Source organism: Melospiza melodia, chromosome 15, assembly GCF_035770615.1.
Source record: "Melospiza melodia melodia isolate bMelMel2 chromosome 15, bMelMel2.pri, whole genome shotgun sequence".
In the NCBI taxonomy this organism is placed as follows: domain Eukaryota; kingdom Metazoa; phylum Chordata; class Aves; order Passeriformes; family Passerellidae; genus Melospiza; species Melospiza melodia.
The window spans coordinates 12,227,859-12,436,897 of record NC_086208.1 but is presented as its reverse complement, the minus strand read 5'-3'; the positions used below and the strand labels follow the sequence as shown (position 1 = coordinate 12,436,897).

Here is a 209,039-nt window from a genome sequence, read left to right as displayed (position 1 = left end):
GCTGACGAGGACTGTGGTGGAGGAGTTTTGCAGAGGCCTCAGCTCAGGGCAGGATTTTAGCAGGTGTTGAGGTCTCCCTGAGGCCACTTTCCAGCAGGCTGAAAGCAGCCTTTCAGCATTACCGGTGATGACATTGGATGAGAAAACATTTTTCTTTGAACGGTAGTTTCTTCAAAGCAAGATGTGAAAAGCAAAAAGTTCTTCTCAAACTAGAATTTGCTTTTGCACATCCAGAGCAGAGCACCAAAACTAATGAAATCCAGGTGCCTTGGCCTGTCCCAGGAATAGGAAAGGGAGGAAAAACCAACCTCAGCAGCATAAAAATCTACAGTTACAGGGACCTGCTCCAGCACCCAGCATGTCCCAAGCAATAGAAAAGCCCAGGAAGGACATGTGTCTGTGACATGGAAACATGGTGTGTACGGGCAGTGGAGGGGACTGGAGCTGCTGCCACAAAACAAAACAGCTTCCAGGGGCTGAACTTCTTCCAGGATTTGCCAGAAGGGGAGGGAGGTGCTGAAATCTGCTTCAGGGCACTCAGGTGCACTAAGCAAAGCCCTGATGAGCCAGAGCCTGGCCTAAAGGCCAAGTGTTGCAAAAGTCAGGTAGATGTTCAAAGTCCTTCCTGGATGGGGACAGACATGAGGAGCTGAGCTGTGACAAGCTGTGTTACACAACCATCAAACCACTTTGGCCACCCATTGCCCCCCAGTTCCATGGTGTCAGTGTGTAAGGCAGCCCTGGGCTGGCTGTGCTCCCATGGTGTGTTCATCCTGTCCTTCTGCATCATCATTTTGCAGGAAAAGCGTTGGGAGTTGAATGTTTGCTGATGGAATTACATGAGCGTGGCAGAAATGAGTCTGACACACTTTCTGATGGACCAAGGTCACCATAAAAATGTGTGCACAAGCAGGAATATATATCTAAAGTAGGTGTGTGTGCATATATAAATGTGTACATATATGTCTGTGTGTATATGGACACTTGAGCTCCACTTGAGCTGGAAAATACCTAAAAGGGCTACAAATAATTGCTCTGATGGGCAAGAGAAGAAAACTCCCCCTTTCCCTGGGCTCCCACAGCCATCCTAGCTCTGCCAAAGACAATGGCAGGAAGCCAAGGGGAAAGAAAGAGATCAGGGGGAGCAGAACCAGGCTGGGAGTCCTCTGTTTCACACTGGAAGTACGGAAACTCACAGGCTTAAGTCTTTTTTCATGAACCTTTCATCTGGACCAAAAGTGCTTGTACAAGCCTTCCTCACTAGCTGTGCCCCTGGGCTTACTTGCAGGACTGTGGGTTTTATCCAGTCCTGCTGATTTTTCTGGGTGGAGATGAAACACTGATTTCCTTTCAGGAAAGCTCATCTCTTCCTGGGATTGGTTAAATAGTGCTGACTGCACATATACCTCCTGGGAAGACTAAGGGAGGAACAAACCCAGCCAGTTCCAGGTTTTGCAAGTACTGCAGACATTGGAGAATAATCTTTACTAATGAGGGACTGATTGATAAGCACTTTGTTACATTTATTAATTAAGATGCATGTACTTGACTGATCCCAAGGTCAGGTATTTCTGCCCTGGTGTCCTCCTTCAGCCCAGAGGAGGATGCCAGATCCAGGCAGTCCCAGGTCTGTGTGTGTGCAGGATCTGCTTCACACTGATGCTGCCTGCAGGGATGGAAGGCAGCATTTGGTTTGGGGAGAGCCTCTGCACATCCCTCTGTGTATCCCTCTGCACATTCCTCTGTATATCCCTCTGCATATCCCTCTGCACATCCCTCTGCCTGTCCCAGCCAACTCCTCACTGCACCGTCCTGGCTGGGTTTTGATTAATGATTGATCCAACACCACGCAGGTCATCCAGTTCCTGCTGACTCCTGATGGCACAGCGTCCAGCAGACACATGTGTGTTATTAACACTGCAAGTCCAGCAGAGCAAACAGCTCTTCATCATATATGCTTTCGCCAAGATATTAAAGCACAATTTCCATTTCCTGGCAATTAAGTTCATCTTTACCATTCAAGAACAAGAAGCACTCTGTTCCAGGTAGGCAGGTCTGCACTGTTTGGAAGCTTTTTATTCCAAACCTCAGGAAATTACTTTGATGAAACAATTTTTCTGTCATTTAAACATAAGAAGAAAAAGCATGGAACGTGGTGCTGCTCAGCTGACTGGGCACAGGGTTTCAGATGACCTGGTACAGCTCTTTGCTGTGCTGTGGACCTGCCTGCTGTGACCTTGAGTCAAGGTCCTTGTCTCTCTCCCAGCTCTGGTGTTTGTCTCACATTGTTACCTGTGGGAATTGCTAAAGGTTAAGGGTTAAGAGTGAAACCATCCATCAAATGAGGAGCTACTGGGGAGGAAAAGGAGGCCTGAAAGTGACTGCATTTTCTTCAGCTTTGCTGCTGTCCTTCCAGGTACTCAGCATCCTCCAGGTTGGGGATGGGTACATTGGGCTTGGAATAGGCTGGGCAGGGTCCACAGATCACTGGTGGTCCTGGCTCTAAAGGAAGAGCCAAGCCCTTAGCTGCAGGTCCGTTGGTAGGGCAGGTCTGGTTTATTCACATAGGTGAGTTCAACTGCAAAGGCTTTGCAGCCAGGACTGTTTTCAATCTGGTGGCTGTGCCCAGAATAACAGGAGCAGGATGTCAGTGGGAGCCTCCAGAGTCACTGCAGTACAAATAATGATCAGTGCTTTACAGATAATGTTTCCTGTCTCCAGCTTTTAAGAGAGCCTCATGGGCCAAGGGACTGGAAATCTTCCTCTCTGTTTTACTGGTTGTGGTCGCCAGTTCAGGCAGGTATAACAGGGAAGTGCCTGTTCACTGCTCCATCAGCTCTGGACGTTCTCCAGATGCCATTGAGGAGACCTGGTGGCTCCTGAGAAAGAAAATATTCTCACAAAAGCTCACTGGAGTGATTAGTAGCTGTCCCACACCTTGGGAAGCCAGTGCTATCTGTGGCTCTGCCCTGATGAAACTAGGTACTGGATAAGAGCCAGGCCTGGGCCAAAGGGCCGGGCAGAGCAAGGCAAGGGAGCCAGCAGGAAGGAAATGAAGTCAGCCCTGTGATCCTCACCAGATGCACACTCACACTTTGCTACGAGCCCATTACCCCTGACCATTACCCTGATGTGCTGCTGGGGCAGCTGCCAAACTTGGCATGGGCCCAGCCTGCTCCCAGGGGTCTCCTTTGGGCCAGGGCAGCCCCTTCCCAAGGGAGCCGTGTGGAGCAGTGCTGGCTCCATGAGTTACACACAGCTATCCCTGCACAGCCATGGTGATCCATAGGGACTGGTGTGATCCTGCTCAGGCTTGTGTGGGGCTGGTGGATGGCGAAAGCTGAAAATGTTGGGTGGGTAATGATCACAGAAAATATTTGCATTGTTTATCAGGCCATGAAAATCATAGGGCTTAAAGGATATGTCCATGGAATACAACCAGCAAGTAGTTGCTTAAGACAGCCTGCTGCTGGGACAGGCAAATCATGGCCTCGGGACAAACTGGGAAGAAGATCCTGTTCCCAGCAGTCTGCTGGCAGCAGCCCTGCTTCTGTCCTGAACTCCTGCAGGACTGAGATGACTTTGAGTCCAGTGCTGCTGCCTGTGGCTGAGGAAGGAGGAGGAGAGCTCGGAGAGGCAGCTCCACAGGAGCTTCTGACAGCAGGAGGTGAGGTGAAGGAGCAGGAGCCTGGCCATTCCATGACTCAGTAGCACCGATTTGTTAGAAGAAGTAGCACTTGGAAGGAGAGGGAGCAGAGCAGATACAGCTGTGGGATAGGAGGCCAAAGGAGAAGCAGGCGAGACAAGGGAAGACCACAGCTAGGAGACACATTCAGCCAAGCCAGCTGCTCATATCATGTTTTGGGGTTTCTTAATTGATTTTTACACTAACAGACAAGCTGATTTTTTTTTTATGCTTCTCTAGAACTGAGTCATTTCCTGGGGTGGGGGGGTGGGAAGAAAATAGCGTTTTTCTCAAAGTTTTAAAACAGAATTTTAGTGTTTGAATTAAGGATTCTTTCTTTCTTTGATTAGTCTTTCTTTCACTGAAACAGTTAAATTTTAAAAAGCATAAAAACAAAAGCCAGCAGTTGACAACCCCTAAATTTGTGCCAGAGTTGCTCTTTGCTCAGATTGCCCATACCAGGTAGCCCAGAGCAGTGTACGGGGTGGAGAGTGAGACTGGCCAAGGCGGCCCAGCTCCAGACGGCCTTGTCATCGTGTTCACCCGCAGAGGTTGATGCTTTTTCCAGCTCCTGCACACGTCACTGGTCTTGGTGCCTGTCTGCTCCTCAGCACAGTGACCTTTCTTCTGGTTTACACATCAAAATGCACTGTTTTGGCAGCAGTTTACAGTTCAGTGTGAGCCACATGCACTATAGTGGACATAGGGAAAAGTTGCCTAAAGCCACCAGAGCTTATGTGTTAACCTGGCGAAGCCTAGGATGAAACACTGGTGAGTCTGGATCTTTTTTTGGCCAGAAACCTGTAAATGCAATGTGTTAGTTAAATCTTAAATGGACATCTGCACTCAAGCTTACTTGATAGACTTTAGAGCCTAATTAAAATGTAAGAGGCAAAGGGGCTATCAGCCTCAGAGCAGGTTTATTTTTTTGAAAACAGGAGTTAACCACCTTGAAGGAGAAGTCGCATCATCCAGGAAGCTCCAAGCACCAGCTTCACTCTGTCCTGTCTTGCCTGTGGCCTGGGAGCAGGAAAATCATTGGCCAAGGTGAAATGCACATCAAAAACTTCCATTGACATCAGTGGGTCATGGACTCATGGCATTTTTTTGGTTTGTTTGGTAAGCATGTCCTATAGTAGTTGGTTCCTGGAATGCTGTGTGCGTGGATTCTCAATGGAGAAGGAGGCAAACATTCCCTTTACTGCCTCTGCGTCACACAGCTGGCTGCAGAGGGAACAGTGCTCTTGGTGTGATTAAGCTGGAAATCAGAGTCACTGCAGTTACCTCAGATCCTGAGAGGTTTATCTCACTGCTCTGTTAGTTGGTTATCCTCCCTAAATACTGTGAAGTGAAAGAAAAGAAAACTTTAAAGGTGTGCTCATTGAATCCACACCACAGAAGATATGTTGGGACCATGCATCAGCTTGATCCAACTCTACCCTCAGTTTCTCATGTCTTTCTTTCAATGCTTGCCAGGACCCTTAGCACCACATGATGTGGAGTAACATCTGGAATTACAGACTAGCCTGGAGCACTGATCCTTGGAAGTCGACAGGCACATGGTCAACAGCAGGCGATTGTAAAATACAGCTTGGCCCTTGAAAACATCTTGATTTCTTATCCTCAACAGATGGTATTAACCCATTCTTATCTAAACTGGTGAGGAGCAGTGATTGTTTTAAAACAAAAGGAAGCTAGAGAATACTGATTACTAATTTCCTCTAAACCACGTCATGTGGGTCATCTTCCTCGTGTATTGTTTGTTTTGCTGATTAGCCTTTAGGTAGATATTCATATATCAACTGTTACTTTCCGCTGTGAATTGTGGTTTTCTGCCCAGCAGCAAGTCCAGTTTCCAGGGTAATTGGGAAGCCAACTCCTTTCTAACTACGCAAAAGATGAACTGTGTTTCCTGCAACTTTAATGTCTCTGATGTTAGTGGTTGAGTAATAGCCGGACACAACAGTGTCTTCTGTAAGGAAATATGCCAAGAGCTGCTGCTCAGAAGTGCATAAAACTTTTTTATACTTTATTTTTTCTTTTAAAAAAAAAAAAAAAGTGTTTTGAATTATTTGAAGCTGCAAAAACAACCCTTTTCAATCACAGCTGATCCTTCACAACAACAGGATGCATTGCTCCATTTAACCAAGTAATAATATTGGTTTTAGTTACTGGACCTGCGTTGCTTCCTGTTGGGAGGATTGCACAGAAAACTAATTTATTGTGTATTTGGACAATTTATATACAGAGTTGTTTTCGAATACCATCTGTGTGTAAGAAAATAAGTCTTTGGAATAAGCTAGTGTGATTTGTCTGTTGGATGTACAACATAAAACAAAATGAAGGTAAGCAGTCTCTGAAGGTCTGTGCTGCTCTGTTAGCATTAGCAAAACCATGAGTATTTGGGGTCTCCATGGTTCTGATTTCTGATGAGTCAGAAAAATTCAGTCCCTAACTGCTCATTCTAGTTGTACAAGACCTTTCACCTAAAAACTCCCAGTTGCTTAAAAGGCAATTACTGGGAGCAATGGCAAAATTTTGCCCAAGGACTTCTTCATTGCCCCCTGCTAATGGTCTGCTGGGATTCTGCCTCTCCCAGAACATAAGCATAGCAGAGTAATTCTGGTGTCTGTCATTGCTCCCTTACTTGTATTAACAGTGTATTTCATGGCTAACTTCTCATCTTGCAGAGTTGGTTTCTCCACGTTAAGCTGTACTAATGAACTGAGAACAGATTCTGAGCTCTCACTCTTCCAGGGGAAAAAGCCCAAACTCTGCTGAAATTAATGGAGTTGGTCTGCTTTGACCTGGCATAAGGAGGATCCTCGTCTGCCTTCAGGTAAATGCCCTGGGGCTTTTCTTTCAGTCAGGCAAGGCTGCTGACACTGTCCTGGAAGCAATTAACATTTCAATCATCTTTGGGTTTGAGCAGTGCAGTTCCTGTCAGGGTGCTGAAGAAGGGACTGACAGGCAGTGCCCCATGCCCCGACCTGAGAGCTGTAATGAGATCCCAGCATTTCCCTGACAGTGGAGGACAGGCTGCACTCTGCCCTGCACAGTCGGTGGGATTCTGGGGAAGGAAATGCATATCAAAGCTGGTGACAACTCTTCTGTGTGCACACAGAAATCAAGGTTTTGCTGTGCTTTTAGAGAATTATTTTTTTAATCTATCTGTATGTCAGTGAAGGATTTTCAATCAGAAAACTATCAACATCTGCAGATCCAGGCTTTCCTACATCATCTGAACTCAGACTGAACATCTGTCAGCCCAGCCAATTGTTTTACCATTTTCCTGCTGAGCTATTTGCTGCTGGGAAGAGGAAGGGGGTGTTGAGCCCCCATCTAACCCCAAGAGCCCAGTTACCTTGTCAGTGTAAATCGGGATCCTCCTTTCAGTGCAGTGGGGTTAGAAATAAAACCCTGCTCAGAATGGACCACGCTCTCCCCAGTGCCAACAGCCAAGGGGAAACTGGGTCACACTAAAGAATGCACAGATGGGGAAAAAAGAGGATCCAGGGAACCTTGTCATTGAACTTCACCTTTATCCTCTGACCACATGAATTGTGGTCCCTAAACATTTCAGCTCAAGCTGTGTTTAGCTCCTTTATCACTTTATCCCCTTTCCATCCTGTTTGTTCCTTTGGCCAGTTCTTTCACTGTCGTTAATTGACCTGGTTTCACTGATTTCTGTGAAGACTGGCCAAGCCTCCCAAGCTGGAGAAGTGGGTCACTGTCCATCATGTACACTGAGGCTTCAGCAGGAGGTTGCCTCAGCTCGTTCTTAACAGAGGAGCCTTTTTGGTGACATGTGAAGCTGCATTTTCACCCCAATTTCACCAGAGTCATGATTGGTTTCTGTAGGAGGAACGCCTGGGAGGTGCTGTGAGGAAAAGGAGGGACTGATGCCTTAATATCTGTGTGAATCATGCTTATGCTGGTTTGGATAAATTTAATTTGGAACTTACTCTGTATGAGAAACTTCAGACAGAAAAAAAACCCAACAGACTGCAATTCCCCAATGAGGGCTTTATTGCCAAATGGATGCACTGCATCAAGTGCTACAAGAAACAAATGTATCCAAGAGGGAGAAGTAATCTTTCTGTTAGAAATTACAGCAAACAAAACTGCAAATGTTGCCATCACTGTTGAAATTTGAACCGTGAGAGTGGAATTCCATACCTCAAAAAATTGCATTTTGGCCCAAAGTGGGAGGCAGAAAGCCTTCTCTTAAGAAAACCAAAAATTACAGAAGCCTAAGGATCTACCTTTTAAACACCCTTTCTTTTTAGATCAGACAACAGTTATGCTCAGACTAGTATTTACTAAACTAACTGTTCAATTCTAAAAGAACACAGTCTAGAAAACAGGAAAGTTACTTAGCTGGATGTGGACTATTCATGTCAATGGAAACTGAACTGTTTCAAGTTAAGCTCCAGATTAAGTACTTAATCAGAGCTAAAATTCATCCAATTTCTGTAAGAAAAAAAAATATCTCATTTCAGTGGAACTAAAGCAATGCATTGTATCCGTTTCCCTTTTGAAATATAGATGTTATTGCAATTTGTGAACACAGACACCTCCCTGGCTGAATCACCAAAATGCCTGGAAATGAACAACAGGGTTCAGGTCGTGATATTTGCTGTAAAATGAAAGAACCTGACTTCACCCAAGTGCTCCGATATCCTGGTGTAATGCTACTCCCTGGAGTACAGTTCCAAGTGCTTTTCTTAGTACAGTGTGAATGACTCAGACAAAAGGCTTTTTCCCTCTGTTCTCCCTGAGTGACCAATGTGCAGGAAGGGGAAAACGCTGCATTTCACAAGGTAAGTTCTCCTGTCTTCCTGAACTTGTCTGAACCTTCCTCCTCTGCTTTCCAGCTCTGCAATACTTGTCCTGCCAGCCAAGAATGGCCTTGGTCAGACTAAAAAGAGATTGTTGGAGCAGCAGATACACAGAGCAATGAGCCAGTGTTGGACCACCTCATGACAGTTCCTTCATTACAGAAATCAGAGCCCACACGAGAATGCAGCTCTGTCATCAATGCAGTCTCTGAAAGCCTTGCTGATGTGCACCAGGCTGAGAGCTGTGGGAAGGAAGAGCCATCTCTTGATAAGCAGTGCACAAAGATCTGTCAGCCTGGTCACAGCTCTGGAGGGTTGTAAGGCATCATCTCTTGTGGCATTTGTGGAATCCTTTAGTACCTGCTGACAAACATGAGCACCAAACTCTTTTTGATACTGGACAAGTGAAAACAGTGTGATATTCAGATTCCTGTGTCTTGGGAGAGTAAGGAGTGTGTGCTTAGCTATAGGATGGTGCTCATCAAATTGTGACTGTCATGGAATTGTTCTAATTACACCATCAATCCATACAGGATTAATACATGAAAGCCCAGGCAGGGAAACATATGCTGTGGGGGTTTTATCTTCAGCACAAGCCTCTAATCTTTCCTCAGGAAATTACCATGTATTTTATCAGTGCCTTGGTGTTAATTCTTAAAACCTAAAGACTTCAACCAAAAGGAACTGACCATCTACCTTTTTTTCTTTCTTATAAATGTAGTTGTTGTTGCCTCATTAACTATTTACCCAGGCAGGTTCATGCAATAAGCTGAGTTTGGCAGAACCACCAGGCTTGTAGCCCTGAAGGAAATTGTCATAGCTCTCCATATCTGATACATTTTGTTTAGCAGAGATTTAAAAGCAGTAGTAACAGAACTGTAACAAGATATATTTGGCAAGAAGATACAAAATAACTATTAAGCTGTTTTACATCTGCTTCCTTTTTCATTCATTTTTCCTTCTCTAATTACTTACTTAACATCAATCTGCTATCACAGTAGCTTGGATTATTCTCTTTGTGGGTCTAGCCTCCACATCACTGGCACTGAATTTCATTGCTGCTGCTTTACCAGTAAGTAATGAGTTTCTTTGTACTTACATACCCGGACTCCTGCAGTCAAAGTGATTAGCAGCACATCTCTTTAAACACCCCTGTCAGACAAAGGTATGAAGAACAACGAGGCTTGTTCTGTATTGTCAGCACTCACATGTGTACAGTCTAGTAATCACATATAAACCAGTGTGAGATTTTGGAAGATGGGGGACAAATCTGTGGAAAGCTTTATACACATCAGAAAAAACTATCTTTTGACTAAGTACATATACCCTGAAGTACCCCGTATATATCAGCAGATGTTGCATCACAGGTTCAGCAAAAAAAAGGAAAACAGTTATTTTTTCATCAGACGGTAAATAGTTTTTATGGTTTGATTTTTATTTTCAGGTACTGTGAGTCAAAAAGAAAATAAATGTTCTCTTTGGAGGAATGTGAGATTGCTCCTGCCTGTCATGTTTCAAAGCTCAGGAGCTGAGGGCTGTCTCATGGCATATGGGTTGGGCTAAGGCTGGCACTTTGCCCCACAGGAGTTGCAGCGTAAGGAGCTCCCAGGGAAACCTTCTCAGTCATCCTGCCTGGCCACCAGCCATGGCAGCATTTGTTCTCTGTAGACAAGAAGGGGTCTGAAAATAAGAATATCAATTGCTTCCTAAAAAGGCTGGGGTGACCTGACCAAGGCTCTGTGCTCAGCACTGTGTTTGTTTGCAGCTCTGCAGGTGTTGATTGTGTCAGAAACGGGTAACTACAACCTGATAAGGACAACTGCCATGGTCTGTGTGTTGGTAGGAATAATCAATTGCAAAGAAATGGAGTAAAGAGCCAACAGAGCAAGCAGGAGTTAGCTGGAAAGGTGAGGGAGAGAGAACTGCAGGCTCAATGGGAAACAGCAGTGTCATGCAGCACTTGAAAAAAAAAGGCAAATATCATACTAGGGTAGATCAGTGAAAGTGCAGTCTGCAAGCTATGAGCTCATCCTACTATTCTACTACCATGAGTAAGGCCACAGTTGGGTACCATATCCAGCCTGCAGCATTTGAGAAGAGTTGTGGGTCAGCTTCAGAGAGATGAAGAAGAAGAATGACTCAGAAATTGAAGAAGGAAAAAGTAGAAGGAACTGCAATAATCTGAAGAAATTACAGAACAGAGCCAATGATAAATATGTAAATAACTGCAGTGAAGAGGAAAATAAATTATTCTTAATGTTGATTGTGGGACGTTGGATATAATTGTGCTGCTTTTTTAGACATTAGGGACCAAGGTTTTCTAGGAGATTTCCCCCTAGACAATTAACATCAGGGTCTGACCTTTTGAAACCACAGTGACTAAAAGACAATTGTGGAGAAATTGAGTTTGCCCACAAAATGACTCTGAGACAGCACAGAGGACTCTCAGCTCACTGTCTCCTCTTCTTTACTTCTCAGAATTTATCCTTGAGCTAAAAGGAAAAATATTTGGTTTTAAGTGATGGTAATAGTTGTAGGCAGTTGGTGAGGACTGAAGCCAGAATGTGTCTTTTCTGCTGCCTCCTACCACTCTTTTCACAGAGAGGAGCATCTCTGCTCATCTGTCTCTAACCCTGCTGCTTCCACTGGCCCCAATCCACTGAGCCAGTGCTGCATGTGGAGTATACACTGGTTTACTGCAGCAGTTTTGGTCACCTCACCTCTTCTCTCCAGATTCACTGTGACAGGGTATCTGTTCAAAGTTTCTTCTATTTGCTTTCAGAACGTCAGGGTGGAGAATTCCAGATGAGTGCTACAAAATCAAAGATCACGCTTGGGACAGGCAGCAGTTCTTGATGCTGTGCTGTTGTTGCCATAGAAGGCAGAAAGTGCCACCAAGGTCTAGTGACTGGTAAAGTAACTCCCAGCAGCACCACCAAGGAGAGAATATATTCCACAGTTCAGTTTTCTGCTTCCTCATGCACTGATAAAAGCATGTTAACAGAACAGCAGGCTTTATCCAGGGTTTCTGGGGAGAATAGGGGAGATAAGAGCTTAAAGAGAAGGAAGGGAGAAGTAGGTAATGCTTGAGAGTTGGGCTGTCTGATTGTCAGTCTCAAATGCATGTTTCAGGTGAAAACATGTGACCTACTTTTCAAATTTGCATCTCTCAGGAAGTCCAGGAATGTCTCAGAATAATGGTGGTTTTGGTTTGTATGATTTCAGAAACCCAAATTTAAGTGATGTCAAAAAGAAAAAAAAATAGATAGATCCCCACAGATTTTAAATAATCACCATTGACCCTTCTGTGCTTGTGCTTTTTAAAAATTGAATTGAAGCTGATTATCATAAATTTATTCCAGCTGAAGAATATGGTTCAGACTTTGGATGTGAAGACTGACATGCAGTTGGAAGAGCCCACATACTCCAAGAAAGCATTGCTGATTTCTGACACACAGTAGCATGCAGAAGCCAAAATATGTTTTTCTATTTTAATTACATGACCAGTACTCATGAATGGGAGCCTGAACTCCATCTCCACTGACCTTGAAAATGCCTTGGAGGTTTATGATGAAATGAAGCATATGTTTTCTGATGATTTCTGCAAAGTGAGGAAACACAAAAACCAGTTGGTCTAGTTTTAAATTTTTTTCCATGAAAGAGTGTGATACACCATCAGAGCTCCCACATTATTGCAGAGAATTTGGCAGTTTTCCACTTCAGTTCCTGTAACATACATGGGATTTGGCAGTTGTATGCAAATGCTCAGATCAGGATTTCATATATGACAGCCTCAGCCCTGACTAACTGGACACGGGTAAACCATGTGAACAGCCATTCTGGCTCTTGCTGATAAATCAGATCATCTTAATAGCTGAATTATTGTAGTGAATAAATGTATGTCTATGCCTCAGTCACATTAATGACTCTGTAATGCTGTAGACATACACAAATTGACTTTTAATTGATAGCTTGATTATGGGTCTGGCCACAGTGGCACAGAGCTCTGCCTCTGTCCAGATTTAGTTGAGCAGTAACGCCTCAATGCCCAGACTCAGACCTGAATGAAGGCACCACTGACAGGTACACGTAGAGGTCCTCAGGAGCCTTTGGAATGCACTTGTTACCCACTCTGAATGCACGGGTGGGAGTGGAGTGTGGATCAGCTGCTCTCTGAAGGGCACCACGACAGCTGGAGCCGAGCTGCAAGGGCTGGGTGAGCATTCTGGATATATCAGCAACTAAAAATTCTCACCATGACATAGGCTGGAAAAATGGTGGACAAGGACAAACATGTAAAGCGAAATACATCTCTGTGAAAGTGCTCAGTGGGAGCTAGTTTGTATTTCACCCCAAATATTAAGCAATTGCAAGGTAGGTGGATAAAGTGGGCTTGATGTGGTTTTGTACAATTAATATTCCTTTTTTCCCCCAGCACTGAGTTTCCTATTGTCTTTCTCTTCTTTTTTTTTTTTTCCTCTGTGTCTCATGAGCTGTCTTCATATCCATGTCTTACTGTTTTTCACACTTCTTTTCCCTAAGGCTTTCACTATGCAGATTTATAACTCCTTTCATTTCCCAGGATACTGCTTACATACACAGGGTGAAAATCAGCCTTTTCCTGCCACATTATGTGGCCACCCTCCCTGCCACTCCTGAATGACTCCAGACTGCTATTCCCTTGAGGACTAAACTAGATTGGGATTTATTAAACCCTTAGTCCCTGGTTTGAATGATATATGGCCTCAGGCAGTAGGCACTAAGGTGAATGCACACTGTTTCTTTGTAAAGGCTCAGTAAACCACTGCAGAGTGCACTGCCCCAGGCATTCCTAAACTATCTTGTCCTGTGTCAGCAAGATGCCTTAAAGAACTCTCTACAGAGCTTTCATTGCTCCATTCTCCCTCTGCTCCCACCCTGTGCATTTCAATACAGTATGGAAAAGATTTCATCCTTAATTGAAATTCCTTTCATCAGCCTAGATATAGCCTGAACAAAGATACTGACATGAAAAAGCAGTCAAGAACATATCTTTAAAATGTCAATTTGCCAGTGACAGGCATAAAGTGCAGTCACTGCAAATCAAGACTCTAAACCCTCATTGTATATTATCACATAGCTGCCACTTCTCCCTTCCCCCACCATCCCTCCCATAAGTTTTGATGCTTGTACATCTTTGTTTTCCTTTCCACATTCTTCTCATACTGTATTCACAGCAAATCTGAGGATAGCTGAGTCTTGACTAAAACCCTGCAGACCTAGAAGAAAGCTATTTTAAACCCTGAAGAGTGTCATTTGTCTTAGACTCATATTTCTGAAGAAATTGATCATTCAAGCTCCATGAGTTTTCTATTTTAACCTTTTCTTTATTCATTCAGGTAAAGCAATTGATACATTTTTGTCTATATAGACCTGTAAGTTTAATGTTACAGGGGTTTATGTGGCAGAAAATTGCTACAGTCTCGCTCAGGTGCAGAAAGAGAAATAAGTAATCCAAGTTCTTTCCGCTGGCACAGTGTAGGGAAGGATACACCCAACAGAAAAAACATTAGTATGAGCCATCTACCAAAGGCTGTATTTAGCTTGCTTACCCTGGGTGATTAATTTAGGTGTTATATCTTCAAGTTTTGGCTATACAGAGACCAGAGCCTGGAGAAAAGGAGGCTCAGGAGTGACCTTATTGTTCTCTACAGCTATCTGTCAGGAGGTTGTAGCTGGGTGGGGGTTGGCCTCTTCTTTCAACTAACAAATGATAGGACAAGGAAATGGCCTCAAGTTGCTCCAGAAGAGGTTCAGATTGGATATTAGAAAAAAATTATTCACTGGGGTTGGGTTGTCAAGCACTGGGACCGGGGAGTGGTTCAGTCACCGTCCTTGCAGGTATTTGGTAGATGTGTAGACATGGCATTAAGGGACAAGTTTTAGGGACGGACTTGGCAGTCCTAGGTTAATGGTTGGACTCTGTGATCTTAAAGGTCTTTTACACCCTAGATGACTCTCTGATTCTATGATGTCACTGGCACCAGAGTGGTATGTCTCCAGTAAGTTCTTGATGCCACCTTCTGTTGCTCATTCATTCTTTTCCAGACACACCAACGACCTCCCACTACATTTGGTTCTCTTGTGTTTGGGATGGTCTTCCATTCCCAAAGCAAATTAATTTTTCTATTTTAAATACTTCCTTCAAGCACACCTTTTTCCAGAAACTGCAAAGAACTTGACAGTGATGTGGCAGATGAGAACTCATCCATGTGTGCTCATTAATAGTGGTTCATTATTTGCCCTGCACCTGAGTTTGGTAGATTTCAGTGTGTTCTCCTGCCTTTTGTTTCAGCTGACAGAGCCATTGCTTGTCAGTTCTGCTACTGCTTTAACAGGCCTGGGATACACAATTACTAAATTACATGAGCAGTAATTTGTCCAGGAAATAGGAAAAAATGCTTTGAGGAAGTTCCTAGTTTGAGCCTGTGTTTGTAACCAGTCCTGAAGCTGATGTAGTTGCAGGTGTGCAGGTATGGGGAGTGTTTATCCAGCTGTGACAGCCTCACAGTCCGTCAGCAGCAGCAGGAAGTCAGGCAGAGTTAATGTTTAGGATACATAATTTTCACAGAGCTGCTGCCAGGTGTCTTCTTTGGCTACAGTCTCTCCGTCTTCTGGCCTATTCTTTTGTCTATCCAGTGCTCAGGAAAAGGAAGTGTGGTGAAAAGTGCTCTGCCCTTGAAACAGGCATGATGAGGCTACAGGACATGGAAATAATCAAGACATAACCAACCACAGTGTGTTCTGTTTATTGTATTTGCCTTTTTGGGAGCTATTTGAAGATCTTCCCTGCTCACCTGAGGCATCTTTCTTGGTCCGTCAAAAATTACTTAAAGGCTGATAGTAAATGTGGTTTAGACAGCCCTATTAGCTCAAGGAGCAAATTCATAACACTTCCCCTTTGATTCAAAGAAGACACTTCAAATCTTTAATTTCACTACTGCAAGCATGATCCAAGGAAGGGCCAGGGTGGCACATGGGAAATATTGTCCTTTTAATTGCCTATTCTTTGGAGCAGCAATCTACTCGCAATATAACAACTTCTGCTGTCTGGCTCTGGGCGAGTCACACAGCCTTTGAAAGAGTTCTGAGGAAGGTTGGTTTCAATTGGTGCTGATGCCCAGATTCCAGCTCTTATCTTAGTTTTAGTGTGTGTGCAGGGAGAGGGACACGTAGAGGCAGCACTAGACAGGCTCTTCACAGCTCTCCTCTGCCAAATCACTTCTCAGGGTATAGTCAGACTTTTCTCAGGGTTGTATCAGTCTTCCCACAGATTATCAATAGTGTCTCTTGTAACAGCTGAGGTGAAGCTTGAGGGTGTTTGTCATCCTCAAGGAATTTCACAGGGTCCCTCATTTATCTATTCTGTGTTTTCCTATCACAGTTTGTGGAGTAGGAGTATTTTTCATCATTCCCTGACCCATACATGGTGCCTTGGCTGTCTCTGCCACCCAAAGGAACCCAGCATCAAGTAGGTGGGACACGTTTTATAACCCTGCCTGATCTCTGGACCCTGTCACCCTCCCAGTGGGACATGCCTGGGACACATGTAATTAACTGGGTATTCTCTGTCCTCTGGAGGAACAGCCTCTCCGTGCCAGAGGCCACAAGTTCAAGCTGGATGGAGATAACACATTTCTCTCTTTCATTTTTTCACTTAACAGTCAGCATAGGTACAATTATTGCTGGCTGATTTTAGCATTTCTAAAATTCCCATTGTTAGCAAAAATAAAGACTGCTGTGGATGGGGGCTGAGCTCATTTTTGACGTTCCAGTTCCAAAGACAAAGGAGCATCACACATGACCAAAACCACGTGTACTTTCTGTACACCGGTTTTGAACTGAGTTTTCAGAGTTGGCAAGTGCTACTCAATGAAAATGAAAGGGAAGGGCATCTCAGGTTTGTAACTTATTAAATGACCCCAGTCCCTGAGTTTTTGAAACTTTGTTCCTCATAGGTAGCACTTAGGTAATGGCCAACAGTAGGAGAGCAACACAAAGGGGTGAACACACTCACCACGTCTCAAGTCAGGACACTGGTTGGAAGCATAAGAATTGCAGGGTAAGTGCAGTTGCACAGGTGTAATTTTCCTTATATTTTCACTTTGGCTATGTGACTTTTTTTTTCAGTAAGCATGCACTGCTGGTTAATTAAGGACTGTAGTTATACCCTGTGTTACCAACAGAATGTTACACATAAATTTGCCCACAGTCTTTGTGCTCTGCTCTCATGGTCGAAGCACGCGTTGGAGATGCACTACCACTTATCCATGGGGTCTGCCATATGCTCTAAGCAATTTGCTAATTTATTCAATGAATTATTTGGGATACGGTTCATTACCCTCATTTTCTAAGGAAATGAGGCTTCTGCAATTGCACCGTTTTAAGTTTTCCTTGGTATCTCTTGAAACTGCTGGCAAATCCAGAGATCCTCCAAAGCTTTTAAGCTTTGGAGGCACAGCTCGCTGGGCAGCTGGGGAGCGGAGCGCCGGGCACTGCAGAGGGGCAGCTCCATTGGCATTGCTGCACAGCTTGGGCGATTCGAGGAACGACGCTCAGGGCCATGGGGACCCCTCACCCCGCTCTGAGGGCTGGCACTGTCCCGGTGTGAGCGCTCAGGGTGACCCGAGCCGGGGCTCCCCTCACGGAGCCCTCCGGGTGACCTGTGCCGGGAGTCCCCTCACGGACCCCTCAGAGGACGCCAAATGGCCCCGGCGCGCACCGCCCCTCGCCCCCTGCCCGCCGCGCACGCGCAAGGGTGGGCGGCCGGCGGAGGGGTTTGGGGGGGTCCCTTAAAGGGCCCGGCGGTGGCCCCTGTATCCTGGCCGGTGCTGCGGGACCCGCTCCCGCACTTCCCGCACCTCCCGGCGCCCCGCCCAAGCGGCGCCGCTGCGGGCGCGGCCCGGCACAGCCCCGCACCCGCCCCGGCACCTGCGGCGGCGCCGCTCCGCGCCCGTAACCCGGAAGCGCTGCGGCGGCGCGGAGGGGGAGCCGGGACATGGCCGCTGCCCGCTCCTGCCTGCGCGCCGCAGCCGGCATGGCCCTGCCCGCGGCCGCGCGCGGCTGAGCCTCGACCTTGCCTTCCCCTTTGCCTGCGACCCTCCTCATCCTGCTCCTCGTGCTGCTCTTCCTTCTCATTTTCCTCGTCCTGCGGACGCTGCCGGGGCCGGGCCGGGGGCGGTGGCGCTGCGGGGGCCCCTCGCTGCCTCGCGGGGCGTCCCGGGGGCCGGGGCGGAGCGGGTGGGGCCGCGCGTGGTGCGCTGTGTGCGGGAAGGTGCTTCCCTGGATCCTGCATGTTCCCTGCGGGGGGCCGGGGCGCCGCTCTGAGCCGTGGTATCGGGGAATTCATTTTGTAAATGTGTATGTGTGGCTCACGTGCGGTGAGGGCGGTCTAGGGTCGGGTTTTAGAGAGTTGCATTTGCTATAGCGTTAGTTGCGGCGGGGGGGTTGAGGGCTGGTTGTAGCCCATCTGTGTTTCGTGGGGTTGTGTTTTTGGTTTGTATAAGCAGTTTCCAGGCTTTGAAGAGCTGCATTGCTGTTGCCGAACTGTAGTTCTTCCAAGGTTGCCATTGTTTGCGTTCTGGGAGGGCAGCTGGTGGCCTCGCAGGAAGGCGGCAGGTCGCGCCGGAGGAGGGCTCTGGGTCGGTTCCGTGTGACTTCTTTTCCAGGAGAGGTTTAGCTTTTCTCCGGCGTCTCTGATGCCAGAACAAGGCCCCAGAATGAACGGTTTCTCTCTGGGCGAGCTGTGCTGGCTGTTCTGCTGCCCGCCCTGCCCCAGCCGCATCGCTGCCAAGCTGGCCTTCCTGCCCCCGGAGCCCACGTACACCGTGCTGCAGCCCGAGCAGCAGCAGGAGCCCGGGGCGGCGGCCGGGGCGGGCACCCCCACGGGATCGGGCACCTGCAGCCTGCACCTGAGCGAGCGGGCCGACTGGCAGTATTCCCAGCGGGAACTGGATGCCGTGGAAGTGTTCTTCTCCCGCACGGCCCGAGATAACCGCCTGGGCTGCATGTTCGTTCGCTGTGCCCCCACTGGCCGGTACACGCTGCTCTTCTCGCACGGTAATGCTGTGGACCTGGGCCAGATGTGCAGCTTCTACATTGGCCTTGGCTCCCGCATCAACTGCAACGTCTTCTCCTATGACTACTCTGGCTACGGGGTGAGCACCGGCAAGCCCTCGGAGAAAAACCTGTATGCAGACATTGATGCAGCCTGGCAGGCCCTCAGGACAAGGTAAATGGATACTGGGGACAAGGTATTTCTGTGTCTCCCTTTAATCCTAATAAGTCTGCACGGTTAACCTTGCTGAGTGGAGGGGAAGGGTTTGTAAATGGTTTCAGTTACTTTGGCGGCCTGACCAGATGTTCCATGAACAGCTACAGTGTGATTTACTGGATGGCTTCATTTGCTAAAACGATGGGCAAACCCTCATCCTTTGGCTTTTTCTAGATTTAGAGGATTATTCGGTTGTAATTTGTGTTAGCCATTGCTTCACCATTGAAAATCTCCATCTTGAGTAGGACATATTGGTTGCAGTTTGAGCTTGCAGAGTGCAGTAAACCTGTTGTTTGAGACTTGCCTGCCACTGTCTACACTTAGAGGTAACCCAGGTGAGCCAAAGCTCTGCCTGAATTTGGCTTACCAGGAAACTGCTGGTGTTGTGTGACATGTTTGGGGTTTCGTGCAAGCTCCTGCACCATAGAAGTCTTTCTCTTTTGGCTTCCAAACAACTCTATCCAATGCTTATGGTAGTGGGCTGGAAGGAAAAAGTGTTGACATCTGGAAGGAGAGCTGACGTTTCTGCCAGGAGATGCCAAGGTATGTGGCATCCAAAGGGATGGAGCAACAGTGAGAAGGCTCTGGCAAGAGGCAGCATGGTGAGTGGAAACAGTGAGCCCTTGGCTTCTAGAAAATCCTGAGCAGAACTGCTGCCTCTGGCTCCTTGCTATGACTGATGGCTGTCCCTGGGCCTCCCACTTCTGTCCACAGAAACCATGAGCTCCTTTTGCTGTTGCATAAGTGGTTCTTAAAGTATGACCTCACAGAACATGTCCTGAAACAAAGAGCTTTAAAAAGCTTAAATTGTAGTAGGCCAAGAGAAAAGAGCGATGAACGTTTTTAGTTCTTGGCTCTGACATTCATAGACAAACTTGGCTTGCATGAAATGCGTATTTAATGTCTATCTTGGGGATACGTGCCAGCTTCAGAAATAGTGACAGGAGTTGTTACTAATTTAGATAATTGGCTTTGCAAGAATCCAGGGATTGGTTAGTTGTGGAGTCCAAATGCCTTTTGACATTGCTCTGCCTAAGTCAAGCAAAGAGCAGGGGGGAGAAAGGTGTAGGGAGAAGTTCCCCTTCCATAGCATGTGTTCTGTCTGCTTGGTGAGCACACCAGATTCTGGGCTTGTTTTCCAGGACTTTAAAAAAGATTTGTTTCCTTGAATATAAACAACATGGTCTTATGTAAAGAAGTGATTTTGATATGGCGTATGCATAATAAATTATTAAGTGCCACTATAACACATATGGGTGATGTAAATAAGATTCAAGGGAGGAAAAGTGCTACGTCTAAACCAAGCCTAGGTAATGGTAGTCCTTCTCTCTTCCTTAATGTGTATTTTCTCTCTTTCACTTGATGTTTAGTTGATGATATTGTTTCATTTAAACCTTCTCAAGCTCTGAAAAAGTGCTTTCATGTCTGCCTTCTTCTGTGCTGACAGGCATTTAGTATATGGTTATGTTCTACATAGACCCAGAAACAAGGGATTCCTTCACTTAAATCTTTTAAGAAACCTGACCCAGTAGGTGATGCCACCACATGCCCAACTTGCTTTTAGAGGATCTTCAATAAATGTGTGACTGGACAGGTTTGTAGTTTTCTGTTAGTGTCCCTTGAGTGGTTTATACAAAATCTAGGCTCTGCTTTCCACCTTATTGAGAGGTTGAAATTTCCCAGGTCTTACTTGGCCATGTTTGTTAATTCCATATTTTAGTGTACCTTGAGGGTACAGTTAGAGTAGTTAGCATTGGTTAGGTTTTTAGGAGCCAAAATCCATTGGAATTGGGTGCCAGGGAAGCAGTGGGATCACCACCCTTGGAACAGTTCAAAGGGCATGTGAATTTGGCACATGGGCAATATGGTGGTGCTGGGTTCATGGTTGGACTCAGGGCTCTTTGAAATCTTTTCCAATGTTAAGAATTCTGTGATTTTAAGATTACAGTATTTTAGGTGCCCAGTAAAGAAGTTGGTCACTGTAAAGTGTAACCTTCAATAGGAAGTTAATAAATTCTATTAACAGATGACTGTGTTTGTAACAGGTATGAGTGAAACCTTTCATCAGCCTTTCTGCTGATGAATTCTCCGAGTAACAGTGTGAACTTTACAAGACTGATCATTTGCTAGTCCTCAATCCAAGTGGCTCACAATTAGTGAAATATTCTGCAGCAGAAATCCAAGTATGCCTCTTGAGGTAAAATGTCATGTTATAGCATTCCTGCTGCAGCAGCTCCTCGGTAGCTCCAGGAGATTGTGTATGCTTTCATTCTCAATGCAAATTCCTGGCATTTGGCCTCCAGTCATATGGTAGTGAACTGTAATGCAAAGTTAAAAGTGAAGTCTTAAAATAGAGGTTCACTGTGCCATCAAAAGCATTTAGTCATCTGTGCTAAGTTCCGTGGGAAGCTGTTGCTCTTCTGAATCCACCAGACGTTCCACCTGGCAGCAGAAAGGAATCATTAAAATGTTGGAAGTCTGAGACTCTTCCTTTTAAATTGTGCCTCTGAAGTACCACTGATACCTGGCAATCATTAATTCACCTGCATGTTTTGCAAGTTGCCTTGAGGAAGGTGGGGATTAACCCTGTGCTTGGAGAAAGCTGTCAAATTCTAGAAATGATGGTGAGCTGGCAGTGATGCTTTAAGTTTTAGCTTTCATATTTTTCACATTCTGTGCTGCTTTAGTGTGTAACTCTGAGCTTCATATTAAATGTTAGCAAGTTCTCTTCACAGGTAGGTAGTCAAAACAATCCTTTTCCAACCTGAGATCAAGGACAACTGTTACAAGCTCCAGGCCCAAAAAGTATAAACAACGGTGAATTGAAGAGAGAAAACATTGAGGATGGAGCTTCATAACCTGGGGCTATAATTGGACAATTAACTCCAATATGCAAATGGACCTAAACTTATGAAAGTGTGAGATCTTGTGACCAGTTGTCCATTTTGTGACCATTTTGGGTCTTGTACTGCCCCAGGTGTATCCATTAAGGCCTTTTAATAAATACCTGATTTATCCTTTAGCTCTGTCTAGCCTCTGTTCTAGGTCAGCCTTTCAAGGCATCACTTTGTTTTGCCATCATGGCTGCAGATTGTGACTGTATTCTTTCAAGGTCCTGAAACAGGGATCTTGCTATCACATACACATTTAGGAATCAAACCTTATAAAACTACCTGAAAACAGTGGATGAAAAAACAAAATCATCAAATTCTTTTGTTTAGTTTCAATTATCAGCCTGTCTTTGCAAAATCAATCTCAACTATTCTCCATTCTTTTAGTCTTTGTAAAGGAAAATTATTTTCCTTAATTTAAAGGAATTTAGTATTTCTTCTCATGAATAAACTGTCTTAAAGGATAATTTTATTAATTTTGAATTCTAACTGTCTTTCAGTCCAGTAGAGATGTTGACCTATAGTTATGTTCCCTTAGAATGTATTTTTATAGATTTTTCTTCAGAGGCTGTAATTGTAGCATTGGTTGTCTTCATTCTACTATCAAGTATTGATCAGTGGTTAATTTGGTCTTTTATATGTATTTTTTTCCACTTGATTTACAAACTTCCATCTGCTATCTTAATGTTTCTCAGAAAGAATTTTCTGTCTTATTGTTAAAGATATTTTTTGCAAGTGTTTTATTTTAGGCAGATTGGACTGATTTTGTTGTTTGTTTCAAAATCAGAACCAAATTGAAGAGAATGTATATCAGACTGTCTTATTGTCCACGTGGTTTTAAGTTGCTGCTTTTTGTTCAGCTGTGTCTCTTATCCTAATATCTGATTGTTTTAATGCAACATCTGTGCAAAATGACTTGATTGTCCTCCTCTTCCCCCCTTTTCCTGAATCCCACATGGGAAGGTTGAACTTTCTAACACTTTTACATTAAGACAATGTACAGTACTTAAAAACAGGATGCACATGTAGGGCTTGGGTTCAGTGCTCAAGCACAAAACCATGGCTGCTTTGTCAATCACATGCTATTTATATTAAAATCTATTTGTATGTTTCCTAAAAACTTGAAGAAGGTTCTTGAAGTATTTTAAAATCCCAGTCACAAGAAAGAAGGCTCTGCTGCCCCACTCCCTCTGTTTCTGTAGTAAAGTGTCAGAGCAGAACCTGTTAGTCCATCTTTTGGATCCTGAAAGGAGGTGAAGAAAATGTAATTAATAAATAGCTTAGAAGAGCTGTTCTTGTTGCATTTAACAAGATAGAGCTTAATTCATTTTTCGTGGTGCACAATATAAACTAGTATTTTTTTAAGCTTTTAATAAATGATAGATATTATTGTAATGTTTAAGTCTTTAATTCTCAAAATGGGTGCATTTGGATTTGTCTTTCAATCCAAAGGAGAGCATAGGTTCACTTTTAGTTTTCCCTATGCTTCTTGTTCAATATGGTATGATGGAAATAATTGAATTGTGAAATGGTGTAGTAAAATCCACAGGCCTTTGATCACTGGCTAGCAGATAAAATGTTTAAGTAGTTTTTAAAACTATTTTGCCAAATCTAATGTTAAAAAATGCACAAACTTTTAATTATGCAGGAATTTTATTATTTGTGGTGCTGATTATCAGGAGATTATTGCTGTTTCCTGTGTAGGAGCTGGTGGAGAAGTCTTACATTGAGTAAAATCAGGAACACACCTAATTGGATTAGGCCAGAGTGATAACTAATCTTCTGAGGTTGTGTCAGTTTAGTTTGTCTCCATTCTGATGTGATGAGGTGCTTACAGCTTTCCAGGTGAATAACAGCTTGCCTAATCAAAATAGTCAATTTCTGCTTTAATTTTCTTTGCAACAGAATCTTGTTTCACTAGCACCATATTTTGTGCATGATCTAAGCCAAGTTCTCTAGATTGGATGCTTAAAGGTTTTCATCAAAAGTTACCAACTAAATCCTGGCATGTCAAAAGACAGTGCTTAGCAGAGTCACAGTTAATAGTCCTGGAGTAACAGAGTTTTCTTTCTTCATGGAGCATCAACTGGTAGATTGTTCTTTTCAATAATGTTGTTACAAAGTCTCCAAAGGATTGTTTAAAGCTACTATCCTCTAAAACTTTTCCTGCCATGGTCAATTCTTCTTCAAGAAAGGCTGCATATAACTTTGGGCAAAAATAGATTCATGCACAATCCTCTGCTGTTGTTGTCTATGCAATGAGCAGAGATTAATTCAGATGATGAGTGTCCCTGGGACAAATACCAACAACTGTTCAAAACAGGTGCTCTGATGTTCAAAGTTATTCAAAATGTTTACTGAGCTTTAGTGTTGTGTTACGTCTTTTAGTCACTGAAGTAAAAGTAGTTTTGTTAAACATTTCCCTGTTTCTGTCAGGACTACAAGATCAAAGCTTGTTTAAAAAGGAAAAAAAAAAAAAGGAAACTTTTTGCTGTCAAGAATGTTTTGCAACTGGTGTTATTTGGGAAGAAAAATAAGCTGCCAAAGAGCCTTTGGCTAACAGTACATGCTCTTCTGAGTGTGGATAGTCCTGAAATTCAACTGCCTGAACTGGAGATGTTGGTACAAAGGTTGTAGGACCTGGTTCTCAACATCATCAGAGCATTGAACATAAACGATTCCTAGAGGAACGTCTTGTTAAACCCTCCATGCTGAAGTAACTGTCTGCTTTTTAGCACTAAATTACATGAAGTGCAGAGGAATGGCAGCTTTTTCTCTTTCTAGGTACAGAATGTCACCTTTGCAGGCTGAGCTGGTGGTTGCTCTGCCATGGCTGTTTGACCTGTGCATGTTGCTGGTAGCTCTTGGATGTGTTCAGTTTGTTCTTGGCAGGGGAGTTTGAGCTGGACTCTGATCCTCAGTGGCTTTGCTCTGAAGCCAGGGTCAGCCTCCGGTCCATGGCAACCTCAAAACCAAAAAAACCTCCAAAATTCACCCTTTACTCTATGTTACTCTGCTGCTTAGAAACATTCTGGAGTGCTGGGCTAAGTTTACGCTGGTTCATTACTTGTGAACATAAGTAAAAAGAGCAAAAGCAAAAAAAAAAGTAGCAGTGCTGTCAAGGACTGTATATAACTATGGGAATGGATAGGTGGAAACCATTTCAGGGTATGCAAGGGGTTATCTGCTGGCAACTGGCTTTATGGGAAAAGCTGACAGTCAGCAAATGGATATTTCTGTGTCCAGACTGAATGAAGACGACAGGTCCTTTTCAGTTTTCTGGGGTATTTCAGTCCTGTGATGTTTCCTCATGTGGAGATGGACTAGTACAAGGGCAGTGCCAAGTATTGGCTGTTTGGAGTCTCACTGCTGGGACTAAAGTTTGAATTCCCTATTTCCTTGTACTGTGATGTGCCATGATACTAACATGATGTGGTGATACTAACTTTCATCCTGCCCCAGGCCCACTTCTGAGTTCCACAGTTGTATTCTCTGTTGGTTTAAAGGCCAACAGTCTCAAGATTATGCAGCACTAGTAAAGAAAATGAACAAATAACATAGGGGTTTTTTGTTTTTTTCCTCAAAGCTGATAATAAATTTAATGAATAACTAAGAATCCTTTCTGCCCTTCTTCACAAATGCAAATTAATTACAAGGCTGCCTTGGAAGCAGTTGAAATGAGTCATAAAACAAGGTGCAGATGTGTTGTACCTAACATGCTTGTGTACATATAGGCTTGCTTTTCCAAGTAGCCCCTAAGAAGATCAGAAATCTTTTCCTGTGGATTAGGAGATGCTTCAGTTATCACTGAATTTGAGAGAAATTAAGGCCACCTGTGTACAAGATGAGGAACTGAATCTAGGAAAAAAATACTTTTACAATCTTGAGTGCTGATGGCTCTTAGGTGTCTGAAATGAAGTGATTAAGAATTGGTTTTTGTCTGACTCTTAAAGCTTGGGTTTGTATGGCCTAAAATACAAAAAACCAAACCAATAGACAGCATCTCCCTGTGTCTCCTGTGTCAGTTGGTGGTGAATAATTGAGATTGCTGCAGATGAGCACTGGTGAATTGAATGTTGCAGTGACCCATTTGCTGCTGCTTCATCTCGACTGCCCTGCTTTCCAGTTTTTAGATGAATGACTTACATTGGTCTTGCATGCTCAGCCTGACATCTGATGATGAAGCTCAATTTCATTCCTGACTAAAACTGAGTGGCTTGCTGGCAGTGGTTTTTTTTTTCAGTGTGTCAGGTTGTGGGAGCAATGGGAAATGTGGGGTTGTAAACCCAGGAAATGCTGTGTGAACACAGAGGAATAAAGATGCTTTTAACAGAAGGCTAAGAATGTAGAATGGGATGGATGAATAGTGCACAGTGTCAGCTTAAGGACAGAGGAACATCTTTGCATTCTTTATTCCAAGGGCTAATTTGAGAAAAATGGGTTACTGTTATTTGCACATTAAGCTCTGCTGCCCACAAACAATCACAGAAAGGTGCAGGCATAGCTGTATAATGGCAGAGTTATACTGGCATTATCTGTATCCATATCTTTACATTTTTAACCACTATGTTAGCTCTACAGAACAAAGGTTCTCCTGTTAGAATTGAACATTGTGGTTGGATTTGCTGACTATGAGACCAAATAATACAAAGGAACAAAATTGGATTAAACAGCAGAATCTGGCTCAGTGCCCACTCACCTTCCCACCCTTGGTTTCATGTCTCTTGATAAGCACATGCATGTCTTTGGGAAAATCCCCATAATCATCAAATAAATCTGTATCCTCTCAACTTTCAAAAAAGGGAATTCCATGTGGGTTAACAAATGAAGAATGATGTTGATGTGGAAGATGAGGTTTTCATTTAGTATACTTGTCTCAAAGTCTAGAGGGAAAAATTTAAATGAGAGGCAATCTCAAAGTATTGCCTCTGGTTTTTATTTTGTATTGCAAATTTGTCAGAAGAACTTTTTGTCTGCTTTTCTGACATTAATATTATTTATTGGTACGGTCTCTTAAAGTTCTTTCTAGGTGTACCTTCAAGATGAAAATTCTATTTTCAGCTGTTGATTAGGAATTGATTTCACGTTAGACAGTTTGAGCTATGTTCATAGGAAGATTAGTTTTACTGTGCCTTATTAAAAATCCTGCTTACATATAGAAACGTTACTTTAAGAACTTTGACTCATGAGAGCCTTGTTTATCAGCCAAGGCATGCTGCTAACTGAGCTGCATAGCTCAGTGTCTGGCAAGTGATCCTTCTCAAGGCATGCAGTGCCAGCCAGAAGCTCTAAGATACTCTTCTCTATTATTATTTTTTACAGAATACTGTCACATTTCTTAAGATCTAAGTATGTTAGACCAGTTAATTTTAACTTCATGCTGTAGCCTGGCCATTTTTTTCTGTATGCAGCAGAACAACTGTGGAGTAATGGATAATGGGAGCCAACAAATCTGAAAGGTCTGAGGCCAACTTCAACACTTTTCTCAGGAAAGCACCTTTAAATAGTATGACTTGAAATATTTCTCTTTTAATAAGGTTGTTTACAATGGGTTTTGCTAGATTAGAGAATCTTTCTAACTATTCCTCGTAAGATCTAGTTAGCTTTGCTATGAACGTCCTTACTGAGCTGGAAAAATGGTGTTCAACATCAGCAAAGAAGCAAAACCAGCTGGTTTTTTTTTCCCAGTGTGCAGATAAACTGAGATTAAGTTCAGATAATTTTGGCATTATTCCATGCATTTTAATAGTTCTTTGTAATAAATTAACCAAGATATTTTGTCTAGTACACTACATATTGCAAGCCTTAATAATATGCAACATGTAAAAGCCAACAACAATAAAAAGTGAACTTCTGTTGAGCACTTTATAACCAAAATGTTGTATAGAACCATTTATACTTAAAGGAAAACTTGGGAAGTTGACTTGCTGCCTTAAGCACTGGACCAATTTGGGCAGAATTAATCAATGTCCGAACTCTGTGTAGTCTTCCCCAACATCTGATGAATTTAAGTGGGATTTTAGCTATAGGACAGACTGGGGAAAGTGGCATCTTTCAAGAAAATGCTCTTGGTTTTGGAGCATGTTCTCCAGGGCAAATTTACAGAAGTTTTCTCCATCATGCTATTTGTTATTTAGAACTTAATTTCTCACAAAGGTGTTTGTATGTTTCAAGTGTTGTTTTGGATTATTTTTGAAAGAAGTAGCTAATTTCATATAATATTTACTTTGGAGGTGTTCCCTGGACAATTCTTACCTTCAGGCAGCTACTCAAGAGCCAGTCAGTTTCCTTCTTCCTCTAAGACTGAAATGTACCTCAACTTGGGTATTTAAGTTGTATTACACATTTTGTTTGTAGTATTTTTTGTTGTAGCTCCCTAGTGCAAAAAGCTTGTCTTTTTCTGATAAAGCATGGGCTTTAATGTGTGTTAATGTTACAGAAAAAGTTACTGTTTCAGTCTGGGTGCGAGCATCTCACCAAGTTTAACAAACTTTAAAAGTCCCAGCGTTGTGGGAAGAGGTGGGGTAATGTTTCAGCTGCAGTTTTGCTATTTTTATGCGTAGGGTTTATGAAGGTGTAACCTTTGCTCACACTGGTTAATAAATACTCTGGTGGTTAACCATGTGTTGCAGGCAGCACGTTGTGATGTGAGCAGCACCCTTTCAGGAGTCACTGCAGCAGTTTGAGATATCAAGTGGGGTCTCAAGCCTGTCCAGTGTGCCTGCAAGGTTTTGACTTGCTCTGTCTCTGCCAGCTTCCAACCTTCTGTTTCTCTGATAGCAAAACCGTCTGCCCTCTCCCCTGAACTCTTGCTAATTACTCATGTAATGTGATGTTCACTTCTAAAGACTGCTGTGCATAGGCCCAGTACAATTAGTTCTTTATCCTCTCTTTGAAATTTGTACTAAAAATCAATCTGATAATGTACAAATGACTATCTGTAAAGGAATACGAGGCACAAAGTTGGCTTTTAGAAAAAGAAATTGCTCTGATTTGAGTTTGCATTAATAAAAAATGAAGGTGATAAAACGTACTTGAAGATAATTTGGATCTGAATTTTTGATAGATTTTGAAAGATAATATTGTCATAAATCCCAAATGTTCATAGAGTTTTGTAGAGAGCGAGTGGGTTGTAAAGCCTCCTTAATTTATTGAGTTCTTTTTTATCCTGAGATGAAGGAATCTGGTGCCAAATATCCCACCCTTCCAAATTGGATGTCCTTCTGTCAGCTCATCTAAGATCTGTAGATCATTTTGTGTAGAGCCTTGAACAGACACTATTGACACAAATAGGATCAGGCACCTTCCAATTATTTCAGGAAATTACTCTTTCCATCCAAAAATCAACTCTAATATTCATAATAAAGAACGTGAATCCTAAGTATTGTGGATATTTCTTACCTGGATATAGTTCTAAATTTGTTGCATTTCAGCAGAGGGAGAAATGGGACTAAAGATTATTATTATCTTTGGTTGACTTTCACAACAATTTTCTATTTTTATTTTTAGTACGTTAATTTGTGTGTTAATTTGAAATAAAGGTGTTAGCTTAAACTTCCTCATTTAATTGCTAGAATTTTGAGGCACAGAGGAGGATTTAGCAGATATCGTTTGTTGTCTGTTACTGTGTTTTTCATTTTTCCAATATTCCTGGTGTTTCTGGGCCATGTGAACTATGTTCTTTCCTGTTCTTCACTGTAGAACTGACCAGACTTCCTCCTTAAAAATTTTTGTGAATTCTCATTTCATATTCCTATTTTGTCTCTCTCTTGGAAGCTTTATGGTATTAAGGAGAAAGGGAAACACTATATGTTGTAACTGTAAAATGGAACTGTGCAGAGCCAAATAGGAAAAATGTGTTTTGGGGGAGTAAGGAGTAGTAGCTTGTAACTGAAAGTGTCCATGTTGTGAAATGGTGAACTGCAGAAAACCTACATGGCCAAATGCCAACTTGAGTAGTAACACAGACATTAATACACTTCTTTTCCAAGCACTGTGCTGTTATCTTTTATTTCAAAAATAGAAACCCCAGCAGTACAAGACTTCTTTATGCTGTGCTGGTTTACTGGGAGGCAGTGAAGTGCCGGTGTGGCATGGACAGGAATTGCTAACATTTTTTCCTGCATAACCAGTTGCTCTGTGGTGATCCTGCATGCAGTCAGGCAGGGAGCCTACATGCTTTACAAGTACTGCATCAGAGACAGAGGGAAATAGGGACATGAATAACTTCCAGAAGCTGCTCTTCTCTTTTTTATTCTTTTAAATTTCAAAGATGCAGCTGCAGATCAGTTTCTACCTTTAGCATCAGCTGAAATAATGACCTTAAGTGATTACATTAACAATTGTCCTTGATCCACTTCAAGGTACTTCTGCTTCCTGTGGCATAGCTGGTAATTGCTTGGTAAGCATCCTTTTTTGAGAGGAAAAAGTTTTGACTAGCAAGAAATCTTCCACTAAAAAAGCTACAAAAGAAATTGGCCCTGTTAACTAGGTGTGTTGGCAGAAAATGAAGTCTCCAAGTGTGCTGTTTGATCATTCTTGAAACCTTTTGATTTACACAATCTGGGCAAAATGTCTTTTACTCCATAGACTCTGGTGATCCCAGACAAGACAGCTGGATAAGTTGAACAAGTACATATCACTTGGTTTCAGGACTGAATTTTATCATCTAAGTTACAAAAGTCAGTACTTTTTTAGATGAACAGATGTACTCTTCCAATTTTTTAGAATAACATTTGTTGCCTTAAGACAGATTAAGTTTACTGATGCTTAATGTTTCTACATATCATTAAATGCATGTGTATGTTTCTGTAAAAAATTACTTTTTTTGTGCTATTCTTTCAGTTTCTTAGTGAGCACAAGGCAGGTTTTATAAGCACTTCAACCAAACAGAAGTACACAGGAGAAACTGACTCTGTGCTAAATTTCATTGTACAGAATTCTAAGTAGTATTTACTGAGAGAAGGGAAGAGGGATTTAGCCCCTGGGTTTGTGGTGATAAAGGCTGTGGCTAGGAAATTTGATTTTTAAGCTCTGAACTAGTTATCTGTGGTCTGCTGTTCTAAAACATATGGTACTGTTAATCCTGGTGATTGCTATATATTTTTTTAATCATCTTAGGTTTATATTGACTGTTACTGGGGGTTGAACATTGATTGTGCTAAAAGTTCATTAAAGGAACTTGTGCAAGATGAGGATGCTTGGGAAGAAAGGAATAGATGAGTGATTTAAAAGTCAAGAGTGCCAATATAAAAACAACACAGAAAAAGCCAGAACACTGAGGTTTTCTTGTCTCTGAAAAGATACTGGATGAATCTTTTCAGGTAATAAATTGCTTTCATGAAATGACTGTCATCTTCCATTTGCCACTTATCATTCTTGGTATTTGCTGGAATATTTAATGAATCCACTCGAAAATGGATAATTGAGAGAGACAGGAGAGATGCATCAGGAGAGTTGTGTTTTTCTGCAAGGCTGTGAATTTGGCACTTTTTGAAAGCAGATGTTTAAACATATGCAGATTCATACTGTGACAAAGCTCAGTGTTTTGAGCAAATAAAAAATTGGTATGTGTTTTCTCCACTTACCATGGGGTGGGGAAAAATAGAGGTTACAGTGTCATTTATCCAAGTAGGATTTTTCCCTATTTATGATTCATGAGACATGTCTTTGCAGAGGAAGAGCCTATTGTTTTGATTCTTAAATCAAAAGAAAATACTGTCTTTCTTCAAGGCTGTGGAAATGGTTAGAGTAACTCAGAGAAACACAAAATGTTTCCAGGGAATTGAAGGAGGGCTATCCAAGCAGGATGTATGGCCTCCTGGATAACAAACTGGGACACCTCTGCGCTGGGCTTCTCTACAGAGCCCTTAGTGTGTGAGTTACTGCATTTCTTTGAGAGGAGCTCATTCTTACCTAATAACTTGGTTCTTCTGCAGTGCTTGAGCATATTAGTGTGAGTCTATAAAGGAGAGAGAAATTCTGCTGCCAGCTGAGTCACCTTCACACAATGCTGGCTGCTAAAAGACTCTTGTTCTGGGGACAGATGCCTTCATCTGCTGTTGATTCTTTTTAGGAACATTGGACCAGTTTGCTGTGATGGATCACTTTTGTATCAGGAGCTCTCTGCATTCTTGTTCTCCATCCTGCCTTTCTGATCTCATCTCTTTTCTCTTGGAGACTCAAATCACTGCCTGAGCTACACTAATGCTTCTGCATGGAAGAAATGCTGCATCCACTTTGTCTGCTTTGCATTCCTGCAAGGCCTTATCCATTCCAGCTTCTGTGTAATCCTCTTGGACTCCAGCTCTGCTGCTCTGTGGGAGAGACAGCATTGAGATTTGCAGGGGTCTTTGAAGAACAGTGTGAAAATGTCGGCTGTAATAGGATTTTGGATACGAGCACCTGCTGTTTGTGTAGACAGTTCAATTTTTTTCTTTGTTCTCCTCTGTCAGCATTATGGAGGTAACACTTGGATCTCTTTTTTTTACCAGCTTGTGTTTTATATACAGCTACAGTTGCCTGTAAGTGATGTAAGGAAAATGCTGTATCAGTGCCACATATTTCACATTTAATGGCTTGTCAACTATATCAAATAATCATAGCAAAACCAAGTAATTTAATGCTGCTAATATTTGAGAATGTGAAGATCTTAGTAAAACCTGTAAGGGAAATGCTTTTACTTAGAGACTGAAGCATAAACAAAATTACAATAAACAGATAAAAGAGCATGCAAAAGGAAGGCAAGAATGGAAAAAAGTACAAACAACAGACAAACCACAAAACAGAAACCCCACACACAAAAGAAAATATTTGAATTCAAAGAGTGGTGGGATTCATTATCTGAGCAGTTCAAGGGCCAAGTTCTACTGATATCAATTTCTGAGTGCTCTGCTTTGAATTTTTTTTGCCTAATCTTCCAAATATTAGTCTCCAAAGTATTAATTGCAGCATGAGAAAACCATTTAATGCTGCTATAGCATCCAGGCAACTAACTGCCTTCAGCCAAATTTAGAGATTTACTTCTAGTTTAAGATCCTTAGGTCAGGACTATCTTTCTTTATGAAGTTACAGTGTGTGTAACTAACCAGCTGTGCCAACCTTCTGGTGAGACATTTTTGGTGAGCTTTGCAGTTTGATCCATTACAGTCTAGGTTTACTCTTGTTTCATTCTGTGCTTATACATCGGTAGCTATTTTCAGATATTACAGCCTGATACATTGAAAGGAAACTTAACTGGAGCCATTTCTTTTTGTCTTCCCTGTCGTGGTTTGTGCACTGGAGCAGTTATTCCCTGCTTGTGAGCAGCTGGGCTGTAGCTGCTGGAAGGGGAGAGATATCAGAGATGGGTGGAACAGGCAGCAGCAGCTCTGGTCAAAAGCCACTGTGCTCCTGCCAGGAATAATCCCAGCTCATGAGTCAGAGGCTTGAGCCTTGCCTAGGTGCAGCTCATGGCAATTAGTGCCACAGCAGGGTGGCCTCTCCTCAGTGTGGAGCTCAGGTGTGTAGGGGCAAGGGAAATAAATCAAGGACTTGTGTTGGATGTGAAGAGTCCTGGCAAGAGCAGTGCTGGAGACAGGTGCCACAGGGGCTTCAATAAACAGATGGAAATACCAGAAGAAGACAGTGCTCCTGAACAAAAGTGGTTTGAGAACTGTGGAAAGCTGCCGGATTGTTTCCTCCAGGCTCGTAAACCCTCAGTTTCCCAGTGCTGAGCCAAGGCTGGTGAGGAGGGTGATGTGATGGGCTTGGGAGAGGAGCCAAAATGCATTGGCTCACTGTGCAATTTCAGCCTCAGGAACAAGGCAGGGCTCTCCAGTTTGGAAGTAGCTGAAATCGAAGAAACAGCCATGAAAGCACAAAACTTGTGGGAGTGCAAAGCCAGTATTAGTATTTGCACTCAGGTTTGCTTAATGTCTACTAGGGAATCAATTTCTGTGTTAGTTGACACATACTTGTTTTAACTGAAGTCTTTACATTTGAAGATATGTTAATGTATGTGGATTTCATAAAATATTGTTTTGCAAAACAATCCTTACTAGGTGCACAATTAGAAGGAGCAGTTTACCTTATTTTTCATGTTTTGAGTGTAGGATACCCAAAAGTGCAGCGTTTTTGCAACAGTAAAAAGATGGTTGGAGTTTTAATGACACATCAAGTGTTGTGAGGAGTAGTCATCTATCTTAAGTCTGCTGTATTAGAGCATAGGCTGTGTGTGTGCAGTTGCAGTAAAAATACCCCAGCAGGAGAGAGATGAGATTGACACTGAGGGTGAAGATTGTGGATTCCTTCAAAAGATACTATAGGCTGAGCAGCTATATGAAAATAGCTGAATTTTTTCTGCTGTCTCAGTTTATTTAAATGTACCTCAGAGAATGACTGTATAGGTTTTGTACACTGCTTGCAGTAAAGAGTATATTCTAGAAGTAGCTGATTGAGTATTTGTGAATTATTTATGCTGTGGTCATAAAGCTCAGTAGCCAGCAAAAGTTTCCAGTCTTCTGTATTCCAGGTTTATTTGTTACAGAGCATCTTAATTAAATGCAAAATACTTCATTAAAGTTAACTCCAGTGCTCTATTTTTAAAATAATTGGAGTAAAAAATTAATTTTATATGCCATTTACCTGTTGTGTCATGGGACTAAATGGTGTCAATCAAGATTGGCCTAAGAAAGCACTTTGGAAGAATCAGGAAAACTATGAGCTCCCATGTTTGTTCAAATTCAAAACTATAATCTTGTGCCAGTGCTGTCTGCAGAACTCCAGTTGGTTTTAAGGGAGCTAAAGCAAAGAAAATGGGGGCAATGGGAATTTTGTTTGAATATACCCATGTATTTAGGTCCTATTTCCATTAGCTTCGTGTATTTCAACTTACAGTGGGTTTGGTCTGTATTTGCCCCTGTGATTAGAGAAATAAAACAACCCCCAACATTTAGAAGTGGTTATTTAGGAATTAATTTAGGAAGGTGCTCACTCCCTCTCATTGCATGAGTGTGCACTGAGTTTGGAGTGTTCTCCTTTTTTCACACAGCAGTGCAATGGTGAAGGTGGGAGTTCAACAGAGCCACATTATTGCTCATTTTTCTTGGATGTTTTACAAGAGTCCTCCTTACTTGTCAGTGGCCTTCTTGCTTTCACTCAATATGAAAGAATTAATGCTTGTAGGGGCTAAGTTATTCTGTTACATCAGCATGCCCATGGCACAAGTTCCTGCTTAAATTTCAGTGCACATTTAATGAAAACTCTATTTCCTGCTTCCCTGCTATCTAGGGAAAAAAAAACCCAAACAAAAAAAACCAAAAAACCCCTAGTCAGGCAGAAGCAATGGTGTTTGTTGTTTATACATAAAATTGCTAGTTCATGTGCTAGACAAATGAGCAATCTATCATAAACCAAACACCAAAATCAGTGTCCTGGGTTATTGTGGTGGAGAAAAGTCATGTTATAAATACAGTTGAGTCCTCAGTACAAGAGAAAACAAAGGAGGTTTTACTTGTTAGTTCCTTAAGAACATAAATAGATGTGCAAACACAGATTGCCTATTTTTTGCCTGGGGAAAAGGAACTTCCTGGTAAGGGTGAAGCTGGGGGGAAAAAGGAGGTGTGGGTTTACTGTTTGAGAGCACTCGGCTTGCTCTGAGTCCTGAGCAGTTTTACTTCGGTCAGAGAAGGTGTTTCCCACTTTGAAACATGACAACTTCAGGAGCCCGTGTTTGAGGCAGATGAACAAAAGGGGACTTAAAGCTGGATTTCAAAAAGGAACAATTTTTAGACAAACTAGTATTATTTGGATTAAAAAAACAAGTCATCCAACTGTCACCCCAAAGCCACTCAGTGCAGATTAGCATAATTCAGTTCATTTAAAAGGTAATCTCATTACAGTTTGTACTGGAGAATGCCATGAAATACCATTTACCTGCCCTGGTTGTTCAGGGCAAGCTTGCAGTGGCTTCACTAGTCAGCAGTGTAGATCCCTGCTTTTGTCATGGATGCTTGAGCTCCCAGTGATACTCAATATCCTTGTCAGGTCTTGGTTGAACTGTGAGCACAGTTCTCAGTGTTTGATAACAGATCACTGATTGTCACAGGACTGTAATCAAGAACCAGCTGCAGTGATTTTATGCTTTGGTATAATTAAGTTACTGCAGGGCAAATGATCATCCTCAGAAGTGCCTGGAAGTTGCTTCTACTTGATCCATTTATTATTGATATGAAGAGAGGAGCTGGCACATCACTGGATTAGTGCTGCAGTCACAGAGTCCAGCAAGCTTGCAGGAGTGTGATATTTGCTAATAACATCCAGAATTGCCTGTAAGAGGGCATTTCCAAGAGTCAAAGGTTCATTCTGTTATCCCACTATCAGCTTATATTGGTTAGCACTGGGGTTTCTCCATGGCATAATCAAATGACTCTCTGGTGTGGTAGTAAAAGTAACAGTGATATAAAACTGTGGCGGAGTCCTTGATTAAATTTCTCTGCCAGCCATTTAAATTATTTTGAGAGTGAACACATTTGTGGAATTGCTCGTCTGCTCCTGTGACAGTGTGCTGGGACATAGGCCAGAAAAATTGGTCTCTCTCTTTTGCAGCTTCATAAGCCAGAGCACAACCCAGTTTTGGCTCTTAGCTCATGAAAATGTGAAGTGAAATAGAGTGTGGTGTACCATAACTTGAATTGCACAGCACTTGTAGTTCTGGAGAGGAACAAGGGAGAGAAGGAGGAAATCTCATGATTTAAAGTGTCAGTGTCAGTAAAACAGTGAAGAATTTTAGACCTGTGTTTGTGTGAATTCAAGGAAACTGGGGAAACTGGCACAGGGACACTTTTTGTGTGCCAGGGTTTCCTGTGAATCCTGAAATCTGATTTTTCTCATTTGACAGTTGTTACGGTTAACTCAAAAAATCCTTAATCTAATGCCTTCCTCTCAATTTCATGTTGGCATTTAGACTGAAAATCTGCTGTAATTTCTCTAATATTTTGGCTGACATGCTGGAGTGGTACTTGCTGAAGCACAATGCAAAATGCAGTGTTTTGATCTGATATTGTAAATTTCTTGCAATAATCATTATTGAATAAGTTGCTAGTGTTGATTTATTTTAATATAAAAGTCACACAACATAAAATCATACTCAATATATGCAATCTGCTGTGACTTACCTAATTGAGGATTTTTGTTTTCCTTTCTACCCCCAAAATTAGATTTTTTAGATTCATACAGGATTAAATAGCCACTAATTTCTGAAAATATATATGGATACCTTATGGAAACGTATAATGATGCTAGAAAATACCTATCTGTGGTTCTTAGCTAGTGATCTAAATTTCTCTGGATTATTAAACTTAGAGATAATTCATTTTGAAAAGGTGATAAATAGTATTTTGTGACAAATGGGTTTGTGCAAACAGGAAGAACTAGACTTGAACAGGTTATGAAGGGCTGAGTACATGTATGTTCTAGTAAAGCTACTCTAGCAGTCACTGTTTCCCCCAAACTGGGACATGATTTGTGTTATTCCTGATGTGTGCTGGATTTTCTTTGTGTCTTGAAAATGATTTATTTAATTGGTGTTTGCTGGAGAAGGGAGTGCCCAGTTTCAGACTCAGTCCCCTTGTGAGAATGCAGGAACTGGTTACCTCATTTTCCTGGCCTTGTAAATATATGTATTTTGTGTTGTAAGGAAGAACTTGCCCATCACTCCCTGCCTGCGTTTAGCAGCAGTTAAACACTAAGTCTCATAGCATTATGGAGTGGGGTTTGTGTCATCAAAATTCCCTGCATGGAGAGTTCCTGAAAACTGATTTATTGCTGTTACTGAGTACAGGCTGCTCTCTCTGCTTTCCTGTTCAGGTAAGGGGTAAAGGGACAGAAAATGTCATAAAAATTCAAACTGAAAATACAAGGTGAGGCTGACTTCATGGATTCGGTAAGCCTGGCAGAAGGACTGGCCTCACTAATGAATATGTATTTGACACTTTTGAGGACTGGCAGCTTTGGCTGTGAACATTGCAGGGTTTCAGCTGTGACGCTCTGGAGTCCCTGCAGCAGCATTCCACTGGCACTCTGCACTGAGCAAGGAGAGAGTAAAAATAGCAATGGTAAACTTTCCAGCTCTACGGCTCAAAGCTGGAGCCCGGGGGGGAGCAGGGATTCAGGATCTTAGGCTCATAATTAAAGATGCTTTGAGATAATACATGGTTTGCACATAGTGCTGTCATCCAGGAAGTCTGAGGTACTTTGCATGGCAGTTGATGCCATCATCGCTGTTGTATGAGGAAAATGAGGAGGGACATGGCCTGAGCCACAGCCATACAGCCAAGCAGGGGATCTGCTGGCATGACTGAGGTCTCTTATTACTCTGAATAAGTAGAAGAGTCTGGAGTGTGGATTCTTAATAACCAGCTTCTGTGCACGTAGTTCATGCTAGCATGGGGAGACCAGAAATGCTGGTAAACCTCATTTGTATTTACTGAGGCAAAACACAGGGAAAAAAAAACCAAAACAAACTACTGTTATTATAGACTGTGGGGTGTTTTGGGGCCTTAGCTAGACCTGGACTGAAGCTCTAGGTATGGGGAGCTTACTGCTTGTGAAGGTAACTGGAATGTGTAAGCCACACCATGTACTTGTGGTTTATTGAGACTGGAATAGGCTGGAGAACTTCGAGCTTTCCCACTTGTGTTCATGGGAAAGGGGAAGCAGAAATGCTTGCATGATTCATACAGCAGTAGCTGCAGTTCTCAGTAATGGAGTTCCCTTCTTGAAAAAAAGCGCGCCTGCCCTTTTTTCTTCTCTTCCCCCCCCCCCCCCCCCCCTTTGTCAAAGCAGGGTTTTGCATATGCCCATGGTAACTGAGCTGTTTCCTGCTTTGGCTTTGCTGAAGGCTGGTTTCCACATTGCTGTCTTGCCCTGCTTGTTTAGAACTCTCTGATGGGGCTGCACAGGAGAAGTGCCCAAGCATATCCAGAAATTTTCCTTGGCTCTCCTGCTCCCTCGGATGGAGCTCTGTTTCCACAGAGACCAAAGCTTGTGTGTTTCAAGGAAGTTATTTTTAGGGGCTGCTGTTTAGCTGGTGGAAAGACTTTCTTCCTTAATAGGAGAGCAGACTGTAACAGGATTCCTCCTTTCCAGAGTGTCTTTTGCTTTTTTCTACCATATTCTGTCCCTTTTTCTGTGTCACCCAGTTTGCCTTTCATTGCTGCCTTCTTACCCATATCTGCCCTTCCCCTCTTCTCTTTCACTTTCTGTATCACTGCCCCTGTTGTGCAAGGATCTAACACAAGGAGGTTTGCAGAGAGTGGGGGACGGACCCAGCCTCTGCTTTAAGAACCGTGTTTTAAAGATAAAGCCCCCAGGTGGGTTTGTACCTGGGCTTGCTGAGTCACCACTGGGCAGTGTTTGTGAGAACAGAGAGCATCATGGAGCCAAACCCTCAGCTCTGAGGACCTTGCCCAGCTCAATTATTCATGGCCTTTGCTCATGAGTTGTCCTGTGTCCTTTGGCCTCAGGATAAATAAATATTACATGTAGCAGTTTCTGCTGATGTTTGCTGTAAGCTCCATGTCTCGCTTGCTGAGTGATGACCTAATGGTAAAGGGCTTTAAAAGATAAATCTGTTACAGTAACTCTTCTGTCTTGTAAGGGGGAGCTGTCCCTAAATAAAACAGCCCCAGAGATTCTTTTAGTTGGTTAGTCAGTAGGATTGTAAAGCAGAAGACATTTGCTGTAATGACAGGCTAAGAGTGCACTAACTCAGTGTCTTAATACCCTTTTACAATTATTCATTTTGTCCAGATTGTCACTCTTCCTTTCTGTGGAGTTGGAATAGTTGTAGTGATGAAGGGCTACTTTAAATTTAGATGTATCTCTGGGCTTTTTAAATGATGCTATAGACTGTATCTGACTTTACTTGGCATACTGTGAAACAGCTTTTTCTCTGGAGTACCTATTGCCACAACAGCAAGTTTCTCCCCCTACAATATGAGATGTTTTCAGAAACAAAATAACATCAAAAGGAGTGAGCCTAAAGCTGATCAGTGTTGGAGAAATTTGCCATACTAAGGCAATTGGATGTGTTGAATTCTCTTGTCACTCTATGCTGTCCTGTTATCCTGTGATTCTCATTCAAACATCTGTTTCCACATTCTGCTTATATTGTAAACCTTTTAGAAATGAAACTTCACATTTATCATGATACTGCTGTTCAGGGTGGCATTGCAAAACCTACCAGCATTAATATCATTCCATGCCCACTGAAATGCCATGTGGGTGATCGTGTTCCAGTCCTGTTTTCTTGTGTATCCCTGATGCTGTTGCATTTCTGCCTGTGTTTAATATGCTGCAACAGCTGGCAGATGGGCTGGATGCATGTGGTGCCTTTGGGGTGCATGCCTCCAGCCCTCCCCACCCAGCAGCTGGAACAAAGTCTGTGATGCCAAGATTTTGTTCCAAGGTCCTGTTAACCGAGTCAGCCAGGCCCTGCTGTGTGCTGGACTATGTCTAACACTAAAACAGAAAAAAATCTGCTAAAAAAGCTGCACAACATCTCTTTAAAAACATCAGCCTGTGGCTGTGGTGACAGACTGCCAGCATCAGCTGCTGCTTGGTTACCAAGAGGATAAAATTTTACTCCTGAGAGATATTTTTATACAGTTGCTTATTCATATAACAGTAGATGCCAAAAGCACCCTTATGCTCAGCAGTATAAAAATATTAAGAAAATTTCAGTTTCACAGAGGCTACAATCCAGTCTAGTTATATTTCATCATGAAACAAGGTAGTCCTGACAGCCTGTAATTGGACGATTAGTACTGGATTATTCTTAATTTTAATTATTAATTGATCTTTCTTCTACTGTCATTTTAATTTTCTCTTTTTGCATATACCAAATAATTTAGCTGCTTGAAAGTTGAGTATTCTCCAGGCCTTGCAAGCAGCTTTGTAAGGAAATTGAAACCTTCCAGGTGTACATGGGTATAGCAGGGTTTGCTTTTCACTGTCACAGCAGTGACCACAGCACTGTAGATGGTGTAGATTGTCAAAAAGACATCTTTTACACAAATTATTTTCTACTAGAAATGTGTTCTTTTCTGTCTTCAATGGATGTGAAATATGTTGTGTTTTGGCGTTTTTGTTTTAAATGGCTCCTTCTTTTCTCTGCAGGTATGGTGTCAGTCCTGAGAACATTATCCTGTATGGCCAGAGCATTGGTACTGTCCCCACAGTAGACCTGGCATCTCGGTACGAGTGTGCAGCTGTGATCCTCCATTCTCCCTTGATGTCTGGCTTAAGGGTGGCTTTTCCTGACACCAGGAAAACCTACTGCTTTGATGCTTTCCCAAGGTATGTGTCACTGCTGCAAGGGGGGTTCTCTGCTCACCATGGTGTTTAAAAGGGACTGGTGGTGTGGGTAGATACTGAGACTTGCATTTGGTCCTCCCTGCAGGGGGGCATCTTGTAGGATCCTGATTTTGTGACCAAAACAAAGTCCCTGTCCCATCTTTTAGAAGATATTAAGCTTGTTTTAAGAAGCTCTAGAATATTATATACAACTGGTTTTAAGATTAAAGATTTGCTTTTTATGGTCTAGTTTTCACAGGAAAGCAATTGCAACAGACCTGGAGTACTCAACTGTTTGGGAATAGTAGAGGTCATGGGAGCAGCAGATATTCTGGAAATCTTTTAGAACTTCTCATTGGATCCAGTTTAAGTTATGGAAGAATATGAGAGGGGAAGCCAGTGTCTCTATAGCAGGACAAGGGGAAGCACAAGTAAAAAGCTTAGTGGTCCATGGAAGGGAGAAGATAAAACAGACACTGAAGTCTTGGTCAAAACTTGGCTTTACTTCATGAAGTCATGCTTGTGATAAGTATAGTAAGGCATATTTATTGCATTTCCTATTTCTGTCTTATTTTGGTTACAACAGATTAAAATTAGCCGCTGTGGGAGGCCATAGGTAAAAATCCATAAGCCGGAACAGCTAGAAAGAATGGTGATGAAGTAATAGTGTCTCTCACAGTTCCCATGTTTAGAATCCTTACAAACATATTATTAGTTAATTAATTAACTTGTTGGAGGTGTAGACTGAATTTGAAGCACTTAAACTCCAGCTCATTCATCATTCTCAAACCTGAAATCCAATATTTACAACTGCTTCTGCAAGAGAGGAAAAAACAAAGCCTTAAAACATAGCTCTGATTACAGAAGTAACAGTGATTAGCTGTTACAAGCCAAATCAAACAACAGCTTTAAAAAGAAAAGTGGGAAGGGGAACAGTGACAGCAGATGTGCTGTAGCACTTGAGTATTTTGTTCTTGCCCTACTGAGCTGTTCATTGCTGTCAGTCTGACTTCCCTGGTACTGGGAACAGTGAAAATAAACAGCAGTGCTCTTTGTGAGTGTGTGCAGCTCAACTGTCTGTCTTCACAGTGGGAAACAAAATAGTTCTGTGTGCACCTACAGTGAGTTGCTATTATGTGCATTTTATGTTGGGACACCATGAGAATTTGGTCTCTGTAGATTTTTCTAGCTGCAGAGCTGTGTGGCTGAGAATACTAAGTAAGGCTAATGTGCAGTTTAAATACTGCTTTATGAGTCGCTGACTTGGCAATGGGATGCCTTCCAGTTTTCTGCAAAATATAAATATTATCTGGCTTAATGGTCTGTGAATATATGTGAAAAAAATTGTTTCATTATATGAATACTGAAGTGAAAGGGATTTCCTACAATAAATGAGAACTTAGTGTCTAGTCACAAAAATTATGCATAAATATCTCTGTAACTGTTTTAGCTGATAGATCTTTTATACCAGACCTTTCATGGGCTTAAAACTTCAGTTTATGCGGCATATTAATCATAAAATATTTACATTTGACTATGATACTAATTTTTAGATTAAAATTATGGGGAAAAACAAAATCTGCATTATTCTGATGCCTCTTTTATGTTGGGATTTTTTTTTATTCAGTGTAGTTGCACACAGCTCAAGTTCCACACAAGAAAAGTGAAATAAGGCTGCATTTTAATTTTAAATAGTACCTTAAATTGCATGAAACCCAGGGTTTTTTTCACAGCTATAGAGACAGAGACAGAAATCTGTTTACACTCAGTACCAATGGCAGTTCTCTAGAATGCTGAATGTTGAGGTTTGTAAGTGTGAGGCTTAGTGCTTCAGTTTACATCTTTTTAGTTAACTTTAAATTTTCATAAAACATTTTAACCTGTTTTTAAGTCAGGGTATGCTGCCATCTCTATTTTTAAAATAATTTTAAGCAGTCTTGATATTTTTGTAAAATCAATGGTCATGCCAAAATTGCATGCCTTCCTGTTCTTCAGGAGCAGGAGAATCCAAACACCTTTTATTTGCTACCATAAAAAAATAGATTTATCCTCCCATAAAATTGAGTAGTAGCAGCACTCATTTCTCCACATTCTTGCATTTGTTGATGGAAGTGGAGCAGGTAGGAAGCTGAGAGTTCATTAGCACATGGTGTCTCTGCACAGATTTGGAATCATTGGTAATTACCAGCGTGAAATGGCTGGCTGGAAATAAAAGCTGGGGCCTGTGTGAGGAGAGTCGGAGAAAGCTGCTCCTCACTGCTTGCAAGTTCATGTGCTACCAGGATGCTTCATAATTGGGGTTTTCTGGCCTGACCCCTTCAGTGGGAAGGTGCCTTTGTCACTCTTCTGTTCCCTCAGAAGCCATTTTCCTGTGACAGGTAGTCTCGAGCTGTATTGGTCGGCTAAAGGTAGCTGGACAAAAGGAAAAATGTTACTCTAAAGCCACTTTGCAGTCACAGCTGGCAAGGAGGCTGGTTACATAAAGGAAAATCCTGTGTGATTTCTGTGGTTTGCAGTTAAATATCCCTGTGTATTGCTCTTCTCCCACAGTTTTCTATTTCATTGTTTGAACTTAAACAATCAATAGAACAGATTGTTTTCCTTTAGCTGAATCTGCCTAATTTGGGGGTTCAAAGACAGGTTTAAGCTCCATGAGCCAAAGCCTTTTTTTTGTTGTTGTTAATGAAATCTTATGACTGGAACGTATTTAATTAGTTCCTAAGCTGTTAAATTGGAAGGTGATAATGTGTCATGTGAGAAGAGTCCATGCTTGCAGAATGTCCCATGGAATCTTACTTGCTTCACAGTGCTTTGTGTGATAGATACAGTAACTCTTTTGGTGGGTGATTTTTGGGTGCCAAACTTTATTTGCATGCTGCCCACTCAAACTTGGTGCTGTTAGCACTGGTGGGCTGGTGGTGGTGGCATTGCAAGCTCCTTTTTCACACCTGTGGTTTGGGAATGAGCCTTGTCCCATTTCACTTGTGCACAATTCCAGTGGTCTGCAGCCATTTAAAAATATCCTGTGGTAACTGGGTTGTGTGTGTCAACAGTTAAGCTTGCTTTCTCTAATGATGTGAAACTGAAAGCCTCAAACTGAGCTGTGTCTTTCTTTTCCTTCCCCCAGCATTGACAAGATCTCTAAAGTGACCTCTCCTGTGCTGGTCATCCACGGTACCGAGGACGAGGTGATCGATTTCTCCCATGGCCTGGCCATGTACGAGCGGTGTCCACGAGCAGTAGAGCCCCTCTGGGTGGAAGGGGCTGGGCATAATGACATAGAGCTTTATGCACAGTACTTAGAGAGACTAAAACAGTTCATATCTCATGAACTTCCCAACTCCTGAAGAAGTCTACCTGATTTTACCTCAGTTACTGTGAACGGAAGAAATTACCTGGTTTTGCACATGCTTTAACTGGATAGCTGTAATAGCTTTATACTATGAAGAAATACCCTGTCTTGGGGGTGTTCTAATCAAACATCTGATGAAATTTGTCTTTTCTATCTGGAAATGATTCTACTAATGCACACAAATATGGTCAACTACTGTAATTCCAACAATTTTTAGCTTCATTGCCCTGAAGGAAGTGGGAATCCTAGCTGCTTATGGGGACACTTTTTACCTAGTGCTGTATTAATCGAAGATCAGTTTTCTCTGTCTCACTTCAGATCATTTATAATTCTGTCCTACAAAGACTTTTTCCCCATTGTGTTCTCGGAGTGGAGAACACAACTGTTATGAGCTACAGCTTGTTCTGAACAATCATGGGTTCAATCTAAGGGAGTACTTTCTCTGTGAAGTTTCTAGCTGTGGTATTGTAACTGGAAAGTTATTGTGATGAAGTTCCCCCTCCTCCCTTCTAGTGTTCTTTTGTTAACTTACTGATCTTCCCAAGTAAATTATTTAAATATACTTTTACCTGAAAATAAACAAACTACTATATGGGGCTAAACTCTGTAACGACCTCTCCATTAGTTGTATAAACATAACTGGAATATTCTTAAAGGATCTAGGGACAAAACTGCTTTTGTTTAAAAATAAATGTGTAAATTTACTACTAGAAAACTCATTTTAATATTCAGATTGTCTGAATAATAGCCATAACAGACATTTCCTTCTGTAAAGCATTCCTGTAGACTTTTTAAAAGTACTGTACATATTTGAATTTACATTGTGCATAGATTCTTAATTGGTAGTTTTAATTTAAGTCTAGTTACAATAAACTGCAAAATTCTGGTTTGTATATGATTGAATACATTTTGTTAAAATATGTTTTTATCCCTATATTATTTTGCTATTAAAGTTTTATAAAGTTTCCAGGACAAGAAAAAAAAAATAGAATTTACACATTTATGTTTTGATGAATTATGTAACTAAATTTTCATTGAGCTGATCTTTTTAGTTTAGGAGTAATTTGATTCTTTGACACTGGAATCGCACAGATTATGCATCAGAAATGCAAAACACTTAAAAATTGTTACACTGCTAGGATAGGTCTAATTTTTCCAAATTTAAAGGCCTTAAATGTACTGTAAGCCTCAGATTGTTGTATAAATTGATTGCGATTGATTGCAGTTTGTGTCCTGTTGCTAGAGAGCAACACAGTGATTGTAATGGAATAAAGGATGCATGGATTAGAGCTTGCTCAAGTTTGGAATCTTATTTGGTGCATAATTTTCATACATGAGGAAAGTGTAAAAACATTACTTGATAGAGTAAGCTGGGTATGTAAATCAAATGTGCAAGAGGTTATGTTTAAATGGTGTTCAGCTGGTTCTAAGAGATGAAAAATCATGATTCATTGCCTGGAAGAAATATTTGAACATAGTTGTTATGAATTCCTACAACAGGCCTGCAGTTAATTTTCAGTGCAAGTGTGCATTGTCTTTGATTATTGCCTTGGCCCTATTACTGCAAAAGAGGAAAAACTTGTATTTTCACTTGCAGTGAAATGAGGACATGCATCCTGGGCCACATCACCAGGATCCTTAGACTGGATTTGGGCATCAGTGTTGTCTAGTTGTGACTTTTAACTGTCCCAAGCAGCAAGGACTGCAGCAGTTCTCATGGTGACTTTGCCAGCCAAAATTGTCAGGTTCTGCCTAATCACCACCTCAAGCTCAGCACTTTCCCTCCTGTATTTTAAATAAATATTCAGATACTTGTCTGATTTTATATATATTTATTGTACCTTCACAAATCCACAGTGGTTTTCTTCCATTCCTACATGTGTTGTTCCTGGGACTGTAGCCCTGTGAAACCAAGCTGCTGTGTGTGGTACAGGTATTCAAGGTAATGGTGAAAGGGTCAGCCTGTCCCTGTAGTGACCTGGGGATTTTTGCCTAATTAGCTCTGGTTTTTGGTACCCACATTGAACTTTGTGTTGCTCTGAAACCTCAGCCTGCAATGTTTCTTCTCCTTGTGACTGTCTGTAGCTACCCTTTAACAAACTGCTATTTCTAACCTGTTCCCTATAAATTGTTTTTTTGATTAATACTTTTCCAACTTCTGAAGTAATTTTGTGACTTGTCTTTGCATTTGCTTTGTTTTTTGCCAGTATTGCTCTGTTAATGAGAACCCTGAATATGAATTCGGTATGTTTTTTTTTATGTCCCATGCTCTCTGCAGTTGCAGGTGCAGCTCACACAATGTCCTGGCTGAACATAGATTTCCACTTGTACTATCTTTTATTTGCCTGAATTCCTTCTTAACTAATTCTCTGAGAGGGGCCTCAGTCTTCTGGCTTCTGCATTGTCTGGTTTGGTTTGTGAAGTTCATCTGCATTAAACTAACACAGATGTTTTGCTCTTAATTAAAACATTAATGACCTATCATTGATCCACTGGTATGGATCTTCTTTCCTCTCTTTTAATTCAGTAATTTGTTTACCTGTTTTTTCCCTTAAATAATTTTCCTTGTAGCCCTATTCTCATCCAATAGTTCTTAAGTGGATTCTGGTTTTTTTTTCTGATGTATGCTCTGCACAAAATAAATGCTGATAGTGAGCTGCTTTGTATTATAAACTTGTATCAAAGTTTCAAGCATTTCAAAAGACTGCTGGTCAACCTTGGAACTATTAGTTGAAAAAGTGTGGCCAAGTCATGAAGATGCAGTTTCATCCATGACTGAATTTCAGGTCCTCATTATTTTAAAGAAAAAGATGTTTTAAAATTTTTTTAAAATATTTTAATTTTTAAACTATACGAAAGGGGATGATGTGAGGTTATGAAAAACAAATTTTGGGCTTAAAAAATAGTCTGTTCCAGCAAACTGCTAATTTAAATGTATAATGTGAGCCTTTACAAGAACTTGTTATGCATATTTTAGAGCTATCAAGGTGTCACTGTAAAAATGGCTCTGTGTGCCTGGATAAATTATGCAACGGGTCTCCCAAAGGTGTGAATGATCACTAACATTTTGTTGTTGATGGGGATGCTCTGTTCATTTTTCCTGTGTGACTGACCATTTTTGTTCGTGTAATGCAGCCACAGGTGATGTACAGCTTGTTTGCAGAAAGGTAAGATGTGCTACATCTGTTTACTCTCAGTAGTTGTCTTGTGTTTGTGCTTTGGAAAAGCCAGAGGAGAATATTTGTTACAGCTTCAAAGGTGTGGTTTTTCAAGGACTCTGATATGTATCATTCTAAAATTTATGTAACTGATACAAATTTAACTTGTGCTCACCTGGAGGCCTGTTACTTGTGTCGCCTCTGCTGCGGTTTTGTTCCTCGTCCTTCCATGTCACTCCTGTAACTTGTGCCAGCTCTGCTCGGGGTGCTGAGCCTGGAACCCCAAATACCCAAACCTGTATTTATGCTTAGCATTGTACACATCTATGAACTCTGTATTGCATTTGCTTTTTCTAAATGGTGCTAAACATAGAAGTAGAGACCCAATGTACTTGCTTCCTCTGGTTATTCGTTCAGCCGGAAAACTTGATTGATCTCGCTTGGAAAACACTTTCTTCCCCAGGTCTATTCCTGTGAAAGCAAGCTAATGATCTCAGTTAAGCCCATTTAACTCATTTCTCTATGTCCTTCTATGTAGAGCTCTCCAAACATTTTAGCTCTGCAATTTAGCTCCAGTGCTGTCGTTTGTGCTCCAGCACTGGGTAAGGGTGGGGTGGCTCTTTGATGGTGGGCACTCCACTGTTGGGAATGAGGTCAGGCACAGAAACTCCCTGCTGGGTCCGTGTTGCTTTCCAAGTCCAGTGGTAATACTGAGGTCAGATGGGTGTGAACTTCAAAGCAGGAGGTTGTACTTGGGTCTCATAGCTTGGGTACCACAGTAAAAAGCAGGAGCTGGTCCTTGCAGCAGGAGAGTGAGCCCTGCTCCTTTTACTCTGCAGTTTTGCAGATGAGTTTCTGCAGTAATCAAATTAATTTTGCAGGAAGTGTAAGAGTAACATGCCTGCTTTCTTTAAAAAAAGAAACTCCAAGAAGACCCCTACACCATTAGAAGGTCAATTATAAATTACCTTCTGGTTCCCGGAAGGGTAAAAGTGCTTTGGTCTGGGTTTCCCCGGGGGCGCTGGGGGCTGGGAGCGCATTGCATCTCTTTCTGGAGTGAAGCCGTGTGCTGGCTGTCCCTGCGTGGGACGGGGCCGCGCTTCCCTCGCTCCGGAGGCCGGAGCATCCCCGCTGTCCCGGGCCGTGCCCTGGTTGTGTCCTGGGGATCCCCGGCTGCGCTGCTCCCGGCCAGGCTGCTCCAGCGGGGCGGGGAGGGCTCGGCGGGGCCGCCCCGCTGCTGCTTCTGCGGATGGTGATGGTGGTGATGGTGATGGTGTGATGGTGATGGTGCTGGTGGTGATGGTGATGATGATGGTGGGCGGAGGGCGAGGGCGCTGCCGCAGCCCCGCCGGTCCGAGCCCCTCGGGGCGTGCCCGGGCCCGGAGCGGCTCCCGCAGCCGCCCCCGCTGCCAGCCCGGGACAGGAGCAGCGCGGAGCCGCTGCAGCCCAGCCTTGCTCTGTCAGGAGCAGCAGCGGAAGGAGCACACGCCTCTGGATTACACTGGGACCTCACCGCAAACATAGGTGGCTTGGTTTGCTGTGCCTCTGGAGGTGACTGCATGCAGTGGGTCTTCCTTTATTTTCTCCTTTTGTTTCTAGGCCTTATTAGTTTAGGAGCTGCTTTAAACTAAGAAGACATCGATCCATAGTTTTGCTTATGCTAAATGACGTTTTTGATGGCAGTTTGTTCTTGGAACTTCCAGAGCTGCTAAAAGATTTAACATCACTTACATTTCAAGTGACTCTGCTGCAGCAGTGCCATTAGGAATGCTTTGGATCTGCCCTTTGGATCTTTGCCTCAGACCAGGACCAGTGGGATGGCAGCAGTGCCTAATGTCCTCCTCTGTATGGTAAAATATAACTGCTAGGACTGAGCTAAGTAATACACTATTATATTCCAGGGATAAGTTATAGCCATGAATGTGCATTTTGATACATGGAATTCCAACATATTAATAGAATGCTTAACTAATACAATTGGCAGTCAAGCCTCTGGACCCTAAGTCGCAACTACTTGAAGTTGATAACTTTAATCTTGAATCAAATAAATAACAAACCTAAAGCTTCTCAAACATGCTGATCTGGGATGCCCCTCTAGGAAATAGAAAAACAGTCTAAAAAATTTTGTTGTCTGCTTAGAAATGAAAGGGAAGGCTTCAGGCACATTCCAGGGCTCCCAGGACATGACCTCCAGCCTTCAGCAGGATGCAGTTACATTAAAACATTCACCATTTCAAACACTCTTGGCAGTATGCCGCTGAGTTTTGGGTTCCTTGTCCCTTTTAATTATCAGAGCTTTCTTTTGTGTTTGCAGCCCTACTTATCGTGAAGTCCCAGCCTACTTATGTTGCATGTAATTGCTTTATTGATCCATTCCCAGAGTGTAAATTGAACCTTTGGGCTCGGCCTGGAGGAACGAGAGCTGGATAGGGGCACTGCTTTAGAAGAAAATGTAATCTCCGTAGAGTTCCAGTTGTCCCTTACAGCACCTTTTTATCAACAGGATGAAGTTGCTGTGGCCTTTGAGCAGCCACAACTTCACCTGGGTACATCAGATTAATGGCTTTCATCAGCAGGCAGAGTGAAAGAGCAGCTAGAAGGGAAAATGGAGCCTTTAAACCCAACTACATCTGTTGGAAAAATAGAATCTGCTGGGAATCCAGACCCTGGGACTGGACCAACAGTGCAAATGTAAAAGTTTCATTCCTTAATCAAATATAAAAAAGTCTTTAACAAGAATAACAACTTGAACAATTTTTTAAAATGTTTTTCAGAAAATTAATATGGAATAGTAAATTTTCTTTTGGTGATTGGGTTAAGTTTTTTTGGGGAGGGGGAAGGGGAAATCTGTGCAGTCTTTGAGGGTTTGTATTAATAATGAAGATAGTTTTCCTGAGCATTAAAGAAAAGAGTACTTTAAATGAAAAATTATATATAACCATTATTACATTTTATTATCTAAAACCTATTTATCATACATCTCTTGATTTGGCCTGTTGAAACATTCAGTGTTTGTCAAAGTGGTGCAGAGCTCTGTAGCAAGGGCTGCAGCAGAACATCCATGAATGTAGTTTTGTACACATATATTCTGAGGAAACAAACTCTCTGGGAGTCTTTATTGTTTATGTGTAATAGGTTCACTGTATTTATAATTATTTCAGAACATAGCCTGAATCCCAGAAGTTCTCTGTGGGACATGGATTTTGAAAGACTGTTGCCCAGTAAGAAAACCCTTCCTGGGACTGTGGGCCCTTAGAAACCCTCCAGCCTGGTCAGAAGCAGCTCTCCCTTGAGTTATCACAGAAGTTTGCTAAGTGAGACCCTGGGCCAGAAGCCACCAGAAAAGCCCTTGTCCAGTGAAGTATTCCTTAAACCCTTCAGATATATTTTAATGGATACCTCTGGACCTAGCTTGGCCTGGAATCTCTCTTGGTTTTGCAGCTGTGATCAAAATGCCAACCTGCTCAAAACTCACATTAGTGCTCTCAAGGTGATCCAGCACAAGATGTTCTTGCTATACAAGATGCTCTAGCTTTTTGGGAATATGGGAATGTTGTCTCAAGGCCAGCAGTCCATGACTTTCTCTCTGATCCAGAAGCAAATGATTAAACCAAGAAAAGTGCCAGTAAAGCCCAAAGAGGAACAAACTGGTAGGTACACAAGGAGGAGATGTGGGTTTGGTATCTCAAACACTTTCTGGTGCTGGCTGACAGGAACAGGAGGGGTGGGCATTGCTGGGTGTAGCCTGGTTTGGGTGAGTGCTGTGCTGTGCCAGGAACTGCACTCAGTGCCTGGGCTGAGACACAGCTGGGCTTGGCAGGGTCAGTGAAGGATGGGCAGGACTGCTGAAGGATGGGCAGGATCGATAGAGGATGGGCAGGACTGCTGAAGGATGGGCAGGATCGATAGAGGATGGGCAGGATCAGGGCAAGATTGGCAGAGGATGGGCAGGGTCAACGAATGATGGGCAGGATTGATAGAGGGATGGGCAGGACTGCTGGATGATGGCCAGGACCAGTGAAGGATGGGCAGGACCAGTGAATGTTAGCCAGGATCAGTGAGGGATGGGCAGTGTCGCTGGAGGATGGCCAGGACCAGTGAAAGATGGCCAGCACCACTGGAGGAAGGGCAGAACCAGTGAAGGATGTCCAGGACCGCTGGAGGATGGGCAGGACTCCTGGAGAATGGGCAGGATTGGTGAAGGATGGCCAGGACCGCTGCGGGATGGACAGGATCGATAGAGGATGGGCAGGGTCAGTGCAGGATGGGCAGGATCGATAGAGGATGGGCAGGATCGATAGAGGATGGGCAGGACCCCTGCAGGATGGGCAGGACCCCTGCAGGATGGGCAGGATCGATAGAGGATGGGCAGTACCAGTGCAGGATGGGCAGGGTCAGTGCAGGATGGGCAGGATCGATAGAGGATGGGCAGGATCGATAGAGGATGGGCAGTACCAGTGCAGGATGGGCAGGATCGATAGAGGATGGGCAGGATCGATAGAGGATGGGCAGTACCAGTGCAGGATGGGCCGGATCGATAGAGGATGGGCCGGATCGATAGAGGATGGGCAGGATCGATAGAGGATGGGCCGGATCGATAGAGGATGGGCCGGATCGATAGAGGATGGGCAGTACCAGTGCAGGATGGGCCGGATCGATAGAGGATGGGCAGGATCGATAGAGGATGGGCAGTACCAGTGCAGGTACCAGGATGGGCCGGGTCGCGGGGCAGCGGCTGTGCAAGGGCGCCGCCTCCCGGCCGCCTGCGGCTCTGCAGGGACGGTCGGCGCCCGTGTCCCCCCCGTGTGTCCCTCCCGTGTGTCCCCCCGTGTGTCCCCCTCGTGTGTCCCCCCCTCGTGTGTCCCCCCGTGTCCCCCCGTGTCCGTGTCCCTGGGGACTCCGGGCTCGCACACTGCGGCGAGCCTCCCGCTGCCGGAGTTATCCCGCGGCGCCTCCAGCGCTCCGTGGGAACGGGGTGCTGCCCAGGGGATGCTGCCTCCGTTCCTCCTTCCTTTCTCGAAGGAAACAGGAAACCGCCCAGCGAGGGAGTGTGCCCGGGAAAAAATCACACAGGAGGAACCTCCCTGCACTTGTGTGCCAGAGCTGAGTCCCTGGGCAGGGATGTCCGTGCCCTGCGAGTGAATTCCCGCACACCACTGACCCAGATTGGCTTGGTTCTCCGCCCTGGCCTTACCACGGAAATCTCAGCCATCGATATTTGCTATTGAACCCTCCAGCTGTGTTTGTAGGCAAAGCATCACAAGCACTGCCACGTGCCAAGACGCAGGATGGCCGAGGTTGTCTCGTCCCTGGCAGCCCATTACAGAAAATGACCCATTTTGGTTTGTTAGGAGAGTAAGCACAGTTTATAACCCACAGCAGCACTAGGAGGAGGGATCAGGTTGGTTATTTCTGTGAGGAAAAGTTACACCAGGCGTGCGTCGGAGGCAGCGAGCGTTAGTCATGATTTCTCATTTGCAGGTGTGGGGTTGCTCGGGAGTGTTCTCACGCTGCGGATGCATCCTGTAACAGAGGGCTGCAGGCTAAACTTCATCCTGGCGCTGCTGCAAAACAGAAATCAGCTTGGGAAAATGGAATCTAATGAGTGAAAGGGAAAGAGCTTAGCTGCTGAGCACCACTCCACAGATAGTAATGGGGGTTCTGTGTTTACCTTGATAAGAGACAGCAATTTTTAGAAAACAGGGTGATATGTTCAGTCCCTTTTATTCTGAAATTTTATTCCTCAGGACAGTGAAAACTTAATATGGAGTGAAATGGCATTGAAATCTTTCATCTGAGAGTAGTTCCCTCAAAAAAAAAAGGAATTCAAACTAGTCTATTTCTGGCTACACCAGAGAAAATGCCTTTAATGGATTTAAACAGTACTCACACCTTCAAGATTTTGGTTGCTTTTTCAGGAAAAGTCCCAGGTAAGCAGGAGTGACTTTGGCTTTGCTGATTGTTCTGTAAGGACTGCACAAAGCTTAGCACTCACCAAGTGCTTTCCACTTACCTCAGCTATTACCATGTTAGATTAATTGATTGGATTAGTTGATATCTCTTATTTAGCTTGCAAGTTTGTGAAATCTTTTGCATGAAGTAAATACTTAAAATAACAATGTATGAGATTTCTAGGGCCCTGGCAGATTTAAAAGGTTCAGGTCCTCTTCAAATTTTGCACTTCTACCAACATTCTGTTCAGAGAATTCAGTGTGTTTTAAGACAAAATACTCTTCTTTGTCTTGTCTTGCCTGAAACTTCCACCAGTAGAAAATTTTCTCTTAAAAATGGAGTGAAACCTCCTATACTTCTGGTAACAGCTCTGTGTTCCCATGACCTGCATTCATATGTGTCATTTTCAGATAAGGGGGAGGCACAACGCTGACTAATGCTGCTTTTTTGGAAGGAAAATGACAAAAGCCATTTGAGACAGGAATAGAAGTGCCAGCACTGAATGACAGATGAACAGCTGGTAGCAAAGGTGGCAGCTCTAGCATTTCCCTGTGTTTATGGAGTATTGAAACAAGGGAGTGTTATCTGGGTTTGTTTTTCTGGGCTGAATGTTTATCTTCAGGTTCAGCAATTCTCTGGGTCCCAGGACTGGGCATAAGGGAGTGGATGGGTTTTGTTTAGCGCAAGTGAGTGTTGCTCCCTCGCTGGAGCTGCTGCCTGGAGCACGGGGCATGGCTGTGCCCCTCACCCACCCCCTCTGCTTCCAGTCTGTTCCCATATTTTGCCTGACAGCACTTGCTCCTTATTAACATGACTATGGCGTCTTTGTGCCCTCTGTCAGAAGAAATCCTGCACCAGAATAAATTTCGGAGGTGACAGATTGGAACAGTTTGACCAGATGATGGCACACAAATGTCCCCGAGACCGACAGCACCTGTGGCTCTGCACCTCCTTGGCTTTGGCCCTGGGCAGCAGCAGTGGCTGCAGCCTTTGCCTCCCCACTTCTGGCTGGTCCTCCCGGGATGTAAGGCTCTGGAGTGGAGGTGAGGGATTACAACTCTGCTGTGGCTGCAGTAAAGCAGATATCTGTGTTTGTGTGTCACCCAGAAGCTCAGTCGTGCTGTATTTTAGAGCCTATGAAAAACGTGATGTTGGGGTTCATGGAAAACAAGGCAGTGTGTGACGGTCAGTGCCAGGTGAGATAGGTGTCAGGTGTGACAAGTGCCATGGTCACTGAGGCTGGAGCCTTCCAAGCCAGGAAGGCAGTGCCAGCACATGGGGGTTTTGTGTCTGTATCTTGTCTGAGGAGTTTCTAAGCCTCTTCCTCTCCCTGCAGACTCAGTACAGGTTGATGGGTGGTGAAGTGGCCAACACCTCTCTGCTCACTCACTGTCAGGGGAGCTTTTGCAGCTGCTGGGTTACAGCATCATCCATAGCTCTGCCAGACGCAGGACAGCAGAGTGTCAAACACCCCACGGGAAGGTGCCAGAGGGGTCAGCTGCCTCCCAAGAAGGACCAAGGCACGCCAAGCCCCGGTTTAGGACATCGGGGCGGGTGTTCCTCAGCGCTCTGTCCCTGCAGAGACAGCTGGCACCCAGCCGCGTTCTCTGCACGGGGCTGTCGAGCCCGGCCGAGCTCGCACAGACCCGAGGGGAGCCCGGCAAGGAGCTCGCTGCCCCCGGAGCTGGGAAAGCCTTTCCGCGCTGCAGCGGGGCATCGGGCGCCGCTCGTAGATATACGTCCAGGCTGGAGGGAACGTCCCCGGCTGGGAGGAGCCAGCGGCTGAGCCGCTGTAAACAGTGCGGGCACCGCCAGCGGTTGGGAGATGGATATAAAAAGGGAGGCGGAGGGGAGGCCGCCGGAGCGGCGGAGCGGGAGCTGCCTGCGCCTGCCTGCCCTGCCCGGTGCGGCGGCTCCGACCGGCTGCGGGCAGAGTCCGCGGTGGGCGCTGTCGGGACAGGTAAGTGCGTGTGCAGACAAGTTTGGAGCCGCTCGTCGGGCGGCCGCCGGGTTTGCGCCGCTCCGGCTCCCTCTGTCCGCGCCGCTGCGCGCTGCTCGCCGCTCCGGGCTGCGCCGAGAGGGGACGGGGCTCTGCTTTCGTCGTTGCGACGTTAAGTGAAGGGGGGAAAGGAGGAAAAAACCCCAAAACAATGAAAGCGAAACACATCCAGAGCAAAACGTTCTTTTGGCGGCTCCGTGCAAAGTCGCGGCGCACGTGTTGCGGCCGCCCCGGGCTGCAGGTAGCGAGCGGCTGCGGGACGGCCCGGGATGCGCCGACCGGGAGAGCCCCGGGGAGCCGCGGCTCCTCCTGCCCTTCCGCCGGACCCGGAGCCGGTCCCGGTGCCGGTGCCGCCGCGGGACGCGCCGTGGAGCAGCGCTCGGCCGCAGCATCAGGTCGGTACCGCGCCCTCCGCGCCCCTCGCCCCGCCGGCCCCGCCGCCGCTGCCGCCGCCCGTTTCTTGCAGGGCCTGCCCGGACGCCGCCCGCACCTCGCCCCATGGTGACCCCGCTCCGACACCTGCCCGTGGCCCGCCGTGCGCCCCGAGGGCTCCGCCGCCTTCGCCCCCTCGTCATCCGCCACCGAGGTAAGCGGAGCCCCGAGCCCGGTGCTGCGGGGATGTCCCGGGGCTCGCCGGCCGCCCATCACCTACAGCCCGCTGCGTCCTCATCCGCGACGGGGGGAGCGGCACAGCGGCCCGGAGCGCTGCCCTCGGAGCGCTGCCCCTGCGGCTCACGGGCCACCGAGGGGGCGGCCACGGAGGGCTGCGGGCAGAATTCGGTGTGCGCGAATCGCCGCGGCATCCCGGGGCCGCACGGCCGGCACTGCCGCTCCCGGGCCCTCCCGGACGGGACTCTGCATCCCGGCCGGCCCCGCCACGGCCCCGAGAGGCGCTGGGGCAGCAGCGGGCTCAGCCTGGACGGCGGCACGGCACGGCGCGGCACGGCTGCAGGCGGGGGCGCTTCCACAGCCCCCCGCGGCCGGGCTCAGCGCTGTCCTGGCCCCGCAGCCCCGGCAGGATGGTGCCCGCAGCTCTGGGACACTCGGCCGCCCGCAGCCTCACGCCGGAGACGCGGCCGCTGCTGCTGCGGGCCCGCCTGGGCAGCAGCGGCACCGTCCGCCCGCGCTACAGGTGAGGCGGGGGCGGGAGCGCAGCCACCATGGACAGCTCCGCAACGCCGGGGGCTCGGCCCGACCCGGGGCGGAGCGGGGCTCGGACGGGCGGAGGGGACCCGGGGGATGCGGTGGTACCCCGGGAAATGCAGTGAGGTACCCGGGGGGATGCGGTGGTACCCCGGGAGATGCAGTGAGGTACCCGCGGGGATGCGATGGAGTACCCGGGGAGATGCAGCGGTACCCGGGGGGATGTGGAGGGTGCCCCGGGGGATGAATATGTACCGGGCCACCCATGCCAGAGGGCGGGGAGCTGAGCCATGCTGCGCGCTTCCTCCTACCCAAGTTTTCTGCGGGGTGGAGGGCTCGGAATGTCACCGGTTTTCTCCTTCCCTGTCTCCTTCAGGCAATCCTGGGCACTGTTGGTGGGGATTCTCGGAGGGGATCGGCTTCCCAGAGCAGAAAAGATAAGCAGGAGTATCATGGGAATGGAACAACAGGGTTAGCCATGGCCCAAAGTGATTTCCTCACACAGGATGGCACCTGTTTCACTGTTTCTGCTTTCAGTGGATGGATAAAAGGTTCAGTCTTCCCTGAGAATTGCTCGTCTCCTGTTGCTTTGCCCTGCTTTTCAGCGTGGCTGCTGTGAATCTGAACGGTGCAATGATAATCATACCACAGTCTTTGGCTCGTGTGGATGTTAACAAAACTAACAAAAGTACTCTCTCTCAAAGTAAAGTTTTAGCTTTCTACAAAGAGCTGACACTAACACCTTTAATGGCCAGAGCACTTCTATCATGCAAAGGGTTATCTAGATCAAAATTAAATCAGCATGCTCTTCATCTAATTGCATGATTCTGCCACGTGCAGCTGTAAAAATAATTGATTGCTTCATTTTTCAGGTGTGCCTCATAGTGGATTTAAAGTGGAAATGTCCAAAGGAATAATTCTTCATCTGGTGGATGAGGTTACAAGTTGGTTACCTGGTGACCTGGTGCTGTCACTGCCAGCACAGATTATTTTATGCATCAGGCTGAAGAGTTTAATCTCCTTTCTTGCCCAAGGGAAAAAGGTCAAGTGAAAATTGATGGTATGAAATATTTTTTAATAAAACATATTTTTCTTGTCTTTTACATTTTACATTTATTTGTCTTTTTAAGTAGTTTTTGTCCCATAAACACAAGAGCATATATGAGAGATGAAGGCCCTAATTTTATTTTGGGGCTTGAAAGTTTCACCAGAGGCAGCGGTCCTTTGTAGCAGAATCTGGGATCAGATACTAACAACTGGCATGTCCCCAGACTTGGTGATTGCTTAAAGGAAAGGTGTGCACTTGGCCAGAATAATTCAATAATAAAAATGCTATGTGCATCCTGAATTATAAGTTTTCTTGTTTCTACAGGCAGCCTACTTTGTCTTCACATTGGAGAAGTCACAGATGGTGTTGATATGAGGGCAGAGGTTTTCTTACCAGAAAAATACTTATTCAAGGAGAAATGCAAAATTCCTGTAATGGACGATATTAACACCAGTTTTTTGATACATTCGGAGGGCACATTAAAGTGAGTAATTTTTAATTTGCTTGTAGGTGGTTTCAGATAGTTCCTTTCCTAGTTTGTAAAAAGGTGATATAAAGCATCAAATTACCATTGTATGTATGGGAAAAAGTATATTTGTCTGTAAAAAAGGGGGGAATCTGTTAGACTGTCTTGCAAAACTAGACTTGCAATGAGACATTTTCCTCACTGTGTCTCAAAAACAAGGGGATTCCCTTGGAGGGGATCCTTTGGCAGCACTGCTGTCAGTAGGGCCCATGCAGAGCTGGCTCACGAGGTGTCCCTGGAGGAATTGTGGCTCCTGCAGAGCAAACCTGCTGCCTCCCTGGCTCACACAGGTGCTGGCTCTCACCCTGCTGTGCTTTGCCTCCCGCTTGTCTCACGTGTCCCGGGTGCAGCCCTGCTCCTGCAGGGGCTCTGTGCAAAGTTTCTCCTGCACCAGGCGGTGGGAACCGAGGAGCTGCGCAGGTCTGGGCTGAAATCACTCGGCAGCAGGAGCTGCCAGGAAACCCAGCCTGGTGGCGAACGCTCCCCCTCCCTGCAGCTGGCAGGGGCGCCGTGTCTGTCGCTGCTCCCGCTAAACTCTGCACAGGCTGCCTGGCAGCTGCTCCCTGGCAGCCCCTGCCCGAGGTGTGCAGCTGCTGGCACACGGCTCTGCAGGCCCCGGGCTGCAAGCAGGGAGCTCACGCTTCCTCCTGGGACCGTCCTTCACTCTGCTGAACTATTGCCTAACGAGAGAGGAAAAAAGCCCGAACCTGTTTTTCTCTCTGTGTGCGTTTCTATTGTAATGCCTTACCTGGGTCTGCATTTGTCTCAACAGATCCCGAGGAATTTTAGCTCTGTTCGCATGTCAGGAATGGAACTGAAAAAAACATGGGGCAAAAAGTCCTGGGCAGTTATCCTGTGCATTTTCACCTGGCTGAGGATGTGGATGAGAGAGGAGGGTGTGAACATCCAATGCACCTCAATAACCTGGATGTGGATGAGAGAGGAGGACACATTGATACATGTGGATGAGAGAGGAGGGTGTGAACATCCAACGCCCCTCAATAACCTGCCTATCACCACAGCCTCTCATGGCCTTCTGGTAAGACACCTATTTTATTAGCAGCAAGTTCAGTTCTTTGCATAGCCAGGACTAAATAGCAAGAGCCATCTGTGACACAAAGATAAATCAGAATATTGAAATAAGGCATATTTTCCCCAAGAAATGTCCTGTTTTCACCTCTGTTTGAGGTAGGACTGTTCCTCTGGTAGAGCAGCTGTTTGAAATAAATGTCAGGTTCTCAGCACAGCCTAATTAATATGATCAGATAGATACAGTGTGATCAGATACAGGGAAATCTTTGCCATGGTAATTCTGGACAGTTTGTGATAATGGGAACTTTCATTTAAAATTAAAGAAGTTAAGTATAAATAGGGCTGACTGAAGCAATGGACCTTTAATTTGCAACGAGATAAAAAAGACAGGGCTTGTTCAAGTCAGGATAAAATGAAATATATCCCAAAATGTTCATGTGACAAAGGGAATAAAATATGAACAGAACAGACCCAAATGGTCACTTCAGTGCCAGGAAAGTCCTCAAGAGCTTGGCTTTGACCTAGATCCTCACAAGGGCATTCTGAACCTAGAATAAAAGGTCACAACAAAAGCCACACGTGTCCCAGTTGGAAAAGAGAGATTCCTGCTCCAGTCCCAACATGTGCAGTTGCTGTGTGCTCTGCAGGACCCTGAGTGATATTTTGGTGTCTGTGAGCATTTCCTCATTCACTGGGTGGCTGCTCAGGCTGACACTCCCTGACCTCCTGTGTTTTGCCTGGCAACTTTACCTCAGTCCTGTAAGGGCTGAAAAAGCTGTGTAAAACACAAAATAGAGATGTGAAAAGGTCCCCTGAAAGAATGCATTCATGAAAATGCAATATAGAACCTGTACAGCACAGGAACACTCTTCATGTATTCTAAACTTGGTTTATATTGTTCAGATCACTCACAATTTTTTATTGCCTTGTCATATTTGTGATTTTCTGTCTGTAGAGCCTAATTTTGTGTACAGAGTCCTTAAGTTGATGGGAGGCTTGTCCAGTATGTGGGGATGTAGTTTAACTTGCTTTCTTCTGCTTGGGTATTAAAGCTCTGGAATTGAAGTAATGTGTCTGGGATGAAAAAAAAAGAAAAGAAAAAGCCTTATGCTAATAATGGTCCTTAGAAGAATGGGGCATGGCCTTGCTCTTTATCAGAAGGGAGGTACTCAAGGGTTTATCTGCATGTGTGGGGTGCAATAGAGCAATCAATAATCCAAGTGAGATCCAGCCCATGGTCATGTGGCCCTGAGGGCTTGGAGTACTTGAATCAGTGAGAAGATTTTATAGTAAAGATTAAATATGTGATTCTTTGAAAGACTCACGTGGCTTTGATCTGTAGTCATTAAAATGAAGAGTAGTTAAAATGTAATAAGCAGCTTTGCTTTAAAAGAATTTGCAGTTCCAGAGAGCAGCATGTGTATCAGAGCAAGGCAGTTAAATAACACAGACAGGCACCTGCTTCAGCATCAGATCATGAAATTCCAGACCTTGAGGCAGAGTGAACCAGAGAGGAGGTTTCCCCCCCTCCCATCCCGAGGTTTTAGAGCCTTTATGTAATTTTAGATGCACATTGCCAGAGTGGTTTGTGCTCCTCTCTGTGTGTGGGTCATGCCTGCACTCCCTTCTCCATCTGCTGCTCTGTGCCAGGCTTGGCAAGCCAGCAGCAGCTGGGGCTCCTGGGGAGCTGGGAGCGGGCTGGGCTGTGCCAGGGCTGGGCACGTGTCAGGCAGGTGCAGCCTGTCCTGGCCAATGTGCGGGGCACAGGGGTCACCAATATCGTGTTGCTGGACTATTTATAATTCAGTGTTTAGAGGTGCCTTGATCATCTGGTGTTGGCCACAGTGTTTTGTGTGCCAGCATGAAGCGCTGGTGCTGGGGACAATGTCTCATGCTGGCACACACAGCAAAATGCCACTGTGACAGTGCTGCAGGTGGGTTCCTTTCCAGGCTTGGGTTTTCTATCAATGAAATGCTGGAATTGATCATTTCGTTCTGATGGCATGGACCCTTATCTCTGAGTGCTAATGGAAGTGATCTTTAAATCACATTAGTCCTGGTCACGAGAGTGATCTCTTGAGAGTGATCTCTGCAGTTTTGTGTGTGTGACTTTGCAGGGCTGCCCTGCAAGCCTGAAGCTGGGACTGGTCTTGTTAATTGAAGCTAAAATCTGGTTTTGGGTACAAGTCTGGCTTTTCATGCAGCCCTTTGAAGCACAATTAGCCAAACTGCAGCTAAATGCAGAAGAACGAAACCCTACAATTGAAATGCTGTTTAAAACAATGAGCAGTTTGTTGCTGCGCTTTTCTGTCCAGAGTTACTCTTCCATGGCCTCCTCCTGCCCTGCCCATCATTTGGGAGGCTGGAAGTGGCCAGGCTCACTGATCTTAGCAGGCTGGCAGGCACACTTGCATTTTTGTCTAAATCCATTTCCAGTCTGTGATTCCAAGCCCCGGCTGGCTGGGAGGGACACGCTCGGTGTCAGCTCTCTGCTACCCAACCCGCGGCTCCCTCCAAGGTGCTGCTGCACCCCTCTGTAGGGCCCTGCTGGATTTCCAGCTCTCACTCAGGGGGAACTGGGTACCCGTGCGCCTCGATTGGTTGTGCCTCATGTTTAACTCTCTTTTGGACACCTCACTGAGGCAGAAACAAGAGCAGCAGATGACAAGTTTGAGGGGGGACTGCCAGGAAAACAATGAAATCCAGCAGAGCCGTACCTATGGGGACCGTAGTGTTTGTGACTCCAGATGTTGTGTAGAGTTGCAGCCCATCAAGGGGAAATTACAGGATATGATTCCATGAAATGGATTTATTTCAAGTGTCCCTCTGTATGCAAAAATAACCAAGCAGGTTAATATTAGTTAATCTTGCAGTCTTGCACAGACACAACTGACGTCAACAGGAATTTTGTATGCCTGAAGAGGGAATGTAAATGCTGGCAGGGATCATTTGAGTACAAAGTTAAGGTTTCTGGAAGATTTAGTAACAAATAGCTGGTATTTTAACTGGCCTGATTTAGTATTTACATTTAAAAGAAGGATTTCTGAATTTATCTTCATAAGACTGTACATCAAAGGAGGCTTGTGCTAAGCCCTTTTGGTCAAATTAGGGTTTAATGCAATATCCCTGGGCATGTCAATTAATATTAAATAGACTGAAATAGTAAAATACCATCTCTACCCAAGATGATCATTACAGGAAAGAAGTGGCCCTGCACCTTCTGAGAAAGTGAATCTCGTTAATATAAATGACTTTGCATGGTGCATTTTAAATAATATCTTATTTAATTTTGGAAATGTTGCAGTCATAAAGATTTCTAGATTAACCATGCTGATTTGTTGGTTTATCACGTGAGACACATTTATCTTTATGCATCTTTGATATTTACTCCATGAGACTGAATCAAATATTCTCTCTGAGAGCTGAGGGTGTTTCTAAATCCAGTATTTTGCAATTTCCCCTTAATTATGCATGTAATCTTCCTCAGAGTAGTTTTAAGGTCAGTCCACAGTGGTGCACACTGCCTGTAGCTCCAGTCAGCTCCAGGACTGATGGAGGCACCTCTCAGTGATAGAGGGTTAGCAGTGTTTTTATACATGATCTTTATTAATTACTTGCAAAAGACGCTATCCAATGAAGTAAGACAACAGATGAAAATGCTTTCATAGTTATATCTGGCTTCTGTGTGTACCACTACTCAGCTTCCCTCTGAAGAAAATCTCCTTACTGGGACAAACATCAACATTATATCTCCCTAATCTTCTTCTTAATGGGCCACTTGGGTCTTGCAAGGATATTTGGGTTGTTTTTTCATGTAGAAGCTTCATAAATTCATAGAGAATCCCTAACTCCTGCCATTGCCCCTAAAGTTTCAAAAAACAGACCAGAAGTTTCATTTTCAGACATTTTCCAAATCTTCTTAACTTTTAAAAAAACCCCACAACCCTTGGATTTCCTTCAGCTGCATTGAACAGAGCTTGGATTTTGTGTTAATGCTCCCATATAATTCACAATAGGTTCAGCATGTGGCTCCATAAATGACCATGTCTGACATTACTAGATGGTTTATTTTCCTTAAAGAGTGTAATTAAAAGGTTGTGTGGAGTTTTAAAGTCAATAGGAGAGTTGTGGCTCAAGTCCAGGGCAGTGCTATGAAAATGTATCCCTTCCTGTTTGGTAACTGCTTAGGATCATTTTGATTTTGGTTTTTCAGGGCTGTCAGCGTGTTCTGGATTGCAAATCCAAACAACAACTTAATAGAGAATGCAGTGGCTGCTGCTCAGGTAAAACCATTTAATGGCAGAGCTGTGCTTTGCCTCCACTTCCCAAATATTCTACATTTATTTATTGATGTCAGGAGCAATAAGTTTTTACTAAGACATAGAATTTGGATATGTATTTCTGCACTCTTTGTTTCTGTTACGAACAAATATTTGCCTACACTTCTCCACTGATTTCTCTTACAATTATGCCTGGAAATGGTGTGTGATATCTCTTAGAAAATATTGATTTTTATTTATAGTTAATCGTTAAATTGTTAACTATTAGCTAATTAACTATTAAATAACTAACAAAATAACTATTAAATTATTAACTAATAATAAAATTTTATATTTCTATATATGAATACATACTCTCTCTTTATTATTATCTCTTATGTTTACCCAAAACATGTTTGTGCTTTATATACCTGTACAGACCAGTTTTCTATAAACCACCTGAATTTCACCCACAATAAATGATTTTATAACCCTTGTGTGTGCCCTGGGGATGCACTATACCTGCCAAAGGCTGAGCTGGGAGGAGCAGGAGCTGTGGCTGCTGGCGTCCCCCAGGAGCCACAAGTTGGACAGGGTCAGGTTGGAAATCTGGCCAGCACAGTGTGGAAAGCATGAAAAATAAAAATTTTCTAGCACTCCAGGGTAGCCTGTATCACTGATGGCAGTGCCCCATGTCTCACACTTGCCTCTGTATTTTAGGATGTTGGGATATGGTGTCTCTTCCCCTGGGGCCTCACCAGGCAGTCTGAGGGGGAATATCCAGAGGGACAGGCTGAACACATCCCCTACAGCAGAGCCCACTCCAGTTTCAAGGCAAGTGATGGTTTTTATGTCTCTGTCAATATAAAAGCATGGCACTGACTGTGTGTGCTGCTCTGTGATGCTTGTGGGTGTCTCACATTTTGATTTTTTTAACACTGTGTTAGGACACAATGAATTTTTGAGGGCCCTGTTTGTTCTAAATATTGAAGATGGAGCTGGGGGAGTGCAAGTCCCATTCTAGGAGCTTCAGCTGGGTGGCTGTGTGAGAGGGAACATCCCAGGCTATGGGCACACCTACTCTAAGTGGGATTTCAGGACAGACAGGCAGCACTCTCAGCACTGCTGTTGGCCACAGTGATGCCAGGATCTAAGGGGATGAGGGAAAGTAATTTGTGCCAACAACTGCTCATCACCTCTGGAAAATGAGACCAAAATTTCAAGGGTAGTTCCAAGAAAAACACTTTCCCCCAAACATATTGTTGACGTGAAAACATAACCTGTAAGGCATAAAAAGCATTGTAAACTTATTTCTCAATATTCTCGATAGAAATGGGTTTTGTTTGCTGTGCTTTGTATGTTTTACCTCTTGGTCCATGCTGCTGTAGCCCAAAGCCTGTGAGTTGGCTGCAGCAGCTCATGTTCTCTTTGGCCTGTCGGGGGACTCGTCACTTGTTATTTAAAGCTTTAATTCTTAACAACACTCTTTTTCCAAAAAGTTATCAAGAGCTTGGCAGGGCCCCTCATTGCTTTCTGCGAGGGAGGGAGGGAGAGTGGGAGTTCAGAGCCTTGCTTGGGTCAGAAGAGAGCCCAAGATGCTGATGGATAACATCTGGCATTGTGTCCCGAATTCAGCGTGCTACATCCTGTGCTCGTGTCCTGCTGAGCAGTGCCAGGAGCCCCAGAGGGAAGGGAGAGCCTGGCTGCTGCTGCTCCTGTGCCTGCACGCTCTGCCTGCCCACAGCCATTGATAAAATCCATCATCTTTGGTCCCTGTTCAAGTAATCGGAGGCGTGTGCATTTCCAGGCTGGGTTGTTTATTGGAAAAGGAGTAAAGACAACCAGAGCCTGAAGATCCCAGGGAGGATCTCACTGTGGACGATGCCAGGTGAGCACACGCTGCACAGCTCGGTGTTTTGGATACTTGTACTGCATCTTGGCTCCTGCACTGCATTTAGCAGATCATTAATGCCTCATTAGGGCTGGAGCCTCTGAAAAAAACACGCAGGCTTTCTCTGATGTGCAGAGGCAACTATTCCATAGCCATGCACTGGACTGTTTGTGTTACTGCTGGCCAAAAAGGACACCCATGCACTTGGAGTTGTGAGGACTAAGCAGTGAAGCATGTGGAAAGGATCCAGATCCCATTAGCGCATTAGTGGGTTTGTAAACTCTAATATTTATCACTAATTGCTTAGGAGAACTTCTATCTGAAAGGTGATGTGAGAGGCTGCTGAGACTGGCCTGGGATTAATGAGGAAAATAAATAGCCTCAAAGGTTTTGGTCAGCTGCCTTTTGCAGAGTGGAAGCAGGTAAATTAAGGCCAGTTTGGGTCTGTGTGAGGAAGATGAGAGAAATCAGCTGCTGCTCCTGCTCAAGCCTTGGGTTTTTCTTTCCTCCATCATACCCTATCAATATGATGTTCCCATGAGGCTGGAAGGAAAGGATGGCTGTGTGTCCTTTGTGACAGCCAGGGTCACCCCCTTGGGCACCAAGGAGAAATGTGCCTTTGTACCTCAGCTGGGACAAGCAGGAGGTGAGGGCAGACTCAGAAAAAGTAATGGTCATTTCTCCCCAAACACAGCACAAATCTACCACTAACAGCCACTGTGACAAGAAATAGCAATTTGAATGCATCCTGTGAGCAATTTAGGTGCACCCAGTTCCCAGGGAGAAGCTTTTGGCTTTCAGCAGCCACAGAAGCATTTGGGGGTTTGGGCTGTACATGCAAGAAGAGCAGCTCCAATTTCTCTGTTAGCTTTGTTGAATGAGATTCCTGAAAGTGGCTAATTGATTTTCCAACATCAACAGAGGGATTCTCAATGGGCCCTCTAGGGACATCCACAAAAGGATCTGAGTGATGGGTGCCTTGGGAAAAATGTTTTCTATGCCTCTAAATCACATTGAATCAAATTAAAGAGCAGCTCTGGGCCCATTGGTGTCTAGTGAGAAATCACCTGCTCCTTCACCTGGGCCAGAATTTCATCCTTATGAATGTTTCTTGTTTTCTGCTTTACACCAAAGCTCAGAAGTGAAATCAGGCTAATATCCTGACTCTGATTCAGGACATATCACCTCTTTAGACTCATCATGCCAATGACTGGAAGACAAAAAAGATCTCTACAGGGCATTACAGCCTCTGTCTGAAGTTGATTCCTGCATCCCTTGTGGTACATTAACTAAGATTCTTTCTTCAGGTTTTGCCCACATCAAGATGCTGATCCTGAAAAGCCTCAAGTTCCTGCCATGATTGCTGGTCTTAGTGCTCTTAAAAAAATCACCACAGGGCCAGGGCCAGTGATGGTGACATTATTATCTGCAGCTCAGGGTAGGTTACTGTTATATCATTCCCCCCTCAACAGGCATAAATAGGTCTGTGGACCAAATTCACTGCAGACATTCCTCATCATTTGCACCCTTGTATTTCCTCTGTCCCAGGTTTCTAGACAATGGAATTGGACTCACTCTGGCAAGGTAATTTCTTAAAATGGGTCTTCTATCCCTTTTTCCCCCACAGTGTAACATGCTCAAGAGTGGAAATTGAGACATTCCCCTGTTAATTAGTGTAAGACAGGAGAAAAGCTTCCATTTCCCCTCTGGACCACATCAACTCTTCTCTGGGCAGCCATAAATACAAGGGGCAATTTAGCCTTTCGTTCTCTTAGCCTCAGCATGCCTGGGGAATACATGATAATTGCTGAACATTTCCTGCTGAACAGGAGCTCCTGGACAGCAGGTTCTGATGCTCAAGCACAAAGCTGCCTTGTCACTAACTTGGTTTAGAAATTAACTGGTTTCTAAACATACTTTAGAGCAGGCTCTTATAAAGCTGAATGCACTTCTTTCCAAATTAAAGACACAAATTCTACTGTGCTTGGGGTGCAATTAAAAGTGTTAATTAATTGGTGTGCTGTGCTGCATATTTACATGGTGTTTCTTTGCTTGCAGTGGTGGGACTTTCCCAACAGACAGCAGCTCCAGCCTGGAGGTTACATATTCCATTTTTGTTGGAGAAACCAGCAACTTTGGCTCCCAGGGAGGCCAAAGCAGCTACTGGGGAAAAGGGGCAAATGGAGAACACAGAACACTGCCCAGAAACAAGTGAGTTATTCTTCTGCCATTTCTTCTTGGCGTTAGCTTAAGGTAGAAGAAAAGCCCCAGGAATTAATGTGGCTACCAATGAGTAATTTATACCAGGTGCTTAAATTATTGTTCAGGCCAGAAATAATAAGCATCCAAATAAACTCACTCTTCAGGCCAGCAGCTTGAGAGCATTCTTGACTGAATGTGCTTGATTTAGTTTTCTCCTTGGTGTATTAGTCAGTGGAGAATGGATTAGGGAATCTGACTGGTGCCAAATGGCTCTTGTGTGGTGCTTCAGTGGTGCAGCATCAAGGTGCTTGTGTTTGAATCTCCCAGGACATTCTCTATCCATGGATTCCAGATTTATCATGGGTCTGTCAGGATGGCAAATTGACAGATACTGAAAGGTTTTTCATGAAAAATCCCCCATGAAATTTCAGCCCCCAGAACAATGTGTCACAGACCCTGATGGAGAAAAGTGTGAGTGAGAGAAGCAGAAATGTTTGCTGTTAGGTGTGATAGGTTCTGAAGTTTTTAGCAGTGGTGAGAGATCTATCCTAGAGCAGGATTTCCAGGCAGAGGTGTGTGTTACATTGGTGCAATGCCATCAATTAATTTTGAAACGCTTTTCTTCTTAGTAATGAAGGTTATTTATAAGCAAGTAAAATTTGATATCCTATGCCTGGGCAGATGTACACAAAGAAACCTGCATTGGAGAAAGGTTTCACCTTGTAATCAGAACACCCAGAGCACAAGTCAGGCAGTGCAGCATTGCCAGCTGCTGAGGACCTGGTAGGGACCTGGTCTCAGAGGCTGAGAGGGTCACACAGAAGATATCAGGAGCCAATAAGCAGCAAAACAATTCTACAGAAATGGCAAATGCACTGAGAAGCAAAGCCCTGACCCAGTTTCTGAGATCAGCTGTGAAATTCCTGTTGTGCACAACAGGGACTTCCCTTGAGCTGTGACAACAGAATGGGGCTCTGCATCTCTGCCCTGGCAGAAGCTGGAGAATGCTGAGCAATTCCAGTCCTTGTCCTGGATTCCTGTAGGGTTCATGACCCCGCACACTTGGCTTTGGAAATGATGGATTGCACCTGGCTCTCTCCAGGACTCAGGACCTCCTGAGCTTTGTTCAGACGAGGTCCATAGCTGTTGGGATGTCCATGAACTGCAGTGACTTTGGCCTGAGGTTTGGCTTTACCTTGAGGAAAATTTCCATTGCTCTGAGATTGACCAATATCACTCCCTCTGGCAAGCAGAGAGTTTATCTGTCCCCTCTCTGGTGCACTTTAGACCAGAAGATTTCCTAAATAATTCTGCAAAGCAAATTAAACCAGTGCAGTGTAAGCCTATTACAAAAAAACCCCAGAAACCAAAAAACCCAAACAAACCCTAATGACATGATCTCAACAATTACTTAATAATTTAATTATTAATAATTATTAATAATTAATTATTATTAGTATGTTTCCAAGAAAATATCAGCTTCTGAAGCTGGCACTTTGCCATATATGTTTGTAAGCACTTGCATTCCAGCAATTTTCACTTTGATTCTATTTTATCTGGATTGAATCCAGATGTGCTACATCTGATTTTATACTTGTAGGATCACACACAGTTGTTTTTTTTGTTGTTGTTGTTGGTGCTCATTGCTATATGGGGTAATATATCTTTACCTAGTTAAGATAGAGCCTGTCAACCATTTTAATTAATTTTCCATCTCCAGGCTTCTTAGTTTTATTAGCCATTTTATTAGTTTTTAAAGGATGGCTAAGTACTAATTCCCTAAAGTACAATCATTTTACTGTTGTTCTTTAAGAAGAAATTAAGCATTACTGCAAGTTGTACAGTGATGACAAAACTATTAGTCATGCTGAAGGATAATTGTGTAATTAATCAGACTAATCAGCAGATTGCTTAGACGACAAAATAATAAAGCCAGTCAGGTCTTGTTTAATTCCAGCATAAAAATAACAGTGAAGCAGAACAGAAGACCTAAACATCACACTCCACACAAAGGATTCTAATTGTCTATCCATTGACAAAGCTGAATCTCACATATTATCTATCCATTTACCCATTGCAATATTATTGCTGGGCTGGTTTGTTTGTTTTGAGAAGAGTGCTTTCAGAAAGTTATTCCAAAGCAGTGAAGCAGCAGTTGGCTGTGGCCCAGCTGAGGGATCACTGTCTCCTGTATCTCTGTCAGTCAGCAGGATGTGGAGAGCCCACGGAGGGTGCCATAACCCAGAACCAAGCCATGCCCACACGTGGTGCGCCACTGCTTGAGAAGAGCTGACATATCTCTTTTTAGTCACAAAACAGCCACCCCTTCACCCCCTGTCCCTCTGAGGAGCAGGAACAACCACCTGAAACAGGGGCAGCACTCCCAGATTGCCCCAGCTCACACCCACTGCTGAACGTCCCTCTGGTCACTTTGTCCCTGCAGCCAGGAGCTCAGGGTGGATTCCATCCTACCCCATACCTGTGCCAACCCTACCTCACCTCAGGAGTTATTGCTGCCAAAGAAACCCCAGTGGGCTGTGTAGGGTGGGTTTGTGGTGCCCGGGAGAGCTCACAGGGGCTGCTCTGACCCCTGGCTGTGGACTGGCAGCTCCCATGGGACTGCAGGCCAGCCTAGCTGGGAGATGGGCACCTCCTCTTGTTGACTTTGCTGTGTTTAGCCTGTGTTGTTTCAGTGCTGGGTTCCTGTGTCACATTTGCAAACAGCTCATGATGGGAAAAAGAAAAGCAGACAGTTAGCTGAAGTCTGTTATTTCCTGAAATAGAGAGGAGAAAAAAAAACAGTCCCAGCCCTAAAGAGACTCCTGACCAAAGGGACTTGGCAGGGAGAGGGTTTGCATCACTCCAGCAGAGGAAAAGCCATGGGGACAGAGACCTTGGGGGGGAAATGAGAGGAAGATTGCTGCTGGATGAAAATGGTTTTATTAAAATTATAGTGAGATGTCTTTTGTTGGCAGCTTGTGCAAACACTTGAGTGTTACAAGAAGTCACTAATTATTGCAATGATTTCCAGCCCCTTATTTTTTTTTAACATAGAAAGTGCAGCCGTCAGGGTTCCCTGCAGCTGTGCTAGGTGTGCTGCCTTTGGACAGGTTGAGTTAGCACATTCTTAAGAGATTACAAACTCTGTCAGCCTTCAGACAGGTAACTCAAGTATCCTTTATATGTGTCTCTCAGAGGTGGCCACACCTAGTGAAAATTAGGTGTCTGAATAGCAGTGTGGTATCCAGACATGACCTGTCTCTGCACCTTCTTCTCGATCATTCCTAGCTCCATGTGAACAAACCTGAGGAGCAGAGTCTCTGTTCCTGTGTGCTCACTTGGGAAAAATAATAAAAAACCACTGCCACAGCTGTAATTGCACACTCAGTAGCACTCCTGCCCACAGTGTACCAAAGTAAGGTAACCTTGAGGCTTGCACAACAAGTGACACTGCTCATTAAAATTTCCACTTTAATTCTGACTTTCAGAGTTTTTAGAGGAGAATGTTAGAGACAAGAATAAAATTAGCACCCTGAGTGTCTGGTGCTGGATGGAAACACTGAGAGTGCTGATCAAGTGTAGGATGTACTGGCTGTGCCTTGCTTTGGTCTGAAGTGCAGCTGGCTTTGTTCTCCTCCCCAGTGCAGGGCCTGTTCTCATGTGCAACTCCAGAAGTGCCATCATTGAGTATTTGTAAAGGAGTTTTGGGCTGCTGCAAGGTGTTTATATTTTTTAATATCTCATCTTTCATAAATTAAAATGAAGGAAAAAAAAACCCCACAATAAGTTTTGGGATCCTCCTAGGCCAAGGCCAGGCAGCCTTTTGGGGGAAAACTTCCTCTGGTGCAGCAAGAAAAGATTTCAAAAACCTCAGAAATGCACCTTAAACTTCCAAGTGTTTGAGCCTCCTTTAAAGGAGACTGCCTCAGGTATTTGTTTATGAGATTCATACTTAGACAAGAAGGTGGCAGAAAATGGTTCTGGGCTTTAATTTCATTTTAAAGGCATAAAGACTTTTATTCTGCAAGTAGTTCTTGCTGCAGGGTTTGGGTTTTTTTTAAGGCAATGGACTTCCCATCCAACTCAGAGTCACAATAACCCTCCTATTCTCCTAAGCCCTTCTGTTTATTATTGTTAAAATAAAGCCTTTAAAGCCCTTAATAAACTTTCAGCCTAATCCTGCTGACCCTGATTCTTATTCATGTGCACAGTCCAATTAAAATGAGTTGGGGTAAATGGAACAAATGACACTCCTTTGGGTTGGCACTTTCCTGTGGTTATTTATGCTGTCTGCTTTGATATTCATTGCCAGCAGATTCATTCAGAGTGCTTGACCTGGAGTAATCATTTTCTTGATTACTTCGGAACTTAATCTTCACACCCTGTAATAATTTCATCTGCAGACATTAAAATATTCCACACTTTTTTTGCTGAACATCTGCAGTTTTCTTGTTTTGATGTATTTTCATATCAGGACAGATATTTTTACTTAGCTGCTGAAGAATCTTGAGAGCAGAGCTATGCACAATGAGGATAAAGCTTCTTCCTGTTATTTCTCTTTCCTAAAAATATTTTAAAAATCATGGGATATATTAGAATTTGCATGAGAGTCAATTCTGAGAATTCAAAACTTTTATAAGTTTTATGGGGGTTTAGGAAGAACAATTAGAAAAATAATGGCACTGACAGAACCGCTTAAAAGGGACATTGAAAAGATATGAGAAAATTCCCCACATAGCTAGGTTTTTCTTTCTTCATTAACAGCTGTGGTATTCCTCAGTAAATTTCATAATAATTCAGTATTTTCCTACACTCTCAGTCATCCTCTTCTTTTACCACTGTTTAGTTTATTGCTGTGTGATTTCAAACAACACATGATGGTGTGGGTGCACTTCAAAGAACCAAAATCTAATTTTTGTGGAAATATCTCCTGGGATTAAGAAATGAGAGGGAGAACCAACATGGCTGGCATATTTTCTAAGCAGAAGAGGCAAACCAAAACCCTGCTCAGACAATGGAGCTTCCTAGTTCCAACCCTATCACCATCAAAACAGAGTTTTGCAAAGTTGAATCCTTATTTTGAGTTAAGCAGTGATTTTTCACCTTATTTTCTCCTCTAGGTTGGACTGGAAGTGTTTTTTGGCAGACCAGGCCAGTGGTTGGGAAACAATGGCGATGGAAATGTGCATCTTCCATGGTGTGGGTGGCTGGGTGAGGGCATCCAGACACCTCGGAGGCGGAGCAGACCCTGCTGGAATGGGGTGATCTCTCCTGGGAATCTCACAGGTAATGGGGCAGCCCAGCCTGCACCAGGCATTCTGCTCAGGGGGGAGGCTCAGCACCTCTCACACCAAGGGTGAACAATAAATTTGGTACAATTTTGTGTGACCGCGTTCACAGGGGTTTCCAGGTGAGGGAAGAGATGAGAATGTTGACTCCATGTTCAGAAGGCTTGATTTATTATTTTATGATATACATTACATTAAAACACTATTAAAAAGAATAGAAGGAAAGGTTTCATCTCAGAAGGCTGGCTAAGATAAGAATAGAAAAGACAGGAATGATAACAAAGGCAGCTGCCTCAGACTCTCTGTCTGAGTCAGCTCTGCTGTGTCTGGCCATTAATTACAAACAACCACATGAGACCAATCACAGATCCACCTGTTGCATTCCACAGCAGCAGATAACCATTTTTTACATTTTGTTCCTGAACCCTCTCGGCTTCTCAGGAAGAAAATATCTTAAGGAAAGATTTTTAATGAAAAGATGTGTGCGACAATTCTGCTGCAAGTTGAAATCCAGTTGAGGGGAAGTTTGGTGTTTTCTCGTTCTGGGCATTTGTTCACTCTGTCATTGGGGATCTAGTGGATTGTGCTGGTGAACCAGGTTTCAGTCATGGAAGGTGTTTCTTCTCTGCTACATCCTACTTGTGTTCAGGGTGGTTGAGATGCAGACTCACACCAATTTCTCATTTCCCATGCAGAAATCACAGGCTCAGAGATGGCCTTGCCATCCTTGACATTCCCTTGCCAGCAGTGAATGTCACAGTCAAACACAGAGTATTCATGTCTTCTTAAGCTAAAAGAGCTGAATGCATTTGCTTTAGCTGCACAGCAGAGAGCAGGAGCTGCTATTTAAGTATCTAAACACTGGAATTAAAAACCCTGGTGTGTTTTGGCTGGGCAGAAACAGGATTGGGCTCCTATGAAACAGTCCCTTTGAAATAGGATTTTGTCCTTGGCACTTTATTTGGCTCTGTGTCTCTGGAGAAATAATTGTCCTTGCTCTGGCAACCTAACAGTTAAATTCAGAGTTGCAAACAAGTAGGCATTTATATTTTTATTTCTATTAATATCCTCCTGGTTATGGCACTCTCCATGGTGAGACAGTTTTTCCACCATAGAAAATTTCCTTGGCTAGGTTTAGGCAAGCATAAACATTTACTTCTCTGGGATCCATTACTTACCAGCATTTTTCAACTAAAAAGCATCCAGCAGGATGAGTAAAGGTCATATTAAATGCTTCACTTTATGGCTTTTGGGGAGGGAAATATATGTATGTGCAGGGTAGAAGAAATTGGTCTCGTGCTGCAGGGTTTGATTAATTTGAAGAGGATAACTCTTAGAATATTTCAACCTCGCTCTGATTCTCAGCACCCTTTCTGACTGGTGGCTTGTTTGTCTGATAAATTCTGAGTGTCATACTTCAGAGCAAAAGCCCAAAAGAGTGAATCCAATTATGGAGAAAGATGGTTTGCTTTGATCTTAACAACTTTATTACAAAATCTGTTTTTCTGTTCTTTTTCAAGTAGCTCTGGCAGACAAGAACTTGTATTCTCCCCTAGTGCAAGCAGGTGAAAATATCCTTTCAGCTGAAGGAAATAGTGACTCCTGTGTTCCTGCTGAATGCAGCCCAAGACAGTCACTCCAGGGATGGGCTACTTGGCATGGAAAACTCAGATCCAAGTCCTTCAGCTAACATTGCAGGCAAATCCTTTCTGAGCTAAGTGCCTGGAGTACAGTTAATTCCTTTCTGCTTGGTTTCTTTCAGTCCCATTTCATGCTCCTCTTCTCCTGGATGTAATTCGCCCAAGGAAGGGAACGCCTGGGGAAAAACAATTCCTCTGGCAGTGTTTCTGGATCCAAAAATCCTGGGGATGGGCTTTCCTGGGGTGTTCTAATCTGGCTGCTCAGGCTGACATTCCCACCCTCTGTGGTGGGTTCGTGGTGCTGCCTCCTCAGTATCTCCAAGGAGCATCAAATCTCATTTTCCCTGTGGTGGCCAAGGGCTTCCTTCAGCAGGGAGCACTCAGAAATGCCTTAGTTTGGTTTGGGGGCCACCTTAACATCATGAAATTCACTAAGCAAGAATTACCAGGTCTTCTAGTCCTCCCTGTTTGGTTCTGCAGTCTGTGGGGTTGTTGTTGTCCAAATAAGACCAACCCCTTTGCGCTTTAATGACAGCTGAAACTCTCATGTTGTAATGTAAATAAAGCAAGGCTTATTTAAAGGAGGAACACTAAATAGAGGGAAAGTCACAGGGAAATCACAAGAGCTGTCAGCACCACATCTTCTGGCAGTCTCTGAGTCACTCAGACTTCATCCCATTAACCTGATTCCCAGCCGTTGTAAAGGCCAATAAAGAAAGAAAAATGTAGAGAGAGGCTCCACAGTTCTCCTCATGCAGGTGTGTGAGATTTCAGTGGCACACAACTGGAGACTCCTTGACACCTGCAGTACTTGTTACAATGCAAATGAGACTCCTAAACCTTTTCTGATTTATATATAAATTGTAAGACAGGCACCTTGGTTACCCCCAGGCAGTTGAAGCTGTGCATTTACTGTTTGCCTGCAGATTTCACAGCAGCACATCAGGGGAGACTGAAACTTCTCTTTTTTGGTATTAGTCTTTATTAAAATGAGCAGAGTTTTTGGCAGTAGGTGCTGTTTTCTTTAAGAAGCTTAAAAAGGTGTTAGACAGTCATAAGAGACTGCCACACAGCCAAATTAGTGCCAGTTTTGAATTAAAAAAAAAAATTGATGCCTTGCAATTCTAAAATACTGTAGGAAATGATGTTGATTTTACACCTGTTCACTCAGTCACTCCATTGCTGTAGGCTTGAAGTAGAAATGATTCCATTTATGTTAACTCTGTTCTTGCAGTGAATGTTTGCACTTGTGCTGATCCTGCATCTCTGGGTTTCACATCTTCAGCTGGTTCCGTGGCCTCAGGCAGTGCCTCTGTGCCTGCCTTTGGTACTGATGCTCTCAAATGTAAAGCAAGCAAGAGATGCAGCAGGCAGTGAGGTGAGCAGTGGCTTTCCAGCCACAGGAAACTGCAGGATATCTGTACCAGGATATCTGTGGTGCTTGAGGATTATCACACTGGGAAGAAGGAAAAGCCTGTGAGATGTGTTTCAGTTCATGATGTCTCTATTTGGATAAAGAGGTTTAGTTCAAATGATGCACATCAGATGAAAATCAAAGTAGTTTTCCTGATGCCAGTGACATCCCAGCATGTCTTAGAGAAAGAGAGCCACATTTTTTTTTCTTTCTGCAAGAATTTTAAAGCCTTCACTTGGAAATTTCATCGAGAAAATGTTTTTCCCTGAGATGTTAACATTTTTTGAGCAGTCAGTCAACCAGAAAGGGAGAAGGTATGTTTTGATCTTCTCATTTTTAAGGGTTTTTGCCCCAACATGACAGCTGACAGCATGACAGGACAAAAGCAAGAGTAATGAAACAAGAAAGCAAGAAATCTTTTCTCAGAAATCAAGATTGTCATTCCAATACTTAGCATGTTGCTTATCTTCATACTCATTCTCCAGCTGAATAGCAGATCCCCCTGAATTGTAAAGAACTTACCTTCTCAGTTTCACAATCTATTTGGGAAAATTGCCATGTCAGCATGGGGGAATCTGACACATCTCTTCAGCATGAAGTGTCAAGCAGCTAAAATGACAACAATGTCCATTAAACCACCCAAGCAATTAGAAGCCTCACATTTTATAAGGTTTTAACCAGCTCTTCTTCTCCTACCACATTAATCTGTCACCATTTCTCTTATTTTAAAGTCTCTTTGTGACCCATTTTCTTTTCAAAAATTTGATAGAAGTAACCAAAAATTATGGAGGTGGTTCTAAGGAAGGTGGATTTTTCATTCTAGAAAGTGGATGAATTTTTCATTCCTGTTGACTTAGTGATGGTCCACATGGGCAAAACAGTCTCTACACATAGGATCTGAATTTCTTGATTGGGGCTGTAACCTCCTTTAGTAAGAAACATGTTCAGAGATCTGTCAGATGTACTGTTGTATTTCTATGGGACTGAAAATCACACTCTTGCTGTTTTGTACTTCTGGAGGGCATTCACTCAGTGGCCACTGTCACTGCAGGAGACCAAATGACACTCTACAAGTCATTTACAGGTAAATTTGCAATGTTTGTATAATGCATATGTGGCATTTTCCTTGTTCTAATTATGACCATTTCATTCTCCAAACATCTGTGATCATTATCCTTAATGTCAGACTTGTGTCTTGGTCCTGTGACTGGAGGAAAGTGCTACCAATAAATCTCTGACCTCCTTTGCTCATCACCTTATTGAAGCATTCTGTAAACTATTCCAGCACTTCTTTGGACTCATTCATAATAGCAAGCAGCTTAAGCCATGCATAGCTCTCTCACTCCATTTTTTTTAATCTTTACACAAATAGCTTAAAGCACATAGGAATCTTTTGTTCTTGGTAGCCTGTAATCTAGGAATCATTGGGACTCATTGAGTGAATCTCCTTCCTTTCTTGGCTTTTCATTGGTGCATTTAATTTTGTAGTAAGTGCAATATAAGTGTTCATTCCAACTGGTTTTCATTGGAAAATGCTGTTTGGAGTGAGAACAATTAATACACTGATGGGATTTCAGGTCTGAATGTATCTGATGGATCCCCTGCTCCGACCTCAGCACTATCCCATCCTGATGGGCCAAGTGAGATTGAAATGAGAGTTATTGTGTTGTGATTTATTGGTTTTCCAACCATCATTTGAATGTGAATGCAAAATAGGTTTTTCTTCTTGGTTTCATAGACAAAAAGGCTTTTTTTATCAGACTGTAAAATAATTTACTCTTTCTTGATCCATCAAGAATGAGCAAATGCATTACTGCCCAGAGATGTGGTTTGGGGTGAATTATTTGATCAATAGTTTCAGGCATCAGGAAAAATTTATGTTAATGTCATTCTGGGATCCACTTTAATCTTCCAGTATCTGCAGACACCACTCAGAATAGCTTCTCATCACTGAAGTGTAATGTTGTGAAAGGAGGAGTGGACTGAATATCTGAGAAACTTTCACAACCACTTTTGGACTGTTCCTTTGGCAGGAGACCCAAATATTTAATTTAAGCATTCAGCACGATCCAGCAGCATCCCTGGATCCAGGGATGGGAGGAGGGGTAGGCAAATGTGGTCCATCTAATGGAGATCCTTAGGAGCTCAAAATCAACACAGGAGCAGGAACAACTGCAAGATCCTTCTGGAACTAGGGCTGAACTCACTTGAATCCATAACTAAAATAAACTCACATACAAACCAACGAGAGATAGTCTGGTTTTGCAGAGCTTTCAGTTTCTGCAGACAAGAGGAGGAAAAGCAGATCTGGAGATGTGAGTGCCCTGCCTTAGCAGGCAGATGTCCTGATAGATGGAGTCTTAACCTCTCTGCTAGTCTTGGCTGCACTTGTATCCTTGTGAAATCAAAATCTGATAAAAAAAAACCTGATTCCATTTAGATCTACCTCAAAGGCACAAATTGAGTTTAAAAATAATTTTGATGGATGGATGCTCATGTGGAAGCTTAGACATTTGTGAACTACCATGGATTTCTATGTTGGATGTTTCAAGTTCTTGATGCAAAGAGTGTTATTCCACACTGTAGGAGAGTGAAGGCAGCAGGATTATAGATGTCCTCATCTGTCCTTTGTGCATCTGAAACCCTTCAGGGAAGATGACAAGCTGCCTGAAACAGCCCTGCATGCAGAGACAGATTTGTATGACTAGCTGTGCATCCTCCTTTTGCACTGGAATTTCACATGGGGGAAAGCAGGGCACTGCCAAACATTCAGCCTTAAAAGCATGTTTGCCACACGAATTTGCCTTTGAGTGATGGCAGGGCAGAAAAAGCACACAGCTGGCATGTGGATTTGTAATTGTTCTGTAGAGTTGAGCTACAGGTCAGAGGCATCTCTTGGTCCCTGCAAGAAGAGCTTTGCTGAAGCCTTGGACTTTGGTATTTAGTCTATAAGGTCATGCAGTCAGGACATCAAGTTTTAGCCCCCAGAATTTCAGCCTAGTCTGCTACTTGAGAGCAAAGATGTGGATTCTATTAGAAAACTGGGCCTAGTCCAAAGTCCATTGAAATAACTTCAGTTTTCTCTATTTTCAATGGAATAAGCCTGTTTTAAAGTGCAGTTATTTGAATTAATAAAAAAAGAGTTACTTTGTGATGCTTCCTTGATTACCCTTCTCCCTGAAGATTTTGAATAGTGAGCATTTTTATGGCATTGTACATCTCATATCTCACTTCATGGTGTCCCTGTGGATGGCTGCAGATGCTATTTCTGGTTTACCTTTTTACTTGAACTGGAAACATTTCAGTGACTTTCCAAATGTTCTGAACTCCTCATTGGCAGAAACCATTTACAGGCAGCGATGATCAAATGCACATGTTAGGCTGTTTCTGGCTGGTTTACTGGAGTGTTTGTCATTTTCCTTTCACTCTCAGCTTTACATCCAGGCCAGATGCCCCAGGATCCTGACCTTGTCCTCTGCCAGAGCAGCATTCCCTTCCCATCCCGTGTGGCTGCAGTGAGTGCCAGTAGTGCCAGCCTGTTGTCCTGCTCCAGCACGATTAAATCCTCCACTGGAATGGCAGAAAATGTCATCCTGGACCCTAGCAACTTCAACAGGTACTGCCCTATGTTGATAGAAAATGTTCTGTTTTGCAAAGCTTTATAATTTTATCAAAATATTCATAAGTGACCTTTTGATGGTCTCAGCAATTTCTGAGAGTGTGGAAGCAAGGTTTAATAGTTTGACACTAACTGATGCACAGAGATGCTTCTGCTTTCACTCTCGTCCAGCTTTTCTGATGTGCAGAGAGGTTTCTCTTTCCAGAAAGTTTTGAAATAGAATCCAAGTCAGTCCTGGCCTGCTGTCCCTGAAATCCCTCCAGAAGAGCTCTGGCTCTGGTTCATTTATTTGTACTAGTCACTGCTCACATAATTTATCTCCCATATATATAAAGTGCAGAAATGCATCAGAATGCGCACAAAACTTTGCATCTTCTGTAATCCAAACAGCACTGGAATTATTGTGTTAGCAAAACAGGTTTAAAATGTTAGGTCTGAGCACAGCAAGATTGCAGGCTGTGCTGTATTTATTTCCCATGTTTTCTTTCCTTAGCATTGTATAAAGATGAGGAATATCCATTTTAGATGCTGCTTTTTCCCTTGTAATTTTCTTCATTTTGCTTGATTTAATTTATGGTTTTTAGTGCTGTTCTTACTTTAGTGAAATTACTTGTGCTTTGCACTAGTTCCAGTTTGGAGAGAGATCAGCAGGGGTGGGCAATGCCATGGAGCACAGGGATGCTGCAAGGGATGAGCACCACAAAAAGCCTGGCCACACCACAAAACACCACAAAAACCCTTGGCTTCTGAGGCTTGTCTGAGCCCTCAGTTATTGTTAAAAACACACTGTGGTAAAGAACCAGAGGTTTGCAAGTGAAACCTGACCTGATTACACACAACAGAGGCTCGGGTTGCCAGAGCAGGTTTGAGATAGTTGGCATGGAAGAAGCAGAGGCACTGGGGACGTGAAGCAGCACGTTCTGCTGGAAACCCTGGAGGGCTCCCAGGTCCCTCCAGTATGATCCAAACCCCACACCCATCACTGCTCCTCTGGCAGAGTGTCCCTGCTGGGGCTTGGGGTAGGAGAGCTTTGGCCAAAGCTTGAGCTCTGTTTAGTTCCCCTGAACTTTGGAGCTGAAAAAAAATCTAAAGATCTTGTCCTTTGATGCCCATGGGAATGCACCTGAGAATGGCAGTGTTTCCTCTTTATCCATGCCCATTCCAGAGTGACACACACCTGGGCCTCTTGATTTAAACATCTTGCAGCTGTAGGGCCATGACTGATCCTGCATGATCAGTGTTTGAACATTCCTGTCACAGGGGAATTATCAGAATTAAATCACTTTTATCTGTATTATTACATCTTTGTGCACTTTAAGGAAGAGGAAAAGCCACTAGTAGCTCATGGACAACCTGAGTTTTGCAATTATTATCCGTCTTAAATGGTGAGCTCTCTCCTTGCTATTGCAGAGCTAAATCCTCTGCCAGGTCACTGATGGCCAGCTCACACTTGCCAAAGCTTTGGCCCACAATCTTCAGGCATGAATTTAAATTTGAAGGCAGCACCAGGGCTTTGGTGAAGTTCAGCTTTAGCTCTTGTTCAAGCATCCATTTAACTGCATTTTACTATTGGAAACCACAATGTGGTTGTGGTTCCTTTTGTCTTGTACGAAATCAGTTATTTGAACTGGGCAAAGGTTTGTAGAGTTTTCTGATCCAGAAATTGCTGGCAAGGTAGCTGTTTTGAAGAATCACAAGCAAGAAATAAACTGTAACAAAGGAAAACCACAATTTGACTTTATTTCATTTGGGGCATCTTGCTTAAAAATAATTGGGAATGAATTGAATGGCTGCTCTGTCTACACCTCAAGTATGCTGGATGCTCACTGGTGTGAGACTTAAGGCTGATGCAACAGTGAAATCTCCAGACTGCCTGGAAAAATATGGAAAAATGAGATTTCTGTGGAAGGGTGAAGGAATTAAGGAGAAAAAGTGGTTTTTGGAGTTTGAAGGAAAGTAAGTGCCTGCCTAAGCAATTTCATGTATGACCCCTACTAAGAATTGTATTCCAATGATTTCTGGAATGAAAGAAATCTCAGATTGTGGAGCCCAGAGCAATCAGAGATAGAAAACCAGACTTTTACCTGTCTCAAGTGGCTTGATGTTTTATCTGTTCCTTTAAAATTCAAAATACTGCATAACCTCCAAAAAATGTTCTCTTAAAATAGTAGCATCCGTGCCAAACATGAGATGCAAATGAAATCACATTTGGATGAACTTTAACAGCAGTCTTCTAGGGTTAATAATTTCAGAAATAACCTGAGTGAACCTGAGTGAACTAAAGCTGAAGTGTTTTCAGTCCTGTCACTGTAAGCTGATGGATGGCTGTGTCCAGGATGCTGCCTTTGCAGGCTGCCCTCACACTTCCAGAGTGATCGGCACTGGGCTGGCTAAAGGAAGGCCAGAGGGGAAATAAAGAATTTGACAGGGAGATGTGTACCAGGATTTGGATGTCATTAATGTTGGATATTATAATATTTGCATGATTAACACTTTCCCTGCATCTGAGGCATGGCAGAAAGACCCAGCAGATCTTATGCCAGTGCAGACATCTGTGAGAAGGCTGGAACACCCAGATTCCTGGGGTGGGCAGGAGCTGCTGGGGATGAATTCACATGACTCAGCTGAAATTGGCAGCACTGAGAGCTGGGAATCTTGTCCAGTGAGCTCAGAGGCACTGCTGGGGTGGGTTTGCTCAGGGAGGAGGACACCAGCTAAAGCACAGCCAGCAGCAGATCCTTATCTCAATCCTTCCTTCCTAAATTCCTTCCTAAATTCCTTCCTAAATTCCTTCCTTCCTAAATTCCTTCCTTCGTAAATTCCTTCCTTCCTTCCTAAATTCCTTCCTTCCTTCCTAAATTCCTTCCTTCCTAAATTCCTTCCTTCCTTCCTTCCTAAATTCCTTCCTTCCTTCCTTCCTTCCTTCCTTCCTTCCTTCCTTCCTTCCTTCCTTCCTTCCTTCCTTCCTTCCTTCCTTCCTTCCTTCCTTCCTTCCTTCCTTCCTTCCTTCCTTCCTTCCTTCCTTCCTTCCTTCCTTCCTTCCTTCCTTCCTTCCTTCCTTCCTTCCTTCCTTCCTTCCTTCCTTCCTAAATTCCTTCCTAAATTCCTTCCTAAATTCCTTCCTTCCTTCCTAAATTCCTTCCTAAATTCCTTCCTAAATTCCTTCCTAAATTCCTTCCTAAATTCCTTCCTTCCTAAATTCCTTCCTTCCTAAATTCCTTCCTTCCTAAATTCCTTCCTTCCTAAATTCCTTCCTTCCTAAATTCCTTCCTAAATTCCTTCCTAAATTCCTTCCTTCCTAAATTCCTTCCTTCCTTCCTAAATTCCTTCCTTCCTTCCTAAATTCCTTCCTTCCTAAATTCCTTCCTTCCTAAATTCCTTCCTAAATTCCTAAATTCCTTCCTTCCTTCCTTCCTAAATTCCTTCCTCAATTCCTTCCTCAATTCCTTCCTCAATTCCTTCCTTCCTCAATTCCTTCCTTCCTCAATTCCTAAATTCCTTCCTCAATTCCTAAATTCCTTCCTCAATTCCTTCCTTCCTTCCTTCATAAATTCCTTCCTTCATTCATAAATTCCTTCCTAAATTCTTTCCTTCATTCCTAAATTCCTTCCTTCGTTCATTCCTAAATTCTATCCTAAATTCCTTCCTAAATTCCTTCCTTTCTAAATTCCTTCCTAAATTCCTTCCTTCCCTCCCTCCTTCCTTCCCTCCTTCCTCCCACTGATTCAAACCAACTTTAGAGTGATCCTGCACTTTCTTTGCCTCCATCAAACTAGAATTCCAGTGTCTCCAGGTGCTGCAGTGTGGCTGCTCCATGGCTGCCAGCCTTGTTCCCAGGGAGAGAGGGACTGGTTTGTGTCTCTCAGGGGAATCTGTCTCTCACTGACTGATGGGCAAACACAAAGCCCTGGTGGAGACCTGCAGGTTGTGTTTCCAGGCTGCTGGGGAACATTGCAGGCTCAGCAGAAATGCCTGATGAAGCTGTAGATAAGAGTTGTCTGTCTCATGCCTGGGAGTTTCTGTGTGAGGATGAGCAGGAGGATGGGCATTGATGCTTCTGCAAAGGGATGTGCAGGGCAAGGAACTCTGAGTGTTTTGGCAAGTGAACAGGAGAGCACAGGCTGGAATTCTAATGCCTAGCAATGAAGTGTGCTCCAGAATCAGTCCAGATCTGCTGAGGGTTTCTTTCAGGGCAGAAAAAGTGTCTGCAAAACCTTTATGCAGCTTCAGATCTCCAAGGGTTTTGTCTTTTTGTTGGAGTGGTTTCCATGACTCCACCCTCTCCAAGCTGTTTGTATTTTTCCTTTCCTTGGGTGGTTGATTTGGTTTGCTTTCTTTTGGGTTTTTTTTTTTTTTTGTTTTTTTTTTGTTTTTTTTTTTTTTTGTTTTGTTTTGTTTTGTTTTGTTTTGTTTTGTTTTTTTAATTTTGGGGGGCAGTGTTGGCTGTGAGGTAGTTTTTTTTCGTGGGAGTGGGGTGTTGGTATTTTTTTCTGCTTCACAAAAGTTTGAGAATTATCTGTAAGACTTATTAAGGCTTTCCTCAAAATTATTGTCCTGAAGCACAAAGGTCCATAGAGAACATCAGGCTTGTTACAAGATGGAGGAGAGGCTGGTAAGCCTGGAGGAGAGAATGCAAAACATTAATTGGTTGTAAGTGCCTACTTTTGGGTGCTGGAGAGCAGTGAAAAGGTTGGTATTTCATACAGTAATCAAAGTCAGAAATTTAATCCTTCAATTTAATGACCCAGGCATTGTGCCTGTGCAAATTTTCTAAGCAAAGGCAAATACTATTATCAAAGGCACAGGGCTGTTCAGTAAGTCAGCCAGGCTTCTTTGTGCTATCAGCACATCTAAAGATAAGAATTATATCTCCTCAAAGCACATATCTGAAGTAATAAGTCATGTTGGTGAGGCAGCCTGAAAGCAGTGGCAGTTAGATGAAGCATTCCTTGCTTTTAATGAGAACAGGGAAATACCTTCACACGTGCTCTGCTGAGGCTCAGAGGGAAGGGCTCTCCCTTGTTGGGGCTCTCTGCTGTGGTTTGACAGGGAGAATCCAGGGAAATGTGCCTGGAGGTGTACAGTGAGGTGCACAGTGCTCTTGATGAAGCAGTTGGATCCTTGTGAGAGACTCATAAAAAAAAACAAACAGGGAGGGGAGAGCCAAATTTTGTGTCAACAGCAAACAAGAGGGCCGATGCCCATGTGAGTGCCCGGGCATGTGTTCAGCCTTCCTCCTGCTGTGCTGTTTGTGCAGGGATGGGCACAGCTTCACTGCTCAGCTCTATTTCATGGGCTAAAAACCTGTGCAGGGGCTTGTTATCAAGTTCACCAGTGAGCAATCTTAATTATCTGCAAATTCAAGAGCCCAGAATGAGCTTGTGTCTTAGCTTTTCTTTAAATATCCTGGACCTTTTTGACTTTGGGTGACACAAAGCCTCCAGGAGGCTGCAACCCATCCAGAGATGGAGATTTCAGTGCAGGGAAACTTCCACAGCCCAAGTCTGCACTCAGGCTCTGGGGGACTCATTATATTTGTATTGCCAAGGCTGTGTAGGTAGATCTTTTCCTATGGCTGATTATTCAGTGCCAGTCTGATTCATACTTTCAGCTACTTGTAATTTTTGCGATTAAATTCCTTAGCGGTGATAAGGTCTGGAGAAAAGCAAAGATAACAAGAGAAGGCTAGAATGTGCTTGTTGCAGTCTTGCCCAGTTTAGAGATATTTCCTAAATTGTTTCTTTTTCAGATTAGCTTTTCCTCTTGCTTCCCAGATTGATAAATGCTCAGGAAGGCATAATTAGTATTTCAAAGCAGAGTTCACAGTTTAAAGCTGTGAATGCTTTCTTGTTCTTGTACATGCACAAGTTCTGACCCCTCCATCCCCTAGATCTGGATGCAATACAAGGAACACCACCACTACTTCCAATAATAATAGTAAAGTGCTACTTGGGTTTCATAACCTGCCCCTCCTGATAACATCTGTGATTCAGAGTTAATCATCCACACAACACAGAAGTCAGCAGATCTATTTGAATTCCCTCCTGCCTATTTAAATCCCTTAAACTACCCACAGATCAACCCATGGATGAAAGCCACAAGATTTATGTACATTTGTTTTTATAATTGGAAAGAAGCTAGAGCACATGCCAGAACACCAGGCTGCAGATTGCAGCACTCAGTGCAGCTGGGTGAAGCCTGTGCTGGCATTGCCATGTCCAAGTGATCCGAAAGCCCTGAGGTTTTCCCTCCTTGCCTGCTCCCTTGCTGGTCTCTGCCCTCTGAATTACCAAGGACACTCTGAGGAGACACATCCTTCCTGAGATGGTCGCATTACAGCAGGAATTAGAGCAATCTGAGCATCAAACAGCCCCAGGTGCTGTGGCAAACCAGGCTGCTTGGCACTTTGCAGCCTGGCTTATGAAACATGAGGGTTTTCCCTGCTTTCACCCTTCTCCTGGCCCAGGGAGTGGGGCTTGGGGGTCTTGAGGGAGCATCTGATGTGCATCCAAGGCACAGCAGCAGGAAAATGCAAAATACACAATAGCCTGTGATGGAGAGCTTGGGAAGACTTTAAAGAGATAGGAAACGAACTGGCATGGGATTCCTCCCATGAAACATGTAGGGTGGGAACAGAGATGATAAAATGATGTACTGTGCTTAAATGCAGGAAGTTCTTATTTTTGCTTGAATACATTTGTCTGCAAGCCAAAAGCTGTCTGAGTCAGACCTTGGTTTCATGAGGATCAGCAGATCTGTACCTCAGGGCAGGATCCCTCCTGTAATTTGTTGAGCTTCACAAAACCAAAATCCATTCTTTTTGCCTAAGGAGATGTGGATAAAAAAGATTTAATTTGGATTAAGATATGGCCTATGCTTTTGAATTTTTAATGGCATTTCCTAAACAGCAGTATTTAGAAAAGGCATTTAAATCTCAGCACACCTGACTCTAGTTAGCTAAACACACACCTGAATTGTTACAGTCCCTGCAAAAAGCAGTCCTCCAGAAGAGGCTAACAAAGCCCTGGGAAAATTGGCTGGGTGTTCATTCAATAGCCATATTTGTCATTGTGGAAGTTGGATGTGTTTACTGGGCTTGAGCTGAAGGCAGAAAACTTTGAAAAAGCCAAAATCTAAGGGAAGAGGAGTGAGTGACAGCTGCAGGGAGCTGGTGGGGAATGGGGGCTCAAGGAAAGCGGCTTGAGCTGGGAGAAAGGGGCAGAGGCATGGGCAGGTCCCTTCAGCCCTTGCTCTGCTCCTCCCAGCCCCAGGGAGATGTGTGGGCAGCTCTCACTCCGCCTTCCTCACCAGGCTGAGGATGAGCTGCCTGTCCTGAAAGCAGGTTTTGTGCCAGAGGAGATTCCGCCAAGTGCTGGGCAAGTTGTTGGGAGAATTTTTGTGAGAGAAAAACCAGCTGTATCCTGAGTGAGAGCAAGAAGCACTGACCTCCTGATTTATTCTTGGGATGGGTTTGGAAGCTAAACAGGGGCTGTGCGTTTTTTATGGTCCTTTGAAGTTTAAACTTCAGTCTGTAAGAGACAAACTTACCAAAGCAGCATGTGGGGATTTCTGCTTGGTTCCCATATTATGAACAGGAAAGTTTGAAATTCCCAATTCTCTCGCTCCCTTTGAAAGTTCAGCTCACGTAGATGTTGACCAAAATGTCAGAGGGGTTGTTTTTAAATAGGAGTAATAACAGTTGGGGGAGACTGACTCACTGGATGGAACTCTCTTGTTTTTTCAAGCCCAAGGAAAAAAAGATGTAATTTTCAGTTGTACTCCATGGCATTCCCTCGTTAGTTTACCCCAGATTTTCATCAGTGAGGTCAGGATTTGGACTGTGCCCTTCCATGTTCATCAGCTGTGTGACACACCACGTCAATAAACATGCTGGGGCTGTTTTCTAGAAAAACATTCATCAGCTTAGAGATCCCCTTTACTAAAATACAGCCAGGACTGACCTCCAGGATAACCAGAAACCCCAAATGGATGAAACCCATTTGCCCAGGACTCACACTGCACCTGATGTAGCCAATATTGTGTGCTGCTCACAATACTGAACAAGTGTTATTCATCCTCTCCCAGGCAGTCAGAGCCCCAGACTTGCACTTTTTGTGTCTTTATCCCAGCCAAATCTCATCTCCAAGTTACGTGACTGGCTTTACATCCCCCCACTCGGGCCAGTCTCCCCTGCTTTGCTGCTTGATCACATTTCTGATCACATTTCTCTGGTGTCTTTGCTCCTGAGAGTTCAGGGTTGAACTGAGGAGTGTTCTGAGGGCTGTAAATGAGGTATGGATGTGTGTACGTGCAGATCTCTATCTGCCACATGTTACAGAACAGGAAACCTCTCGCCTGCTTTTCTGCCTTTCCCTTGTCCTCTTTATGCTTTTGCTTATCCCAGGAAGGCTGCTCATTGCCAAAACAGAACTTTTTCAACACTTTGTCTGAGGTTTTTGCTTTACCTGAAAGAGCCAGAACTGCAAACGCCAATATCTTGGTGAAAAAAACCCAAAGACTTCTTGGGTTTGTTTCATCCATCCATTTCCAAAAGAAAATAAGCAGGATAAACTCAATGGTAAAAATGCATGAAGTGCACTGTGGGGATTGTTGAATGACAGTAATAGAGGGGCAGAAATGTCAGGTTTTATACAGTCTGGTGTCAGCAGATCCTCAAAAATTTTCAAAGTAATGTTTGAAACAGTTGAGACCCACTAAACACTGACTTTTTGTGAGTTATATTAAGGATTCCTCCTTCAAATTCCAAATTTTTTTGTAAAAACATAAAAAATGTTGGCCTGATTAGGAACATGAATGAAAAAAAAAAGACAACTGTTCCTTATCTATAAAATGAGATGAACCTTTTCACTAGAAAAAGTTGTGAACACAATTACTTAATTTTGGGGTGCAAATACCTTAAATAGTTTAAGTTAGTTTTCTACACACATTAGTATGACTTTTATTTAAACTGGTAAGTTAGACTTTCTACCTAAAAATATTTCAGTTTGTTTTTCTTGCAAGAAACTCCTAAGAATGAAGGTAGAAGACCAAAAACTGGTCCTGTGTGATAAATAAAATGTTCCACTGGCATTTTATTTATCAAGCCTGACTTCTATCCCTTGTGTTTCAAGTCTATTTGTCTCCTTTGTTTGTGCTGGTTTTTAAGCACACAAGCCTCTAAAGATACGTATGTTCCCCCAGCCTTCAGGTAGGGCTCTGAGATTGCTTTGAATTTGTAGTTTGGGGTCTCCCATGAATTCAGTGTTTCCATTTCTGGCCAGGGCAGATGAAGATATGCATGGATCTGTTTCACTTTGGACTCCATGCCCCATCCAACCTGTGCCTGATTGCTGCTCCTGGGTTCACTGTGGGTTTTGTGCAAGCTCAAGAAACAGAAATGAAGTGCAGAACTAAATAGGAAACTGTTAAACACCACTAATTTAAAGAGAAAATAACCTCCTCAATCTTTCTAATGTTTACATAGAGGATAAGTTCTAAAACCTTTGGCTTTCTCTCAGGTCTTACCAAGCCCTTTGTGGTGGGACAGTTTTTATTTCCATCTCCTCTTCCACAAACTCCAAATGAGGTGCTTTTCATTTGATCTTTTCAATGCTGGTGTAATTGATTTCATTGTTTCATTCAGCCTGCTCACCTGCACCCTGGACTGTAGCACTCCTATCCCCAAATGACCTGGCAGCTCAGGATGGTCACAGCTGTGGTTTTTAATTTTTTAAAAATTCTTTCACCCTCTAGTTTCCATTTCTGATGCCCTTCTCATTCCTTAGGGAGGTGGCAGCCAGTGTAGCACAGCACCAAAGCTGGTTCCCAGCATCTGGGGGAGTGACAAGCTCTTTTTGTGACACTGACTTCAGGGGATGAAATGCGTAAAGCAATGCAAATCACCCTTATGAAACAGCCAAATGTCCTGGGACTCCATCCTAAAAATATTCCATGAATATGGCTCTGGTGAATTTCTTTCATTTCCTCTAGTCAGAGGCCAGATCATCTGAAAATATATCCCTTTTTGAGCTGTGCTGTTATGACACAGCTGGAGCTGGTTAAAATCTAGAGGGCAGTATCTGGCTTAAGCTGATGGGTCTTTGTGTAGCTTTGATTTATTATTTTAGAACAGCCTGTCCCCTCTCCCATCCTGTAGATAGCTTTGTTTTGTTTTGATGAAAAAAACAGAAAAAGGCCAAAATAGCTTTCCTTTATTGCTGTCCATGTGTAAAGCAGAGTAAAGGTCCAGGCATGCAGACCCCTGATTTCAGCACAATGAACTGGTTTCCCCTCATTTATTGCTCTGCAGGCAGGGATGGGTGGTGGGTCACTTCAGGGAATCCTCTGCAAAAATTCTGAGCTTTGCAGAATGCAGAGAGGCAGATGATGAAGGTGGTGCTTCCTTTCTCTAAGCCAAATTTATATTTTCCATTTTTACCAGGAATGCAGACAGCTCAAAGAACACATTCAAATCCTGGAAGGTTTTGGTGACACAAGGAAAGCAAACCATGGTTCAGGCATCTTGGTGTTACATGCCGAGCCACTTAAGAGGGGAGAAAGGAGAAAAAACCCCAAAAAGCTGATTATCTTGGTGTTTAGTTTTTCTTTTCAGGTGGCTTTCTGCTTTGCACAGCACAAGTGCCTCTCTGACAGGAATGGATGTTGGGGTCTTTTGTGGGAGATCCTTTCTGTCAATAAAAGAATTTCACTGTATCTGCAGCTTTGCCTCTGAGGCTTGTACCAAAGGTTTCTAGTTTGGAGCCTTTTTTTTCTGAAAGAGGGTGGAAATAGGAATCACAGGATGAAGGAAAGGCATAGGGGCAATTTTGCTGTAAATGTGTAAGCCGAAATTTGGGGAAACAGGAGTTAAAAGATGATTTAACTTTATCCTTAGTTATTCTAAACTGACATTGAAGAAACAGCCAGGAAGAAAATGGAAACCATAATAATAAACTTCACTGTAAAGTGGAGGAAGCAGGTCTCTTTAGACTGTGGCTCTGGTTCAAGTTGGAGATTACTTTTCTAATTCCTGAATCTGTGCCCCAGGAGAAATGTCTGCTGGATGCTGGTTCCCTCTCCTGCAGCATTGAGACAGAGTGGGTATGTGACTGGCTGTACCTCAGCCTTGCAGGGCAAGGAAGAGAAAATCCATGGTTTTAAGCCATGCTGGCACCTGACTCAAAGTTCTCAGAGGTCACCCGGGGTCCCTGGATCAGACCTCTGTAATAAGCAGCCGTTGTTTCCAGACAAAGCAAAAAAATCTGATTTTCTTTGGCTTAGAGGGTTTGTTGTGTTTTTTTTTTTTTTAGAGCAGAAAGAGAACCTCAGAGGACATTTCTTTGTTTTCCCCTGAAGTCTGTACTCTTGGCTGCAGACCATCTCTCTGTACTCAAGCCCTTAAGCGCATTTTTTCCCTTTGCCCCTGCCTGCCCTTTTTGCCAGCAGAGGAGACTGTCTGTGTGTCACCCTCTGCCATCCCAGGGGACACTGGCTGTGTGTCACCCTCTGTTATCCCAGGGAAGCTGTGTCCAGGTGGTGGCAGGTGTCCCAGCAAGGGACAGGGACAGTGCCCAGCACATGGAACTGGTGAGTGGCTCTTCCACCCAACAGGGCTGAGCCCTGCTGTGCCCCGGCTGGGCAGCAAACCCTCGGGGTCTTTTTCTTACCCCAGCACCTCCTTTCTCCTTCTCACAGGTAAAATTCAGGTCTGTCTGCCTTGCATGCTCTCCTCCCTGATTTCAGGCCAAAAAGGGTTTCCAGGCTGGAGTACCTGGGGTAGTTCTTTGCCTGTACCCAAGCTGAGATTGGCAGTGCTGCTCAGAAAAGGGCTGGTTTCTAGGCTGGACTGGGCTCCCTGTGCATCCCTGCTGCTTACATTGCAGCATGGTGTAAATATTTGTTTAAACCCATTGTACCCCAGAGGGCCATGACACAGTTTGTGAAGCTTCAACCTCCTCATATGCCCACAAAAAGAGATTTCTAAAATCCTCCCATTCTAAAAATCAGATTTTGTGAAAAAAGGTGAGCACCAAAACACTTAATATGGAGGCATGAAGACTCCTGAAACTCTTGCAGTGTCTTTGTGAGGCTTGAGGACACCTTTGGTTAAAAAAACATATTACGAAACTGTGTTTCTCAGTCAGCTAAAATAGTTAGGCAGGAAAAAAAGTGTTTTGTGGTTTAACCATGAGTCCCATGATGCTTCACCTGACTAAGCAGCTACTTCAGGGATCAATCTACAGTTGCCAGATTTGAAAATAAGATGGGATATATTTATTCATTCAACCATAACACATGAGCAATCGAATCCCGGAATGCCTTCCCTGCAAACCAGGCTCCTTGATGATGGCCAGGTCTCTCTCATCACAGGAATTGTGAAACACCAATTTGGTAATTAAATCTCCTTTTCCTAAAAAAAAAAAAAAAAAAAAAAGGTTGCCCAAATTCTGTAAACATGTTGTTTACTACTAAATAGCAGGAAAATGGTCACACGTGTGGGGGGAGAGCCTTGAGCTGCCAGCAGCCATCTGGAGCTGGCACATGCAGAACGATGGGTCTAACCTGACTCAATTCTGGCAGTGTCAGCACTTTGCTTCTCTCTTCAGTTCAGCAGTTATTTTTTTAGCCTTTCAGAGTCCAGAAGTTATGGGAATGGCTTTTTTCTTTTCCTGTTGTTGTTTTTTAGACTATTTCATGATGAGTGGGATGTTTCCCCTTCTTTTTTTAACCCCACATGCTGGATCCTTGGAAAGGAACCAAGCTTACTCAGTCTCTCTTCCAGACAAATAGAAACAAATATTTAGTTTTAAAAGAGATAGAAGGAAGGAAGAATCCCTGTATAACTCATGTATCTTTTTGATCCTGGAGCTGAACTGAGCTGTTTATACAATTTCCTCAGCCTGAATTGCAGAATGGACAGGATTGAACGCATACTTGGAACAGTTAGAAATAAAAACGAGCTCCAAAGGCCAGAAGCCCTGGCTGCCTTGGAGCTTCTGTCATGCATGGTTTGGGCTGAGCTGGTGCTGGTAACTCCAAGCAAACCTGTGTTCCCCTGCACAACAGCCTCAGCACAGCTGCTGCTCCTCCTCTGGTGGATATCACCATGCCTTGGGGGCATGGTGACGACCTGGGTGCCCATTCATGGCACCTCTCCCCCTCATTCTTTTCTTTTAAAGCAGAAAGGACTCTTGGGAGGGCTTATTTTAGAAGAGCTTTGAATTGCTGCTGTGTTTCAAACCAGCAAGTAATTCCGGTTAACAGGAATAACTGAAAAACTACAGGCAGCTTTTCTGCTCATCTGCTGTAAATTCACCCCACTGTAAATCCTGCAGAACTGTCTCAGGCTTGTACAGATCTGCACTTGATTTTAGAGCCAGGCAAAATGTGTGAAATCCATGCTCAACTTACTTCAAGCCAGAGTGTTTATCAGAGGATCCCTCAAACTGCAACAGCCCTTTTATAAATACTGATATTGAACACTTAAATGTGAATCAGGATCGCAATTTGAGTAAGGGATTCTTACTTGTGGGATCATGTATATCTGGGCATTGATAGCCAGTGTGGTTTTGCTCATGAAAACCAGTTAACAAGGCAATTTTAAGGCTGTCTCTGGTGTAATTTCAGGTTGCTATCAGTAGCACACCTGCAGCTGAGAACATAAGGATCCAGATCCCGTCTCTTGGCAGGACAGACATACAAACCCACTTTACATCTGCATTCATTAAGGTATTTTGTGTCTTACTGGATTTGAAGCAGAGGTTAAATAGGGGAAGCTTTATCTCCAAGGAAAGTCACTGCAGAATCTTGCTGAGCCTTGGCAGAAGGAAATAGGAAGTTCCCTTGGAAGGGGCAAAGTACATTGTTCTCCCTTACAATTAATTTAAGTTACTGGGAGTTCCTATTCTATTCAGATGAGGATTTGAGCTCTGAGGGGGGAAAAAAAGGCTTTTTATCACCTCAGAAGAAGAATTAACACCACTGCTCTAATGTAGAGGTAGGGGAGGAAAAAGCAAACTAGAAGCCATTGTTTACAAAGGATGTGGGGGAAAAAACAAGTTTGTTTTTCTGATTATCTCTGCTGGCATTGCACTAAAAGATTAAAAAAAACTATATTTCACTACTAAAGAGGTTTGGAACTGTCAGGTTGTCCCTGCATTTGCCTTATATCTGTCTAGACAGAGAAGGGTGACTGAAATAATTCTTGCAAGGACACTGCCAAGGCTTACAAGCCTGCATGCTACTGAATTATAATTAATGCTAACAAATGCCAAGCAAAGCTGGTACAGCATCCTTAAGGAATATGAGAAGCCAAGGTTTCTTGCTAGTCAAAAATGTATTCCAAGCCATTAGCAAGCAGGTGTTAGTGAAGGCAGCATCCTGCCCGTGGTGAAGCACAGACACCTGTGTGTGCAGCACTCATGGCACAGGTGGGGAATCCTCAAAGCTTCTTTGTCTTTTCTGAGGCTTTAATGCAAAATGTTGTTTTCCTAAGGTAAGGGCAAATGGTAAAGGGTAGTGCCTAAAGGGGGATTCTTACCCTAAATCTTGAAAGGCACAGAACATTTGGAAAATGAGGGAGGACGTGTTTTGTTCTTGTGTTGCTGAACGAAATGCAAAAGTCAGAGATGTTTTAAATTTCTGATCCAAGCTTCCCCAAGGGCTGAGTGAGCTGGCTGTGGTGTGCCCTGCCCCAGGTCCCACCCATGGCCTGGACATTCGTGTTTCCCTTACCCTTGACCCCATATAGCACTCAGCATCCTCTGACATCTTGCAGAAGTCACTTTTTAACACTTGGCTCCCACATTAAGCCTGGCCTTATATTCCCTGGAGATATACATGTTTCAGATTGATGGGATGTGAACTTCCTGGTGCCTGCAGGCTTTGGGAAACTGTGTCCACTGCAGTCTTGTGCACCCTGGGTTTAGTGATCTGACAGCCTGACCTCGCTGTGCTGTTGCTCTCCTTGGTGGAGGTTCTGCTCTCTCAGCATGGGCTGTCCCCAAGATGTTGGCAGGACACACCAGTGCCAGGCTGCTCAGGTATTTCTAAAAGTAAAAACCATGGCACATCTTGAGATGTGTAACCTGGGGAAGGAGTTCTTGCTGTAGGAGAGGAGCAAGAGCTATTTCTGCTACAGTTTCAAGGCACTGGGACAGGCCTTCCAAGAAGGAATAGTTTGGTTTGGATATTTACATTTTCAGGGAAAACAACAAAAAAAAGCATGTGTAATTTCTATTCCTCTGTCTGCTGTCTCAGCACCTCTCCCTTGCTCCATGGGCAAATCTGCTTTTCCCAGTGACAGTAATTTTCCCCACATGAAAGGAAATTGTATTAAGGCTGAACTAAGCATTTTACTCTCAGGATTCTTGGCTTCCTATATGTGTCTTACTAATCCACAGAAGATGCTGATGACCTCATTGCTCATGGTTTTGTACCCCTTTCAGAAGGGGTTTTGCTTCCTCCTTCCACTGACCAACAATCAATGATGTCACTTCATCTGTGCCAATGATACATTTAAAATTATAGGTATTTTTAATATGTAGATGTTTTCCTTGCTTGTAACTCCCTTGTGGAGGAGCAGGATCACAGTCTAAGGCTCCTCAGCCTGCTTGTATATAACCCACCTCTGCTTTTCTCACTGCAGGTAAATGGCACAGTGCTCCTGCTCACCAGCACTGGGATATTCTTTGTGGTGATGGATGAATGTTCAGGAGTCATGGTAGGCAGTACTTTGACACAGTTACCTGTGAAACCCTGCCCTTGCAGTAACTGAAAATGTTCAGACATCCATAAAAGAGAGGTAAGAAAACTGCTGAGACTCCACTTTGTGTAGCAACCTGTGGCTGATAGACAAAGAAAGGAAAATGATGTCATTTCATAACCAAACCTGTGCTCTGAAGAAATCTGGCACAAACTAAAATGCACAAATCCCAAGCATCAGCCAGATAAGAGGAGCAGCATTTCTCTCCCAGGATTGTGCAGATTAGAGCAGACAAACAGGTTTTCTAGAAAACTGGCAATTTCTTCTAAATAAGCCAGTCATTTTCCAGCATGGAGAGATAAGATCCTTGCAATGACACTTGCACCCATCCCCATGCCCAGCCACTTCCTGGCAGCCAGTGATTCAGTTTTCCATTTTGGAAACAAGTCCATTTCTGTTTATTCTTGCTGATTGTTTTTGTCTCCTGTGACAGATGAAAACCATAGGTGTGCCAGATTTTCCAGTGTGATTTTCTTGGGTGAGCCAGTGACTGCTCCTGCCTGCCTGCTGGCTCTCCTGCCTTGTGTGGGCCCTGGCCATGGCCTGGACCATCCCTGTTTGTGTCTGTCCCACATTCCTTGTGGCTTTCTGTGCTGCCACACAAACATGGAACAACAGAGATGGACAGATATATTCTTGGCTGCAGGCAGGAGCGGGTCAAGTAGCCAGAAAACAGATTTTCAGTCCAAGGCATTTCTGAGCAGTTCATGGCCAGAGATTTGAACACTGCTGAGTTATTGCATCTGCATTTCTGCACATGAGTGTGTGCAGGTATCAGATGTGCATGAAGGGACACAGACCCATGCAATGTCTGTACATTCACTTTGCTTTCCTGGTAAAATTTTGCAGTAAGGCATTCAGTTAAATGTGACTACTCCATTCCCTGCAGGTACAACTCACTGGAGGCTGAAAGGACATCTGTGAGACCAAAGATTGAAAATTGATTGAGAATCAGGGCCAGGATATAAATGGTTTCAGAGTCTCAGCACTCCCATAAGTCACAAATGCACTCACAACCATTTGGGCTTGTTTTGATGCCATGTGAGGCACAGGATTAATCTAGGATCATTTAAATGGAGGTTTAAACTTGGGAGAGCTTTCATGGGATTGAAATTAAGGGGATTTAGGTGTTCTTACAGTCAAGCATGCTCCTACATACTTTTCAGTATTGGAGCTTAAAGGTCTTGAAGATCCTTAATGAAGGAATATTTTGCATTCGTGCAGTAATTACTGTTCTTTTCAGATCACTTATCCTTGTGTGCTCTAGAAATATCACAGACCTGCTGGGCATGTCTGAAATGTCAGTTTTTGTCAAGTTAGCTTCAGAAAAGCCTATTATCTTCCACAAGGGAGGTAAATGTATTTATTCTATCATGTTTCTTTGGCTTTTTATTGCTTTCCATGTTTCTTTGGCTTTTAATTAGGTTGGAAAGCACAGAAGAATTACTGCTGTGTGTCCCACCCAAAAATGTACAGCAGTTATACAGTGCTTATCAATATCCTTCCCACCACAATATGCCAGTGTAACCCAGTGGAAACCTCTTGGCTTAGGGGTGGTGAGAAAGAGGAGAGTTATTTCAGGGTTTTGACTCCACTTTGCCAGTGAGAAGTTGTGTGCTGCAAATTTTTCATCCTGAAGGGAGCTTGGTTTTCTAACAAAAAAAAAAAAAAAAAAAAAAAAAGAGAGAATCATTTGATAAAGATTCCATCTTGAAAGTTCCAATTCTTTGTGAGGAAAAACAATCATAACCTGAAAAGTTGATGAAAAAGAAAGCAGTCTGCAGTGAAATAAGAGCTATTTATTGTTTTGGATAGAAGGATGGTGAAATCCATAGCTTGGGATAGTCCTTACAATTTTACCTTGTATTACTGCAGGAAATCCATTGGTATCATTGGTCTAGAAAATCCATGCTAGGTTTCCTACTGGAAAACTAGAGGCTATTGAGTCCAGGTTTGGATGAATAATGATGAGTGATAAGGAAATCAAGAAAACAGCCACCTAACTTGATGCAGGTTTCAGAGATCAGATGCAAAATTGACTGTGTTTCCAGCTTCTTGTTTTTTGGGATGGAGGTAGGAGAGCTGGTTGCAGGCAGCTGGAGACTTTTTCCCCACTGCTTTACTGAAATTCATATCAATTTTTGGCTGAAATTTCAAAGCTCATTGCTATGACCATTCCAGGGGAGGACAACACAGTCTTTACAGCAGAGGCAGTGACTTCATTTTGGCGCATGTTTGATTCGTGAGAAGCTGCTTCTTCTTTCATCCTTTGAAAAGCAAAAATTTGATGTTTTCTTTTTTGCTTTTGTCCTGAAACATTATTGTTTCATTCTTTCATCAAAGCCCTGAATACTTTTGAAAGGAATTTTTTTATTAAAAAGGCATCTTTTTTTTTTTTTTTTGTTTGTTTTGCCGAACTTTGTTCCCTGAACCACCTGTGCCACCCTTTTGGCTGTTTTGGGAGCTTGGTTCAGGCAGGGCCAGCACCACCCTGGGGACACTGGCTGGGGTTTTGTCCTGTCCCTGCCACCTTGGTGGCATCCTGGTGCTGGCAGTGGGGCTGAGCTGCTGCTGGCTGATCCCAAGCTGCCCCTGCTTTGCCTTTCCTAAGGGCAAGGGTGCTCACCCATGTGCCTGCCCTGATTTCCAGTCTGGGGAATCATGTTCTGCTCATGAGCCTCCTCCTGCTGCTTCAGGTATTTGGACTATTTTGACTTCACAGCTCCAGGACTGCATTTCAGGGCAGGCTGGAGCATTTCTCCCAAGCACACATTGCTTCTGCCAAGGATAATGCAAAAAAAAAAACCCCAATCCTCTCGACCCCAGCGGGATCAGGATTTAGGGTCTTGTTTCCTGGTTTTGCAAAACTTTATTTAAATTAGGAGTGTTTACAGGAATAGTCTCGATCCAGCCAGCTGCAAATAGCCTTGGGAGCCTTTGCAATGAAAAACATAATATAAACACAAGACATTATTATTAAAATGGAAGAATACATAATGCCTTTGTACTTTGGGACAGCAGAGGACCAGAGAAGAGCTGACATGAGGGATAGTCAAGGCATAACAGGATGAAACAGATGTAAACTAATAAAAGAAGGATTCAAAGTGTCTAACCGTTTTCAGGTAGTCAAATAAGTAGAAGTAACAGTGTTATTTAAAAATACAGAGTAAAACAATATTTTTGCTAACTGACATCTGGGTACCTGGCTTAGCTTGCTGAAACACCCAGCAGATCCATGAGGCAGCAAGTTTACAGTTTCAGTGAGGCTCATTCCCACTTCCATCCGCTTTCTCTCTCCTGTATGCTCTGTAATTTTAATTCAAGAAATGAAAGAAGGGCTAAGAAAGGTCCATGATGTGTGGAGGGATCCCAGGCTGTGCTGCTGGTGAGTGAACTGCCACACCCAGAGGGTCACTCCTCTCCCTGTGTCTGTTTTTCAGGGAGTTTTGCCAGGCTTGGCTATAAAGGACAAGCCAAACCATCCTGGATTAAAGTCTTTAATCATGCTGGTTATCAGAACTTATCTTCACCATTATGTTCCCTTGAAGCTGTAAGAATATCAGTGTCCTGGTAATACTGTTGAGCCACTAAAATTTGCTTTTTCTCAGACCTGCTTGGAGCACATCCCTGCAAAGGCTGGGGTGCCCCGGGGCACTGCTGGGGAGCACCAGCCAGGCAGAGCCCAGCAGCACCACCACCACCAAAACCTGCTGTTCTTCCTGGATTGTACCAAACTGATGTGTTCGCTTGTATATTTTATAACCAATAAATATATTCTCACCTGGCCCTCTGTGGTAGAGCTTTATTTTTCAATCTGTGCCTTACAGAGAAGAAAAGGGGCAGTCTGTGGGCTGCCCTTCCCTGGGGGAAGTGTTTAAACATATCTGTGATTTGGGATCAAAAGGTAAGTTATAAAGGCAAGAGTTGCTCTGTGGTAACTGTGGGACTACAAATGAAATTTGGCGTGGAAATTTAGCAATTCCAGGGAAATATAAGCAAAGGTAAGGAATTTTCCCTTCATTCCTGCTTTTACCCATTAATGTCTGCTTTTTGAAAAAGGTGTCCATCTGCTGTGGCATCTTAGGTGAACTCAGCAACCTCTGCTTGGTCAGTGTGCAGTGACCTCATGGCAATGTCTTCTAATCAAACTGAGCACAGAGCACAACAAGGAGTTACAAATGTGTTTCTGTCTGAAGCTAATGACTACTCAAATGATGTTTGTCTAACTGATGTGAGCACTTAATTAAGGGCCTACAGGAATAAAACCCAGGATGAAGTATGTGCTGCTTAAAGTTTTGTGTTCCTTTCAGGCAATGCTTGTGTTGGCTTTTGGCTCCCATTGAGGACTGAAATATTGTCAGTATTATTGGTTAATTCTCTTTGCTTTATGTTTATGCTGCAGATGTTTGAAGTAAAAACAAAAATAAGAGATTTATATGCAAAGTGAGAAAAAACTGGTGGCCTCACTGACTGCAGCTAGGCACAAGGTGACCCTGAAATGATGAAAGAGTCACTTGGGTTTGAACATGATGCTTGGTGACAATAGTGAAGGGACAGGTGATTTCAGATCATCCTTGAATAACAAGGGCTGCTCAAGCAGGTGGGTGAAGGTTGTGTAACTGATGTCCTGTTGTTTCTCTGGCATTCTCAGAAATGGCCAAACAAGTTGCTGCAGGGAAAGGTTAGAGTTTTGTTGGCCAGATTTCTGCTGCCTGGTGAGTGATTGCTCTGGCATCCATGTGCTGGCCAGCTGACTTGTGCCTCTGAGTGGGGATGGGACGCTTGCCTCCATCACACCCATTCTGCCATGGTCCTGGGATGTGTTCCGAGAGGACAGCCAGAAGGTTTACAGGCAGAAAAGGAAATTCTGGCTCCATCCCCACACCAGGTGGGAGAGGTGAGAGTTGGGTTTGCCTGGCTTGCCAGAGAGTGTGAAGAAATCAGTAATGCTGCTCCGTAAAGGTAAGATAAATCATGATGCATGGGACATCATGGGGCTGAGAATGGTACAACAGCCTGAGCAGCTGGAATTGACCCTCTAGGGAGATCCCTGAAGTCCTTTGGAACTCCTATTAATAGCTAATTGTTGTGATTTCTGATGCTGCACAGGGGGAAAAAGCAAGATGTTTTTGGCTCATAAGCATAAGCCCAGCACTGGAACAAATACTCACAGAGCAAGCTTTTAGCTTCTGGGAGATTTATTTGATAATCTGTGACATGTCCAGACCCTGGATCCCAATAAAACTTTGCAGAGCTCTAACCCCAGGCTGAGACTAAACAATTGGCAAAGGAAGAGCCTGGTGAAGGAAGGAGAGGAATGTGCCTAAACCTCTGAAAAATCTCTATTCCTCCTCCCGCCCCAGAAGGAGAGCAAATGGCAAATGTCCTGGAGAGGAAGGCGTGGAGTCGTGGCGAGCCAGATGCAAACACTGAAGTACCACAAAAGCAAAAAGAAAAATATTTACATCCTGATGCAGTTATTTGGGTAGTTAAAAGCAGCAGTTTGAAGAGGATTCAGGATGCTGTGATCCTCTCCAGCCACAGCAGTCGCTTTCCTTACCTTGGGAGGGACACAGCCCTGTGACCAGGGACGCTCTGCAGAGGGTACTGTTCCTCCAGGGCCTGCAGGGACATCCAAGGGGATGTGTTCAGAGGCTGCTGCTAACTTGGCACGCACCAGGAGCCCGTGTGAATGAAGCTGTGGGGTAAGTGCTGCATGCCTGTTGTGTTGCAAGGAAGCTGCCCTGTTCCTCCTGGGGTTTCCTGAGGATATCCAAACACTGTGCTGGAGTCCACAGGGACTGTGTGTGTGTCCTTGCGGACTCACAGCTAATCCAGGTGTGCATGCAGGGTGTGTGGCCGTGCTGGTCATCCCCAGGGCATTTCTGCATTTCTGGCATCCCCTGGCAGCACAAGCTTGGCTGGCAGCAGGCACAGCAGAGCCAGTGCACCCTGAGCCTCAGCAAACGGGGCTCAGCTTCCCACTCCTCCAAACTTCATGTGCTGGAGGAGGGTTTAATTCAGTGAAATGCTGAGCGCTTCGAAAGCATGTGAAACTGGGACTCAGTCAGCCTCGGATGGGTGGAGTGATGGGAATTGTAAATGATTTTTGTTTAAACAGAGCCAAAAATTGCTTCCTTTCCTCTTCAAAGTCTGTAAGCCTCTGAGAAAAAATAAAAAGTAAATTCTTCAGAAAAGTATAGCTTTAAAAAAAGTAAATTCTTCAAAAAAAAGTATAGTTTTATTTTCCCCCTTTTATTTCTGTCTCAAAATAGCTTGCAAATATTACAACAAATTAGCCAACACCTTCTTTTTCTTTAATTTATTCATCATAAAAACTTCCTCTAACTCCTGCTCCGCATTCAGAATCTATTTTTATGGACATTAGGAACCAAAGAATTTCCAGCGATGTTTATACAGAATATGTGAGCAGAACCTTCTTGTTGGGAAAGTTATTAGATAAATTTATAAGAAACCAAGGTTCACTGGGAAAACAGTCAGAATGTTGCTTTTGACTCCAGTATTGATTCATTGAGAATTAAAGTCTGTTCCTGAGTTTAATCCTCCTCCTCTTGCTAGTAAAAACGAGCAGCTGATGTGTGGGTGGCAGGCAGAAGAAAAAGATGTGGAGCAGAGGCAGCTTTGCTCTGCCATGCTCTGGGACTGAACAGCATTTCCATTAGCAATCCCCAGAAATTCCTGTGTTTATTTTCTGAAGGCTTTAGCTGTGCCTGTGGCTGGGTGTGTGAAAATCCCCTCTGTATGTCACTGTAGCAAGGGCTGGCATGTTCTCAGGTCAGAAAAGCAAACGTGCACCTCAAATCCATCTTCCCAGCTGGGGCTAAAATGCAAAATTCCACGAGCGGGGCGAGGGGACCTGCTGCCATGCAGTGTCAGCAAGGAGGGAGCAGAGGCGTTAATTCAACAGCTCCTCCCTCTCTCGGGAGCAGCTTCCAAATCTATGTTGGCCTCCCTGCATATGCATGAGGAAAGATGCAGCAAGGTTTCAGACAGAAACTGCTGCAGCCTCAGCATCAGTGCTCTGGGCTTGGTGCACTGTGGCCCTGGCACTGACCCCTCAGGGTCTCTGGGAGCATCTTCCTTGCAGAGGGGCCCTTGGGGCACTTTAGTGTCTGCTAGGAGTTCACTCCCCATCAGGTAAAACGTTCCTTTTCCCTGTGAGCTTTTCCTGTCCTCTGGGGATGGTGCTGGATCCCCACTTTGCCCCCATGCAGCTTGGTGGTCTCTTTCACTGGGCAGTAGCAGCAACAGGAGCCACATGGTTTGCTGCCCCCATTTGCCATCTTTTTCAGGAGAGATCAGGTAACTGCTGCTTTTTTCCAGTCCTTGCCTCATTTTTTAATGGTTTGTGAATGATCCCTTTATGTCCTGCTTGACAAAGTGAAAGGAGCAGCCTCCAGCAGATGCTGAAGGTGCATCCTCCAAAGAGTGTCAGGTCAGTCTTAAAAAGCACTTCTAAACCAGTATTGGGAGAAACCAGTACTTCTCCCAGTATTGGGAGAAACTTTAAAAAGTTTTGTTTCCAGGTTTGGGTGGTTGGTCCAGAGTTGTGCAAGGGGGCGAGTCACGGTGTGTGTTTCTGAATGACCCTGGAAAGCTCTGATCTGACCCTTCATATTCAGGGTGTCTGTGTGACCCCACCATGTGAGGATCCAGCTTCCTCAGAGCTTTTCTTCACCGTTTTGTTCTCAGAATTGTCCTCAGTGTGTTTCCTCCATGGGCAGGGTGGTGGAAGGGATTCCTCTCTGCAGTGTGCTTTCCAGTGCAGCATCGCTGCTGACACCTGCCAGCAGCCAGCTGAGGACTGATGGTTTCCTGCATCTACTTTTAGCATTGTCTGCTGCTATTGTTCACTTTTTTGGAAAGGTTCAGCAGCTGGGAATCATTTCAGAGAGTCTGCCTTGCCAGATCCAAGGATGTGAGTCCCACTTGCCATTGCCAGGCAGCTTTTAATGGCTGGATAGAAAAGCTTTTCTCGCCCAAGAGAGAACTCCCAGATGGTATTTGAGGAAGGCTGGAGATGTGAGGCTCAGGCAGCCACTTGCACGGCCCTGAGAGCCTGCAGGGAGATTGGTTGACACTGGTGGTTACATCAGAGCTGGAGCCTGCTCAAGGATGTGTGGTTGTGTCCCCTGGGCTCCCAGTGCTGAGCCAGGGAAGCGCTGCCTGGCAGGAGATATCTGCTCCTGAGCCTGCTCCTGCTCCTCAGGGACCAGGCAGTCACTATCTCTTCCTCCTCTCATACTGAACAATCAAACCAGACATGCCTGGACCCAGTGTTTGGGAAAGATGCTGAATGGAGAGGTTTGGAAGGAAAATTCCTGAGATTATCCTCCGAGCAGCATTTTTCCAGCCCGCTGTTAGTCAGAGCTGAATCAGAGGAGTCAGATCCTCTTGGCCCTCTTGGCTCCCAGCCTTTCCAAGGCAAGTGCCAGTTCATACTAACACTGCAATGAACTCGGAATCAAACACCCTGCCTCAGTCACAGAATAAGCAGGATATTCTGTGGACTGGGGCAGATCAGACACTGTGAAAACATCAGAGCCCTGGCACACAGCTGATGCCTCTGAAAATGACATGTCTTCCCAGTGTCTGATTACTTGTTTTGAGCTCTGCTGATGAAGATGGATGCAATCAGGGAAGCAGTCCCTGGTGAGCAACAAGGGATATAAAATCAGAAGCCATTTTCCACAACCTGATGGTGAGTACTGTGCAGTTCCTGGCTCTAAAGAAAGCAAAGCCTGAGAAATTTCTTGATGTAGTTTCCTACTAGTTTGCTACAGGTCTGTGCCAGAGGTAAGGTTTCAAAAAAACTACTTTGAGCTTTTAATGAGCCAGAACAAAAACATTTCTTTGCTACCTGCACAGCAATAGGAGAGCAAATGCATGCCACTGTCAAAAAAGCAGTCCCTTCTTTTTATCCCTGTGAAACCTTATATCATCTGAGAATATTTTATGGGCAAAACCTCACTGATTGGAATCTGACTTTATGGAGCACTAACACACAGTTGTGTCCACACTGTGAGAAATGCTGTTTATCTGCAATGACCATCCTGTGGTATTACCTCTTGTTTAGTTCTTCCTCAATCATTCCAGCAGAGCCTAATGACTGGGTCTGCAGATCAAGCTGTGCAATAATCACTAATAAATCCTGGCATTTTAATGGTGACTGCTGTACTTTGGGTGTACCTCTAATAGTGTTTCTTTGAAAGAGCTCTGGCTTATCCAAAGCTGATGGTTGATGCTGTTAAAATGTCAGACACGTGCAGCCTGGCTCTGGCACGAATTCCATGGCGACGGCGCTGCTCTGATAATGTGCATTATTCAAAGTTATAGCACTGCTAAGTGCATTCCTCCCTTCCACTGCTCTCTAACAGCATTTCAGCACCTGATAGACTCCACCAAGCCCTGGGTCTATGCTGCTTCCAGAGCTCAGGGCTGTCAAACACACTATACCAAAGCAAACAAACATTTCCCTGGCAAAATATTTCCTGTAAAATCTGGTCCTAGAGCTGTTTGTACTGCAATCATTGGGTTACATGTTTTGAACCTGTCATTGTACTTTGAGCTGTGGCACCTTTATGAACAGTACAGATGTATTTTACATATACACCACAAAATTTGCTCCAGAATAAATCCTGGCTTCTTTCATTCTTTTTCTTGTGTTTTTGTTGTTGTTTAGCTTATATTAACAAGTGACATGGAAAACAACATTTGTTTTTGCCCTAAAGGGATTGGAGTACCCTGGAATTGTTTTTCAGTGTTCTTTCTTTGTGTTGAACTAAACTGTGTGATGCATACATTTATCCAGTTTCAGCAGTGGGATGTGACATGACAGCTACAAATAAATGTCTTTGATATTCCTCAGACACTGGCTTATATGATAAAACCTAAAGACTCCAAGGACTACATGTGAATTTTAAACAGTGCCTTATGAATACAGAAGTGGGTGTCCTTGCCTCCCTGTGAATACACATGTCAATAAATTGTCATGAGCCCAGGGCAGAGCTGCAGAATCAATCACTGGAGACCAGAGAGAATCACATTAATTCTAACTTTGACTTTCATGACACTGCTTGTTTGTTTTTGCTGGGGGTTGGCTACGGAAGAAACAAAAACAACATTAGGTAGACTGGTTTCAAAAGCAGCTTTTGGTTTTTGCAAGAAAATTCTGAGCTGGCACACTAAACAGACAATATTTTCTTAGATCTGAAATCTAAGAAACTGCATGCTTCAGGTTGGAAGTGTGAGTACAGTTTATCTGGGGGTTACACAGAGCACCACTGCTAAAAATGTGTGGGTATTTCAGGGGGGAGAGAGGTGCCACTGAAAGGTTACTCCAGGAAAATTTGTCACTCTGCAAACGCCTTCTCTGTTGTGTTTCATTACTTTCTAGCACATGTGAATATGCAGCCCCAGAGAGCCCTGACACTGGATGTGTTTATGCCACATTCCTGAGGCGTTTTTGGTTACAGCTGGTGGCTGCTCTCTCAGTGTCTATTTGGATTCCCGAGTGGGTTGATCCTAAACCAAACAAAGGGTGAGGAGCTGCCCATGGCTCCTTGCTCTGCTCAGGCTGGTCCTAAATCAGTGCAAAGGTGTTTTCAGCCATTGAGCTGAACGGGAGTGGTTGTGGTCTGGCATAAAACTGGATTTAACCTCTTCTTTCTTTTTTTAATTTTTTGTGCAGTGAATAAGCTGAGGAAAAAAAAAAAAGTGACATTTTCTTGATATTCTTTTTTCACAGTTATCCATACAAAGAATTGAAAGTCCTGAAGAATGGCTCTACCTACCTCCAAGTGTCTGGCTGGAAGTTTGGGGTTTTTCCTGTTCGTAGTCGCTTCAGTAAGCACAGGTAAGTTTTCTTGCCTCGGGGAAAAAGCTACAGTTTGTAATCCTATTTTTAATAGGTTTAAATTGATCAGCTTTTCACTCTTTGTATAAAATCAGTCAAGGAAAGAGTGAAAAAACTCAGGAGAAAAGCAGTTTCCTGGTGTGCCAATTTACCCAGTCAAGGGCAGCTGGAGTGGCAAAGACTGAAATTTCTGGGCAGGTGAAAGTACCCTCAGCAATGCCTCAGACTCTGCCACACATCCTTAAGCCAAACACAAACCCAAAAAACTGCCACAAAGAAATAGCAAGAGAAACCTCAGGTCTAATAGCTTTGGCTGAAGGAGGTGAAGGCAAGCATTCTCCTGCATTCCCCAAGCCCAGATGCGGAGCGCAAAAATCTCTGACCTGGGACATCCCTGTCCCTTGGGTTTTGTCTCTTCCAAGCTGTTTTGTCACTAAGCATTTTAGGGAAGGGGGAAAGGGGAGCTTGATTTACATATTCTATATGCAGCTGGTTTGGAGGTTTGTATTTGTCTGGAACAAAGAGCCCATATGTCCTGCCCCAAACACTGCAGCTGCATGCAGCAACCTCTCATTGTCATGCTCAGGCCCTTTTGGTCAAGAAGCAAACATTCAGCTAATTCCTTGTGCTGGGCAGAATTTGCCCTTTTATTTAAAAAAAATGACAATGAAGGCAGTAATCAAGCTGTCAAGGTAACTGGACCAGCTGGCAGAAGATGCTCAGCCTGATGGTGCCGTTGGCACAGCAGATGCTGGTGATGTGCAAAGTTCCTGCTACAAATTGGTTAATGAAATTGGGAATTTGGGTCCTCTGCTTCTGGTTTGTTGGCTTTTGCTGTTTGTCATCCCAAACACCAGCCTGAATTCCTCTTGATTTCCCCTTTGGCTTCCCTGTGTGCCTCTCTGTTTCAAAATAATGAGTTTGGGGGCACAAGTCATCTTTTGAGACTGCAGGAAGCTCCTTGCATAGCAGCATATTCAAGCAAATGGAAAAATGAACAAGATTTTTGTCCTTTACATTTGAATTGGTTAATTAAGGTATAATTGATAAATTATACCTTTACATTTGAATTGATTTTCTTGGTTTATATCACTTCTCATCAAGAGCAAATTTTTTCTATTATCCTTATTCTCAGGGAAATAACAGACCTTTTTTTGTTTTTAATTGTTGTCAGTGTGTATTGCAGTTATATTTGAACATCTATTTACAATGCAAGCCCCATTCCCTGTCTGAAATATTTATCTTTTCTAACTTTTATTAATTCTGTGTGGCTTCTGGTAGGAACCCAGAAACACCTCCTCATTTTTCTCAATTACTGTAAATCAGAGGGAGTGCCTCTGACATTATTAATGCAATTCCAGCTTCCAGCTGGCACAGTGGTATCAGAATCAGCTCCTGAATGTTTATCTGACTTGCTGCCAGGTAGATTATTGTCCCTCTCTGATTTTCTTCATGTATATGGGAAAAGTTTGCAGAGAGACAAGTCTACGCAGCCCACAGGAAACATCCCTCACTCACCTTGAAAATTGATATTTATTGGGGCTCTGGAGACTTTAAAGCCATGACTGGTCCAATCCTATTGTTATCTTAAGATATGAAGCTGGTGGAGGAATGTGAGGGGAAGCTGAATGCAGATGGACAGATTTTGATTTTGTTGCAGTGGAATTACAGATGTCCTTCAAGTTCCACAGTGTCAGCACAAAACAGCTGCCTGTTGACTGCAGCAGTTGCAGGAAATGTTTCATTGCTTGGATTCACATCACTGTCCTTCCATTACCTGTTGGCTTTAGTCCCTGTGGGTCAAAACCCACCCAATTTACCATACCAACTTCCAGAGACATAACCCTGCTGAGGCCAAGGTGTTAATCCCATGCCCATCATCACTGATTTGTTGGTCCTGTACTTTTCTCCATGGTTTTCATTTTAAAGGATAAAAACTGTAGAGCTGGTGAGAACTCCCAGCCCTTTCTGAAGGCAAAGGGTTCATTGTTCAAACTTCCACTGACCTCATCTTCCAGGGATTAGAAAGGGTTCTACCCTCAGAAAATATGCATCACACTTGAGACCCTCACTCACAGCTTTGTTGATTACAGTAAGACATACCATATTCGTTGATTAGAGGCTCACATATCAACTTAGGTTGTACCAGGGAAATATTTTATCTGAAATAAATAGTTGCAACATGAGACTCTTGCATGTGGTATGAGAGCTGTTCAGACTAGCACGTCATGGCAGCCCATCATCAAATTGGTGTGTGGAGACTGCAGATGTGTGACCCCAAAGTGAATGGATCCTTATTGCTTCTGCCTGGAAAAGCTCACAAACCCAGACACACACTCGTGAGGTTCCTGCTGCTCTCTGTTACTGGATGTACTAGTAATTGGTGCTTGGTGCTTCCATGTTGGTTTGATCTCCTTTTCTTTCTATCTCCAGTGAAAATATATAATGCAAACATATTTTAGCATTTTTATATTAAATAAAATATTTTTGGGGGGATTTTTAAAGGTAGTAGTTCTATCCTTTTATCAACACCTTCCCTGAGCTTTATGTAGAGATGGTATGAACAGAGCTACATGTCACTGCAGGAAAGGCTCAGTGAAAGTGCCTTTTCAGTACTTTTCTAGAAACTGCATTCCCTGCAAGGCTCCTTTGCATTGGGTTTTTCCATTCTTCCAGAAAACAGAAAGCCATCAGTTTAAGCTGTTGTTTGTTTTCTTTTGGTGGTGACCCACATGTGCCCTGGTGCACTGAGGCACTGCTGTGCTCCAGGGAGTCAGCCAGAGGCTGATGCTGAATGATACTGTAAAGATGCCCAGGTTCAGAGCTTCCTGTCCCCCTCCAAACAAACACTGACTGTCCTCTCTCTCCATCTTTGCCCAGCAGAAGCAGCTGTCACATGTCCTGACAGAGAGCCTGAGTTGGAAGTGTGGAACCCAGGGCACAATGAAGAAAACCGCGTAGAAATCCGCAATGGCAGGAAGGTGCTGCTCTCTTCTTCTGCGACTGTGCACTCCATCCACATCACTGATGGAGGTAAAACCTGCTGCTCCAAGGCTGCCTGCACTCTGCTCTCCACTGGGACTGCTTAAATCACTGGGAATCGTGCTGGGAGAGAGAAGGGGGTGGTGACTGGGCAAACACACCTCAGTACAGGGCTGGGTGGTAGCTGAGGTGCTGAGATTCTTTAGCCATTGTAACCAGCCTAATTTCTGTCCTGTCTGGAGAATTTACACAAGTAGCTCAGTGTAATGATCAGTTCTACTTCTGCAATTTGCTTCAAAAGCAATTTTTTAACCAAAGCACTGGCCTGATAGCATCATACTGCAGTAGTTGTGTTATCAGAGCCTCAGGACAGGGCAGATGCTTATGTCCCTCTTTGTCTCCAAGGACAGAGCCATTGTGCTGCTGGCATGAATAGCTTTCATTCATCTTAACTCTAGATTTCTTAGTTTTGAATTGGTCCTCTTCCATGTAAATTTTATTTACACTCTTCAAGAACTGGACTGAATAAAAACCAATGTTTTCAGGAATTGTATTGAGAGCTGTTTTGGGGTGTAAGAAGAGAAAAACTTCAAAAACTGAGATGTCAGTTTAGCACAATGATACCACAACCTCACATGAGCTGCTGGGTGATAAAGCAAATGTCATAACCTTCTCTGTTTAGGAAAACTGGTGATCAAAGATGATGTGCAGCCCATCATTCTGCGTACAAGACACGTCCTCATTGAAAATGATGGAGAGCTGCACATTGGCAGTGAGCTGTGCCCTTACCAAGGCAATGTGGCTATCATCTTATATGGGCGGTATGTATGCATGGTAAAATACTACCTTAGAACCTTCTAGCATCTCTCTCCCACGTCAGGGAATGAAAATGTTCCTTAAAATTGCATGTTCTCAGGTATACTTATCATCAGTGCTCTGTGGAAAGTTCAGTAGCTTTTTAAACAATTTAAATGGCCCACAAAATTGATGCAGGTTTGGGATTTTTTCTTTTCTACTGGGATATGAACGCTGGGGTGTTTGGGCATGCTAGAGAATCAGCAAGCACCTTCCCACAGCTCAAACTGATTTTCCAGAATAGGCTTAAAACCTGATGAGTTGTTTTTGTCTGAAAGTTCTCCTCTCTAAACCTCCTTTCTTTCTGTCTGGGAATTGTGAGCTGAAGGACAATACATTTGTCTTGCAGATTGGTATAGGATCTCTTAAAATTTCAAGGATGCTAAATTAATATTTAACAACCACTGCACCTCTTAGCTCCTGGCTAGGGTCTTGCCTACCTCCAGAATTCAAAAACACAGAAGTGCCATTCAGTCTGGGCTCCAGGCCTCCTCTGGCCTGGATATAATGAATATAGCGTGTATAAGCTATGTTCCAGATTGATTTTAGTCCTTGATAGCTGCTACGGTTTTTAAAAATAATTTATTTTCTGTAGAAGGTGGGCAGCTCCTGATTCTTGGAATACCTGAAAGAAATGCACAGCAAACTTTGAGCCTTCTCTCCTTGGGTCATGGCAGCACAAGGAGAGGGTTCCTTGACTCAGAACAAACCCAAACCTGCTCCCTTTCCTCCCTTCCTGCCCTAGAGCGGATGACGGCAGCCAGCCAGATCCTTACTTTGGGCAGAAGTACCTTGGAGTCAGCAAAGGCGGCACCCTTGAGATCCACGGAAAGAAAAAGCTCTCCTGGACTTTCCTCAACAAGACTCTCCATCCTGGTGGCATGGAAGAAGGTGGATATTACTTCGAGAGGAGCTGGGGCCACCGGGGTGTCATTGTCCACGTCATTGACCCAAGGACAGGGGCAGTTGTCCATTCTGATAGGTGAGAGACCCTCTGGCTGCCTGGGTGTGAGGGTCTGGGGGAGCAGGCTGGGGACAGCACCTCAGCAAGCTCAAGCACACACATTTCAGCATCTTGTTCAAATGTGTGCAATTGCATGTCTGTACAATTCGTCCTAGACCACAGAGTGAGCAGTGTTATACCTTGCAGTTTGTCAATTAGGGTTTAATCAATTTGGTTTCACAGACACCCTGCTAGACAAGTGCTTTTGCAGCAGGGTAACATTACAGATTACAGTGAGCAGCAATACAAAAGAGTACTTTCTTTACAGCACTTGCTTTTCAGTACATAAAGGTGTGGTGATTGCTGCAGTAAATGTTTATGGGTGTTTTTGATCGTTTCAGGTTTGATACCTATAGAGCAAAAGAGGAAAGTGTCCGCCTGGCTCAGTATCTGGGGAGAGTTGCAAATGGCATGATCCTGTCGGTCGCAGTGAATGATGAAGGATCCAGAAACTTGGATGACTTGGCCAGGAAAGCAATGACCAAACTGGGCAGCAAGCATTTCCTCCACCTTGGGTTTAGGTATGTGCCAGTCCTGCCAGTTCTCCCAGCACAGAGGCTTTATTATGTTCCTGAGATGTCCAAATATTTCCACTCTTTCAAAGTCACAAAGTTCTTTCACATGGGAAAAAAAAATAAAAAAAGAGGGAAACATCTCAATGTGCAGTTTTAGCAGTTAATTGGATAGTTTCAGATGCACTCAGAGTCTATATTGGGTATTTTTATTAGCAGATTGAGGAATAGCATATGATTCACATTAAAAAAGATGGTTTTCCAAGACATTGTTCCCACAGGTTGCTTATCCAATTTATTTTCAAGCCATCCCCCAAAGATTTAAGAGGCATATTCATACACACAGAGAGGATTAGATGTACTGAGCATTAAGGAGGGTACAATAATTGCTGTGTAGCCCTGGCTACATACAGACACACATACAGCACATTCCTCTGCTTGTCCAGTACAGGTCTGGGGACTGGTGCAGCACAGAAATTCAGCAAACATGGATTTATGGTGTGGACTGTAAATACTTCTGTGGCCAAAACAGTGTCTGTGTTGGCACACAGGCTGTTGAGAATATTTGCTATTTACCCAACTGTAGCCATTATATTTTCTGTGTTTATCTGAATTTATGTAGGCTTTTTTTTATGAGGCACTAAGAGAGCGTCTGCAGAACACACACACACACAGAATCTGCCTTGTAGGGAGAAGTGTTTCAATACAGGAGTTTATGGAAAGAGACATCTGTCAGCTGGGCACACACAGATGGAGCAAGATCTGGGGTGGGTGATGAAGAGGTTGTGTCAAAAGTTGCAGGGGCTCCTGGGCACCAGACAACACATTTCAAAGAATCAACAAGGAGGGCAGAAATTGTCTCCAAAACCAGGCTCTCTCCATCAGTGCAATTCTTACTCTCAAATCTAGACCCCATATTAGATCCCAGTAGCCTGCTGGGTGTTTTTTCAAATGCTGGAATTAAAGAAACAGAATATGAATTTTGAAAATTATACTTTTTTTCCCCAATGATGCTACAGGAAGGAATTGATGGGTTTTGCATATGTTTATAAAAGTAAATAGCACTTGATATTTTTAGGCTGCTGTGGTGTTTTAATGCAAGTTTCTCATCATTTTACCATCAATGTTTATAACGGAAATACTGCAGAAATTCATCCATGGAAGTGTGACTTTCAGTGTTGCTATTGTTTACAGTCAAAAGGCTAATCCTTGCCATGCTGTTATCTGAAATACCACAAAATTGCATTCCATGAATTATAGAGACGTGGATAAATAATGAGGTAGTAATTGGCCAACGCTGTCTTCCACCAGCACACTGGCGTGTGGAAAAATATCTGGTGCATTATTTAAAAGAGCATATTTTGTAGGAGTGTTCTCAGAGTTTAAGTTCATCAATTCTCAAAACCCACATTGTCTGGATGGCAGCTGGGGCCTGACTTAGAAAGGAGTTTGATTGGCACAGTGGAACACAGGCAGCTTTAGGTGTGTCCAGGCTTTTCCTCTAAAGCAAATTGAACTTTCCCTTCAGTGTAACAAGATTCAGATTATAGTGGTTTACGTTTCAGGTACATCCATGACTATGAATAAGGATGTATGCACTTGACAGGTGCTTTTGGAAATTTTTTTTCAGTGCCTTAGAAAAAAATTGTTTGGAATGAGAAAATTACATGCGTGTGTACACATTTCACCCTCTGTGGCCATGGCAGGCTCTGACTGAGCAGAGCAGATGGATTTTTATTTCTAACACTCCTGTCAACACTCCCTGCCCAGCACTGGGGTTTGCTGGCTGCTCCTGCTCAATCCTGGCTGTCAAATCTTCCCAGCTCCCGAGGATGGCTGGGGCTGGCCATGGGCATCCCTGGGAGAAGAACATTGCGATTCAGTCGTAGATTGTGTTGGTTTCTGGAGGGGGTGTTGGTGGGGGTTAATGGGCAAATTCCTGTCCATCTCCACTTGCTCAGTGCTCAACCAGATTGTAAAGTTGTGCAACTCCCCCTTGCTGTAGCAGAGCCGATGCACAATGCTGATTTATTCAGAAATGTTTCTGTGCTCCTGGAATCTCTTTTAATCCCTATTTGCTGAGACCAGAACATTCATTAGGAATGAAAGGAAAATCTTGCATTCCTCTCCTATTGTTTTCCTTCTGAAAAGTGTGTTTACTCTTTCACTGTGTGCCATTTTTTCCCCCTTTTACTAATAAATGAAGAGAAAGCCTTTTTGCACTTGATGACATAGTTATTCTCTTTGGAATTCCACATAAATATCTCCTGCTTGGCTCTGGATTTCCTGGTCGCTTCATTTCATACAGCCCAAACAGATCGCATGTGTCCTTATGTGTCAGGGTTGAACGACTTCAAAACTATTTTTAGTGGCAAAATAACAGGGAGAAACAAGTATTTTAACACACGAAATGGGGCCAAACCTTGAGCTGCAGAAGTGAATAACTCCTTATTCTTCAAAATTTTTTTTTGAGATTATTTTTGAGGCATCATAATATTTTGTCAAATTTGGTTTACCATAATAATAATAATAATAATAATAATAATAATAATAATAATAATAATAATAATAATAATAATAATAATAACAACAAAACCATCTATCCTGAGTGCTGAGTGATAGAGTGTCCTTCCTGCTCCCATCCCCCTCTCTCCCTGGATGGAGATCACAGCCTGTCAGTGCCTTCAGCAATTGGCACAAAGGCAGATTTTCCAGCAGGAGCATCTGGCTGGCTGGCAGCTCCTGAGGCAGTGGTGCTGGCAGCTCCCACCCAGCCTGGCCAGGGCTGGGGCTGAGGATGCTGCTGGGACAGTGTCCCCTTGAGCAGCCGTGTCCACCAGGGCCGTGGCACAGCCTGGGCTGCCCCAGAGCTCACCCCGAGCCTGCCCCTGCTGCCCCCAAGGCAGCAAAGCCCAGCAAATCCCAGCTCATGATTTGGGTGTGTTTTAGTGGCTCTCTGTCAATGTCTGTATGTGTTTTATTCTGGAGTTCCAAACCACTCTGGTTTGGAACTTCACTTGCACCAATGTAAGGTGACCTGCAAGACTCATGATGCAATTGAAATGACCAGATGTTTATAACTATAGAGACATGACCTAATCCATGGGAGTTTTTGGTAATTCAGGGCAGTTTTCCTACCACCCTAAAAGCATATTTTTTATTCTCTTACTCATTAAGAGCAGATATGCCCGAACTACCTCTACTTTGAAGACAGAAATTGCCCCTGACCCCTCCTAATTGTGTTCAGCCCCAAGGCTGGGAGACACTTTAGTCCCTGTCTCCATTGTTTTCTCATCCTCCAGGGTGGCTGATAGCTACTGAACCCTCTTGATCAAAAACCATCAGAAGATAATGAACTGAATTCTGGCTTGGGATCAGGTTTGAATAGACAATTCAGAGCTGTAAACCTTTATCCTTGTTCAATGTTCAATATTCAAAGAAGGAAACCAGATATGCAGAGACTATCTAAGAATTTTTACTGTCCTTTGCCAGCCAGTCTGTCTATTAGAAATTCTCATGGGTCATTCCAAAGACAATTGTCATATACAAGGTTTCAGCATGAGCTAAATTTATTTAGGCAGAAGTGGCTTCTTTTCATATTCTTCAGTGTATACACACGTACACACACACAGAGGATTTATTTTCAGGCTCCCCAAGGAGTTGTCAGTGTCTCTTGGGTCTGTCATACACAAGTTTCTTCAAACATTCATTTAAAAAACAAACACACTTGTTACAGGCATGTTTTAAGTGGGTATTTGTCTTCAAATTTGCTTCTCTTCTGATATATTTACTGAAGAAATATGGAGTGTTAAGATAATATTAATTTTAACTATTCTGCCTGTGACACTAATGAGACTGTTTTGGATGTGGTGCCTCTGAGAAATTTAGGAACGTTGGGCTATAAGAAATATCCATCTCATACTTGACATTACTTGATCATTTCTCATTTTCATTTTCCAGGCACCCCTGGAGTTTTATTACCATTAAAGGAAATCCCTCCTCTTCTGTTGAAGACCACATTGAATATCAAGGTATTTAATGCACAAAATTCTGTCTTGACGTGATGTCTGGGAGTTACTGGAGTTATAGCTGAGATTAATTTGGTCAATGGTGTTTTTTACTTCCCACTGCATCACATCAAAGCTATGAGCAATTGGTGCTTTGACACATTTAATTGAATGCTCTCTTTATATATTGCTTCTTCCCACTAATGCATCTGAAGCAGCTGAGTGAGGGATAGCTTGGGTTATCCAAACCTCTAGATAAAAGGTGAGATCCTGCACCAGTGCAAATCCATGTAACTTCACTGAGCTCAGACTGCCTCTCTTAGGACACAAATCTGTGGAACAGACCCAGTTCACTCACACCAGCTGAAAATTTAATCAGTGTATCCTGAATTAGCAGCCTCAAGTCCTCCTGTGAACACTGTTGACTCTTCTGTCTTCTTATGACATGAAAAACACAGCTTGCTACAACATTAAATAAAAATAACAATGTAATAGTAATATATAACAAATAATTGTGGGCTTTATCCTCTCTTGATTTTTGAAAGTTTTTCTTCCTCATTATCCATGCAGTTACAAAAATGTCTGAAGCCTCCTTGAAAGATTAGTACATTTTTCTGGAAGTTGTGCAGGGTAAATTTTGAATAGTGTAGTCAAAGCATGCAAATAAGCACAGAGACGATTATTTTCAGTTCTTACTCTTATCAATTGCACTCAATGATTTTTCCAATTGATTTCAATGATTTTACTAATGTTTTTGTTTTTTAACAGGTCACAAAGGCTCAGCTGTGGCCAAAGTATTCAAACTATTCAAAGCTGAGAATGGAGAACATTTCAACGTCTCTTCAACGAGCGAGTGGGTTCAAGGTGAGGGGTCTGTGGGTTATTTCACTGGGTGCTAGGCAGCTGACAAATAGGGTGAATCATCCTTTTTCCTGCAATCCTTTTCCATTTGGGAAGAGCGGCCTTGCCAGCTGCTATTTATGTCATCACTAAACCAATTAATGAACACTTACAGATTCTTCCCCCAGTTGTCTCTAGGACCCTCTGAATAACTGGGATCCTTTTTCCTTTTCTGCACTGGGTATGAAATTCCATCTCCTTTGGTCTCAGAGATGACACACAAACTCTTCTTTTCCCTGCACAGTCATCATGTCCATGTTTCAGATAAAACACAGTAGCTGGTGCAACTTGATCTGAAGATCAGAGAAGGCAGCTAAGGCAGACACAGATCCAAAATCTGTATCTATTAATAATGCTTACAGTGCACACGCCAATTATGAAGCTTTTAATAACTCTGCTCTCCCCTGGCTGGTTGCACTTCACAGCATCATTAAAAGTGGCTGACAGACTGGCAGGAAGAGGCATGAATCAGATCATCAGTGAAGAAACTTGTGAACGATATCCGAGATCGCATTTATGCTTCGTGCATTTTTGCTGCACTCATTAAGCTTGGCTTTCAAATGTCTATACTTGTTTGCACTTGTCTCCAGATGTAGAATGGACAGAGTGGTTTGAGAAGCCTGACAAAGCGAGATCTAAGGACATGGAGAAGCTGTCTGACTTCAAAGCTGCTCATCCTGACAAAATCTGCAGGCAGCCCGTTGACATCCAGGTAGGCAGGCTAACCACTTGCTTCAGAGGGGCAAGTCTTCTTTGCACTGGCACTGAACTCCCAAAATAATTGTGCTTGTCAGTAATTTTTGTTTCTAAATAAAATACACCCATTATTTTACCACTCTAATACATAACCCATAAGATCTTGTATACAGTCTCGTGTTGTTCTGGGACAAATTTGATAGAATTGAGTTCCTTTCAGTAAATTCCAGCTCCTGGCATGAAAAGGTGCACAGATGGGTCATGGACAGCACAGATGCTATCATGAAATATGTGGTTCCCTGCTGGAAGATTAAAAGGAGAAAGCACATGAAAATTTCAAAGGTTTTAAATGGTCCTGGAATGGACCCGACCTAAAAAATTAATCACAAAATGCAACAAGATAGTGCAACTACCAGCTGTAGCTGGTGGTCAAAATTATTGGTGAGCTTTCAGCCATTTCTTGAAACCAATTGTTTTATCTCTGTGGAAAGAAATTTGAATTCTGTTTGGAGCTAAGCATTATAATTACGCCATCAGGCCAGCACGCTGAGGAGCACTGAGATATCTTTTTGTGACACTGCATAAAACCTCTTTAAGGACAAAAAAGCCTAGCAAGAAATATGGGTATTTTTTTGTATGTATTCACCATATACTTTTTATGTCTACCTGGTAAAAATACTATAGCAGAAGCATTGCCCAGAAAAAGACAATAAAATCCTTCACATCTGTGTGAGGCTGAGCCCAAGGTTCCTGTGTGCTCTGAGCCAGTGGAGTTGTTCTTATTCACAAGAATGTGGCTATTGAAGTAAATGGGAATGCTGACTGTATGAGTGAAAGTTTCCAGGGCTAGATGTTATAAAGGATCTCTCTTGAACAGAAAGGAAAAAAACTGCCCTATAATTTTCTGCCAGGTCTTACCAAATCCACATTCATTTCTGCTTCCATATACGTGTATTAGAAGTGACAACTTAGTTCAAAACAGGGGTCAGATGTTTATGATACATCCCCTTCTAGAATGCATGTTAAAACAGAAAGAAGATATTCTTCTGCTCTAGAAACAAACCTTTTTTTCCCCTCTTCTGTGAAATAAGTTGTTTTTTTCTTTTTTCCCTCCATGTATATTAAAAGCGAGACATTTTTCAGTTTATCCTGCAGATCTTAGGGCAAATCCTTAGGTACCGTAATCTGGTGCTGCTCATTGCTTTTACAAAGCTGCACTGATTTATAGCAGCTGGCCTGGCCCAGCTCTGGAACATGGGAGAAAATTGAAGATATGATGATGATAATAACAGCAGAACAGCACAGCCAGAGGCACATTCCTCCAGCTGACGGTGCTAATTTCACACATGGCAGCAGGGGTGGGTTCATTAATAAGGAAAGCCTGCATGAGTGAGAGAATCAGGATCAGCCCCTTCATGGAAAGATGGCTTTTCTCCTGCTGCCTTGCCAAAATGCACGTGGTATTTGGATTGCCCCATGCAGTGCAACACATTTTTGTGAAAGGGTCGAGAGAAATGCAAGCTCTGGAGACAGAATGTGAAATTTGACATGACCCTGAGACGTTGCCCCAGCAGGAACAGCAGAGAGGTTTCATATCTCACTGCTTCTTGGCATGATACAGCTTTGAGAAGATAACAGCTTCTCAAGGCAGCTCTACAGGCTGGTGCTTGCCTGTGAGGAAAGGCCACTTTCTCCTTGTTTCTTTTGGAACAGGCAGCAGTGTTGCAGCACCCTTGGGGTTTTTTTGGGAGACTGATCCATGCAATGGAGAAATGAAACCCCTAGCCCCTCTCATCTGCTGGTTCATCCAGAGCCTTTCCACAAGCAATGGAATGAGAGCAGTGCAGAGGCTTGAAGCCGTGGGTTCATCTGGGTGCAAGCATCCGTGTTCAACGTTTCCATCTGCCCTCAAAACAGTGGCAAGAGAAAATCCAGGGCACCGAGGCAGCTGTTTGTGAAGCTCCCAAACTCCTCCCAAACAGCCCATGGTCTCATAAAGACACAGGAAAAGGCGTGCACCTCAGCAGGAGCTGTGTGTGAGCAGCAGCTGGAAGTGCTGCCTGGAGGGCACAGACACAGGGGTTTGCTAGGCAGTGCTTGTGCCACCACCCAAAACAAAGCAAAGGCCTCTTCTGATGGCTCAGATGTTTTGGGCAAATCCCTTCACCTCACAGCAGCACCTGAGTTGTATTTCCATCCCTTTTCCAGGCAATGACTCTTGATGGAGCAGATTTAACCACGGAGGTTTTCTACAAGGGCGGCCACGATTACCAATTCCTGTGCCACGGCAAGGACCAGACAGGAGAGGGCTGCCACAACTACAGAGTCAGGTTCCTGTGTGGCAAATCTGGTACGTGCCCCATCACTGAAAGACAGAACTGAGAACAGCAGAAATCCCTCACGGCTGGCTCCTTCTTGGTGTCACAACTACTTCTGTAATTTTTCCAAGCTAAAGCTTTGGGCTGGGCTATGGACACGAATTCAGATAGAATAGCTGAAGATTTATCTCAGGAAAAGTTCCTGAGCGCTAACAGAAGCAGCAGGGTGGTTTTTCAAATACCCAGCAAGGCTGTGAGAAATGTTTGACAAGTTCTTTCCTGTAAATTCCTTGTCTTTTTCAAAAACATTTTGGGATGACGTAGGATTAGTCAATCAGAACCTGTGAAGACACAGGGCTTGAAACTGTCATTTTGTAGTTAATCATTCCAACACTCCTGTCCTTACCCTGGTCATTAGACAGGTCACTAGGATATTTGGTGCTGGCAGGAAAAGAAGGGTGGAAAATGTGTTGTTTTGCTGGAAAAAACCATCATTAGGTTAGAGACCACTTGGCTGCTGTAAACAACAGCACCCAACGCCCACAGGAGCTGCTGCTAAGTAGGTGCGGTGAGAATGAGCCACTAAGAGCTACATTTAAATTTATCCTGGCGTTAGTGGAAAATCCACCTGCCTGCAACTGAAGAAAAGTACTTTCCTGTTTTCTCGCTTGCCAAGCCAAAGCCAGTAAAAAACATGTTTGAAGGAGTTAACTTTTTTTTTTTTCTTTTTAACATGAGAACATGAGAAAATAATAATTTTTGGTGGCGCTCCAAGGAGGGGTTGTGGGGGAAAGAAGAAAGGAAAGAACAAGCTTTTTCTGATGAGATTGTCTGAATTGCCCACCATGCATTTTGGGTTTTCAGTGAAACCGAAGCTGACGGTGACTGTGGACACCAACGTGAACAGCACCATCCTGAACCTGGTGGATGATGTGAGCTCCTGGAGCCCTGGGGACAGGCTGGTGGTGGCCAGCACTGACTACTCCATGTACCAGGCTGAGGAGTTCCAGGTGCTGCCCTGCAGAACCTGCAAGCCCACCCAGGTCAAGGTAGCAGGTGAGCTGCTTCATCTTATCACTCTGGTGTTGCAGTTCACAAATTCTGTCATTTGCACTGAGATAGCTCCAAGAAAAACTGAAAAATGTTGAAAGACGCCTGGATTTGATGGCTGGTTGTTAGATGCTTTTGGGATACATAACTTTCATGCTTGATAACAACCTAATTTGATTTTGGTTCCTTTCTGCCTTCTCTTTTCATAGCTGACTCCATTTTTGTCCCCAAGCGTGCTATTGAGTGGGTGAATTCACTTAAGAGGAACAGATACAGGTTATGAATTTGAGATTTGCAATAACTGCATTTGAAACACCACTTTCTAGAAAGCAGATGAGCACAGCTGATGGGAAGAGGGAGCAAGGGCAGGAGCAGCCTGTGAGACACTGTAAGGCTATGAAGTAATTTCCAGCTGGCTGCTTTCCTAAATTCTATTTAACAAGAACTGTAATCTTACATTTTAGAAACACTGTTTTGTACTGCTGAAGCTACTGTTTCCCGTTCAGTGTGTCTCCAGAGAGTATTGCTTAGAGGTGATGCGTTAACCAAACATTTCTGGCAGGCAGTGAGTTTTCCTGAGCCTCTGCCCTGGGCAGATGGAGTGCAGGGTGCTGCCAGGGCCAGCCTGGGAAGGAGGAGTGGGAGCCTTTGTAGAGCCCCAGCATTTTCCTCTTGTGGGTGACCATCTCAAATGCAAAACAAATTGCTTTTGATTAATGGATTTTGTAGTCCAATAGTTGTAGAATGGCCTCTGGAAACAGAATCCAATTAAGAAGCATAACTACGATGAAGCACAGACTATTACCAGCACGAGCATGAAACTAAAACCCAGAGTGTGAGATTAAATCTTCACTTGAGTCTGTGAAGTTGTCTTTCCCTTCTAGAACTTTGTTTTGGCACACTGATAAGCAGAGCATGGAAATAGCACATGAACTGCCCCTTATCTGAATAGATGAGAATTATTTTGCTACTGTAATTTACAAAAGCAAACATTATTTTACAGTGTAAAAGTCTGTAGTAGATGAGTCTGTCTTTCAGAGGCAGGATCTGCCTGCTGGTAAATCATGGATGTGACTTTATCTTTGCTTGCATGCTGGCTGTTGCTCTAGGCAGAGGTCTTGCTGCATTTACAGCAAGACCTTTCTGAGAAACCATGGGGGCACTTGGAACATCCAATGCACCAGGGAGTTCACTTGGTTCTCTGAAATGAACCACTTCAGCATTATCTCTGATGCAACCTCTTCTGGCAGGTACCAGCACACTTCCTTTGGCAGCTGCCTCCCCACAGAGCTTTGGCCATCATTGTTGGAGATGTGCATTAGGCCAAGAAAAATGTTATTCACAGTCTGAATGTATCATGGTCTTATGACTTCAAATGCCTAGTGCTTTCAAAGAAGATGCATTTCCAAGCTGAATATTTTTCTTGAGCAACTTTTGAGCTGTTGGATTCAGATATGGTACAAGTCACATAGTGAAGATGGTCTTGAAAGATTGCCAGTGAAAATAAGGATGGTGTAGGAGTCCTGGGCTTCCCATAATCTGATGGATCTGTGGAATTCATGTAGTTGCATTCATCTTCTGCAACAGTGGCAGCTAGGTTAGTTTAAGGAAACAAATAATGGATTAAAAACAACAAAAAAGTTCATGTGAATTTCAAGCAAAGAAGCAGTGGAAACACTTGTTAAAGTGATTGTGCTCTTGGTCTCCAATTTCTCTTTAGCAGAATTAGGACATTCCTTTTATTACCACAAATGACATGAATACCAGGGCCAAAGTCTCTCCTCTCTTATATCCAGGCAACTCCATTGACGTCAATGGGATTTCACTGATTTATAAATCCAGGCAAAATTTAGTCCAGTTATAAAAATCACTTCCAACTTTCTTGTAGCAAAAACACATTCACACTAGAAAACAAAGTAATCTGCCTGAATCCAGGTTCAGTCCAGATGAAATACAAGCTGGCAAGGCTGAGATGTCCCCTGCCTTAGGGTCCCTGAGCTGCTGTGCCTGGCCATGGTGCCTCTTCATCCCCTGTGCCATGGCAGGTAATAAGCCGGAATAAGGATCACTAATGGCCCCTGCTCTTAGCACAGGTGTAATTGGGTGTAGAATAACATTAATCATAAATGTCTGCCTGCCTTTTGCTGTGGAGGTAGGCAAGATTGCTTTGCTCCTCCTGAGAAAAGCCTTCCACACGTACATTTGTACACAGGATCTCAGAGGGGGTGTCATTTGTAATAAGTGAAAAGGCTTAATTTTCCTAAGAGGTTTAGTTTAGCAGCTGAGAACTCCAAAAGTTTGCCCTTCGAAAGACAAATGATAAAACCATTCCTACCCATGATGATTTATTTCCCTTTTAATCTTTAGTTTTCTCCTTTCTATTTATTTTTAAAATGAAACGTAAATGTCAGATCTGAACTACTTAATAGTCTCTTTGTTATAAAAAATGGGAGAAAATCTCTGCTTTGTGGACAGCCAGTTTGGTGTGGCAGCCACTTGGCATACCAAGGTTTAATATAATTTATGCTCTCATAATTTAATGGTATTTTAATAGACATGGTTTAGCATATTGTGCCAAAAAAGTCAAACTCATTAGTTAGCTCATGTCCTATTTATATTTGATACTTCCTGCTGAAACTCGGACTTTCTTTACTGCCTAGAAATGGATTGATTAGAGCTTTTCAAAAGAACTTAAGGGAGTTAATACTCAGTTGCCGTCAGGTTCTAGGAGGATTTAGTTATTTAACTATGGACATCTGCAAATCTCAGTGCAGAAAGTGAGGGAGGGCACACAGGCTCTGATCTTTTGCACTTTTCACTGGAGTAACTGCCCTAATGTACAGACTGTGTCTCCCATGGGTAAATGTGGTTTGCATGAGGACCCAGAGCTGCAGGTTCTGCTCCCAAATGCTCACTCCCTTAAATGGAGCTTTTCCCTCCATGTGCTTTCTTTGTTTAACTCTTTTTCTTTTTTTTTTAACTCATCATTTTTTGTGCCTAGATAATTTTCACTGTGGGAACAGATTAAAAGTGTTTGATCTCCCAACTTCACAAGGTTTGGGGAGGGACCACAGCGCAGGGCAAAGGGAGGGAGGAAGGAAGGAAGGGTTGTGTTGTTATGATAGAACTGGATAGTAGGAAAGATCAAGTATTTTGTCTAGTTTCTCTGGGAAACAAGTCTTATCTTCATCTTGGTTGCTCTGTATGAAGTTTCTACTAATGCTGATAAGTTTCACCATGGAACAGAAATGATGAAGTGCTCTTTTGTGCTCCTATATGCTCTTGATAAAGGATGAAAAAACTGTTTGTGCCTGGCATAATTACTCCAATTATCCCACATGCTGGGGAACCTATGAATTCAAGCACACATCTCTTCAGTCCTGCTTATTGGGTTGCAAATATTAGAGAGATAAGGAGTTTACTGTGATCTTGTTCATACAGAGGACTTTGAATTAAAAGTATAAATATGTAGTTGTCTCACAAATTCACAGCCTGTGTCAGCATTCATCTGGTGCTGTAAGGATGGGAGAATTTACTCCACTATCAAAATTCAGATATTTTTAGAGATTTAGGGTGTTCTGTTCAGAAGTTGGCATCATTTTGGCTGGAACTTGACAAAGGCTCTTTTTTTAAGGCAACCCTGGTGCTTGAGGGCAGGGCAGGGAATCTTGTGAAATTGTAATTTCCAGCAGTCTTTCAGAGCTCTTTCTACCTTGGGGCATTGCCTGGGAGCTGAGCTGACAGAATCTAATTCAGGTTTACATAGGTGTTAATAAGGGTAGAGTTTGTACCTGATTGCTGCTATGTCTATTTGCTGAAAACCTAATTTTCCATGTAAAAGTTATGAATTGGAGGAATATTTGCTGATTAGGACATCAGGTTGTGCTGTGTGGCTCAAGGAGCCAGCCAGCTCACCCAAACCATGCTGAGTTACAGCCCTGTGGCTTAGGGATGCAACAGCAAACCCCAGCAAGATAATTCAGAATAATGAGGATTTGAAAGATGCCAGCGTGAACATTTGTTTGTTATTAAATATAAGCCATAGGGGCATTACCACCAGTGATGACAAGTGCTTGGCAAAAATGATAAATCTGTCAGATCTGGGCTGGCATCTGCAATGAGTTGAACTGACATTAAAGATGCCTTGAAGGAGTCGCTGTCACTGGATTATGGGTTGAGCAGACAAATTGTGTTTGGAATTTGCCTTAAAAACGTGATTAGGAAACATCAAAAGACCATGAGGTACTGGGTCTTATCCCTAGAGAGCCCAAAGGAGAAGAAAAGACACTTCAGAGAAAAAAATAAAATACTCCAGGAGAATCCCAGCTTTACTTATCTTCACCAAATCCAGACCTTCAAGTGCTGGTTTCACTTCTCAAAGGGAGATTTAGCAGTTTGGGCCATTTAGAGTCAAGGGATTTAGGAATGCATGAGTGTACCTCGGAGGGTTTTCTGAGAGATCTAACCCACCAGATCTGAGCACTCTTCCACATTTGCAGCAGTTGAAATAGTTTCAAAATCCCACCCTTCCCAGGTTTGATAAGGCTCAAGACCCAGGTTTTATGGCAGGTTTTCCTTTGTACCATTTGCTTTGAATTGCTTTGTTGACATAAGCATGCCCTTGCTGAGTGGATCATCTTATGTTTATTTTAATGTACATTTCCTTTTAATAATTACCCTATCCTTACCAACAACTGACTTCAATAGTCACTGCCTTGAGTAATGAGCGCAGGAATGTGCTCATATTTTGCTGAATCAAGACTTCCACCAGGCAAGCCCATGTATGAAGGAAGTTTTCCCTGTGAATTGACGTTGTGCTGACTGGAGGCACTGCTCTGACACATGCAGCAGCACAGCCAGGCTGCTTTTCCTGTGGCTCTGTGGTGGGGAGATGTGATCTGTGCCACTGCAAGGCTGTGTTTGGGTTAGATTACAGCATGGCACAAGGCTGGCAGGGCAGTCTCTGATCTGTGCCACTGCAAGGCTGTGTTTGGTTTAGATTACAGCATGGCACAAGGCTGGCAGGGCAGTCTCTGATCTGTGCCACTGCAAGGCCGTGTTTGGTTTAGATTACAGCATGGCACAAGGCTGGCAGGGCAGTCTCTGTCCATGAGGGATGCAGCAAACCCTCACCCAAAGCAGGAGAAGGTGAATCAGGGGCCTCAGGGCTTGGTGGTGGTTGGGAAATCACAGCGCTGCCTTTGATGCTGAAGCAGCAACACATCCCTCCCGCTTTCAAAGCACAGGGTTGCCTTTTTAGCATCAAACCACTTCAGTGCCCGTTTGCAAACCCCTGGCTGGGGTTTGCCCGTGGTCAGTGCTGAGGGTCTCAGATCTCCTGGCTGCTCTCTGGGAAGGCCCCATGTGCCAGCTGGGAGCAGCAGCCAGACTTCAAACTTGTGGCTGTGCAGAGTGAGATGGTGTGAGCTCCCTGAACCCACCGCAGAGCAAGCAGACTCTTCTGTGGGTTTTCTCCCTGCCCACCACCAGACATGCCCCTGGCAGTGCCACGTGTGTGTAAATGCCCCTCACAGTGCTCCAGGTCCCATGGGAAGTGCCCAGTGTTGTAGTGCTGGTTCCCAGCACTCATTTACAGCACACAAGGGCTCCCATGCCAGCCTCTGTCTCTTTTCAACCCTGTTTCTGCCGGGAGCTTGAATTTCTGTCTGCCTTGAGAAGTGGTTTGTTTTTCAGAACTCTATTAAAGGAGCTATTATTCAAAATCCGCTTTTACTCTGGAAGGGGATTGCTTTCCGTCTCTCCTTTTATCTCCAAACATGTCAAATCAGCAAAAGCATGGAGTGAAAAACATGCACCCAAGAAGTTATATTTAGAAACTGGTTAGTCCGTATTTAACATTCCTGTCAGTGCTTACCCTGTTTTGCATGTCTGGACTGGTGTTAAATTAAATTAAATACATGCAAGCATGACATTTATTATTCTAGAGCTCAGCACAGGAATAACAAAACTGCCTATCTAATTTCACTGCCACAAATCCTGGAGATGTGGCTTCAAATAGTATGTTCTTATGATTATCTAAAATCCTTCCTGCATTTCAGTAAATCAAGGAGGGGTCAGCTCTGGGGAAAACTGAAAAATAACAGCTTAAAAAAAGTTCCATAAGGAGAAGGCTGTGCTCCTTTGCAGATTCACTCAAAACTCCAGCATGGGGTATCCTCATGTGGAGGGCACTCACTGCAGTGGCTTTTTTCATGTATATGGATAAAGGAAGCAGAGCTGCTGTTTTTTGGGTGGGTTGAGTCTGGTTTTGACCACACACCTGATGAGGCTCACTGGCTGCAGGGCAACAACACAGGCATGGGGAAGTCCAGTTCTTTCTAGGGAGACAATTGAAAAAGTGGGAGAGGTGCAAATCCAGGGTCCCTTGCAGCCCTTCATTTCTGAGATGAGCAGGCAGCTCTTTGGCCACCATCACTGCCCTAGTTAACAGAGAGTGTTTTTCACAAGATGAGATGGTTTTGAAGGCAGAGGTGCACAGGCAGAGGGCAGATGTTGTGGTGTGAACCCAGTCCCACAAGGCAGCAGTGGGAGAGCAGGGTGGAGCACTCACCCTTCCCAAACCCCAGTATTGCCATCAAATTACACTGCTTCCAGCTTTAGGAGAGGAGGGAGTGAATGGTGTTTGCTTATCTTTTTCATACATTCATAGCATCATATTTTGGTTAAAAATAATATTGGTTCAGTGTTCAAAATCCTCCCCTTGACTTGGCGCTTCTGCTGAAGCATAAAGTGCTGTGCAGGGATAGCCAGGCTTCAGGCTTGCCATTTGTTTCTAATTAAGGATTTGAACGATTCAATGGAAATTAAATACATGCAAGTGTAGCATTCCTCAAAGTTCAGTGTTTACTTAAAGAGTTTATTACTTATTTTTACTGGAATAATACAGAATGGAGTCAGTAAGGTGAACCTTTTCCCAGCTGACTTTTCTCTGCAAAAACCTGCGGAAGGAAGGAGGTAGTAGGAATATTTTTGAATGAAATTACAGCAAAGAGATACTTTGCTTTCTAGACATCCCCACTGCCTGGACTTCCCCCCTTTTTGGTCAGGCCAGGGAAAGTTTTCTGTGCTTTTAATCCCTCTGTGGAGGAGGGTGTGTGTGGAAGATGTTATTAACAGCTTTGCTTGGCAAAGAAAGGTGTGGCTTGGGGTAGATGGAAGGTCCCATTGACTCTGACTGCACTAGGGCAGGAGGAAGCCTTGGAGCAAGTTGGAGATGTGAGGGTAGATCTAAAATGGAGAGGTTTGGGAGGCCAGGGAGTCTGAGGTTTTACAGCCCACAAACTTGGTGCGGGGCTGTGATTGTCACAATTCCTACAGGGCTTTCTGCCCACTCTGCTCCTTGCTGGCATCAACAGCCATGGTGTTAGCAGGATCTGGCTGATGCCTGCCCAAGAGCAGTACTGTGGGGTTTGAGCAGCTCCCCGTGTGTCACTATGGGAAATGTTGTGCTTACCTTGGTGATTTAGACTTTCCAGCAGCTGCATCATCAGGGCTTTTTTGCACTTGATGTTCACACACAGCCACTTGTAATCCACAGTTCCTTTTCAAGGTAGGAAATGTGTTTTGTCTAAGAGACTGTTGGTTTAACCCCCTGGACAAATGAAGCAACCCAAGACCAAAAATCCCACTTCCTCCATTGCAAACATCCCACCAAGACCTTGGGTGTGACCTGTGCTCCAGCCTTTCCTCCTTTGAGGTGTCAGCCAGCACCTTGTGCTGACTCGGCTGCTCCTTTCATGAGCCCCACCACGGGAAGCCCAGGGAAGGCAGCAGCAGAGGCAGAGTAACCCGAGAGTGGATCTGGTTCCTTTAGGGAAGGCCACGTACCTGCACATGGGCGAGGTGGTGGACGGCGTGGACATGCGGGCGGAGGTGGGGCTGCTGAGCCGCAACGTGCTGGTGATGGGAGAGATGGAGCAGCAGTGCTACGAGTACAGCAGCAAGCTCTGCTCCTTCTTTGACTTCGACACCTTCGGGGGACACATCAAGGTGAGCCTGGAGCCCTTGGCTTTGTCCTTTCCTCCTTCCAGCCACGCCTTCACATAGCAAGGGAGGCGAGACACGGGAAGGGAAAAATTCCTCATCAGCCGTTGAGCAAACAAGCTCTCCCCACAGTACAGCAGATCCACCCTCTGGCTGCTGCCTGTCCTTCAGCTTCGAAGTACATGTCGTGCCCCTGCAGACATTGAGGCTGATGATCAATACACCTGAGATGAATTCTCTACATCCCAATCCCAGTTTTCCCTAGATTTTTGTGGCACTTAGCCCAAGAAGTTTGATTTGAACCCAGCTGGCTAAAACACATGGAAAATGATAAATATAAATTGCTTTCCTTCTACAATTAAATGTGTCTGAGGCAGCAGTGGGGAAATCAAAGAGCAGCTCTGGTCTCCTTAGCCACCCTGCCCTCTCTCCCTCACCCTGCAGCCCCACAATCCCCTCCACACAGTAAATCCTTCAGCAGATACAATGCAGCCCTTTCTATGCCTGTGTTCCCTCTCTTTGCCCTCAACAGATTTTTTGTGTTTCTTGACTGCTGTTCTTTTGTTCTCCAGATTGGTCTTGATTTTAAGGCTACCCACATTGAAGGTCTGGAACTGAAGTACATGGGGCAGCAGACAATGGGGCATTACCCCATTCATTTCCATATGGCTGGAGATGTGGATGAGAAAGGAGGCTACAACCCTCCAACCTATGTGAAGGACACCTCCATCCACCACACCTTCTCCCGCTGTGTCACAGTCCATGGATCCAATGGTTTACTGGTAAGAAGTTCCAGTGTCTGCCTTTGAGATGAAGACAGCAGGGAAAAAACTTCCTCATAGCATGAATGCAGCTTAATTATTGCAGAATGATGTGTTTTATTGTTAGAGCAAAAGCCTGGCTCTTCCCACCCTGCATACACAAGGAGTATCCCAAGCTGCCAGTGTGGCACTGGGGGCTGTGTGTGACTCAGAGTGGGCAGAGCATTTGTCTGGACACTGCAGACCAGCCCATCCCTAATGAGTGGTTGCATCTTTCTGCAGACACGGAGTTTGCTATTTAAAGAGGATAATCAGAAGTTTTAAGTGTGTGCCTCATCTTTCCTGTAATAGAGGTTTGGGCTTGTAATGCCAGTCATAGCATTAAGCACTCACAGAGCTGTGATTTGCTGGAGTTGCACTCCATAACAAGAAATCCTTTAGGATAAATCTCTAGAATGACTGATGGATACTAGACAAGACACAGCACATCAGAAATGTCAAGAACATGTTCAGATTCTCCCCAGATCTAGGAGTGGCTTTGTTTTTGGGGTAAGCATGCTGGACCTGATGTTTGTGAACAGAAAGGGACTTGTGGGTGATGTGATGGTTAGAGGCTGTCTTGGGCATGGTGATCACAAATTTGCAGATGTTTTCTATTCTTGGAGAAGTAAGGAGGGGGGGGTCAGCAGAACTGCTGCCCTGGATTTCCAGAGGGCAGAGTTTGGCCTGTTTGGGAACCTGGTTGACAGAGTTGAGAGGCAGGTCCTGAAGGGCAGAAGAGTCCAGGGGGAGTGGATGATCTTCAAGAAGCAAATCTTTAAGGTGCAGGATTTCTCTGGGCAAAGGACTCTCACCAATTTAGTGAAATGGCAGTGTATTCCGAAAGAAAAAAGTATATCCAAGCCTTGAAGAGGAGAATTTGTACTGTCAAGAGCCCTGCTGCTATATATAACAGAATTTTAGTGGAAACGTAATTGGCAGTTGCAACCTGGATGGTGCATTAGGAGTTCATACCTCTAGAAGTGCCAGCACTTGAAGGGAGAGTCTCAAGATAATTAAAATGCACAGAAGTTGAACAAAGGGCACTTAAATTGCAGTTCCAGAAGCAGACCAGCTTTTATCTGCTATTTATGAATCTGAGGTTTTGGGTTTGACCTCTGTCCTTCTAAGTTTATAACGTGATCTTGAAAAGTTACCATGAACATGCTTCTGAAATGGAGAGACATTTTACTGTATAAATTATATAAGTCACTCAGGGTCATGTGGCATTTGCCCAGTCTGAAGCTGCCAGTAGAGGGGCTTGGTACACAGTGAATGTGCAGAGTTGGTTTGTGCCAAACCAAATACCCAGAGCCTGGCATTTTTCTTGTCAGTCAGAGGGATGGGTTCATGCAGAGAATTTGGAAATAGTTTTGTCCCTTGTGCTTTCTCTGGGCAACAACTGTGCCATGGGGGATCTGTGGTATAGGAGTCCATGTGCTCAGGCTTTTCCAGCTGAGGTGGCAAAGTGAAATTCAGACAGGCTGATAGAACTGATGAAAGTGACCTGATTCTGTTGCTGTTATTGAACAACCACAATTCCCTAAATGATCATACTTTGCCTCTGTGACAAGGCACCCAAGAGAAATCTTGTCATTTAGGACATTATTTAGTCAATATAATCCTTCTTGATTTTAGTTTCTCAAAATGTGTGAATATGAAGCTTTAGCTTTACTTGTTTTGGGTTTTTTTAACCTCATCATTATTGCTGATGGCTGAAAAGAAAGCCTCAGTGAATTAAAGCAATCTGATCAAGTTTGTTCAGTTGCATCACAGAAAATGTGCTCCAAATGTTGCATCACTTAGGTATTGTTCCATGGCTCTGATACACATCTGCAGTCAGCAGCTCCATGCCTTGATCCATCAGGTGATCCTACCACAATCTCCTCATCTGCTTTCTGACTCTCATTTCCTTCCTTTCCTCTTCCTTCTGCGCCAGATATATTCAAAGACACCCACAAGGGTTTCTGATGACTACAGTAGTTATTGTACACATTTCCCAGCTGCCTATTGTCTTTTCACTTGGGCAGCACCAGCTGTTTTTACATGCAGGAGCACCACTCATGCAAACAGAGATGAGCTCTGTCTTTCTCCAGGTATCATCCATTCCCTCTGAGATCAGGTAGATCCAAAGTGCCCTTTGCTGAGGGAAAATTTGCCTTTATGATGTGCACACTTTGGGAATAGCCATAAAAATTCTAGCTGGATTATTAAACCTCAGCATAGCACAGCACTGAATGATGTCCTTAACACTGAGCTGTTGATTTCAGAGCTGCTTCTTGCATGAGTGTTGTACAGCCCCTGTGAAAATGTTTTTAATAAATGGGAGAGGGGCATCAGTTGTTTTATACTGTCATTAAAGCAGGCAGGTAATTTACATACAATTTCTCCTGCTTGCTTTGCTGTTACTTTTCTCACGTCACTTCAGAGATACTCATAGATTCTGAAAAGTCTAGGAGAAAAGAGTATCCAGTTATTTCTGATGACAGGTATTTTTCTGTGTGTCTGCACAGTCTGTTAGAAGTCTCTGTCTCAACATTAGCTCTCCTCGTTGATGGGTTGCACTTGCCTGTAAATTCATGTTAGCTGAGAGGCACAGAGTCCTTGTCTGTAGAAATTAGTTTCTCACCATAATTATTGTTTTAATATGCAATAGTTACCCAATGTTTTCTGCAATATATCGGCCAAAAAACCACCTAGTTTCACCACTGCAATCCCAGGGATGGAACTTTGCTCTGATTCTCATTCTCCATTGGATCCCTGTGTGCAAGCTAAAGTAGAAGCAGCCACTGGGGAAGGAAATTAAATGGGGGTCAGTAAAGTCTGGCAGGATCCAGGGGAGACCTGTACTGCATGGAATAAGAGGTTGTGCTATCTAACAGCTTCAGTGGTGTTGCTTTTACTAATCCAGCTATGCTTCACAGCAATTGTTTTGCCAGGAAGGGCATTATCTGGCTCTAAATTGCTCATGGTTAATGTAAGATTATGGACTATTAGCAAGGTTTTAATCAGAGAAAAAATTAAATACATTAGAAGAGTAATTTTGGAACAAGCATCTTGTTTGCTATGCAAGCATTTCAGCAGTGGGCTTGTGCATGAAACAAATCAGAGGTGACTGAGAGATGGCCTGTGGGGAAATAATTAATCAAAGAGAAGGTGACAAGTGCCTAAGGGACCAGATCCCTGGCTCTAACTCCCTCTTGTTCTGTGGACTTTCAGGGATGAGTTAGGAGAACAACAGGCATTTGCTGGCTCTGAGCCTCTCTGCCAGTGCCCAGCCCTGTCTCACCCTGCTCTGTTCTCTCTCACTGCTCTGGGAGATGTGATTCCCTGGGATAGCATCCCTGCTTGGCCCCAGCTGAGTCTGGGCACTGCAGGTTTCCCTGTCCCTGTCCTGGTGCAGTGTTGTGCCAGCTGGAAAGATAAATGGCTGAAGTGGCAAACATTTCTCTAGGGAAACTGCTTCCATCATCTAAATGTCCCAACACCATTGCTTATGTGTCTTTTTTGTATTGCTGTCCTGTGAGAGAAAGCTGATAGGATTTGGTGGCAGTTTCTATGGAATTCTGAGATCTCTGTGGTTAAAAGACTTCCTCTACATGCTGGAAACCTTCTTCAGAATGGTTTCACTCTCTTGAAAAGTTCTGTCCTGTAAACCTTTATCATAACAAGGCTGGGATAGTTCATTCTTCTGAGGGGGTACCATTTAGTATATATGTTTTACACCTAAATAAAGAAGGCTAAACCTTGCAAAATATATAATTTATTAGAATGGGAAGTTAACAGTGAATTTCAGTGAGGTAGCTTAATGGAATGTACCATTTTGCGGGTCATTTTAGCAGTGTTTAATTGACTGTGATGACTTGTACTCAGAGATTTGAGTATTTACACTGGAGCGTGGATGCTACATAATAGAAGTCTGTGTGGTTGTAAACCAGTAATAGATTTGGCAAGCAAAGTGTTTGTTCTCATGTGAAAACATATTTGTAATCATTTCAACACTAATACTGGGATTTTATTTGAAATTGGTGCTCCTTGCCCCAGGAATGAGGTGTGAAGGTGACAAAGAAGTCTCAAGCCTGTTTACAAAAGCAATTCAAGAACTTGGATGCCCATGCACTTGGTCTCTCCAAGTGACACCATGATGAACAGGGCTTCTATCATGGTTAATACTGTCCCTTGTCTCCTGACAATTACTCTTTCATCAGAAGCATTTAGAGGAACACTTCTGTGGCAGATTAACCTTTGCTGGGGAGGTTTCCTGAGTCCAAGGTGATTGATGAGTGGTGACTGATGGGAACAGCAAGGAAAGAGCCCAGGAGATCCAGACCTTGCCCTGGTCAATGGAGACCTGACATTAATTTTCTATATCCCAGATATATCCACTGACAACTGATGTGCTGCTTCCCATCTTGTCCCATCCTTATGCTTCAGACTCACATTCCTGCTCTCAGATATTCCAGTGGTGTGAGGGCTGTTGTTCTGTCCAGCCAGCAGTGTCCTGATGTTACCAGCATCCAAACCAAAACCAGAGCAGCACTGATTAACACCAGCTGATTTGTCTCAGGGTCAAGCAAAGCTTCTGTCAACAGCTTGAAGAAAAAGATCACATTAAACATAAAGCAAGCCAGTCTGTCTGGAAAACAAATTTCTGCCTCTCTGATAGCCTGGAAAAATATTTTTCATCTCAGCTGCATTTTTGAGCTGCATTTTATGTAGCTGCCCATGTAACTCCACATGAAGATGAATGAGCCCAGATGTGATTTGAACATCTAATTCCTCTCCTCATCCCCCACCCTGTGTTTTTTCCAGCTTCATGCTAAGACAGTCTCTGATTTCTCAGGCAAACAAAGGAATGGAATGAGCATTTCCTAGGTGATGACAAATTCTAATTAAGTGTTAGAGTTATTGCTTTGACTATAAGCTCTGAAGGGTCTGAGAGGAATCTTGCTTTTGGTTTTGGTTCTAGATCCTGAGTTCAAAAGGGAACTGAGGCTCCTATGTGCCATCACACTGTTCTAATTGTGCAGTGGCTGAGCATAAAACCTCAACACTGGCCCTTGTTTTGTTCATGCAGGTGAAGGATGTGGTGGGTTATGATGCTCTGGGCCATTGTTTCTTTACGGAGGATGGACCAGAGGAGCGCAATACATTTGAGCACTGCCTGGGGCTGCTGGTGAAGCCCAGCACTCTGCTCCCCTCCGACCGCGACAGCAGGATGTGCAAGCTGATCACTGAGGGAGCCTACCCGGGCTACATCCCTAAGCCCAGGCAGGACTGCAGGTGAGTGAGAGCCTTCTCCTCTCCTCTCCTCTCCTCTCCTCTCCTCTCCTCTCCTCTCCTCTCCTCTCCTCTCCTCTCCTCTCCTCTCCTCTCCTCTCCTCTCCTCTCCTCTCCTCTCCTCTCCTCTCCTCTCCTCTCCTCTCCTCTCCTCTCCATCTCCATCTCCATCTCCATCTCCATCTCCATCTCCATCTCCATCTCCATCTCCATCTCCATCTCCATCTCCATCTCCATCTCCATCTCCATCTCCATCTCCATCTCCATCTCCATCTCCATCTCCATCTCCATCTCCATCTCATCTCCATCTCCATCTCCATCTCCATCTCCATCTCCATCTCCTCTATCTCCCTCTCCTTGCAGGACTTAGCCATAACAGACAGCATTCTGTGTATGGGATAATGTAGATATCTGTAGGGATCTGGGCTGTTTGCCCCAAATGTGGGAGAGCATTTTCCTTGGGGTCTTTATCCTTGTGCTATTCAGATGCCTACAGACCTAAGGTGTACTTTTAACTTTTTGTTTATAAAGTCCATTGAGATGGTTCCCACCTAAAATATTGTAAATCTTTGTTTCAAAGTGTGCAAGCCCTGCCTTGTGCTTTGTAGAGTCTTGAACCATAATTTTGCTGATGGCTCAGCAAAAAGTTGCTGAGTTCAGAGTGGGCCACGTTCTGACATTTGTGCTCATCTCAAATGGCAGCTGATGTTGAAAATATTTCAGTATCACCCATTTTGTCCTCAGAACAGCTGAGGTTTTGTTCAAACAGAGATATTTTTGACTTTTAGTTTGGCAAGGGAGAGAGAGGAATTCATGCAATGCTCTTTTTCACATCTGAGTTTGTTTATAAAATACACCTAGTGTCCCTATTCTTAAAATAAGGGTTAATTAGCCAATATGCTCATTTTCCACTGATAATTTGTTTAATAGTCATAGGGACATATTTTTTTTTGTAATTTTGAAGACTGTTGCATGAATGAGTGCTTTCTAATGGAAAGGTGTTATGGTACTTTGATCTGCCCTGTCTTCCTTTATAAAAGAATTCAAGACCTGGTCAGAAAAAACAGCTCAGCTTGTTTTGCACTGGGCTCATCCAGCCTGGAAGTGCATGAGTACACCAACACTAATCCCAGTGCAGAGACGGGATGAGCACCAGCTGTGGCTCCATCAGCTTGGGAGAGGCAGGCAGGGAGCTGCTGCTAGGAATTCAAACAAAGGATTGTGCCAAATGACTCTGTAACCTGCCCAATCCATGTGGCTCTGAAGAACAGATTAGGCTGAAAGGCAGGTTGCTGTGGAAATACACTGTCCTTGCCCTTGCCTACACAGCAGGAGGTGGTCTATAAATAATCCAAATTTGTTTATTTCCAGGCCAGTCCCACGCTCAAAATAGAAAAATTTTGCTGTTTTCATCATAAAGTCAGTCAAACGGAAATGCATCAGCAAAATCAGTTGGCCTAAAGCCCCTATCCTTCAGGCAAGATTAAAATAAACATAGGGGTTCCACAGGTTTATATCCTGCAGAAGGGCAAATCTCACCCAGCAGATTTAGGGACCAATCTGCTGGCTGTAAGTGCTGGATGTTTCCCTGCCTGTTGGTTAACAAATTCTGTATGTCACAGCATGGACAGTGATGGATGGATTGATCTGTCCTCCTTGATGGGAATCTTTCAGTTGAGAGTCTTTTATGTGCATTAGACAAATGGAATGCTTTTGTCCCAAAAGAAATGTGCAGGAGGGTGGGAGCAAATAAAGTTAATCAATCACAGCAGCTCTTGGAACAGTCAGATGGGGGGTACACTTGGAAAGCCCTTAGTGGGCAATTCATTGGGTTCCTTGATTAAACAAGTCTCTAATGAACCCAAGGGCTTATGTGGGGGCAAAGTTCTTTTCTGTGACTTGTGCAACAACATATTTACCTTATCATAAACCATGATTGACATCTGACAGCTTCATAGCAGGCTTGGAATTGCAGTTGAAATTCCTCATTTAATATGTGGTGTTTTAAAAGATAAGGCCATGTTCTCTGTCAAACCACAGAGGACATGAGATATGAGAAGAGAAGGGAAAAACACATTCCTCTTGCCCCTGGGCAGGGCCCCTTATCTGGGGAGGTATCAGCCCTGTCTGCACTGGGGGAGTTTATGGGTGACTCTGGTGTGTGCTCAAAGTGTCATTTTCATGCCATTCTTTGTTTTTCTGACCTGCAGTGCTGTATCAACCTTCTGGATAGCCAACCCACACAACAACCTTATAAACTGTGCAGCTGCTGGATCTGAAGTGAGTGCACAAGTTTCTTATTTGGTAACAGCCTAGGCCAGTGACAGTCCTGCAAGGCTGAGGGAGGCTCTCACTGGAATAAAACCTGCTTTTGTGACACAGACAACAGACATTTTAAATTTGCTTGACTGAGACACACATTAATGTGGCTGGTGCCACCAATAAAAAGAATGGTTTTACTTTTGCTCCAAACTTCTTGTCACTTGCTGTTTCTAGAGCTGGATTTAACAAAATTCCACAGTGTGCAGCCTGAATAAATTAAATTAATGTGACTGTGGAGTCTCAGAGAAGTCTTTGGCAATTATATTGTTGATTGCAGCACAGTAATGGTGCTCTGAAATTTCAGGCAGCCCTAATGCCAATTCCACAGACATTTTTGGTCACATCAGGAGCCCTTATTGTCCTGAGAAGACATAAAAACAAGAAAACAGAGAGGTGTGGTCTTTCCAAAGCTTTCAAATCTTGGGTACCTGTATTAGTACTCCTTGTTAAATTTTTAGGCAACTAAACAAAAATTATTCGATTTTTAAGTTTGGAAAGTCTCACTTATGCTCCAGTATTGATGCCAAAACTTAACCCTGAAGATCAGAAGGGTGAATATCGATGTTCATGTGCGTTAAACTCTTACATGGGATACAATGTTCTTACATGTTTATGTGTGTTAAACTCTTCATGTGTGCTAAACTCTTACATGGGTTACAATGTGAGAGCAAGTTCGTGTGTGTTAAACTCTTCATGTGCGTTAAATTCTTCGTGTGCGTTAAACTCTTCCATAGAGCGTTACATGGATCAATGGCTGTGGTTTGTCCTGAAATCCCTGGGCGTATGTTCTTGTCAGCAAAGTCTCAGCTGTCCCTTCTCTCTCTCAGGAAACAGGCTTTTGGTTTGTGCTGCACCACGTGCCCACAGGCCCCTCGGCAGGCATGTACTCCCCGGGCTACTCAGAGCACATGCCCATGGGGAAATTCTCCAACAACCGCGCGCACTCCAACTACCGGGTGAGTCTGCAGCAATGGGAATGGGAATGCTGCCCTCAAAACAAACCCCATCCCTCCCTCCAGCTACACAAGCTATTAGTGCCTGTGCCTTCTGTTTCCCTTGGAGCTCTGCAGCTCTGCTTGTTTGTGGCTCAGATAAGGCAGCTCGCGGGAGCGCTCGCGGCCAGCCGGCACCTGCTCCGCTTGGCGCTTGGGCATCCAGAGCCGCTCTCCCCTCCGCTCAGGCTGCTTCCCTGCTTCTGTGCTCCTGAAATACTGCCTCCAGGAGCATCTGCTGGCAGCCTGTCTAATGATGCACCTCAGCTGCCAATGCTGGCAATTACCTGAACAGCTTCTGGAGGGATAAACACGGCTGCTGTGTCTAATCGCTATCTCTGCTGATTTGCTCCTTAGCGTGCCATGTTGTGTTACTGAGGGCTTTAGACTGAAGCTGAAGTTTAGGTGTGTGGGAATACATGGAATTGTGAGAAAAGTGCAGCTTTGGAAATTTGCAGCAATTTTGGGGGGTATATGCAAGTCTGGGTAGTCCTGGCAGCCCTCTGTTTCACGTGCTATTGACAGAAGCTGTTCTTAGCATCATGGGGGTGACTTTGGCTTAGAACAATTGGGGGTAGAGTCTGGAGATTGAAAGAGCTGTAAAATTTATAAATATACTGTGATAATTGCATTTCTGTTTTCCTTTAGGCTGGAATGATCATTGATAACGGCGTTAAAACCACTCCAGCCTCTGCCAAGGACAAAAGACCTATCCTGACTCTGATTTCTGGGAGGTAAAGTGTTTTGCATAGCTTGATTTGGAAAAGACTTCTCTAAAACACTGAAAATTGCCCCAGGGAAGCTCACAAGAATCATTGCAATGCCTTTGGGGTCGCTCTTTTTGAGGGAAGGTCTTCACTTAGATACACCTTGCCATTTCTGACTTCATCTCTCCATTCTCCTTTATAAGGGACCCTCAACACCCACACCTTTCTGGTTTCATCCTTGTTCTTTAGCTCTGAGCTGAGCTGGCTTGGATATCACATCTGCTGTAGGGTGTTCCATTGATTTTTGAATTTTTTAGATAAGGAAGAAAATTCACTGCCTGGTCAACAGTCCCTCTGGGCAGGAGTTGCTGCAAGAGCTTCTTAGGAATAAGAAATTTGAGTATTCCTTGGGAATGCTATTAATTTTGTTCATTCTTTTAGAACCTGCTTGAACAGGGAGTGCTTATGCCATGCTTTGATTTCAGATTTCAGTCTAGTTCCAAATCTGACACTGCAGTAACAATCACGATGAAATACACAGAGCTATTCTCCATTTCTGCTGCTGTGCACAGCCTCTCTGTGGTCCAATGAAGTAATTTAGAAATAATGGAAACCTCTCTGTAGACTGGATCATATCAGCAGACCTAGTGTGGTCTGGTGGCTTCTGAGAACCCACTCTCTCCCCAGAGCTGGCCCCAGAGGAGGCTGATGAAAGGGCTGCACTTGCACCCTTATATCTCATCAGAGGTTAAGTCTGGCTCTTAGTTACCAACCCCCAGACATGTAAAAGGACTTAAATACTCTCAAATGTCATTGTTTCTTTCCTAACAGACAAATTGCCTCCAGTTGCACCCTAACTTACATTCCCCCACAACTGCATTTCTTGACAGAAGAAACCATGTAAGAAATAGAAACCTGCTGAAAGCCTCTGCTCAGCAGGAGAGAATGACAACTCTATCTCCTTCTCATCTCTGGGGTGTGGGTTACCCAGACTACTGTAGTAAGCATTACTGGGGTGGGATCCATCTTCCTTCCCAGGAGAGCCCAGCCAGGAGCTCAGATATCAGTTATCCACATCACCCTGGCTAGCAGCTGATGCTAAAAGATGTTCAAAAGGGAATGTTATTTACATTATTTAAATGCTCAGTTAATTGAAGTGATTAATTCAATGGTAAAAGTAGCTGCGAAAAAAATAATTTAAGAGCAGCCTGCACTTGGGAGCCTGATGCTGCTTTTCCAAGCAGCTGAACACGTGCCTTGGGGAGCTGCCTGCTGCCACAGGCACAGTTAGTGGTTAGAAAAGGCAATTTCTCCCCTGCCATACAAGGGCAGGAATGGCCCTTGGAAGGCAAACAATTCATAATGCACTCATGGTTGTGCTCGGGGATTACCCAGCAGCACAAACTGCAGCTCAGATTATTTATTCCATTTTCCACCTTTCACATGACAAGACTGAACTGAATAAATGACTGAAGTTGGGCTGGCTGGAGCAAACTGTGAGCTAGGCTGGACAGTGACAGAATTGGAGAGATTATTCTGCATTCAGTAACAGCATTAAATGTCCAAGTCAAATTCTGGACCCTGTAGTTATCATGGATGTGAATGAAATTGGAATCCATCTCAAAATATGTGTACTTAACAATGCCTGGGGAATTCACAAGAGCTGATACTAAATCTGTCTCTGAAAGTAAATTCACAGTGATGAAGCTGCCAAAGCAATATTCATTTATTGGAACCCTATCAGCCTGATGCTCAGTTTTAGATTGATATGATGGCTTATTAAGCAAAGCAAAGTGCTATTGAATATCTGTTAGCAATTTGACAGCTTGGCCTCGCTTTCCATGGTGAGGAATGAATTTTAATCTCTGGACCATCCCTTGCTGGCACTGAGTTGGATAGTCATCTGTCAGGTTTTCTAAGCTGTGCAGTGTGATGGAGGATGCTCCTCCAACAGCAGAAAGGAGCCTCAGGACAGGGGAAATGACAGCCAAGCTCAGCATCACCTTGCTCAGATCCTGTGGCCCAAGCAGTGGCTGTCAGGGAGCAGCTGAGGGCACACATTGCTGCAGTTTCTGCTTCTGTCTGCTTTTTTTCACCAAATCAGGCCAATATTTCATCATACTGAGAACTTCAGGGTCACTAAATCTTGTACGTGTGTCCTGTGTAGTGGGAGTAGTGAAGGACATACTCTCAGCCCCTCTCCAAGATTTTCAAATTCCTTTCCACGGCAAGAAAAATTTGGCAGTGGTACTCATGGCCACACTATAGCCAGAGTTAAGAGATAAGAATGCTCAAAAGGGAAAACAAAAGGATATTTATCTAAATAACAGGAACATGCTAAAGGATAGCTGTAAGAGATTAAAAATAAATATATCTGGAACTTTTGGGAGCAATAATAAACTTTCCATGCTTTCAGCAATATATCAGCAATACAACACCGGAATGGTGAAAGGAAACTTGGAGCAGGTCTTTACAATTGCCTTGCCTGGACCTTCCTTCCCTTGGCAGCTGGGCCTGGCCACCACAGCTTGAGCAGACACGCTACGTGGATGGAGAGTGGTCCCTAAGCTGTTCCTGAGTTACCATGAAGCAGATGTTAGGCAGCAAGGCCACTTTCCCTCTCCAACCAACCTTTCCTCTCTCCCTCTGCTTGCAGGTACAGCCCCCACAAGGATGCTGATCCTCTGAAGCCCAGGGAACCTGCAATAATTGAGGGCTTTATTGCCTACAAGAATCAGGATCACGGGGCCTGGCTGCGAGGTGGAGATGTGTGGCTGGACAACTGCCAGTGAGTTTTGCCTTATTTCAACTCTCAGAGTTCAGCCTGGTGTTTATGGCGAGCATAGCTGTGGTTCAGACTATTTATGTCGCTTTGCACCTTTCATATGGCCAGGATTGAAATGAAGATGAAATGTTAAGCCACCACAGGCATTATTTTACACAAACAAAACCTGCTTTGTCTGAGCTGAGGATGCCTCAGGTTGTTTCTCTTTGTGATGCTGACCAGCAATAAATCGTCACAATACAGACACACAGATGTAAATAACTAAAAATAAAACCTAATTTTTTTTAAATATTAAGGATGAAGTGCTTTGAAAAGAAAACAGTGAAATGCACCACCTTTCCTGGCTCAGGCTGGTCACAGATCAGGATCAGTTTTATGTGGTTCAGTGTAATGCTGAATAAGCAGGTACTGATGGAGCAGACATAAAACTATGCATCCCAGCAGCAAGGGAGAGTCTGGGCAAGTGTGTGTTGTGCTCTTTGAAGGCCATTTCCTGCCCTGGCCAGAGCTGATATTTGTTTTGCACTTGAAAACAGATGATCTGCTGCAGTTTCTGTTTCTGAGCCAGGCTCCTGATATCAATCCTAGCAAAGAGGAGAAAAAGGAAAAAGCCCCTTTAGGAGGGGTATTGTGATAACCCTGGTGGGAATGGCTGCCACGCTGATATCTGGTATCCAGTTCCCAGACAGAGCTGCCTTACCTTGGAGTGACCCAAACCTCCTAAAGCAGCCAGTGGGATAAGCTGGCAGCAGAGACCTGGTGAGAATGGGGCTGTAGCAGAACACTCACAAATGTCATATTGAGCAGTGCAGTTTGTGTTTCTTATGAGCCACAAGAATCCACCAGCTCCAGAGCCAGCAAGTGTTGTCCTCACAGATCCCACTCGGGTCACTGGGACATTTGCATTGCTGAATATCCTTTGCCAGGGTGCTAAAACACCAAGTGCTTTATGAGTTTCCAGCAGCAAATCTCTGAGCGTGTGTGAATTGGAGGAAGCAGCCATCAAACTGTAATTGTCTTTATAGCCAGAGCCATTTCCTTTTCTATGGCTAGAATCTAATTTATGTGTCCCATTAACAGGGCCAGCGTTAATGTGGCCTGCAGGGAAGCAAGGAGGCCATAGGGTGGGAAGGGCTGCCACCTACAGACAGCAGCACAGTGAGGGGATCTGCTCCCAGCCACTGCCAGCATCAGTGACAGACGTGGGAGGTGACGCTGGTGTGAAGACACCATCAAGACTGACTTGAACTATCAGGTCATAGTGGCATTTCTCTAAGCAGCAGTCAAGGACCAGCATCTGTGATTTATCTTATGCTGAAATTTCAGCAAAATAGAAAGATATTCTAATTTTTTTGTTGTTATTTTTAATAAGGAAGCTCTGATCTCTGTATTCCTGTTGAGCAAAGAGAAGCCAAGCTGCTCTTTTTTTATCACCTTGCAAAGCTCTTTTATGGAAGCAGTTTGTGAAACACGAAGAGAGGGGAACATAGTGTGTAAGGCAAAGCACCATTAAATAATAAAAGCTGGTTGGAGTTGGAGATAAGCATGATTGTTTTATCTACCAGAGAAAAGCGTGTGCTCATTAGACAAAGGGATAAAGCTTTATCAGGCAAGTAAACTATGGCTAGTAATCACCATCTTAACCCCAGCTGGAGCAGTCAGGTGTGTGTCTGCTGCTTCATGTGATCTGCAAATTCTGCAGGATGTGCCAAGAGAGAAACATCTAAAACTGGAATGGGAACAAGTCTGGAAAAACCCAAGTCCCCCTGAGCACTGTACAGTAATTAATCCCTGCTATTCCCCACCAGTTTACTTGTTGTAGTTTGACATGACAAACCAAAGCGACCCCAAATCTCTTCTGAAGCGTCTCTCTTCTCTTGGCAGGTTTGCTGACAATGGCATTGGGCTGACCTTGGCGAGGTAAGGGTGGCAGGGCTGGGTGGCAGGGTTGTGTGGCAGTAGGCAGGGATGTGTGGCAGGGATGGTTGACAGGGATGTGTGGCAGGGCACAGGGCTGGGGCTGGCTGTCATCAGCCCTTTCACCTCCAGCCTTTTCTTCCCAGCGGTGGCACCTTCCCTCACGACGACGGCTCCAAGCAGGAGATCAAGAACAGCCTGTTTGTGGGTGAGAGTGGAAACCTGGGCACGGAGACCATGGACAATGAGATCTGGGGGCCTGGGGGCCTGGATCACCGGGGCAGGACCCTGCCCATCGGCCCGTAAGTTCCGCTCAGCACATCAAAGCACTCACTCACAAATCCAGCCCAGTGTGGTTTCCTCAGCGCTGCTCAGTTTAATAACCATTACACAGAAAGGATTTAATTTCATGTTTCCCAATCCCAGGGTCCTCACTGTGCAGCTGCTGCTGGCAGGTACATCCTTGCTGGCTGCCAAGACAGATCAAGCTCTTCTTTCCTTCCTTTGCAAGGGGATTTGAGAGGACAGCAAGAGTACTCTGTGCTAGCAGGGCACCTCTGGACGTGTGATCAGCAGTGCTGAGCAGTGAGCTGAGCTCCATCAGCTGCCAGGAAGGTTCATAGAAGCCCCTTCCTAGGCTTGCATGTGCTCATGTGTGTGCTCAGTGCTGTTACTACAGCCCCACAGTGAGCAAACAGCTCAACTGATGCTTTTCTGCCATATTGCAGGCCTCAATTTTGCTGTCAGCAGTGATGCTGGAGACTTATTATAAACTATTCCAATAATGAAAACCCATTCTGCTATGACTCTCCTAATATCCTTTACACATATGTGGACATATCTCATCTTGGATGTTGTATGCAGAAACTCAGAACAAATGCACTGGAGCAGGCAGGAATTCTCTCATGGATCATACAAGGAAGGGATCAAATTTATTTATCATAAGTGAAATTTGAAATGTCTTATCTCTTAAAGATCTTAAGCATCTTGTTCATTTAATTGGTATGAAAATGCTGTCTTCTTTACCTTGCAGCTGATATCAGAAAAGGCTGGTAAAGATTAATTAATGTGCCCTGTTAACTCTTCTTAGCTCTATAGATTGTAGGACCTTTCCTTGTTTTCAAAAACGTTTCTTTTATTGCAGTTGATTTGCAATGCTTCTTTCCAAATCCCTTTGAAAGATGTGGTGGGACTTCTTTTAGCCCCGCCATTACTCAGCCCAAGGAGTCTGCACAGCTCTGCAGAGTTTCAGGTTTCAGTGCTGCAGAACTCATTTCTGATGGCAAACACAAATTTATTCATCTTTAGCTCAGTCCTTTGGCATTGCTGTTACTTCCTTCCCTGGAGAAGTGCAGGCTAAATAAAGATGATCTGTTCAACACGAGAGAACTTGAGCTGAACTTGCAAGGATAAGAGAGCTGAAAAGAAGGGAAATCCCTTCTCTTCCAGAGCAGGAACTTAGGAGTCATCCTACGGCCTGCAAGAATTGGAAGCTCTGTGGGACTGCGCGTGTCTAGAACACATCTCCTGACGCTAACGTGCCATGACCAAGTCTCTCTGAATGCATTCCAGGGATTTCCCCATCCGAGGGATCCAGTTCTACGACGGGCCCATCAACGTCCAGAACTGCACGTTCCGCAAGTTCGCGGCGCTGGACGGGCGGCACACGAGCGCGCTCGCCTTCCGCCTCAACAACGCCTGGCAGAGCTGCCCCAACAACAACGTCACCGCCATCCGCTTCGAGGATGTGCCCGTGAGTCCCCTCCTGTCGGGATCCTTAGCTTGCCAGAATGACCCTGAGATTGTTAAAAGTCTCTTTTCCCAGCCTGGCACTTGAAGAAGGAGTCAGAGCTCCTAATTTCTCAGTCTTGAGGTTGTTTGTTGTATCTTATCTATAAAAAATTTTCTCCTGCCCTGCCGAGGTCCATCCAGCAGGACAGTTCCAGGCATTCTGCCTGCCCTCGGGGCGGTGTTATGTCTTTATACTAAAAACTACATATAAAATGTTTGCAATTACTTTCCAATACCTATCACCTATGTTAGACAGTGAGCTTCTACTCTAAACCAATCCAAAAGTGCCAACATCACAGCAGAAGATGGAGGCCAAGAAGGAGAAGGAGAAAGGCTGGACACACCCAGTTCCCTCCATCTTGCCTCCTGAACCCCCGTACCAGAAACCCTAAAATCTACTTTTCCACCCCATGATAACTTCATTAATATTCTACCTAAACTGTTGTGGCTTGCTGATCTTCATGTAAGGTTGGTAATTTGCTCCATGGGTCATAATCAAACCCCCAGGTGTTTTGGGCTCTGTGCCAGGGCTTCTGAGCCCCCTGGCAGGTGTCTTGGCTGTCCTGGATAGCCAGAGGAATGTTCTGGGTCCTGACACCCTCCCAGACAGCCTTCCCTGCCCTGGAGATAGAGCTGTGAGCAAAAAGCAGAAAATCTTGCCCATTGTCTTTGCCAGAAGTTTAATAACAATTAAATGTGACGGGTGCAATAACAAGAAGATCCAAATGTATCCATCAGGTTTGCAGCAAAACAGATGCAGGGATTGTTTAAAAAAAAAACCCCATAGCAACAGTGAAGTGAAAATAATTTCCATTTCTGTACGGCTCAGAAACTGAAGAATCAGCCCCCCTTTATTTTCAACAGTGGTATAATATTAAAGTAACAGAAGGAAGTCTGTTCTGAAAAGCCTGACTGACCTAGAAGCAGAAAATACTGATTTTGGGGAACAGCCAGTGAAACTGAGCTGATGCAGGATAATTCTGCAGCCCTGCACACTAGGGTAATTCCAGACTCCAGTTCTGCAGACATAAATGAGAGCAGAGTCCAGCCAAAAGGAGTTTGCCAAATTTTGAATTACAGTATGAACCTCTGGGTGCTGGTCTGACCCCATCCTGGGGCCTGTTCTTTTGAGTTATTTTTGTATTTGCCTGCACAAATACATGCTAACTGTTTCACTGAGGTTCACCTTTAGCAGCTGTTAAATCCAGCTGCCAAACATTACAAACAAATAAATAAATAAAGTGGTTGGGCTGAAATGATTTGTGTTGCCTAATTTTCAAAAAATTAGCAGGCTTGCTCACAGGTCAAGAAAAGTGCTGACCAGTGCCAAATATGATGGGAAAGGCAAAATTCCCCTAAAAGTGTTGGTTGGTCACTCTCACATTGCACAAGGCAGGCTGGTGACATGACATTTATTTATGCTGGATAAAAATATCAGTCAGAAGTTGCCTGAACAGCCATTTCCCAGGGCTGACTGTTTCCCACATTGGTATGACTTCACACGGCTTGGAACTTTGAAGCTGTGTTAGCAAACAATGAGTGAAGTGGCTCTCGCGAAATTGCCCCGAGTCCTGAACCTTTGTCTAGAATTTTCAAATAAACCTTCCCAGTGGTGAGGCTGAAATCGTGATTTTTGTTTAGCCTTTCCCCCATGGTCAGCAGGGAAATGTGTGTCTGCTCTGCCTAACAAGTCAAACACACCTTTTAAGTCAGAAAATGGGTAAATTGAGCCAGTAGTGACCAAGGGCATCCTTTTCTTGTACTCTAAGTGATGAATTCCTTTCTGGAGATGTAAATTTGTTCCACTGTTTTGTTTAGATTACCTCAAGAGTCTTCTTTGGAGAACCTGGCCCGTGGTTCAATGATCTGGATATGGATGGTGACAAAACATCAGTTTTTCATGATGTGGATGGTTCTGTATCGGAATACCCAGGCTCATACCTGATCAAAGAGGATAACTGGTTAATCAAGCACCCTGACTGCATTGATGTGCCCGACTGGAGAGGCTCCATCTGCAGTGGGCACTTTGCACAGGTAAGGCTGCTCACCTTGCAGTGTCATTGTCACTTTGGTTTGTTCAAAATTTTGTTGGCACTTTAAAACTTGACCTGTAGAAATGGACTTTCTTCAGAGTGCTCAGTGTTTGTTTATCAGCATGTCTGCACAGGTGGCTTTGAACATGGGAAATACTGTGGTGTATTTTCTGAAACCTTGGTCTTGGCTGCTGACAGCCCCAACAACTTCTGCCTGAAGCCTCCTGAGAGCTCCGTGGGCATTCACAGATTAATATTCATAAATCCATGGGCTGTCAGCTGGTTATTTTTCCCTGATTTATGGAAGGAAGTGTTGCCCACAGTGTTATGGGAAATGTGCTGATGAGTCGAAATTAGACTTCAGCTTTCATGGTCTTTCATCCTGTGTGTGACCACCAAACCATTCTTCCCACCACAGGAGCCCTGAGTGCTGCTGCCATGAGAGCCCTCACTTTCCTCTGCTGAGAGGGCCTGGTTTTGTCTTGTGTTTTGCAACAGTTGGGGTTTTTTTGTGTGCAGTGCCCCTACAGCCAATTTCTAACCACTGAGCTGGGTTTCAGGCTTCTGAAAGCCAGACAGAAGGATCCTTGTTCAGCACAAGTCAGATGTCTGAGGCAGATACTGTCCTGCTGCTGAGGGTTGCAGGGTGCTGTGGAATATCTCAGCCCTGTTGCAGCCTCTGGCTCATCTCAATGGATGAGGAAATGAGTCTTATTTTTTTTCCTGAAAACAGTTTGCTTTGTTGAAAGGGAAGCCTAAGAAATTGAACATAAGTGCACAGCCCACAGGTTCCTGCCCAGCACACAGGACATGCTCCAGCTCACATCTATTGAGTATCTGAACCTTTCACTGTAGCTCATTAAACTCTTGGTGATCTCTTTTTTTGTTTGGTTGTTTTTTTGGTTTTTTTTCCCATCCAGATATACATCCAAGCCTACAAGCCAGCCAACCTGAAAATGAAAATAATAAAAAATGACTACCACAATCACCCACTCTACTTGGAAGGGGCTTTGAGCAAAAGCACTCATTACCAGCAGTATCAGCCAGTTGTAACTCTGAGGAAAGGCTACACCATCCACTGGGACAAGACAGCCCCTGAAGAGCTGGCCATATGGCTCATCAACTTCAACAAGTGAGTGAACTGAGTCCCAGCATTCCAGCACAATCGTGTAACTGCACATTTCTGATGGGTGAGGTCATCACCTCATGAGCTCTTCCAGAAGGAACATGCCTGTTCCAGGAAGTCCATTCAGTTCATCTTTTCATGAGCCATCTCAGGTTCCTGTTTCCTCCCCCAGGAAGCTCTGTAAGATAACTCAGTTCATTTTTGGAGGTTCAGAGCTAATTCATTCCTGGTGCATGGAAGTCACAGGTGTAGAAGGCAGGAGCAGATCTGCCCTACATTGCTTAACTAACACATATTTGTTATGTCTAATTTGTTTTGCATTAATCCATTCTAAACCATGAAAATTTTAACTGGACAGGAAAAAAACTTATTGTAAATTATTTAGTTTGGCTTCTAGCATGCCCAGGAAAATAATAGTTATGTTATAACTTGTTACAATGTGGGTCTTTGCTATTTTTAGGAATGACTGGATCCAAGTAGGGTTTTGCTATCCTAAAGGGACAACATTTTCCATTCTCTCAGACATCCACAACCGTCTCTTGAAGAAAACATACAAAACTGGGACCTTCTACAGAAGCTCCCAAATGGAGAAACTGGAGCACAGATACCCTACCAAGGGGTACTACTACTGGGATGAGGACACTGGGTAAGACAGCAGGCCTGGCTGGTTTGGACATTGCTGCTTTGGGAATGCTGGAGCTGGGAGCTGTTTGCCTGATGCCACTAGTGGGGACTGAACCAAACCAGGAAGGTTTTCTGGGGATGTGACCAGTGTTTAATTTTCCTGGGCCTCCCAGGCCTGCCAGTCACTCACAGCATCTGCTGCACTGCCAATTACTCTGGGAAATGCTTTTCCAAGTGAATACAAATTAGAAAAGGAAAAAAAAAAAAAAAGAAAAAAGCAAAGTGCTGACCACAAAACTTAACTGAAGACATGCACAGCCCTTATTGTTTTGAACAACAACTGTTTATGAATACCATGACAGGGATGCTCAGGAACTAAGTGCAAAGCCTGTTATTTTAAAGGATTAAAATAATGGGAAAGAAAGAAAGACCTAAAATACAAAAAATGTATTTCTATATATGTGTGTCAATATAGAATAGAGCTCAGAAGGTGTTCAGGTGCTATCTGATTTCTTTGTTTTACTTTCCATGAGTTCCTCATTTCTGGGATGAGTTCGCTTTTATTTGCATGTGAGATGTTGGGCACTATAAAACACAGGGACGGGGCTGCAATGAAAATGATTGCAAACCATAGAAAAGAGTCCACCAAAACAATATGTTTTTGCACAAAATGTTTGAAAGATGCTGTTTGTTTTTTTTTTTCCTGCCTACAGGTTGCTGTTTCTGAAACTCAAAGCTCAAAATGAGAAGGAGAAGTTTGCTTTCTGCTCTGTAAAGGGCTGTGAGAGAATAAGAATCAAAGCTGTGATCCCAAAGACAGCTGGTGTCAGTGACTGTGAGGCCACAGCCTACCCCAAGTACATTGAGACACCAATAGTGGAAGTGCCAATGCCAAAGAAGCTCTCCAGTGCACAACTGGTAAAACAGCTGATTTCTTATCACATAATCACTGCTCATGTAAATCTGGCATATATTGAGCCCACAGATTTAGTAAAACTTTGTGCCAGGGTCGGCATATGCTGTGCCTGATTTTCTGGAATATTTCAGGCAGGTGAAATAATATGAAACAGATTCTTGCAGTATGTGGAGAGCCATTGCAAGATCTATGCTTGTTCTTTTGGGGCTCTGATGTGATGTGCTGTTTTTGAAAGCACAGGGTGAAAACTGATGAGCTGGAAGACAGGTTGGTGATTTTGGAAGGAAGACAGTGAATGTGATTTTGGAGCCTCCAGCTCCTCCAGGCTGTAAGGACAGCAGTGACACACAGGGGACTGAACAGTAAAGCTGAATTATTCTCATTTATATCATGCATAACACAGTCTCCAGTATCCAGTCTGGTTCTGGGGGAGGAAGTGAGGTATTTATCTGTTATTTGGGTTTTTTCACTCATTGCCCTTGAAACAGGAATACACAGCAAAGCCTTGGAGAATTATGTGTCAGTTCTGCAAAGTAAGAATCACTCTGCCATTCAGTGAAACAGCTTAACTGGTGACAGAATGAGCAGAGAGGTTACCAGTGTGCCCAGTTTCATTAGCAATTTAATTTGGCAGGTCGGTGCTTATTATGTAGCTTCCTTGTTGATTGAATTGCAGGGTTTGAAATGTTTTCAATTCAAATGCAGCATTCAGGTAATGGACATTCTCACTAGAAAATCTGTTGGTTTTTTTTTTTTTTTTTTTATTGTAAACAGAAGACCAAGGACCACCTAATTGAAGTGAAAATAGAAACTTACAAGAAACAGTACTTCCACCTGAGGGATGACTTTGCATACATTGAGGTGAGCAAATCCTCTCAATGAACTTAATGGGGTGCAATTCTACACCATTTGCTTTATCTTCATGGAAAACTTGCTTACAAAGTTACCATGGAGAGTTAAATTCAAGTAATTTCTGCTTTGTATTTTGGGGGAAATAAAAAAGGGGTGTATCTTCTCCTGATAGGCAGGATAGCAGGATCTCAGAGAGCTGGAATTCTGCCCTTTGAGGCAAACAGCAGTCCTATGACTCAAGACTATCAGTGCTTCTCACAGGTGGTTGTTTGCAATTGTGTTACTGTGAAATGAAGGATGTTTTTCCCCCTGCCCAGGTTGATGGTGTCAGGTTTTTCCTCACTGAAGAGGGAATCCAGCTGGTAGTGATTGATGGACACCATGGAAAAGTTGTTGATCGAGTGACATTCAAAAACTCCATTCTACAAGGAATCCCAGCACAGATAGAGAATTATGTCAACAACATCAAAGATCAGTGAGTAAATAATCTGTTCTCACTAAGGTGCAATGTACAAGAATGCTGCATAACACTCATCTTTTTCTTGGACTTTATCACCCAACATGGGCACATGTTGGATTTTATCACCCAACAGCAGAGCAATACACCCAGTGTAGTTTTGTGCCTGATGGCTCCAAAAGAGCCCAAATGTGTGCAGGGCATGCAGGCAGCAGCAGGATGCACTCTTTGATTCAGGCACTGATTGAGCCCCAGATAATGTGCAGGGCTGCATGTGATTAATAAACTGCAGGGCTGCATGTGATTAATAAACTGCAGAGCTACATTTATGTTGTGGGTTATAGACAAATTGCAGAATTAAATTCACAAAGCACTGATCCATACACATGCACACAGCTTGCATTTTTTTACTGCATGTATGCTTTCTCAAATTGCAGATAATTCCACTAATAAAATACATTTCCCTTTGCACATTCCCTGCCCAGGCCTAAAGGCTGGATTATTTTGTATTTTAAGTATGGGCAGCCAGAAATGAAGAGTTTTGGAAATAAGTGATAAGTAGCCAAGAGATGTTCCTGCATTCTTGGAGGACAATGGCTTCTTTTGCTGGAGGGAGAATTGGAACCACATCAGAAACCCCATTAACCAAAGGGGTTGTTCCCACATTAGCTTGTGGAATGCTCGTGGGAAGTGAAGATATTTGTTATTAAATCTGTTTGGAAATCTGATTTAATAAAAATATGAGTGCTTTGTTGACAAATGATCTGAAATAGCTGTGGGCAGATTGACAGGATATTGTTCTGGCATTTACTCCAGAGACTTGAGGGAAGCTTGAGCAGAGTGCCATGCAGGTGCAGGCAAATGTGTTTCTACTGTCTTAAATAATTCTAGAGGTTTCAAAAATCACATCACATAGTTACTTCAAGGAAGCATGGTAATTTCTTCCTTTTTTCATATAAAAAATGTGTAGTCTTTTCAGAGAGGCCATCATCCTGCTTTACAAAAATCTCAATCCTGGCTAAGTCCTGTTCCTGATCAGGAATAGTAGTAATAATATTAACACAATTTTTTAAAGAGAAGCATGCTGAAAGGAACAAAAAAGTAACGTCAACAAAAGTCTCATGGAAGTGAATTTATTCAGGTTTAATCTGCTAATGAAGGAACAAGAAATTGCTTGAGACTTGCTAAGGGCATCCCAGGGAGAAGATGGGTTTCTCTGAGCAAAGCAGGGTGGAACTGCAGGTTGGAAACATTTAAATCATCCTAGAAAACCATGTTTAAAAAATAAAATAAAAAAATTACTTTTGTCTGCTTTCTAATGGGTTTTGCATGACTGGAAAAATAATCTATGACCAAACTGTTGGAAAGCATTGAGAAGCATTAAAACTGAAGCCACACAGAGGCAGGAGTTACCAGTGCTCAGGACAAACAAGTGAGGAAGGTGTTCTGACTTTTCACCCATTTACAAACCTCTTTGTTCCCTTCAGCTCCATAGTGCTGGTGACATCTAAAGGAAGATTCATTTCAAGAGGACCATGGACTAAAGTACTGGAGAAACTTGGAGCAGGAGAAGGTTTTAGGTTAAAAGGTAACCAGTTTTTAAAAACTCATTTCTGACCTCCCATTATTCCAGTAAAGGGACCGTTTTTCTGCTTCTAAACTTTGCCTAGCTTGTTTCTATCAGCATGTGCTCAAACATCCTGGAACCAGTAATTTATTTATTCAGAAAGGTTGCATCCACTGCAGCTTTGGTTAACATGCTCCGTTTAAAACTGTAAATAGAAAAAACATACTAGCAGTTTTTCTTAGAAGTAAATAATTTATGGGATTTCATTTTCCAGATTGAGTTTAGACAAAAAGACCTTTTAATAATGGAAATATTGAGCTTTTTCACCCACTAAATGCCCCAAACCAGGATTTTTTACTTGTCTGAACTTGTTTTTAGCTGGCTTTCTCTTGAAACATTCTGACTTGATGGCACAAAGCATATTGATGTCAGAGCATCACATATTGCATTAGAATACAGCTCCACATGCACATTGCTGCAATCAGCTCTAGGAGCTTTAGGGATGATTCCATCTGTGCGTGTGTGTGTCACACACATGGCTCTTGTGCACCTGCAGCCCTCCAGCCATGAGGTGTGGCCATGCACACAGGTGGTTTTCTGGCACACTCCAAATGTATTTGCTCTGATTTGCAGAAAAAATGGCTTTTGTGGGCTTCAAAGGCGGCTTCCGCCCCGTCTGGGTGAGGCTGGCCACCAGTGAGGACTCAGCTAAAATCTACCAAGCGCTGCCCATTCCTGTGGTGAAGAAAATGAAGTTGTGAGGACACCTTGCTGTGCCTGCTGGCCGCCAGCACCGCCCCGTGGGACGGACAGATGGACGGACAGACGGACGGACTACTGACCGCTCTGCGCAGGCCTCGCCCGCCTGCATCGCCAGCGTAGCATTTTGTTGTTCTTGTTGCTGTTGAAAAAGAAATCTCACTGTAAGTAGTAGAGTGGCCACGCGTGACAGAAGAGTCACATGTGTGACCGGCGTGTGCTCGGGGCTGGCCAGGCCAGGCTGGCTCAGGGGACACTGAGCGAGGCCTGGGCTGTTCCTGCAGGCCCTGCTCCTGGCACAGACTGATCCTGCTGCTGCCTCTTGAAGGGGAGCTCTTGGTCTGAAGACCATCAAGGGTTGTTGCTTCCACCATCCTCTCTGAAGACCATCAAGGGTTGTTGCTTCCACCATCCTCTAAGTTGACTTTTCCTTTCCCGTAGTGCAACTAGCTGCTCGCGCAGACATGGGATGCCAGTTCAAAGACTGGTTGGCAATCAGGTTTGAGTGATTTCCTGGATGCTGGGAAGTGGAACTGGACAGCAAACACTTCCCCATAAGCTTCTGTGAGGTTGGATCAAGCTCTTTTGGGGTGTGTGTTGTACATGCAGCCCACGGCACATAGCTGGGGAAGAAATGACAGAAGGAGTGGACAAAACATGCCAGCAGAGACTGAAGGAACCACCTATTCCTGCTTCCTCAGAAAACTGCGTTTTTCCTATGGATCGAGGTGTTTTAATAGTGGCTGTGCAAATATGAAATTTTCCTTCAACAAACAGCTGCAGGCTAGAAGGAGAGCAATGTCAATTAGCACATGTATTTTCTCAGCCTTTCCCATTCAGCCTTTCCCTCTGTACAACAACATCCAGGATCAGTTTATGGCTGCCAGCTAATGCCATCCCAGTTCAAACCTTCCAATTTTTGACTAGGAATACTGGGATTCATCTTATTTAGCATCAAATAGGGTGAGCTGCCCTCACCTTTCCCAGGACATCAGAGGGAACAGGATCAGCCTGCTGTGTGCTGCTTTCTGATCTTGTCTTCAGGCTTAAGATATTATGTCCTGGTCCTCCTGTAAGGGTTACATGAGACCTGGATGAGATCTTTCCAGGTGACCGAAGAATCAAAGTGGGAATCCCAATGCACTAGTTGGATGTCGTGTACCTCCTTTCCCCCTGCTTCAAACAAAGACCTGGGTAATGATGGCAGATCAGAGTGGATCAGGACTTTACAGGGGCATCTCTTGAAGCTGGGATGTTAACATTATATGGTAAAACACTGGTTTTAAAAAGCATTTCTGGTGTTCAGTGCTATTTCTGTCAGTTGCCCCAAAATACCACACAGGCGTTTCTGGAGGCTGTGGCTGTTCTTAGAAATCTGAGGGCAGGGGGAAGTGTGAAAGACATCATGACAAGCTTTTAAAGAATGTCAATCTTGCCAGTAAGACTTGGGTTTATTTCCCCACTTTATCTCTGCCTGTCCCTACAGCCACATAAATTATTCCAATTGCTGAGGGCTACTTTGTTTATTAATTAGGTTTTGCTTTTTCCCCACAATATCAAAAATACTACCTTGAAATTAGACTAAAAATCAAGGATTTTGTTTGTCATTCCAAAGGGTGTGCAGATACTGGTTTAGATAAGTTGCTCTGATTGTTAAAGCAAGCATGAACAAAATTTAAGTATACTGTAGGTTACATTCCACTCAAGCCTCTCCTGGGTTTTGAAACTGGAAATGTTCTTTTCAGTCTTACTACAAAATTGTTTTGAATTCACTGAATGTCATGTGTATTGTATTTTACAAGGAAAAAAAAAGAAAAAAGAGCCAAGTGTTCCTTCCCAGCTTCCCAACAAGAGCCTGGTAATGAATGCTCCTTAGGCATTTGTGCTGTTTGCAGAGTGAATGGGCAACATTTGTAAAAGGCAAATGAGCTGGGTTGTTTATTCCTGAAAATTCTTATGATAGTTTGGGGATTTTGCAAATTATTCTATGAAAGAGTCAGTCTCACTGGTGTTTCAACTGTGATCATCCAGAACGTTTATCTGATGTCCCATGATGGCCACAGCAATGCCAGATCCATGAAGTCAAGGGAAGAGACTAACAGGAATTCCCTGGGTCTGTCAGTTTGGGTTATCTAAACCTTTTCCCTGCCCTGAGCCAGTGCTGTTGATTGCAGCAGTTTTGGTGGAACACACTTGCTTCCAGGAGATGGACCAAAGCAGGAATATTTCCTTTCTGAGCACTTAGTAGATGGTGGGCAGGAAAGCCAGGCTTGGGATATGCCTGGAGTGGATTTGCTTTGTACAAGCCCCATTGCTGGGGTTGCCCTCTGCAGTGCTCCACTGGCCACAGCCATTTCCCCTTTCCTCTAAGAGTGCAAGAACCTAGGAGCATCCCACCAGGTGGGTCTGTCCCCTGGACTGCTTTGTTCAGCTTCCAGGAGCATGTTTTCTTTGTGCTGAAGTGTGGCTTCTGATTTTGCTGTTTTGGGACTTCTCAGGGTGAAAGCATAAGACTTGGCTCTAGGAAAGAGCATTTTCTTTTCCTTTCCTAAAAGATCTCACCTTATTAAGAGAGAAAACTTCAGCAGTTTGTGCTGTGATGCTGAGCCTGGCAGGTGGGGCCTGTTTTGGAGCTGGGGAGGGTCCTGTGCTGTGAATTCCTGCAGGGAATCAATCACACAGCCAGCAGAGCATCCTGGCTGTGTGCAGGGAAATGCCCAGGGCTCCTGGTGACAGGTGACACCCTTGTGTCCTCTGGAGACAGAATGGAGCCTGGTGCCATCCCAGTCACAAGAGCTCTGTGCCAAGTGACTCCTGCTCAGTCTCTGCACGTTCTAGAAGCTGCAATGAACTCTGACCAGTGAATTCCCCAATTCTCATCCCCTGCACGAGCTGCAGTGACCCTCTCTGTAAGGTTTTATTACTGCAGATGTTTTCATGTTTGCCTGCACAGTTGCCATTGGTGGAGTGGGGTTTTTTTTGGCTGCATTTTGTTTGTTTGTCTCTTTGTTTGTTCGGATGTTTGGGTTTTATTGCCTCTGTTCAGTTGCTTGTTTTACCTGTCGCCGAAACAGCTGGTCCTTTTTCGGAGTTAGATGTTTGTACATTTTCTTATAGACTTTCCAATGAAAAAAAAAAAGATATATTTTCTATTAATTTATTACAATGGCACTAAGACAACTAAATTGCAGACATAAGAAGCATTTTTACTGGAGTTGAGCATTGTCCAGTTTGTTAAGGAGGTTGGCAATGTGTCTTTTCTGATAATCTGCTTTGCACTTGAAAGCTCTCTATGTCCACAGACCGTGGTGGTGCATTGACTGTCAGGTTTATGATGACAAGAGCTCTTGGGACGTTGTTTCCAAAAGATTGTGGCTTACAACTGAAATAACACGTAGTTGTTTGGAGTACACAATGTTTATCAAAATAAATATTCTGTGCAAATTTCTTATTTTATGTTGTGTTGTGTTATTAATTTCCCCAGTTATCCCCCCATGTTATGTATTTTCCCCCTGCTTATGTACAAATGGTTCCTGCCATCCCTGATTTTCCCGCCACTGCCTCTCCTGACAGTTGGTTTCCCTGGTTACCCCCTTCCCCCTCAACTGCCAATCTCCCTTTGTTATATAATTTCCCCTCCACTGTACACCTTATATGTAAGTTTTTCCTCCTCCCTGGGCCCAGTTAATCACCCCCCACTCCTCCTAGCTTTCTGGAAGCTTCGCCTCTCTGGGGGCTGTGGTTGGCTGTGGTCCCGGGGCCCCTCCTTTATGTTGTATTAATTGGTCAGTTCCTTATGTCAGTTATGTTTGTGCTTCTCCCTGGTTGGCTAGTTGGGCTTCCCTCCTCTCTCCACCCCTTCCCTTTAAAAACTTGCCTTCCCCACTGTTCGAGGCCATTTGCTGGTTGGCACTTTCCTTCCAGGTCTGTGTCATCCGACCCTTCAATAAATCGGAGTTAGCCCCCAGCTAGTGGACGCCTCTTTCTTCGTCCTGCTGCGCTTTCCATCCACACCGTGCATCCAGCCCAGCCCAAGGCCAGGACGCCGAGGGGGGCTGGCAATACATGCGCCGGGGGTGTCGGCCACCTCCCTCCCGCATTGCTAGCCGGACATTAGGGCCAAATACGCCCCAGCGCAGGTTGGCGCCCAACGTGGGGCCTGCGAAGTGGACACTGGACTCGCTGGACCACTGACCGGACCCCGCGGTGTGGATTTTATAAATCTCCTGGCCGTCAACCTACCCCAAGGTGGTAGCAGGCCCGTTTTAGGGCAGCGCTCCCTGGGGACCGGAGTCGGGACTCCCTAGCACCCACCGGGACAACTCCAGGACGAAGACCCCCCGCCTTTTCGTTGCCGCAGCAACCGGATTGGTAAGTCTGGGCCCCTTTTCCTTGGGGACTCTCCGGACTTCTCCTCCACCTTTTTAAGACTTTCCCCTAGGGGTACGGGCCCTGCCCTGGGGACCTGCCCTCCACCCTCTTCCCAAAACCCCAAACTTTTGTTTTCGCTTTCCCGTGGGAGCCGGACTCTCCCCGGACGCGGGGGCCGGACCCACCACCCTATTTCCTTTTTCCTCGCACTTTCCCCCGGACTTCGGGGCAGTGGGAGGGCGGAGGCCGGTCGTGTGCGGTTTGCTGTTTTAGTTTACGGTTTCTCCCCAGGCGAGAGGGGTGTGACATCAGCGACCTTTCCCCCTTTCTAGTGGTAAAACTTTTGCTGCTAGAAAGGTGCCATGGGTGCGGGCTTGGGAAAGGAGCAAAAAGAGGTTTATTATACTGTTAAAGGTTTACTGCTTATGGGTGGGCCTAAGGCCCCCCAAGTAGGAGTTAAAGTTGTTGGTGAAGTGGGTTTTTTCGAAGTTCCCCAATGTCTCCCCAGAAGTTGTAAAGCAGCCACGTTTTTGGGTAGCTGTTGTTGCAAAATTAGAAGAATCTGTGAAGTCTGGGGAGACGAAATTAGTTAACGTGGCGTACTGGGCTGGTAGTGTGCTTGCCATTCTCCGCCCAGTAGGGGAGCCTAAGAAAGGACCCGCAAGTTCTGTGTTATCTCCTCGTTCTCTTTGTTCGCTTGCCCTTGTCCCTCATTCCGCTCCCTCTTCCCACAGGCAGGAGCCCTCGAGGGGGACTCTTAAGGCCAAAAAGAAGCAGGGGGTCCATCCTGCCCCTGCCCCTCCTCAACCTGCTCGGCCTCCCCCTTCGAGGAGCCCTGGCCAGGCTTCTCTCTTTCCCGACCCCACTGTCCCTGTCCCTAAGTCCCTGGTTGTTAAGCCTAAAGTTCGATTTGTTGAAGGTCATCAAGATGGCTCCCAGGGTGCCCAAAATGGCGGCGACCACATGGCCGTTCCCGCCAGGGCCCCTTCTCTTCCCCAGAACCCTTTTCTCCCAAATCCCAATCCCTTCCTCCCTCCTGACCCAACCCCCCAACCCTTTTCTCGGTTGCCCCCTGCTCATACCCTTCCACGGTCCCTCCCACTGCTCCTCCTTCAGCTCCTCCCGTTTCTCCTCCCTCAGTTCAGCCCCCTGCTGATCCCACCCCTGCTCCTCCCACGCATTCAGCTCCTCCTTCGGCTCCTCCCATTTCTCCTCCCCCAGTCCAGCCCCCCGTTGATCCCTCCCCTGCTACTCCCACGTATTCGGCTCCGCCCCCGTGTTCCACCCAGGGGGCGGAGAGGGGTGGTGTGCCGCGCCCACCCCCTCATCCCGCCTCACTACCAGGCCCCGCCTCAACCTCTTCCAGTTCTGATTCCCACGCCTTCCCTTCCGGTTCCCACGATTTGTGTTCCGGGGGGGGGAGGGTGGATGACCGGAGGCCGGGGCAGGCACCCTTGTTGGAAGCCGCCCCGGTCTCGTACACCCTAAGCGGGGAGGGGAGTCCTCTGGCACAGTGGGTGCCTTTAGCACCAGCCTGGATCAAGGAGCTGTGCAAGGCGCAGAAGGACTACTCCCGGGAGTCAGAGTACTTCCGGGGGTTGCTCCGTAATGCCCTTGCACAGGGAGATCTGGTGCCAGCTGACCTGAGGGCTCTCTTCTCCAGCTTGACAAGGCCCATGGAGTTCTGGGTCTAGGTGGCGGAGTGGAAGAGGGAGATTTTGGAGGTTCTCCCAAATCTTTGGGGGAATCCTTCAACTTCTCATGATGTGGAGGGCCTGATAGTTTCGGAAGAACATCTGTTGGGCGAGGGGCAGTGGGCGACCGGGGCAGCCCAGGCTCGGGCTCTTTTCCCACAGCAGTTAGTGGAGACGGCTCAGGCCGCGGAGAGGGCCTTTCTAAAACTCGCAGTCGTCACCTCCCAATGGGAGGAGGACGAGGTGCGGCAGGGCGTTCAAGAGCCATACATAGCTATTATCGAGCGCCTCTACCGCTTCGTGGAAGCACAGGAGTCCAGGGACAGGGAGAGAGAATGTATGCTCAGAAAGATGGCGTACTATAACGCCAATTCTGAGTGCAGAAGAGCCATCAGGACTCTCCCCCGAAATCCCCGGCCCACGGTAGAGGCAATGATAGAGGCCGTGGTGGCTCACGTCCCTCTTTCCACACACCCACGTAAAGCCTCCGTAGCCTTTGCCGATCTCCCCGAGCCCGAGCCATTCGACCTTGAGGCTGCCCCCGCTGCCGGACCACCAACACCAGGGTCCGGCAGAAGAACAGCAGACACCCACCCCTGCCACTTATGTGGCAAGATAGGGCACTGGATGCCCCAGTGCCCTATGAGGTTAGATTATCTAAATTATAGGAGGCAGCGGGAAAGGGAGGAAAAGGCCACAAAAAACTAGGCCCCGAGCACAGCCCCTCCCTGCACGCAGACAGAAATGCGGCGGGCAGAATACCACCACGTGGGGAGGAAGGAGAAGAGGGAGCGCCGCCGCCGACTTTCGCTATGCCGGACTTGACCTACTTTTCGGATTTGACCATTACCTGTGATGCAGTTCCTGCGCTTAACACCTTGTCCTCTGCTTCCCCATACAGGCTGCAGCTAACTAGGGATTTTTATATCCCTAGCAGTAACATCCAGCTGGTGTCTGTCGACCTTCAACATCCGGGTCGTTGGAGGAAACTGGGACGTTGCAGGTGGACCATCGTCGGTGATACTAAGCACACGCCGCGAGACGTGCACATCGTCCCCGGTCTGGTCACTACCGACCGGGATCGTTTCGTGGTAGGGCTGTACTGTGTCCGACCCCCACTTCTCCTTCCCAAGGGACAGGTCATCGCCCAGGCCATTCCAGTTCCAGACAAGGACCATTGGAGCAACGCCGCGGAGAGGACATCGCCTCCGTCAGTGGCCTGGGCACAACTCGTAGGGAGGGAGAAGCCCCGCCTGACATGTGAACTCTCGTTGGGCGGGGATCAAAAGGTCATCAGGGGTCTCTTGGACACGGGTGCAGATGTGACGATCATTCCCTCTCGGGAGTGGCCGTCACATTGGGATTTGCAAAGCGCAGCAGGCACGATTTCAGGTGTCGGGGGCTCGCAATTGGCAAAACAATCAAAGAGCATTGTTCAAATTAAGGGGCCCGACGGGCAATTGGCTTCCGTACGCCCGTTTGTATTAGACTACACCGAGCCTCTCTGGGGGAGAGATCTACTAGCCCAGTGGGGGGCCAGAATTGACCTACCAAAGGCTCCCCAGGTTTTTCGGGCAGTGGCCACTGATGAGCGCCGGACCTGGAAGCTGGATTGGCTTTCTGATAAACCAGTACAGGTCCAACAGTGGCCACTTAACAAACAGAAATTGAAGGCGCTCAACGAGCTCGTGCAGGAGCAGTTACTTAAGGGCAATATCGAGGAGTCCATGTCACCATGGAACTCCCTGGTTTTTGTCATCAAAAAGCCCAATAAAGATAAGTGGCGGCTCCTGACCGACCTCCGCCAAATTAACGAGTTGATTGTCGACATGGGATCTCTCCAACCAGGGATGCCCTCCCCAACAATGCTCCCCCAAAATTGGAATTTGGCGATAATTGATATCAAGGATTGTTTCTTTCAAATTCCCCTTCACCCGGACGATGCCCCGCGCTTTGCTTTCACGGTTCCGTCCATCAACCGTGAGTCTCCGGCCAAGCGCTATCATTGGCGGGTATTACCACAGGGCATGAAGAACAGTCCTGTGATCTGCCAATGGTACGTCGCTTCGCTGCTGTCACCCCTGCGTACAGCCCTCGGGGATGCCGTCATCATCCACCATTATATGGACGACATCCTCGTGTGTGCGGCCGACCACAGTCTGCTTGCCCATGCGCTTGACCTGACAACCAATGCGTTGGTTGCTGCAGGGTTCGAGCTCCAGCAGGACAAGATTCAGCGGATGCCACCTTGGAAGTACCTGGGCCTCGAAATTACAAAGCAGACCATTGTTCCGCAAAAATTGGCCATTCGGACGAAAGTCCGGACCCTAGCAGATGTTCACCAACTGTGTGGGTCTTTAAATTGGGTGAGACCCTGGCTAGGCATTCCCACCGAAGACCTATCCCCCCTTTTCAATTTGTTGAAAGGGGGAGAGGGGCTTAGTTCCCCTAGGGCTCTCACCCCAGAGGCGGAGGTGGCTTTGGAGAAGGTCCAGAAAACTATTTCGGCCAGGCAGGCCCATCGGTACCATCCCGGCCTGCCATTCAAATTCATCATACTGGGAAAGCTGCCACACCTCCATGGCATAATCCTTCAATGGGACCAGGACCTGAAGGACCAGGGTCTGGGTCACCCCCTCTTGATCATAGAGTGGGTGTTCCTCAGCCACCATAGGTCCAAAAGGATGACACGGGCACAGGAGTTGGTAGCCGAACTGATCCTCAAAGCGAGATCGAGGATCAGGGAGCTGGCAGGGTGTGACTTCTCATGCATTCACATTCCAATCAAATCGGAAGCGGGCCAATTAAAATTAAAGACCTTTGAAGAACTGCTGCAAACTAATGAGTATCTACAGTTTGCGTTAGACAGCTACACTGGGCGCGTCGCAGTTGATCGGCCGGCCCACAAATTATTCAATTCGGACTTCAAATTGTCTCTTACAAAGGTTCAGAGTAGGGAGCCGCTGGATGCCGTGACTGTTTTTACTGACACGTCTGGAGCATCCCACAAGTCTGTCATGACTTGGAGGGATCCTCAGACTCAGCAGTGGGAGACCGATGTTGTTCTTGTGGAGGGTTCTCCACAAGTTGCTGAGTTAGACGCAGTCGTCAGGGCATTCCAGAGATTCCCTGGACCTTTTAATTTGGTGACAGATTCTGCGTACGTTGCAGGTGTAGTGTCCCGAGCAGAACATGCAGTTCTTCAAGAGGTCATGAACAAGAGATTGTTTGAATTATTAAACAGGCTCGTCGAGTTGGTCTCCCACCACGAGCACCCATTTTATGTGATGCATGTAAAGTCACACACGGACCTGCCTGGGTTCATAGCGGAGGGCAACCGCCGTGCCGACTCTTTGGCCGCGGCTGCCGTTACGCAGGGCCCGCTCCCAGATGTGTTCGGCCAGGCTAAGATTAGCCACCAACTCTTTCACCAAAATGCGCCCGGCCTGGTTCGGCAATTCAATCTGACGCAGGACCAGGCCAAGGCGATCGTGGCCACATGTCCCCAGTGCCAGCAACATCAAATGCCCACCGTGGCGTCGCGAGCTAATCCTCGAGGCCTGGCGAGCTGCAAGGTGTGGCAGACGGACGTAACACATGTCCCATCTTTTGGCCGGCTGTGTTACGTCCACGTCTCAGTAGACACCTTCTCCGGAGCTATCTATGCTTCTGCCCACACAGGGGAAAAGGCAGCGGATGTTCAGAGGCATCTGCTTCAGGCATTCGCTGTCTTGGGCATCCCTAGGGCCTTAAAAACTGACAACGGCCCTGCGTATACTTCTAAGGAGCTGCGGAGCTTCCTGCAGCAATGGGGAATAGTCCATAAGACCGGCATCCCCTATTCCCCGACAGGCCAAGCGATGGTAGACAGGGCCCACCAGAGCCTTAAGAAGACCCTGTCCCGCCAGCAACCGGCGATGAAGGTGGAGACCCCCCACGTCCGGCTGTCGAGAGCCTTGTACACTCTTAACTTTCTTAATTGCTCTTTCGACAGCCGGAATCCTCCAGTGGTCCGGCATTTCGGCAGCCACCAGCAGCTGCAGCCTAAGGTCAGGCCTCCGGTTCTGATCAAGGATCCGGAGACCTGGCGGACGGAGGGCCCCTTCGACTTGGTGACCTGGGGGAGGGGATACGCTTGCGTGTCTAGCCCCTCAGGTCCCAAGTGGGTTCCATCAAAGTGGGTAAGGCCCTTCGTCCCGAAACAGAGGACAAAAGCAGGGACTGTACCACAAGTTCAGCAGGCGTGTTGGCGGCGACGGAGGAGGCACCACCATCTACCATCCGCTCCTCCGGACCTCCCCTCGGTGGAGGAAGAGCCTTCCCCTCCAGCCTCTCCTCCACCACTGGACCTCCTCCTTTGTGCCTCTTCCTGTTCTCCCCCTGTTCCTGATTTATCACCCTGTATGTTTTATTTAAGTTGGCTTTTCGGGGAGGAACCATACTTATGATTCGATATACTTTTACCATTTTCTGTCGTTTCAGTTACGTCTCCCCAATGGCCCCCATTACACCACTGCTGGCCCCAAACCTCAGGATGCTGTTTGCCCTGATAATAACCTGCTGGCTCCTGATGCCACCTACGGAGCCGTGGGTTGTCCCCCAGCCCAAGGTCAATGTCTGGCGTGCCTTGGCTCAGTTGCTCGGACAAGACAGCATCTGCCTGGACACCGGCGCAGCAGAGGACCCGATGTCGTCTTGCCTTGTGGGGATCCCTTTCTCTCCAGGCGAGTTCCCTTCCACTTTCCAGCGTTCCTTTTATCCCATTTTGGCCCAGAGCCTCATGATCCTCCCCAGTTTTGACCCCTCGAATGCCTGGAGAGACGGAGTGTTCAGGCTGGTCCCTGCAACCTCCGAGCCCACAGAATTACATTTACTCGGCTCCGCCAACGCCTCGGTTTGTTTCCAATTTGATTATACTATCACCCCCGTAGAGAAGGGCAGTGAGGTGGTCTTGCAGTCAAAAATTGAGTACCAAGCTAAGCAGTGGTGTCAGGCCGTTTTAAAAATCCTCGGCCCCACCACTACTGGCCGGACCCCTTACTCCCTTCCTCGGGGTGTGTTTTTAATTTGCGGAGACCGAGCGTGGGTCTGGTCGGAGAGCCATGCACCTTTGGCCGGCTGACGCTGTTTACACCTAACATGTCCCAAATTATTGATTGGAAACGATCAAACATCACGTCCAAATTGGGCAGATCAAAAAGAGATCTTAAAGATCTCACCGGGGACTGTGATGCCGAAATCACTCATTGGTCTCACTCAAAGTCCGCCGCCTTTACCATCCTATTGCCTTGGGTATCGGTGGCGAAGGCTCTAGGAGAATTGGGCCACCTAGAATGTTGGGTGGCAAAACAAGCCAATTTTACATCAGCCGTGCTATACGACCTCCTATCAGACAAGGAAATAACAAGGAAGGCGACACTCCAGAATCGAGCAGCAATAGATTTTTTATTGCTGCTACATCACCACCACTGCGAGGAGTTCGAGGGCCTCTGCTGCTTGAACCTGTCCACCCGGGCCGAGGACGCCAGACAATCAATCCGAAAACTCCAAGACCTAGTCCACCAAGTGCGACAGGAGACCTCGGACTGGCTGGGGGACCTTTTTAAGGGTTGGGGCCTGAGCGGGTGGGCCACTTCTATCTTAGAATCTATTATTAAAGTTGTTTTGAGTTTGATTAGGTTTTCAGTTCTTATCATGGTGATCCGCGGTCTGGTCCAGAGACTGGTATCTAAAGCCACCTCGCCCACCATCAACCATGCCGCAGTGCCCGCCGAAGAGCACATCGAGCTGGGGGACCTCTCCTCGGAGGCCGAAGAAGCTGCAGATGAGGAGGGGTCAACTGTGCCGCCCACTGACCACCCATGGGCGGACGAGCCCCAGCTCGAGGAAGGCGAAGATTGGCCGGACAAGCCGCGGGTCCCCGAAGTTTAAGTTCATATGAACTCTTATGTTCTTTTTATTTTATTTGTTAAGAAACGGGGAGATGTTGTGTTGTGTTATTTAATTTCCCCAGTTATCCCCCCATGTTATGTATTTTCCCCCTGCTTATGTACCAATGGTTCCTCCCGTCCCTGATTTTCCCGCCACTGCCTCTCCTGACAGTTGGTTTCCCTGGTTACCCCCTTCCCCCTCAACTGCCAATCTCCCTTTGTTATATAATTTCCCCTCCCCTGTACACCTTATATGTAAGTTTTTCCTCCTCCCTGGGCCCAGTTAATCACCCCCCACTCCTCCTAGCTTTCTGGAAGCTTCGCCTCTCTGGGGGCTGTGGTTGGCTGTGGTCCCGGGGCCCCTCCTTTATGTTGTATTAATTGGTCAGTTCCTTATGTCAGTTATGTTTGTGCTTCTCCCTGGTTGGCTAGTTGGGCTTCCCTCCTCTCTCCACCCCTTCCCTTTAAAAACTTGCCTTCCCCACTGTTCGAGGCCATTTGCTGGTTGGCACTCTCCTTCCAGGTCTGTGTCATCCGACCCTTCAATAAATCGGAGTTAGCCCCCAGCTAGTGGACGCCTCTTTCTTCGTCCTGCTGCGCTTTCCATCCACACCGTGCATCCAGCCCAGCCCAAGGCCAGGACGCCGAGGGGGGCTGGCAATACATGCGCCGGGGGTGTCGGCCACCTCCCTCCCACATTGCTAGCCTGACATTAGGGCCAAATACGCCCCAGCGCAATTTTATTTTTGTCTCCCTGCTTATTTCAAAAGACAAACCCAAGGGGCCAAGCAGTCCCTGTGTGTATTTGTTGGCCAGTCCACACAGACCACAGCACCTTTCACTGCCTGGTCACAGCTGCAGGATCTGAGAGAGGGGGACGGGAAGGGAAGGAGATGGGAATGGGAAGGGGGATATTGCAGCCATGAAAAGGCCTGTATTTGGGGCACAGTGGGGTGACAGGCCAGGAAAATTGAAATGCACCCCACTCTAGGGACTCAAAAGGAGATTTGAAGAGGGTTCCCTCCACCTCAACTTCTGCCAGGACACAGGCAGACATCACTGCTGCCCTGTGTATGTGTGTGCATATATATCTATGCGTTTGGGACCAGGGATGGCTGAGTGGATCTGTTACCTAAGATCAAAAAACATAAAAATATATTTTTTTTCATAAACTATAACATGATTTAACACTTAGATTACATTATAAAGAGAACATAAATTATTAAAAGAGTATTATAGACTAGAAGATAATGGAATAGTTTATTTTGGAAAAGACCCCTAAGTTCATTGAGTCCAACAGTCATAACCAAACGTTCCAAAGTCCACTCCTAAACCATATCCAGAAATGCCACTTTATAATGTATTATAATTTATTATATTATATAAAAGATCATTAATATGATATAATGTAATATAATATAATATAACATAATGTAATGTAATGTAACGTAACGTAACGTAACGTAACATAATATAATATATCTTATACATTATAATTATAATTATATTATATATTAAATACTATATCATAATATATAATATATAAATATAATATTATGCATAATTACATTATGTAATATATAAAATAAATATTTTATATATTATTATTTATATATTATTATTTATATTTTATATACTATTTATATATAATATATAATTGAGTATAATATCATGTATATAATTATAAAGTTTATTATTATAATGTAACAAATATATTAATTATATTATATTATATTATATTATATTATATTATATTATATTATATTATATTATATTATATTATATTATATTATATTATATTATATTATATTATATTATATTATATTATATTATATTATATTATATTATATTTTAATTTTTCTATACTTTTAGCCGGAGCAGGCCGTTCCCTGTCCGCGGGCGCCCTCTGGTGGCCGCGGCCGGTCTCGGCTCCCGGCGCTCCCGGTCCCGGCCGAGCCCTGATGTTCCTGCGAGCCTCTCCCGGGCACCAAGGGCCAGACGGAGCTGTCACCGCTCCTGCTGCCATCTGCGGGGTGCAGGGGTGCTCCCTCCGCTGCCTCACAGAGCTTTGGTTATTCTCCCCAGCGCTGTGGAGCACAGGAATGTCTGTCTGTCCGTGTCCCCAGATTTAGCGCTGTTTATGCAGCGCTTGCGGCCTTTGGGAGCAGCCGGCCCATCGCTGTGTCCCGGCTTTCTCCGCCTGGATCCCGGAGCTCTCTCAGGCGCTGTTCTGCCACCCCCATCTGAGTAAAGGATGGGGAGGGATGTGCACAAAGCAGGGCTGCAGCCACACCTTTCCTCCTTCACAGAAACCCTCCAGGAGCTGCTCCCTCAGCGCGGAGCTAAACCCAGCCCGTTCCTCACTGAATAACCTCACCCACAAGGCAACAATAACCTTAACAAAACGGCAGCGAGAGCTGCAACACTTTGCAAACGGATCTATTCACAGTTTCACAGTGTAAGGCTCAGCTGGAGTGTCTCAGCACTGTCAGGACATGGGCAGGGGCCTGTGATAAGGAAACAGTGACAGGATTCAATGGGAAATTACTCAGGAGGAAGCTCCCTACAAATATTTCTCTCTCTTCCTTTGCCAGAGGTGTAATGTGAGATCACAATGAAATTACCAGCCCCACCATAACCCCATCTCCTCTCCTCCTGTGTTGGTGTAGGATTAGTACAGGATAATGTTTCTTAAAGCACAGATACCTCACCTGAAAGCAAGGGGCCTGCCAGCTGATAGCAACACCTAAGGAAATGAATGCAGCTCATTTATTTCTGCTTTCCTGTAGAAAGCTCCAGTATTCAAGTGCTACAGCTCTGTCTCTTGAACAGAGACTGCTTTACAAATCTAAAGTTGATTTTCTCATCACAGACTGTCCTGGCTTATTCACTACTTCCAGAAATAACAATATGGCTAAAATAATTTCAGGCCTTAGTTGGGTTATCTGAGCACTGAGCAATATGGCTTAAATTCTGATGTTATATGGGAACAGAGGCTGAGAGGAGTGGTGATAAAAAGGAAAGTGGTCTTGCCCTCATTAGGTTGCACAGCTCATTAGTTCACAACAAACTACCTGTACCAACATTAAAGGCAAGACAGTTGTTTTTTCAAGATCTTGTGCTCAAGTGCTGTCTGAAATGCCGAGGCATTTGCATGTCTGTGCTTCCATTAAGGTCCTAGCAACTGCATCCTATTATAAGTGCAATTATCTAAAGTCCACCCAGTGATTAACATGCTGTACAGCACCTGAAAGACAGCAGCTGACTATCAAGGGTTGGCAAGGCACAGGGTATGGCTGTGGAGACAACTGGCAGGATGAATAATAAAATACTCATATAAAATTCTCATATAATTTCAAATATGTACTATTTTGGACAGTTCTGAAATATCATTTTAGATGAGGGGATGAAAACGGACTCATTTCTAAATTTTTTGCAAAAAGAAGTTGAATGAAATGGAGTTGCAGGAAGGACAAGTTAAAAAGAATCCCAAATATACAAGATGGCCTTCAGGCATGAATCTCAGAAATAATAGCAATTGTCACATAAATACAACTATTAAACCTTTTTGTTTATTTTTATATTCACTCAGCAAGAGCTCAACCATGACCTTGTTTTCAGTCTTGCACTACAATTATTCGTGTACAATTCAGTCTTCCTTACTAGAGAGAAAACTTTACTATATATAAAGTTATAGTAAGATCCAGCTCACTTCATGGTGTGTTCAATCCTTGCACCTTGCAAAGCAAATTCCAGGGCCTTGCTGTTCACCTCTTTCCAATGCACACAGAGCCCTGATGACATGTAACTCTGCCACCAATTAAGGCAGCCAACTAATTTAAATGTTAATGATTTAATGAGTGCTCAGTGCTCTGGTCAGTGCCTCCCACAGAACTGGTGGGCAGGGTGCCAAGACCAAAGTCCAGCCTCTGTTCAGACACAACTGATTAAAAAACCTGATAAAAAAAAAAAAAAAAACTTTAAAAGCAGCAGATGTTACAGGCAGTAAAGATGGGCCCACAGTTTTTTTTTAGAGGTACCAATAAATTATCTAAGGGGAAAAAAGTTTGGGTTATAAACTCCATGAATTAGAGCATTGCAGTTGCTCTTCTGCAAAAAACAAAGATGTCTCTTGTCCCACTTCAACAGAAACACAATTCTGGAGTAAGAAAGAAAAAAGGTTCTGTTTCTGAGAAGTTGTAGCCTTTGTCCATAAAATGGGGAAAAGACTGAAGCTCTAACTGCCCCCTCCCAAAATACCAATGTCTATGTAATAATAAAAAATAAATGAATGAATAAATGAATGAATAAATAAATGAATAAAAAACACCTATTAAAAATAATTATTACTGTTAATTTAAATGATGTCTAACAGATCTGGTTTTCCTATCACACTGATATAATGCCACTGGCAACCCAGCCAGTATCAGCACTGATCTGTTGAGCAGCATCACACCAAAAAGGAACAAAGCATTTCCCATCTGTCCCTGGCTAAAGGCTGGCACTGTGCAATGCCTGATTGTTGTGTGTTACAGCAGCTTTTTAAATGCTAATCAAAAACTGCTCCAGAGCCACAGTGTCCAACCCCCTCCACCACCTGACTACTGCAGGAGGAAAAATACCATCATCCAAAAATCCAAGTGGAGTGATTTTCCTTCTTTTCCTTTCTGGCAATTTGGTACTACCTGAATTCAATGGGATTTGTCCTGTTAAAGGGGTACAGTATAAAAGATAAAAAATACTGATATTCAAAAATAATTCATTTTATCCACTATAAGATAAAATATTCATTTTGTTCAATATCTTAGAATAAGAACTATCAAATAGCAGGGTATGATGGACCTAGTGGGATGGCAATCTTAATAAATAAAAACATGACAGTACCAATGAATTAGGCATTTTAAAACCAGAGGCATCCCCTCTATTTAGGCACTAAGTTCTTTGAATTTCTATAAATATCCAATGTAATTTAAAATAAAAGCTCTGGAAAAGACAGAGGGGAGTAACACTTTTTCATCAGTGTTACTCCCTGATTAAAAAAGGAAATGAGCCACATGTAAAAGAATGGAAATAATTTATAAGTCTTACCAGCAACGCATGGAGAACAGTAGCCAAATATCAGATTAAAGTAGGTTGCTCCATAGCTTTACAAAATGGTGTTTTAATTTATGATTTCCTTTTTGGGACAAAACTGAAAGAGCTCAGAACAGTGACAGATAAGTAGATTCTCTAAGAAGTCAAGGCTGACCTGACTGTTCAGAGAAGTGCTTTGACCACTCTAAGTTAAGATCAGAAATCCTGTTGTAGTTTGTGTCAGAGCAGTTTGAAGAAAAACCCAAATCAACAAAACTCAGAATATTTTTTCCAGTATTTTATTACATAAAAAATTGATTGTCCATAGGAAATTCTTCACAAAGTGCAACCACATCCTGTGTAGCATCACTGACAAACTGTTTTTTCTGAGTAGGACAGCTGGGTTAAAAATTTAACAGTAGCTCAGAAAAGTTAGTCCTAGCACTAGAACAGAGAAGCCACTATGCTGGGAGGAGAAAGGCAGCAGATGTTTCACTGTCATGAAAACAGATGATTTTTCCATGTACCTCTGTATAGAAATGGGAAAAAAAAAAAAAAAGGAAATAATAAGAGCTATAATTACCACCCTACAGGCTGAAATTTGTTTTAAAGGAGGTATCTCAATGTCCTGTATGTGGAACCAAAAAATCTGTTATTGAAAGCCTGATAAGCCTCCAAAGAAGAATTCATCTTCTGAGGTACTCATGGAGCATTCCTGAACTCATGTAACTTTTTAAGGATATTTATTCATATATATATATATGTGTGTGTATATATATATATATATGTATATATATATGTGTGTATATATATGTGTGTGTGTGTATATATATATATATGTATATGTATATATATATATATTCTATGTATATATATATATATTCATGTGTGTGATAGGGTTTAATTATGTAACGCTGTCCCAGGACAAGTGCAACTCTCTCAAAGACTTTATCAGTTTCAAAAGGCAATTCAGGTCATTCTTGAGTAATGAACTGTGATAGCAGAGAAAGATTGGCTGGGGTAAAGCAGCCAGACTGCCATGTTACACTTACTGGTATATTTCAGTATTTGTTTAGTGTATGTAAAGCGTGAAAAAGGGAGAAGAAAAATGGAAGAGTAAAATAAATTTATTTTGTGAAGGCAGCATTTTGTGTTTTATATCAAAAAGCAACTGTCAAGTCATCACACAGATGAAAACCTAAAAAAAAGAACAAATGAAAAAAACCACCAAACACTTTGAAATTTGATTAAGCTATGTGGCACAAGACCCACCTGCATTTGGCATGAGAAACTGACCCAGAAACAACCAACCAACAAAAAAAAGTGAATTGGCTGGTTCAATTTCAACAAAGCCCCTTTTAACTACAAAGGGGAAAGACCCAATCTACTGTAAATGTAGATTTATGAATGACTGAAGTACCTGTACTCAAAAGCTGGGCTATAGCTATAGTGTAGTAATTGTTTCTCCAACAGTCTCAAACCAAACTTGATCAAAAAGGAAATAACATTAGGAGGAATACAAAACTGCACTTCCATGTCTTTCTGATCAAAATCTGAACAGTCACCTCTATACCATAACTTTGAAAAGCAAAAAGTCATTAATATTTCATTTTTATAGTTTCATCTGACCCTGTTCTTTGTTTACAAAAGGTGGTGCTAATCCAGATGATAAATTAGTTATGCACAAAAATTGGACTGCACAGCTCGACTATCCAAGTATCACTGAGACTGTTCTCAACTCTGCTGCACATCTGCATTAGTAGTAGAATGGAAAAAATAATAGTTAATCCTGAAGAAAAAAAAATTAATTTTCCACTCAAACAGGTACAGACCTGTTTAATGAAGTGTAGCTGCAAAGGTTTCTTTAATCTAAATTCATACAAATATAATTAAAATTAAATAAAATGAATCAACTGGAACCTTCATCAACATGATTTAGTCCTTTCATACAGAAACCAAAGGTGAGTTAGTCTGCCTCTTGAATACAGAACCAAATGCAGATCTATTTAAAAGGTTTTACTACTCCTCAAAACAGTAAGTTTAGTGACATCTTTTATTTTAGAACAAGGACTCAGTTACAGTTTCATACTTTTGATACTGAAGTATTCCACAAGATCAACCATTATGGTTCAATTAGGACTTTTTATCCAAGACACTTGGATTTTAGCACCTTAAAGAAAAAGAAACACCATACCAGTATTGAATGAGGACAGCTGGTACTGTGCTCATCCTCTGCACAATGATGTGGACCACACTACTCGGTGCCTTTTGTCCCTAATTGGTAGTAAGGCAGAAGGGAAACAATTCTAAGCAAAGCATTTGACTGAGTACAATTTGAGTAATAATAAACCTCCTCAATTATACAAAGTATTGGCTCATACTTCATTAGTATTTGAATCAAATGGTCATTTACAATCAATCAAGTCAGTCAGGAATCTGTACCAAGGAAAAAACCCACCAAAATCTAACCAGATCAGCATCAGTAAGTGATATGTCTGACTCAAAGTTTAACTCTGTGCTAGAGCTTTTTCAAATATTTAAACAAACCATTAAATCAGTAAACCAAATTAACTTCAGAGCTAGAATGTTCTTCTTCCAGCTCACTGCCTGAGTAATGGGGCACAGGAACAGGTGCTTGCACAGGCACAGTCCTTCAGCAGCAGGAGCAGCCTGAGTGCCCTGGATTCATCTTCACTTTTCACCCTGACACTGCTCGTGCAGGTGCTACAGTTCCATTCACCTCTGCAGGGCACAGAGTGTCCCTCCTGTACAGATCTGGAGTGCATGAGCAGAGCTCCTACCTAGCATCCATCACACTGCTAAGCACAGATTTCCTGGGACACATGGGTTGAGTTTATTTTAAAGAAACAGGCAGTCTAACCAAACATGTCCTAAATCCTGTAATTTCAGGCATCTTTGGCCACTATTCTTTGCTACTTTGGGCAGTTCTGTGCCAACTATGTCTATCAAACCATCATCCAAAAGAATCTTTTCACACTGCACTTGGCTCTCAGCAGCTGTGAATCCATGATTTGTACACCCAAGATGGGCACAGCTACTACAGATGAATATCAGTGTATTCTGAGACCATAATTCTTCTTTGCCACTTAAATTAAGTTTGTGATGTTAGACAGACAGATTTGTATGCTAGTTTTAAACAACAACAAAAGCATAAAAAAATTACAAACTAAAGCAGTCAACTGCTGCCATGAAGCATTACCTTTCCTGTAACTAAACAAATGGCCGACAGCAGTGAGTAAACTGGTGAATTTCAACATAAATTTAAACTTCAGTAGTCTCTGCTTCCTTCCTCCCCAAAAGCCAGGACTCATCAGCAGATTCCCTTCGAGGAGCAGCAGAGCAGGATTCAGTCTGGGCACCGTGGCTGTCATAGCTCCTCTCTCTGGTTGGTGGCTCGGTTGTCCTCTTTGACGCCGTTGGATTTCTTCTCTGTTTCTTTTTTCTTCTTTGCTTTTTCAGGTTTTGTTTTGTTTTTCACTTTCTCACTTCCGTCTGCTCCTTTGCCAGGATAAACCTGACCTTCCAGAGTAACATCTGCACACCTTTCCTGACTGATCAGGAAGTCTTTGATCTCCCAGGCATAGCCACCATCCCGCAGCATGAAGATGGCTCGATTGGAGCCAACGATAAACCTACAGGAAAAATCCAATTTTTTTCTGTTAACTCTGTGCTTTTCAAACACTTCAGCATTTGCTCAGAGAGCCTCCATCACTGAGGCACATGTTTAAGAGCAAAAAGCTGGTCCAGTTGTTGCTTGGGGATGGGGACAAGAGAACAATCTTCTATGACATTTAAGAATAAAATGTATGAAGTATATCAATAAGTAACCAAGAAACTAAGAATAAGGGAACAGATTTAGAACAAATTTAGCACTATGTAAAATCCACTAATGATTAAATATGCTTTATAAACTTATTGCAACCCTTCTCAGCCTCAATAAAGAGCACAACATTTTTCTGTTTCAAAATTATGCTTTCTCTCAGAGAGAAAAAGTGTCTCATTTTTAACAGGGGAACAAAATGCCTTTTGTGATGACAAGTCTTCAGAGTGTGATGTTTCCCATCAAGCACAGAGGCAAACTACTGCAGCTAGAACTGATAAATAGCTGAGCCATAGTGACATAAAAAGAATTGGGGCTATACACACACACACACAGTGCACAAGCATTGAAGAGGTTTCTGCATCACACCACAAATTTTGTCACAACTGACAAAGAAACAGAAACAGTAATGAATTATGGAGATGGAGAACAGCAAAGGATGAAAAGTTGAAAAGGTTTTCAGGTAGAAAGAAAAGGTTCTGCAAAGGCAAGAACTTTATCCTTGTGCACAGCTCACCTTTGCACGTCGTAGTTTGCGTTGAAGAGGCTGCCCTGCCACAGGCTGGTGATTTCTTCTGTCTCCTTTTCTGTTGGATCTCCTGACACTGTGACAAACATCATCAAAGTCTTCCCCTTCTTTGTCAGCTTCAGGATGCTTTCAGGCTTGCCTGGATCTATTTTTGAGAAATCTATTGGTGCTGGAGGCCTCTTGTGTTCAGGGAGATCTCCCTCCTCAATGTCATCATCTTTCTGTTTTGAAAACGACAAGAAAGCTTTAAACTCAACTGTTCCACAAATATATTTTGGGTCTATTTTTTTTTTAATTTCTCTTTGTTTAGAGAATAACTGTGCTTTGATAAAATATTTTTTAGCTGAATGATGGAGATCATGAAACCAAAAGAAATAGTGACTGTTGTTTCAAGATACTTCACCAAGAATGCTCTTTCCATTTATAACCCTCCCCTGAAAATGATGCACATTTTCATACTGACAGGTGGAATCTCATTTTATCACATACTGAGAAATATTTCAGCCTTAAGGCTAATTCAATACAAGTCCACCAGTGAAACTCATAAAATGGTATTTTTTTTCTTCAGTTTCACAAATATTTATTATGCATGCAAGTTGAAATGGGAAAGTTGCAATAAAAAGCCTCATACACACATATATGGAAAAACATTCATCTGATGCTGCTTTCAGAGGTCAAAACTCACTTCTGGGAATCATGTGATTGCTTGAGAATTTAAGTTCCCTTACTTTGTGTCTTTAAACAATTAAACCCACAAGAATTCAGATCTTCTGTGTGCTTATGCCACAGAAAGACTTTGATTAAAGGTTTCGTGACTTTTCTAATGCACGGATGCAGCTCCCAGCCTGACAACATAATCACCCAGAGTAAATCACTCCCACAAAAAAGAAAAAAATCAATCTCTTGATGCCTCTGCTGAGGCTGACAGCCATTTAAATATTTGGAAAGGCACAATCAAACTGCTGCCCCTTAAAACAGTTCACAACTCTGAGCTGAATATGGTGACAACTTACATGAAGCCAGAACCTGATTTCTGTAACAGCAAACTTTAAAGTTTATGCACTACAGAACAGAAGCTGTAGGAGGCTTAAATTTTATCCTTTCTTTCCTTACTAATTTTGTCTTGGTTTCAATTTTGCAAGACTGAAACATGCTTCAAGTAGTTCACACGCCTTGAAATTGCTGAAATGAGTGAACTGGGAGGAAAGGAGAGCCCAAGAATGTTCCTGCCCTCACTAAGTGGGAACATTATCTTACAAGAGGCCAGAGAATGGTCAGATTGGTAAACTACAGTGAAAATACAAATCTTGTGTGATTGACTGAAAAACATCCTCCACAATTAAAAGCTTAAGTCTGGTTTTAATACAGCAAGCCAGCTTTGCTCTACTCCACAGTTCTGAAAGAAAAAGGCAGAAACATTTCCAAATACTCTGTGTAAAATACAGAAACTGACTTTGGATTTAGTGACAACATGAGCTACTAACATGTATTACCTATTTTTTTCCTAACTATTCCTAACTAAATGCTCCTGAAGTTGTATTCTTTCACTTTGAATGGAAATATTATCAGAAGATGCCAAGAGCTCCCCTAGATGGCATTTATTATTTCCTGTACAAAATGTCATGCAGCTGTGCTTAAAGGTATCTAAAAGGAAAAAAGTGAAGGAAAAGTGTAAGCTTTTGCTTTGAAAAGTCTAGCAGACTGTCCTGGTTTAGGGCAAATTTGGGAGGAAACTTCCTAAGGGGTGCCTCTAGAAAGCAGATTCAAGTGGCCTCTCTCTACTGGTTCAGGAAAAGATCTCCTTGGAGAAAAGTGGAAAAAAACTATTTAAGAAGCAAAGTACTCACAAGCATAAAAATTAATATTAAACAATGGATCAACTCACTCAGTCTCCTCTCAGTCCCTCCTGCACAGGAATGCAGTGTCCCAGGCCCTGGTGGTCACAGGCCTGAGCTCCAGTGTTTTCAGCCCAGAGCAGGACCAATCAGTTTGAAGAAAAAGAAAAACCAGTCTGGGGAACTTCTCTGCCCCAGCTAGCTATAAATTAACTGAGAGCAAAGGAGAGCTCTCTCCTGTCTGTGAGAAGGAAGGCTGAAACTCTTATCTCTGTGTTTTTGAATACAGACAACCCACTGCTTCTCCTTCTCCTTCCCCCTTCAGTCTCAGACCTTGCATTAAGGGTGCAAAACTTATTTCTGGGCTAAACAGATGAATGGGGATACAACTCAGCATCATAAAGTCACCCCAGGACACAGACTCACTCACTTAAACAGTAACATGAGGTTCCAGAAGAAAAGCATTACATAGACACAGGAAAAACTGCATATTCCTTCACTTGCTCCTCTCCTCAGCCCCCATTTTCAGAAATTTCTCATAAATGCCATGCATTTTGATTTTTAAAAGCATTAGTAACATATCTCACTTAATTGCTTTGCCTATTCAATGATCAGAGTCAAGCCTGAGAATCCCTGAGCTTGTAACAGTCATGAACTATTTAAAGCACTTGACATTTCAATAACTAAGAGTCCTCCAGCCCAGATTCTCAGTTCTGTGTCCAGCTCCCCAGTACTCCAGGCTTCAGGAGAGTCTCTTTGCACGAGGAAAATCCCTTGGTGGCTTCCTCCAAGCTCTAGCTGTGCAACTGAGCTGCTGAAGCTCCTCTGCCTCTTTGCCCATGCCTGTTTTCCTCAGATCCCTCTCCTGGATCAGTCATGCACAGGGTGCAAGGGGCAGCACCAGACCCTGTGCAGAGGTGGCTGCTCCTGCTGGGGAAGCTGCAGGAGCCACACGCACAGCCTTGCGGCTGAACCCAGGCAGGTCAGAACCACCATCCTCCAATGGTTTTAGACTAATTGCTGTGGAAATAAAATATCCTTGGAGCAATTTCATTCAGTTGAAAGCAACGACATTTGATTCTGTGCAGATCATCCCTGTGTCCCTCACTCCCAAGTGCAGTTCCTGCTCTTACCCGAATTCACAGTGGCCCCTTTGTTTCCCATCCCACTCCATCAGTGCACTCGTGCCCTTTCTTCTGCTCCACCACCCCCTCGAGCCTTCCATGTTCCCCGTGTGTCCTGACTGCCCAGGAGACCAAACAACCCCCAAGTGTTGAGCTCAGTCCCTGCTCTGCTCCGTGTGCCTCTCCCCAGGGACACCCCAGCCCCAGCAGTGCCTCCCCAGCTGCTCTGCCCCATCTGCATTTGTGCAGCACACCCTGACCTGGAGCAGGGACCTGCTCCAGCTGAAAAGGAAAAACCCTCCAGAGCCTCCTGACCTGCCCACTAGGGCTGGAGCAGAATATACAGTCAAGAGTTACAACAGCATTAACTTGAGTCTCCCTTTCAGCCATCTCATTAATAAGAGATGCTCACCTTTTAAGGTTTTTTTTCCTACAAGGCCAAATTTGGTTCAAGTTGGGCAATAGGAAGCATTGATTTTTGGAAGCTGGGCCTGCTGGGTCCTTGGCTGGTACTACTAACAGAAAAGTGAACTTTGAGCCTTTTATTAATTTTATTTCAAATTTTAACTCAATTTTCTAAGCACTGCCTTTCCTAAAGGGATATATGGAGTAACAATCCATGGAATAAGCAAGTCCATAACATGCCAACCAGGATCATAGCAGGCATCCATACTTCCTTACTTTATCTATAATTCACATACAAGACACACTTCACCTTGACTTACAGCTGCAACTGGTGTTACATAAAACACAAGTTTTCTCTCTATTACTTCTTTCAGGTTTTTTTGCAAAATATTCCAGGAAAAATCCTCACGGGAAAGAATAAATGACAGTGAGGAGTGCTCTGGCATTTATCAGAATATGATGGAATAAAACATAGTGAAAAGAACCCAACAGTGGCATGACAACCACATGGAGAAAAGAGTGATGGGAAGCCGCCAAGGAAAGTTAAGGCAGCGGGCTGATAAGGATGCAGGCAACGAGATAGAGCTGGAATTAGAAGTTGTTACTATGAGGAAAGACAGGAAAGAAACACCAAACCAAAACAACGTATCTACCCTGTAAACGTGAAATTAATAGTCCTTCTGGTATCCACCCCTCAGTCACACAATGTGTATCGCTCAATACTTGGAAAGAACCAGACTTTTCAGGCAGGCGAGGCTGCTGGCAGACACTGAGCACCGGGCTGGGTGCTGGGGCTCCGGGAAGGCGGGACAGGGCCGGCCGAGCAGGGCAGGCTGAGGGCCGCTCGCCCGACTCTGAAACCCCCACACACGGACCCGGAGCCTCGGAGGGAGGAACACGGCACCGGCCACCCTCCATTAGGCTCGGGGCTCCCTCCCGCCCAGTCCCGACCAGGCCCGGGGATTCCCCCCTGCCCGGGACCGGGCAGAGCGGCCGCTGCCCCGCGGAGCCGCCCCGGCCCGGCCCCGCCGCCCCCCGGCTCCGCGGCGCTCCCTCCGCGTGCTGCGGGCGGACACCGCCGGCCCGGCGCCTCCCGCACCTCCCACTGCTCCAGCAGCCGGGCCATGTCCGCGTCGTTGTAGTCCCGAATGTCCTTCTTCTTGGGCGGCCGCTTCCCCTCGGAGCCGCCGGTGGCGGCCGCCGCGCTCAGACACAGCGCCAGGGCCAGCAGCGCCCAGCCCGCGGCCGCCGCCATCTTCTGCCGCTGCCGGGAAGGCGGCCCCGGCTCCCTCATGGGCGGGGGCAGCGCGGCCGGGCCGGAGGCGGAGCTGGAAATGGAGCGGGGCAGGGTGAATCGGGCCGGGAGGAGGAGCTGGAAGGGCAGCAGGGCGGGATGGATCGGGCCGGGAGGAGGAGCTGGAAGAGCAGCAGGGCGGGATGGGTCGGGCCGGGAGGAGGAGCTGGAAGGGCAGCGGGGCTGATGGAACCGGGAGGAGGAGCTGGAAGGCAGCGAGGAGGATCGGGCCGGGAGGAGGAGCTGGACAGGCGGATCGGGCCGGGCTGGGCGCGGCCCGGACCGGGTTCCCGGCGCGGCCGGCGTTGACGGGCACTGCCGGCCACCCCCGCCGCCTCCCCGGGTGCCGCTGTCGCCGCACCAAGCCCCGCTCCCGGCGGAGCAGCCCCCGGTGCGGTCCTGCAGGGCCCGGGCAGCGAGTGAACACGGCACTGAGAGGTTTAAACGAGTAAATAAATGATAGGCCTGGCATCTAAACTGTGTGGTTGCTTCTTTTTTTAAAAAAAAAAACAGGATGAAAAGTATCTGGGTTTGCTGATCTGGGCCCATTGCATCAGTCTTCTGATTTTGACTACTGTCTCAGCAACATTAAGTTTCTAAAAGAAAACTATTAAAATGAACGCTGTTTGCTACTAAAATACAATTCAGAACTTCTGACCACCACAACAACGTATAAGATACGGGTTTTTCTTTGTACAGGCTGTTTTTCCATTATCTAAACCAAATTACATGCATGGATGTCTGCACAGCCTTATTTCACTCCAATCTTCATTTTTTCCTCATGGCAGCATTTTAATTACAAATAGCACAATCTTCTCTTCTACCTTTCACCTTGGATTCCAGTAAGTTTAAACTTGGGAATTCAGGGAAGCATCACAGTTATTGCTGCTGGTAGATATTAAATGCAGTCAGGCTGATTAGTGAAGAGGCTGCTTTTCCATTTCAGCATTGAAGGCAGACCCAGGTTCAGAGCAGAGGAACTAATTCTGTTGAGAACTCTTCAGCCCCAATTCTGTTACTGTATCATGGAATGCTGTAATTATAGAATGGTTTGGTTTGGAAGGGACTTTAAGGATCATTAGTTTCAAACACAGATGATCCAGTTCTGGTCGTGTAATGAACCAGGAGCCCACTGCCTTTATGGGCAAGGTGTGCACAAAGAAAACAAAAGCAGTCAGGAGACAGAGGTGTGGGTTTGGGGGGCTCTCCAAAGCCTGGCTGACTCTTGAAGCGAGCAGGGGGAACACCAGGGAGACACAGCACCTGGAGGAGCAGCTTGCCAAGCACATGAACCATGAGAAACAGCAGAGGAGGATGTGGGATCCAAGATTTCAGCACCCCCAGAACCAACCAGCCTGGGCTGCAGCCTCCATGTGTTTTATAACGTTTCAGATGCGCTGCCAGTGCCTGAGGAACAGGAAGCAGCCCAGAGCTATTCGTGGAGCTTGTTAAATGTACATAACTGAAACAGGGTTTAGACAAGTACTTCTCACAGAGCTGTCCAATACCAGAGCCACTAATGAGCACATTTGCTCGGTGATCTCTCATTAAATATAATGAACATCAGGTATACTATATCAGATTGCTGTGATTAATGAGGTTTTACTGAAATAGGTTTCTGCTAACTTTTGTTATTACTGGATTGTGCATACATTCACTGGAAAAAAAAAAGATTCTATCTTGGAATGCTGGACTTGAAGTGTAAAATATTTTCCTTGAATTTCTACTAGGAAATATTTTCTTCAATTCTGTTTTTTCTTGTTAGAACAAACTAAGCCAACTTACTTTCTTTAATATCTGATACTACATTCAGATATGGATCTCAAAAGTAACCTGATTCCCTCTGGTAGGTGAACATGTTGTTCAGTATAGCCAGCACTGCACCAACAAAACGATACATTTCATTGCCGTGCCAATAAAAGCTTTAATTTGAAAAGGAGATAGTTTTCATTCTTGGCTCTGACTTTGCAACTACCTCTGTTCAGGCAAAATTCTGTGTCTGGGAAGACTCGTTCAAGTCTGCTGCTTGTGGGGTCAGCTGCAGGACAAACACCTGCTCAGCCCCTGCCCTCTGCTCTTCCTCTTTCCATGCAAGAAACAAACACAACGCAGCACCACCACCAACAGCAGCAAATTAAATTGCATTCTCTTTTTATTGAAGCACAGTGTGTTTTGATCAGAGCATCTACTGAATCATGCCAATATGCTTTTTATAGCTTAAGCATTTTCACATTTCTTAACAGTTTCTATAGTCCTAGCAGCTAACACTATTAGGATTGCAATACAGAATTTCAGAGAATACATGGCTACTTTCATTGTAGATTGTGAGGGTAAGGTGGTAAATACTTTACCTTGTAGCTGAAAGTCCCATCTGGTCATGCCAGGGAAGGTCTCAAGCAGTGACTGTCATTTTTGCTTCTGCAACACTCAAGTTTAATTAGTATTATACTTAATTATAAAGTTATATTTTACCAGAAATGCAAATTTACCTTCCCTTGTAAACTGTTTTCATTATTGAGTAGGGCTGGGTAAAGCTGTAATATGAGAGGATTCAGGATGTTCTGTTAATGAAGTTTAAATTATCTCTTTTCTCCTATTTTTGGGACTATATTTGTGCAAAATGTATTTTCCACACCATTCTTTCTTATGAGTTCGGAGAAAAATATGAATTTTTAACTGCCAAAAGCTCTCTCAAGTCTTAGCTGCTGGTGGACTTTTATATGCAATTCTCTATTTTAAAGTGGATTCGTATTTGTCACATTTTACTTTTCTTTGCAAATACAGTGCAGTACAATCTTAAAGCTTGTTCCTTGACAATCCTTGGAATTAAACCCTAGAAAGAACAGAGAACTTGACTTCATTAAGGAAAAGGCAGCGCCTGCCTTCCTGGAAGGACACACAGACAATTAAGACAGAAGATCAGCCCTAAGCATGCAGAAGGGACAATCAACATGCAAGGGCTGCCTGCTATCAGCATTTGCTGTGGCTGGCAGAATCAATTAATTTCAAGAACTCTACTGGCACAGAAGGATGTTTAATAGAAGCCCACATGAATCAAGTGTTGTGCAAGGCAGCCTTGCAGTGGTAATTTTGGATGCAAGTTTTGAGATGTCCCAGCATTCAGCATATTCTTCCCTGTTTAAAAGGACTACCATACATTTTACAGAATGTCAGGCTGTTATGAGTTATTTGCAGTAAAACATTCAAAATTATTGTTTTCATGGGTCAAATTATCTCAAGTACCTTAAATGTTCCCCTGCAGAGAGAATCTAATGCCCGAGCTCTCATGCACAGACAGTGCATTTGTAATCCAACCCTCTGAATTTACTCACAGGCAGAATTAAACTTGAAGAATCAGACCTGAACATGCTATCTTTAAAAGCAAGAAAATGTCTTGGATAAAAAGCAGCACAGCAAGCAGAATATGCTGTCATCTAGAGCGTGAACATTTGAATAATTCAGAATAATTTCAGTCCTCAATTTAATTTCATGCGTAAGACAAGCACACTTACTTGCCATCTATTAAAAGAACACACATTTTTGTTCCACAGCTTGTCAGATCTTGAATTCTTGAATCCAATTAAAAAACCTAAGTCTTTAATTCAAAATTTTCCCAGATTAAGGATTAACTATGATGATTCCGACATGAAATTCTAATTCGGGTACTAACCTTGAAATTCAGATTCTGACTTGAGCTTTGAACATAAAATAAATCTTTACCCTGAATTTGTGTTATCCTCTGCACATGCATTTTATAAATTAAAATTCACTGATGGGATGGAGATGTCTGATAAATGACATCACAGCTTTGTGTCATTACCTACCTGCTGGGGAAGGGGTATGATGCCTGACTGTCTACTCAACTACATTAAAACTATGCAGTGTGATCCTTAAATTCAGAAACACCACAAAATGTTCCTCTTAGTACTCATCTTAATGCAAGATTTGCTACAAATCTGTGCTGGTTAAAACTATGTACTAGTTACACAATTTAAAGTTATCCTATTAAAAGAATTACATTAAATCAATGTCAAAGAAGATTTACACAGCTCCCATAGGAATTCCATTTATAGTCTAATTTTCAGAATCTAAATGAAATTAATTTTGTAGTCCCAATTTCATTTTAGGTTTACAGGTCAGTTTTGGCACCTACATCTAATGTAAGTAATACATTACATGAACTTCAGATGAATTAGAGGTGCTAAGCTTAAATTGTTAATGACCAGCAGCCCTGCTCAGAGAACACAGAGAGAGGCACAATGAGAGCAGTGTAGGACCAGAGGCTCCTGTGAAAACATCTATTAAACTTCTCTCACAATACATTAAACAGGGCAGGGAGGGGAGAAACCCAAACCCTTCTGTAGCGTATTACAGCTGCAGGACAGAACACACAACCAGAAGTGCAGTTCAGGAAGGGTGGGCCCTTGCACATTTTGTTCAAAATACCATGTTCTCCTTTGATGTCAAAAAAACCCAGACATAGGAGTCTAAGGGAGGGTCCTGGAGTCCTGTTTGTGCTGGACCACTGGAACCAACAGCATTTGGCATTCTTGCATTGAGTGCTCCTGAGTTTCAAGGCTGCAAACGTGCCTCTGGCCCTTCTCACCTGCTCCAGGAGGGAGAAGGGACACAAGGAGCTGCATGGCACCTCCTGGGCACCAGCCCTGAGACACACGAGGTGCAGGATGGATGTCTGCGTGTGCAGACGGCAGGCAAGAACAAGGAGCAAAAAGCCATTATTGGCTGCATTCACATAAAATATGGCACAGCTGTCCATTCAGTGCAAGAGGAGTTTTGTAGCTGCATTTTCCTTTTCATAAATATGTGTCTCTTCTCCGCGTTGATGTATTAAATATCCATGGTAACAGCAGGGGACAACCAATTGATTATATACAGCAAGTGGTGAAAACAGTGCAATAAACAATGAATAAAAGGACAACAAAAGAAAACCTCTTTTGCTGTATTACCTTTCAGCTGAGAAACAGGAACTGACCAGCATCCCACTACTGGGATGTTTACATTAATGTTGTTTACATAATAAATTTGTTCTTACCTTTGATACTGTGGTTTTGACTATGCCATGTTAAAAAAAGAACAAACACAAACCAGTACATCAGAACACCAGATTAATTAAACCTGTATGTGAAAGCCCACCCACTATCCTAAAACCAATTTATTTATAGACAAAAAAAAAACCAACAACTTGTAACTGTGTTTGCACTTTGCTGTCTCAAGTGCCTAGTTAACCGTTCCTCCAGATCTGTGTTTTTGGCTACAGGCAGATCAGTTCTCAGGTGCATCGACCATGGCCACCTCTGCAGACCCCAGACAGACCCAGACCCCACAGCTTAATCTCTCATGAAGTAATGGCTGTAAGCACTGACCACAAAACACTTAGCACCAAAGCATTTACGACAAAATAGATCTCAAGAACAATAAGCTGGTCATTCTTGGAAACGTGCCTTTCCTTCTGTGTGACTTACACTGCTGCAGAGAGGAAGGCCCATCTTCATCCACCCTCTTCTGCAAACTCTGCCTTGGTATTGGAAGTATTTCTTCCATCAGTCCCTGCCAACTTTATCCTCCTCTGATTTTCAGTTTACAGCCTGACAAACCAGCTGCATCCCTCAGAACTGGAGCTGTCATTCCTGTAATTACCACCTCATGGGTTTAGTCACATACAGCTGACACAGGGGAACCACTGAATTGCCTTTTATTCCTTCATCAGCTAGCTCCCTATTAGGTTGGATCAATACATCTATACAGGAAAGTAATATAAAGAAGTACAACCCACCATATAGTAACTTCCTCTCACCCACCTGGCCACATACAGCGCTCATGAAATTATTACAACTTGGTATTCTTCAGCTATTACTCAACACTGGCAAAAATCAATTCCTCCTTCACAATAAAATATTTTACTAAGCAATAAAAGGGCCAAGTCTTTTCAGACGATTCAGGAAAGAAGACTTCAGCCTCCAGATTCTGTTGTACTAAGCACAATGCAAAATAAAGATCAATGTGACAAAAGAAGAGCTCATACAAGTAAGCCAATCTTCTGTACACTACTAAGCCACATTAAAAAGCCTTTTAATCCCTTGTATCTGACAATGCCTGCTGGTTTGAACCCCAGAGAGTTAATTCATTCAGACTCTGTCAGTGAAATCTTTTCAAAGCCAAACATGGCCACCTGATTTTCACATTGTCCAAGTTTTTACACCAATTCAGTGAGCTGCCCAAGCCCTCTGCATCACCTTTGCACTGAAATAAATGGGTATGAACACATCCTCCTTGAAAGAGATGTGCAGAAGACTTTTGAAGGAAATACCCACCCAAACATCACTGGGTACACATCTCCTCATCCATCACAGAGATGCATGTACTGGCACTTTAAAGCACATACCTTGCTGAGGTACCAGCCCAGGAGAATCCACTTCCAAGGCTGCCTTTTAGAATGAAATAGCACGTTCATGGGACACACAGACTAAGAGGGACTCCAGCTAGGCCAGGAGTACCTGGGCAGCAACCCTACAGTCTGCAGGATGGATCTCACAGGGACCTGCTCCAGGAAAAGCCACGTGCATGGTAAAAATGACTAATGAAGGTACTATTTTGGACATTATTTTTTCAAAAAGCAAAAGCCAAGTCACTCTTCCCCAAACATTTAATATGCAGAAATACTGAACACCCAGGCTACTATGGGAGGACAATGGCATTTGGCAAGACTTCCTTGGACACTGTTCACATGAAACACCTACTACAGGACAAAAATTACCAGTCTTCCCCCTGGCTAATAACAAGGCAGATAAAGACTGGATCAACCTGGTGGATGGGTTATCAGAGCTAGAAAAAGTTTGCTTTATACTGTAGCAGTTCCTAAGAGCTTTGGTCTGCCTTGGTTAAGGCCCAGCTGGGTTTCTGTGGAGGGAGACTGGTGCAGGAGGCACTGCAGGACCTGTCCAAACCAAGGATCTCTCCCCTTTGTCCTTGGGGAATGGCACAAATCACACAGAGCATCATGGCAGGCAGCAGCATCTAAAAATGGAAAAGATTATTAGGTCATGTAACACTTCTTCTAGCCAGGGATGAGACCTACGTTTTCTAAAATGAAATCTTTCAAACCCTAATTAAATGTAGTCAATCCTCATTAAAGATAAACTAGGTTAATATTTATGAGAGACATTCCTTGTGCTGCATACTATCTAACCTCATTTAAGGATGTATCTGGAAATACTTTGAAATACAGTTCAGCTGGCTTCTTCTGCCCATTGATTTTTATTTTTCAGAGTACTCTGAAATCATTTCTATTTATACTTTTGAAAACAAGTCGCTGGCAGTAAGCCAAAATTGTTTAGGCCCAAATCATGACCTTCCTTGAAACTGCTATAATCTGACTCAAGTAAACAGAATTTCCCTCACACTGTTTTTGTGAGAAGGGATGGGTGGAGAACTGCCCTATTTTTGACACACCCATAGACCAGAACCTACCCCTTTCCTCAAGCCTGGCTTTATGGCAAGGGCTTCCCTTGCCCCCCAAATATGTACATCCTGTTAATCCCCCACTTTCACATCTCTGTTCATCCTGCTCTACAAGGAGAAGGCCAAAGGTTCTTCTAGCTAATAGCTAAGATTATGTGCAAATAAACTTGTCTGAAGCTCTTTAAATGTATGGAATCCATTCGGTGGGCTCTGTTTGTGCCAGGACATGGCTGGATCTGACCTGCAACTGCAAGTGAGGAATCTGGTTCAATTTCCATTTATTTCAAGGTCACTTATACCCCTGCAGCAGTAGGAATGTACGATGTTAACTGTGAATTGGGACAGATGTACTTCTGGAGCTCTGTAACATCTGTAACCAATGCTAAATGAATTGTAAATGCCTAGAATTAGGTAGCTGACTTAAAAAGAGAATTCTGATTTAAAGGTGCAAAATAATGTTATTATTTAGCTGCAGCTTAAGCTACAGCAAAATACATAACAAATGTAGGATGTGGCTTCAACATGGGTTTTGATTAATATTAATGCAGATACTGTGCAACAGGACAGAATGTGATGTGTGCCTAAGGTTTACTAAGCCTAACATCTTGCTTTTGACAAGAATCATCTCAAAAAGTTCTCGGTGTGCTGCAGAATGGAAACAGATCAGAGGAAGTCTTCTTTGTAGAGCTTTCAGTGCACAGCAGTGTCAGTAGGTTTACATTTTCCCTGCTGAAGTCTAATAAACAGTAACCAGTGTTCAAAAACAGCGACAGAAACGGGAGAGCAACAGACCAAATTCGTCTTCATTGGTTTAAAATCTGGGTCAAGGCCTGTGCTGAGAGCAGTATTTGAGTGTAAAGAAAGCCGCGGCAGTTCCCCATCCCGCGTTCCAGCACGGCCAGGGCGGGCCGGGTACCGGAGCCCGGGAGATGAGCGATGCGGGCCCGCGCTCCGAGCCGCGCCGCCCGGGGCTCTGGCTCAGACAGGAACGGGTTCTGCCCCCCGGCCCGGGACAGCCGCACGCGGGCCGGGAGCTCCGAGCCGAACGCCGCACTCACCTGGCGGGCTGCCCGGGGCAGGGAGCGGCACCCGGGCCGGGCCGGGCCGGGCCGGGCCGGCTCCTCGCTCTCCGTATCCGACCGCTCCGTGCGCCCCGGGCCGCGCTGTCCGGCTGCCTCTCGCCTTCCTCCCAGCGGCCTCTCCCTCGGGCACCGCCGCTGTGTGTGTATTGCCGGAGCCCCTCCGGAGCCCCCGCGGCGGGGACGGGGACGGGGCAGCGGCGGGGACGGGCGGGCGGTGCCGGCGCTGCTGCCCCCTCCGCCTGGGAGGAGCGAGCGGCGGCGGGCGCGGAGCGGCGGCGGGGGGAGGGCAGGATTTAAACGAAGGGCGGTGACACCGCACAAAAGATTTCGATAGGCTCAAGTGAGGTTACAGCAAAGGCAGCGGGGCGGGGGAGCTCCCCCGGAGCCGTGCAGCGTCTGGCTGGCAGCGCCGTCGTAGCCGTCGCTTCCCAGTAGTTTGTCTGAAAGCCTGAGAAAGGGAATTTAAACGAAGATTTCCTACCCGTCTTTTTTTTTTTTCTTTTTCTTTTTTTTTTTTTTTTTTTCTCCCTGGGAGTTGGCCGCTCAGCCAGGGAAGATGGCAGGAGGAGCGCAAGGCCGGGCGGGTCGCAGCATCCGCGGCTGCAGCCCGCGGCCACCACCCTTGTTTGCGGGAAGAGCCTAAGTTGGTGCGGCGGCGCCACCGCGGGAGCCGGCGAGGAGGGCCCGGGGCGCAGGGGATGGACGGCGGCGGCGGGGAGCGAGCGCGCAGCGCCCGCGTGAATGATCGCGGCAGGAAGGAGTGAGGCAGCGGCAAAGGAAGGGGAACGGATCCGCCCGCCCGCCCCAGCACCCGGATCCGGTGGAGCTTTTTTTTTTTTACCCCCTCCTCTCTTTCTTCTTTATTATTTTTTTTTTCCTTCCCCCGCGCTCCCCCGCGTCCCGGCTCCCCGCCGTGCCCCTCTCCCCTCCCGGGCCGGCTCCCCGCGGGTGCGCGGCGGGGCCGTGCGGGGCGGGCGGGCCACACCCTCCGCGGCGCTTCCTGCGAGCCGGGGCCGCGGCGGGCGCCGGGGGCGGCACATGGTGCGCAGCCGCCGCCCCTCCGGCCCCTGCGAGCTGCGCCCGGCGGGCGCTCCCCGAGCGGAGGCGCCGGGGGCGCGGTAGCAACTTGGAGGGCTGCGCCCCTGCCCCAACTCCGCGCGGCGGCGGAGCGTCCCTGAGGTACCGCGTCCGCTAAAGGGAACTTCGCGCAGGATCCCGCAGCCGGGGAGCCGGACGAGACGGTGGAAGGAAGGCGAGCCAGCGTGCGAGAAGGAAAGGAGAAAAAAAAATTACGTATTTGTAGCTAAAGGATGCCAGACCGGGGCCCGGGGGCGCCCGGCGAGCGCCGCCCCGCCGCGGGAGCGCCGTAGGAGCGGAGGCTGGCGCCGGAGCGGGGCGGGCGACCCGGCCGAGCTCGCTCCCCGAGCGGCGGCAGCCCCGGCGCCCAGAGCCTTTTCTTGCCTCCCGGCGATTAATGGAATGATGTTGCGGAAAAGGCAGAGCGATCCTGCCGGGCTCAGTCGGGACTGCTCGGGCGGCGGCGGAGGCGGCAGCAGCGGGGTAGCGAGCGGCATGCGAGTGCCCCCCCGGCGCTATGGCTAGCGGTGGCTCCGGCAAGTCCAGCAGCGAGGTGTCCGGCGGCGGCATCCCCAGCAGCAGCTCCCTGCAGAGGAAGAAGCTCATCTCTATCTGCGACCACTGCAAGATCAAGATGCAACTGGTGGCCGATCTGCTTCTGCTGTCGAGCGAGACCAGGCCGGTGAACACCGAGAGCCTGTCTGTCTTCGGTGAGTCCTTTGAGAAGTGCAGGGACACGATCATTGCCAGGACCAAAGGACTCTCCATCTTGACCCATGACGTCCAGAGCCAGCTCAACATGGGACGCTTCGGGGAGGTGGGAGAAAGCCTGATGGAGATGGGGGAGCTGGTGGTCTCCCTGACCGAGTGCTCTGCCCACGCTGCCTACCTGGCTGCAGTGGAGACTCCGGGTGCCCAGCCTGCCATGCCTGGCTTGGTGGATCGCTACAAGGTGACCCGATGTAGGCATGAGGTGGAGCACGGCTGCGGGGTCTTGAAGACCACCCCTTTGGCAGATATGAGCCCTCAGCTCCTGCTGGAGGTTTCTCAGAACATGTCCAAGAACTTGAAATTCCTGACAGACGCCTGCGTGCTGGCCAGTGAGAAATCCAAGGATAAATTTGCGAAGGAGCAGTTCAAACTCAGTGTCAAATGCATGAGCACCAGCGCCTCTGCCCTCTTGGCGTGTGTCAAGGAGGTCAAGACCTCGCCCAGCGAGCTGACCAGGAACCGGTGCGTCTTGTTCAGTGGACCTTTGGTGCAGTCCGTCTATGCTCTGGTGGGCTTTGCCACTGAGCCCCAGTTTTTGGGTAAAGCTGCCACCATTAATCCAGAGGGCAAAGCTGTGCAAACTGCCATCCTAGGAGGAGCCATGAGCGTGGTATCTGCTTGTGTGCTCCTGACCCAATGCCTCAGGGATATCGCCCAACACCCCGAAAGTAGCACCAAAATGAGCGATTACAGGGAACGGTTGAGGAACTCAGCTTGCGCCGTCTCGGATGGCTGCAACCTGCTATCTCAGGCACTAAGAGAAAGATCTTCACCCAGGACTTTACCGCCAGTGAACTCTAATTCTGTGAATTAACCCCCACATCTTCTGTTTAGATCCCAGTCATTGCTAAAGGAAAATAATATCCCACCTCCTCACCCCTTTTTTTGTATACCAAAGAATTTGCTTGGATGAGCCCAATCCTTTGATTTCATGTGGTGAAGAAGCAGAACGTATTCAAACTATATGTACTAATAAAGGTAGCCAGTTTTGGCTTCTTTTTATTTTACTTTAAAGTTAAGCAAGTATCTGCCGATAAATTTTCCTTTATTCAACAAGGTCTTCACACAAGTGGTAAAACTGTTTCAAAGTTTTTTATATTTGGGGAGGTGGGGGTATCTTAGAAAAAGGAGAAAAAAAAGAGCTTTAATCGCGCTGGGTGCGGTTTTTAAAGTTTGTCTTGTCTTGTCTTCTGAAATTTCCCTTCTAAATTTTGCTGTTCGGTTGTGCAGGAAAAAGGTTACCTCAGTTCTAACTCATTTAAAAAAATGAAAAAACCCAACAACACATAGATGATGGATGTAGCTACTATTTTGTTTGTTTTTGTTTTGTATGACTTTTTTTTATTTTGCATCAAGTGTTAGGTTAGAAGTGCATTTGGTGTGTAGGAGTGGAAGGACTGGAGGTTGTGATTATGTTTTCCATGTGTTGATTTCCAAACTGGGGGAAAAGCTACTGTGAGTGTTTAAACAAACAAACAAAATTACACTATAACAAAAGTGATTTTTAATTTTTTTTTCCAATGTCAGTTTTTATCTTGCATGTACTGGAGTATTTATTTCATCTATTAAAATGTTATGTTTCTCAGATGCTTTTCTGTGAATCTTTTAATACTTGAATAATTGAACAACTAGGCCTGTTTGTATTGTATGTCATTTCCCCTAGGGAATGGGTGGTACAAACGTAACTGTAAGTTCTAGACAGCAGCATAGAGGCTTCAATTCAGTTCTTTTATTTTCATAAATACTGTTCCTCTCCCAGTACTAGCCCTAGCACACAGAGCTGCTCCAGTTGTACTGTGGGCAGCTGGGCAGTGCTGCACACACTGGGATTGCTGTGCAGAGAGAGCACTGGTGATTGCTGCAGCAGGGCACAGCCTGGCTTTGTTTGTCTTTAGCAGCATTTGGTGTTACCTCTTGAGAAGGTTTTGTATTTTAACTCTTGCAGGTGTTGTGGGCCATCTGTGTGTTAAATCTATGAGTTTCAGTATGATTTCTTAGAAAACTTTGCTGGTTAGCCTGGCGTGTGCCATGTGTCTTCTTGGGACTGTGAAGGTTTGCTGGAGTGGGTACTTTAATTTCTCAGAGGTTTGTGTTGGAGCTCCTCAGTAGAGATTTCTGTCACAGCAGTTTGAGTTTGGTGTTGTAGATTACAGGAGACCATGGCTGGCTTTTGAGGTGCAGCTGACCTCCAGTTGAATTCCTTGGGAGGTGTGAGTGGGGCTTTGTGCATGCTGCAGTAGTTCCCAGAGCTGTAATGATGGATGTTGTCAGCCTGGCCCTGCGAGATCTGTTGCCTTCTATATGTTCTGTTAAATAGAAGAGCAAATCTTCTGGAAAGGAGGTTTTGTTTCTCTGTCCTGTTCCATTGCATAATTGGGTTTTTAAATAGGTCTGCAGATCGAACCATGTTGAAAGCTATTGGCACCTTAAAATGTTACTGTGGCTTAAACCTCAACAAATACTGTCCTGTTTATTCCTTTGATGAAGGAAACCTTTGGGTGTGGAATGGACCTGGAGTAGTGAAAGGTCTTTGTTTTATAGCATTATTGTTTGTCTTGCATATGATGCTTTTACTTGAGTGGACCATTACTGGGTAGAGGGCAGACACATCTGTTGGAGGAGATAAAAGCTACATCCATATCTTCAGGGTTAGAGGGAAATAATTCCTTAAGTACAGTGGACCTCTGTGTTAGGTTTTGTTTATATTTGAATGGAACTTTTCTGACTTCAGTGAATTGTGTGAACAATTCTTTGCCATAATCAGCCTAAGCTGCACTCCTGCAGGGTGTGATGTTTTTGCCATGCAGCGAGTGCTGCAGAGGCATGGCTGCCCACAGCTATGTGGTGAAGTATAGAAGTCCTCCCACTTCCATACTCCACCACATAGAACACAGGTTCTAAGTATTTATTATTCTTATTATTCTAATTATTTATTTTAATAAGTACATCTATGCACACAGTGTTCTACCTTTGACTGGGATGTCTCCACAGGTACTTGCCGAGAGGCTCTCAGGTGTGCACACACAAACCTTTTCCCATCAGTGGGGCAGGAGTCGGGATGGACTCGCAGGAGGCCAAGGCCATCTCCAGGGAGGTCCCATGGCTCCATGCTGGGTGCACATGGCTCTGTGCTGGGTGCAGTCTCTGCTCAGCTCTCCTTGGCTCCATGCTGGGTGCAGTCCCTGCTCAGGGAGGTTCCATGGCTCCATGCTGGGTGCAGTCTCTCTGTGCTGGGTGCAGTCCCTGCTCAGGGAGGTTCCATGGCTCCATGCTGGGTGCAGTCTCTCCATGCTGGGTGCAGTCCCTGCTCAGGGAGGTTCCATGGCTCCATGCTGGGTGCAGTCCCTGCTCAGGGAGGTTCCATGGCTCCGTGCTGGGTGCAGTCTCTCTGTGCTGGGTGCAGTCCCTGCTCAGGGAGGTTCCATGGATCCATGCTGGGTGCACATGGCTCTGTGCTGGGTGCAGTCCCTGCTCAGGGAGGTTCCATGGCTCCATGCTGGGTGCAGTCTCTCCATGCTGGGTGCAGTCCCTGCTCAGGGAGGTTCCATGGCTCCATGCTGGGTGCAGTCTCTCTGTGCTGGGTGCAGTCTCTGCTCAGGGAGGTTCCATGGCTCCATGCTGGGTGCAGTCCCTGCCCATCTCTCCTTGGTCTCCCTCGCTCGCGTGTGTCCGTGGGAGCCGAGGCGCCTCCCCAGTGGCTGTTCTCCTTTTCCTTTCCGCCGGGGCTGTGTGGAAGGAGGAAAAGGGGCAGCGTTGGTTCAGGATGTGCTATCGGCAGACAGGAGGTGAGGAGCCCGCCCCACCCTTCCTGTGCGGATCCCGGTGGGGCAGGATCCGTGCGGGACGTGCAGGGATGGGCTGGGAGCTGCAGGGCTCACCACAGCAGCATCCTTGAGCTCCAGGTGCTGTCACCTCCATGGTGGGGCCTCCTCCTGCCAGACACAAAACAGACAATTCTGAAAAAAAAAATTTAACGTCCCGCTGGCTCTTTTGATGTTCCTACTTATTAGTTTTTGGTGCTGCTGAACTAATTAGATCCTTTTTGATTCATTTATACATTATTGAGATTATATGGATCACAGTACAGCCTCCTTATTACCTCTGCATATGAAAGGCACTGTGTTATTAACGATGATAACGCTGATTTTTGTTGTGGTAAGATCTTGTTTGAAGTGGTTTAGTTCAATTTTTGTTTTAACAAGGTTACTGTAGATTCTTCCTCCCCCTTCTTATTATATTTTTAAGTGAGGTACATGCATACATATATATAAATAAGTACGTATCTTCTTCTTTTTTTTAATACTGAAAGAAACCAGACTGCCTTAGATGTCCCTTTCCTTTTGAACTGTGTGAATTCAGGAAAGATTCAGTTTTATAAATAAAGTGGGAAATGTAGCCAGGCCATGATTTTTTAACAGGCTGATAAAAAAAATAAATATACACAAATAGTAAATTCACCAAAGCAACTTCCTGTAACGTTTTAAAACAGTAGTAATTTTAACAGGTCAAAACATTCAATCATTTCTTTTGAGAGTACAGCTCACACAAATGTAGGCACACGCTGCACCCTGGTCTCAGCTTAACACTGTATCTGTCAAAATCTGGCTACTCATGTAATTAGCACAGCAGAGTTGAAAAAAACCCAGGGTTTTGATGCCAACAAGCACAACTTGCACATTGTGGCATTTTTCTGAGCTGAAACAAGTGGGGTCCCACTACTAAGTGTGAATATATGAATCTATTTTAAATTTATGTGGCTGTAGTGCCACATTCTATAAGGACAATGTATATAGTGATAATTTGTTTGGCATTTATTCCTATAGAATATTTGTTCTGACAAGACATTAGTTCAGTAGGTAGATTCATGCTTACTTTGTACTCTCTGGGGCAGAAGAAACACAAAATGGATGAGTTTTCAGGGTGCACTTGCAGGGCCCATCGAGGTCAGTGATTATCACTTGGCACCATACTTAGGCTCCTGTTCCCAAATCTTCCTCACCATTTCAATCAGCAGGTACTGTGACTGTTGGATCATGGGCTTACACAAGCAGGAGATGTTTTCTGATGTGGAGCCTTGAAGGAAAACAAAAAAAATTTTAGGGTGCTTATATCACATATGTCATAGCTAAATGCATTCTTAATAGTGCATTTAATAAAATGGTTAACTTATTTCTAAAGACATTATGCAATGCACATCTGTAGCCAAAAACAACGCTATCCCCACCACAAGAGAAGTAAGCTTGTTTTTTAAATGTAATAATTTTTTAACTGGGAAGAAGCTGCCACCTTTGTACTGTCTGTAAATTTGATACCATCTTGTGGTTGCTCCTTCAGCATGGGGAAGGTCATTGTTGATGTAATAATACAGCAGCTGAGTTCGAGATCAGAGCAATGTGTTTTCTGATTCTAAAAAAAGTAAGTTCTGTAAGGCAACCAGTAAACCAGCAGCAGAATGCTGCTGGAAAGCAAGTACACTATTTAAGGGAACTTGCAAATGTAAAGCCATGTTATTTTTCAAAACTAAGAAAGAAAAAAAAAAAAAAAAGACCCTGGGTCAGATAATTCCCTTCACTTTTTACCACAGGAAATGATCAAAGTAGCAGAAAATCTGCTCTTTTTGGCCAAACTTCTGTCAGAGACAGAAGGGGTCCAGCCAACACATGGTGTATGCAGCCTTGCAGTAATAGGGGATGTGGCTGATGGGAAAGGAGGTGGGACCAGAGAAAATCTGTAGGGCAATACCTCTTATTAAACCCACAGGAATTTTCCTATGCTAGATAAAGCAGCGGCTGATCCAATAAAGCAACTCTCAGCCAGCAGAGCCTTTCTCTCGGGGCTGGCAGGAGGCTGGGAGGGTTTGGGATGCTCTGTGCTCAGCAGCTGGGCTGCTGTGGGGAACCAGAGGTCTCTGGGGTGGCCCTGAGAGATGTACAATCCAGGCACAACGTGTACCTGCCAGAACAGTTTGGTGGGAAACGAAGGGGTTGGGTTTTATCTTTCTTTGCTTTCTTCCCTATCGGGCTCTCTCCAGGCTTCACAAGCAGAAGCAGATGGTAGGGGCCAGTACGTTTTACTTCTTTGTTCTTGCTGCCTGTGAAAGGTGCCAGATGGGCAGTGATAAAGATAGAAATTCTCTTCCTGTAGCCCAGGGATAGCGGAAAACGCAGAGCTTCAAGGCTGCCCTATCCACACAGGATCACCATAACATGTTTTTTTGGCCCCACTGTTTCACTGTTTGATTTTTTGCCAAGAACTGACAGAAAATCCCAATGGCAACTTGACAGGGGCATTGAGGACCAGTTAAATATTTCCCATATGACACCAAACAACCACCAGGTTTGGATCATTCACAAATGATCCAAAAAGTGGATGGGCTAGGTATGAAGTGCAAGGCCAGATCTTACACATGAGTAACTCAGAAAATTGAATACTGTATGCTCTGAGGTGTTTACTTACTTGGAAATTATAATTACCATATTTTCTATATGTAAAACTAGTTCCAAAAAGTGTATTTAATTTACATAATTAGCAGCATTACTCAGAACCATCTTCTTAATGAAGACAGACATCTATGGACATGAAGGGCTTTTTCCATGACTTTAATTAAATACTGATGTTTTCCAAAGTATGTTCAAATATTAAGGGTTGTTTTTTGTGTAGCAAAGTAAGGAATTACATATTGATTTTCATTAATCTGAATATTTTCCTGGAGCTGGTTTTATTGTGCTTGAGTCCTTTGAACCTAAGAGGGTTTTTTATTTTGTTATTTTAAAACCATGCAGAGTATGATGCTATATTCCAACAAGTCAAAAGCAGCATTTCAAGATTAATGCAGAGATTCCTGGGGTCTTTTGTCAGCTTGCCAGGCTCTTGTTCCTGTTCTAACGTAATTCTTTATAATTTCCTTTTATGTTAATAAAGACTTCTTGTGGCTGTAAAAGTTGAAGTTGTCTCACTCCATAGACAGCCTGGTTCTTATGTAGATACTATTTAGATTATTTAGAAATCCTGCTGGTTGCCAGATGGAGCTCTTCTGCGTTTTATGTTAAATACTTGGAAAGCTAAATAGCTTGATTTTTCCTCTCCTCCCTCCCTCAATAAAATAAATACTTGAAAAGTGATTACTAACAACTTGCTCAAATTCAATTTTAAAATCAAATTATTTTCAGCTGAAGTGACTGGAAGTACGAGATGGCTCAGAGTAGTTGGGTTTTGGTCTGACTTGCCTATCAAGATCTTAAACCAGCAGTTTTTCTGCAGTTTTGTTTGGGCAGCAGGAAGCTGAACTTTGGTCTAGGGATAGAGAACACAGCCCTGAAGCCTGTTGGGCACTGATGAACTTGTGTTTCATCCTGAATGCACACCAGGTGTCCCCCAGGTCATGCAGAAGGTGCTTGGGAAGCACTGGGAATCAATGTCCCACTAACCATAATTCTGTTGTTGTCAATTTACAAAATGTCAAGAGAGCGATTCTGGCCCTGAGGGTTACGGTTTTAAGCACAGAGTAAGAAATTGCCTTTTCCTAGTCAATTTTTTCAGTGTGTATTGATTCTGTCTGGTTCACATTACATATAGGAAGTCTCTCAATTGGCTGTTCAGGTGCACTTTGGCCCCTGTTTGCATTCTGACCATGCACACAATGGAAAAATGTGAGAAAAGTCATCTTGATCTGTATGTGCAGAGTGACAAATTATAGGCCCTGCAGCACTTCTGGATTGGTGTGCAGTTAATGCTCTGGTCTTATTTAAATGCTTCAAATTTAGTCAATGTTTAAAAATTTACTTTCTGTTTAAAAATTTACTATGAAATCAATCTGTTCTGGCTATATTAGATTCATAGTTCAAAAACTTTTTCCTCTTTCATCATCTTAAAGTAGTCATTGGTCTAAAACTCTTCAATCTCTGGGTCTGGCTTAAAAAACAAAAGGAAACGGAGCCCTGTGTTTCAGTTTTAGTATTTTTGAAAGCTTTAAAGCTAATGAGTTGACCTATTTTTAAATTACAGAGCATGGAAAAATAATGGGTGTATTCTTTTTCATGCTGAAGTGAGCTATTGTTTCTCTGCTCATAATTAAAAACTCACTTTTTAGAAACTCAGATAGGTCCTAGGCATTGCAAGAAAGTCTGTAAGTGAAACTGCCTGCATGAAATTTCCTTAATACTGAGTTTAGACGTGGATTCATTCAGGATCTGTAATCTTGTCTTGTCTTGTGACTGGCATCAGAGGAGTTTGTGCCTGTAAATGCAGCTGGTAACACGTGAGTGGGATGAAGAGCAGTTGTTGAAGTGAGTGCTACATGCTCCAGAGACACCAGCACTATCTCTGAAACTCCAGATAGATGCTGCTGCCTGGACACTGCAGGTTGGGATGCTCCCAAGAAATTACAGTGAAATATAGCACTGAAAAAAGCTGTGAGCAAGAGAGGCTCAAAGGGATGACACAACTTGGGGGTTTTTAAGGGGGGGGAAAAAGGAAAATACTTGGTCAGAACTATTTGAGTATTTAGGGGCTTAACTCCCACTGATTTTCAGTGGGAGGTGTGTGTCTGGATGCTTTGTGGGCCTCGTAATTTGTGATGAACTTTGAATGCCTGTGGGCTTAAAATTAATTTAGGATGTTGGGTAGACTCTTAGTGAAACTCTGGGAGGCTGGGAATTTGCAGTTGCAGTACCAGCATGGGCCATGATTGTGTTCTGCCATCCTGACCCTCCTGCATGCGTTACAAGCTCTTGTTATCCTTTAGGCACCCTGGCTGGCAGCAGCCCAAGGCCCAGCTCTGCCTCATGTGTGTTTTATGGCTGCCAGATGCCAGCATTGTGCATCTTGCTTTCACACCAGAACCACAGATTTCATCTCTGTCCCTCCACCCTCTGCTCCTGGTGCAGCACCCAGATGTGGGAGAGAGATCCCTTTGTGCACATTATCCCTGCAGAGGCCACGTGCATGAGGTAGGTCCTGGTGGCATTAGAAACATCCCTGTTCTCTCTGGATGTGAATGCCAACCACCTCCATGCCATGGACATCCTTCCAAAATGTGTCTTAAAGAGTTGCCCCAGATCTGTGTTCCCTGGATCTGCATTTCACACATCTTGGCAGAGCTCTAGTGCTCCCCAGCAAGAAGGGTAATCTGCTTTAGGTATTTATGAGGTGATTTGAGCTGGGGGGGAGGCAGGGGAGCTGGATAGTAGGTTAGTGGCCAGCTTAAAGTTATAGCCCTTAAGGTGTCCTTTTGGGCTTTTGTATGGCATTTTCTGTTTCTATTTTACCTAATCCTGCTGTTTGCTAACCTTGTGTATTAAGTTTATTTGCAGCATTGAGTTCAGCAAGACAGAGGAGGCATCTGAATTTACACTGCTCTGTAATATCTATTTATTGAAGAATCTCCTAAAACTTTCTGATATTGGACCCTGAGGCTTTTTTTCTTATCTTGCCATGAGTGTTTTGTTATGAAAATTTCTTTAGGTTTCTCTCCAGTGGCAGAAAATAACTCCAAAGGAAACCCTATTTGGTGAATTTTTCCAATTCCTTACCTATCTTCCTTTTATGGACAGTTTCAAGATAACTAGATGAAAATTACTTTCTTTGAGAAAGTAATTTTACTCCCAAATATCAAAGTCATAGTCTGAAACTCGTGAGCATTTTCTTTTGTATGTGATTAAACCCACATCTGTTCATTGGGTAGAACAGAGGCAGAGCCATGCTTTTCTCTCTTGGTATGTAAGACAACAAAAGACCAAATGTTCTTGTTTGGTTCACTTTCATGGCTGTTCTGTAGCACACAGAAATGTCTGGCTGCATCAACAGTGCTGGTTTGGGCACTGAGTGTCCTTTGATTACAGGCCCAGCACTTTGCAGACACTTGTACTGGGGGAAAAAGAAAAATATGGCAAAGGACCACGTTAGTACATTATATTGTTCTGTATTAGGTTTGGTTTTGTTTAAAACAAGGAAGCTCAAATCAGAATTATGTGCCAATTCTTTATAAGATCCCACTCATTTGGCAAAGGAATTGCATTAATTACCTCTTGTTTTCTGTACTGTGTCATTAGAGAAGAGAGAGCACATGCTGCACTTGTGAATGAAATAATTCACTCACATCATTGAAGCCTTTGCTGTATTTCCCCCTTTTCCTTTGAAAATAATGGTGGTGTGGAGAAGACTTTCCCTGGATGATAAATATACTTTACAAATGTACAGTAGTGATCGGGAAGAAGCTTGAGTAAAACAGACTTATAAAATCTAGTAAATCTATCTGCTAGAAACATTATTAAAAAAGAGTCAAAGTACTTTTTAAAAGCTTCTCCCAAAGGTGTATTACCTTAGCCATAGCTTCTCCTGGGTTGCTGTTATAGCTGGTTGCTGTTACTGTGGACATCTCCTCCCCATGAGATGATTTTAGAAGATGGACAGGTTTCACTTGTGGAAGATGCAGTTGCTCACTGGGTTTGGATCCTTTTTAAGACTGTGATCTCTGAGAGGTTGCAGGTTCTTCCTTGTGAGACTGCATTTTACTGGAGTGATCTGGAGTTTCCATTAATCACTGATGTCCAAGGAAAATCACTCCTGTCAAGAGAATGGAGAAAAAAGAATGGTCACAGTACAGCTGTAGGAAAAATGCTGTAAGATGGTAAGATGGACATTTCTCTTTCAATAACTCTGAACTAGCCCTTCTACCTCAGGACTATTCATTCCAAAATATAAAGAATTTCAGCTGCCAAAAAATTTATATCCTACATGATTAATGAGAGCCTTCCTTCATATTTTGCTCTTTTCAAAATCTACTTATCAAAAACAACAGGTTAAATGTTGGGGGGTTTATGCCAAAAAATAGCAGGTTTTTTCTATCAATGGGGAAAAAGCAAACTGCTTTAGTTTACAGAAATGGGCTGAAAAACAAAATTTCTTTTACTCATTCAGATGCTCTGTAACTAAGTTATTCTACTTCTTACATCCTTCTAAAATAGATTTTTACTGTTGATTTGCATTGACATCCTACAGTTTTATTTTAGAAAAGTGCTCAGCTTGTTAATGTGCTTCAGTGATAGTGACTATATCAGAACCAAAGAATCCTGGTTAGTGACAGAGTGAAATTATTTTAAATTTGTTTCTAAGGGAAGAAGCTAGCACTGTGCTGAAGTCAGATGGATGATAATTTCAACCTAGTCATTTTAATTGCTGCTGTATCTGTAGTAGTGTTTGAGGACTTCTGAAAGCCTGAAGCATTTTATTTTCAAACTGTTTAATTTCACCACTCCAGAAAGTACAGAATTCTCAGACCATTTTTAGAGGGGGAATTATAGCCCTTTAGAATGTGCTTAGCAAAATGTTCCTATTTAGGTCTAGTTTGCAGAGTGAGTCCTACCTGCCAATATGGAACTGGGATTTACAGGTTTAACATGTTCTGAGAAGAGGTTTTTGTACTCTTAGTGAAGACCTGCATTACATGAGGTTTGGGTATTTTGACTTTTCAAAGAAACACTGATTTTTTTATTATTTATAAGCAACCTTTTAAATTAGCTTTTTGAGATGAAAGCCCTAGAAGTGTTTAATTAAATGTCTCACCCCTCCGTAGTTCTTGTCAAATAGTTCCATTGCTTATCTATTTATTTATTTTTGTAAATACACAGCACAGTACCCTGTGCAAATATGAAGCATTGATGTTGGCAGCAAATCAGCTTCTGTTTTCAGTGAGGACAGAGTTTATACCATGATTCTCTTCACTGGATAAATCCTTTGTGTCTAACATCTCCAGATAGACAGTAGATCTACCAAATTACTCCTAAATACTCATTAAATACTAAGTAGTTATTACATTGCTAAAAATCTGCATCAGAACTAGCAGCTAGTTGAGGAACTATATAAGCTGGGGCCTATATGAACATATGTTTGGTAATAAGGTAAATGCTTGTCATCATTGTGCCCTGCCAGTGATTTTGAGTCTCTGCATGTTAGGACTGGGAAAGAAGGTGGAAACTTGTTTGGTCAAACAGTACAGCTCAGTTCTCAGGGCATAAAAAAAGCCCTTGCAGAGTTGGCTTGGATGAGCTGATAAATAGGGAGCTGTAGCTTGTGATAACTGAGGGATATGTAGAGCAAATCCAGTCACAGGAACTGCTAAGGGCAGTTGGGCCAAGTCTGCTCACAGTGAACCTTTCTTCTTCATCAGAACAAAAGCTCTGTTGTCTATCCCAGCCTGTCATGTATCTTCACCTTTGGGGACTGTGCCTTTTCTAGAAGCACAGATAAAAAGCAATGCACCTGCTTCCCATGAGATATGTCCCAGCAGTCATCACTTTTTTGTGGCTGTCTTGGTCCTGAGCATGGCACTGTGTGATACTGTCCAGTGATGCTTTTCTCCCTTGCTTTTTACACTGTCACTCACATATTCCTTAGTGCACATCATCACACTAGAAGCCATAAATCACCTCTGTTTCTATTTCTTCTCTAATGCTTCCTAAAATCTCTTGTACTGACTTCTAAAAACAGCTGGAGCTGCACCATCACTCCATTTTAAGCTCTGAATTGTGTTAGCCATTACATTGGTTCCACACGCTGCTTGGGTGGAGACATCAGTTAAAATTCCCAACACGGCCAGGAATTCCAGCTTTGTGTAAGTGGTGGTGACTTTCTAATTTTTAACTACATTACACTAAAAAAAGAGGATTTTTTTTTTCCCAGAGCAATTTACCAAGAGGGGAAAATGGAAATACTGTTTGAGGATGACCTTCCACCCCGGTGATCTGGGGGTGGCGTTGGCTGACGTCTGTTATTGCTCAGCTTTCCTGCAGTGCTTTGTCACTGCTACTAAACAAAAAACTCCTGAGCTCACTGAACAGTTTGGGAAATGACAGAAGGATTTATGAAAGCAACTGTAGAACAAAGTATTTCTCAAGTTTACCTGAAACAAACGTGGGTCCTTTTTGAGCAGATTAGATTGCGTTGGTTCTAACAATTTCTTCACTCTGAAGTGCTATTCCTGACCACAAGATCCTGAGAAAAAGAGAAGGAGAGATAAAAAAAGAATGAAATTACTTTGCAGCACTCCAGCATGAGAGCAGAAAAAAGTGTTGTTTTGATTGTCTCCAAAAGAGAGGCAGTGCTGTAATTCTGTTTCGTTTTCGTCCACAGAACTTGAAAAGATTTTTCCTAGAAATGTGTAATGGGACTGTCAGAAAACAGACCCCTCCCCTTCCCAGTAGTTTCCTGCTGAAGTCATTTAAGGCCTCTCACAGCTTTCATCTGTGTAGGCACTGAGAGCTCATGGGCCAAGATTTTTTTTTTTTTTTCAAAGGGAATACTAGCAAAACTGAAGCAGTTTTTAAAAAGTCGTTAGGAACAAAAGTTGGAAGTTTGTTGCATGTGAAGCTGGCTCTCCACCTAATCAGTTTCTCATTTCCGTTCTGTTTCTGCCAGCCCCACTGAAGTGGCTGTAGGTGTTGTTCTTGTTTTAGGTATTGCTAAAGGCATGTCTGAGAGCTGCCCAAAGGGGCGGAGGGGGAAGTTGTTCCTTACTTCACTTCTGGGACTGTCTGTTCAGGGCTTTACACAGGAGGTGACTTGGAAAGGCTTGTGAATTCCATTTACTGTGCCCTCAGACCTGATGATCACAGTAGGCTGAGCACACAGAACCTGCTCAGCAGGCAGCAGCCCTTATGCAGTAGCTATTTAGGAAAAAAAAAATCCCTTTGTGGAACTGGCAGATAGCCTGCATTTGCAAAGATGGGAATTTTTGTTGGTTATATATACAGTGTTTAACACAATGATCAAGGCAATACGCTCTTAGAAGAAACCATTACTACTCTGACTAAATGGATGCTACTCAGCATGCATTTTCTGGTTGGACTGAATTCAAGCCTCCCATTCTGAAATGGATAGCTTTTTTGGATCACATTCACTTGTCTCTCAGACAAATCTGTAGTGTGGATTTGTTCCTCAGATGAATGATACACATTTCATCCGGTTTCTTTCAAGCTGAACTCTGCCTGGCACAAGAATGATAAATGTTTTTTTCTTTCTCCTTCTGTTTAGAAGACCATGTTGCATTGTGAAAGATGAACTTCATTCCCAAGGGAGATGAAGTGCATTCAGGGGTGGATTTACTGGTACATGTTTGTAATGCTACAGCAGTGCCACAGGCACCTCACCAGACAGACACACACTGGGGTAGTCTTGAGCCTCAGTCATACTGCACATATCAGCTCTTCTGTAAAGCTTTCATTGGAAGTTATGCGTCCTTAAAGCCTAGAGGAGTCTTCTCTCTAGGGAGTGAATTCCCCTATCTTGTTTTACTATTAGTCTTTGGGGGTAGTACAGTATACAAGTAAAATATACAAGTATTTCAGCCTTGGAGCAAGAAAAGCTTCCTGATGTTACCTGGCTATTATAAATTGCACATGCATTTAAGAGAAGAAAATGCTAGTATTTAAGTAGGCCACCAGCATGCTGTTAATGCAATCCACTGCATTCATATGACATTTAAAGTGTGTATTTGCATTTGCTATGAAACTGTGCATACTTAATGTGTAATTTTTGGGGCTTTCCTTGATCCAGTGGATAAAGAAGCTCTGTGAGTTGAGTACATGGTTCATACAAATTTACTGCTTTGAATTAAATTCCTGATCAGATCTCAGGATCATATTTGTGACTGCTGAACTAATCAGTACACTTGGAGAAAAACTAAAGTTCACTTCCAGCATCACACCCTTATCCTGCAGTGCGAGCAAGCCCTGAGCGTTACCTGTCCCAGTCACCTCCCCACAACCCATCTGTCCTTGGGATGAGACCATAAGTTTGAGGCCAGCTAGACAAGATGTTCTATGGCCTGAAGTGAGAACATGGCACTTTTAGATATTCAGGATTCAGATTGTCTGCAAGGGCCACCTGGAAAGGAGAAATTAGGTTGTAGCTCAAGACCTGTTTCTAGGAGTGGTCTTCTCAAGTACAATTTAAGCAAACCAGTTTAATTTGCTATGGTTCTGTTTGTGCTGACAGCTTATCCAGCCCTTCCCAAGGCTTTAGATCTTTACCTGCTTGCTAAGGTATTCTTGTTTGTCTGTCTTATTACTGGAGTTATTCTTGTTGCTTAATTACAGTGTTGGCAAAAGTTCTTGTCATACTGAAAACAAGATTTGAACTGAATCCAAAGATGTGGAGTTGGTGCTGTTGTACGATGGGGAGGAACTGGCAATGCTTTCTAAGATTTTAAAATATTAACCATATAGTCAAGGAAATGGCATCTGAAATGTCCTTATCTCAGGTGATAACTGATAATTTTCAACAAGTGCAGCTTTTGATTTTTATTACAACTTCTGTTGAGAGGCTAAGACTAGCCAACCCTAGCCAACTAGGCAACTCATTTGTGAGTTAGCAATGGTAATTAGAAATGCCTGGTCTACTTTACAGTGATATGTACATACTCTGGTAAAGATTGATAATAGGAAAGTGGTTACTCAGAAGCCATTCTGCCAAAATGTCTGTCTGCTGTTTGGCCCCTTGTGTAACCAATGGTGCCAGGCACCACAAGTCACCGGGGGTGACCTAATGACCAGTCACCACTAGTCACCACCTAGTCTCAGGGCAGCAGCGGCATTTTTATACAGAATTCCTTTCTGTGAAAACCCTTCTAAGAATCAGCAGAACAGCTGGCTCAGTAACTGAGGCACACAATGCACAGGGGTGACAAAAAGCTGTACAAGCAATGTAAGCCTGCCTTGTGAAGAGCAGAACAGTCAGAGCTGCTGCAGAAAGTGCTGAGAGTGTTGGTGGCTGCCTAGGTTAGGGGAGGATGGGGTGTGTTTGTTTAGGTTTTTCCTCCTGGGACTGCTTTAGTATTTCAAGCACGTTTGGGAACTTTCTTTTCCCCCAGTGGTCTGAGATGTGAACTGGACAGTGTGTACGGATCTGAGAGAATAAGACTTAGCAATGCTTCAGAAAAAGCAGTTGTATATCCTATAATGACAGCTTTGTTTCTGGGTGCCTGTGTAGACTCAGTTTTTGTTTGCTGACTTTTCTTTCAGCTTAAAATACACAAGAAGATGCCTGTTGGGGGTGAAAAACCCTGAAGATACACAGAACTGCAGAGTAAAATGGAGCTGAAGCCAGCCTTGTCTGGGGAGTCCCTAAGTGTGCTGTATCAGAGGGAACAGTTGGGGTCTGCCACTGACACCATTATGAAACTCACATTACTTTCCACCTGACTGTTTGTTTAGTGGGAATGCCCTGTACAGCAAAATGGAGAGCTGATGCTTGTTTCTTTTTTACTCAGGGTCTGTGGGAAGGTCATTTAGAGCAGCATTTGCCTAAGTCACTTTGTCACAAGCCCATTCAAAAGGCATTTTGCTCCAAGATGAGGAGTAGACACAAAGGGACATACCTGTACAAGTTGCTATTCAGAGATCTTGAAACATAAAGACACATAGCTTTGAAGGAAAAGGCCAAGACCCTGAAAATGACTGGCCAGGGTAATGGAAATTGTTAAAAGAATGACTGGGAGCAGCCACAGCCATTTCCAAAATCATTACATTCATCAAGCTGAGAAATGAGCCTGGTGGTAGCAGCACATCCAGATGGCCAAGGACTCCAAGCAATATTGGTAATCCACCCACCCATTTGCCTGGTTGGGATCTTGTCCACACACCAGCTCAGGGGACACTCCAGAGGGGCTCCCAAACCCCAGGCACTGAGCTGCAGGGACTCAGGCTCCCCAGCAGTGTGACAGTCACTGAGGGGGCTGCAGGTGCAGGGAGCTCTGTGTGCAGACCTGGCAGGGTGATGTGAACCTGGCTTGTCCAGAGCCACCCCAGACCCTGCACTGCAGGGCCTGTGTGTGCTGCCAGTGGGGCTGGGTGTGTGCCAGCAGTTGGGGACCCCAGGAGGACTCTGGAAACTGATGTACAGCTCTCCTTGCAACACAACTTTTCCCAGCAGAGTGATGGCTGTAACTGGGAGGGAGCTTTGCTCTGTGCATGCTAAGCACCCTTATGTCTCAAGTGCCCTAACATAATTCGATTAAACTAAGAGGAATTGGACCTAATCTTGTCTCTGTCTTAGATTCTGCCACTCCTTTTCAGACCCAGGAAAAGGACCTTGAGTCCAAAAGCCTGCCTGTTCTTTCCAATTATATTAACTGGCCTAAAAAATTTTTTTTGGTGTTCTTTTTCTACAAACTGTTTCACTCTTTCTATGACACAATTGTTAGTTCCATCCTGAAATGATTGGCATGTATGTAAATTGGAATAAAAGGATCTGATCTGAACTGTTAACTAAGTTTAAAAAAAAGAAAAGCTATGCATTAGTGTCATTAAAGGGGCAGTGTTTTTTAATACAATTAAAAGTCAAATATTATGGTTACCACAATATTAAGTCATTCTCCCCACAATTCACCTGTCCTTTTAATTAGGACAAAACTTTCTCCATAAAGCATCTACTTTATTTTTAGATAAAACCGTGGCTATTTAATGTTTCATTTCAAAAACTACTAGTAAGATAGAGAAAACAGATAGTGGCACTACAACAAAACCCATTTTTTGGTTTGTTTTCTTTGTAACCTTTTCCATGATACTTATATTACATTCTGGTTTTTTTTTTAACACTGACCAGCATCCTCATATACAACTGCAAAGATTTGATGTGGTAACACTAGAATAATTGAAGCTATCATAGATGTCCCCTTGCAATGCATCAGCACTATGAAGAGAGGTGTGTGTCTCCTGCATTAGCAAAGTAAAGGTGCCAGGGACAGGGACATCAGAGGATGTCTCTTCTCCTATTTAAGTAAATATTTAAAAGACAAAAAAACCTCCTCTCCAGTATAGAACTGAAACTGAAATGTGCTACAGAATGATTCACATCAAATAAATAAATGCTTTTCAGTTGCAATCATTCCCTATTGAGTTGAAGTGGTATTACGCTGTTTTAATCTCATCAGTTCCAGAAAGCATGCACAAATGAAAAGAAGTGATTTTAACACTGTAGGAGGGGGAATAGCAGCTTCTGCAGAGCATCCAGCCAAAGGAAGAGGAATAATTTTACAATGACTGACCTCAATTTTATGCCAGTTTATAAATTCCACTACAATTAATTTCATTATAATTTCTCCACTTCATTCCTGAAAAATTAACCCTGCATGGTAACCCATCATTCTTTAACCTATCCACAGTTTCCACACTTTCTGCCACACGAGAATTTAAAACACTTATAACCCTTTCCCAGTTCCATCTGATTGCCACTCCACCCACCTTCACAGGGAAATTCATCTTCTGCTGCCATCTGCAACAACAATCAGCCCTAGAGGGTATCAACAAACATAGGCAACAACCTTTTGGAATGGTCCTTTTGGGCTCAAATGCACACACAGGAATGCTCCCTGCCTAATCCTGAAACACAACCACCTCTTTGGTGAGCAGCATAAGTAATATGACAGCTTGTAGCAATACTAAATAATCATCTACTTAGCCTAGAGCAAAAATTGAAGCAGTGGGAATGTATAACATTCAAATCAGCATTTGTTGGGGAAACATTTATCTTGTGGCACAGAAACCTTATTGACTACAAACATCCAGAAATTTCATAGTGCAGTACCTAAAGCTGGTAAATTCAGCAAAAATTACTCCAGTAATTTGTTGACAGTACCTGTGCACTTTTGGAAAGATCTCTTCTTACAAACACCAGACTTCTTTGGGAAAAATTTTCATTTGTACAACAGGAAGCTCCAGTCCTGCAAAATGATAATATTGTGATTAGATTATAGTCAGAGACAGTGCAATCAATAGTCACGACACTAATTTGTCCTGCACAGCTAAATGTTCTGCTTGAATGAATCCCTCCCTCTCCAGACTCAGCTCTGTACTGCAAACACTTGGTTTGAGGACTGAATTTGTTCTTTCTTTTAATACTTCAATACTCCTGGAGAGCTGATGCTCCTCTTCATGTGGAATAGCATCTAATTTCCCAAGGTGTCCATTGGTTTGAACAGGATCATTTGGTGTTAGACATACCATGGAGATGTTACAGATAGCATTTCTGAGGTTTGTCTATGCTGAAAAACAGTTCTGC

At 44.2% G+C, this 209,039-nt stretch overlaps 4 protein-coding genes, 2 long non-coding RNA genes and 1 pseudogene across 10 annotated transcripts; 4 read left to right on the top strand and 3 right to left on the bottom strand.

The window, feature by feature from the left end:
* Nucleotides 1-17,830: 17,830 nt before the first annotated feature.
* On the top strand, nt 17,831-45,705 carry ABHD17C (abhydrolase domain containing 17C, depalmitoylase). Its single transcript, XM_063169830.1, has 3 exons — nt 17,831-18,796; nt 40,888-41,067; nt 44,192-45,705. Exons 1-3 carry the CDS (start codon nt 18,264-18,266, stop codon nt 44,409-44,411), a joined length of 933 nt encoding a protein of 310 aa, XP_063025900.1. The 5' UTR covers nt 17,831-18,263; the 3' UTR covers nt 44,412-45,705.
* Nucleotides 45,706-55,382: 9,677 nt separating this feature from the next.
* Nucleotides 55,383-156,932, top strand: CEMIP (cell migration inducing hyaluronidase 1). 5 transcript variants are annotated; one of them, XM_063169828.1, is made up of 29 exons: nt 55,383-55,486; nt 106,133-106,226; nt 109,110-109,259; nt 109,891-110,029; nt 110,809-111,045; nt 111,408-111,587; nt 115,539-115,609; nt 116,354-116,449; nt 117,076-117,197; nt 119,390-119,531; nt 120,364-120,555; nt 128,384-128,559; nt 129,126-129,335; nt 134,431-134,636; nt 136,844-136,913; nt 137,783-137,911; nt 138,596-138,681; nt 141,311-141,442; nt 143,324-143,359; nt 143,503-143,658; nt 144,929-145,109; nt 146,966-147,181; nt 148,101-148,312; nt 148,767-148,952; nt 149,644-149,848; nt 150,621-150,707; nt 151,016-151,173; nt 152,643-152,743; nt 153,356-156,932. In XM_063169828.1, exons 2-29 carry the CDS (start codon nt 106,151-106,153, stop codon nt 153,481-153,483), a joined length of 4,080 nt encoding a protein of 1,359 aa, XP_063025898.1. In that variant the 5' UTR covers nt 55,383-55,486; nt 106,133-106,150; the 3' UTR covers nt 153,484-156,932. The 5 variants fall into 5 exon arrangements, with proteins under 5 accessions (XP_063025898.1, XP_063025896.1, XP_063025897.1 ...); XM_063169826.1 differs by having other exon boundaries at nt 109,107-109,259; XM_063169827.1 differs by having other exon boundaries at nt 106,119-106,226.
* LOC134425479 (uncharacterized) lies at nt 56,024-101,500 on the top strand (annotated as a pseudogene).
* A 16,857-nt stretch (nt 156,933-173,789) lies between the features above and the next one.
* On the bottom strand, nt 173,790-179,577 carry MESD (mesoderm development LRP chaperone). Its single transcript, XM_063169823.1, has 3 exons — nt 179,383-179,577; nt 174,908-175,140; nt 173,790-174,202 (listed from the first exon to the last, which is right to left on the bottom strand). The coding sequence occupies exons 1-3, from the start codon at nt 179,575-179,577 to the stop codon at nt 173,938-173,940; spliced, it is 693 nt and encodes a 230-aa protein (XP_063025893.1). The 3' UTR covers nt 173,790-173,937.
* A 5,696-nt stretch (nt 179,578-185,273) lies between these two features.
* On the bottom strand, nt 185,274-188,164 carry LOC134425302 (uncharacterized). The gene is made up of 2 exons (XR_010029630.1): nt 188,115-188,164; nt 185,274-186,612 (listed from the first exon to the last, which is right to left on the bottom strand). It is a non-coding gene; the product is annotated as an uncharacterized LOC134425302 (long non-coding RNA).
* Nucleotides 188,165-189,541: 1,377 nt separating this feature from the next.
* Nucleotides 189,542-191,571, top strand: TLNRD1 (talin rod domain containing 1). Its single transcript, XM_063169821.1, has one exon. The coding sequence runs from the start codon at nt 189,733-189,735 to the stop codon at nt 190,798-190,800; it is 1,068 nt and encodes a 355-aa protein (XP_063025891.1). The 5' UTR covers nt 189,542-189,732; the 3' UTR covers nt 190,801-191,571.
* A 1,906-nt stretch (nt 191,572-193,477) lies between these two features.
* LOC134425301 (uncharacterized) lies at nt 193,478-208,756 on the bottom strand. Its single transcript, XR_010029629.1, has 5 exons — nt 208,617-208,756; nt 202,885-202,976; nt 200,305-200,549; nt 194,859-195,059; nt 193,478-193,918 (listed from the first exon to the last, which is right to left on the bottom strand). It is a non-coding gene; the product is annotated as an uncharacterized LOC134425301 (long non-coding RNA).
* Between the last annotated feature and the right edge of the window lie 283 nt (nt 208,757-209,039).

Coding starts and splice junctions, on each gene's coding strand:
- CEMIP (XM_063169826.1), top strand. CDS start 106,151: ATGGCTCTACCTACCTCCAAGTGTCTGGCTGGAAGTTTGGGGTTTTTC. Junction 106,227..109,106: donor AGTCGCTTCAGTAAGCACAG/GTAAGTTTTCTT, acceptor ATCTTTGCCCAG/CAGAAGCAGCTGTCACATGT. Junction 111,588..115,538: donor TTCCTCCACCTTGGGTTTAG/GTATGTGCCAGT, acceptor TTCATTTTCCAG/GCACCCCTGGAGTTTTATTA.
- MESD (XM_063169823.1), bottom strand. CDS start 179,577: ATGAGGGAGCCGGGGCCGCCTTCCCGGCAGCGGCAGAAGATGGCGGCG. Junction 175,141..179,382: donor GGCTGCTGGAGCAGTGGGAG/GTGCGGGAGGCG, acceptor TTTTCAAAACAG/AAAGATGATGACATTGAGGA. Junction 174,203..174,907: donor GCAAACTACGACGTGCAAAG/GTGAGCTGTGCA, acceptor TTTTTCCTGTAG/GTTTATCGTTGGCTCCAATC.
- ABHD17C (XM_063169830.1), top strand. CDS start 18,264: ATGCCAGAACAAGGCCCCAGAATGAACGGTTTCTCTCTGGGCGAGCTG. Junction 18,797..40,887: donor TGGCAGGCCCTCAGGACAAG/GTAAATGGATAC, acceptor TTTTCTCTGCAG/GTATGGTGTCAGTCCTGAGA. Junction 41,068..44,191: donor TGCTTTGATGCTTTCCCAAG/GTATGTGTCACT, acceptor TCCTTCCCCCAG/CATTGACAAGATCTCTAAAG.
- TLNRD1 (XM_063169821.1), top strand. CDS start 189,733: ATGGCTAGCGGTGGCTCCGGCAAGTCCAGCAGCGAGGTGTCCGGCGGC.